Genomic DNA, 288358 nt, shown 5'->3' with positions numbered 1-288358 from the left:
CAAACCCAATACCACAATCCCAGACAGAGATAAGATCACTGGACAAAAAAAATCATTTGAATCTAGATTAGAGTGATGCTGGAAAAGCACAGCAGGTCAGGCAGCATCCGAGGAGCAGGAAAATTGACGTTTTGGCAAAAGCCCTTCATCAGGAAGGCCATTTCTGATGAAGGGCTTTTGCCCGAAAGGTCGATTTTCCTGCTCCTCGGATGCTGCCTGACCTGCTGTGCTTTTCCAGCATCACTCTAATCTAGACTATAATTTCCAGCATCTGCAGTCCTCACTTTTGCCTAAAAGATCATTTGAAACTGTCATGGAGTCATAATGTTATAGGAAAGGGCCATTCGATCCATAGGGCCCATATCTGGAGCCCTTTGAGTTTATTTCCCTCAACCGCCCACCTAATTTCCTTTGCAAGTCATTCCTCACTTCTAATTCTGGCAGTAAATTTGGGGTAGGCCAAACAGAAGTGGCTGGTAACTGAGGAGTGAGAAATGAGAATATAAGCAAAAGAGGGACATTCTGCTGCCCATTTGCTCCCAATAAAGCATAACCAAACTCTGATTGTAACTCTCATCATAACTTTCAACCTAATGCTATCCCTAATCCATTTAATTTAAAGATATGGTCTAAGCGATTAATTGCCTATTTGTGATGAGTTCACTGACAACTAGAATTTCCCATACAGTACTTTAACTGTCTCTTCTTTCTAGTCCAGTCCACTTTTTTGCAGGTATTATTTGAGTTTTTAAAATCCTTAAAAACTTTCGCATTTTTGTCATCTGTCTGAAAACCTCCTTATGTGAATTAGTATCAATACTGTTTGATGCTTATGTGAAGCATCATGAGATGTTTTGCCATGTTGTAGACACTATTTAAATTAGAATCCCTACAGTTTGGAAGCAGGCCATTCAGCACATCGATCCACACCAACCCTCTGAAGATCATCCCATCCAGACCCCTAATCTATCCATGTAACTTCACATCTAGCATGGTGAATTCACCTAACCGACACATCCCTGGACACTACGGGCAATTTAGCATGGCCAGTTCGCCTAACCTGCACATCTTTGGACGGTGGGACGAAACCAGAACATGTGGAGGAAATCCATGCAGACACGGAGAGAATTTGCAAACTCCACACAGGCAGTGACCCAAGGCTGGAATCAAACCTGACTCCCTGGAACTGTGAGGCAGCAGTGCTAACCACTGAACCACTCCGATAGGAAGGAGACCAGAACTGCATGCTTGTATTCCAACAGTGGCCTAACCAATGTCCTGTACAGCCGCAACATGACCTCCCAACTCCTGTACTCAATACTCTGACCAATAAAGGAAAGCATACCAAACGCCTTCTTCACTATCCTATCAACCTGTGACTCCACTTTCAGGTAAGGATGGTAGTTTCCTTCCCTAAAGGATATTCGCAAAACATATGGGTTTTTTTCTGACAATTGACAATGGATTCATAGTCATAATTAGATTCTGAACTCCAGATTTTTTTTTAATTTAGCTCAAATTCTACCATGTGCCTTGGCAGGATTCAAACCAGGGTCCCCAGAACATTACCTGGGTCTCTGGACTAATAGTCTAGTAATAATGCCACTAGGCCATTTCCCTCCCATTGCAGTTTAGATCATTGTGTAAACCCTCCAGCTATGTACCAGCAAATCTTGGAGTGAGACTTGAACCCAAAGCATGTGAAGCCAGAACATTACCTACTGAGCCACAAGGATTCCACTATAGCCTGAAACAAAAATAGAGGGCTGGAGAAACTCAACAATGCAGTAGCATCTGTAGAAGGACAACAAAGATTAACATTTGGCATTCAGAAGTCAGATGTTCTAATCGAGGATCATCTGACTCAAAATGTTAACTCTGATTTATGTCTACAGATGCTGTCAGATTTGCTGTGTTTCTCCAGCACTCCCTGTTTGTGCATCATATTTCTCGCTGCTACAGGTTTTTATATTAATTCCATCGAAGCATGTTATCAATCTGGCTCACAAAAAGAAAGATTGACACCTTGGATAAGGTTCCAATTAACATCAATGGATGTATACACAGCAAGGAGTCAGTGAAATAACTCCACGAAGGCCTGGTATCCCATCACCGAGTTACCCTTTAGTGCATACTACATGGCACTGATCCAGCTAGCTCAGAGCCGGCTGTCAGAGTGAACAGGACCCCTGACACTCCTGTTTATACTGTCAGCTAGGACTCCCTGACTGGACCAGGTTCACAGTCCCAGTCAGGGAACTCAAAATCTATAAGTTCTGAGGAAGGATCATTGGATCCGAAACATTAACTCTGATTTCTCTTCACAGATGCTGCCACACCTGCTGAGCTTTTCCAGCAATTTCTGTTTTTGGTTCTGTGAAATCCATTTGGCTGACCTCATTCCAATCACTACAGTCAGGTCCTGGAATGTGACAGAAAAACAACATGGGGCCGTGTTTGTACTTTGACCCACTTCTTGGATGGCTGATGATAATTTTGAATGAGCAACATGCAGCTTTAGAAGGCAGAGTTTTATGAACAAATTCTTTCCAGATTGCAAAAGCACTAACCCACCCCTTGTGAAATTGCTCACTTCGTTGATAAGACAATTTAAGTGAAAAACAAAATATTCTCCTGCCTTTGAAACAAACAAAATAAATTACTCTGCAAGATAACTTATCAAATGTGAAGAATACATCATCTGTTATCAAGATGAACAGGGTCACAATTTTGAGATTTTTAAGTGTTTTTATAATGCTGAAAATAGTTGGTTTGTTTCAATAACTACTCTATCAAATGAGTCCAAGACTAACCTCATTAATAATTAATAACATTTATTTTTTGATAATAATAAACACTTCTACCTTACTTCCCATTTTGGTTCTTACAATAACTTACATTTATATTGTACACCTCCCATTAGAATCTGTCTCTGAGCACCTTACAACAGTGGAGGGAACTGTCTTTGTACAGATAAGAAAGCAACGAGAGAGGGGAGACTGAACTCAGAGTTAGAGAGCAGAGGTTTTTTGAGGCAAAAGGAGATTTTAGAGACTGGATTAATGTCCATGCTTAATATATATAAAACAACTAGTGAATATTGTCAGGGTTTCAAATCATGAGGAGCATTAACTTTGATTTCACCCAATATCCATGAAAAACAGTCCTTGATTAGCAATTAAGAGTAAGGCCAAGAACTTACTTATTTCTTTTATATAGAACTTGCATTCATATAACATCTTTCATGATCTCAGGAAACCAAAAGTACATCAGGGTCAAATAATACTTCAGAAGCGTAGTAACACTGCAACGTAAGGAACACTGCAACAAGTGCCACTCCAATGATACTCAAGATGCTCAACATCATCCAGAAAAAAAGTAGCCTTGCTTGATCAGCTCCCCATTCATCACGTTCACTGCGACAGTAGATGTATCATCATAGATTCATTACAATGTGAAATCAGGCAATTAGGCTCAACAAGTGCACACCCACCCTCTGAAGAACATCTGGCCCAGACCTACCCTCTAACCTATCCCTGTAACCCTGCATTTCCTATGGCTAATCCACTTAGCCTGCACACCCCTAGACACTAAGGGCAATTTAGCACAGCCAATTCACCTAACCTGGTTATCTTTGAGCTGTGGGAAGAAAACAGAAGGATCCAGAGGAAACCCAGACAGACACAAGGGGAATGCACAAACTCCACACAGACAGTTGCCTGAGGGCAGAATTGAACACAGGTTCATAGCACTAGGAAGCAGCAGTACTAACCACAGAACCACCGTGTACTCTCATTTACAAAGTGCACTGTAGCGGCATGTAAGGTTCCTTCAACACACAGCACCTTCCAAACCCATGAAATCTACCAACTAAAAGACCCAGGGTAGCAGCTACGTGGGAACACCACCACTGCAAGTTACCATCTTGATTGGAAACATTTCACATTTCCTTCAACTCCTGCAACTGCCTCCCTAAGAGCACTGTGGGTCTACGTATACCACTCATGATTCACGTAGGTGGCTCCTCATTATCGTCATTTCAAACGCAATTGGGAATGGGCAATAAATTCTGGCATAGATCCCATGAACAAATTTATGTCATTGTAATAGTAACTTACACTATTTCTCCTGCTGAGTTAGTCATAAGGAAAGAATGTATCATCATTTATAAAAAAATAAAATAACATACAGCAATTGTAGGAAGTATGGAACAAGAACAAAGTCAGAAAAATGTTGCAAACAGGCAACTGTCCAGTCAGGATTTACTACAAAAAAATGGTGAAGTTTTAGAAATTGTCCAACATTAGAAGACATTCAATCCCTGGATTTTACCATCAAAAGAGATAAGAATAAATTACAATGGCAGCATTCTCCCTACACATATCCAAATAAAACACTATCAATGTTGATTGGAAAAAATTATGTTGTAATCAACTGATGCTTCTTTTAATGATGGGTACTTTGGTGTTTAACGTAACATGGTGATATTCTGTGGTTCACAGGTCTATCATCTCAAGAGCATTGCACAACCATTCCTTTTTATTTGTTACCCATTGTTAGATGTGAATATGACCAGGCCAAGCCAGCACTTGATGTCCACACTTAACTGGCCTCCTGAAGGTGGTGGCGAGTTGTTTTCCTGAACTATTGCAGTCCATGATGATCAGAGACACTCATAGTGCTGCTGGTGAGAGTGTTCTAGGATTTTGATCCAACAGTGGTGGCAGAACGGTAATGTAGTTCTGAGTCAAGATGTTGTGTGCTTCAGAAGGGAACGTGCATCCCTATATGTCCTTCTAGATGGTAGAGGTTGCAGATTTGAAAGGTGGTGTTGAAGGAGTCTTGCTATAGCTGCAGTTGCGGCAGTGCACCTTATACACACTGCACATCAATGGTGGAGTGGCTGAATGTTGAAGGTGGCAGATGGGCTACTGATCCAGTGCTTTGTCTGGATGGTCTTGAGCTTCTTGAATGTTGTCAAGCTGCACAAATTCAGGCAAATGAAGAATATTCCATCCCATTCCTGATCTGTACTATGTAGGTAGTGGACTAGCTTTGTGAAATCAGGAGCTATTCACTGCAGAATTCTTTATAGACACATGTTGTCACTAAGTAATTCTAGGCCATCTTGCTCCTGAACATCTGATGATTTCTAAAGTAAATCAAGTGCAGCAGCTCTAGCTCAACTGCACCACCTTGCCTGTTTCCTGAGGCCACTAGGTCTGTTCCTTTCATTGGTCAATAGCCAATGACAATAGACAGTAAGTGCAGGAGTAGGCCATTCTGCCCTTCGAGCTGCACCACCATTCATTATGATCGTGGATGATCATCCTTAATCAGTATCCTGTTCCTGCCTTATCTCCATAACCCTTGATTCCACTATCCTTGAGAGCTCTATCCAACTCTCCCTTAAATGAATCCAGAGACTGGGCCTCCACTACCCTCTGGGGCAGAGCATTCCACACAGCCACCACTCTCTGGGTGAAGAAGTTTCTCCTAATCTCTGTCCTAAATGGTCTACCCCGTATTTTTAAGCTGTGTCCTCTGGTTCGGCAATCACCCATCAGCGGAAACATGTTTCCTGCCTCCAGACTGTCCAAACCTTTAATAATCTCATATGTCTCAATCAGATCCCCTCTCAGTCTTCTAAACTCAAGGGTATACAAGCCCAGTCGTTCCAGTCTTTCAGTGTAAGGTAATCCTGCCATTCCAGGAATTGACCTTGTGAACCTACGCTGCACTCCCTCAATAGCCAGAATGTCTTTCCTCAAATTTGGAGACCAGAACTGCACACAGTACTCCAGGTGTGGTCTCACCAGGGCCCTGTACAGCTGCAGAAGCACCTCTTTGCTTCTATACTCAATCCCTCTTGTTATAAAGGCCAGCATGCTATTAGCCTTCTTCACTACCTGCTGTACCTGCAAGCTTACCTTCATTGACTGGTGTACAAGAACACCCAGATCTCTCTGTACTGCCCCTTTACCTAAATTGATTCCATTTAGGTAATAATCTGCCTTCCTGTTCTTGCCACCAAAGTGAATAACCATACATTTATCCACATTAAACTGCATCTGCCATGCATCTGACCACTCACCTAACTTGTCCAGGTCACCCTGTAATCTTCTAACATCCTCATCACATTTCACCCTGCCACCCACCTTAGTATCATCAGCAAATCTGCTAATGTTATTGCTAATACCATCTTCTATATCACTAACATATATTGTAAAAAGCTGCGGTCCCATTACTGATCTCTGTGGTACCCCACTGGTCACTGTCTGCCATTTCAAAATGGAGCCGTTTACCACTACTCTTTGTTTCCTATCAGCCAACCAACTTTCAATCCAAGTTATTACTTTGCCCCCAATACCATGCGCCCTAATTTTGCTCACTAACCTCCTATGTGGGACTTTATCAAAAGCTTTCCGAAAGTCCAGGTACACCACATCTACTGGATCTCCCTCGTCCATCTTCAGAGTTACATCCTCAAAAAATTCCAGAACAATTGTCAAGCATGATTTCCCCTTCATAAATCCATGCTGACTCTGACCTATCCTGTTACTACTTTCCAGATATGTCGTAATTTCATCCTTTATAACAGACTCCAGCATCTTTCCCACCACTGAGTTCAGACTAACTGATCTATAATTTCCTGCTTTCTCTCTCCCACCTTTCTTAAAAAGTGGTATAACACTAGTCACCCTCCAATCCACAGGAACTGATCCCGAATCTATCGAACTCTGGAAAATAATCACCAACGCATCCACGATTTCTCAAGCCACCTCCTTCAGTACCCTGGGATGTAGACCATCAGGCCCTGGGGACTTATCAACCTTCAGACCTAACAGTTTCTCCAACACCAATTCCTGGCAAATGTAAATTCCCTTAAGTTCAGGTCCTTCAGCCACTGTTACCTCAGGGAGATTACTTGTGTCTTCCCCAGTGAACACAGATCTGAAGTACCAATTCAATTCTTCTGCCATTTCTTTGTTCCCTGTAATATATTCCCCTGTTTCTGTCTTCAAGGGTCCAATTTTAGTCTTCACCATTTTTTGCTTTTCACATAGCTAAAAAAGCTTTTACTATCCTCCTTTATATTATTGGTCAGTCTGATTCAGCACAGCTTTGAGAGGAAACAGAGAAGTGTCCTAGTTTCAAATGTGTAGGATAGTGAAACAGTATCTGCCACTGGCTAACTTTCCACAGAACATAGTGAAATCTGGGTGTATATTTTGGCAATGAAGAAATTTGGGTCACATGGCCCTGCATAAAGGGCAGATCAGTGCCAAAAAGAATGGAGAGTAAAAGTGACATAAAAGTGATGAATTGGAGGATGACTATGGGGTGGGGTGTCATTGGATGGAAGGATTGGTGGTGGTGATGAGGCAGCATCCATGGTCATCTCCTCTGACCTCTAAAAGAACATAGGGAAGGTGTAGACCATTTGGCCCATCAAGCCTGTTCCACCGTTCAGCTGATCTCAGGCTTCAACTCCACTTTCCCATCTAATTCTTCAGTTCTGAGAGGCCGAATGTCTGTCTACATAGCTTTGGATTTATTCAAAAAATGGGTGATCACAACCTTTTGGGTAGATAATATTAGTATGAAATAATTAAAGTTAAAAGGGGGAAGAACAAATGGGTATGAGTTGATACATTCACTATCTGTGGATATAAAGAGGGGCCAGGTGGTTAATAGAACAAAAAAATACCATGCATGATTTGGTGGTGGAGAAAAGAGAAATATTCAGTTCTTTGTAAGAGCACTTCTGAATATTAAAAGAAAAGAGAAATAAAAAGGAAAAAACATATGAAGAGGTACCAAGACAGGGTCTTATGGCACAGTGGTAGTGTGCTAACCTCCAGACCAGGTCCAGGTCCAAGTTCCACCTACTCTGTATATGTGATGTAACATAACGGATCATCATGATTAAAATTGCTATGGGTAAAGGCATGGGAATGGTTCTGACAGAGAACTAGTGTAGACCTGATGGGCTGAATGGTCTTATATGTTGTAATCATTCTATGATTATACTTGCGGAGAAGGTTGCTTTGTTAGTCTAAACATTGCATATGAAGTTGACTGTTGCATTAGTCGCTCAGCAGTCACTGTCAATAACACAACTTGTATTTATATATTTTTAAAATTCATTTATGGGATATGGGCATTGTTGGCTAAGCCAGAATTGATTGCTATTCTTAATTGCCCAGAGGCTAAGAATCAGCCACATTGCTTTGGGTCTGGAGACACATGAAGGGCCAAACCAGGAAAGGACAGCAGTTTCCTTCCCAAAAGGACATTAGTGAACCAGATGGGTTTTTCCCCTAAGAATGGTTTCATGGTCATCATTAGATTCTTAATTCCAATTTTGTTTTAAATTCAAACTTCACCATTCCATGGTGGGATTCAGACCTGGATCCACCAGAACATTATTTGGGTCTCTGGATTAATAGTCTACCAATATTACCACTAGGCCAGCACCTCCCCATAAGGCAGCATCTTTATTTAAAATACCTTAAGACGTTTCACATGAGCATAACAAAATAAAAGTTATCCTGATCCATATGCAGAGATGTTAGGATAGGTTGTCAAAAGCCCAGTTAAATTTTAAGGAACACCTTAAATGAAGAAAGAAGCAATAATAGTTCCAACATTGAGGGATACGTGGACGAAGGGCAGTATTTGGCATAAATGGATTCAGGTAGACACAAAAGAAACAAACTGAAAATGTGTTGCTGGTTAAAGCACAGCAGGTCAGGCAGCATCCAAGGAACAGGAAATTCGACGTTTCGGGCTAGAGCCCTTCATCAGGAAGGGCTCTGGCCCGAAACGTCGAATTTCCTGTTCCTTGGATGCTGCCTGACCTGCTGTGCTTTAACCAGCAACATATTTTCAGCTGTGATCTCCAGCATCTGCAGACCTCACTTTTTACTACAAAAGAAACAAAGCCTAGCCAATTGTAAAATACATCTCATAAAGGTTCCATTGATACAAGTGATAACAGCTCACCGCCCACACATTTTTCCAAGAACATTGTGATATGTCGACACCACTGAGAGGTTAATAGTAAATGTTAACGCACTTCCCTCCCGTAGAATGAGATGAGTTGGGTATACAATGGATCCTGGGAGATGTCAGCAAGTGATTCATTTACTTATTGCTCAATGCCTTCAACTGCTATAGCGTCATAAATGAATGGCTAAATGCTAACATGAAATTTAAGTACAGGAAACAAGCTCAGTGAAGAAAGATAACTTAATTTCATTAAAACAGCCTGGGATGTATGTTAACTTAATTGGAATACTCAAAATAAATGCTAGGCAGCATCTGTGAGAGCAGACAACATGAGGCAATTCTGGAAACAACCTTAATATATAATTTTCTCTGCAAATTGTTGCAACAAAACAAATAACTTCCCATTGTGCAGAATGGCTGAGTAAAGGTTTAATTTTGTAAATATGTTGCCCAATATTCATTAGACAGTAATCTATCGCCTCAGGCACAGACATTGTGGGCTGATTCCAACTAGGACAGGCACTGTGCACCAGATACACAGCTTGGGATGCTGGTTCATATTTATTTTCAATCCATTCCTTCCTTTTTGAGGAAACCAGTGTTTGTGAAGGAAAAAGCAGCCAACAGTAACAACTATTATTTATAGACAGTACCTATAAAGTAGTAGAATATCTCAAGTTGTTTTGCAGGCATCTTATCAGACAATGTGTGACACTGGGTCACAGGAAAGCTTTATTGTGTAACAAATAACCTCAAACTTAGTTAAAGAGGCATGTTTTAAGGAATATCTTAAGGAAGGAGTGTGAAGTAGAGAGACAGAGAGTTATAAGGAAGGAACATAGAATCTTAGGACTTTAGCAACTCATGGCTCAACCAGCATTGGTGGAACAATTAAAGCCAGGGAATTTCCAGAGGCCAGAATTAGAGGAACCTAGATATCTCAGAGGGTTGTGGGGCAGGAAGAAATTACTGAGATAGGGAGAGGCAAAGGTATGAAGGTAGTCAAATATAGAAGGTTCCTTCAGAAACTTTGGCTTGTTACATGTACTTCTCATGTACTTCTCTGTTCTAGCATTTGATTTAAAAATTACCAAGTCATGTGAAGAAAATGATTTGTGTTCTTTTAGTGCCTTTGGCATTCTCAACATATTGCCAGGCATTTTCTGAAATATGATCAGAACTGCTTTGAGGCAATACAAACAGAAAGTGCTAGAAAAACTCAACAGGTTTTTCAGCATCTGTACAGAGAGAGAAAAACAGAGTTAATTTTTCAAGTCTACTATCGTTCTTCTTTGGTAATGAAGACAGGTGGAAATGCAATGGGTTTTATGATGCTGTAAAGGGAGGCAGGGCAAGTGCAATATACAGGAAGGTAGAGGATTTGTTAGATTCTGGTAAGATTAAATGAAAAAGATGTCACAGAACACAAAGCAGAGGCAGCAGTAATGACTGTAATAAAGAAGCAAAACTTTGATCCAGGGTAAGTGTTAACGGCAGAATGAAGAACTAAAGCTTCCGAATTAAACAAAAGCATGAAAGGAAAATATAGTTTGGCACTTCACAAATAAATAGAATCAAAATGAAGGACCAAGTCCAGAGTCTGAGGTTGCTGAAGTCAATGTTGAGTCCAGAAGCTGCAATGTGTCTAGTCAGAAAAGATGTTGTTTCTTGGATTGGGTTTCACTGAAGCATCACAACAGACTGAGATCAGAAATGTGAGTATGAGTGCAAGGTGGTGAATTAAAATGGCAAGCAACTGAAAGATCAGGATCATGCTTTCAGACTGAGTCACCTTGCTCTCTTAACTCTTTCAGAAATCAAATTGACAACAAGGGAGGGTCAACTGGTGAATCAAAACCATTCCAAAACACACAATGAAGATTTGTATACAGGCCTGATTTTAACTCAATGAAAGCCCACTTACAAACTTTGGCTATTAGCTGCCACTTTGGTTCAGTCAAATCACTTATAGTGTTTACTTAAATAATAATTGGTTCAAATCACATTCTTGAGCATGAGAATCCAGGCTGGCATTCAACTGTATACTGGAAGAGTGCTACACTGTTGGAGATGCTGTTTTTGGGTAACACTAAATTAAATACTATTTTAAATATCGCACTATTTACTCTCTTGGCGTGGATTTTAAAAAATCAATAACATTATTTAGAAAAAGAGCAAAGAAAGTTTCTTTTGCACTCCTCAAGCATCGTTGCTAAAACTGATTTTCTGATATTATCACATTGCTGTGCTTGGGATTTGGAATATAGTTTGGCTGTTGTGCTTCCTACATTACAACAGTGGCCGGGGTGCAGAAATTACTTCACTGAGTGTAAAGCTTTTCAGATCTTCTGAGTTTGAAAAAGGTGCTACATGAATTCAAGTGGTTATTTTCTACTTTGTCTCCCCTATTTAACTTCAGTGACAAAGTTCTGCAACAAATACTCCCTGATGCAGAGAGATTACAAAATGTGTTTTAACACAACTCCGCGTCAGTGTGTATGCCTACTGCTGATATAATTCACATTCTCTAAGACTTCATGAAAATATGATGAGACAAACAAAGATCTTTTTTGCTTTTTAGTTTCAATATTCCTTAAACATCTGTCCCCTTAGACTAATAGTAAGAAACCATCATTAAAAGACATGTCTGACAGTCAATTAACCAAGATAACTGACTTCGGTAATATTGATGCATCCTGTATAATAAATCATATACTGTAATTTAGGAACTTGGGTCAGTCGACAAATCAGAGGAAGCAAGGCAGGCAGGGATAAAATTTTGTAATCTTTGAGATCTTGGGAGAACTACCTTTTTTAGTGCTTTTATACAACAATTGGAATAGATTCAAGAGTTTAACAATGTTAAATAGAAACTTGCATTTAAATACTGCCTTTTATAACTTGGCATTTTACAGCCAAGTTACTGTTGTAAACAGGGCAGCCAATTAGTTCACAGTAAGGTTCCAGAGCAATGTGCTCATAATTAGATAATCTGTATCTGTGGAACTAAGTGAGGGATAATAGCTAGCTTTGGGATTCCTTTGGCATAATACCATGGAATCTTTTGCATCCACCTGAGACAGCAGAGTGTGCCTCAGTTTAAACTCACATCAGAAACATTGCACATCAACAGTTCAACACTCCCAGAGTTCTGCTCGAGTGTATCAGCGTGGATATTACACTCAAGCCTCTGAAATGAGTCTTCAGTCCACAACCGTCGAAAATAGAGATAACAGTCTTACCCACTGAATCTCAACCAATAAGACTCATCATCTTGATGTGAACTCTTGGTAAGAGCCATTCACAGTCTCAAACTCCAACCTTCAATCCTCTCACTTTTTTATTTCAAGTATTTATGCAATTTTCTTCAAAACGTTTTCCCAGAATGGGGGTCCACTCTTATGCATATGAGGGCATAACACATTCTTATAATGCAAAGCATAATAAAAAAAATCCTCCTGACCCTGGTTTTTTTTTGGAGATCTTAAAAATATATTCTCTTATTATTGACTAACTGATCAATGGCAATAACCTCCCCAGTTCCCATCCACATTTACCTTCATAATTTTGAAAACCTCTATCAGATTATGTATGGATAATACAGTAGGAGACATATTCTTAACACATTGATTAAAGGAAGAGTTTGAAGAATCAAATAAAAGCAAAATATTGTAGATGTTGGAAATCTGAAGCAAACATGAGAATGCTGGAGAAACTCAGGAAATCTGGCATATCTGTGGAGAGAAAAAGAGTTAACTTCTTGAGCCCAGTATGACTCTTCTTCAGAAAACACTGTTTCTTTTTCCACAGAAACTGCCAGACCTGCAGAGTTTCTCCAGTATTCTGAGTTTGTTTTCACTTTTATCATTTATATCATTGCTGTTTGTGGGAACTTGCTGTGTGCGGTTTACTTTCTGTAAGAAGTGACTGCCAAACTACACTTTTAAAAGTAATTCATTGGATGTAATGCACTTTGAAAATCTTATGACAAATCCTAAACCTTGAACTTTTGACCCAGCAGTGTCAGGCAATCAGCATGCCACTATTTTGATTCGAGAGAGTTTAAATTGTTTCATTGTTAACTTTTTGGGATGATGAAGCATTTTGCCTGTAAAAGTAATGAGGAGACAGTTTTATCAGTCGAAGGTTCAAGTTGTTGGTGCCTGACGCAGATGCTTGGACTGAAATATGGAATGATGTGAATAGCTGTTCATTCTCTGCACTTGCACATTCCAAGCTGCTGTGATCACATTGTCTTCCTGGGCTCATGCTGACTCCACATTTGTCAAGAGCCTTGCTTTACCTTCTTGCCCATCTATCTGACATGTATAATCAGTCAGAAATATAGGAAAAAATAATAATTTGACATTGTGCAACTCGTATTTCTTTTCTTCATGTTGTGGCACCATGAGTCACAGCATATAAGCTGTTTCAAGACATCACATGACCCCATTTGGTTAGTCACAGAAGAATCCATGTTTTTCTATTTACTCTGTGCTTCAGTTGATTCCCCTTTTTTGGCATAAGACGCGATACTCACTTCAATAGATTACTAGTCAGCTTCAGTTTTTCACTGCACAAATGGATGTTTTACTTACTGGTGCCTCATAATTGGATGCAAGGAATCAAGCAAGTTTAAGGCATACCCACAAGGTGCAGACTCACTTGGCAGATTACAAATAATGCAGTCACTCACACTTATACAGTGGTTAGCTTTTATAATCAGCGCAAATAAGGTAACCTCTGTATTTTATGAGATTTGTCAAAGTTTCAAATGGTGACTTATCCAGCGACCTCTCTGATATTTACTGTTCTGATACACCCACCATCAGCTCCTGCTATCCATCATTTACCTTTTCTAGTCAATTCATGTTGGCTCCTTATCCCAGTTGGGATACAGATTCACTAACAAAGGAAGGACCATCCATCCTTTGCCCCAGTTTGAGCTCTTCATGTTTGATCCCATATAAACATTTTATTAAAACAATGAAACATTCCTTCAGTGCTGTACTTGGAAGTTCTGTACTTAAAAAATAGAACATAGAACAATACAGCGCAGAACAGGCCCTTCGGCCCTCAATGTTGCGCCGACCTGTGAACTATTCTCAGCTCGTCCCCCTACACAATCCCATCATCATTCATGTGCTTATCCAAGTATTGTTTAAATCTCCCTAATGTGGCTGAGTTAACTACATTTGCAGGTAGGGCATTCCACACCCTTACCACTCTCTGAGTAAAGAACCTGCCTCTGACATCTGTCTTAATTCTATCTCCCCTCAATTTGTAGTTATGCCCCCTTTCCAATGAGAACAGACCCAAGTCTCTCAGCCATTCCTCATAAGACCTTCCCTCCAGACCAGGCAACATCCTGGTAAATCTCCTCTGCACTTTTTCTAATGCTTCCACATCATTCCCGAAATATGGCGACCAGAACTGTACACAATATTCCAAGTGTGGCCGCACAAGTGTTTTGTATAGTTGCTGCATGATATTGTGGCTCTGGAACTTAATCCCTCTACCAATGAAACCTAACACACCATATGCCTTCTTAACAGCATTATTAATCTGGGTGGCAACTTTCAGAGACCTATGTACATGGACTCCAAGATCCCTCTGCACATCCACCTTACCAAGAATCTTTCCATTGACCCAGTAGTCTGCCTTCCTGATATTCTTCCAAAGTGAATCACCTCACATTTAGCTGCATTGAACTCCACTTGCCACCTCTCAGCCCAATTCTGCAGATTATCCAAGTCCCCCTGCAACCTGTAACATTCTTCCAAACTGTCCACTATTCCACTGGCTTTAGTATCATCTGCAAATTTATTAATCTATCGACCTATGCCTGCGTCTAAGTCATTTATAAAAATGACAAACAGCAGTAGTCCCAAAACAGATCCTTGTTGCACACCACTAGTAACTGGACTCCAGGCGGAATATTTTCCATCAACCATCACTTGCTGCCTTCTTTCAGAAAGCCAGTTTCTAATCCAAACTGCTAAAACACCCTCAATCCTATGCCTCTGCATTTTCTCAATCAGCCTACCTTATCAAAGGCTTTACTGAAGTCTATATATATCATGTCAACTGCCCTACCGTTATCTACACGGTTGGTCACCTTCTCAAAAACTCAATGAGGTTTGTAAGACACGACTTGCCCTTGACAAACCATGTTGACTATCTGCAATCAAATTGTTGCTTTCAGAGATACTAACTTTCAGTTCAGACACTTAACTGAGGCTCTGTCTGCCTCTTGAGAATATGGACAAGGCCCATTATTTCTGTTTCAAAGAAAAGCAAAGCAATTATTCCTGCCGCCCCAGCCAATATTTATTCCTCAATCAATATTACAAAAATACAGATTATCTGGTTATTTTTCTGGGAGTTCACTGGGTGCAAATTAGCTCTTGTGTTTCCTGCATTTCAAGAGTGACTACTCATCAAAATTACCTCAAATCTATAAAGACCTTTGGGACATCATGAGTTTGTGAAATGCACTCTACAAAAGCAAATGTTTCTTTATTATAACTAAGCCCAGTGTTTTCCACATGTGAATACTTTTTTAATAGGGGTATCTGAATGGCATTCAGGAATGGGTGACACCGCTGATTTTTCTCATCTCTAACCTGTAGCCCTCTGTCTATTGTTCACTGGTCTGCTATCAGGTAACTGAGTAACAATTAGAGCTAAACCCTGGTCCTTGTTTAATTACACAGTTCAATAACAACACTGTGGTTTTCACAAGTGAGGCACATATTATTTTGATCAATCAACTGATAGGCGACCTGTACATAAGCCTATTTTTTCTCTTACACCCTGCTAGGTGAATAACACAGATAAACTTGCTGTCTAAGTTTTCCACTGGCCCAAGGCTCTGTGAGACTGAGAACTGAATGAATGGGAGATTATAGGGCATTGTCTGGCTATGTCAATATTTCCAGAAAGAGGCTGGGCAGAAGTGACCTGGCTCTCTGTTTCCATAACAGTGTCATGACTGTTGAATGACTTCAATTAGAACAGCAGACTGTGTAAAGGAAAAGTAACTATCACAAGGCAGGATGTATACACTGATATCAGTGTAGGATTGACACCATCGTGAATAGTCAGATTTCCAAGTTATTCTCATTCTGCATATCACATTGTTTCCAATCATCCATTGAGCTTCATTCTATCTGATGCACTGCTGTTATCAACATCGACAAGCAGATTATTCTGCACGTCGGTATATGGCTCAGAGGATTGATGATAACAACTAGGCTTTTATTAATAGTAACTGAGGAAGATTTGTATTTATTTTCACCTTTTGCAATCTAACAATCTCCCATTCCTATGAAGTCTTACGAAATGTAGTCATTGTTGTAGTATCGGAAATGTGAAATACATTCTGGCAGCTCCAGTGGAAACCATTGTGATAATGATCAGACTACCTATTGTTCCACCTGTTTTGGTTAAGGGTACTTTTTCTGGTTTTTACATATAAAATGGGCATCACTGACAAGGCCAGCAATTATTGCCCTTTAACTGATTGGCATATTGCCCATTTCTGGGTGCATTTAAAAGGGAACCACATTGCGATGGGTCTGGAGTCACGTACTAGAGGCAGCAGGTTTACTTCCCTGAACAAAATTAATAAACCATATGGGTTTTTAAAAACAATTGATAGTTACATGGCTGCTATCACTGCCTTTACAGTTCATTCATTGAATTTAAATTCCACCAGCTGCCAGGGTCAGTATGAATCCTGGACACCCCCAGGACAGTCAGCCAGGTCACTAAATTAGTATACTAATCACATGACCACTATATCACAATCTCCCCAAAATAGGGACAGGTACAAGTTCCCTATTCTTCTTCAAATAATGCCACAGGATCTTTCATGTCTGCCTGTGAGGAGGTTAATGTCTCAGGTGTAAGATGGCATCTTTGATCATGTCACTTTCCCTCAGTGCCACACTAGATTGTCAATGTTAATGATGAAAATGTAACAAAGTGTTAAATAATTATAAAAAATACTTTGCTTGCAGAAAGAGTTTGATATGTTTAAGATTTGCATGTACATTACTTTAGATTTGATCACAGAAATTCTGTAGAAAGCAAATTCACAGCAGTTTATGCATTGGTAATGCTGTAGACTGAGGGATGTGCATCTTTTGAAGCCTGATCCAGGGATAGGTGTGTGCAGCGACAAGTGTGCATGTGTTTCACTACACAGTGATACTTTAAGGTCTTGTGATGCAATGGGTAGTGCCTCAACCTCCAAGCCCAAAATCTCCAGGTTCAAGTCACAATCTAGCTACTTGTTGACCACACAAGCTATGCTCATAATGTGGTCACAGGTTGACTATCCACCTCAAAATTTTTCCAACACATCAATTTCAGGCAGTAAGGACTGGAAAAGTCTGCTTATTAGTCAGGACCTCACAGCTGCAGCACAACAGCCTCCCCATATTAAACAATCCAATTCATGTATTCTCATTAAGGCTACATGTCTAATACTTTTTGAGGATTTGTGGAAAGTGAATTTACTTCATGTTCTGTGGATACCTTATTTTTTGAAAGATTATTTTGGATATTGGAACTTTTATTCTAACAAGTCATTTCTTGGAAAACATGTGGATTCAGCTAATTGTTAGATTTGTTCACTAAAGATGGCCTGCCAGAGTTTTATGATCATCAAAGAACTATGTTCTATTTGAACAGTACTGTGCATTGAGTTGGAGACTGTTTGATGTTTGTTTGGGGAAAGTCTGCTGAGGAAAAGGCTATCCACTTCAGCTTTGCAGTTTTTCCAAAACAGCTTTGCTGCTACTGATGATGGAACCTTTTATTTTAACCTTAGCATACAATTGGTCATAGAATCCTTGTGGTGCAGTGTAGTGTCCCTATCACAGAGCCACAAGACCTGGTTCAAGGCTCATCTGCTCCAAATGTGTTGTAATATCTCTGAACAGGTTGGTTAGAAAATATCTCCAGTTGACTGTATCAGGAACTCAGTGAATAATTAAGTTTTGTTGTTGGACTGAGGAAAGTCATCCCATCCCAATCATTACAGCTTTGAATTTTGAGCTACTGCCAGAAAAGAAAGAATGGTGGCACCCTAACAAAAGGTTTGTCCTTATTTTTATAAGGGGAGATGGTGGCATAGAGATAATGTCATTGGACTAATAATCCAGAACTGCAGACTAACATACAGAGGACATGGGTTTGAATCTCACCATGGTGAAATTTGAATTCTATAAAACCTAATGGCAACCATTTTAAATTGTCACACAAACTCATTTGGTTCACTAGTGTCCTTTATGGAAGGAAATCTGACAACCTTACCTGGTCTGGCCTATATGTGACTCCAGACCCACAGCACTGTGATTGGCTCTCAACGGCCCTCTGGGCAATTCAGGGTGGGCAACAAATCCGGGCCCATCCAGCATGCTGACATCCTGTGAACAGATTTTTATAAAAATCATAATTTAAAGCTACACGGTAAAAAGGAGGTTGGGCCATATCTGCATAAACATTTGATTATTGCATACAAGAGATGTCTTTTCTTCCCTCCTTTACTTTCAACCTCTGACTCGGAAGATTGTTGCTTTTATTTGAAGAGATCTGAGGAAGGATTATCACAGAGATTTATAAACAGAGACCCATGGTCACTACAGTCAGCTCAGAGAGTTGCACCACTTTACTCTAGACAAATGCCAACTTCTGAAAGACTTGCTTGAAGTATTTAATATGATGAAGGATTACACAGAAAAAGTATGTGCGATTAAAAATAAGGGAGAATAAAGGGTATTCATAAATGTTACATAGGAAATGTTACATGACAAGAGGATTTTCTTACAAAAAAATTGCAATTTACTAGATTTTTAAAAATTGTTGAGTATTACTAACAAGTGAAAATGCGTTGCTGGTTAAAGCACAGCAGGTCAGGCAGCATCCAAGGAATAGGAAATTCAACGTTTCGGGCATAAGCCCTTCATCAGGAATGACTTAACAAGGCCAACATTTATGACTTATTCCTAATTGCCCTCAGGAATCTGGTGGTGAGCTGCTTTCTTAAATACATTCAGTAGTTTGCTCAGTCATTTCAAAGGTTAATTATAAAGGTCAATCACTTTGCTATGAGTCTGGTGTCATACATAAGCCAGACCAAGTAAGGTTGCTGAAATAACTGCACAGAGGCCAGTTTCCCATCACCAAGTCACCCTTTATTTACATGTGCATAGCACATGGACACCAACCAGCCAGCTCAGAGCCAGTCTCCAGAATGAGGAGACTCTCTGAATTCCCTGCTTATTTTTTTTCATTTTTTATGTATTTTCTTTTACCCCCCACACTACCGCCTAACTGCAGTAGTGTTTATTTTTTCCCCAGCACCCATGTTGTGTGTGTTCAGGTGTGAGACACAGTGAACGACACAAGGTGCACGATTCTTTATTCAGTTTCCTCCACCAGAAAGAAAAGAAACGCCCAGTGGCCTGTGACAAGCAGTGCCCTTCACATCGAAGGGCAATGCTGTGTGATCAAACAGTGAAGGGGAGGGCAGGGATTAAATCAAAATAGAATTGGAGGGGGAAATATTGCACGCCACTCCCTGCGGCATCCACTTCTCCCTGAACAACTCCAGGGTGCCCTAACGACCCCCTCCATGGCCCACTGCCTGGACCTGTTTATGGCCAGTTTGGCCAGGCCCAGGAGCAGACCCACGAGGAGGTCTCATTCCTTGCTTATATGTTTTTCTCCCCCACACTACCGCTTAACTAAGGTAGTGCTTATATTTTTTTGCCCCAGCGCCCATGTTGTGTGTGTGCAGGTGTGAGACACAGTGAAACACACAAGGTGCACGAATCTTTATTCAATTTCCACCACCAGGAAGAAAGGAAACACCCGACTGGCCAGTGACAAGCAGTGCCCTTTACATTAAAGGGCAATGCTGTGTGATCAAATAGTGAAAGGGAGGGCAGGGATTAAATCAAAATAAAGTTAGAGGGGGAAATAATACACTCCACTCCCTGCGGCGCCCACCTCTCCCTGAACAGCTCCAGGGTGTTGGTGGACACCGCATGCTCCTTTTCCAGAGACACCCAGGTTCAAACGTAACCGCAGAAGAGGGGCAGGCAGTCGGCCCTAAAGACCCCCTCCACAGCCCGCTGCCTGGACCTGTTTATGGCCAGTTTGGTCAGGCCCAGGAGGAGACCCATGAGGAGGTCTCATTCCCTGCTTCTTTTTTTTCTTCTTTTTTTTCCTTTCTCTTTTTTCCTTACCCCCACACTCCCGCCTAACTGCGGTAGTGCTTATTTTTTCCCCAGCACCCATGGTGTGTGTGCGCAGGTGTGAGACACAGAGAGAGACACAAGGTGTATGAATCTTTATTCAATTTCCACCACCAAGAAGATAGGAAAACACCCGAGTGGCCAGTACAAGCAGTGCCCTACACAAAAGGGCAAAGCTGTGTGATCAAACAGTGAAGGGGAGGGCAGGGACTAAATCAAAATCGAGTTGGAGGGGGAAATATTGCACACCACTCCCTGTGGTGCCCACCTCTCCCTGAACAACTCCAGGGTGTTGGTGGAGACCACGTGCTCCTTCTCCAAGGACACCCGGGCTCTAATGTAACCGCAGAAGAGGGGCAGGCAATTGGCCCTAACGATCCCGTCCACGGCCTGCTGCCTGGACCTGTTTATGGCCAGTTGGTCAGGCCCAGGAGCAGACCCATGAGGGTCTCATTCCCTGCTTACTTTTTCTTTTTCTTTTTTTCTTTATTCTAAAAATTAACCCCCACACTACCGCCTAACTGCGGTAGTGCTTATTTTTCCCCAGCACCCATGGTGTGTGTGTGCAGGTGTGAGACACAGTGAGAGACACAAAGTGTACAAATCTGTATTCAATGCCCACCACCAGGAAGATAGGAAAACACCCGGGTGGGCAGTGACAAGCAGTGCCCTTCACATCAAAGTGCAATGCTGTGTGATCAAACAGCGAAGGGGAGGGCAGGGACTAAATCAAAATAGAGTTGGAGGGGGAAAGAATGCGCTCCACTCCCTGCAGCGCCCACCTCTCCCTGAACAACTCCAGGGTGTTGGTGGACACCGTGTGTTCCTTCTTCAAGGACACCCGGGCTCAAACGTAACCGTGGAAGAGGGGCATTCCCTGCTTATATCTGTCAGCCAGGGCTCCCTGATTTGTCAGGTTAACATCCCCAATCAAGGATTCTTATAGTCAATGAGATCCACCTAGTCTTCATTCTAATCACTACAGATGCCAATTTCTTTCCCCAAATGAGATTAGTGAACCACATGGGTTTTACAGAAATCTGATCACTACATGGCCACTGTCACTAACCTTTTAGTTCCACTTATAAATATTTATTGAATTCCCCCATTCCATAGAGGGATTTAGGCATATCTACACAGTGGCTTAGTGGTTAGCATTACTGCCTCACAGCACCAGAGACATAGCTTCAATTCCACCTGTGGGTGATTGTGTGGAATTTGTACATTTTCCTTGTGTCTGTGTGGATTTCCTCTGACTGCTCCAGGTTCCTCCTACAGCCCAAAGATGTAGGTGGATTAGCCATATTAAGTTGTCCATAGTGTGCAGGGTTGTGCAGGCTAGGTGGATTAGCCATGAGAAATACAGGAGTTTGGGGATGAATCTTTGGAACATCAGTGTGGACCAAATGGGCCATATGGCCTGCTTCCACACTATAGAGATTCTATAATGCACATCAGTTGTTCGAAAGAAGTCATATTGAATGTAATGATTTAATTCTGTTTCTCTCTCCACAGTTACTGCTAGACATGCTGTGTTTTTCAGCAGTTTCTTTTATTATGCATCATTAGTTTGCCTCTTGTCTTCTAGTCCAGTAACAGGACTGCAATGTTATTGTCCCCCATTATCCCAAGGGACATTGCAGGAACATGATCAAACAAAAATGATGGAAATTTTCAGATAATCAAAAATTTCTGGATCACATGCATATGTATTATTCTGAAATATAAAAATTATTTCCTCCTCTAAACCTTCATTAATATTCACCTTTGTTGCTTATCTTTTGCCCTTAAGATAGTTTGCCTTAAGAAAGCCATATGCTGTGTGCAGACAATGTTGCAACTCTGCCTTGCTTTATATCTGCAAGCTGTATTTGGAGAAATAAGTTGGCTTACTGTAACATCTACTTCACAACTTCTAATGTCTTGTACTGTTTTAATAAGCTAACAAATAATGTTAAGCAATCACTGATGACTGATTTACCATGAGACAGCAATCATTAGCATGATAACCTCCATTTGTTAAAATGCCAAATTTGGTTAGTGATACAGATTTTTGTCCTTTCAGTGGGTGCAGATTCACTGTAAATGCTTAAAAGGGAGTTGGAAGAGTTTCTGTAGGAGGATTTACCTCATTGTCAAGGTTTTATGCTAAAAATTGTTTTGGAATTTAGACAGCTATTTTCCATAGCTCATTTTTCTCCATCCCTAAAATGAGCAAGATATCTATTCAATATGATATAAACTGATTTTATGCAATTTGACAATGATGTTGCAATCAAGCACACCCTTAGAATTCAATTTTATTGTAGACAAGTCACACATTCCTATTAACCAGTTATTCTATTGTTAACATTTCTCTGCAATAATCAAATTCTTTGGCTTTTCAAAAGTGTGTGAAAATTGCAAAAGCTATTTAGTATTTGATAAGTTAATGTGAAACTGGTCTTTATTTAATCAACAATAGATCTAGTTCATGCATAAATTGGTTAAAACCATGAACGGGGACTGCATATCTAGTTATATACAATAAAGAACGTTGTCACAATGACCAAGTAATGTATTCATCTCCACTGCTATTGACAACAACCTTGATGTCTGGAGAAAGTAATTTGTGCACATTACAGGTAAAGTCTGCCAGCCCATTTTCCATCATTCAATGAGAACATAACAGATCTGCATTTCATGCTATTCAATGACATTAATTTCACAAGCAGTATATCTTTCCTAATGAATATTGATTAATCTCAGTTGAATTTTTCAATTGACCCCCATCCTCGATGACAGGTTTTTTTTTTGGATGACTGACTTCCAGATTTCAACTGTCTTTTGTGTTTTGAAGTTTTTTTAAATTTCCATATTAGTATTTCTAACAGTAATTTGAAGGTTCTGCTTGATCCCTACCTCCCAGCTCTTCTTCTGGATTTCTAAGTCATCTGTCCCTCTACTGAACTCTTACATTCTGCCAACACCTCATTAAGATTAGAGAGATAGAATTGAAAAGTCAACAAATCACGCTAAACTTGTATTGAACCTTTTGTTGGAGCACACAATGAGTGCTACGTGGAGTGCTGGTCACTATATTATAATCACATTGGAGAGGATGCTGAGAAGATTTAAAACGATGATATGCGAAATACAATGGTATACGTACCAAGAAAGGATTGATAGACTCCCAGTTCTCTTGAAAAGCAAGGCAGAGAAATGGCCTAATAGAAGTATTTAAAGCAAAAGGCTTGATCAGAGTTGACACGGAGAGAATGTTCCCTCTTATGAGGAAGAACATAGTCCATAGAATCATCATAGGATCCCTACAGGGTGGAAGCAGGCCATTGGCCTATTGATCATCTGAAGAACATCCCATCCATACCCACCGCCACCCTTGTATTCATCATGGCTAATCCACCCAACCTGTACATCCCTGGACACTATGGGCAATTTGGCATGGCTAGTGTGGATGTGCAGAGGGATCTTGGAGTCCATGTACACAGATCTCTGAAAGTCGCCACCCAGGTTGATAGTGCTGTTAAGAACGCATACGGTTTGTTAGGTTTCATTGTTAGAGGGATTGAGTTCCGGAGCCGCAATATCATGCTGCAACTATACAAAACGCTAGTGCGGCCGCACTTGGAATATTGTGTACAGTTCTGGTCGCCATATTTCGGGAAGGATGTGGAATCATTGGAAAAGGTGCAGAGGAGATTTACCAGGGTGTTGTCTGGTCTGAAGGGAAGGCCTTATGAGGAAAGGCTGAGAGTCTTGAGTCTGTTCTCATTGGAAAGAAGAAGGCTAAGGGAGGATTTGATAGAGACATACCAGATGACCAGAGGGTTAGATAGAGTAGACAATGAAAGTCTTTTTCCTAAGATGATGGTGCCAGGGTGTACAAGGGGGCATAACTACAAACTGAGGGGTGACAGATTTAAGACAGATATCAGAGGCAGGTTCTTTACTCAGAGAGTGGTAAGGGCGTGGAATGCCCTACCTACTAATGTAGTCAACTCAGCCACATTAGGGAGATTAAAACAAAGCTTGGCTAGGCACATGGATGATATGGGATAGTGTAGGGGGAGAGAATAGTTCACAGGTCGGCGCAACATCGAGGGCTGAAGGGCCTGTTTTGCACTATACTGTTCTATATTCTAATCTACCTAAACAGCACATCTTTATGATTGTGGGAGGAAACCAGAATACCTGAAGGAAACCCATGCAAACACAGGGAGAACATGCAAACTCCACACAGACAGTCGCCTAAAGCTGGAATTGAACCCAAGTCCCTGGTGTTGTGAGGCAGCAGTGCTCGCCACTGAGCCATCATGCCACCTAGTTAGAAGCCAAGAAATAGTCACCAAGAAATCCCCTCAGGATTTCAGAAGCTACTTATTACTCAAAAAAATGACGAGGAGGTGGAACTCATCAGCCCATGGATTTAAAGTGAAGCTTTGATGGAGAAGAGAATAGAGGGTTAGAATGGTAAATTTAAATGGGGAAAGATGATAAGAGGTTTCAATAGAGTGTAAATTGTTGTGTGGGCTGACTGCATCAAATGGCCAGTTTCTCTGCTGTAAATCTTGTATAAAATAGGGAGATTGTGATATAGTGCCAAAGGATTTGTCGTCCAGAAGCCCAGGCGAATGCAGTTGGATGACGAATGCTGGCCAACACTGGTATGTATGAAAGAATAAAGAAATCCTATGTTAGCCAGTATGCACTAGAAATATTAATGAACCAAACTTTTATGATAGTTGTTCAGTTCTAATTAACTTACATAATTTGAAGCAATTTCAATACAATCAAGATTTCTTTCCTGTTTCTGTTTCTCTTGTGGTGTTAATTTCAGTTTTACAATCTTGCGTTGAAACTAGCAGCTGATGAGAAACCAACAGGTTGGAGGAAACCTTTTAAACTGTTAAGGGCTCACAAGGTTGACAAGTAAGTCTGCTAATTAAACTATTATGGCAATACAGATGCACGATCTCATGTGACAGCTGAAGGCTGGGGACAATATTTGAATGTCACAGTCTTTCATCTTTCTCCTAGTTTTTCCCTCCACTAGTTTCTGCCTCTATGTCACCCGAAGATACTGATTCCTTAATGGGTACAGCTTCATCTTTGATTGCCACTCTTTAACTCTTTGCATTTTTTGAGAATTCAGAGACAGCATTGCCAACTAGTGCATGGCTGAGGGACAGAAAGACAAGAAACAGTAAGTGTTCACTAGCCGATTGGCCAAGTTGAAAAGTATGTGTTGTAGGTGGAAACAGAACCAGGGACACGAGTATAATGTTTTTCACTAATTCTGCACACAAAACAAAACTTTTCACTCTACTAGGTACATGTGACAACAATAAATCAAATAATAATAATAAATCCAGTCGGGAATTCAGGAAGTGCTTCTTTGTGCAGAGAGTGGTAAGAATGTGGAACTCACTACAACATGAGAACAGTTGAAGTGAATAGCAGAGATGCATTCAAGGGGAAGCTAAGGGAGCAGTTAAGGAAGAAAGAAGTTAGATGGATGTGTAAATGGGTAAAGTTGAAATGAGTTGGTGGAGGCTGATAATGAAACACAAGCCCCACCAAGAACTGTAGGGCTGAATGGCCTGTCTCCTTGTTATAAATGAACACATGCAAATCAAAGCAGACACTCCACTGACAGAGTTGAGTGAGTGCTGTGCTGTTGGACGCGCTGTCTTTCAGAGGAAAATGTCACAGGTTCCCATGACCTCTGCAGGGGAGTCATCCTCAATGTCTCTGCCAATATTTACCACTCAATCAATGTTGCAATAACAAATTAACTGATCACTATCATTTTGCAGTCTGTAGGGAAGTTTTCTGAGTGCAGATTTGCTGTTGCATTTCTGAGATTTTAACAGTGACTACATTACAAAAGACATGATTTGGAGATGCCGGTGTTGGACTGGGGTGTACAAAGTTAAAAATCACACAACGCCAGGTTATAGTCCAACAGGTTTGATTGGAAGCACACTAGCTTTCGGAGCGACGCTCCTTCATCAGATGATAGTCACCATCACCTGATGAAGGAGCGTCGCTCCGAAAGCTAGTGTGCTTCCAATTAAACCTGTTGGACTATAACCTGGTGTGTGATTTTTAACTACATTACGAAATCTCTTCTTCAGTTGTAAAGTATTTTGGATGGCCAGAAATCATGAAAAGTGACACAAATTCAAGTCTTTCTTCCTTTAAATCATGTCACAAATAGTGTCTCATTCAGATATACCAGCTTCAAAGGCCAATCTTGGCTGACATTCTCCGAGGTTTCAGTCTTGACAAGCTCTGTTAAAGAGGTGGACAAAGATATCAGCAAGGACTCCATCTTGTGTCACACACCAGCATTGCCTGCTCATCAGCCACAGCCTGATGCCAGCAGGGAAAGTGCCCAAGGTTGCTCAACAGGCATATCAGCCAGCTCCTGATGTATTTAGTCTGCTGCCTGGAAGAAAATATATTAGATAAAAAAAAGGCAAAACATTTTCAAGGGCACATTCCCACACATTGCCTCAAATTTAACACAAAATATAACTTCTTTCTTAAGCCAGCTATTGTTGAACAACCTCGGGAATTGCTGCGAAAATTTCATGTGGATCTCTGACCAAAAGCTGCAGTGAGGAAACAGCAAAACATTTAAATCAACATTTACGTTGTACTTCCATTTAGTCCCTTCTGTATCACATTTGATAATCCGCAGATGACTTTTCCACTTGCAAGACAAGCCAAAATCAGGGACCATAAGTATAGGGTAGGTACTAATAGATCCAGTAGGACATTCACAAAAACTATCTCTACTCAGGGAGTGGCTAGAATGTCAACTTGCTCCCACAGAGAGTATTTGAGGCAGAAAATACAGGTATATTTACATCAGATGTGGGAGTTTAAAGAGAGTTTAAGGGTTATTGTGGATTATATCTGCCATAAATGCTGTTGGATGCGAATCTTATCAGATCGAGTGGATCGGTTGGAGAGACAGATAGAAGCAATGAGGAATTTGCAACAGCAACAGTATGTGATGGATGGCAGTTATAGGAAGGGGATACAGTCATATAGATAGGTTAACTCCAAGAAGGGTAAGAGACGTAGACAACTAGTGCAGGAGGCTTTTGTGGATATACCCATTTCAAACATGTATGCTGTTTTGGAAAATGTAGCACAAACAGTCAAGTTTCTGGTATTGAGAGTGGTTCTAATGCAACAAGGGATACATCGGCTTCTAAGAGATCAATTGTGTTAGGGGATTCTGTAGTCAGAGGTACTGATAGACATTTCTGTGGCCAGCAGAGAAAAAGCAGAATGGTGTGTTGTTTCCCTGTATGTACTTCTTGTCAGATGTGGGAGTTTAAAGAGAGTTTAAGGTTTACTGTACATTATATCTACCATAAATGCTGTTGAATGCGAATCTTATCAGATTGGGCGGATTGGTTGGAGAGATAGATAGAAGCGAGGAGGAATTTGCAACAGCAAAAATATATGAGGGATGGCAGTTATAGGAAGAGGGGAATGTCTCAGGTACAGTCACATAGATGGATTAACTCTAGGAAAGGTAAGAGAGGTAGGCACCTAGGGCAGGAGTCTTTTATGGATATACCCATTTCAAACAGGTAAGCTGTTTTGGAAAATGAGGGTGATGAATTCTAGGGGAACGTAGCATGAACAGCCAAGTTTCTGGTACTGAGACTGGTTCTAATGCAATGAGGGGTATGTTGGCTTCCAAGAGATTAATTGTGTTAGGGGATTCTATAGTCAGAGGTACAGACAGATGTTTCTGTGGCCAGCAGAGAAAAAGCAAAATGGTGTGTTGTTTCCCTGGTGCCAGGATCAAGGATGTCTCAGAGAGGGTGCAGAATGTTCTCACGGGGGAGGGGGGCCAGCAGGAAGTCATTGTCCACATTGGAACCAATGACATTGGAAGGGAAAAGGTTGAGACTCTAAAGGGACATTACAGAGAATTAGGCAGAAATTTAAAAAGGAGGTCCTTAAAGATAGTAATATCTGGATTACTCCCAGTACTGTGAGCTAGTGAGGGCAGAAATAGGAGGATAGAGAAATGAATGCATGGCTGAGGAATTGGTGTATGGGAGAAGGATTCACGTTTTTGGATCATTGGAATCTCTTTTGGGGTAGAAGTGACCTGTACAAGAAGGACGGATTGCACCTAAATTGGAAGGGGACTAATATACTGGCAGGGAGATTTGCTAGAACTGCTTGGGAGGATTTAAACTAGTAAGGTGGGGGGGGGTTGGGACCCAGGGAAGTAGTGAGAAAAGAAATCGATCTGAGACGGGTACAGCCGAGAACAGAAGTGAGTCAAACAGTCAGGGCAGGCAGGAACAAGGTAGGACTAATAAATTAAACTGCATTTATTTCAATGCAAGGGGCCTAACTGGGAAGGCAGATGAACTCAGGGCATGGTTAGGAACATGGGACTGGGATATCATAGCAATTACAGAAACACGGCTCAGGGATGGGCAGGACTGGCAACTTAATGTTCCAGGATACAAATGCTACAGGAAGGATAGAAAGGGAGGCAAGAGAGGAGGGCGAGTGGCATTTTTGGTAAGTGACAGCATTACAGCTGTGCTGAGGGAGGATATTCCCGGAAATACATCCAGGGACGTTATTTGGGTGGAACTGAGAAATAAGAAAGGGATGATCACCTTATTGGGATTGTATTAGAGACCCCCTAATATCAGAGGGAAATTGAGAAACAAACTTGTAAGGAGATTTCAGCTACCTGTAAGGACTATAGGGTGGTTATGGTCAGGGATTTTAACTTTCCAAACATCGACTGGGACTGCCATGGTGTTAAAGGTTTAGATGGAGAGGAATTTCTTAAATGCATACAAGACAATTTTCTGATTCAGTACATGGATGTACCTACTACAGAAGGTGCAAAACTTGCAGTAAAATCGATGTTTTGGGCAAAAGCCCTTCATCAGGGCTTTCCTGATGAAGGGCCTTTGCCCGAAACGTCGATTTTACTGCTCCTCGGATGCTGCCTGAACTGCTGTGCTCGTCCAGCACCACTGATCCAGAATCTGGTTTCCAGCATCTGCAGTCATTGTTTTAACCAAGGTGCAAAACTTGACCTACTCTTGGGAAATAAGGCAGGGCAGGTGACTGAGGTGTCAGTGGGGGAGCACTTTGGGGCCAGAGACCATAATTCTATTCGTTTTAAAATCATGATGGAAAAGGATAGACCAGATCTAAAAGTTGAAGTTCTAAACTGGAGAAAGGCCAATTTTGACGGTATTAGGCAAGAACTTTCGAAAGCTGATTGGAGGCAGATATTTGCAGGTAAAGGGACGGCTGGAAAATGGGAAGCCTTCAGAAATGAGATAACAAGAATCCAGAGAAAGTATATTCCTGTCAGGGTGAAAGGGAAGGCTAGTAGGTATAGGGAATGCTGGATGACTAAAGAAATTGAGGATTTGGTTAAGAAAAAGAAGGAAGCATATGTCAGGTATAGACAGGATAGATCAAGTGAATCCTTAGAAGAGTATAAAGAAAGTAGGTGTATACTTAAGAGGGAAATCAGGAGGGCAAAAAGGGGACTTGAGATAGCATTGGCAAATAGAATTAAGGAGAATCCAAAGGGTTTTTACAAATATAATAAGGACAAAAGGATAACTAGGGAGAGAATAGGGCCTCTCAAAGATCAGCAAGGCAGCCTTTGTGTGGAGCCACAGAAAATGAGGGAGATACTAAATGAATATTATGTATCAGTATTTACTGTGGAAAAGGATATGGAAGATATAGACTGTAGACTGGTGACATCTTGCAAAATGTCCATATTACAGAGGAGGAAGTGCTGGATGTCTTGAAACGGTTAAAGGTGGATAAATCCCCAGGACCTGATCATGTGTACCCGAGAACTCTGTGGGAAGCTAGAGAAGTGATTGCTGGGCCTCTTGCTGAGATATTTGTATCATCGATAGTCACAGGTGAGGTGCCGGAAGACTGGAGGTTGGCAAACATGGGTGCCACTGTTTAAGAAGGGCGGTAAAGACAAGCCAGGGAACTATAGACCAGTGAGCCTGACCTCGGTGGTGGGCAAGTTGTTGGAGGGAATCCTGAGTGACAGGATGCAGATGTACTTGGAAAGGAAACGACTGATTTGGGGTGATCAACATGGCCTTGTGCATGGGAAATCATGTCTCACAAACTTGATTGAGTTTTTTGAAGAAGTAACAAAGAAGATTGATGAGGGCAGAGCAGTAGGTGTGGTCTATATGGACTTCAGTAAGGTTCCCCATGGGAGACTGATTAGTAAGGTTAGGTCTCATGGAATACAGGGAGAACTAACCATTTGGATACAGAACTGGCTCAAAGGTAGAAGACAGAAGGTGGTAGTGGAGGTTTGTTTTTCAGACTGGAGGCCTGTGACCAGTTAAGTACCACAAGGTTCGGTGCTGGGCCCTCTACTTTTTGTCATTTACATAAATGATTTGGATGTGAGCGTAAGCGATACAGTTAGTAAGTTTGCAGATGACACCAAAATTGGAGGTGTAGTGGACAGCGAAGAGGGTTACCTCAGATTACAACAGGATCTGGACCAGATGGGCCAATGGGCTGAGAAGTGGCAGATGGAGTTTAATTCAGATAAATGCGAGGTGCTGCATTTTGGGAAAGCAAATCTTAGCAGGACTTATATACTTGATGGTAAGGTCCTAGGGAGTGTTGCTGAACAAAGAGACATTGGAGTGCAGGTTCATAGCTCCTTTAAAGTGGAGTCGCAGGTAGATAGGATAATGAAGAAGGCGTTTGGTATGCTTTTCTTTATTGGTCAGAGTATTGAGTACAGGAGTTGGGAGGTCATGTTGCGGCTGTACAGGACAGTAGTTAGGCCGCTGTTGGAATACTGCGTGCAATTCTGGTCTCCTTCCTATCGGAAAGATTTTGTGAAACTTGAAAGGGTTCAGAAAATATTTAATTGGATGTTGCCAGGGTTGGAGGATCTGAGCTACAGGGAGAGGCTGTATAGGCTGGGGCTGTTTTCCCTGGAGTGTTGAAGGCTGAGAGATGACCTTATCGAGGTTTACAAAATTATGAGGGGCATGGATAGGATAAATAGACAGTCATTTTCCCTGGGGTCGGGGAGTCCAGAACTAGAGGGCACAGGTTTATGGTGAGAGAGGAAAGATATAAAAGAGACCTAAGGGACAACTTTTTCATGCAGAGGGTGGTACATGTATGGAATGAGCTGCCAGAGAATGTGGTAGAGGCTGGTACAATTGCAACATTTAAGAGGCATTTGGATGGGTATATGAATAGGAAAAGTTTGGAGGAATATGGACCGGGTGCTGGCAGGTGGGACTAGATTGGGTTGGGATATCTGGTCGGCATTGATGTGTTGGACCGAAGGATCTGTTTCCATGCTGTACATCTCTATGACTCTAAGAGGCTAAATAAAAAGAAAATGAGAGTGAAAGGAATGGGAAATTATCCTGGTAAGGAAAGTACATATTGCTTATGAGGAGGCTCAAGTTGAACATAAACACCAGCATAAACCTGTTGGGCTAAATGGCCTATTTCTGTACTGTAATCTCTATAAAAGAAGATTTTGCATTTTGCATCAACCACAAAAGTCTCAAAATATTTTATAATCCACGAAGCTCTTTTCAAAGTGCAGTTACTGTTGTAATGAGGTAATACAGCAGGATCCCACCAACAGCGATGTGATAAGAAATCAATTAATCTATAGGAGAACACACCTGCTCTTCACTGAAATAGTGGAATGAGTCTGCTACATCCAACTGACAGAGCAACTCGGCCTTGGTTTAACAACTCATCCAAAAGACAGCACCTCTGAAAGTGCAGCCCTCCCTCCTTACTGCACCGGCGAGGCAGACAATGTTTAACCTTGGTATTCAAGATCTGGAACGGGCTTGAATCCAGAGGAGAAAGTAATGCTAATTGTGTCACAGCTGACACACGAGCTGGTGCATATAGAAGGTGAGTGAGATGACGATGTCAGCCCTCTGATAACAACCCTCCAAAAACCATGACATTGATAGCCAGGAATATTATTCAGATAAGGGTATCATTTTATGCACTGCAACATATGCTTGAATCCTAGCCTAGTAATTAATAGGGGCAAAAACTGGGAGAGTTCCATATCTAAACATTCCTTCCTGAAACGATTCTCTCTGACCAAAACATTAAGAACTTCATAACTGATTCTGGCATAAAAGATCTTTCATTAATAATGAGACTGGCTTTCTTATCTCAAGTACTCACGTCAGAATAAGATAACTGGGGCACACTGCAGCTTTAAAACCGTAATCACTTAGTCAGACATTCTTGTGTTAATGTAGGAAAATTATACTTTACACTTTAATATATGTACCACAAAAGACAGCAAACTGAAGCCAAGAAAAATTCTTATTGAAAGAGCAGTAAGAATACTTGTAAAGTTTCATTTTGAAGAATAAACAAGCTGGTGATAATAGAATTGCACATCAGTTACACCACAGAAATAGGCTGTTTGGCCCAACTGGTCTACCGTAGCATTTACACTCACACCAGCCTCCTCACATCCTGCTTTATTTCACTCTTTCTATAAATCCTTCTACTCTTGCCCCTTATCTAGCTTCCCCTAAAGGCATTTGTGGAGCTACATCAACAGGAGATTGGATTCATAAGGTCAGACAGGATGAGAAGGCCATATGACCTGATTAGTCATTTGCCAGCGATAATGGTTGCTTTGACCTAACGTCAGCAAACAGCCTGAAATGGTAAAGTCATGGATAGGCAGATCACATTCTATCTTTCTCACAGAACCATCTAGGATTATATACAAAATGCCCTCTTGGATGAAAAATAATGTTCACTTTTTTTTGGCGAAGTTGTTGACCCAGTCACCTGCTTTGACACAAGGTTATTGAAATGTTGCAGCAATTGATAGAAGAATTGTTGACAGCTGTTTGGAAAAATCCATCTACACATTAGCAAAAGGAACAAAAATTAATGACGGCAATACCAAGTAAATAATTCACAGCTTACAGCAGCAATCAAAGTGATCTGCATTTTTTGTTTATAGCAGACGAAGCATTTTTAACTCAGTCATGACATATTCATAATGGTAAGCGTACTGTTTTCTGGCTAGTGTGTTTAATATTCTTCTAAAAAAATTAAAGATTTGCATTTTTTTCTCATTCATTCACAGAATCACTTTCTTGAACCGCTGCAGTTACTGGGATGTATAATGACGTTCAGAAAGATTTTGATCCAGCAACAATGAAATAATGGCAATATATTTCCAAGTCGGGATAACATATGGCTTAGAAAGGAACTTGCAAATGGAAAGACTCCCATGTATCTACTGCCCTTGTCCTTATAAGTCATAGAGGTTGCAGGTTAGGGATTCACTGTTGAAAATGTATTGTCTAATACCTTATCATATTTGTGAAGATGTTACACTGTGTATTAGTTTTTGAATGTGGTGACTGTGGTTAAGTAAGAAAGTAACTAGATGTCAATGTTAATAAAACAAAGATGAATGTAAAACAAACTGTCAAGTTGCTAACTTGCATTATTCAGAGACAAAAAGACTGAAGATGCTGGAATCAATGTAGACAAGAAGGGGGCTGGAAGAACACAGCAAGCCAGGCAGCATCAGGACCCACTCCCAGTCCTGAAGAAGGGTTATACCCAAAACTTTCACTTTTCCACCTCTTGATGATGCTGGCTCTCTGTGTTCTTCCAGCCCAACTTGTATTATTTAGCCTTATCTAAAGTCAAGAACCAATAAAATTTCTTTGTAATCATCTTCACAAAATATAAGTCACCGGAAGTGCAGTATCCAGAATACTGCAGCCTATGTACCTTTAATATGGATCACTAGTGAGACCCAGCTTTGCCTATCCCTCAATGCCCTTTATAAGGTGGGAGTGAGTGGGACTGCAGTCCATGTGCTTTAGGTGCACCCACAATGCTGTTACGGAGGGTGTTCCAGGATCTTGACCAGGCGACATTAAAGGAACAGTACTATGGTTCAAAGACAAGACGGTGTGTGGTTTGGAAGATAACTTTCTGTGGGAAGAAATTCCTATGTAGCTGCTAAACATCTCCTTCCAGATAGTCATAGAGTCACACAGCATGGAAACGGTCCAACTCCAAGTTTCCCAAACTGAACCAATCCCATTTGCCAGCATTTGGCCCATCACATTCCAAAGTTTTTTTATTCATGTACCTATCCAAATGTCTTCCAAATGTTGTAACTGTACCTGTATCTACTATTTTCTCTGGTCATTTATTCCACATCTGAACCACCCTCTGTGTGAAAAAGTTGCCCCTCAGATCGCTTTTAAATCTTCCTCCTTTCATCATAAAAATATGCCCTCTAGTTTTGAACTCCCCTAGGCTAGGTAAAAGACCTTTGTTATTCACCTTATCTATACCCTTCATGACCTTATAAAGTTCTATAAGGTTACCCCTCCTATGCTCCAGAGAAACAATTCCCAGCTTACCCATGCTCTCCTTATAACCCAAACCCTCCAGTCCCAGCAACAAAAGTGTAAATGTTTTCTGAACCCTCTCCACTGTATTAATATCCTTCCTAGAGCAGGGCAACCAGAACTGTGGCATTACCAACGTCCCGTACAATCTCACCATGACATCCCAACTTCTTTACTCAATGGTCTGACCAATGAATGCAAGCCTGCTAAATGCCTTCTTTACCATCATGTCTACCTGTGACGTAATTTTCAAAGAAGCATGTACCTGAACCCCGAGGTCTCTGACAACACTACCCAGGACCCTAACAGTAACTGTATACTCCTGACCTTCCTCTCTTTGCCAAAATGCAATTTCTCGCATTTGTCCAAATTAAACTCCATCTGTCACTCCTCAGACCATTGGCCCAATTAATCAAGATCCATTTGCAATCTTAGATAACCTTCTTCACTCTCCACTATAACACCAATTTTGGTGTCATCTGCAAGTTTACTAACCATATCTCCTAAACGTTAATCCAAATCATTTATATAAATGACAAACAACAGTGGACCCAGTACCAATCCCAGCAGAACACTGCTGATCACAGGAGCCTCCAGTCTGACAAACACTCCATCAGTACCCTCTGTCTCCTACCCCCAAGCCAATTTTGTATCGAATTGGCAAGCTCTCCCTGAATCCCATGTGATCTAACTTTACTAACTAGTCCACCATGTGAAACCTTGTCAAAGGTTTCACTGAAGTTCATGTAGACAATGTCTACCACTCTGCCCCTATCTATCTTTTGGCCACATCCTCAAAAAACTCTATCAAGTTTGTGAGACACTATTTCCCACACACAAAGCCATGTTGACTACACCTAGTCAATCCTTGCATCTCCAAATGCATGTAAATCCTATTTCTCAAAATCCCTTCCAACAACTTCCATACCACTGATGTCAGACTCACTGACCTTCAGTTCCCAGGCTTCTACATCCAGCCTTTCTTAAATGAAGGCACAACATTAGCCAGCCCCCAGTCCTCTGGCACCTCACCTGTGGCTGTAGAAGAGACAAATATTTCTGCTAGGAGCCCACAATTTCTTCCCTGGCTTCCCACAGCGTCCTTGGCTATGCTTGATGAGGTCCCAGTGATTTATCCTCCTTTATGTTTTTAAGACCTCCAGCACTTCCTCATCTGTAATGTGGAGGTCAAGACATCAGTATGTATCTCCTTGAGTTCCCTAGCCTCCATGTCCTTCCACACAGTCTGAAATTGCTGCTTAAGGAGTCTTGGTGAGTTACTGCAGTACATCTTGTAGATGGTACACGTGCTGCCATTGTGCATTGGTGGTGGAGGGAGTGAAGGGTTAAGGCAGTGAACTGGGTATACTGATCAAGGAATCTGCTTTGTCCTGGACTACCTCAAGGTTATAGGAGTTGCATCCATACAGGCATGTGAAAAACATTACAATACACTTCTGACTAATGCATTATGGATTGTTTTGGGGAGTCAGGAGATAAATTACTCAGAGCAGAATTTCCAGTCTCTGACTTGCTCTTGTAGCTATATTTATTAATATAACACGTCCAGTTCAGCTTCTGATCAATTATATGTTAGGATGTTAACAGTGGCTAATTCCATGATGGCAATGCAACTGAATATCCAGGTTGGATGGTTAGATATTTTTCTTGTTGGAGATGGTCATTGCCTGGCACTGTGTGATAAGAATGTTACTTGCCAAAATATTATCAGTTCACACTTGTGCCAACTTTCCATGCAAAAAACTGTAAAAACAAACATGCAAAGACATGTCGAACTAACAGCACAAAACAAAATCGAGGCCAATGGATTTTTGTTAGTTAGGTTTCCAATTCCTTGATTTCTTTGTGCTGCATGTAGATTCAGTCAGAACATTTTTACTGTTATTACAATAGCAACGTAATACTGAATTTGACTTGGTTTCAGTGTTTCCTTAGTGTCAGATAGTTATTATAAGACAGCGCAGCAAATCCTTCTTGAATTGATACCCTAATTTCACTTCCTCCCACACCCTCCAAAAACAAGGCTTTCATTGTACTGCTTCCTGTAGAACAATGAAGGGCAACATAATCTAAATGGAATTTGGCCAAACCTCTACTGAAAGCCTCCCTGATGGCTTCGTGGTATTCTTTTGTGAGTATCTGAGCCCTGTAAATGTGGAAATTCACAGGTTCAGCACGCAACCTGAGCCTGCATGAGAATAACACCAACTTCAACGAGGAAAAAAAATTAAGAATTTGGCAACAAATGCATACTTTTGAGTTACAGTAAAATTGTAGGAGTAGCAGTATGGATAAAGATGGAAGGGGGAGGATGCAGGGGAACTGCATACAGAAGTTACATAACTATAGAATGAAACAGGCTATTCGGCCCCACAGATCCATGCCAGCATTTATGTTCGTCATGAATCTCCTCGTATGCATTTTCACAGAGTCCATCAACATATCCTTTCCCCCCCATGCAATTACTTATTTTTTCCTTAAATGCCTCAAGTATTCCATGTAACAGTGACTTTCACTTTTTAAGTATACGTTTGGTAGATATTCCTGTTATTCCCTATTGGATTTATTGGTGACTATCTTACACCTACAGATCTGAGTTCTGAAATTGTCTCTCAAATGGAAACATCTTCTCTGCCTGTACCGTATCAAAGTCTTTCATAGAGGTAAATATTTCTATCTAATCACCCCACAATCTTCCTTTTCCATATCAATTAATGACTAAATTAGTTTGTGTTCTGCACATGCACACTTTGTAAAACACTCTGCCAGGAAGAAAAACATGGTGATTCCCAAATAAGCAGAATACATATGAGCAAATGGGCCAGACTGATGTGATTGGAAGTATTGGCAGGGGCACTGCACATGTGAATCTTGCACCGGCACACTGACAGCATTTTCAGATGTATCATGACATTCTCATCACTAAATTGCACTCTAATGTTTAGCTAAGTGAATAACTGGGAATTGCATTTCTAGTTGAGAAGTCTGAATGCTGGAGAACTGATTTGATCATTTATTTGCTAAAGTTTAATTGGAAAATGAAACTACAGATACATGGCAATTCAATTTTCACCGAGAAGAAGGTGAGCTCTAAAATACAAAGACAGAAGTCTGGACCAGCTGAATGGCCTTCTGCTGTTGTTATGGACCAGGTCAGGCCCCCTCAAAACATTTCAAGAAAGCACCCTGGACCCTAATCTTGCTAGTTGTTTTAAGCAGGTGGAGAGTGGATATTCCAGGAGTGATGCAGCTGGCCCAACCACTTAGTTTTGGATTTTTTAGATTAGATAACTTACAGTGTGGAAACAGGCCATTTGGCCCAACAAGTCCACACCGACCCGCCGAAGCGTAACCCACCCAAACCCATTCTCCTACATTTACCCCTTCACCTAACACTACGGGCAATTTGGCATGGCCATTTCACCTAACTTGCACCTTTTTTGGACTGTGGGAGAAAAACGGAGCACCCGGAGGAAACCCACGCAGACACGGGGAGAATGTGCAAACTCCACACAGAGAGTCGCCTGAGGCGGGAAATGAACCCAGGTCTTTGGTGCTGTGAGGCAGCAATGCTAACCACTGTGCCACCGTGCCGTCCACAAACAGAACAGATTTTAACAGAACAGAATTTATTTGCAAGATCACCGAATGAAACACAAATCAAAGAGAATAGAATATAGAATACCTTAACATATCCACAAACCAGACTATCCCAACTTAATGATGATGTTCCAAATTCATGCAACAATCCCCATAAACACTCCTTGGCAAAAAAGGAAAGAAGTCTAACGCAGGGTCTTACAAGAGACATGGCTGAGAGCTTCAGCATGGAACACCTTCTTCCATATAACCAGCAACTTCAAAACTGACTGGCTGCTTTCTCTGAACAACCAGACCGCTAAAGGCCAAACCAAAGAAAAGCTGAGCTGGGAGAACTGGCCAATCTCCTTTGATTGTACAAAAGCTTCCTCAAGTAGATCAACCCAGACATTTCAGAGCCTGTGTTTTTATGACCTCCTGAGAAAAAAAGACAACTTAACCTTACTAAAGGAGCTGCATCATCACACTGTGCTTTCAGCTGTCTGATGAAGGCAGCTAGACAAAACATCTTTTCTCTTTACAGCTAAAGACTAATCTGTCATGTGTTTCCAATTTTATTCATTTACTTGCTTCAATCATCCACTGATGTGATAGACTAAGTGAACAAAGAAATCAGAGTGTGCACTCCAATCAAAGGTGTCCATGGATTTGAGGAGTTGCACTGCAAATAGATGAGAAATTTAATACACTTCCACCTTGTAGACTTCATAATGTATTGTCAAGTGGAAGGCAATCATAATTATTCTAATCAGTGTCTAAAAAGAAAAACTTGCAAGTATATGGAGCATCTTCTCTAATCTCGGAATGTCTAAATCACTTGAAAGTCTTTTAATTGGTTTTAAATTGTGGTCACTATGGAAGCAGTCAGACCATTCTTCTAGTCCAGATGAATTGTGAAACATAACTGATATGCTTGTTTACCAGGACAATATGTCCCAGAATCCCAAGTTATGACGAACCTTTATAAAATACTGGTTTGATATAAAGAATACTGTGTCCAATTCTGGCACCTTCATTCAGGAAGAATGTGAAGGCATTGGAAAGGATGCAGAACAGATTAAAGAGAATGGTTCCAATGGTGAAGAACTTCAGTCCTGAGAATAGATTGGAGGAAATGACGTTATTTTCCTTTCAGATAATTGATAGCAGATTTGCTAGAGGTGTTCAAAGTCATGACAGGCCTTAACAGAGTAGATAGAACAAAACTGTTCCCACTGGTGAAAGAAACAAGAAACAGAGGATATCAAATTGCAGGGCAATGACCAAATGACAGAACAGTGGGTCTAACTAAATGTTCCTTGCATAAAGCTAGCATCAATATGATAGGCTGAATGGCCTATTTCTGTGCTGTAACTGTTCTATGATTCTGTAATTCTGAGTTATTTCAGATTTCAGCTATTGACAGCCATAAGATGTGCTTTGATCTTGCAAAGCCTCAACTATCAACAGATTTACTACCTCAACCCAGTTATATGGAAATTGAAAATAGTGCAGCAAGTACTACTCTCATTAAATAAACATCTAGTGCAGAAGTCAAGAGTACGCAGTAGGCAAAGGACAGGGATGAACAAGATGGAAGGTGGACACTTTGAATAGAGGAAGGAGGGCTAGTAATTTGAGGAAAGTAGCACAGGGAACAGGGAAGTAGAGACTGAAGACCTAGGCATCAACAGAGGAGCAGAGGAAGTAGTGAATGGGCAGTAGATCAAAATCAGAGGAAAGCGTGCTGGAATATGGAGTGAAAAAGATTCAGTCAGATATGGTGGGTGAAGACCAAAGAAGGATTTGAAAATAAATGATAACAGAATATCTTAAAATACAGAGAGACAGAAGAATTTGGCAAGGACAGAAGTGATGATTTTGTTAAACTTTGCACAGAAGACTACTTAAGTTATAGAGTCCTACCTTTGCTGAAGAAGGGTTGTCTGAGCTAAGATGTTACCTTTTTTATAAAACCTTTAGTTACCTCAGGAAAGTGACTTGAAAGAAATTCTGGGATTTACATATTAATGAATTGAATCCTGCAACCCATTCTAAAAGATGAAAAACTTAACAGCAATCTAGGTTTGTTCAATATATCACGGCAGCTGTATGACACCATGATCTTTCGCAATAAATTCTGTGTCCTATGATCCTACTCCACTAGCTACCTAATGAAGGAACAGTGCCTCCAAAAGCTTGTATTTCCAAGTAAACCTGTTGGATTATAACCTGGTGCTGTGTGATTTTTAACTTTGTCCACCCCAATTCACCACATGCACCTCCATACCTTTGCTGAAGAACAATGAGAAAAAAAGTGACACTTCAAGGCTGAAAGTTGACATAAGTGAACTTCTTAAAATTATGGAAGGTTTTGATGAAAGGGTCAATACAGGGAGGACTTCTTCTTTAACATAGGTAGAGGCCATCAATATAAGATATTCATTAAGAAATCAAACGGGGAATTCAGAAGAAACTTCTTTCCCCAGAAATTGCCAAGAATGCAAACTCACTACCATAGGGAGACAATAGGATGGATATAATTAAGGCAGTGCGCATATGCATGGGAGAGGTCCCCAGCATTCCCAAATCACCTGGGAAAATCAGACAATCTATCAGGGAAAGGTTGCACTCTACAAATAAAATGGAAGAAAAGAGTAAGTAACAGTTACTCAAATCATGATCTGGTTCTCTCCTGTTCTCTCCTCTCCTGCTGATAGGCGTACATGAACTTTTAATAGGGAAATGTGGAGAGGGCCAACTGTAATTGGAGCAGTAAAGTGAGAGGCAGCAGTCAGCAAGGCTAGAGGAAGCAAGAATAGGAATGGGAAATGAGGTCTTCAGGGAATGGAGCGAGGCCAAAGCACAGGGAATGAGGCTGGGAGCGATGTGAAGCTATAAAGTGGGAAGAGAGGAGGGGAACCGAGGGGCTGCAAAGCGAGGAGAAAGACTACACATTGAGGAAGCGGGACAGGAAAGAAGAGGTGCTAGATAGGGGTTAGTAGAGCTGTAAAGGGAAGAGAGGAGCTGCAAAGTACAGTGTGTACTCCAAAGAAAAGTGAGGGTATGCAAATGAGGGATAAGGTCTGCAAAGGTTGGAAATGTTCTGCAACATATGAGAGGGGCTGCAAAGAGTAGAAAGTTGTCTAGATGTTTGCAACAAAGAAACATTCACCTAACTAGGAACAGGAACACTGAAGTAATCATTCTTTATGAATTAATTGGAATCTCTCAGTTAAAACTACAAGAGTTCAGTCACTAGTATGTGTGGGATATACAATGGATGTGATTGTAATAAAATTGCATCAATTGGATAATTTAATATTGAAACAGTTTTATTTTGTGAAATCTATTCACATCAAAATCTACTGTGCAGAGGCTCTGTTAGAGATAAACGTACAATGATTTAGCTATGACCTTGCAGTCTGCGGAAAGAACTTTTAGATTAATGGGGTTTTTTGTGTAAAGTGATGTGTCAGTTATTTTTTAAAAAATTTGTTGCGAACTTAAATTTTTGCCAATTTAAATTCAGTGATATCTAGGAAATTAATGCCTGCCTTGTATATTATGGATTTAAGTTAATGAAGTGGTGATGATTATTGGGAATACAGGGCAACCTCAATTATCCGAACAACATGGACGGGGAGTATTTTGTTCAGATAATCGAATGTTTGGATAATCGAGCCTTCGGATAACACAGTTTACCCAAGCACTGGAGCCTTGAGATCTTATTCAGATAATCCAAAAATCGGATAATTGATATTCAGATAACCAAAGTTGTTTTTACTGGTAAATTCTTCTAATTCTGCTTATGTGTGAGTACAAATCCCATATTTATTAACACATATACCAAAGGTATTGTTACTAGGTGCCTGCATCATCTACCAAAGGAATTACTGAGACTGAGAAAGAACCCACCGGAAACCAAAAACTAACCCCTGAAAATCAAAAAGTAGACCTTGAGAAATCTCAAGAGGAGCCCTTGAAAAAACAATAATCATATATATTCGTGTATAGGTCAAATTTTGAAGCTGAAATTAGGGGGTCAACGAATACACCAGGTATTGTTTTCGAAGGATGAAATTCATGCTTGGTAAGAGTCAAAAAATGAACAAAAAAGAGCCCAGATTTCTGCATAAAATAATAAACAACAAAAGGAAAAATACTAATGGCCATTATTGAATATTTATCTACAAAATAACTGTTTCCATTCTTAGTGCTACAGTAGAATGATCCTGCTGTACCATATTCCAGTTACCACTACTGTAAGGTGCATGTAGCTCTACACTAATGTACAAAAGTTAATAGGCATACCAGCATGGCTCATGAAGAAGGGCTCATGCCCCAAACATCGATTTTCCTGATCTTTGGATGCTGCCTGACCTGCTGCGCTTTTCCAGCAACACATTTTCAGCTCATACCAGCAGTGGTCAGACCAACTACTAGAGGTATTTGTACAACACACAATCCATGAAATAAAAACAGAGGAGCAGTAAAAACAAAAAAAAAGACTGATAATAATAATAATAATGATATACACTTCACATCAAAAAACTGATATTCACAGCAAAAAACCTCTCACTGTAGTTCTATGAGCTAGTGAGGGTATGAATAGGAGGATAGAGCAGATGAAGCATGGCTGAGGAGCTGGTGTATGGGAGAAGGATTTACATTTTTGGATCATTGGAATCTCTTTTGGGGTAGACGTCACCTGTACAAGAAGGACGGATTGCACCTGAATTGGAAGGGGAGTAAAATACTGGCAGGGAGATTTGCTAGAGCTGCTCGAAAGGATTTAAAATAGTAAGGTTGGGGATGGGGGTGGAGTTGGGACCCGGGGGATAGTAAGGAAAGAGATCAATCTGAGACTAGTACAGTTGAGAAAAGAAGCAAGTCAAACAGTCACGGCAGGCAGGGACAAAGCAGAGAACAAGGTAGGACTGATAAATCAAACTGCATTTATTTCAAAGGAAAAGGGGCCTAACAGGGAAAGCAGATGAACTCAGGGCATGGTTCGGAACATGGGACTGGGATATCATAGCAATTACAGAAACATGGTTCAGGGATGGGCAGGACTGGCAGCTTAATGTTCCAGGATACAAATGCTACAGGAAGGACAGAAAGGGAGGCAAGAGAGGAGGGGGAGTCGTGTTTTTGATAAGGGACAGCATTACAGCTGTGCTGAGGGAAATACATCCAGGGAAATTATTTGGGTGGAACCGAGAAATAAGAAAGGGATGATAACCTTATTGGGATTGTATTATAGATCCCCTAATAGTCAGAGGGAAATTGAGAAACAAATTTGTAAGGAGATCTCAGTTATCTGTAAGAATAATAGGGTGGTTATGGTAAGATATTTAACTTTCCAAACATAAACTGGGACTACCATAGTGTTAAGGGTTTAGACGAAGAGGAATTTGTCAAGTGTGTACAAGAAAGTTTTCTGATTCAGTATGTGGAGAAGGTGAAAAGCTTGACTTAAGCTTGGGAAATAAGGCAGGGTAGATGATTGAGGCGTTAGTGGGGGAGCACTTTAGGGTCAGCAACCATAATTTCTATTAGTTTTCAAATAGTGATGGAAAAAGAGAGACCATATCTAAAAGTTGAAGTTCTAAATTGGAGGAACGCATATTATGACGGTATTAGGCAAGAACTTTCAAAAGCTGATTGGGTGCAGATGTTCACAGGAGAAGGGACAGCTGGAAAATGGGAAGTTTTCAGAAATGAGATAACAAGAATCCAGAGAAAGCATATTCCTCTTAGGGTGAAAGGAAAGACTGGTAGGTATAGGGATTGCTGGATGACTAAAGGAATTGAGGGTTTGGTTAAGAAAAAGAAGGAGGGATATGTCACGTATAGACAAGATAGATCAAGGGAACCCTTAGAAGAGTGTAAAGGCAGTAGGAGTATTCTTAAGAAAGAAATCAGGAGGACAAAAAGGAGATATGAGATATCTTTGGCAAATAGAATTAAGCAGAATCCAAAGGGTTTTTACAAATACATTGAGGACAAAAGGGTAACTAGGGAGAGAACAGGGCCCCTCAAAGATCAGCAAGGCGGCCTTTGTGTGGAGCCACAGGAGATGGTGGAGATACTAAACAAGTATTTTGCATCAGGATTTACCGTTGAAAAGGGCAAGGCAGGTAAAGAATGTAGGGAAATATATGGTAACAGCTTGAAAAATGTCCAGGATTACAAAGGAGGAAGTGCTGGATGTCTTCAAATGCATTAAAGTGGATAAATCCCCAGGACCTCATCAGGAGTACCCCAGAACTCTGTGGGAAGCTATGGAAGTGATTGCTGGGCCTCTTGCTGAGATAGGAGAAAGTGAGGACTGCAGATGCTGGAGATTGGAGCTGAAAATGTGTTACTGGAAAAGTGCAGCAGGTCGGGCAGCATCCAAGGAGCAGGAGAATCGATGTTTCGGGCATGAGCCCTTCTTCATTCCTGAAGAAGGGCTCATGCCCGAAATGTCGATTCTCCTTCTGCTTGGATGCTGCCTGACCTGCTGCACTTTTCCAGCAACACATTTTCAGCTCTTGCTGAGATAGCTATATCATCAATAGTCACAGGTGAGGTGCCGAAAGACTGAAGGGTGGCTAACATGGTGCCACTGTTCAAGAAAGGTGGTAAGGACAAGCCAGGGAACTGTAGACCAGTGTGCCTGACATCAATGGTGGGCAGGTTGTTGGAGAGAATTCTGAGGGGCAGGATGTACATGTATTTGGAAAGGCAAGGACTAATTAGGGATAGTCAAGATGGCTTTGTGCGTGGGAAATCATGTCTCACAAACTTGATTGCATTTTTTGAAGAAATAACAAAGAGGATTGATGAGGGCAGAGTGGTTGGCGTGATCTATTTGGACTTCAGTAAGGTGTTCCACAAGGTTCCCCATAGGAGACTGGTTAGTAAAGTTAAGTCTGGTTTGTGAGGTTAGATCTCAGGGAATACAGGAAGAACTAGCCATTTGGATACAGAACTGGCTCAAAGGTAGAAGACAGAGGGTGGTGGAGGTGGTGAGTTGTTTTTCAGACTGGAGCTACGACCAGTGGAGTGCCATAAGGATCGGTGCTGGGGCCACTACTTTTCATCACTTATACCAATGATTTGGATGTGAGCATAAGAGGTATAGTTAGTAAGTTTGCAGATGACACCAAAATTGGAGATGTAGTGGAGAGTGAAGAAGGATACCTCAAATTACAACAGGATCTTGATCAGATGGGCCAATGGGCTAAGAAGTGGCAGATGCAGTTTAGTTTAGATAAATGTGAGATGCTGCATTTTGGGAAAGCAAACCTTAGCAGGACTTATTGACTTAATGGTAAGGTCCGAGGGAGTGTTGCTGAACAAAGATCTAGGAGTGCTCGCTCCTTGAAAGTGGAGTCGCAGGCAGATAGGATAGTGAAGAAGGCGTTTGGTATGCTTTCCTTTGTTGGTCAGAATATTGAGTACAGGAGTTGGGAGGTCATGTTGCGGCTATACAGGACATTGGTTAAGCCACTGCTGGAATATTGCGTGCAGTTCTGGTCTCCTTCCTATTGGAAGGATGTTGTGAAACTTGTAAGGGTTCAGAAAAGATTTACAAGGATATTGCTAGGGTTGGAGAATTTGAGCTATTGGGAAAGGTTGAATAGGCTGGGTCTGTTCTCCCTGGAGCATCAGAGGCTGAGGGGTGACCTTATAGAGGATTATAAAATCGTAAGGGGCATGGATAGGATAAATAGACAAAGTCTCTTCCCTGGAGTTGGGGAGTCCAGAACTAGAGGGCATAGGTTTAGGGTGAGAGGGGAAAGATATAAAAGAGACCCATGGGGCAACTTTTTCACAGAAAGGGTGGTACTTGTCTGGAATCAGCTGCCAGAGAAAATGGTGGACGCTAGTACAATTGCAACATTTAAAAGACATATGAATGTGTGTATGAATAGGAAGGGTTTGGAGGGATATGGACCAGCTGCTGGCAGATGGGACTAGATTGGGTTGGGATACCTGGTCAGCCTGGACAAGTTGGAGTGAAGGGTCTGTTTCAATGCTGTACACATCTGTGATCTATGTCATAAATATTATGGGATAGCCCTTAAAACAAAAGTTATATGCATTAGAATTCTTCAAATGTACTGTCCGCATCACTTGCACCACTGAATAATTCATTCCAGTCGTCTGGGTCAAGCATATCGTCGTATGGACCATCTTCATCTGCACTCTCAAAGGGATCATCAATTGATTTGTCATCACTTCCATGTGACCATAAATAGTCATCCTCCGTACCATCTAAAGCGTTAGAAATTCCACATGTTTTTAATGCTTTCAAAATAATTTCATTTTTCATCTCCTTCCATGACTCAACAATCCACTCATCTACCATTGCCAGTCATGGAACATGCATGTTGCCACTCTTTGTGAAGCGTTTTCCACTTCTTGCATCCAATTGTCCCATTTCTTCTGTACAATGTCCTTGAAAGGTTTATTGATGCGAACATCGAGTGGCTGCACCATGTCACAAGGCCTCCAGGAATCACTGTAATGTCAGTATGTCAGCTCAAAGTTCACTGATAACACTTCTCACTCTGTGTGATCTGGATGTATCCCAAAAAAATTAAGCTTTTTTTCCTTTCTTAAGTTCACCTAGTTGCATATTCCAGACCTTCCTAATCCAATTCTTGCAGCAACCTTCATCCCTTCACCCTTTTTCATGGATGAGGACAACAAAGCCTTTTGGAAATTTCTGTTTGGGCAGAGTTTTCTGCTTAAAAATCACCATTGGTTTTAACTTTGTTCTAACTGCCATAAAGTACTACAGTGAATTGACTCTCTTCATGGCCAATAGTCTTGGCCAAAATTGATTCGGCTCCAATCTTTTCCACAGTTCTGTTCCCTGGCATATTAATGTTCATTGGGGTTTTGTCCATATTGCCGCCACATGAGAGCCTGTACCCATTTTTGTTCCAACTTCTGATTACAAAGCGATGGAACTCAATTAACTTGACATTAAGTTCTGCTAGTAGATGTTGGGCAATCTTGGTTTCTCTAAGCGCTAAATCATACCTTTTCATAAACTTACTGCACCATCCAGCACTGGCTTTGTTGCTTCATTTTTGGCGCTATTCTTATACATTATTGAGTCACTCTGCTTCTGTTCTGATGGCACTGAATTACCCAGTCAGCGATCTTAATTTCTAGTTGTGGCCACTTGTTCAGCTTTCCTCAGTTGGCAAACTTCTGCTTTGACATAGCCTTTAACTGTGTGGCTTTTTTCCTCCAATCTTGAACAAGGTTTTCCGAAACATGGAACTCCCTTGCAGCTATGCTATTGTTGCTCTTCTCTGCACCTTCAACAACTTTTAGTTTAAACTGTGCTCTATACTTGTTTCTGCATGATGCCACTTTGTCAGAAAAATTTGGGGAGTTTTACAATATGTTCAGAGCACAACTGTACACAACACCTACTTCTAAGAAACTGAGATAACAGCAGGAAGACAAGGTCGAGGGCTGTCATAAGGTAGATATTTGCATGCACAGGTCAAATATACACACACATATATATACATATATTACATAAATAAATATACAGTGTATTTTATATATATATATTATCAACATTCAATTTAACCATTTGAAAATCGCATTGTGCAAATATGTACTGGTGCACGTCACATGTGATAACACAGGAACTGCATTTGAATCAAAAATGTGCAAATAATACCCTGTAAGGCTGCATATATGGTCAGGAAGAGTGACGGGAAAAACTAGAGTCGACTTTTCCACGAGGTATATGAAAAATACAAGACTTTTTTGGCCAAAAATAACAGGTCGACATATATAAGGTGGACCTATACACAAGTGTATATGGTATTTTGTGCCCTTGGTTTAAAGGGAGGCCAGACATTCATATGAGATGCAGGGGAATAAATTTACATGAGTAAAGGCCCGAGTGGAATGTAAACACCAACATGGACTGGCTGGGCTGAATAGCCTGTTTCTGTGGTTTTATATCCTTTTTAATCCTATGTATGTAATAACTGCAAGGAAAGCAACTGAAAATTCAGCTCAAGATTAAATATGAATTTCAAGCGCGTACAAGTTAATGGAACTAGAGCTGGAAACATATACTGAGTTTGGTTTGGCTAACACTGAACTGAAATAATTTTCAACATAGAGTCATTGTGATGTACAGCATGGAAACAGACCCTTCAGTCCAACTCGCCCATGCCTACCAGATATTCCTAATCTAATCTAGCTCCATTTGTCAGCACTTGGCCCCTCTAAACCCTTCCTATTCATATACCCATTCAGATGCCTTTTAAATGTTGTAATTGTACCAACCACCATCACTTCCTCTGGCAGCTCATTCTATACACACTCCACCCTCTGCATGAAAGCATTGCCTCTTAGTTCCCTTTTAAATCTTTCCCCTCTCACCCTAACCTATACCCTGTAATTCTGGACTACCCCACCTCAGGGAAAAGACCTTGTCTATTTACCCTATCTTTGCCCCTCATGATTTTATAAACCTCTATAAGGTCAACCCTCAGCCTCCAATGCTCCAGGGAAAACAGCCCCAGCCTATTCAACCTCTCTCTGTAGCTCAAATCCTCCAACATTGGCAACATCCTGGTAAATCTTTTCTGAACTCTTTCAAGTTTGACAACATCCTTCCGATAAGAGGGAGACCAGAATTGCACACAATAGTCCAAAAGTGGCCTTACTTGACTTCATGTCAAGTTGTATGTTAGATGATGCAGGAGTTATTCATTCATTTGTGGTATTAACTGAGACGCAAACGGTCAGTGTACATTTGCAGATGCTGTTAGCAAGGAATGCATACATATGATCTATAGATGTTGATCCACACTCCAAATACCTCTTGTTTTGGAAAGTTACCAAGACCACGGATTAATACCTGGACTCCATTCCAGTTTAATACAAACAAACATGTTCCTTTTCTTTAAAATGTTGTAAGGTTCTCAGAAAAACTAGGGTTTCACCTGCTTATTCATTACACAGTATAGGGTTTCAAAGATTTCAAAGAATATATCATAAGCATCTTTAAATGCAACCTGTTTGTCTTATCTTCTCTGAGCTTCTAGCGTTTCGTTCCTAAAGGAATCATTGTGGCTCTCCTTCAGCAGGGATACAGTTTCTTTTGAATAGAATTATACTGTTTTCTTCCAGTTTTTTGCATAGAGGAACAACAGGTGAGTAACATCCTGAGGGACTATTTGTTCAAAATTGTAGAAACCGTACCTTGAGAAAAACAATCTGGCAAAACAAGAAACATATTGATAGTTCCCGTGATGGGAAGGGAGAGCACTGGGAGGGCTGATTCCTCATCCAGACACGTCTGATGAGGAGATGCAGTCACTGAGTGCACAGGTTTGAATATCGGGAGAAAGTGAACATTGCAGATGCTGGAGAGCAGAGTCAAAGAGTGTGGTGCTGGAAAAGCACAGTTGGACAGGCAGCATCTGAGGAGCAGGAGAATCGATGTTTCAGGCAAAAGCCCTTCACCAGGAATCCTGAAGGGCTTTTGCCTGAAACATCGATTATCCTGCTCCTCAGATGCTGCCTGTCTAACTGTGCTTTTCCAGCACCACACTCTTCGATGACGTTTGAATATCAATCTGTTTCATTGGAAAGCAGCCCCAATGCAACACAGGGAGTATCCTGTCAACTAGAGGTAGGAATTTCACCATGGACTTTGGAATACTGGCATCATGATGAATTGGGGTCCTAAAATTGGACAGTGTAGCAAACATCATCTACCAGCTATTTTCCCTGAATTAGCCAATTCATACTTTATTCCTGATGAAGGGCTTTTCCCTGAAACATTGATTTCGCTGCTCCTTGGATGCTGCCTGAACTGCTGTGCTCTTCCAGCACCACTAATCCAGAATTCATACTCACTATCCAACTCCAGGTAAGACAGAAGCACTTTCTCTCCAACCTCATTAACTTTTAAAATGAAAAATATTCCCTGAGCAATTTGGCCATGAGCAGTATGAAGGCCTGAGATGCAGACAGTCAGTGTACATTTGCAGATGCAGTTCTGAGATGCTGCATCTCAGTTAATGCCCAGTATTCCAGGTGGGTTTATATAGAGACATTCCTGCCCACCTCACTTCTGTAACCAGGAGTCCACTTCTGGACAGTTATCCTCTTCCCCAATACCTCAGGGATCCGGAAGGCTTATTGAAAAATCTGACGATGGAAAAATGTTCAGGGAGATGGAGGGAGCTGGAAAACAGTCACATTGTCTAGAGATGCAAAATCTTGCACCTGCCAGTGCACATCACGGGGGCCTAACGTTTTGAGACTGTGTTTCAGGGCACTGGGAATTATTAATAAGGAGTACACAGGGGGAAATCAAACAAACTGTACTTGTTACTCATTCCCCCTTCCTTCTCTCTCTGAAAAGTTCACACTTGGCTCTGTTGATGCCTTGTGTCAAAGTCTCATTTCTCATAGATGGGGTTGGCCCTACTGTCGCAATCTTGTTGATTAATTATCAGATCTTGGAATTACACACAGGCTTCTAGGAACCTACTTCAAGACTGACTAGTGTAAATGACAGCAGGCAGGAAGGGCAGGAATTTGAACTGTAACACACAGGAAAGGTAGGGAGGATTACTGTATGAAAAGTTTGATGCATTTAAAGAAATGTTGTTCTGACCATTCATATGGATTTGCATTATCATATAGTTTACTTGAGTCTCAGTAACTTGTGTAGAATGGAAATGTTTAATGTGTGTTGTTTAATGTGTTGAAAAGTGAGATGCTGGAAAAGCACAGCAGGTCAGGCAGCATTCAAGGAGCAGAAGTGACATTTGAGACTTAAGCCCTTCATCAGGAATGTGCCTGAAACGTCGATTCTCCTGCTCCTCAGCTGCTGCCTAACCTGTTATGCTTTTCTATGCCACGCTTTTTGACCTGATCCAGCACCTGCAGTCCTCACTTTATCCTTGTTTAATGTGTGTTGTGTACTGCACAGAGAATTGATTCACATGTGGATTCTCTCTACACAAACATAATGAAGATTTTATGTGCAGTTCCCCCACAGTGGAAGCAGCAGAGAGGGCAGTATAATAAAATATGCAAATTCACGCACACTGCTGAGATCAGCAATCATGGCACCGTTGATTTTCTGCAATGCAATATTTTCCTTTGGTTAATGGTCAGGGTTTTGTGTTTTAGCCAGCAATCTCACCACATAATGGAACAGGATTGAATAACCAGGGCCCGGCGCTCTTGAGTGGGTCAGGGGCTCAGATTAGAAAAGATTTGAGGTCTGCAATTTCTGTTCCTGGAGCTTCAATGGAATATGTACTCAAAGAAATCTTATTTCCAGTTCACTGCCCATAGTTTTTCCACTGTTCCTGTGTATTTCTTTCAGATTATTGCAGCGACCACAGGAAGTCAGTGATAGTGTGACAGGAAATCCATGTTGCTCATTACGCATAAGTCTAGAGCTATTGGATTGTGATGCTCGAGCATCTTTCTTTTCAACACATGTTGACCCGGGAATCTCTTCCTATTCTTGCTGCGTATCATCATTGTGTTGTGAAAGGATGGTGTTCAACCTGTTTGGCTGGGTCATGAAAGTATTTTCCTTGGCCATTGGATCCCTGGGTGGGAGTTTTTGACTCAGAGGCAGGGATGCTATCCAATGTGACACAAGACCTAAACAACAATGTTATAATGATATGATGATGGATCAGAACCTTTAAGTACAATAGATATTTTACTTTTAATTTCAAAACATGCTTTTTTCAGAAGACGACCTCTAGAGACAAAGAAAGGACTACAAATGTAATTTCAGTGTTTTCTGCCAATTTCCTGTGTGGGACCCATGGAATGCTGCAGTAATAACATATTGTACTTCAAACAGAGAAAAAGAGATGTCATAGAAGGAGATTATGAGGCAGATGACGATCTCTCCCTCTCAGTAAAAAGCTATATCTTCCAGACATTTTTTGTGTTTTGTTCTTCAAAGAATATACAACAGAGTCAGAAACTAATTGCAACTCTGATCCACGTGTACTAGTGATAGAATAAGTACTATGGACCCAAGGCACCCACGTGTACTTGCCTGCTTTCAACTATTAACATGCTGTGAAATTCACAGTCAAAGAACCATCCACTAATCACCCTTGCACTGCAGGTAAAAGGACTCTTGACACCGATTGCTAAATCCAACTAGCCAGCAAGATAGTCAGAAGGAAACAGGACAAAAGGAGGATTCTCTTGTTTTAAATGCTGCCAGCTAACCATTGTCAAAAGAAACAAAGCAGAAGAACTTCAACTAACTACAGTGCCAGGAATCCTGTAATCGGCTCATCAACGATCAGTGTTCCACTATATACACTTCACATACCACCTCAAGAGACTGACCCGTGTATAGTTTCTTGACTTTTATATTTTTTTGGATACTCTACTAATTCCTAACCTTTGCGTATACATTGCGCTATTCTTTTTATGTTAAATGACTAATGAGCTCACTCTTTTGTTAAATCAAGAAAACCTGGTTACATTAGCTCCTTTTGAAACAGAAATTAATTTGGCCTAGGAAAAAGGTATTTATAAGGTGTGCTTTGTAAATGAACCTCAGTTGTGAGCCAACCGAAGGAATGGGAGAATAAAGAAGGTGAGCTAGTTCATTATGCTTTAGCCAGGAGCTTAACAATTTGGGCATCCATCTGGAACTGTAATAATGTAGGAAACTTTGCCCATCACAGGTCATGGCCAAGTAATCTGTGATGTTGATCATGAGTTCAATATTGGCCAGGTCACCAGAGATAACTGCCCTGCATCCCATTCAAGAGACAGCTCCTCCAATGGTGCATCACTCCTGCAGTAGTGCATTAGTGTTAGTTACTCAAGTCTTAGAGCACCCAGAGGAATACTGACCCCAAACCTTCCCTTAACAGTCAACACACAGAACAAAAGACTCAGCAGTTAAGAGGGACAACAGATCCATTTTCTTCTTGGCAATTTTCTGGCATCTTGCAGTTACAATTTTACCATTTTAGAAGTGCCAAAACCTTTGGAAAACTAAATATTTCTCACGACTCTGGTGACTTCAGATACTTCAATTGAAGACATAAGTTGCTATTAAATATTGATTTTTCCATCATCTTCTTTTGATTTCTCAATTGATGTAGTAAATAGGCTGCAATGTCTGTTGCCACAGACTAAGTCTCACTGAAAAGACAGCTCCAGAAAACATCGGTCCTTTTATGAAGCATACAGCTTCACTATAGAATTAGGTGCCAAATCGGAGTTGCCAGTATAACAGACTGCTTTTGAAATCCTTCTGATGCGATTATTTCTGTCGTACAATCAACCTATTTTTAGACAGTGCCTGGACCAATATTTAACTCTCAAGCAACACAATTAAGACATGATATCTGGCCATTATCACATTTGCTGTTGTTGGGAGCTTAATATATGAACAGTGGCTGCTGAGGAGCAGTGACAATATTTCAAAATCAGTTCAGTGTCTGGACAGCATTTGGGAAACGCTGTATCTTGCAACATAAAATACATTTCAAATGAATGCAGCAAAAGAAATTTAATGGTTTTGAGAAAATAAGGTTTGTGCTTAAGTAGTGCTTCTCAGGAAGTCACAAATTACATTGCAATGAATTGCTTCAAAATTCTGTAAATGTCAGGCACACAGAACATGCACTTTGCACTCAGAACGCTTTACAAACTGTGATGTGGAGATGGAATTAATAAAAAGATATCATCTTAGATTTATAGGCCATTCAGAAACAAAACCAGGAAGCACTTCTTCACACAGAAAGCAATATAAATCTGGAATTCTCTCCCCAAAAATGATGAGGGGAGAGGGGCAGTCATTGAAGTTTTCAACACTGAGAGCTTCATCAGTTAAGAGTATCAAAGGCTATGGAGTAATGATGGGCAAAAGGAGTTGAGCTATAGAACTTATGAAAACTGACTACCAGAGCAAGTGTAAAGGACTGAATGACCTCTTTCTAATGTTCCTACAGTAGCCATTTCATTTTATTGTCTCTGTTCCTTAAATTTATGTTAGGACTGACTTGTGGAAAACATAGCCGAAGGTTGTATTTCCCAAAGCAAAGAAAAACTCTTCAGTAAATAAAATATAGCTTTTTAAGTATATTTACTGTCAGCTGTGGGCTTTGCTGAGAAGAACAGCATTTGTTGCCCATCCTAATTATCCTCGGTGAGGAAACGTTTTGGACTTCCATCTGGTGTACTTATACTCGAAATGCTGTTAGAGTAAAAATTCCAATATTCTGACCCAGTGACAGTAAGGAACAGCAATATAGTTCCAATTTAAGAGTAGCTTGAAGGAGAAAGAATTTCTTGTATTAACTCTATTGAATGTTTTAAGCATTTTACACATCTCGATCAGTTTACTTCTCAAAAGTCATGTTTATGCAAGATGTCCTCAGAATTTAATGAGCTAAGCCATCGTATGTTTCGATCTTATTATACTTCACTGGCAAGGGTAAGTGCAGCTTTGGCCTATTTCTGTCAGGTTCCCTTTCTGATGTTACCCATTCTAGTGACAGAGCCTGGGAAAGCTACTGCGCCCATAAAAGAATCTCCTCTAAACGGGAAAGGTTGTCATTTCACACGTATTCACAAACCTATCTTACAGAAATGCTACAGAGGTCTGTTAACAGTCTCCTTTGTGTTTACATAATAGGAAAGATTTACCTTATCTAAAGAAGAACAAAGAATCATCCTGGTTCTCATTATTGTAAGGTAAAACATTGGCACATTAAATATGAGAAAGTGAAAATGTTTTTTTGTTGGTGAATGTTTTTTTTAATTCAATGACAATGGTGAAGCAGTGTCTCATAACACAATTCTAGCCAAAGCCTAATCTTTTGTGTTTGGTAATGTAATTGGCAACCGCACAGACCAGTAGTTTTGTAGCGTACTGTTACTTTTGTTTCTGCTTGGTTTATTGTTTACTACCACTGTGTAGAAGAAAAGACTCAAAAGAATCAGATCACAATCCTCCAAGTCTAAAAGAATACTGCAGTCACATTGTGAAAGTGACCACAGATCACCCACCACCAGTGCTCACTGAGCAATGTTGACTGGTCTCATCTTGATTTTAAAATTTTAATTCCTTTTTCCAAATCCTTTTTTTTCTGGTTCCATCCCTCGCTAACCTTCTCCAGCCCCACGATCCTCACAAACATCTGCAGTCATCCAATTCCAGCCTGTGTGTAATTTCTCTGCTAACGGTCCGTCTTTCAGCTATTTAGCCTTTAAGAGCTGGAATTCCCTCACTGAATCTCTCCATCTCAGTACCTTTCTCTTTTCCCATAAAATACTCCATAAAACCTATATCTTTGACCAAGTATTATGATTACTCGCTCTACTATCTCCTCATGTAAATTTAATCTGATAATACTCCTCCAAAATACTTTGGGACATTTTATTGCATTAAGGGCGCAATAGATCTGATGACAGAAATACGGCACCCTCCGGCCTAAGAACATAGTGGGTTTCAGACTTTCCCGAATTTTGGATTACTTGTCAGCCAACAGAGTGAGGCATTATGTGAACCCACAATAGATTCTGGTCTGAGTTTAAATCCCACAGTTTCAAAGAAAGGAAAAGTACACTCCAAGGTAGTTACTGAATACCTACACTTGAGGTGCATGTTATATTATGAACAGGGTAAATTATATAAAGGTTGAAAATATAAAGCAGCTTCCAAAGTAAAAAAATGTCCAGTCTTTGGTCAATCCTGGTTTTCAGACAACTGTATTTTTTTATTCAGTCATGGGACCTGAGTGTCGCTGATTTATTGCCCATCCCTAATTGCCCTTGAGAAGGTGGTGGTGAAGGTGCCTTCTTGAAACACTGCAGTCCACATGCTATCCTTAAGAATTGGATTCCAGGGTTTTGAACCAGTGGCAGTGAAAAATGGTGATATATTTCTAAGGATGGTGAGTGGTTTGGAGGGGAACTTGCAGAAGGTGGTGTTCCCATGTGTCTGCTGCACTTCTCCTTCTAGATGGAAATCATCCTGGGTTTGGAAGGTGCTGTCTGAGGATCTTTGGCAAATTTCTGAAGTGCTGCTACTGAATGTTGGTAGTGGAGAGAGTGGATGTTTATGGATGTGGTGTCAAGCAAATGGGCTGTTTTATTCTGGATGGTGTCAAGCTTCTTGATTGTCACTGGAGCTGTATCTGTCCAGGCAAATAGGGAGTATTCCATCACACTCCTGACTCGGGCCTTGTAGATGGTGGACAGACTTTAGGGAGGCAGGAGGTGAGTTACTTGCTGCAACATTCCTAGCCTCTGATCTGCTGTTGTAGCCATTGTGTTTATGTGTTAAGTCCAATTGAGTTTCTGGTCAATGTTAACCCCAAAGATGCTGACAATGGGGTATTCAGAGATGGTATGACATGCTCCCACCTCTCTGAATGTCAAATGGCAGTGGTTAGATTGTCTCTTATTGAAGACGATCATTGCCTGACATTTATGTGGCATGAATGTTATTTGCCACTTGTCAGCAGAAGCCTGGATACTGTCCAGCTTGTTGTATTTTCATATCTAAGGGATCGTTAATGGTCATGAACATTGTGTGATCATTGAATAACATTCCCACTTCTGACTTTATGATACAGGGAAGATCACTGATGAAGCAGCTGAAGATGAAGGGTCTAGGAGATGACCCTTGGGTACTCTCGCAGAGCTGTCCTGAAGCTGAGCTAGCTGAACTCCAACAACCATTACCATATTCCTACATGCAAGGTATGACTCCAAACAGCAGAGAGTTTGCCCTCTAATCCCCACTGATTTCAGCTTTGCTAGGGCTACTAGGTGCCACACTCAGTCAAATCAAGGGTTGTTACTCTTGCCTCACCTCTGGAATTTAGCTTTTTTGTCCATGCTTGATCTAAGCTGTAATACATTCAGGAGCAGGATGGCCCTGGAGGAACACAAACTGGGTGTCAGTGAGCAATTTATTGCTGAGACGGTGCTGCTTGATAGCACTGTTGATAACACCTCCATCACTTCACTGATGATTGAGAGTAGACTGATAAGGTACTGTACTGATATTTAAATACAAGTTGTGTTGAGGTAGTTTATCAATGATTAAATATTTAAACCTGGAAAATTAATGAGAATATTATGCACGTGTGAGGACTTAATGCATATTTTACTGGATGTATTAACCCACTATGCTATTTAGTCAATCCTATTGACATTGCAAACAGAACGTCAAAATCAAGTACTGCCTTCAGCTGTAGTAGGTTCAAGGGAAGATATAATAATTGAATCATTTGCAAATGTAATTAGTTCCCATCTTAAGGTCACAAAGAAGGAGTAGATGATAGTCTCATGTTATTAGAAACCCAGGTAATGTTCTCAGGATCAAGTTTTAAATTCCACCTAGATAGACAATGGAATTTAAATGCAATAAGAGTCAGGAATTAAAAGTCTAATGATGACCACAAAATTATTGTTGAAATGTTGTAAAAACTCATCTGAGACACAAAAGGAGTTGCAAATAATGTTCCAAATGTTGAGGAACATGGGGTCTAGTAACAACAAGGAACTGAAAATAATCAGTGGTAGGGAAATGGTGTTGGGGAAATTAGTAGAATTAAATGCTGATAAATTCCCAGAACATTTAAGCAATTGGCCCGAGAAAAAGGAGATGCTTTCTGGTTTGTCTTTCAAGGTTCAAAAGAATCTGGAATAATTACTATAGATTAAAGGGTAGCTAATGTAAATCCTCTATTTAAAAAAGGAGGTAAAAAGAAAACAGGGAACTATAGACCATTAGCTTGATATTGATAGTAGGGAAAATGCTAGAGTCCATTATAAAAGATTTAATAGTGGCACACAAAACAATAACAGGATCAGACAGAGTAAGCTTGGTTTTACAAAAGGAAATCATGCTGGACAAAACTACTGGAATTTTGAGGATGTAACTAAAAGGTTGATATGGGGGACTCAGTGGTTGTGGTTTACTTGAACTTTCAGAAGTTCCACATAAGAAACTGGCATGTAAATTATAGTGCTTGGGATTAGGGTTAGCGTGGACTGACATGGATCAAGAACTGATTGACAGTCAGGATTCAAAGAAGCAAAAGGTAAGTTGGTCTTTGCCATAAGAAGATTAAAATCCAGGAGCAGGGATGTCATGCTGCAACTATACAAGGCCTTGGTGAGGCCATAGCTGGAGTACTGTGTGCAGTTTTGGTCTCCTTATCTGAGGAAGAATGTTCTGGCTATAGACAGAGTGCAACAAAAATTCACCAGACCAATTCGTAAGATGGCAGGACTCATGTATGAAGAGAAACTGGATCAGTTAGGACTATCTTTATAAGAGTTTAGAAGAATGAGGGTGAATCTAATAGAAACCAATAAAATTCTAGCAGGACTAGACAGAATGAGTGCAGGAATGATATTCCCGAGGACTAGGGAATCTAGAACAAGGGGTCACAATATAAGGATATGTGAATAAGCCATTTAGGATTGAGATGAGAAAGAGGTGAACCTGTACAATTCTTCGTCACAGAAAGCAGTTGAGGCCAAAATATTGAAATCTTTCAAGAAGGAGTTAGATATAGTTCTTAGGGCAAAAGAGTACAGGGCAGGGCAAAAGCAGGAACAGGGTACTGAGTTGGATGATCAGCTATGACCATATTGAATAGCAGACTTGCAGGGCTGAATGGCCTACTCCTGCTCCTATTTTCTAATTCTCACAATTTAGTCTGAAATGATCTAGATATTCTTCAGCATAATTTACTCTTTAATGCTGATTTCATTCAGATGTTGTAAATTAGGGGCATACACTGAAACAGCATTAGCCTGGCTCAGTTATGCATCAAGTTTGTTGTCAAGATGCTGTTCTGTCTGATTAATAATGCAGTGGTGCCTAGTTCAACTTTCAGTTTACAAATTATCAGAGAAGAACCTTTATCAGAGAAGATCTTTAAATACATTAGAAATGCAATAGACAATGTCCTGTGGGGTATGGCATTTGCAAGCACATAATTTTATCAGCACAATTTCAGAATTAATGCAATTTTCTACACTGGGTTGTGTTGTCATGCTGAGTAATTTTCCAGGGTGGTTGAATGGTTTATCGTGAATCATCTGCAGAGATAGCCACTATGGCTAATCTGCACTGAGGCAGACAGTTCACAGGCAATACAGGGTGGAGCTGCAGGACATGGATAGGCAGGTTGTAGATAAAGTAATTTCCTAAACTGCGCTACTGCCAAATGAAGCTGCTATGTTACTTCTGGTGCTCAACAGTCTAGATAATTTTTTTCTAGTTTTAACATGAATGAAAATTAAAAATGCAACAATAGATACAAAAGATGGTAATTACATCATTGGTATGTTACAATTTCAATTTACTGAATTTTATTTTGTGTTAAAATTAACCCACAAGCAATCTCACCCCAACATAAGGAATTTGGATGCCAATTGGTTCGTAATGGAATGCAACTCACTGGAAGCTATTCAGTCCATTGTACCTATGCTGACTCTTTGAAAGAATTATCCAATTAAATTTCATTCTACTCCTCTCTTCCCATAGCCCAGCAATTTTCTCCCTTCAAATACATGTCCAATCTCCTATTGAAAGTTACTGTTGAACTGTATCCACCATTCTTTCAGATTACAATAAAAATTGGCATTTTCCTCTGGCTGTTTGCTCATTTTCATTGATTTATGTCCTACTGGTTTGCACTGAAAGCAGTTTTCTTTTTTTTAAATGGCACAACCATTCATAGTTTTGAAAACCCCAATTAAATCTACCTTTGACCTTTTCTGCTGCAGGGAGAATTATCTCAGCTTGTCTATCTCGTCCACATAATACAAGTCCCTCATTATTAGTACTAATCTAGTAAATCTCCAAAGCCTTCACAACTTTCCAAAAGCATTATGAACAGTGCTTTTGGAAGTGTTTGCCAGTAAACTCTTCACCTGTCCTCATAAAGAGGGCCTAAGATTCTTTCCTGAACCATCGAAACGCAGTGTAGCAACTTGAGCTATCTACAAGATGGACTGTAGCAAATTAAACAAGACTCCTTCAAGAGTACTTTCCAGATCTGTGACCTCAACCACCTAGTACAGCAACAACAGCAGATGTATGGGAACACTACCATCACCTGCAAATTCCTCTCAGATCATACAGCATCCTAACATGGAACTATATCACTGTTCCTTCAGTGTTGCTGGTCCAAATTCTGGTTTCATTTCCCACATCCCACATAAAGCTGCAGTTTAAGAATAGTTTCTAAAAAGTTATGGTCAAGAGTTTTAAAACAAAAGATCAAAACTGTATGAAACTCAAATTTCTGGTAAATTTGAGATCTTTTGCCAGCAGAACTTGTGGAGTAACATAGCAGTAAATGGGAAAACTGTGAAGCAAAATAGAAAACCTAATGAAAATGTGCATTATCCTTTTTCTAGGCCCGATAGTTTGTTGTAAATTAACATTTTGTAGTGTGTTTTGAAATGGGTTGCCATACGATTATTTTGCAAAATCTTACAGCAAAGAAACAGGCCATTCAGCTGAATTCAGATCTATGCTGGTTCTACATTCCATATTAGCCTCCATCCATTTTATGTCAGCCCATCTTATCACCATAACCATCTAATCCTTTCTTCTTTATCTCCATATCTGGCTTCCCATTAAGTGCATCTGTGCTATCCGACTCAACTATCTTCTCACAAGATTAATAAAGAACTTTCTCCTGCACTGCCTATTGGATTTAGAAGTCATGATAGGATCATGACACGGTTGAAGTTTTATTTCACTTGTTTGGGCGGCACAGTGGTTAGCACTGCTGCCTCACAGCGCCAGAGACCTGGGTTCAATTCCTGCCTCAGGCCACTGACTGTGTGGAGTTTGCACGTTCTCCCTGTGTCTGCGTAGGTTTCCTCCAGGTGCTCTGGTTTCCTCCCACAGTCCAAAGATGTGCGGGTCAGGTGAATTGGCCATGCTAAATTGCCCGTAGTGTTAGGTAAGGGGCTAATGTGGGGGTTTGGGTGGGTTTCGCTTCAGTGGGTCGGTGTGGACTTGTTGGGCCAAAGGGCCTGTCTCCACACTGTAAGTAATCTAATCTGTCTCTTTTAAGACACTGGTTTTGAGAGAATTTGCTCCCAAACAGAAGCCAGCTGCTAGATTCTGAAAAGTGTTGGAAAAATTGAATTAATTTCAATGTAATTCACTTGTAACCAAGAGTTTTATTTGTCGTTAAAACTGCTGTACATGTTGAATCAAATATTATGGACACACTTATGAAATAATTCATTCTGCAAAGAGGTCTTTCTTCTTTTATATCTTTTCCAGCTGTGGTGGTCTCTGGCTGTAAAACATTGGTCTGCAAGATATTGGGCAGTTCTCTTCTTGAGTGACATGTATCTGTGAAATAGGTACACTTGCAGTGTTGCTAGCAAGCAAATTGCAGAATTTTGATGAGGAACAATATAGTCACATGTCAGGATACTATGTGACTTTAAAGGATGTTCCCCTGTATCTAGATAGTAGAGGTCACAGATTTTTAAAAATGCTGTTGAAGGATCCTTATCATTTGCTGCAGGGCATCTTATAGATGGTAACCACTATCACCATGATGGAGGCCGTGAATGTTGAAGATGGTGAATGTGGAGCAAACCAAGCGTGCTGCTTCGCCCTGGTTGATATGAAGCTTCTTGAATGTTGTTAGACCTCCATTCATTCAGGCATGTGGGGAGTATTCCATCACTAAGGAGTCAGGAAGTGAGTTACTTGCTGCTGAATTCTTAACCTCTGCATTTTTATGGCTGCGCTAGTTAAGTTTCTTTGAATTGAAATCCCCAAGATTGTGGGGTATTCAATGAATACAAAGGGAATGTGTTTATGTTCAGTCTTGTTGGAGATGGCTATTGTCTACCACCTGTGTGGTGCAAATATAACTTGGTATTGACTAGCTGAGGCCTCAAATGTTGCAAGGTCTTCCTGATTACAGATATACACTGCTTCAGTATCTGAGGAGTCATGAATGGTAGTGAACATTGTGCAATTACTAAACATCCCACTTCTGACTATGTGTTAGACAAAAAGTCATTGTGGAAGGATTTGAAGTGGGACCTAGGACATTACCTTGAAGAGTTCCTGAAGTGATATTGATGGCTGAGATGACTGGCTTCAAACAATCTCTAATTCATGAATTCACTGTACATCAACTCAGAACGTCAGAATAGTTATTGTACAGGAGATTACTCAACCTCTCAAGTTCATTACTAAACTTGAAACTATATATTTCGTCAGTCAGAATTATTTTCACTTCCTTTTTATAGTGGAAAATGTACACAGTATCACATTTAGCTGTGCTAAATAGATTGTGTTAAATATTTTAGACTAATTTTAGCGTACACACAATTTGTCAGGAGCTAGTAAGGAATAAAAGGCTTACGTTGGTTTTGAGCAAACACGGATACAATTACTTTGCAGTGTTAAGCCTGCATTGATCAGAAAGGTATTATGGCAGTCAAAGGAGAAGACAAGTTTAGCATGTATTTGAAGAGATTCTGAATTGTTCTAGCTCTTTAAATATTTATAGAACATAGAACATAGAACAATACAGCACAGAACAGGCCCTTTGGCCCACGATGTTGTGCTGAACATTTCTCCTAGCTTAAGCACCTATCCATGTACCTATCCAATTGCCTCTTAAAGGTCACCAATGATTCTGACTCTGCCACTCCCACAGGCAACGCATTCCATGCCCCCATCACTCTCTGGATAAAGAACCTACCCCTGACATTCCCCCTATATCTTCCACCCTTCACCTTAAATTTATGTCCCCTTGTAACACTCTGTTGTACCCGAAGAAAAAGTCTCTGACTGTCTACTCTATCTATTCCCCTGATCATCTTATAAACCTCTATCAAGTCACCCCTCATCCTTTGCCGTCCCAATGAGAAAAGGCCTAGCACTCTCAACCTATTCTCGTAAGACCTATTCTCCATTCCAGGCAACATCTTGGTAAATTTCCTCTGCACCCTCTCCAAAGCTTCCACATCTTTCCTAAAAAGAGGCGACCAGAACTGCACACAGTACTCCAAATGTGGCCTTACCAAGGTCCTATACAGCTGCAACATCACCTCACGACTCTTGAATTCAATCCCTCTGCTAATGAATGCTAATACACCATAGGCCTTCTTACAAGCTCTATCCACCTGAGTGGCAACTTTCAAAGATTTATGAACATAGACCCCAAGATCCCTCTGCTCCTCCACCTTATTAAGAACCCTATCGTTAACCCTGTATTCTGCATTCTTAGTTGTCCTTCCAAAATGGATAACCTCACACTCAACAGGGTTGAACTCCATCTGCCACTCCTCAGCCCATCTCTGCATCATATCCAAGTCCCTTTGCAGCCGACAACAGCCCTCGTCACTATCCACAACTCCACCAATCTTCATATCGTCTACAAATTTACTGACCCACCCTTTGACTCCCTCTTCCAAGTCGTTAATAAAAATTACAAATAGCAGAGGACCCAGAACTGAACCCTGCGGAACTCCACATGTAACTGGGCTCCAGGCTGAATATTTACCATCTACCACCACTCTCTGACTTCGACCGGTTAGCCAGTTCTCTATCCAACTGGCCAGACTTCCCACTATCCCATGCCTCCTGACTTTCCACATAAGCCTACCATGGGGAACTTATCAAAGGCCTTACTAAAATCCACGTACACTACATCCATTGCTCTACCCTCATCCACATGCTTGGTCACCTCCTCAAAGAATTCAATAAGACTTGTAAGGCAAGACCCACCCCTCACAAATCCGTGCTGGCTGTCCCTAATCAAGCAGTGTCTTTCCAGATACTGATAAATCCTATCCCTCAGTACCCTTTCCATTACTTTGCCTACCACCGAAGTAAGACAAACTGGCCTGTAATTCCCAGGGTTATCCCTATTCCCTTTTATGAACAGGGGCATAACATTCGCCACTGTCCAGTCCCCTGGCACCACCCTCATTGACAGTGAAGACGAAAAGACCATTGCCAAAGGTTCTGCAATTTCCTCTCTTGCTTCCCACATAATCCTAGGATATATCCCGTCAGGCCCAGGGGACTTGTCTATCCTCACGTTTTTCAAAATGCCCAACACATCTTCCTTCCTAACAAGTATCTCCTCTAGCTTACCAGTCTGTTTCATACTCTCCTCTTCAACAATACGGTCCCTCTCATTTGTAAATACTTAAGAAAAGTACTCATTCAAGACCTCTCCTATTTCTTCCGACTCAACACACAGTCTCCCACTATTGTCCTTGATCGCTCTCGTCATTCTCATGTTTCTCACATACGGATAAAAGGCCTTGGGGTTATCTTTGATCCTACCCGCCAAAGATTTTCCAGGCCCTCTCTTAGCTCTCCTAATCCCTTTCTTCAGCTCACTCCTAGCTATCCTGTATCCCTCCAATGCTCTGTCTGAACCTTGTTTCCTTAACCTTATGTAAGCCTCCTTCTTGCTCCTTACAAGACATTCAACCTCCCTCGTCAACCAAGGTTCCCTCACACGACCATCTCTTTCCTGCCTGACAGGTACACACATATCAAGGACACGTCGTATCTGTTCCTTGAAAAGTTCCACATTTCAATGACATCCTTCCCTGACAGCCTATGCTCCCAATTTATGCTCCTCAGATCCTGTCTTGCAGCATCGTATTTACCCTTCCCCCAATTGTAAAACCTGCCCTGTTGCACACATCTATCTCTCTCCATAACCAAGGTGAAAGTCACAGAATTGTGGTCACCATCACCAAAATGCTCACTCAACTAACAAATCCATCACTTATCCTGGTTCGTTATCAAGTACCAAATCCAATATGGCCTCCCCTTTGGTTGGACAATCTACATACTTAGTTAGAAAAGCTTCCTGGACACACTGCACAAACACCGCCCCGTCCAATTTATTTGATCTAAAGAGCTTCCAATCAATATTTGGGAAGTTGAAATCGCCCATGACTGCTACCCTGTGGCTTCCGCACCTTTCCAAAATCTGTTTCCCAATTGTTTCTCCACATCTCTGCTGCTATTGGGGGGCCTATAGTAAACACCCAACAAGGTGACTGCTCCTTTCCTATTTCTAACTTCAGCCCATACTACCTCCAAAGGCAGATCCCCCTCGAACTGCCTTTCTGCAGCCATTATACCATTTCTAATTAGCAACGCCACACCCTCTCCTTTTTTACCACACCCCCACTAATCTTACTGAAACATCTGTAACCAGGAACCTCCGACAACCATTCCTGTCCCTCTTCTATCCACGTTTCCGTGATGGCCACAACATTGCAATCCCAAGTACTGATCCACACCTTAAGTTCACCCACTGCCTGATACTCTGATACTCCCTGCGTTGAAGTATACACACTTGAGCCCGTCTCTGTGTCCGCAAGTATTCCCTGTCAGTGCTACCTTCTCCACAGCCTCCCTACATTCTTGGACATCCTGAAAAACAGCTAACCTATTTGCTGGACTACAAATCCGGATCCCATCCCCCTGCCAAATTAGTTTAAACCCCCCCAAAGAGTGCTAGCAAACCTATCTCCCAGGATATTGGTGCCTTTCTGGTTCGGGTGCAACTCGTCCTGCTTGTACAGGTCCCACCTTCCCCAGAATGCAGTTCAATTGTCCAAATACCTGAAGCCCTCCCTCCTACACCATCCTTGCAGCCACGTGTTCAACTGCACTCTCTCCCTGAGGCACTGAGGTCGAAACCTCGGAGGTACACGCTTTTAAATCAAACTTCTTACCTTCCCAGAAGCCTCTGTCGACGACTTCCGGGTTCCCGCCCGTTGAAAAAAAACCAGACTATGAAAAGAAAAAAACATTAATTTAAACTGGTCTCCGCTTACCTTCCGGCTCCCCTCTCTGTGCGCTCGCTGTGACAGCAGTGACACTTCAGATTGGAGATTTGTATTTCTTCCTCCCCCTTGTTTACACCACTTTAAATTTCCAACAAGCAGTCATAAGCAACCAAGAGGTTCTTTGCGTCTTAAGACCCATTTTAGGATTACAAAAATATTCCTCATGTTTTAGTTTCCATAAGCTAGCCACTGCCTCTTTTGAATTTGGAGCACTGAAAGGATCACTTTTATTACTAAGGCGAACAGCGAACACAAATCCAACTGCAGTACTTCTTGGTAACTCCTAATGTAAGGTCATCAGCTTGAAATATTAACTTTGTTCCTGTCAGCAGATGCTGCCAGACCAGCTGAGAACCTCCAGTATTTTATTTTAATTATTTGGTAGTTGTTGGATTGCTTTATCGAGAGTTAAAAATTATTTGTCTTTGGAAAATGGTGATGAAAAAAGTCGAAAAGTATTGTACTTTGATACAGTTCCATTAGCTGCAGGGCAAATCAAACTAGAATATATATCTAGCAGTAATGAATGATCTAGAATTTCAGCACAGAAACCAGCCCTGCTGCTTGATGCTGGTGTTTATACTCTAGCAGCAGGGCTGAAATTCCAGATAATTCATTACTGCCAGATTTATTTTCAAGTTTGTCATGTCCCTGCAGCTAATGGAACTCTATCGAAACACAACACTTTTATGTTCTACATGGATTTGGGTACTGGAGAATGAACCAGGCCAGGTGTTAGATTTGGAGGTAGGTGAGCACTTTAGTAACAGTGACCATAACTCGGTTATGTTTACATTAGCAATGGGGAGGGATAAGTATATACCGTACTGCAGAGAAAGAGGTCTAACTGGGGAAAGGCAGTTATGATACAATTAGCAAGATTTAGGATGCTTAGGATGGGGAAGGCAACTGCAGGGAATGGACACATTTGAAATGTGGAGCCTTTCAGGCAATCCCTGAAAGTTGCCACCCAGGTTGATAGGGTTGTTAAGAAGGCACGTGGTGCGTTGGTGTTTATTGGTAGGGGAACTGAGTTTCAGAGCCATGAGGTCATGCCTCAGGCTGTACAAGACACTGGTAATGCCACACCTGGAGTATTGCGTGCAGTTCTGGTCACTGCATTATAGGAAGGATTTGGAAACTTTGGAAATGGTTCAGAGTAGATTTACTAGGATGATGCCTGGTATGAAGGAAGGTCTTAAGAGGAAAGGCTGAGGGAACTGAGGATGTTTTCATTGGAGATAAGAAGGTTAAGAGGAGACTTAATTGAGACGTATAAGATAATCAGAGGGTAGATACAATGGAGAGTGAGAACCTTTTTCCTTAGATGGAGAAGGCTAACACGAGGGGACATTGCTTTAAATGGAGGGGTGATAGATTTAGGACAGATCTCGGGGTAGTTTCTTTACTCAGAGAGTAGGAGGGGTATGGAACGGCCTGACTGCAACAGTAGTAGACTCGCCAATATTAAGGGCACTTAAATGGGCATTGGACATACGTATGGATAATAATGGAATAATGTAGGTTAGATGGGCATCAGATTAATTTCACAGGTCAGCGCAACACTGGAGCCCCCCCAGGGGTGCATACGCAGCCCTCTATTGTACTCACTATATACCCATGACTGTGTCACCAAATACCAGACTAATGCCATTTACATGTTCGCTGATGATACCACCATAGTTGGTCGAAACAGATTTCAAACAAGAGATAGAAGACCTGGAAAAATGGTGCACTGAGAACAACCTAGCTCTCAATGCTGGCAGAACCAAGGAACTCATTATTGACTTTCGGCAGAATGTTACTCATGCCTCCGTACACGTCAACAGCACTGAGGTGGAACGAGTGGAGAGTGACAAGCTCCTGGGAGTGGTCATTCATAAGAAGCTTTCTTGGACTCTTCATGTGGATGCTCTGGTTACAAAGGCCCAACAACGTCTCTTCTTCCTCAGGCAACTAAGGAAATCTGGCATGATAGTGAATACTTTTATAGATGCGCCATTCTATTTGAATGTGTCACTACCTGGTATGGCAAATGCACCATTCAAGATCGGAGATGGTTACAGAGAGTGGTGAACTCAGCCCGGACAATCACAAAGGCCAACCTCCTATCTGTAGAATCCATCCACCAGGCCCCCTGTCAAGGAAAGGCTGCCAGCATTCCCAAAGATTGCCATCCCACCCTGGCAATGCTTTTTCTATAACCTCTACCATCGGGAGAAGGTACAGAAGCCTGAATGCACCCACCAGCTCGTTTTGAAACAGTTTCTACCCAACTGTTGTTAGAATACTGAATGGATTCACAAACTCCTGTGTTTTTGTTTTTGCTGCTGTTTACCTATTATTTACTTATCTAAGCTACTTAACTATGTGATCTGCCTGTATTGTTCGTAAGACACAGCTTTTTACTGCGCCTCTGTACACGTGACAGTAAATTTGGTTCAATACATTGCAACATCAAGGGCCAAAGGGCCTGTATTGCACTGTAATGTTCTACTTTCTATGGCCCTATTATTAGGCTACATCATCTAATCCTGTCAGCATATCTTTCTACTTGAACCTATATAGCTAGCCTATTCTTAAAAGGTATCACAGCATTTCTCACCTATTCAGTATGATAAAAACTCCACATTCCCACCACTCTTTGATTGAAGATATTTCTCCTCAACTGGATTTATTTATCCATTATTTATTCCTGTGGTATTTTAGGATTCCCTCAGAAATGAAAACATTTCCTCCACATAAACTCCATCAAACCTCGTCCTAGTTTCACACTACCCTTCAACCAACTCTTTTCTAAAGATCAGGAAAATAAAATATATTTGTTTTATTTAATCAAAATAAGATACCCATCATTATCAAGTCTTTATTCTGCATGGTTACTAGTGCAGAACATTGAAACAGAGTGCAACTAAACAATGAAATACCTGTAGAGTTGGCTGCCTGCCAGTAGACAGGTGCGTTTCCAAACTATAGGGATTCTATGATTGCACTTGCCTAACATTACAAGAGCATATTACAGTGGCATCTGTTTCCTTCAACGTCACAGTGGAACTTGGTCAACAATTACCCCTACAGCAATTAATTAGATCCATGGATCAAATCTAGTTATGGGAACCTATTCATGTACATGTACATCTAACCCATCATCAATTATAGTGTTCAATTAGTTATAATGAATAGTCTTTTCTGGGAAATGTCCTTTAGAAAGAACAGCTTTCAACATTTCTCAATATCTTCTTAAGCAGCTAAGTAGCATCAACAACAGTTGTGCTCAACCTTTAGACATTCATCCTTCTTCATTGACTTTCAGTAGCTTTTGATGAGTTTACTTTTGTTGCACAGTAAAGTTCTTGGGAGGAGGCATCATTAATTTGATCATGTAAGTGTTAACTCAGGATGCAGCAATGATTTGAATGCAGTGATCATTCAGCTGCATCTTCCCTTTACCCCAAAACCCTTCAGAAGCAGTTTCCAGTACAGTCTCTTGGCCAGCAAATCAGGAATGGGTGCCTTGGCTGGTTTTACCCGAGACAAGCTTGGGTCACAGGTCCTACTGCCTCTTTAATTGTTTGCAATGATGCTCACTCATTAGGGGGCACAGTAGAGTGCCAATCGGGCCATAGGTCCAATCAATTCTAATCCTTGTGGCTCAAAGTCCATTTCCCTCAGGTTTGTGTTAAATATCTTTATGAAATCATCCCCAATTTCTCCATCTTTGCAAGGTAGTAACTTTCATATCATAACCTCTCACAGTTTCTTCCTCACCTTTCTTTGATTTTTAGATTAGATTCCCTACAGAGTGGAAACAGGCCCTTTGGCCCAACAAGTCCACACTGACCCTCCGAAGAGCAACTCACCCCCCTCTGACTAATGCACCTAACATTACGGGCAATTTAGCATGGCCAATTCACCTGACCCGCACATCTTTGGACTGTGGGAGGAAACTGGAGCACCCAGAGGAAACCCATGCAGACACGGGGAGAACGTGCAAACTCCACACAGACAGTTGCCCAAGGATGGAATTGAACCTAGGACCCTGGTGCTGCGAGGCAGCAGTGCTAACCACTGAGCCACCGTGCTGCCCCATAGTGATTTTTTAATATTTTAGTACAATAACCACAAAGAGAGAAAGAAAATCTTATTCCAATGTATTATAGCTTTTAAATGGACACATCCTCAAAGGTTTCAGTCAAATGAGCACCTGCTTTCACCACTACAAACACCTTCTCTGACAACTCCCTCGCCCCCACACACACACACCACCTTATTCTGATATCTTTCTGCCAGATAAATTAGAGGTCTAAAGAAAACTATAACGTGCAATCTTTGTACATCTTAAAGGATAAAAAAAGCCACCTCTTATCCTCAGGCCCTGATTGCTCTGAAAACCACACAATGCCTTACAATTACAGGCTTCATTACACAAAAACACAATTCCAATCTCTCAGTTTTTTTTCAAAACGGAAAAGAGAACACAACTTAAATGAAACTAAGAACTCTGCAAGCTGGAAATTTGAAAGCAGAAATTGCTGGAGAAACTCAGCAGGTGAGGCAGCATCTGTGGAGAGAAAGTAGAGTTAATGTTTTGAGTCCAGTGACCCTTCTTCAGAACAGAACACAACTCATCAGGCTTGTGGCTAAAGTATGGAATCACACTGTAACTATATCTGGGAAACCTCTACAGTTCTGGAAGACTTTAAAACACTGACTTGAAGCGATCAAGAACACTAACTGGAACTCTAACACATGCAAGTTTAGTAACATTACAATTCTGTTGCTATTAATTTCATTGCAACAAATTGCAACTCAATGAAAACTATTTAAAAACATCTTCTGCCCTCAGTTGAGAATATTTCAACCCAGGAAGCCGTCATTTGGCCCCACTATGACTCTATGACACTCTTTCTCCATTATTCTACAAAACTTTTCCTTCAAGTATTTTTCCAATTGAAAGTGACTACTGAATCCTCATAATCTTCTCTGCAATGAGGAGGATAATTCCAGGGTTTTTTTTCCACACAACTGAAAATCTTTGTTTTCTTGCTAGGCATTTCAGGGAGGAATTAATAGTCAAACACATTGTGTCTGGAGTCACATGTAGGTCCGACCAGGCAAGGTTGGCAGATTTCCTTTCCTAAAGGACATGAGAATTGATGATAATTTCATGGACACCATTACGGAGAGTAACTTTATATTCAGATTTCTGAATTGGGATAGAAAGCCATGCCCTTGGCGTGTTACTCAGGGTTCTTGGATTACCAGATCTCCACCAAGTCACTGTCTTCTCCTCTTAAGTTTTTAAAAAATGTATATCATTTGAATTCAATGCAAAGGTTTTCAGGGTCATTTTTTTTTTGTGTGGCTAATAAGCAAATAATGGAAATTATGACATTTACTGGACTTTTCCTAAAATCCAAGGTTCAAATCCTGCTCAGTCACATTTGGCTATTTGATGTGAGCCAGGATCCATAAGACTCAGGAGCAGAAGTAGGCCATTCAGCCCGTTGAGACTGCTCCATGATTCAATAAGATTGTGGTTGATCTGGTAATTCTTAACTCCAATTTCCTGCATTTTCCTCATAACCCTCAATTCCCCTATTGATTAAAAATGTCTATTGCAGCCTTGAACATACTTAATAGCCCAGCCACAACAGCTCTCTGCAGTAAAGACTTCCAAAGAATTACTACTGTCAGAGAAGAAATTCCTCCTCATCTGTTTGAAAAGTGCAATCCTGTATTCTGAGATTATGCCCTCTTGTCCTAGACTTTCCACATTTAATTTGTCATGTTTCTTACGAATCCTGAATGTTTCAATAAGGTTGACTCTCATTCTTCTAAACTCCAATGAGCACAGACCCAACCTATTTAATATCTCCTCAGAAGACAGTCCCTTTATAGTTTTAACAAACCTTTTCTACTCCATTCTCTTTGGTCACCTCTTCTGGACAATACAGGAAATGACAAAGAGCCATTGGTCTTGATGAAGGAAGCATGCATGAGTGGCAGTTAAAGAGCATTTGGCTTTCTCTCAGGCACAACTACCTACTGTTGTCGACTGCACAGGCATGGAATATGAACAACCATTTGCAAAATTCCCAAGAGATGTTAACACGTTACTGAGAGAAACAGCAAGGGAACACGGATTCCAAAAAAAGCAAAAATTCTTCTTGCTGTCAGCAGAATAAAAGTTAAATTGTTCCAACATTGTTCAATTATTTGGAAACAGAAGCTGCAGAAACAAGCAAACTTTAATCTGTTTCAGTAAATTACTAAACCTGTTGGGTTCCTAAAAATCTCATTTTCCAAAACACAACTGCAAAAGAAAAAAAAATGACTTCAGTGCTAAATCTATCACTTTAAATAGAAGCATAAGAGGATTATGAATTAAAATACCTTTGATGACTTGTGCACATTTTTGTTTTATAAGGTTCCAAGAACAGCCAAGATTCCTTTAGGAGACTGGTGAACATTATTCAGTATAATCAGATGATCCTTCAGAGAACTTTTTTTTCCATCCTGTGATGTACTAAGCAGTTTATAAATAAACCATTTAGTCTCTACAATTCTTAAGAGAATATAGAGCACAGAAGCAGGTCACTGGACTCGAAAAATTAACTCTACTTTCGCCCCAATGATGCTGCCAGGTCTGCTGAGTTTCTCCAGCTTGTTATTGAAACAGGCCATTTGGCCCTTCTGCTGTTTGTTTCACATCAATCTCTTCCTCATCATATACTTTGATCCCTTGTTCTTTCATGCATTTCCGTACTTCTAGGACCTAACTTTAAAATACAGAATCTCTATGGTTGGGATTAAATAAAGGCAAGAAGTTATACAGTCATTCAGCATGGAAACAGACCCTTCGGTCCAACTAGTTCATACTGAACATAATCCTACACCAAACTAGCCCCATCTGCCTGCACTTGGCCCATAACTTTCCCAACATTTCTTAGTCATGTACTTATCCAAATGTCTTTTAATTGTTGTAACTGTACCGGCATCCACCACGTCCTCTGGATGTTCATTCCACATGCGAATCATTCTCCATGTAAAAAAGTTACCCCTCATGTCTTTTAATCTTTCTACTCTTACCTTAAAAATATGTCCGGTCTGGAAATCCCCCACCCTAGGGAAAAGAGGCTATTCACCTCATCTATTGGCCTCATGATTTTATAAACTGCCATAAGAACACCCCTCAACCAGCTATGTTCCAGTGGAAAAAGTCCCAGCCGATCCTTAAAACTTAAACCCTCCAGTCCTAACAACATACTGTGAAATCTTTTCCGAACCTTCTCCAGCTTAACAATATCCTTCCTATCACAGGAGAAAGTGAGGTCTGCAGATGCTGGAGATCAGAGCTGAAAATGTGTTGTTGGGAAAGCGCAGCAGGTCAGGCAGCATCCAAGGAACAGGAGATTCGACATTTTGGGCATAAGCCCTTCCTGAAGAAGGGCTTATGCCTGAAACGTTGAATCTCCTGTTCCTTGGATGCTGCCTGACCTGCTGCGCTTTCCCAGCAACACATTTTCAGCCCTTCCTATAACAGAGCAACCAGATAACTGCTCAAAGATTGTTGCGAGTGGAATAGGTTTCTGTTCATGGGATACATGCACCTGTACTTGGGTAGAAGGGAACTGATCTGATGGGGTAGGCTTCACTTGATCTATGTTAAGACCAGTGTTCTGGCCAATCGAATAACTAGTGCTGTAGAAAGGTTCTTAAACTAATTAGAGGGTGAATAGGGGATACATTGGCTTACAAAGCAAGAGCACATTGTTACAAAGAGACCAAATCTAGGAACTAAATATTATGCTAGTAGACATTTTGAAAGGACTGGCAGGATTGGAAGGGTAGTGGGATGACTTTGTTCCCATGAAATGAAATAAGTATGATTCCAAGAAATTCAGCAGAAAGTGAGTGGATGGAGGTCAGAATTCATAAGGGGGTTACAGGTTGGGACTCACTGTTTTTAGGAGATCAAGAGATGACCTCACTGAAACATTTAGGATTCTAAGGGGCTGAACAGGGTAAATGCTGAGAAAATGCTTCCCATTAAGGGAGGGTGTAGGATCAGAGGGCATAGCCCCAGGATGCAAAGAGCACCAATTTAAGACTGGGATTGAGGAGGAATTTCTTTTGTCAGAGGGTTGAGTGTCTTTAGAACTCCTTGCAGTAGACAGCAGTGAGGGCAGAGTCCTTGTGTTTAGTTAAGGCTGAAATAGATAGATTATTGGTTGACTGGGAGATCAAGGGTTCTGAGGAAAACACAAGTGTCAAATTAGCCATGTTCTTATTTCTCATGGTCCTATGGGAAGACGACACTGGTAAGAGACGTATTTCAGGAAGGTGACCTGTGACTAGGCAGTGTCATAGGGATCAGTGCTCGGAGCCATAATTACTCACAATACTACAGATATTAATAACTTGAATGAGTGAAGTGAATGGCCAAGTTTGCAAATGACAGAAAAAGTTCTGAAGGCAAATGGTTAGGTTTACCATTTAGAACAGAATGTAGACGGGTTAAGCGAGTGGGTCAGGGTGAGAACTTGGCAGGTGAAATATAATGTAAAAAATGTGAGGTTCTAAAGTTTGGCAAAAAGAATGTAAGTGCTGATTATTATTCAATTGAAGAGACCGTATCACAGAGGGTTTTGGGGAGCCTTGTGCATTAATCACAGAAAGCTAGTGTTTAAGTTCAGCAGGTAATAGGGAAGATAAATGACCTACTGTTCTTATTTCAAATGGGCTGGGGTATAAAAAGAGAAAATTTGCAAAAACTATACAAAGTATCAATCAGACCATAATTGGATTATTTTTGGACCCCTTATCTATGGAATGATGCTCTGGCTTTGAAGGCAGTCCAGTTCACGGGCTGATGCTGGGAATTAACAGATTAGTTTATAAGGAATGGTTCAGTAGGTTGGGCCTGTACTCATTGGAGTACAAGAAGAATGAGGTGACCTGATCTTGACAGGGTAGATGTGGAGAGGTCGTTTCCCTTTGTGGGAAAGCCTAAACCCAGATTATTTAAAATAAAGGGTCACCTATTTAAGATTGACAGGAGCAATTTCTCTTGGTGGGTAATAAATCTGTGGGATTCTCTACCACAGAGGGCTCTAAAGGCCAGGTCAAGTATAGTCGAGGCCGAGGCTGATTTTTAAATCAGTAAGGGAATCAAGGACAAATGGGGAAAAGGCAGGAAAATGGAGTTAAAAATATTTGATCAGCCATGATCTCACTGAATGGTAGTGCAGACTCGAGGGGTTGAATGGTCTACTTGTGCTCCTGCGTCATATGGTTGAATCACTGATACATGCTGAAGTCAACTACTCCAGTGGTCACAACATGCCCACATTACAGGAGGAGGAATACTGACAAGCGCCTGATCATCCTCCAGTAACCCATCGATGAAAGAGTTGGTGTGGACTAGTTCCCTCAGGACTTGCGAGCATAAACAGCTATCTAGATATATGCTATGTAAATGCAAACATTTCCTCACATCTTTCACAATCATCAGGAATCTCAAAATGTATTACAGGCAAAGACCTTTTTTGGAGTATACTATTAATAAAATAAGAAATGTGCTCAACCAACGCTCTCCCACAGACAGCAGCGTGATAATGAGCAGAAAATCAGCTTTTGTGATGATGATTAGGGATAAATACTGGCCAAGACACCTAGTACAGCTCCCCTCCTCTTTCTTGAAATAGTGCCATGGCATCTTCCATACATAACAACGTAAAACAAGTACCTGGAAGCGGTGTTTAACATCTCCTGAGAAGGCACTTCTAAAAGCGTCTATCAGTGCAATACAGGAATGTCAGCCTTTATTTTACTGGAACTTGATCTATTATTCCAATGTTTCTCTGTATATGTGGCAAAGTATTGTTTTGCATGTTACCCAGGAAAATCATATCTTTACATAAGCACATCAGGGCAATAGAATGAAATGTAGAATAGTGTTACAGCTATATAGCGAAAATGCAGAGAAAGACCAATAATAAAAGAGGCCCCTCATAAACCTGACAACAGATGGGAAAAAGCTGTTCTTGAAGCAGTATGTGTTTTCAAACTTTTGTATCTTCTGTCTGAAGGAAGAGAGTGGAAGAGAGTATAACTGGGGTAGGAAAGCTCTTTGATTATATCGGATGCTTTCCCCAAGGCAGGAGGCGGCGTTGGCTGGTTTTCATGATGAAATAGGCTACATTCAGAACTCTTTCTTACAGTCTTGGGCACAGCAGTTGCCATACCAAACTGTGATGTATCCAGATAGGATGCTTACTGTGGTACATCGATAAAAATTGGTAAGTGTCACTGTGGCCATACTGAATTTCCTGAAGAAAGCTTTCTGAAGAAATAGAGATGTTAGTGTGCTTTCTTGATTGTAGCAATGTGGATGGACCAGAACAGATTGTTGATAATATTTAGTCCTATGACCACAAAGTTCTTTTTACCACCTCCACCTCAGCACCAGATAGCGACAGGAACACTTACTCCTCTCTGCTTCCTAAAGTTGATAAGCAGCTCCTTCGTTTTGCTGATATTGAGGGAGAGTGTGTTGTGTTGACACCATACCACTGAGCTCTTTATGTTTTGCCTCTACTCTGTAAGGTTTCTTTTGAGAGCTGACCCACTATGGTAATACGATTAGCAAATTTGTAAACTGAGTTAGAGCTGAATTTACCCTCTCATGGATATATAAGTAGTAAGGAGCTGAGTATGCAGCCTTGCAGGGGACCACTGGTGTTGTCACCTTTCCTTACGGATTTTGGTTTGCAGGTCATGAAGTCGAGGATCCAGCTACAGAGGTGGGAAGCAGAGTCCTAGGTCTTGGACTTCGGAAAGGAGTTCAGTTGAAGGATGAGCTAATCTCAACAAATAGGAGTCTGGCATAGGTACTTGTTATGCAGATGTTCCAGGGATTAACATAGGGCCAGGGAGATGGCATCTACTGTGGACCTATTGCAGCAGTAAGGGAATTGTAGCAGATCATTTCAATCTTGGGAGGCTGGAGTTGATGTCTACCATTAGCAACCCCTCGAAGCACTTCATAATTGACATTAGAGCAGTAGGCAGTAGTCATCTCAGGCACAGTGAGGTACTGAAACTAACAAAAGAAGAAATTAACCCCAGGAGAGGGAACTTTTTCAGCTGAGGGGTCATTGAAATTATCAAACTAAAGATGTACAAGGACAGATTTCTTTCCAGGAATTTAAAACAATTTCAATGGACCGGCAGTGAAGGAAGAACTTTTTTTAAATGTTGCTTTAAATCAGGCTGCAAGAATGAGAGTCTGCCTTGATCAAACTACAGTGCCCTCAAATGGTACATATTAGTTATTGCAGCTGCAAGTTTAAAATCCTGTTCATGTTAACAGTGCCAATGCCTGATACTAGAAAACCGCTCGTTTCGATTGGTTTCTCCAATCCTAAGTTATTTACAATGGTTTTCAAATCAACATTCCGGAAAAATACATTTCCTACATTATTTGTAACCCAAAAGTAATTACAGGGACCCACAAAGCATTGAACCTTGTATCTTTATTGCATCATTGTTAAAATCCTTGATAGAAGAATGATTAATCAAAATTTCTCTTGAAAATCCTAAAATAGGTATTCATGAGTAAAACCAAGAGGGAACCTAAATGGTTGAAGCATTGCCTTGTGACTAATCCTAACTACTGCAGAACGCAAAAGTCTAACTGGAATTTGTTGAAACACTTGTTCAAATCTGATAAGTAACATCGAACCTGAGAAGTAAAAACCACTTCCTTCAAAGATCCCTGCATAAAAAAGACTTGACGCGTAAAAATAGAAGGAAAACAATGTTGGTATTGTCAAGAGTGTGGCCTTTCTGTCTACTAATCACCATGCACTCGCTCTCCCCTAACATCATCATGCTTCCACAAACCACTCAATATTCAGGAGAAGGCTGATCTTCCCAAAGCCATGCAGAATGCATACTAAAAAAAGGTTATTGACAGTGAAAATGTTCAAATTTTCATGTGCACAATCAACTCAATTTACAGCCAAATTAAAATTGAAAACAATTAGCACTTCCACATTAGATCTTTATCGGTGGAAAAAAACAGCAGCCAACCTTGTGCTGTGTAGAAAGTTGGCATCAACCCGCCAACTAAGCAGAAAAGTATACAAAATACTGACATTTTACTGCATTGGTTCACCAGTGTCCCTTGCTGTTTATTTCATACCTTAGTGCTACTGAAATAAATTCATTGGGTTTAAGAGTTTAAACCAGTTGTATTCCTATATTGTTTACTATGTTTTTGCATTCAATAGTGAGCAACAGGAATTTAGTTTACTAATAAAAAGTCTACAGTTCTGTCCTCTTGCCTCCAGTCATGGCCTGCAGGTGTAATATGGCTTACTAATGCTCAACTCTGAACCATGAAAGGTTTCCCAAACTGGTATTGTAGAGGTAACAACTGGTCTTTGAATAAAAGATTGTACACACAAAAACTGACAGCGCCCAAGGAAGAATTGGCAGCATTTTACTGCTGTTTTTAAAAACAGAATGATGCCACTTTGTGGACTGTGGCATTATGCAGTTCAGTAAAGTCCTCTTCCTCCACTAAAAAGAGCCAATTGGCTATTTATACCCCAAAGATAACCACTTCACAAGTGTGGAGCAAGGTGAGACCAGCATCCATGAACTCCTGCATCTGGCACAATGATTGAACCCATTCTCATAACTATATTCTGCAACACTTTAGGCACTTTGACAACTGAGTCTAAATCAAACTTCCACCCGAATACATAGTTAATCATCAAAAATTCAGCTTAAAAAAAGGGTAGGTTGAAACACCAAATATGGATTAGATTATAAAATGGAACTGAGATCTTTCATTAAAACAGGCATCTTTTGATTTACGTATGTATGCCATGACACACATCACAAAGCAGCTGGTCATTGGGTACAGTCCATGCCTGAGCCAGAGAAACTGCAGAACTTGACTGAGGAAGATGCATTCATAATAACCAAATAAGGTTGATAATTGTTCAAAACATGCCAATGGCAGTCCATAAAAGCAGGCAATATTCTGGTGATGTGATTGAAAGAATATTGGCACCTCTAGCATCAGCATGCCCAGCACCAGCCATTGACTTCAAGTGGTCACTGTAATAATTAGAAAAAGTCCCAAAGGAGCTGTGCAGAAATCCACAGGCAGTGGAAGCAGGATTGAGATTTTAAGTGTATATCCACATGAAAATGCCAAGATTGGCATTTCATTCCTGAAGGAATTATGCCCAAAATGTCAGATGCTGCCAGACCTGCTGTGCTTTTTCCAGCAGCACACTTTTCAACTCTTATCTCCAGCATCTGCAGTCCTCACTTTCTCTCTGCAAGCCAAGATTGTTACCAGACAACCTGGGAGGAGCTGGCAGCTGCTCATGTTCTCGAAGCAAAGGCCCTTCAGGCAACCTGTCTATAGAAACAATGTCAAACATCTGTGCACTGTGGAGATTGTTTTAAGAGGATGCTAGTTTGGATCACACGTGGGTTCTTACCACTTCATCCTTCCATGCAATATAATCAGGATTGTTGTTGATTTTTATTCTTAGTTATGAAAGGGAGCTACTTTTGGACTCATTAAGGAGGAGACTCGATAGGCAGAGATGGGAAAAGGAATGGAAGGATCTGCTGCTCAGGGAAAAACAGAAGCTTGCGTGGAGAGAAACATCAGCTCAGCTGGTCCGAGCCAAATTGCCTCTTTCTAGGCTATAATGCTGTACAATTGCAAGTGCCATTACCAACTGCAGCTCTACGTGATCATTTCAGCAGGACTCAGCTAACTCTGCTTCATGAAGTGTATAGTAAAAAATGAGGTCTGCAGATGCTGGAGATCACAGCTGCAAATGTGTTGCTGGTCAAAGCACATATTCCTGAGATGCTGCCTAACCTGCTGTGCTTTGACCAGCAACACATTTGCAGTTCATGAAGTGTATACACTGATTACTCATTTGATAATTGTGCTGAGTCACTTGGAGTGTGTATCACTCAACTATCACTCATCTTATCTCCTCTAGATAAAGAAGAAACCTTATTCACCTCAGACTGAAAGTCAGTGTCCTCAACCAGTTGCCTAAAGAATCTAAGATGGAATAAAAAAGACAAAGTTGCTAAATACTTAAATCTCAGTATTCAGAGTCTATGGAAGGCTCAATATTCTGTATATTTTATTGGTGTTGCCAGAATTCAGAAATGAACACAGGTTAAAACTTTAAAAAAAACTTTTCATATGCAAGTTGAAAACTTAATAGATCTTCCATCAATGTAATAAACAAACAATGAACAAATCATGCATGCACAAATCGGATAAGTTATTGCTTTAAGTTTTCATTTCACTGAATAATAAACTCCATGACAATGTTTGAAAACCTGCTTTTCTAAACAATCTCCCACTGATCATCCTTTTCAAAGGAAGACCTAAAGTATTGAAAACATGCAGATAGAAATGTTGGTGTAACCTCAAACCGATGTCACATGCCTGATGTACTCAGCCCCATAAAGGCTACTTACTCACTCTCAAAACAATATTTATTTTTCAAATTATAAATCAGAAGTATTTACTGTTTTGCAGATATTTTGGTCCTTGGTCAAAATGTGAATGCAAAAATAAGCTCCAAATTTTAAAATAAAAACAAAGTGCTGGTGAAATCCATCAAGTTTGACAGAAGCCATGGAACGAAAAAAAAAGTTATGTTTTGCATCCAATGTGGCCAATGCAGAACTCTTCCCACAAAGGTTATATTGGATTTGAGACATTAACATTGTTTCTCACTCCAGATATTGACAGACAGTTACGCTTCTGCTTTCATTTCAGATATAGTTTCTACAGTACTTTGATTTTGCAGAAATTTAGAATAATGTTCCTAACAATAAAATTATCCTTACAGTTTACACAGACTCGGATGGGAGGCTTTGTTTGGGTGGGAGGGAGTTCTAGTTTGTGCGCAATACCACCACCACGTTGATAAAAAAAACAGGATGACAAAATCCAGGGACCACCCATTGAGGTCTCAGAATTACAAGTTTCATTGATAGGGTTATGTTTAGATTTAAGTGCCAGGGAAATATAAATCTCAGAAGACAAATTATGTTGAAGACAGGTTTTTATGCTGCAAATTCCATCTAATGGTTAATTTTAAATATTACCAGAATAAAGCAAGTTATGTAATTTTATTTTTTCTTGCTCATGGAGGGTATCAATGGCAGTGCTGAAGGAACCTCTTTCCAACTTTTGTTTTTAAAGCAAGGATTATAAAAAAGTAATGCTGGAATACACCTCAAGGCTCATCCTGTTCCCAGTCGAGACCATCTTTTGCCAAATGATGCAAAAGTATTTTATGAAAATGTGTGCGATAGATTCAGTGGAGCTCATTTTGTATAGGACTTGGAGCCAGCAGAGAATCAGATCCTTCATTTATTGTATGAAGTCAGGTCTCAGAATTCAAAGAGGAAACATTGCAGCTGCCTGCAACTAGCATTGCACTGGATATCGGTTTGCTCATTGAGCTGGAAGGTTCATTTTCAGATGTTTCATCACCATACTAGGTAACGTCTTCAGTGAGCCTCTGGACGCAGCATTGCGGATGATTCCGGCTTTCTATTTATGTTTGGGTTTCTATGGGTCAGTGATGTCATTTCCTATGGTGATGCCTTTCCCATTCTTTTTCTCAGGGGGTGGTAAATCGGGCCCAAGTCAATGTGTTTGTTGATAAGCATTCCAGTTGGAAGCTAAACAGACACGCACAATAATTCCTCAAAGCGTGGCATTCCAGCTGGAAGTCTATCAACAAACACATCGACTTGGACCCAATTTACCATCCCCTGAGAAAAAGAACAGGAAAGACATCACTGATCCAAAGAAACCCAAACATAGAAAGCAGGAATCATCAGCAATGCTTCATCTGGAAACGTCTGAAAATGAATCTTCCAGCTCAGTGAGCAAACCTATATACAGCACCTTAATATGAGCTACAAACCTTCTCAAAACTCATTAACCAGCATCATAATTTCTATAGTTCATAGAATCCGTATAGTGTGGGAAAGGGCCCTTTGGCCAACAAGTCCACACCAATCCTCTGAAGAGTATCCCATCCAGACCAATTCCCCTACTCTATTACTCTCCATTGCCCCTCACTAATGCACCTAACCTGCACATCCCTGAACACTATAGGCAATTTAGCTTGGCCAATCCAACTAACTTGCACATCTTTGGATTGTGGGAGGAAACCGGAGCACTCTGAAGAAACCCAAGCAGACACAGGGAAAAAGTGTGCAAACTCCACACAGACAGTTGCCAGAGGCTGGAATCGAACCCGGGTACCTGGCGCTGTGAGGCAGCAGTGCTATCCACTGAGCCACCAAAGGCTCACTCCCATAAGTACTACAATGATGGATTTCAGAGTGCAAATATTTTCACTAATTGCAGACAAAAATCATCAAATCACCAGATGATGGAATATTTAGTTAAGAAAGCAGTTGAAAAGGAAACTCTTCAAAATAAAAAGGGAAAAGTTTTTGCATAATTGAAGTAAAGAAAGATACAAAGCAATGAATAAAATAAAGCAGAGTAGGAAGGTTAATTCTGGATTACCACAGACGGGCCAAGAAAGATCCTACTCTAAACATATACAGAGGAACCTCAATTATCCAAAATCACAGGCGGTGAGTATTTTGTTCAGAAAATCAAATGCCAGATAACAGTTTAGCCAAGCATCAGGAACCCTCAATCTTGTTCAGATAATCCAAAATTTGGATAATTGAATGCCAGATAATAGAGGTTCCTCTGTACATTCAAATTATGCAATAATGCAAAGAGACAATTTTAAGTGCTGATTTAATGTGTTCTTCTGGCCATGCCTGAGCAAGATTGGTCTCTGCCATTTACTTATTTGTGCTGTCAAGTGAGACACAATTGTCTCAAAGCAGATGACAGAAGGCCAGGCGGTGGCTGGAAGTTGTGACAGTTTAATCAGATGTTAGAAAGCTGCACTGTTGAACATTTCCATACAACAATCTGGAAAATAATATGACAATGTTAGTTAGCTTTCTTAAAAAAGTTGGCTCTGGGATTTCAAATCGGGACTTTGATTCTAATGACTCAGTAATATACTATTGGATCAGTTTCAAAGGAAATGCTAATACCTCAAATCCAAATGTGCGCACAGATGAAGTAAAAGATAATTAAATTATGATACGAACTCATTTAATAAGATTAATAGCTTATTTGGCTTTAGACTGCTGTAGGTCACAATCCAACAAAAGCACCCAGAATGAAAAGGCATGTGTGCCCAGTCTTTCATAACACTGCTTTTGATTTCTAATTCAAGAATAAATGCAGCCAATAAAATGATACTTTCCTGTAACAACCTTAAAATTTCAGCTTATGTAAATACAATATGTAATTACTGTTCAGGGTGTAGGTTTGCTCACTGAGCTGGTTTGATATCCAGACATTTCATTACCTGGCTAGGTAACATCAACAGTGGTGACCTCCAAGTGAAGCAAAGCTGTTGTCTCCTGCTTTCTATTTATATGTTTGTCCTGAATGGGGTTCCTGGGGTTTGTGGTGATGTCATTTCCTGTTCATTTTCTGAGGGTTTGATAGATGGTATCTAGATCTAATGCGTTTGTTTATGGCGTTGTGGATGGAGTGCCAGGCCTCTAGGAATTCTCTGGCATGTCTTTGCTTAGCCTGTCCCAGTCAAATGGTGGGTTTTTTTCATGCGTGTGTAGGGCTACGAGGGAGAGAGGCTCGTGTCTTTTTGTGGCTAGCTGGTGTTCGTGTATCCTGGTGGCTAACTTTCTTCCCGTTTGTCCTAGGTAGTGTTTGTGGCAGTTCTTGTGTGGAATTTTGTAGACTACATTGGTTTTGTCCATGGGTTGTACTGGGTCTTCTAAGTTTGTTAGTTTTTGTTTGTGTGTTGATGGGTTTGTACGTTACTAGGATTCTGAGGGGTCTTAGTAGTCTGGCTGTCATTTTTGAAACTTCTTTGATGTATGGTAAGATGGTTAGGATTTCTGGCTGTGTTTGGTCTGTTTGCCGTGGTTTATTCTGGAGGAATCTGCGCACTGTATTTTTTGAGTATCCGCTCTTAAATATGTATAGGTGGTTCTCCTTTGTTTTCTGAAGTTCGTCTGTGCTGCAGTGTGTGGTGGCTTGTTGGAATAGTGTTCTGATACAGCTTCGTTGTGTGTTCGACCATCATTTCGACAGGGACAACACATCTATCCTGGGACAGGCTAAGCAAAGACATGCCAGAGAGTTCTTAGAGGCGTGGCACTCCAACCACAATGCCATAAACACACAGATCTGGATACCATCTATCAACCCCTCAGAAAACAAACAGGAAATGACATCACCACAAACCCCAGGAACCCCATCCAGGACAAACAAATAGAAAGCAGGAGACAACAGCTTTGCTTCACTTGGAGGCCACCTCTGATGTTACCTAACCCGGTAATGAAACGTCTAGATATCAAACCAACAGCTCAGCGAGCAAACCTACGCCCTGTACCTCAACCTGAGCTACAAACTTTCACAAACCTTGCAAAAATGTAATTACTGTACTATGAGTGACCACCCAACCCTTTATTTCACCAAAGTATCAAGCAGCTAAGTGACAATGTAAAACACACGACCTTGCACAAGCTCAACTAAACTTTTAACTGCATTACCATTTGCATCTTTAGCTGTGTCTTCACTCTCATCCAGGCATCTATTTACAAATGAATATCACAAAAACTGGAAACATATGGAATAATGTTTCCAGGCCAGCTACAGCAGAAATATACTAGCAGCAACCAGCACTGGAATTTAGCAGGTCCATAAAATCTCTTTCAATAAAGATTAAAATTGGAATTGGCTCACAAAGCATGGGTAGCATGTGTCCCTCAGTAATTGAACTTCAGACTGCTGAGTGACTATTGTTTGTGTGACATATGTAAGCAATAATTAACATCTAGTTAAGGAACTTGTTAAAATTTCTGAACTAACTGTATCTGGATGCACCTTCTGTGAATATCATTAGGGAATGGGAAGGAGGGAACAACTAAAAGAAAACACAGCCAATTGATTAAAAAAAGGGGAACATACCAAAATGTTTCAGGCATTCAGCCCAAATCTGCACAGCCGCATTCCAATCACATGGATGCTAATATGCGACTGAGAAAACTTTATCAACTTTTTTTTAAAAAAGAGGATTAATTGCAGTTTGAGGAACAGACACAAAGAAGTGAAAAAAGGATCACAATCTGTTTTGCCCTTTTGAATGTAACACTTTAAAAAAAGTTACCATTGTTTCTAATTAAACTGGAACAACTGAACACTTCACTGAATGTGCAGCCTCTTTCAGGACATGCAAATGTCAATGGAGAAAATCCAAATAGAGACAAAAATTCAGCACGAAATTATTCAGTAAATCAAATATAAATCCCAATTCACTGGTTTAACACCAACCCATAAACTTATTCCTTCTAACAAAAGAAAAACAAATAGCAGAAATAAGGAAGGCTTTACTCCACAATAAATCTGTATACACAAGGCACAAATACAAGCTTGCCTCATTTAGGTTTGTATCCACAACCTGTAATTTTGAGTGCAAAAACTATGCGCTTTTCTGATCAACACATCATGCTTGCTCCAAGTAGCAGGATTCCATACAGAGTGTATGAACTGGCTGAGAGTAAAGCAGTCCATTTCAAGTGACTCAGTTTCCCATCCTGGTTTTAAATCTAGTGAAAAAGGCAAAATAAAGATTTTTTTTAATATATAAAAAAGTGAAAGTAGTATCAACTGATGTCAGCCTGTCAAACTTAAAATACCCAAAGGAAAATATTGAAGTCTCTACTCCCCACACACCCCACCCCCACCATTTTTCAAATTGAAATTAGTTGTCCTCATCAATTGCTGCCCATATGCCCATACTTAAGAGAAATTAAATCAAATTCATCCCCTTTATGCTAGTCTTACATATCTCTGCTCTAGGCTTGACAGCATGTGTTCAAGTTCCACTTGCTCCAGAGCGGTGTCCTAACATGTCTAAGAAGGTTAACTGAAAATCTTTACAGAGCACTAAAACAGCCTAAAATCTCAAGTACATGGTTTATAAGCAATAAAGACATACTTGTAGGGATTACTACTTGATGTTTGAAGATCTTATTTGATCAGTCTTCCTTCTTAAAAATAGAGCTGTCTTGAACTGTGAACTTGCGTTTCAACGCTTCCGATATAAGCACTGACGGGTCATTCTCTCTCAAAAGCTGAGAGCCTCTCCTGGACCTGCAGTGATAATGGTTTCAATAATTAAGTCTTGCCCTATATCAAATTTTAGCTTTCTTTTGTGAAGCTATAAATGGTCTAGTATACATTAAAGGCATCACCTGGAATATGCAACAAGGTTGGAATACAAATTACACAATTGTGACAAACTGCAAAAGACTAACTATTGTACCATTGGCTATGTCTCAGTCTCATTTTCTTAAATCAATTTGGATGCTTTCAGTATTAATATCACCACAATTGATGTCTAAGATGTTAGCAGCTGAGGTCTACTGGCAAGGTCTAAATTTAGATTAATCCATTGGAAACTCTGCTACAAAACTGAAGCAAGATTCACCATGTCCTAGAAGCATCAGTGGTGGAGAGGAAAATGTAAAGACAGTTTACACACCAATATAAATCTGGAACTGCAACATTTACCAAATATCATTCCAAATAGTGGAAGCATTCCATTCCAAAGAGAACATGCTGTGTGGGTCAAGTCAAGGAAAAAAAAAGCATAATTTAGACTCCAACCTTAAAATACCTTTCAGTGCAGCTGTACAGTCAGACTCAACTCATACAGTCTCAGTACTTACAATGTCACTGCTAGCAATGTCACATATATGCTTGCAAGAAAGATAAAAGGGTTTATTTCAAAATGTTTAAGTCAGCTTAATTCAAATCCCACAATCAGGAAATTCACATAGCACCACTCCTGACTCCTCACTGCCTCCCTCCCATTCGCTGCCTTGTTCCTTCAATGTTTATCACTCCCTGTAATCAAGAAATTAATTGGTGAGTGGGAGGGAATCAAGTAAGGTGTCACACGGAGGAACACTGACAATTGTGGTTTGAGTGCTTCATCAGATGTACAACTGTCAGTGGCATGGTACATTTGCTGATGGACTGGGTGGACAGTGAATTCTGATACCATGGCAGACTTCCTGTTCCAGTACAAAGCCAGGAGACACTGACTTAATACAGCTGCTTTGGCAACTCCTTCAGTTTTGTTTAGGGATTGATGCAGGACAGGCTATAGAAGCACAGAAACATGTTCTGTAGAAGTAATAGGATTGAAGGAGCAAATAATGTCCCCTGGAACCACAGGAGAAGATTTTTAATAAATGAGAGTTATGACAGTAACAGATTAAATAGCAATATAAACTTTGCTTTATCCAGCATACACCAAAGTGCAGTGCTGATAAAACAAAGGTCAGTTAATGGTATTCACATGGATGCGTTGCCTCTAACTCTGCCATCTCCTCTCATCAACTTCTCAGTCACACCATTATTTAAAAAAAAAAGTGATTCTACTGCTTAGTTGACAATCTCACTGAAGTTAATTTTTCAAAAATAAAAAGGTTTAACAATTCCAATGTGTCCCATCCTCAAGGGCTATGCTATGTTAGAGCATCCTTTAATGAATGGATTTATTTTTAAAAAAGAAGAAAAGGATGACACAGCAGAATCCAGAAAATGGAGCATTCAGGCTGGTAGTTTCAAAGCACAAAATGTAGCCATTTCAAAATAAAACAAAATAAACACTTGAAGAGGAAATAGCTGCAGGGCAAAGAGCCTAATGAACAGGGCTTTCAAAGTAGCAGCATTGGAAAAATGAGCTAAATGGAATTTCAATCTGATTTATATAGTTGTGCATGCCTGTAAATTCAGTTGTCATACATATCTTAAAAGGATATCAAAGCTTAAGCCTCTTAACCCAAGTTTAATCAAAAACACATACAAGAATGGCTGTGATGGAACTGTAAATTTCTCAACTGAGGCCTAGCATGCATTTATCAGAAGGTGTGTCTTTTTTGGATAAACGTCAACATACAACACTGAACTACATGCTTTTGCGACTGGGGAGAAATTTTTGTTCTGCAAACACTTTGGCACTATGGATTGTTATTATAAAAACACATTTGTATCAATGTTACTAGCTAGCATTCTGACATTTTCCAGGTTTAATTTTTGTGGGTATGGGAGAGTGGGGAGTGGCATGGGAAAATCCTTTGATTTCACAAAAGGAAACCTTATAGCATGTCACTTTCATGCTCATTTGAAATGTTTGACAATTGGAGATTATATGAGCCTCAGAAAAAATCAATCCAAAGTTGGAAAATATGGCCCTCACCTTCACTCCAGACCAAAAGGAAGTCATTGAATTCTAGCTCTTAGAACATTCACAGTACTAAGTGTAAGAATTTCAGCTTTGATTATAGCATTTGCAACTTAATTTGGCTGGCAAACAATATTCCTTTCAAAGTCATTTCAGATGAATTCCCCTCTTTAAACCCCCCTCTCACCCAATAATTTCTTCCTCCTAGGTCATGAGCATCAAGGACATACATCACTTATTGAGATCAATTAAGTCTACACAGAGCACAAATTCAACCAGATACTTCTGGTATGTAGAGCTTACACTGTCTTTCATTAAAAATTTCACAAATTTTTTGTTCACTTGTGCAAAAGAGAAATGTTTCCTCTATCAGCCTGCAACATTAATCTCCAAATAATCTGATATTCCAGCTTGTTGTCTCAGTTTAAGACTACTCAGCAGATTATATTAAAGTCACAGGCATTTCCAACTCACCCCTGCAGCGAATTTAATTTAACCCTATTCATATCTTTCAGAATATCCATCATGTCTGCAAAGCTGGTGGACTTTGAAAGGCAGGAGGTCTCATCGTCAGCATCGTCATTCATTGTTAAATCCTGCCCCTTATTTTCAAAGTCAAAGTCAAAGTTTGATGAAGCAGCAATGGAAAAGGATGCGAGACTCAAAGATTCTGGCTCGTCGGACTCCGGAATATCATCATTTATAGTAAATGATGCTAAAGGAGGGTATGCGGATTCAAAATCTGGTAAAGAGCAGGCAATACTCGATGTGTCAGGAGAACAAAGTTCTGGAGTAAGAGGGGCAGATGCTGAAAGACAAAATGAAATGAGATTCTCTTGTTATTCAATGCAAGTTTCTTATATGAAGAATGAATGCATTCAAGATATCCCCTTTTAAAATGGAAACGTAGAAGAAATATCTTCTAACTCAAAGCATGGTTAGTCTGCAGAATTCTCTTCTCAAAACGGTAGATTCCAGGTCATTGCATTTATTGAAGGTTGAAATAGGTAGATTTTTTTGATAGACCAAAGAATCAAGTGTGATTGGGGTAGGTGGAAGGCCACAAAATGATCGATGATAATCATACAGTACGGCAGGATTGGCTGCTCCCAAGACACTACTTACAACACCTTTAAGTGATGCTGTAAACATCTCAGTGGTCAAACAATTAAAATGAGATCACACTGATGCAGGCAACAAGCTTCAAGACATGTACGATTAACAGCATCTCTTAATGAGCGAGGCTTTTTTTGTCTTCAGCCCCCTCCCAGATGAAAATTTCAGCCTCACTGCCCACCTTTAATTAAGAAACGTTGTATCTAGTTAGAAATGCTCAGTTGCTACTTGATCCCTGTAAAGTGGTAGTCAATAACCCAAAAGTCTAACCAATTACAGTTGATTCTCAGCCATTTCTTACTCCAAATTAAGTTTACTTTTTAAACAATAAAATCTCCAACTGAATTCTGCATTATACTGCATCATCTCTACATTTCTTTTTATTTCCACAAATCCTTGATCCATCCTTAATCCTTCCAACTCTGCAATCCTTGGCAATTCATCCTTTTTGCATTCCAACAATGGTATCAGAACTTCCAGCTATCTCTAACTTCTGAACTCTCCCTAAACTTTACTTTGAGAACAGTAAGGTTTCAATATATACCTATGTGAACAATTAAGGTCGCCACACTGACTTAACTCTACATTTACTTGGATCTGTTCCTAAGCTTGATAAATGGTACAGTTCAAAAAAAGTTTTATTTCACTTTACAGTTGTAGGATCTAAAATCTGATTGAAGATTTGTAGCTCGGGTATCCGTTGTTGTGGTTCTGCTCGCCGAGCTGGAAGTTTTTGCTGCAAACGTTTCGTTCCCTGGCTAGGGAACATCATCAGTGCTGTTGGAGCCTCGTGTGAAGCGCTGCTTTGATGTTTCTTCCGGGAAACATCAAAGCAGCGCTTCACACGAGGCTCCAACAGCACTGATGATGTTCCCTAGCCAGGGAACGAAACGTTTGCAGCAAAAACTTCCAGCTCGGCGAGCAGAACCACAACAATTGTAGGATCAGCAGTTTAGCAACCTGATATTCCAGTCAGGTCATTGTTAAAATGGTGGGGAGTATGGGAAAAACCAAAGAAAACAAAAGCCAAGGTATGATGAGACACAGGTGTCACACTCCCTGTTACAAACTGAGTGGATAATCAATAGCACCCAAGGCATTCTTAAAAGATTTCATCTCCAATCAAGGTTAAACCCCTTTTCCAAAGCAAGGTACTAAGTGGAGTGGTAATGTTTTCAAAACTTACTAGTATCCATTTTTGTCTCTGGCGCAGCGACTATTTTTGCAATTTGTTCTCGCAAACGACTAAGCTCATCTTGAAGTGCAACTGTATGGTTCAGAGCAGCTAAACCCGGTTTCTTCAGACTTTCAAGTTTTCTCCCTTCCCTTCGAAAGTTGGGGACTGATGAATTTCTGTGCATTATGAGGAGTGGGGTAGGGTGCCACTCTTCCCTGTAAGGTCTGGCATCAGCTCTATGAAATAAAACAAACAAGATTGTATGGAAACGTATAGGCCTTAAAACTAGAGGCAAGTGGGCATTTGTTACTTTAACAAATGGTTTAAAAAATAACTGTCTGTTGATCTTTTAGAAACCATGACCCAATTGAGAATGGAACCCTTGGAATTAATAGAAGATGGTTTGTCTTGCAATGGATTTCCAATCTGACATGTAAACATCAAGACTATTATATCATTATCGGGTTAGGATAACCAAAGATTAGTTTTAGCTTCAGAAACCCCGAAATTGGAAGCTTTTAAACAGGTTGAGGAGATTCTAACTAGGGGTAAAAAATGAGGTCTGCAGATGCTGGAGATCACAGCTGCAAATGTGTTGCTGGTCAAAGCACAGCAGGTTAGGCAGCATCTCAGGAATAGAGAATTCGACGTTGAGCATAAGCCCTTCATCAGGAATGATTCCTGATGAAGGGCTTATGCTCGAAACGTCGAATTCTCTATTCCCGAGATGCTGCCTAACCTGCTGTGCTTTGACCAGCAACACATTTGCAGCCGAGATTCTAACTAGGGTCAATCCTAGTACAATCTCTGCCAGGAATAAAACACACAACAGTTCAGTCCAGAGAATAAGTTACTTTAGTAGAAAGTTAGAGTAAATTTCAGACCAAAGTATATTGGGTTAGAAATCAGCAGATTATGAAAAGGGCAAGAAATTCTAAACTTCCAGTTTAATGGGTATTCATATAAGACAGTTCACAGAAAAGAACAGTGTACAATCATTGGAGTTTAATTTAAAGATTTAAGAGAAAGAGGTCAGCACACTAGATTTGACAAATGTTTTTGAGAAACAGATGAAAACTATGCTGCGTATTTTAAGATGTCTCAAACCATGCTTCAAATCTAGATAGCCTGCCTTTTTTTTTAAAACATCATTTTTTTTTACATATTGAACTTCTCATAAAGTAGTCAGTTTTAGGGGGAAAAAATGCATCAGTGTGCACTTATATTTCAATGAATGACCATCATGTTGAAATAGCAAATCAGTTTTCATTCTGGGACCCGATTGTCAAGTAGTAACATTAGCTGGCTCCGTAATGACTGGAGGCTATTGCCAGAATTTGAATCCAAGAGGGATCAATGTCTCTCAAAGAAACATGTGCAGATGATGCGTTAAACGTAACAAACTTGTTGAGAGGTTGATTCACAGCTATTTTCTAAATACATGCAATATTGCAAACATTTTCTGAAATTAGAAGATAGACTAGGATTAAAATTGGAGTTAGCAGATAAAGTGAAAACAAAACTAAAAGCATCTCAATAGGGGATGCCAAATGTGATTATCCAACATTCAGGAGGAGGGAAATCTGAAATTGAGATGATAACTATAAATAGCTAAAGGTAGAGTTAGAAGTGAAAAAATATTTGAATTGGGGGTTAACAAATAAAGTATTTGAATTAAGAAAGCAAGAAATAGAGGAGGAGAAAAAAAACTAATGGAAAAGGTGATGGAATTAAAAGTGCTGATCTAAAAAGAAATAGGGTAATTAAACAACAAAGCTTTCTGGCCACAGAAAGCTTACAGTTAGTAAATAAAGAAGAGGTAATAGTTCAGAGGATAAGGGATTTGATTGAATTAAAAGTCTACACTTAGGCCTTAAACTTATTGAAAGGTGGAGTAAAAAGGTACTTGACTACTTTTGAAAAAGTTAGACAGATAGTGACCAAAGATGTTTGGATCTTAATGTTTTGACAAGTACAGCTAACTGTGCACATGTTATGCTCCTGTTCATCAAGAGGATATTCTTGAAAGTATGTCAACTTAAATTATTTTGGTGGAATGGAGAAATAAGAAAGGGACGACCATCTTACTGGGATTGGAATAGTCGGTGAGAAATTGAGAAGCAAATTTGTAAGGAGATTTTAATTATCTGTAAAAATAATAGGTGGCAGCAGTAGGGGATTTTAACTTTCCAAACATAAACTGAGACTGTCTTGGTATTAAGAGCTTGGATGGAGAGAAATTTGTTAAGCATGTACAAGAAACTTTTCTTATTCAATATGTTGACATACTTGCTAAAGCAGCAAAACTTGACCTTCTCTTAGGAAATATGACAGGGCAAGTGACTGAAGTGTCATTGGGGGAGTATTTTGGGGCCAGTGATCATAACTTTGTTACTTATGGAAAAGGACAGACCTCATCGAAATGAAAAGGCCGGCCAGTTTTGGTGGTATTAGGCAAGAATTTCAGAAGTTAGAGGTTATTCACAGGTAAAGGGGTGGTTGGAATGTGGAAGGCCTTCAAAGAAATGACAGAGTCCAGAGGCAGTATGTTTGTGTTACTGTCAAGGGCAAGGCTGGTAGGTGTAGGGAATGCTGATGCCTAGAGAAATGGAGGCTCTGATGAAGACAAAGGAGGTGGCAAATGACAGGTATAGATAGCAGGGATCAAGTAATTCCCTAGAGTAAGATTATAAAAGCAGCAAGAATATACTCAAGACTGAAATCAGAATGGCAAAAAAAAAAAAAAATGGGGAAATGATATAGCAATAGGACAGAGGAGAATGTTAAGAGATTCTGCAAATACAGTGAGGACAAAACACTAACCAGGGAGAGAATAGGACCCCTCAAAGATCAAAGCAGCCAACTATGTGGAACCACAGGAGATGGGGGGGGGGGGGGGGGGAAGATACTAAATGAATATTTCGCATCAGTAATTGCTATGCAGAAGGATGGAGAAGACAGAAAACGGAGAAATAAATAGTGATACCTTGAAAAGTGCCCATATTACAGAGATGGTGGCACTGAATATCTTAAAATACATAAGGTTGATAAATCCCTGGGACCGGATCAGGTGTGTCCCAGAATCTTGGGGAAGCTAGGGAATTGATTGATGGGCCCTTGGAGATATTTAATTCATCAAAAGCCATGGGTGAGGTGCCAGAAGACTGGAGTTTGGCTAACACGGTACCAATATTTAAAGAAACATGGCAAGGAAAAGGCAGGAACTATAAACCAATGAGCTTGAGGTCAATGGTGGGCAAGTTGTTAGAGGGGATTCTAAGGGTGGGGAATTATTTGTATTTGGAAAGGCAAAGACTGATTACGGATAGTTAACATGGCTTTGTGCTTGGGAATTCATGTCTCACTAACTTGATTTTTTTTAAAAATAAGAAGTGACAAAGATGATTGATGAAGGCAGAGCAGTGGACATCAGTCTACGTGGACTTCAGTAAGGCGTTTGACAAGGTTCTGCATGGCAGACTGGTTAGATCACATGGAATCCAGGGAAAACTAGCCATTTGGATAGTGGCACAGTGGCTCAGTGGTTAACATTGTTGCCTCTCAGCACCAGCGTCTCAGGTTCGATTCCAGCCTGAAGCAACTGTGTGTGGAGTTTGCACATTCTCCCTGTGCCTGCATGGGTTTCCTCCCGCAGTCCAAAAACGTGCAGGTCAGGTGAATTGACCATGCTAAATTGTCCAAATGTTGGGCGTATTAATCAGAGGGAAATGGGTCTGGGTGGATTACTCAGAGGGTTGGTGTGGACTGGTTGAGCCGAAGGGCCAGTTGTGAATTTAATCTAATCAAAATTGGCTTGAACGTAGGAGATAGTGTGTTAGTGGAAGGTTGTTTTTCAGACTGGAGGCATGACCAGCAATGTTTTGCAAGGATCGGTGCCGTGTCCACTGATTTGTCATTTATATAAATGATTGAATATGAGGTATGGTTAGTAAGTTTGCAGATAACCAAAATTGGTAGCATAGTAGTGAAGAAGGCTATCCCCGAGTACAACGGGATCTAGATAGATACATCAAGGAGTGGCAGTTGGAATTTAATTTAGGTGTGAGGTATTGCATTTTGTTAAAGCAAATCAGGCAGGACTTAAACATTGAAGGGTAAGGTCCTAGGGAGAGACCTTGGAGTGCAGGCTCATAATTCCTTGAAAGTGGAGTTGCAGATAGATGGGATAGTGAAGGAAAGTTTGGTATACTTTCCTTTCTAGGTCAGTGCAATGAGTATAGGAATTGGGAGATCATGCTGCGACTGTACAGGACATTGGTGAGGCCACTTTTGGAATACTGTGTTCAACTGGGGTTTTCCTGCTTTAAGGAGGATAGTTTGAAACTTGAAAGGTTTCAGAAAGGATTTAGAAAGATGTTGTCAGGGTTGGAGGGCTTGAGCTATGGGGAGAAGCTGCACAGCCTGGGGTTATTTTCCCTGGAGCAGATGCTGTGGGGTCACAGATTATAAAATCATGAGGGGCATGGAGAGGGTGAATAGCCAAGGTCTTTTCCCAGGGTGAGGGAGTCCAAAACTAGAAGGCATAAGTTTAAGGTGAGAGGGTTAAGATTTAAAAAAGGGACCCAAGGGGCAGCTTTTTCCACAGAGCAGTGCACGTAGGGAATGAGCTGCCACGGAGTGGTGGAAGCAGGTACAATTACAATATTTAAAACACATCTGGAAGGGTATATGAATAGGAAGAGTTTAGAGGGCTGAGTTAAAAGTTAATATGGGACTAGATCTATTTAGCATATCTGGTCAGCATGAACTGGTTGGACTGAAGGGTCTGCTTTTGTACTGTACAACTCCATGACTGCTTATGAAATGGTTAATAAAATATTCAGCCTTATGAGCATGCCCCTGTAGCTTACCTAATTAAAAAAGTTAAAATACAAGAAAACAAGCTAAATCAGTCATTTCTTTTTCTTTCACAAATTCTTCAATTGTTTTCACATTAGTAGTTTTGATCACTGAAGTTCAAGAAAAAAAAATGAGAAAACAAATGCAATGGAAATGATTACAGAAGAAGTCAGGAAAATATAAAGCACAAATGCAAACTTAAAAACATATCTGGACGAGTGTCATGTATCAAAGATCAGAAAAGCAGCAGTCTGTCCTATTATCACTGTAACAATATTCTTTCCACAAGCTAAGATGAGGCAGAAAAAAAAACACTTATTACCGAGAAGATATTAAGTGTACTAAGGAGTTATGAAAGCGTACCATTGTACAACTCTACCAAGAGGGACCACTACTTCAAGTCAACTGCACAATTTAGGGATTACCTCATCCTGGTGAAAGATTCCCCCTCATCTGCAGCTATCCACGCAATGTCTGCTAAGGTTGGCACAGCTGGTTTATCTTTCTGCATAGAATTTAGGGACTCAGCTGCAGTGAGTCCTGGAACAAGCTGCGGGGGGCACAAAATTACAGGATTGCATTAATGAATGATTGATTAATTTGTTCAGACCAACAGTAAATTGATTTATTTTCGTTGCTTTGTAAAAGACATTCCTGCATTAATAGGTAAAGTTTTGCATTACCTTATTACTTCACAAAATACATATTGCTCAAGTTTAAGCAGTTTAAAATATGATCTGGAAAACAGAGCTAAGTCACAAGGACTACCGCAATGTGATTCCTCAAAACTAGCTAAAAGTTATGAATTTCATTAGACCCATGGTATTTTCCATTTTCATTCAAAATTGCAGCCGCGCAAGAATTAGGTAGAAAGTAGGTGCTGGCATTCCATTGGGCACATTTACACATTCTGTAAATTTGTATTTATTTCACCCTAAACATGAAGATGCTAATGTACTTTCATAGATTGATAAGCCTCAAGTATGGCAATACAGCAAGGTCAACTTTTAGAATGCATCCATGAACACAGCATTTCCCCACCTTATTAGTTTCATATTCCTTCTTGAAAGTTACCGTTTAAGGCTGCCCCCTCCCACTCAATCACTCATACTTCAAATATCTAACACCAAATGCACTGTCTTTTTTTATTTATTCAATCAGAAGGGCAGGATGAGAAAAATTACTGATTTCTTGGATTTCAGAAAAGCCTTTGACATGGTCCCAGCTGGAAGACAAAAGACTGGAAAAGCACATGGGTCCTGGGGGGTAATTTGCAAAGCTGAATCTAAAATTGGCTAAGTGGTAGGAGTTAGAGGGTGGTGGGTAAAGGCAGTTTGTGTGACTGAAGGCTGGTGTCTCATGGCATATCACAGGGATCAATGTTGGCTTTCATTGCTCATGACAGACAAACTATAGAGAAGAAAACATGGGGGAAAGATTTGCAGATTTCACAATGAGTTGCCAGCTGATTTGCAGTCTGAAAGAAGGTCTTTGGTTACAGGAGGACCTAGATGGGTTGCTCAAATGGACAGACAAGTAACAGATGGAATTTATCCTAGATAAGTCTGAGGTAATGTACGTTTGATGTAACAACAAAACAATGGCATTCTCAATGAATGGCAGGACACTAGGGAGCTCAAAAGGAATGAAGGGATCTTGGACTGCTTGCTCACAGATCCTTGAATACCTCATAGATGGTGTAGCAAACAGGACATTTGCCTTTATCAGTCGTGGCACAGATAACAGCAGGGAGGTTGGAGATGTGTAGGACTTTGTTTAGTCATAACTGGAGGCCTGCACAGAGTTCAGGTCACAGCACTATTAGAAAGATGTGATTGCACTGGAGGGGATGCAGATAAGATTCATCAGGATGTTGCCTGTGCTAGAGTGGTTTAGCTATGAAAAGCTATTTGGTTAGGTTGGTTTGTCTTCTTCAGAGTATACAAGGCTGTGAGAGGACCACATTGAGCAGCATGGACAAGATGGATAGAACGCATCTGTTCCCTTAGTTGAAGGGTCAATAATGAGTGGCATAATTCTAAGAAGAAGGCAAAAGGTTTAGAGGGGATTTGAGGAAAACTTTTTTTTAAAACCAGAGGGGTGATGGAAATCTGGAATGCATTGACAGAGGTGGGAAACCTCAACCTTTAAAAGTACTTGGATGAGCACTTGAAGTGTCGTAATACTTCAGGCTATGAGCAAAGTGCTGGAAAGTAGGAATTTTGTAAATTTTGTGTAGTTTTGGTGGTACAGAGTCAGAGGGCCAAAGGGCCTTTTCCATACTGACTGATTCCTCCAATATTAAAACACTCCATTAACTGATTGGGAATTTTGAGGCACAGTTTCACATCAAGAGGAAATGGTAAGAAACATTAAACAATGTAAGAAGCCAGACAAATAACTTGGATCAAAAGTCACATGTATTTGTGGTCAGATCAACTTGATTTTGACAGTTACTGTATTGGTAATGCATTGATTTTATGTCAAATGCTCAAGTGTCTCCAAACCAAATTTCTATGAAACCCACAGTCACAAGTTTATTAGTCAAATGTGAAATATAGACTCTGCCTGTACAGGGATCATAGAACATTACAGCGCAGTACAGGCCCTTGAATTTGTGCCGACCTGTCATACCAATCTGACGCCCACTTAACCTACACTATTCGATGTACTTCCATATGCTTGTCCAATAAAGACTTAAATGTACATAAAGTTGGCGAATCTACTACTGTTGCAGGCAAAGCATTCCATACCCTTACTATGGAGTAAAGAAACTTCTGACGTCTGTCCTAAATCTATCATCCCTCAATTTAAAGCTATGCCTCCTCGTGCTCACCATCACCATACTTGGAAAAAAGGCTCTCCCTGTCCACCCTATCTAACCCTCTGATTATCTTATGTCTCTATTAAGTCACCTCAACCAGCTTCTCTCTAACGAAAACAGCCTCAAGTCCCTCAGCCTTTCCTCGTTAGACCTTCCCTCCATAACATAACATCCTAGTAAATCTCCTGCACCCTTTCCAAAGCTTCCACATCCTTCTTATAATGCAGTGACCAGAAATGTACACAATACTCCAAGTGCAGCCACACCAGAGCTTTGTACAGCTGCAGCATAACCTCATGGTTCCAGAACTCTATCAATAAAAGCTAAAACACTGTATGCCTTCTTAACAACCCTGTCAACCTGGGTGGCAATGTTCAAGGATCTGTGTACATGGACACCAAGATCTTTCTGCTCATCTACACTACCAAGAATCTTACCATTAGCCCAGTACTTTGCATTCCTGCTACTCCAACCAAAGTGAATCACCTCACACTTGTCCACATTAAACTCCATTTGCCACCCCTCAGCCCAGCTCTGCAGCTTATCCATGTCTCTCTGTAACCTACAAAATCCTTTGTCACTATCCACAACCCACCGACCTTAGTGTTGTCTGCAAAATTACTAACCCACCCTTCTACACCCTTATCCAGGTCGTTTATAAAAATGACGAACAGCAGTGGACCCAATACCAACCCTTGCGGTACACCACTAGTAGCTGGACTCCAAGATGAACATTTCCCATCAACCACCATCCTGTCTTCTTTCAGCAAGCCAATTACTGATCCAAACTGCTACATCTCCCACAATCCCAAATAATACCACTAGGCCATTACCTCCCCTTAACTCCACTTACTGAAAAGTTGAGAAATTAGGTATAGATTGGAAAGCAATGAGGCTTGGAGGTTATCTGCATTCTCCATTGTGAACTGCAATGCTGTTTCAGTTTTATTTGCTGAAGCCTTGTGAATTGCCAGATTAATTAGAGCCTTTTAACAAAACATAGTCATTGCAAGTCTGTTCTCACAATGTAGATACAAAGTGAGGATTATTTGTAGGAAAGTAATTAAACAGTGAGAAACTAACTCATGAACAAGTGAATCAGAGTAGCAGAATCCTTTTTTTAAAATTGCTTCTCCTTTGAAAATAAATACAATTAACTTCTAAGCAGCAACACAAAGTTAAGGAATTCACTTGATTCTATTTATTGAATCTATTCTACATCTCCCTCCCCTAACCACTTTTCGTAAAGATCATTCCCTCCACGACTCTGGTCAGATCCAACCCCCCACCCCCCACCAACCCACCCTCCCCTCCCAGAACATTCCCCTGCCAAGGCAGGAGTTGCAAAACCTGTGTTCACATGTCCCCCCTCACCTCCATCAAAGGCCCCAAAGGAGCCTTCCACAGCCATCAGAGTTTTACCATGCACTTCCACACAATTCACTGCATCTGTTGCTCCTGAGGCAGAGGCAGTCTCCTCTACATCGGGGAGACAGGATACCTAATTGCAGAGCGCATCACAGAACATCTTTTGCCCCTCCCCCACCTTATCCCAGTTCCAATCTTTCAAGTTGGCACCTCCTCATGGCCTACTCATCTTCCTTCCCACCTATCCGCTCCACCCTCCCCTCCAACTTATCACCATTATCCCCACCTCCATTACTCATTGCACTCTCAGCTATCTTCCCCACTCTTTTCCACCCCCACACCCACCCCCCTCATCTGACAAGCCTCATTTCTGATGAAGGGCTCTTGCCCAAAATGTCGATTCCCCTGCTCCTCAGGTGCTGCCTGACCTGCTGTGCTTTTCCAGCACCCCACTCAACTATATATTGAAAGTCTAAGGAATGTTTAAAATCAAGAAAACAAAGGCCCAAAAATTCACCCCAACATTGTTTTCTTCCCAAAATAAAGACATTCTCTGAAATACCAGTAACGTGGCAAAGAAACACCTAAATATCCTTGAAGGAGTGCACCAAAAGCAAATTAGCATGTCTTGCCCTGTCTATATTCAAGTCAGTCATCTCATGTTTCAGGTTCCCATTCACCTGAATGTGGAGGGAGGGGATTACTCCAAATCTAACATTAAAAAGCTTGCTGTATTTCACTAGTCACCACTCAACCAACTTCCAATTTTTTCCCAACAGACAAGACTGTAGGGGAAAAAGTAGGAAGACATCATGTAGGTGATTCCTGTTAATGTCAATATAATCACTAGCAGGTGCAGCTGCAACTGCAATCAATATCCCACTTCCAGAAGCTGTACATAGAAGGCAGTTGGGAAAAGAATAGGCAAGCGTCCCTTTCAGAGATAAATACATAATACTCTATTCATCTCCCTCTAATTTAAATCTTTCACCACTTAAATCTGCTTTTGTTTTAAAAGCAGCTTCAAAATTTACAAATTAGTTTAGGATAAAATACCAATTTAACAGAACGTCTCTTCACAACTTGTGGCACAAACCATAAACAAAACCTATTTTATGTTAACAAAATGTAGAGATTCAACAGATTGCAAAACTTCCAAAATCAAATTAGTTGACAAAGGAAGTATTGTTGACAAAGGTATGCATTTAGTGGGAAGTAATGCATTTCAGACTGGCAACCCCATTGCAAAAAGGAGTCACAGGAACACAATCTGAGCATCTTCATTCAAACTTCTAAAGACTGTTCAAACTACACAAATGGAAAGGCTTTTAAATAAATCCCCCTGAATTCTTCAATGGGATATGAGCATCGCAAGAAAAGTTAGCATTTGTTGTTTACCCTAGTTTCCCTTGAAAGGGATAGCATGCTAGGCCATTTCAGACATCATTTAAGAGTCAAAACCATTGCTATGGGTCTAGAGTCATAGAGAGCATACCAGATTAAAATGACAGATTTCATTCCTAAAGGGCATTAGTGAACCTCATGGGTTTTAACAATAATTGTGAAATCATCACCATTTGAGATTTGCTTTTTCCTCCAGATATAAATGAATTTAAATTCGAGAAGCTAATGTTGCAGGATTTGAATCAGTGTCCCAATTGAGAATTAGCTTGACCCTCTGGACAAGCAGCTAGTCTGGGAACATTACAAAATCACCATCCCCCCCATAACAAAATAGCATGCATAACAGACAACATACCCAGCTCTAGTCAGATAATATTGATGCCTTAGAAGTGGTACCATGAGGTCACCAAACTGACTTCTGGGAGCCAATGTGATAAGAAGCATTATTCGACCATGTCATATTGTTGAAATGGATTAAACAGGAAGCAAGATTTCAGTAATTTCAAGAAAAGTTTAAAAAGTGTCTTCCCAAACGAAGTCATAGTTGGTGTGCTAAGAATTTATGTATTTAAGCCCAATTAGTGAAATAGTTCAAAGTATATTCCAGTACTAATGTTTTTCAACATCACACAGCTAAACATTCACTATCAAAACATCACCCATTACCTGAAAACAAACTCGAGGACACGGTTTCAAAGGGAGGTTTGATCCGATCATTCGAACAACACTGCGAGAGGATCCATAAGGTTTGTTTTGCCATATTGGAATCATCTGCAAAGTTAAAAAAAAAATGCCACAAAAGCAGTGCAATATTCCATATATAAGGAAAATTTGCAGCCCAGCAACAGACCCTTTGGCCCTCCAAGCCTGAACCGATCCAAATCTTGACTAAACCTATTGCCCAGTTCCTAAGCATCTGCATCCCTCTGATCCCCACCTATTCATGCATCTTTCCAGACACATCATGCCTGCTTCCAAATGCTCTGCAGGCAACACATTCCAGGCACCTACCACCCTGTGTAAAATACTTTCCGCATGTATTCCCCTTTAAACTTTTCGTCTCACCTTGAACGAGTGACCTCTCATTACTGAATCCCTCACCCTTGGAAAAAGCTTCTCTATCCACCCTGCCTATACCCTTCATGATTTTGTAGACCTCAATCAGGTCCCTCCTCAATTTCCTTTTCTCTAATGAAAACAATCTCTCTTCATAGCTAGCACCTTCCATACCAGGCAACATCCTCGTAAACCTTCTCTGCACCCTCTCCAAATCGTCCACATCCTTTTGGTAATGGGGGCGACCAGAACTGTACACAGTATTCTAAATGCGGTCAAACTAAAAAAAGTCTTGTACAATTTTAACATGACCTGCCAGCTCTTATATTCAATACCCCATCCGATGAAGGCAAGCATACCATATGCCTTCTTGATCACTCTATTCACCTGTGCAGCCACCTTCAGGGTACAATGGACCCAAACTCTCAGATCTCTAGATATCTAGAAATATATAAATGTTCACTTTAGGGTAAAATTCATTCCAAATTAGTGACAGCCACACTTCAGAAAGAGGCAGTCAACACTTCAAACTGAATACAGAGTCATAAGTGAATTTGATGAGTCAAATGGCAAATAATATGGCTGATGTAGGTTAAATCAAGGAATTAAAGAGGATATTCAATGATTATTTGGGGCAGGGAGACAGTTAGCTGGGCAGCTAAGCTTGCAATGCAGGGTAATAGGGTAATGCCCTGCATGGGTTTAATTATATTATGAAGAAACAAACTCTGCTTTCTCTCCACAGATGCTGCCAGGCCTGTAAACCTTCCCAGCAGTTTTACTTTTGTTTGATTTCAAGCATCCACTTTTCTTTTGGTTCAACATTTTGAATAACCTACTATTTCCAATACCAAATGTCATTTAGGATGAAGTGGCACAAGCCCCTTATCAACAGAATGCCATCCTGTTTATATTATTTGTTGGCTTGACCCACTTGGAATGTTGTAGACCTGCAACAACGGAGAAGTCCAATCTGACACTAAACCCAACTGGAGCCAAAAAAAATCAGAGAAAAAAAAACAACCAAGGTCAATATGCAGCTCGAGTTATTTGGAGACCAGTGATAACAAAGGAGGCTAAACTTTCCGTGTGGCTCCAATATAAACATCTATGACAAAAAGACTTCACACACTGAGCCAGACCATCTAAATACTGCATATAGTAAACGATGATTATCCAAATTGGGCCTGTTGATTAACTTTTTAAAAGTTTCCATATTAACAATGAACTAGAAACAAAAACAAGTTAAGCTCATTTTAATACTTAACGTCGCACAAAGTAAAAGCTACGATGCTGTTTATGGTTCTTGGACAAACATTCTAGACCCGCTGCTCATTGCACGAAGAGGCTCCGCGTAAAGTTACGAACTTACCGTATAAATCAGAGGAAAGGAAGGGGCGGCTGGGCCTTTCAGCATTCAGTGCACTGACACATCGGGAATGATAAAAATCTACGCCGTCCCCCTTCGCAGCATCAAGACCCAAATGTCCCGGTGATGCGAGCCAAGAGCACGTTACCATGGCCCTTTTAATAAACCCGTCGCCTATTGGCTGCGAGGTCGGCCAGCAACCAATTGGCTTTGAGGAAAGGGGGTATGTGGCGCCGCGGCCTAGTTCTCTGTTCTTGAACCGACCACCAGCTCAGTGAGTGGGAGCACCGCCCTCTGCAGAGCCTGACCAATCTGCAGCAAAAGTATTGGCCCAGCGTTTATTATATGCAGTAAATGCTGATTAATGTTTTCAGCGCGTTATTATGTTTAATAGAGAATCTGAATTTAATCTTGGTGTTTACTTTCTCTCGGTCTAGTCAGATCTTTAATGTTAATGAATGTTGTGTCTGAGGTTTTTATTTGTCAATGGATGGAGATGGCTGAAATATCTACCGAAGATTTAGGGCGAAGAATTTGTTGTGGCAAGTGATTTGCTATTGCTCAGATTGGCTGCAAACATTACTTTCACGTCCGTCTTATTGCAAAACTGTACAGTTGAGAAAATAATGGGACATGTCATCAAATTCTCAGGATCTGCTGAGTGGCCAGCCGTACCAAATCATCTGATGAGCAATATTAGTTGAAAATCTTAATAATTGATATACGATAAAATGCAAGTAAGTGCCAAAAAAAAACTTGTTTTGGAAATCATCGGTTTTTGATATGCGATTTATACTTCGATGTTTTCGATATAGATTTTTTTTAAAGACTGTCGTTCAAAAACTGAAAAAGACGGGGATATAGGGTGAAAGAAGAACTCCGAATTAGAATAATGTCTAGCTGCAGTCCAATCTTTCATGTTTGAGTTACTGTCTAATTCTATGTGTCTAAACCCACAGCAGAGATTTGCCTGAAGGCGTGCAGTCATGCAAATGATATTTGGTTTGTCAGGTCTTATACGTTCAATCATCACAACTAGAATATGGAGTTTCAGAATCCGAAGCAGATACTTATGGTTTAGCCAACATCATGAAAACAGGTTATGTGGACCTCTACTTTAAAACAAGCAGTGACCACATTTTCTAAATTATAACAGAGTGACTACATTTCAAAATGTAGGAAGGAACAATTATGCTATTTAATAAGATAAGACTCCATGTTATTGGAAGTAATGTATTAGCATAGATAGGAAATTAGCGAAATGATAGAAGACTTTTCAAGGTGGTAGCTCATAACGAGTGATGAGTCATAGGGACCAATGCTGGTGCCACAATTATTTATAATGTATATTTTTGGTTTAGATTAGGAAAGTGAATGTACCATGACCAGGTTTATGGATGATACAAAAAGAATAGGAAGGCGAGTGGTGAGAATGACACAAAGAGTCTTCAAGTAGATGTAGAGAGCAATTTTGGAGAAGATTTGTAACTCAGGTTGTGGATCAGGTTGTAAGTTTGCTTGCTGAGCCGGAAGATTTGTTCTCAGATATTTCATCACCATGCTAGGTAACATCATCAGTGTTCTGTCCCACTTGCTATTTCTGTGTCTTGGTCTGTTGTGGTTGATATCACTTCCAGTTCTTTTTCTGAGAGATTGGTAAATGGATTCCAAGTCAATATGTTTGTTGATGTAGTTCCGATTTGAATGCCAGGCCTCTAGGAATTTGCGTGTCTTTGTTTAGCCTGTCCCAGGATAGATGTCCCAATCGAAGTAGTGTCCCTCTTCGTCTGTGTGTATGGATACTAGTGATAGTTGGTCATGTGTTTTAGTGACTAGTTGGTGCTCATGTATCCTAGTGGCTAGTTTCCTAACTGTTTGCCCAATGTAATGTTTGTTGCAGTCCTTGCAGGATATTTTATACATGACATTCATTCTACTGGTTGTTGGTACGGAGTCCTTTAAATTCATCCAGAGCTGTTTCAGTGTGGTGGTAAGTTTGTGGGCCCAGGTGCCCAGAGTAGTCTGGTCGTCATCTTTGAGATGTCTTTATTCGATGGCAGGGTGGCTAGAGTCTCTGTTCTACTGTGACGTCTAGGAATTTTTGTGATCACAAAACACAACAAATTAAAAGAAACCCACAAACACATAAACAACATCTTTTATGATATAAAGTTCACCAAGAGTACGTCACAGTAGAACAAAACACCAACAGAGAGCTGCAGACCAGCGTTTACAGGAAAGCCATACACACTGACCAGATACTCAGCTATAGGAGCAATCATCCCAACACCCACAATGGAGCTGCATCAAGACATTACTTAAATGAGCCACAACACACTGCAGTACACAGGAACTACAAGAAGCCGAGGAAAAACACCTCATTCAAGAACAATGAGTATCCGATAAATGCGGTCCGCCGATTCCTACACAGCAGACCTCAACAAGAAGACACAACATGCCCAGAGACTCGAGCCATCCCGTACCAACAACCAGCAGAATGAACATCATATACAAAATACTCTGCAAAGACTGCAACAAACATTACATTGGACAAACGGGCAGGAAACTAGCCACCAGGATGAACACCAACTGGCTACCAAAAGACATAACCAACTATCACTAGTATCTATACACACAGCCAAAGGGGACACCAGTTTGACTGGGACAATATATCCATCCTAGGACAGGTTTAACAATGACGTGCACAGGAATTCCTAGAGGCCTGGCATTCAAATCGGAATTCCATTAATAAACACATCGATTTGAACCCCATTTACCAAATTCTCGGAAAAAGAACTGGTAGTGATATCACCCGCCACAACAGACCAAGCGGGACAGAACGCCAGTGCTTCAGCAGAGGCTCAGTGATGTTACCTGGTATGGTGACGAAACGTCTGAGAACAAATCTACCAGCTCAATGAGCAAACTTATGACCAGATATAGAGGGGTTAAGCAAGTGGGCAGAAACTTGGCAGTTGGAATATAATGTGGGTTATGAACTCTGACAGGAAGAATAGAGGAGCTGTTATTTAAATGGAGAAAGACTGCAGGAAGCAAGGGAACAGGGAAATTTAGGAGTCCGACTGCATAAATCACAAAAAAAAATCCAAGTTCAGGCACTAGGGAAAGCAAATCGAATATTGGCCTTTATTTCAATGAGTACATACAAGCATTAGACAGACCACCGATGGAATTCTGTGAACAATTTTGGGTCCCTTATCTAAGGAGGATGTACTGGCATTGGAGACAGTCCAGAGAAGGCTCACTAGGCTGATACTATGTATGAGAGAAAGTGAGGACTGCAGATGTTGGAGAGTCAGAGCTGAAAAGTATGGGTCTGGAAAAGCACAGCAGGTCAGGCAGCATCTGCAGATCAGAAGAGTTGATGTTTCGGACATTTGCTCTTCATCAGGACTAATACCAGGTATGGACTGACTGTCTTATGAGTAGAGGTTGAGTAGGTTAGACCTTTACTTATTGGAAATATAAAAGAATGAGAAGCAACTTTATTGAAACATAGAAGATTCTTCGGGGGCTTGATAGGGCAGGTCAACTTTCTCATCCTACCTGTCCTTTAGAAAAGTTACATACCCCTAAATATTTAGTTCCTGGGTCTGATCTCTTGTAACCATGCCTCCGTAATGATAGGAAAGAAGAAATGAGAATAGAACAGACAATGAATATTAAATTCTCCATCATGATGATCTAGTAAGAGAATTGCTACATGACAATGTTCACCTGAAATTTAGAAACAATGCATACGTTAAATATTTGTCACATAACAACTAGCAGTATTGATTAAACAAAATGAAGGGAATCTGTGATAAATAACAAACAGAATTTGTAAAGCAAAAAGAAACAAGATCTTTCACAGCATAACACCAACAAGGAGATGTCTGACAAATAGTAATGGAAACAGAGTTAGGAATTAGCATTAAGAGAGTCAGGAATATGGATTTTTAAGGAGACTTAGGGATGGATGATGAGACCGATTGGATTGGAGAACATATCCAGAATTTGGAGTAAAAGGTGACATTTTTGCCTCCAGTAATTGTAGAAAGAGATTTGTAATGCACAGTCAACCAGAACTAAAGAGATAAGCATGTTATCAAGGACAAAAACCTAGCGAAAGTTCCACTAACTTGCCATTCCCTCAGTTATTTTGTCTAAACCACATATTCCTGCACAAAACTCACTGTTCCACTAACAATTTTATTTCAAATTTCTAGCTCCATCACTGCTCTCCACTCCATCAGCCACTATACAGTAAATTGCCTCAGTTGCTTTCAGGTATTCCAAGAACTTCATTCTCGTGACTCAACATAACAGCTGGTTGTTTCACTTTCCTCTGAAAGCTTATGTAGATAGCTTGGAATTTCTAGTAACTCTCTGATCATAAACATGGCATCCACTTTGCTTTGAATTACCTATTCTGGATGGAGCCATCTTCCAAATCAATAAGTATTTTAGCCTAAGACGAGTTGATTTGCACTCTTGTAATTCTTGGGAAAACATCTTATTCATCCAAGTATCACACTTCGATTTTGTAGATTGTATGTAAATTGCATAGAGGATTGATCTTTGAATATCTCTTGATCTCTTTCATTTGCCTAAGACCTCTGGATTTTCACAACTTCCTGGCATTTAGTCCAAGCCCCTATTTTTCTATCGAATCATCAGTACACCCCATTTAGAGGTCTACTCTCTCCCATCCCCAAATATTTCGGTGACTGCATATCTATCCAGCTGTTTGTGCTGTCTGTTGGACAGTATGTTAATACTGTTCTTTCCAATAAAATCAGTCAGAACACCACAATTTGGTATTTTGCTTCACTGTATTTTTCCGGAAAGCTAGATGCTGGAGAAGGTTTTTATTATTATTCATTCATGGGATATGTGCTTCATTGGCTGGGCCAGCATTTATTATCCATCTTTAGTTGTCCTTGAGAGGTTGGTGGTGAGCTGCCCTTTTGAATTGCTGCAGTCACTTTGATGTAGGTTTGCCCATGATGCTGTTAAGGAGTGAATTATTATAATTTATAAGCAATTATATATTATTGAAACTTCATTACCAACCAATAGAACCACAACAATCATGTGATGTGTTAAAAACCTTTGGCTTAAAAGTCATAATTTCTGTGGGGAAAGACTTGCATGAAATGAGAAGCCTTCTACAATAATTGCAGCAGCATTTGCAAGGGTATATAGAATCTTTTTAAGTTTGGTGCTTAGGCACAAAAAAATTATGCAAACATCCATCAATAATAAAAACAGAAACTAAAAGGTATGTAATATTGAATGAAATTGAGTTTGATGTTAAGGTACTTAAACATAAATTCAGAAAAGGACAATGGAGATGAACACCAGGTGATTTAGATATTAAATATCTGCAAGTTGAAGAAAAAACATAAACATGACCCAAATATGTGCTGAGTTTGACTTATTGTGCTTGCTAATGTAGACAAGTCATTAAAATATTTTAAGTTCTTTAATCTCACTTCAAATATTAAGGAGAAAAATCTTTACAAATATTTGCCCATTCTGGATGCAGGTTTGCTTGCTGAGCTGGAAGGTTTGTTTTCAGACATTTAGTCATCGTACTAGGTAACATCTTCAGTGAGCCTCCGAATGAAGCACTGGTGATGTGGCCTGCTTTCTATTTATATGTTGGAATTTCCTGGGTTTGGTGATGTCATTTCCTGTTGTGACATTATTTCCCATGGTGATGTCATTTCCTGTTCTTCTTCTCAGGGGATGGTAAATGGGATCCAAGTCAATGTGTTTGTTGATAGTGTTCCACTTCTAGGAATTCTCGTGCATGTCTCTGTTTGGCTTGTCCTAGGGTGGATGTGTTGTCCCAGTCAAAGTGGTGTCCTTCCTCATCCGTATGTAAGGATATTAGTGAGAGTGGGTCATATCGTTTTGTGGCTAGTTGATGTTCATGTATCCTGGTGGCTGGTTTTCTGACTGTTTGTCCAATGTAGTGTTTTTGTTTGTCCAATGTAGTGTTTGTTATAAACACTATATTGGACAAATAGGCAGAAAACCAGCCACCAGGATACATGAACATCAACTAGCCACAAAACAACATGAAGGAAGCTGAAAAATGTTTGCTGGAAAAGCACAGTAGGTCAGGCAACATTCAAGGAGCAGGAGAATCAACATTTCGGGCATGACCCACTCTCACTGGTATCCTTACATACGGATCAGGAAAGATACCACTTCGACTGGGACAACACATCCATCCTAGGACAAGCCAAACAAGACCTGCACGAGAATTCCTAGATACATGGCATTCCAACCTGAACACTATCTTCAAACACACATTAACTTGGATCCCATTTACCACCCCCTGAGAAAAAGAACAGGAAATGGCATCACCAACCCTAGGAAACTCCAACATATAAATAGAAAGTGAGCCATACCACCAGTGCTTCATTCGGAGGCTCACTGAAGATGTTACTTAGTATGGTGATGAAACATCTGAAAACAAACCTTCCAGTTCAGGGAGCATACCTACACTAGAGCCACAAATCTTCTCAAAAAAATCTCATCTCTGTGTGAAATAGAAGACCCCAAATTTTTAAACCATGTCCCCTAGATCTACACACCCCTTCAAAGGGGAACATCGACTGATCATCCAACTTGTTAAATATTAAATCCCTTCAGGAGTTTCTGTTTCAGTAAGACCACCTTTCTATTTTTTAATTTCCAGTGGAAATAAACTTCAATCTTAGATCTCTAAATAACATGTTCCTATAATACACATAGTTTCTTAAGTATCCTTCAAGAATAGTGCCCAGTAGTTCAGTCAGTAGGTGCAACTCTTGGTGTGTTACAGGATAGCAAGATACTAAATTCAATTAAAAGCAAAGAATTGGGGAAGCAAAAACCAAAATTGCTTGAAAAACTCAGCACATCTGGTAGCATCTGTAGAGAGAAAAATACAGTAAATGTTTCAAGTGCAATGACACTTTGTCAAAACTGAAAATAATTGGGAAAGGGTGGTTATTGTGCTGATGAGGTTATGGAGCTGGGAGAAGAGTGAATAGAATACATAAAGATGGTGCTAACAGAAGGGGAGAGAGAGAGAGAGAGAGCAAAAAGATAAACAATGAGATTGCTGATGATAAGCTGAGGGAATGATAAATGCTGAGTAGGGTGCAAAAGGGTTGAAAATTGGTGGCTATGGTGGGAGCAACCCATACAAAACAGGGCCTAGAGTGTGGGAGGAAGGTAATAAACATAGAGAAAATTGGTTCACATTCATGAATTGGAAAACTGAATATGGAAGATAAGATGTTGTTCCTTCAGCTGATCTTGAACATCGCTGGAGCTATACAGCAGGCCTGAAACAGACATGTTGGCTTTGGAACACGGTGGCATGTTGAAATGACAGGTAACTGGAAGATTGGAGTCACTTTTATGGAAAGGGCATTGATATTTGGCAAAGCAGTAATCCAATCTACATTTTGTCTTCCCACTATACAGGAGATCATATTGTGTGGCAAATACAGTAGACTAGATTGAATAAAGTGCAGGTAAGTTGCATTTTCACTGGAAGATGTGTCAAGTTCCTATGTTAGTGAGGAAAGAGGAAGTAAATTGAAAAGTATTGGACTTTCTAGGATTTCATGGGAAGGTGCTTAGGGTGTGCGGGGAGATGTTAGGAGTGTAGAAAGAGCCAGGTGTCCTGGAGGAAATAGTGCCTGCAGAATGCTGACAATGATGATGATGATGATGATGAAGGGCTTTTGCCCGAAACGTCGATTTTTCTGCTCCTTGGATGCTGCCTGACCTGCTGTGCTCTTCCAGCACAACACTCTTGACTCTAATCTCCAGCATCTGGAGTACTCACTTTTGCCCATGTGTCTACTGTGGCAACCCACCTGAGGTGATGGAAAAATGCAACTTATGATGCTTTGGATTTGGAGGCTGGTGAGGTGGAAAGTGAGAACAAGAGTCTCTATCATTGTTGTGGGAGTGAAGAGAGAGAGTGAAAGCCGAAGTACAGGATAGTGGTCATGTCTGACTGTGGGCCCTGTTGACCCTGGTGGTGGAGAATCTTCGGTTAAGGAAAAGAGTGAAAGTTTCTGGGGCCTCCTTGCACAGTGTTATCATCAGAACAGATGCAACGAAAAAGGGGAAACTAGGAGAAGGGGAAGGAATACGTAAGGAGGCAGGGTGGGTGGATGTGTAGTCAGGATAATGGTGGGAATTGGTGAGTTTGTAATGAATATCAGTAACCAGCTTATCCCAGAAATGGCACTGGAGATTTCGAAGAAGGGAAGATAGGAATCATAAATGGACCAGGTGAAGGTGAGAGCTGAGTGGAAATTGGAAATGAAATTGATAATTTTTTTCAATTCTGGGCAAGAGAGAGAAGCAACATTGATTGTCATTGATTGTGGCACTGGAGAGACATGGGGATGGACCCAAGTAGAACTGGAAAAGAAATATTCCATGTAACCTACACAAAGACAGGAAAACTGGGTACCCATGGCCACACCGTTGACTTGAAGAAAGTGAGAAAACAGTGCAGTGGTCCTCACTGATCAGGAAAGGAAAGTAACAGGCAGATTACCTTGGTAACAATGGTAAAGTTACCAAAACCAGGGAGTGAGGCTTCCAAAGTTGAGAGGTGGCAACTGAAAGTTTACCTCTGAGAATAACAGGAGCAGAGACAATTCTCCAGAGGACTGTGTAAGTGTTCCTGACAGAAATAAGTAAAATTGATGTGTGTTATAAGAAAATTCTTGACAAAAGTAAATCTGAGTGCATAACATGATGTTATAAACCATTTTGTTAAGTTAATAGTGTTTGTTTTATTTAAGTGTTACATACATTAAAGTTTTTTTGAAAAAGTGAAATATTGTGGTGTGGTTCTACTGGCTAATGCTTTTAGATTACTCTTTAATCATATTGTAACACTGGCTATTAGATTTTGGACTTAACAATACAATTTAAGAGGTCCTGTGAAATATCATCATTTGTTCTTCAACGATAGGGATCATTAGTTACCAATATTTCACAGATAATTAATTATTCTACTAAATAAAATGTTAGCAAAGATATTTAATTTATCCAGAAGTAATTAACTATACCATTAGTTAATGACACTCCTCATATTTAGAAATTCAGTTGTAATATATTCTCCAGTGTCAATAGTTAATTGGGGTAGCCCACTGGTAACCAAGCCCTATTATTCCCAAAGTCATTCCAAAATTTACAGATTTTAAAAGAATTACATAAACTTCCTTAATTTACCTGATTTGCAATCCCAGATTAATAGAAAGCGCAGATCAGGTTTCTGTATATAAAAGAATGACCAATTATTTAGTCCCTCCCAAGAGGACCCCACCTGGACCCACCCTATCCCTGCAGCCTCACATTTACAATGGCTAATCCAACTAGCCTGGGTACAATGAGGCAATTTATCATGGCCAATCCACCATGTTGTTGCACTGTGGGAGGAAACCAGAGCATCTGGCAGAAACCCACATTGACACAGGGAAGACATACAAACTCCACATCGATAGTCATCCAAGAGTGGAATTGAACTCAGATCTCTGGTGTTGTGAGGCAGCAGTGCTAAGCATTAAGCCACTGTGCTACCCATTGTAATTACACTATAGATACAGATAAACTGTTATAAACTGTCGCCACATAACATTTCAAATTAAAACTCTGGACTCCTTATAAAGTCCTGTTCACACACAAATGCACCTAAACAAATAAATGGACAGGGACAAATAAGTTATGAGCAAAAGAAAACTGGGCAGGCAGTTCAGTGATTCTGTTCATAGGTTAGTGAGATGATCCTTATGAATCTGATACTGGTCAGAACATTGCTTTTCAGTTGTCTTTCTTCAGATGCTTCTATTAGTTTAAGGATTCTGACATGTAAAGTCACATGCTGAAGGAAGGATTAACTGGATTAGTTAAGATTTAAAATGGGGTTTGATGTCAGGGAATAGAGAGACAGCTTCTGTGATGATGAAGATCAAAACACTTCTTATCTGTCTCAACCCCGCCCCAAGCTGTTCAGTTACCTGAGAACCAATCACTTAGTTGTTGGCAGGCAAAAGGCTTTTATCATTCGTAACTGATCACTAGTCCATAGACCAATCATCATCTTGTTTTCACCAAGCTATATCTGTACACTGCCCCTCGACTCAATTCGCCTGCAAGCATTTCAATTATTGCTTGTTTACACAATACTTGATATGAGTGTCAAATAAGTTGCTTTTTAAAACACTGGTTTTAAAACAGTTCTTTCACATTTCAGTCCACAATTTTAAAAAGCACAAAATACAGGGTCTTTACTTGAGCTTCATTATCAGGATAATAAAGCTGCATCTGATTTTAACTTATTTAAAACCCACTTACTTAAACAGTTTTAGAATGGGACCCTTTTTTTGTAATTCAATTACTTACTTTTTTGTTTTCCTCTGTTATAGTCTTACAATTATGTGCACCACGATTGAGTCAAATGGTTATCTGTGCAATTAATAAGGAAGAGTTCTACAGAAGCCAGGAGTGAAGCAGTGCAATGTCACTTTGTGACCCTGTAATGTCAGCATAAGCATGGATCTCAAGGAACAGAGGCAGGAGAAAAGGCAAGATTATTTTTCTGTTGTGAAAACAAGGTAGGATATCAAATTTAACAAAATAAAAGTTTAGAAATTGACAGAGGAATGACTTGTGGCAACATTGTGGGAATGCAATCTAACAATTTAAAACTACTTTTAGTATTAAATTTAGTTCACTGTATAGCTAAAATAGGAATTGATAAACCTGTTTTTTAGTGGACTTGAATATTTGAACAATCAAATTAGGAGCAGGAGTACTGTACAATTCTAGGGACTCATGGCCCCCCCAGAGAAAAAAAAATCTCATCTCTGCCTTAAATGTGGGACCCTTCTTTTTCAAATTTGTCCTCTAATTCTGCTTAATGAAGATTACCGGACTAAACATGTATCAGTTCCTTAACATAGAATTCTAAGTTGATCAAAATACATGTTGTTATGAAAATGAGAGTCTTGATTTATATGGTCCAGTTTCAATAACACCCAAACGTATTTAATATGAATTATTTTGAAAAGTAACTTGAGCAAATGTTGCAACTGTTTGACACACAACAATGTCTCAGAAAGCTTTGCTGTTGTTCAAATTTGTTAGCTTTTATTTGTGGCAGTGCTGGCAAAACAGTATTTATTGTCTGTCTCTAATAATGCTGTGAATCAACTATACATTGCGGTACTAAAGTCACATGTGGGCTAAACCAGACAGGGCTGCCAGCTTCCCCTGTCTGAATCATCAGTGAATCAGTTGCTTTTGTTGACTTTTTTTTGAGCTCCAGCAATTTTAATCATTCCTGATTTACACTCTCAAATTAACTGGATTTATTGAATTAATTTTCCTAACTCCTTGCAATAGTGAGATTTGCATGCTCAACTCTTTCTATCTCCAGCTCTATCTCTCTCACGCTCTCTCTGTCTCTGTCTCTCTCTCTCTCTCTCTCTCTCTCTCTCTCTCTCTCTCTGACTCCGAGTCTGATAACACAACTCTACCACAGCAGCTAAGCTTTCAGGCGGGGAGTCAGTACTTCAGTTTAATGCCTGTTCTGAAAGAAGGAACGTTTGGCAATACAAGGGAAAGAGGCAGGAAGCTACACCAAGTGAAAATGATTTGTGCAGAAACCAAGTTGTATTGAATAACATTTGAGTTTAAAACTCTGCAGTCTTTCTAGCTAGGTTGTGGAATTTTAAGCTCGAGCTGCATCATTTGCTGTAGATTTAAAAGTATGGCGTTATAAATAGGTTCTGTTCACAAAACGTACTGCACCATGAGGATAATTATCACCGTTCGGATTTTTGTGTTAATTGCCTTTGTTTAATTTTGGATTGCCAATTTGAAGGTCTGAAAACAGTATCTTTTAGATTGAAAAAGACAAATAGGTATTACACAATTAATAAAGGAACTCATGACTTTTTTAAAAATTCATTCATGGGATATGGATGTTTTTGGCTGGGCCAACATTTATAGCCCATCCCCAGTTGACCTTGAGAAAGTGATGCTGAGCTGCCTCCTTGAAATGCTGCAGTTCAATATAGAGGTTTACCCACAATACTGTTCGGATGGGAGTTCCAGGATTTTGTGCTCGTGATACTGAGAGAATGGCAATATTTTCTAACTCTGGTGATAAGTGGCTTGGAAGGGAACATGCAGGTTATGGTGTTTCCATATATTTGCTTTCATCCTTCCAGATGATTATGTTCACAGGTTTAAAAGGTGTTGTCTGAGAAAGCTAGTAAATTTCTACAGTGCAGGTTGTAGATAATAAATATTGATGCTACTGAACGTTGGTAGTGGAAGGAGGGAGTGTTTGTGGATATGGCAGCAATCAAGCTGGCTACTGAGCTCCAGTGGTGTCATATTTCTTGAGTGTTATTCAAGCTGTGTTCTTTGAAGCAAGTTGGGAGTATTCCAACACTCCTGATTTGTATCTTGTAGATAGTGGACAGGCTATGGGGAATGAAGAGGTGAGTTGTCAATGCAGGATTCCTAGCCTCTGACATGCTTTTGTAGCCACAGTATTTACATGGCTAATTTACTTGAGCTTTTGGTCAGTGATTACCGCCCTTCCCCCCTCATCCCCCTCTCCTCTGAAATGCTGATAGTGGGGGATTCTGTGAGATAATGCTATGGGGTGATGGTGAGATTCTCTCTTGTTGGTGATGGTCATTGCTTGGCACATTGTATGGCAGGAGTATCAGCCCAAACTTTATAGTATCCAGGTCCTCCTGCATTTAGACATGGACTGCTTCATGCACGTATGTATATTTTTCAACTTTATTTTCAACAGTCTTAAATCAAGTTACTCACATGGGGGATTGACATTGTGATTAATTTGTGAAGAACCAATTTTTTTGGTGCATTAAACAAATTGCACTGAGTTAGTGCTCTTTAGGAATATCAAGGCATATGCTTTAATACAAATTAGATTTTTAAAATGTAAGTTTCAAATACTAACCAGCCACATTGATTTCTGGCAGATTTTGGGATGAGCAATGCATAAAGAGGTTTGAGCAGAAATTCTGAGGAAAGACAAGAACTTTGCACGATGGTGTAATTTTGGGCGCAACTACACAGAATCATTGATAGCACCTAAAGCAGAAACCTTTTACCTCAACATCAGAAATATAAGCTGGAGCTCTGTTATTTCTTATCTCTACTTTAAGTTTATTTTGACATTGTCAAGAACAAGATATCACTATGATTGGACGGGTTGGGAGGTCATGTTGCGGTTGTACAGGACATTGGTTAGGCCACTGTTAGAATATTGCGTGCAATTCTGGTCTCTTTCCTATTGGAAAGATGTTGTGAAACTTTAAAGGGTTCAGAAAAGATTTACAAGGATGTTGCCAGGGTTGGAGGATCTGAGCGACAGGAAGAGGCTGAACAGGCTAGGACTGTTTTCCCTGGAGCATTGGAGGCTGAGGGGTGACCTTATAGAGGTTTGCAAAATTATGAGGGGCATGGATAGGATAAATAGGCAAAGTCTTTTCCCTGGGGTCGGGGAGTTCAGAACTAGAGGGCATAGGTTTAGGGTGAGAGGGGAAAGATATAAAAGAGACCTGAGGGTGGTACGTGTATGGAATGAGCTGCCAGAGGATGTAGTGGAGGCTGGTACAATTGCAACATTTAAGAGGCATTTGGATGGGTATATGAATAGGAAGGGTTTAGAGGGATATGGGCCGGGCGCTGGCAGGTGGAACTAGATTGGGTTGGGACATCTGGTCGGTATGGATGGGTTGGACTAAAGGTTTTGTTTCCATGCTGTACACCTCTATAAAATGGTGAGCATCCACATCAACAGTTCACACTGTGTACTTACCATACAAGTCAACACTATTTTTGGAGGCTTCAGAGGTTGGTTTATATGCATTGATATGTTGATGTCTATGGTGATTTTGATTCTGTTTGCTAAATACATTTCCCCTTGACTCCTGAACTCTGTAACCTCCACATAAAAACCTAAAAGTGAAGGGTAATTATTTTTATGACAACAAGGAATTAAAATAAAGCAGACATTCATTTAAAAATCAATTCAGAATATCTGAAATTGACAACATTATGAAGCAGCTGATCTCAGCTAGAGTGGGATTGGATTAATCAGGTAATAGGAGTCTCCATGTCGTGATTATTATCTATTAATCTCTGTTGTTTAATATTGGATAAGCAGAAGATTGGAATCCTTGTTGAAAATTCTGTTAACGCTTGTAAACAATGGCATCATTGCTGAGGATCCAAAAGACTTGTATCTCTGTCTGTGTCATTATAAAATTCATTATGCTCAGTATAAAGTGATAAACCTAATATATCTGAAACTACTGGAGAAACAGTCAATGCAATAAATTAATATCACAGTTCAACTGAAACTTATAAACCATTTATTTCATATTATTTGGAACTTCTTGATTAGATTAGTAACATATAATTATTTCCCACTATTTAACTTTTTATATTTACTGTTTGGTTTAATAGTGAAAAAGTAGATGTGATCATGAAGCAAGACCGCATTATACTTTATGGTTAGATTGAATTAATGCACGGCAGAATTTAAAGCACAAAGCAAATTAACCAAGTGGATTAAAGAGTGTATATAACAGGAACAGTGCTTGGAATTACCTTTACAAACAACAAATTACATTGGCTGGGCCAAATGAAGATAGTTGAAAGTGCATTTTCATTGATGTCTATCGAGTATTTCAACAAACAAATCTTAGCTAAGTGTCCGTGATGGCTAATATATGCAAATACAACAACACAGCATGAAGTTTGCTTGCTGTCTGCAGCAACATGGGGATTACAAAGGCATTTCACAGATTTTAAAGAAATGTTTGTGATGCCGTCTTTCCTAATCAAAATGCAAGATTACATTTAATGACTTTAACAAATCAGAGCAGGACTTATACACTGAATGGTAAGGTCCGAGGGAATGTTGCTGAACAAAGAGACTTTGGAGTGCAGGTTCATAGTTCCTTGAAAGTAGAGTCACAGATAGATAGGATAGTGAAGAAGGCATTTGGTATGCTTTCTTTTATTGGTCAGAGCATTGAGTTACAGGAGTTGGGAGGTCATGTTGCGGCTGTATTGGACATTGGTTAGGCCACTTTTGGCACATTGCATGCAATTCCGGTCTCCTTCCTATTGGAAGGAAACTTGAAAGGATTCAGAAAAGACTTACAAGGATATTGCCAAGGTTGGAGGATTTGAGCTACAGGGAGAGTCGGAATGGCTGGGGCTGTTTTCTTTGAAGTGTCGGAGGCTGAGGGGTGACCTTATAGAGGTTTATAAAATCATGAGGGACATGGATAGGATAAACAGACAAGTTCTTTTTCATGGGGTTGGGGAGCCCAGAACTAGAGGGCGAAGCCATAGGGTAAGAGGGTAAAGATTTAAAAGGGACTTAAGGGGCAACCTTTTCCTGCAGAGGGTGATGCTTGTGTGGAATTGGCTGCCAGAGAAGATGAAGGAGGCTGGTGCAATTACAATATTTAAGAGGCATCCGGATGGGTATGAGAACTTGCCTCCAGTACCTCATGGTTTACTGCATGGACTAGTGAACTTTTATCCACGTGGGGGGATCCTGCAGATTCTATTGACTGCATGGACTAATAACTTTTGTTGTTATAATCATTGTAAGTTGTGTGTCAATAACTTGCTTAAGTACTGACAGTAAGACTCTTATGAAGAAGGTGGTAGTGCCTCTAAGTGATTATCATGGAAAGATAAAAGGAGGGAATGAGAATGTGTATAAGGTATGTGCAGGTAGGGAAAGAGTTAAGTTTAGGGTTGCAGGACAAAGGTTCAGCTAGCATGACTTTGACCAGATAAGAACTTGCAGGAAACAATGAAGTTCTGGAGGCAAGGGTAATGGTTTAAAGAGGTGAAGAACACCCATGTGTAATGCCACTTAATGAGGTGAGGAACGTCTATCATGTAATTCCAGATGGTTTAAACTTGACTGTTGATGCTCACTGATTGTAACCCAATCAATATAGATATTGCCTTATTTGGATGTGCTCTCTGTAAGTGACTATATAATTCCTTAAGAATCTACTGTTCAAGAGAAGACTGAGAACTCATGACTTTGTTTACATGAGTGATCGCTGTCTTTCCAGAGCCCAGAATAAAGATGAAGAAGGTAGAACCATACTATGTCTCTGAGTGTTTGCTTCCACTCATACGGATATCTGAATAGGAAGGATTTAGAGGGATAAGTGCTGGCAAATGGGGCTCGATTAGGTTGGGATATTTGGTCAGCATGGACGAGTTGGAGCAAAGGGTCTGTTTCCGTGCTGTACATTTCTATGACTCTATGACTTAAATTAACTGGGTCTGAAGTTACACGACACCAGGCTTAGTCCAACCAATTTATTTGAAAACACAAGCTCTGCTCCTTCGTGAGATGAAGCCTTCTGCTGTGAAGACAATTTAGCAGAATAAAAGTTTAGAATGCTGAGCAACTGGCTTTTCTTTTCTTCAGACTTCACCTGACAAAGGAGGAGCATTGAAAAGCTTTGATTTCAAATAAACCTATTGGACTGTAACCTGGTGTTGTGTGCTTTCTGACCTTGTCCCCCCCAATCCAACACCAGCACCTTCTCATCTTAAATTAACTGAATACAGTTATGTATTATAAATGTGGCCGAACCAATGTCTTGTACAATTTTAACATGATCTGCCAGCTCTTATACTCAATACCCCGTCCGATGAAGGCAAACATACCATATACCTTCTTGACCACTCTATCCACTTGTGCAGCAACCTTCAGGGTACAATGGACCTGAACTCCCAGATCTCTCTGCTCTTCAACTTTTCCCAAGGCTCTTCTATTTATTGTATAATTTGCTCTTGAACTAGACTTGCCAAAATGTATCACTTCGCATTTACCTGGATTGAACTACATCTGCCACTTCTCTGACCAACTCTCCAGTCTATCTATATTCTCCTGTATTCTTTGACAGTCCCTATGCTTTCTGCTACTCTACCAATCTTCGTGTCATCTGTAAATTTGCTGATCAGACCAACAGTGTCTTCTTCCAGATATTTTATGTATATTACAAACAACTGTGGCTCCAGCACTGATCCCTGTGGAACACCACTGGTCACCTTTCTCCATTTCGAGAAACACCCATCAACTACCAATCTCTGTCTCCTGTTGCTTATCCACCTAGCTACAACACCCTGCACACCATGTAACTTCACTTTCTCTATTAGTTTACCATGGGGAAAACTGATCAAATACCTTACTAAAGTCCATGTATATGACATCTACAGCCCTCCTTTATCTATCAACTTGGTAACTTCCTCAAAGAACTCTATTAAGTTGGTAAGGCACAGTCTCCCCCTGCACAAAACTATGTTACCTATCACTGATAAGCCCATTCTTTTCTAAATATAAATAGATTTTATCCCTCAAGACCTTCTCCAGCAACTTTCCCACCACTGACGTCAGGCTCACTGTCTGTAGTTACCTGGACTATCCCTACTACCCTTCTTGAAGAGGGAGAACAACATAAGCAACTCTCCAATCCTCCGGCACCTCACCTGTGTTTAAGGATGCCACAAAGGTACATGTAAGGGCTCCAGTCATTTCCTCTTGGTCCTCCCTCAGCAACCTGGGAAATAGGAAGAGGACTGGTTAAAAACCAAGAATGGGTGAAGGATTGCTGCCATTTTTAAAGTAAGTTGAGATGAACTTCATGCTTTGGTTAGTACTTGGAACTATGACATTATTGTGATTACAGAGACCTGAAGAGGAACAGGACTGGCAGCTGGATGTCCAAGGATTTAGATGTTTCAAGTATGATAGAAAGGGAGGTAAAAAGGGTTGAGGAGTTGCATTACTGATAAAGGAGTACCTTACAGCTGTACTGAGGGAGGATACATCAGAGGACTCATGCAGCAAGGCAATTTGGTCAAATTCTGGAATAGGAAAGATGAAATCACAATGCTGGAGGTATACTACAGACCTCCCAACAACCAGCAGGAGATAGAGGAAAGAAAGTCGTACTTTGGAAAGATATAAAAACAGCAGGGTTGTTGTGGTGGGTGATTTTAATTTCTCAATATTGACTGGGACTCAGTACACTAAGGGCTTGCATGGGCAGAATTTGTAAGGACCACTCAGGAGGGATTCTTGACACAATATGTAAACAGGGAAGGGATTATACTGGACCTGATTTTGAGAAATGAGTCTGGCCAAGTGAGTGAAGTTTCAGTGGAGGAGTATTTCGGGAGTAATGACCATAATACTGCGAGTTTTAAGACACTCATGGATATGGATAACAGCAGTCCTCGGGTAAAGGTATTAACTTGGGGGAAGGTGAACGACAACAATATTAGGTAGGAACTGGAGAGCTTTGATTGGAGGCAGCTGTTCGAGGGCAAATCCACATTAGACATGTGGGAATATTTCAAACAGCAGTTGACAAGAGTTCAGGAGTGGCATGTTCCTATGAGAGTGAAGGATAGGGATGGCAAGTTATATGAACACTGGATGGCCAGGGATGTTATGACCTTGGTCAGAAAGAAAAAAAGAAGCATTCGTAAAGTCAAGGAGGATGGGAACTGATTAAGCCCTTGAAATATATAAGGAAAGTAGAAAATAACTTAAACAAGGAATCAGAAGGGCAAAAAGGGGTCATGAAATGTCATTAGCAAACAGGATTAAGGAGAATTTTAAACATATATAAAAAGCAAGAGGGTAGCCAGGGAAAGGGTTGGCCCACTCGAGGACCAAGGAAGGGATCTATGTGTAGAGCCAAAAGAGGTAGGTGAGGTCTGAAACAAGTACTCTGTGTCAGTTTTCACTGAAGAGAAGGAATTGGTGAAGGATGATCTCAGGTAAGGGAATGTCAAGCTTCTAAGTCAAGTTGCTATTAAAAAGGAAGAGGTTTTGTGCATCTTAAGGTAGGTAAGTCCCTGGGTCCTGATGCGATCAGTACCAGAATATTGAGGGAGGCAAGAAAACAAATTGCTGGTGCATTGACAGACATCTTTGTATCCTCTTTGGCCAAAGTGTGGTTTTAGAAGATTGAAGAATAGTGAATGTTGTCCCATTGTTTTAGGAGAGCAGGGATAATCCAGAAATTACAGGCCTGTGAGTCTCACATTGATGGGAGGGAAATTATTGGAAAAGATTCTCAAGGACAAGATCTATATGCATTTAGAAGCAAATGGACTTATGAGCTATAAACAGCATGGTCTTGTGCGGGAAGAGGTTATGCCTTATTAACTTGATCGAGTTTTTTGAGGAGGTGACAAAGACGATTGATGATGGAAAAGTGTTTGGTGTCTACGTGGACTTCTGTAAAGCCTTTAACAAGGTCCCTCATGGCAGACTGGTACAAAAGGTAAAGTCACATCGTATCAGGGGTGAGCTAGCAAGGTGGGTCCAGAACTGGCTTAGTCACGGGAGACAGTGGGTAGCTGTGGAAGGATGCTTTCCAGAATGGAGACCTGCGTCTCGTGATGTTCCATAGGGATCTATGCTGAGACCTCTGCTGTCATAATCTACATAGCTGATTTAATTAGTAAGTTTGCGGATGATACAAGGATTGGTGAAGTTCCGAAAAGTGAGAAAGATTGTCAGAGGATACAGCAGGATATAGATCAATTGGAAGCCTTGGCAGAAAAATGGCAGTTGGAGTTTAATCTGGACAAATGTGAGGTGATGCAGTTTGGAAGGCACAGCTGCAAATTAGACAGTATAGCAGAACCCTTAGGAGTATTGATATACAGAGGGATCTGTGTGTGCAGGTCCACAGATCACTGAAGATGGTAGCACAAGTAGATAAGGTAATAAAAAAGACTTATGGCATGTTTGCCTTCATTGGAAGGGGTATTGAGTATAAGGATAGGCAAAGAGGAAGTGGTGGAGGCTGGTACAATTGCAACATTTAAGAGGCATTTGGATGGGTATATGAATAGGAAGGGTTTGGAGGGGTATGGGCCGGGTGCTGGCAGGTGGGACTAGATTGGGTTGGGATATCTAGTTGGCATGGACGGGCTAGACTGAAGGGTCTGTTTCCATGCTATACATCTCTATGACTCTATAACTTTTGTTCAGCCACACTTGTATTATTGTATACAGTTCTGGGTCACCACACAGAAGGATGTGGATGCATTGGAGAGGGTACAGAAAAGGTTTTCAAAGTTTGTGAGAAGGTTTACCAGGATGTTGCCTGGTATGGCAGATTTTAGCTCTGAAGAAAGCTTGGATAGACTGGGTCTGTTTTCACTGGAGCGCAGAAGTTAATTGGTGACCTATTCGAAGTTTATAAGATTATGAATGGCATGGATAGAGTGGAAAGTATGAGTCTTTTTCCCAGGCTGGGGGGTTAATTACTAGGGGACACAGGTTCAAGTTTCAAGGGGAGAAATTTAAGACCGATATGCAAGGCACATTTTTCACACAAAGGGTAGTAAGTGCCTGAAACGTGCTGTCAGAGGAGGTGGTGGAAGCAGACGCAATAGCAGTATTAAGAATCACCTGGACAAATACATGAATAAGAAGGAATTAGAGGAATACAGATCCTGTTAGTGAAGACAGTTTTAATATGGAAGGGAAAAATGTGTCACCACAGGCTTGGTGGGCTGAAGGATCTGTATTGTTCCTTGTTCCTTGTTCTTTGTTCAGCACAGAATTCCTAGCCTCTGACTGGTCCTTGCAGTCTGAGTATTTATATGACTGGTTCAGTTTCTGGTCAATGGTAACCCCCAGGAGAGCTGAAGGACCTGTTCATGTGCTGTGTTGTTCTTTGTTCTTTGTTGTTCGCTCATTGTAAGTGCTTTTTACAAAACTGTTTGACCAAACAGTGGACGAAGTCCAGTTACAGATGAGCTGGAGCAAAGGATCCTAATGAATGGAGTTTTGGCCAGCAACAGTAGCTGATTTTTTGTGGTATGGTGGCCAGTTGTAGAATGGCAAAGTTGTTTGGCAGGCAGAAGGTCTATGTGATCGGCCCCTCAATAGTTGAACAGCTCGTGGGTGTGAATATTTGGGGAGAAGTCATAAAATCCTCAAAAAGGAAAGAGCTGAGCCTTTTTTCTGCAATAAAAACCACCTCAAACCTGAAGAAGTATTTTATTTCCCTTTAGTAGTTGCAGTGAATTGATTAAAAAATACAATCAGAAAAGCTGTTAAGTGTGAACTAGCCACCCTATGCCTCCTGCAAGAAAGTGAAAATACTTGGAGAAGGAAGATCAAGGAGCTGCAATGCGACAAGCAAAAAGAATCATGTTGAACCCCGGGGACAGCAAGCATTGAACCCTGGGGACAGGACAAAACATGAAGAGCCTTTCCAGTTGTTCCCTCCAACTTTTTCACATCTTTTTCCCCAGTCTGTGTCTGTATGTATGTGTAGGGGGAGTAGTTGGACAAAGATTACATTGGTGCTGGAAAAGCACAGCAGTTCAGGCAGCATCCGAGGAGCAGTAGAATCGACGTTTCAGGCCAAAGCCCTTCATCAGGAATACAGTATTCCTGATGAAGGGCTTTTGCCCGAAACGTCGATTTTACTGCTTCTTGGATACTGCTTGACCTGCTGTGCTTTTCCAGCACCACTCTAATCTAGACTCTGGTTTCCAGCATCTGCAGTCATTGATTTTACCTATATTTGGACAAAGTGAGGACTGCAGATGCTGGAGATCAGAGTCGAGAGTGTGGTGCTGGAAAAGCACAGCAGGTCAGGCAGCATCTGAGGAGCAGGTCAATTGACGTTTCAGGCAAAAGCCCTTCATCAGGAATGAGGCTTGTGAGTCGAGGGGGTGGTGAGATAAATAGAAGGGGGTGGGGCTGGTGGGAAGGTAGCTGAGAGTGCAATATGGAGGTGAGGGTGGAGCAGATAGGTGGGAAGCAAGATGGACAGGTCAAGAGGACGATGCCAAGTTCGGAGATTGGATCTGGGGATAAGGTGGGGGAGGGGAAATGAGAAAATCCACATTGATGCCATATGGTTAGAGATCCGAAGGTGGGAGATGAGGCGTTCTTCCTCCAGGCATCAGGTGGTAAGGTTGTGACGATGGAGGAGGCCCAAGACCTGCAAGTCATTGGTGGAGTGGGAGGGGGACATTGAAGTGTTCGACCACAGGGTGGTAGGATTGGTTGGTGCGGAAGTGTATTTATTTGTAATATAATTCTTGTTAAGTATAGAAACTTGATCCATGCTTTCTGTCAACCTGGGAATTCTACATATGTTTATAAAATCATTAACTTTTGAGATGATTCTGGAAAGAGTGGGTCCTGATTTCAAGTGTGTTGCCTCAGTGAGGTGTACACAATCTTTGAGCTAGATGTTTGTTAACATGCTTCAGTATATTGCATTTTAAGGTCCCACCTTTATGTTACAGAAGCTTGTTTGTTTTAAAACTGAATATAAATTTCATAGATATACAAAAGGGAGTTACAAAAATGGACTAGAATCCATCATTCTCTTTGTTTAACAATGATTCTAGAACTTTGTAACTGCATTTTGAACTATTTTCTGATTAGTTTGTACATGAGAGGCAGCTTTTCTTGCAGAGGGTAGTATGTGTATGGAATGAACTGCCAGAGGAAGTAGTAGTGGTGGATGCATTTATGATACTTAAAAGACATTTGGACAGGAACATGAAGAGGAAAGCTTTAGGGGGATATGGACCAAACCCAGGCAAATGGGACTAGTTCAGTTTGGGATGCCTGATCGGCGTGAATGAGTTGGACTGAAAAACCTGTTTGCATGCTGTAAGATTCTATGATTATCATCTTCACTGAGACCATTTACTTAACTACTTCCTTTCTGGGGAGGCAAAATAGTGCATGACTAAAATGCAACAAAATCTCTACTATTTCTAGACTTGGGCTGACAATTAATAAATGACGTTCACACCACAAAAATGCCAGGTGATGATATTACTATCACGAAAACCTCCTACACCTTGGGGATTACCTTTGATCAAGACTAGCCACATAAAAACTGGCTGCAGGAACATGTCAGAAGCTAGTATCCTGCAGCAAATAAATCATTTCCTCACTCCCCGCAATCTACCTGTGGGATGGAATACGCCCCACTTGCCCGGATGAGTGCAGTTCCAACAACACTCAAGAAGTTTGACACCATCGAGGACAAAATATCCTGCTTGCTTGGCTCCACATTCAAAAACATTCATTCCCTCCAACACTGATACAGAGTTGTAACAGTGTGCACCATCCATCCGATGCACTGCAAGAATTCACCGATGCTCTTTAGGCAGCACCTTCCAAAACCCATAACCAATACCACCTCAAAGGACAAAGGCAGAAGATAAATGGGAACACTACCATGCTCAAGTTCCCTTCCAAGCCACACACTATCCTGACCTGAAAATGTAGCACCATTTTCGAATTGTCACTGGACCAAATTCCTGGAACTCTCTCCCTAACAGCATTTGGCAATACCTATAGCAAATGAAGTAACGCGGTTCAAGAAGTCTGCTCATCACCACCTTCTTCAAGGCAAATGGGGATGGGCAAGAAATTCTGGCTCAGTCAGCAATACCCACATCTTATGAATGGATTTTTAAAAATTCTCGAGTTGCTCAAGACACTAAATATATCGTGGTTTAAAGCATATGATATTATTCTCTTAGTATGTAATATGTTGTTCATGGATGCATCACAAAATTATTTTCATTTTTAAAATGATTACGGAAGATTTTCTTTCTGCATTTGGGACTGATTCTGTGCACTCAGAGGGGAATACATTTTGGGATATTGTGTTTAATTTTCCAAACAATTTCCCATTGTAATCACAGAATTATCGGCTTTGTATAATGAAACCCCAAAGTCTTTATTAAAGAATAAATTTGCAATTGTGATATCAGTTTTGCCTTGTGAAAGCTTGTTGGTGTACAGAAATAGGAGAAAGTGAGGTCTGCAGATGCTGGAGATCAGAGCTGAAAATGTGTTGCTGGAAAAGCGCAGCAGGTCAGGCAGTATCCAAGGAACAGGAAACTCGACGTTTCGGCCATTCCTGATGAAGGGCTTATGCCCGAAACGTCGAGTTTCCTGTTCCTTGGATGCTGCATGACCTGCTGTGCTTTTCCAGCAACACATTTTCAGCGGTGTACAGAAATAGTTGTCCTTGAAGCAGAATGACCTTGAGCTGACATCTTTCATTCAATTATTTTCAACCTGAAACACGTGTTCAAATCAAGTGTTTAAGTTTCCAATAATAAGAAAGACAGTTCTTTAATGTCCATCTGCGACTCATTTAAACTCTTGAGCTGCAAGAATACTGTGTCACCACATGGTGTCCTTACTGTTCAAAACTACAAAGCCAACACAACAGCTTCTAGAATGACAATGGATGAATTTTTAAAGTTTTCTTCATGAAATCAGAACTTCTAAAATACCTTCATGGCATATGTTTATCTCATAAACAAGCTAGGATTGGAGAGATGAGTAGTTGAATTGCATGGGAAATGATAACATAGGTGTTTAATAGCATATTTTGTTTCTGTAAGGTTAAAGAAGAAATTCAAACAGACTAGAGCCATCTCTATGAAGTCTCCAGGGAATGAATATGAAAACAACAAGATGGCCTCTACCACAAAGGATGCAGCTGAGTTAAATTCTGCACCTTTTCTTTCTGTAATGAATCCATCAGGAAGAACACGAAATACTGATTTTCAGCAATATTATTCAATGGGTAAATATTACTATGTCATTATTTTTACATGTGTGGCACGTTCTACAGTATATATATATATTTTTAATGAGGACATTGTTCTTCTCAGTTGAGTGTGCTTCGGATCTTTTTTAAAGATGTTCTAGCTCCCCCTGGTCCGTATTCGTTTGAACTTGCCTTTTACTGTGTCTGCCTGGCCATGGCTTCTGTTTACAATTGGTTTGTCCGGGCAGTAAAACCACCAGTGCTCCGCCATTCGGGCCTCAGATTAAATGAGGAGCCTGGACCCCAATGATGTCATTGGCAGACAGCCTGCAATTTAAAGAAGACTTTCCTGATTTAGGGTAGGTAATAGTGAGTTTTGAGAAGATTTGTAGCTTAGGTTAGGGTAGGTTTTCTTGTAACCAGCAGTTAGATTGGGAAGGGAAAAAAATGGGCTAAGTTCCTCACTATGTTTTAACTGTATTCATGCCCACTCCTTCTGCTGATTTGGAGAAATGCAATTTTACTTTGTGTATTGGCTGGCTTGTTGTAGTAATGTGACTCCCTTCTTTGTTGTAAGTGTCTTGTGTGTAGTCAGTGGCAGCCATTAAATACACAACACTTGAAACATGATGTCAGGAAAAATGCATTTAAAAATATGTAGATTTTCAGAGCTGCATAAAGAAAGAAACATAAGAATATAACAATGAAGAAACAAAAATGCAGCAGTCTAAAAATTAAAATGACTGGATAAGGCAAAATGCCAAGGTGTTTTGTACTCCCTGCTGGTATGGAAATGAAGAAGGTATGAGAAAGAATTGGAATTTCTTCCACTCCCAATGACAAAACATTGAAATAGCGATAGAATTAAGTTTTAAAAACCTAAACAAATAATTGTAGCAACCAAAGATATCACAAGATGTATTGTGGCTTAGATTTCACTACGAGGCAGAAAAGCCAGATGTCAGAGATTTTGAATGCTTTGAAAATATACTCTGAACCACATATTAATGCTCAGAGAGACGATTGATCAGCACGTGATGATTGATACATCTACCTGCATTCTGAGTGTTTGAACAACTGAAAAATGATCTCAAAGATATAATGGCCTTGGGTATGAGATCATGCCATAGGAGCATGTCTGCTGAGAGAGGAGAAACCTAGTCTAAAATATGCTAACAACATGTGTAGAAATACTGAGATTATGAACCATTATCTAGAGCATATCAATTGGAGATCATACAAGCTTTGTATTATGCTGTGATGTAGAGGTGGTGTTGGACTAGGGTGGACAATGTCAGAAGTCACATGACACCAGGTTATAGTCCAACAGATTTTATTTGAAATCACAGACTTTTGTAGCGCTGATTCTTCATCAAGTGAAGTGTATTACGCTGAGAGCCAACCGAAGATGAATGACAGCAATGGTTTGGAAAAAGGAAGAAATATTTTCAGAAGAGCCAGCCAGGAGACAGATCCGTACTAGAGGACAGGATGTAAATATTAAGGAGGACTTCTTACAAAAGAAAGTAAAACACATCCAGCATCGGGAAAGCAGTATTCTAACTGCAAAAGTCTAAATTATTTTCATGCAAGTGCCTGACTAGAAAGAACCAATGCCAGCATGTAAAGTTGGAGACATGTTAGCTAATGATTGCTATTAATCACTCTATACCATAATCAGATCTTAATCTGATAAAATGTTTGTGACTATTGGAACGTTGACTGCAGAAGGAGAGTGTCAAGCAAATGTGAAGTATCAGAAAGACACTGATGCTTCATGCAACATCATGAGTTTCACAGACCTGTGCAAAGTGGCAGAAGATTGTAACCCATGAGGAGAAATTAAGCTGAGAGCCCAATACAATGAAAGGAATTAAGTTTTGGAGCTCCAGCCTGTAAACACAATCCACTCATCTCAACTAAAGCAAATCTAAAGCTTAGACTAGTAATCTTAAAAATGTCAGAAGACATTTTCAATATTTTGCAGGGCACTAAGCTATTGTCTGTTGAACAGTTCCTAAACCAGATATGGGGAACCTTTTCATGTTGGAAGGCCGCGTTATGTTAGTTGTAATATAATAAGGCCGCATCCAAGAAACTTCAATTATATAAATGTTGATACGGTTAGACTGTGTAACTATTCTCAAATTTCACTTCAAATGGAAAGCCACGTGCACTGTTGTCATAAGTTGATAAACACTGGCATACTGGATACCCACAGGCTCTCGCCAACCAGCCTCGGACAATAGTAGTACCAGTCAGACGGGGAAGATGACGTACATTCTAGAGTCGCATTGTAACTAAATCATGAACATAGCAGGTGTCAAAATAGCCCTTATGACTTACACATTTTTTAATTGTGGCAGTCAGTTTGTGAGGATTATTTCGTTGAATTTTCTTTTACTCTCTGGCATTTTAAATACACTCATTTTAAGATTAAAATAAAAATAATTAAGGATGAAAAAACATATTAGTAAAAAATAAAAGATTTGTTCTGCAAAATTTGGATTCATTCAAAAGGCCACACACAATGGCCTAGAAGGCTGCATGCGCCCTTAAGGCCACAAGTTCCCCACCCCTGTCCTAAACACTTACAAAGATGGCTTACAAGTCTTGTGAAATCTCCAGGTGAATATCATTCCCAAGTAAATGAAAGTCTAAGACCAACTCAGAATCGGTTGTGGAGAGTCCCAGTTGCCAGTCTAAAAGACAAAGTAGAAAAGCTAGAGAATAAGGAAATATTAAAGGAAGAGAGAACCCTTATGAACTAAATTAGCAGCATGTTAGCAGAGAAAAAAAGTGCAATACTGAAGTATGCATAGAGTGAAAGGATTTCAATGAGGCTTTAAAGAGATCTCACTACTCCATGCCAACCATGAAGACACTTTGTCACAGATCTCCAGGTCAAATGTCCTTATGTTATGAAGGTGTAGAGGTGCACTGTACCTTTAAGAGAGTTGAAAAGCTAGCAAGGATCAACAAAGCGCAGAGTCCTGAACGAGGTAACAATGTAACACTTGGTCTAAACAAATTGCAGCAGGTGGGTTGCCATGAAACAAAAACAAATTCAAATTCAGCCAATCAGTTTAAATTATGCCCCACAATACCAAAATCTGATCAAATTTGAATGTTAGTATTTTGATAATATTAAAACCAATTATATGATCCAATGTTTTGGAGTATAAAACCAGACATTTTGAACAGTTGGGGGAGAACTGCCAAAGGCCAACAAATGTAGACTGCTTGCTGAAGATCTCTCTGAAAGGTGCTTGTCTTTGGAGAGTTTGTACAGCAACACATCGAGGATGATCTGGAGAGAATCTACAGAGGAAAATCTACAAAGGAGAATTGGCAAACCTGTTTGGTTTTGAAACGTGATTTTTTTTCTGTAACTGTTAATTGGGATTTTTTATTGGACTCGTGTTGTAGAGTGGGAGGTAAAAAAATAGTTTTAAGAGAAAGGAGTTGGAAGTAGTTTTTGGTTTTAATATTCCCTGTTGGACATTTGACATTTCCACTATGCCAGAAAAGTATCAGGACACATAGCACAAAGTGGTTAGCGTCTACTCCAGGAAGATCACTATCATGAATTAACTCCTAGTCTATGGGATGCAGAGACATAATGGAAGACGCCATTGCAGATCACAATAGAATCTGGTACAACTGTTACAGAGAACTCACTAGATGAACCTGAAACTGAACAAGATAAAAATACAATTGAGGATACATGAAGTCTAGTACCGAGGTCACACATGACAGCGAAAGGATGTTGTCCAGATCCTGGCAAGGTGAGAACTATAACAGAGATGCAACAACCAACAAACGGGAAAGCAGTGCAACGATTTGTTGGATTCATACCTATTTAACAAAGTTCCTGTCTAATTTTTCATCAGAATGTGACTGACCCCTACTCAAGATTGCTACTACTATTAAGATATTAGGACACACAAGAAGCATCTTTCAGTAGAATCAACTGGTGAGCAGAGGTATTATGATGTTAATGATAAAGTATGATGAGGGTGAGGCAGGACTTGGAGTAGCCCTTATACAGCAAGGACAACCATTGTGTTTGGTCCTAGGGTGTTCAAGCAAACTGAATTATGCTACACTCAAGTTGAGGTAGTGTGTCTGGCTATTGTCTTTGCTTGTTTTAATCAACACTTGTTTGGGAGAGACACAGTGGCAGTGGAGTCTGACTGCAAACAACTTCAAAGCATCTTCATCAAACTACCTCTACCAACTTTCTAAAACATCTGCAAACAATGTTACTTTGTTTGCAGAGATCTCAGCTTGATGTGAAAATACAAGCATAGGAAATAGATGTACATTTGAAGAAATACGATCAAGAGCAGTACTCCTTACAAAGAAGATTGAGAATGCTCTGACAGAGTGTGAAATTGTCTGGATTCAACAAGATACAACAACTCAACATGCTCTGGAAGTCATTAATCCAGCAGAGACATTGAATCTGAAAGACCAGCATCTTGCACAAATTAAGTACAACAGGCAACAAGATGCAACTCTTTAAGAATTGCAAGAAGTAATGATGAAAGGTGTGCTTAAAAACAATAAGGACAGATTGGTTGCTATAACTGTGAATATCCAGGACATGGAGGAATGAATTGACAGCCCAAGATAGAATGAAGTGACTTCTGGAAGGAAATAGACTAATTAACCTAAAGAGATGAGAAAAAAGATGCTGAAGTATAGGCAATCAAGCCAAGAAGAAATTGAGTCTAATCCAAGGAAGGCAAGAGAAGTGTTCTGATAATCAAATATGAACAGTGAGATTAAAGACCACATCATCTCATGCTATGATTGTAAAAATGCCAAAGTAAGCAAGTTATAAAGCTATTTTATGATATCTGAAATCCCATATAAAAAATGGATATAGCTTTGATTAGACCAATTCACCCTCACAGGAACCAATATTCTTATCACCATCAATCACCACACTGACTACTGGGAGTTTGTTCAGTTGCCATCAGTGATGACAAGTAAGATTGTAAAATGGCTGAAAACAGACCAGTCATTAAGGTATTCCAGACATTATGATGAGCAACACAGTGGCCCACAATTTGTGTGAAAAATTCTAGTGATTCATATGTGGTTAGGAAATTCACCGTAATAAATCATCTCCACTCTATCCCACCCAATGGACAGGCTTGAAGCAGCAGTGACAATTGACAAAGTGATTACAAATAAATGGAGCAAATTCAGCACAGATTTACACCAAGGTAGTCTAAGAATGGAGAAATACTGAAGGCGTGGAAAGTAATGCAACCAAAGACGCATCCAAACTAATTTTCCAATAGCAAAAACTACTGAAGCCAGAGATAGTGACACATGAATGACAAAATCAAGGTGAAACTGCAGAAAGACAAATTTCACTTTAATAAAACTGTCAAGACATTGCCAGAGCTGAATATTGGAGATTCAGCCAGAGCGAAAGTATTCAACTTGCTCAATAAAAGTCCACTTACGTGGCAACTTGAAATGTATTTAAAGCTATTGTTACTGTGAGTATATACAGTGAATGTGGATAGCCAAAAAAGAGAAAATGCTGGAAAATCTCAGCAAGTCTGGCAGCATCGTAAGGAGAGAAAAGAGCTGACATTTTGAGTCTAACTGACCCTTTGTCAAAGCCAGATATGTTGTCATAACCATAGACATATAGATGCAAGAAGCTATTCTTTCATGCAGGAAGCAGATCAGGAAGAAGTAATCTCACCATTTGCACACAGTATGAGAATGACCATCAGTCTCAGAGGTTCACTATTCCCCAGGAACAGAAATTGATCTGCAACAACGTTACCATGGCAATAGCACTCACAATAGGATCAACACTCCCTTGAGTAGGAACATCATCCAAGGCATAAGCAAATTCCAGAAAAACAACCAATGGCAACTTATATGTATACCATGAGGACAGCTGCATAATTTAAAGATGTTAACCATGCATACGCAGAGAGTGATGAATATAGAATCGATGAGAATTAACCATTATTTGTTAATGAATATTAATTTTCTTTGTATCCATGAATACAGTTACTTACATAACTTATAACTGTAAATGCAAATTATAGTAGTCATGTGACCTCTACTTTCTGCAAATACCTTTTGTGTGCTGTCTTTGGCAGCCATTAAACACATCTAAGTTCAAACACACCTCACCTTGACCTCAACCAAGCTGAAGATTTTCAATTAACCATATATATCACTTAGACCTTTCCAGTGGATCAGCAATTTTATCTAATCGTTGGCTGAGTTGTACACATCAGGAAAATTCCAAGTTCACTCACTAATCTGTGTCAGGAAGCATACCGTACTCCTGCCCTAGCTGTTACTGTTGCTTTCCGTACCCTCTGGAAATAATGGTGGGTGTGGTGGCAGGAAATCTCTCCTACACCTGATCACGATTTACTAAGGGGGAGAAAGTGAGGTCTGCAGATGCTGGAGATCAGAGCTGAAAATGTGTTGCTGGAAAAGCGCAGCAGGTCAGGCAGCATCCAAGGAACAGGAAATTCGACGTTTCGGGCATAAGCCCTTCTTCAGGAATCACCTTCTTCACGGTTTACTAAGTCTTTCTATATATCGGCATTGGATGAGGATAGGATCAGGCTTGGATGCCCTACACATTTGAATAGCTACTTGATGCTCATTGTTAAGCTTCCTGCATGATGGGTGCCTACTTGAATAAGGGAACAGTGAGTAATTAGTGCTGATGAAACCATAATTTACTAATGGAGTCACTTCCTTTATAAGTAAAGAAAATAGATGAATTACTTCCTAAAATTGAGAGCTGGAAATGTTTGGGGATGGTGTTTCTGGATGTTGTTTCTCAGGTGGCAGGAGGGCTTTGTTTTCTCCATTGTGTGCCAGAACCAGCTTCAAGGTTCCTTCTGAAAATTCTATTTGCAACTTGCAAGAATCAACCATTCTACAACTCCGAGACAAGCTCATCATTAGCTTCAGTCAGCACAGTAATAAAGTGGAGAACCAGCTTGCACTGGAACTAAAGCTACTTTGAAATTATATGAACCATTTGCTTGTGTCACTAATTTCCAATGCACAGTGAAGTATCAAACCCAAAGTATTGCAGAGATGAACTGTGGTCAAGTACCAGAAAGATCCAGTAGATAAAAATAAATGTTCTTGTCTTTGGTTTTTGCAAAGCCCATGGTTTATTTGGAGTTGCTGCTGGCTGTACAAGGTAGTGCATGAGGAATCACTGGAACTAGAATAACATTTAATCAAATAAAAAACTGCTTTGAGGACTTTTTTTATGTATTTATTTACCAGCTAGTGTACAGTTAAGATATTTACTGCAGCTGTCTGTGCTGTTTCTGATATCCATCCCTAAATCTTGAATTGTTTCTCTATTGCCTGGTTTTAAACCTGGCATCAGGTTTGCGTTGTATTACTAGAAGTTACAAAAAGCATATTACATAAAGAATTGTATGCAAAACCGATACGCACCAGGTTAAGTGTGGTCCAAATAAACTCCAGCAAACTCAGTTTTACATTTCTTTAAAGAGCACATGGGCTACAAAATTGGAAATGGCCTATTTGTCTGAGCAGAGATCAGGGTGTGCTATTATTTATGCCCAATAAAGTGATGTGATCAGCACACATTCTGCCAGCCCAGTTCCATGATTGTGGCATGGAATCCAACATAAACCATACTGCATGCTGAGCAAGAGGCACAGGATTATGTGAGTTGAGCATAAGCCAAAATTAGCCTGCATTTCTTAAAGTTGGCATGCACCTTTTTAAGCGGATGTGGATTCTAACTATAACAGGTATGGAACTCTTTCTGAAAGCTGTTCGAGCTCCTCTAGACACACAATACTGTATCTGCATCCAACAGATCAAAATCCAAACCACCTCACCAGAAAGTTCCATGCTGATGCATTTAAACAGTGCTAGTGGGTGTCACTTCTGCAGGTGAACGCTTGACCTGCTATGTGTATTTAAGAGAGAGCTTAACAGGATGTGATCGGTCTACAACCAAATCAGCATTTGATGCTGACTGTCTTGATGATTGCTATAACGTTCTGGAGCATGTATGAAATGCCTGCACAACTCCATTCCAAAAATTGTGATCAGGACAGACCACAAGCTGTGCTCCCCCACTATTTTTATCTTCTTCAGGCTTCTATGCAGATCCAAATTTTGCAAACAATTTTATTAAAAGTTTTCTTTCCAAGGTCATTATATTGATTGCAAGACAGGCTTATGTTTTACTCTTCATATTTTAAGTTTTCATACTGTGTAGGTAACAGGTTAGAGAAGTTGCTTCCCTGATGGCTGATTAAATAATCAAGCAAGGTGATTAAATAATCAAGAAGGAGCAATATTAAGATGTGATTTTAGGATTTCTTAATCATAAAGCTTCCTCAGCCTTAAGCTCTGTGATGTAAAAAATGAGGTCTGCAGATGCTGGAGATCACAGCTGAAAATGTGTTGCTGGTTAAAGCACAGCAGGTTAGGCAGCATCCAAGGAATAGGAAATTCTGTTAAAGCACAGCAGGTTAACAGAATTTCCTATTCCTTGGATGCTGCCTAACCTGCTGTGCTTTAACTGAATTTCCTATTCCTTGGATGCTGCCTAACCTGCTGTGCTTTAACAGAATTTCCTATTCCTTGGATGCTGCCTAACCTGCTGTGCTTTAACCAGCAACACATTTTCAGCTGTTAAGCTCTGTGATGCTTCAAACTCAGCTGGAAAATCTACATTCTGGTTTTTAAGAATCTGGAAACAGAACAAATGCAGGGAATGGGAATCTTTGGAGTCACAAATTTGATATTGATGTATCAGCAAAAGGTTATTTATGATTATTAAATTTTCACTTGTAAGTGATTATCTTATTTTGAGAGATAAAATACTGTTGAACTTCCATTGAGTACTTTTCAAATGGCCTTGCCTCAAACAGGTTAGTCCCGACAGGATCCAGCTACAGACTGCGCCATCTTAGTCTAAATGGTAGGAAGTCTGGTCCAGCTGGTTGAGTGACATTAGCAAGTGCACTGGCAGGGGAGCAGACATTCAGTCATCCAAACATAGGCCAACAGGTTTCTCTCTTATGAGGCCAAGGCTAAAGCTGTCAGAATTGCTACGGAGAATTTCACGATGGGCTGAGTGCTGACCACTTGGATCTTATTGGGCTGAAAAGTCTTCATTTTCTGTCTTGAAGTAACATGATTTCTCTTTGCATTGTATGCAGGCTTTCTGTTGGGCTGACCCAAGTATTTCCATATGAGCCACCTTCTTGGGTATTTCAGACTAAAGTTCTCTATGTGGCCTTGTGCTCTGCTGAATCTGTGGCATCTTATCCTCCTGTTATAGCTCCTCTGCACTTGTCCTTTACTCTAGCCTCAAAATCTGGAGTCTAATGATGACCGTGAACCCATCTGGTTCATTAATGGCCTTTAGCGGAGAAAACTAAATCCTTCTTTGGTCTGGACTACCTGTGAGTCCAGATCCAAAGCAGTGCGGTTGACTCTAAACTGGCTTCTGGGATGAGCAATGAATGCGGACCCAGCCAGTGACGCCCTCATCTTGAGAAAGAATTGAAAAAGAGTCTACATGGTATCATTATCTGGGCTGCTATTTGCAAGAATATGTCAAGTTATAGTGCTTCTCTCTAGCACTGTGCTCTACCTTCTCCTCTGGTTGTAGGGTATTGACATTCTAAGTAGCTGAAATAAAAGACAAAAGATTAGCCATGGTGTGAATGAGAACAAAGAGAAGGAACTGGGTGTCTGAAATTTCTCATGCAAAGTATATACTGTAGCGTGAAGGAGAGATCGAAAGAGACTGATATAAAGAAAATGTACCCAGTGTCTCCATCACCTTCACCTTACCCTTCCAGGATGCTTTAAACAAGAAATAGAGGATGTGTAGACTTTTTTTCCTTCCCATGGCAGCCTCTTGTTTGCTGTTGAGCTAATTCTACTGTGGGAAAGAGTCAACTATGTTAGTTAAGGGTTTAGAGAATGTGGCTAATCCAGTTGAGCAGCTGAGCATGTACATGTGAAATGGAAGTTGTGGGTAAGTGAAGTTTATGGTGGTTGTAAGTTTGTAAGTATGTCATAATGATGGTTAATGAAGAATGATACAGTGATTACAGAACTGTGCAGAGATCTTGTTGAGCAGGAGTGTTATAAGTGCTTTATTTAATAAGACTGTTGGTGGCACGGCTCAGATGGTTAGCAGATTACTTGCTTTGACAACTTTTATTAGTTCATTGATTTTTTTTCCCCCCTCTGGAGCCATGTTGTTGTGGCAATTGTTTTAATATTGGCTTCCTCATTTATCCTCCTGCTCCTCTCTCCAGTGAACAACAAGAGGGGTGAGGAGATGTGAATATGGCAAAGTGATGGTCCCATTTCACTTCTCTGTTGACAGTAAATCTCCAATACAACATGAGAGTGTCATTGTGTCTCCTTTCTCCCTCCTTCAGCCATTTCCTCTGGCTCTTGGACGTCAAATTTTACATCAGCAATCATGTGCCTTTTAAGAAATGTTGGTTGCCCTTAAGTACCATTCTGGTGCTCTTTCCTTCCCGTGCCCCCATCATCAGCAAAGGAATAGAACAGGCTGAACTGGCTGCAGGCGCAGATCGGTATGATTGACTTGCAGCATGGACTTTTCCTGCATTGATACTATTTGATTCAGGTAGTCTGCCCTTTCCCATCCATGTTCCACTTTGACATAATTCAATTCCTAATCCAGTGACTTCAGGAATGAAAGGGTAAAGCTTTGCTAAAAAATAACTTTTGGGTAAATCGACTAACCTTTTTTTTGATCTGACCATGTTGAGTGTATAATTTGCGATGGCCTGCACAAGTATGAGTGCACTCATTCAATACAGGGAGTTGATGTTGATTGCTGACTGTTCAGGTGAAAACATTGAGTTGACAGTAGCAACATACTGAGCCAAGGTTATTGCATGCTTTCCACATCAATTAGGCAGCTGTTGCTATAGAAAGGATTTGGTAGTCTCAGAAGAATGAGCAAGTAGGATAGCCACTGTAAAATAATATTTAATAGGATCTGAGAACACAATGTGTTTTTAAACTATGCAGTCAATATAAATGTGCTTAAATTTAATCTGAGAATTATTGTGATACAATTGCCTTGATATTTCTTTTGTTTTTGTAGATGTTTGGATGGCAGTGCCAATGAGACTTAGTTCCATTCAGCGTACCTGTTCTCATTGTTATGTTTTTAATATATAAATATTGGATAGCTCAATTGAATGAAGTATTGGACTGCAGGCAACTGGATCCTGAATTCGGTTGCCTGCAGGACTCACTCAGCCATTTATTCTTTCAAAGATGATAAAATAATCTGTGTTAGAAATGGGTGATGAGATGGATGGGGATGGGTGCATACTTGATCAAAACAGTTTGCTTCACAGACTGTGCATGGTTTCATAAGTATTGTCTTCAAGTATTTCTTGGGAGTTGGCAATAGAAACTAAACCCAGCACAGCCTAATACTACTAAATAGCTAGATAATATACTACTAAATACCAAGATAAAATACAAGTTAAATCTATTATCTCTTCAATAGATAAGTCTGTTAGACAATAACAGAAGTCACACAATTGTTTTCTTAATGAGAACATCGCATGCATGCAAATATCTGTTAGATTGGTCTGATCACATTGCTCCTACGACTACACAGCTGTTTGGCACCTGAATTTACCCAACTCAAGCAACACTACAGTTTGTACAAAAACAAATTATATTGAACAGTAAACAACTCAAAGCTAAAGTGGCTGGCAACAGTTAAACATGTGAAGTCCTTCATATGGAGGGAAGTAAAAATCAAAAGCCAGTCTTGGCATAAGCAATTTAGAAGGGGAGCATATCTTCCTCAGAGCAGGTTTTATTTTTCCTGTCATTGCTGCTCACTGACAGTAGTATCTTAATTTGAAGTACACATACATAGGTAGTGTCATTGGCAGGCTATTGTGGAAGTACCAGAGCCATATCAAGTCTTGCTCTCACACAGATGCACAGTTCACTAGTTAGCAGCCTAAGTGAGTAACATGGCTGATTTTTTTGTCTTCATAACACAGCCATGAATTGAACTGAACCTTTGTACCGGCATTGCCATGCTTGTGGGTGAAGTGCCAATCAAGTGGGCTGCTTTGTTCTGGATGGTGTCAAGTTTTTTGAGTGTTGTTGGGGCTGTGCTCATCCAGGGAAGTGTGGAGTTTTCCATCACATTCCTGACTTGTGCCTTGTAGATGATGGGTAGGCTTTAGGGAGTCAGGAGGTGAGTTCCTGGCCGCAGTATTCCAAGCCTCTGACCTGCTGTTGTAGTCACAGTGTTTATCTGATGAACTTGGGACATTTCATTATGTTAAAGGTATTATATAAATATAACTTGTTCTTGTTTTTATTGTAGGTAACCCTGATTTTAGATTTTAAAAACCTAAAGATTTCAAGAAGAGGAGAAAGCCAATGAGGAGTTTCACAGATCTTGAAAACAATGGGTTAATGCTAGGAATTAATTCAGTGAGGTTGATTTCATCAAAATGAGATGCACTGAAGAGAAAGAGCATGTAGACTGACTGCAGCTGAGCAAGAAAATCGCTTCTATATTTATAATATATTACGAGGTCCATTTCTGACCAACACGAGAGGATAGTGAGATTATATTTGAAGTTATTTCGGTACATTTACTGATCTTTATTTACCAATGTGAAATATTTTCCTATAAATCAAGCCAAAGTAGTCTCACTGGGGAAGATTTTGCTGCAATATATGGAGCAAAATTCCAAATCCATTTTTAAAACATGTTACATTGAAGAAATGGGGTATAACAGATTGTGAAGTTGGATCCATGCCAGTTTTACATGGTGTTGTGGTATGATCCCACAACCACATGATGAAGGAGCAGTGCTCTGAAGCTAGTGCTTCCAATTAAACCTGTTGGACTATAACCTGGTGTTGTGTGATTTTTAACTTTGTACACCTCAGCCCAACACCGGCATCTCCAAATCATGGTATGAACCTGATGGTGATGGATTGTGTTCAGAATAACTGAAAGCTTTCATAAAAGTGGAAAGAAGGGCAGTGGCAGTTAAACGTGCAGGATGTCCTCTGTAAGCACCATTCAGGTAACTGGTATTAATGCCCATAGAAACTTTTAATAATCCAAAAGTTAATTGTGTTTAAACAGAACTCAAGTCCCCACATTTCTATCTGAGAACTTTATTAGATTAGATTACTTACAATGTGGAAACAGGCCCTTCGGCCCAACAAGTCCACACCGACCCGCCGAAGCGCAACCCACCCAGACCCCCTATATTTACCACTTACCTAACACTACGGGCAATTTAGCATGGCCAATTCACCTGACCAGCACATCTTTGGACTGTGGGAGGAAACCGGAGCACCCGGAGGAAACCCACGCAGACACAGGGAGAACGTGCAAACTCCACACAGTCAGTCGCCTGAGTCAGGAATTGAACCCAGGTCCCTGGCGCTGTGAGGCAGCAGTGCTAACCACTGTGCCACCATGATAAAAAGTAGAGAACCCAACACCAATCCTTGTGGCACTCCACTGGTCACAGGCCTCCACTCTGAAAAACAACCCACCACCACCACCCTCTATCTTCTACCTTTGAGCCAGTTCTGTATCCAAATGGCTAGTTCTCCCTGTATTCTGTGAGATCTAACCTTGCTAATCAATCTCCCATGGGGAACCTTGTCGAATGTCTTACTAAAGTCCATATAGATCACATCTACTGCTCTGTCCTCATCAATCCTCTTTGTTACTTCCTCAAAAAACTCAATCAAGTTTGTGAGACATAATTTCTCATGCACAAAGCCATGCTGACTATCCCTAATCAGTCCCTGCCTTTCTAAATACATGTACATTCTGTCCCTCAGGATTCCCTCCAACAACTTGGCCACCACTGTTCTATAGTTTCTTGGCTTGTCCTTACACCCTTCTTAAACAGTGGCACCACGTTTGCCAACCTCCAGTCTTCCTGCACCTCACCTGTAATTATCAATGATACAAATAGCTCAGCAAGAGGCCCAGCAATCACTTCTCTAGCTTCCCACAGAGTTCTCGGGTACACCTGATCAGGTCCTGGGGATTTATCCACATTTGCCTATTTCAAGACATCCAGCACTTCCTCCTCTGTAATATAGACATTTTGCAAGATGTCACCATCCATTTCCCTACAGTCTATATCTTCCATAACCTTTTCCACGGTAAATACTAATGCAAAATACTTATTTAGTATCTCCTCCATTTTCTGCGGCTCTACACAAATGCCGTCTTCTTGATCTTTGAGGGGCCCTATTCTCTCCCTCATTACCCTTTTGTCCTTAACGTATTTGTACAGTCTCTTTGGATTCTCCTTAATTCTACTTGCCAAAACTATCTCATGTCCCCTTTTTGCCCTCCTGATTTCCCTCTTAAGTATACTCCTAGTTCTTTTCGACTCTTCTAAGGATTCACTCGATCTATCCTGTCTACAGCTGACATATGCTTCCTTCTTTATCTTAACCAAACCCTTAATTTCTTTAGTCATCCAGCATTCCCTATACCTATCAGCCTTCCCTTTCACCCTAACAGGAATATACTTTCTCTGGATTCTCGTTATCTCATTTCTGAAGGCTTCCCACTTTCCAGCACAAATTATTTATGATCTAATTGAATGGCAGGCCAGAACAATAAGGCCTGCCATTCAATTAGATCATAACTAATTTGTGCATCAGCCCTAATTGACTGGCTCTATATCCTTTACAAGACAAAAAAAGAATCCCTGAATATCAGTTTTGAGATATTGTCCTGCCATCTATAGCTTTGTTGAGGAGATAATTCTAGATTTCTGCTTGACCTTGTGTGGTAAAGGGACGGCTGGAAAGTGGTTGGTTCAAGTTACACCAGTTCCATGAGATGTACCATTATGTGTCTGAAGGGAATGATTGAATTGAATTGAATTTATTGTCACATGTACTGAGGCACAGTGAAAAGCTTCGTCTTGCGAGCAACACAGGCAGATCACATAATTAAGTAGCTTAGATAAGTAAATAATAGGTAAACAGCAGCAAAAACAAAAACACAGGTAGAGGCAAGTGTTTAGAGTTTGTGAGTCTATTCAATATTCTAACAACAGTAGGGTAGAAACTGTTTCGAAACCGACTGGTGTGTGTGCTCAGGCTTCTGTACCTTCTCCCCGATGGTAGAGTTTGTAGAAAAACATTGCCAAGGTGCCAAGAAAAACATTGCCAAGAAAAACATTCCCTACATCTGAGCAACTGATGATTTCCTTTAATTATTTTATCAGGTCAGAGATGTTGTTACACAACTCTTGAGCTGGTGGGACTTAAACATGAGTCTCCTGGCTCAGATGTAGGGACATCATCATAGAGCAACAAAAACCATTACCCCACAAATTACTAACTCCCCATATTTATACCACTAATTCAAACTTAATGAAGTCTAATTACTATACTTATCACCTGTTCCGTCAATCCATTTAGTATCAGACATTCCTTCAGAACATATTAGTTACTTTTAATTAAAGATCCATCCCACCCTGGCAATGTTTTTCTACAAACTCTACCATCGGGGAGAAGGTACAGAAGCCTGAGCACACACACCAGTCGGTTTCGAAACAGTTTCTACCCTACTGTTGTTAGAATATTGAATAGACTCACAAACTCTAAACACTTGCCTCTACCTGTGTTTTTGTTTTTGCTGCTGTTTACCTATTATTTACTTATCTAAGCTACTTAATTATGTGATCTGTCTGTGTTGCTCGCAAGACAAAGCTTTTCACTGTGCCTCAGTACATGTGACAATAAATTCAATTCAATTCAATCATTCCCTTCAGACACATAATGGTACATCTCATGGAACTGGTGTAACTTGAACCAACCACTTTCCAGCCGTCCCTTTACCACACAAGGTCAAGCAGAAATCTAGAATTATCTCCTCAACAAAGCTATAGATGGCAGGACAATATCTCAAAACTGATATTCAGGGATTCTTTTTTTGTCTTGTAAAGGATATAGAGCCAGTCAATTAGGGCTGATGCACAAATTAGTTATGATCTAATTGAATGGCAGGCCTTATTGTTCTGGCCTGCCATTCAATTAGATCATAAATAATTTGTGCTGGAAAGTGGGAAGCCTTCAGAAATGAGATAACGAGAATCCAGAGAAAGTATATTCCTGTTAGGGTGAAAGGGAAGGCTGATAGGTATAGGGAATGCTGGATGACTAAAGAAATTAAGGGTTTGGTTAAGATAAAGAAGGAAGCATATGTCAGCTGTAGACAGGATAGATCGAGTGAATCCTTAGAAGAGTCGAAAAGAACTAGGAGTATACTTAAGAGGGAAATCAGGAGGGCAAAAAGGGGACATGAGATAGTTTTGGCAAGTAGAATTAAGGAGAATCCAAAGAGACTGTACAAATACGTTAAGGACAAAAGGGTAATGAGGGAGAGAATAGGGCCCCTCAAAGATCAAGAAGACGGCATTTGTGTAGAGCCGCAGAAAATGGAGGAGATACTAAATAAGTATTTTGCATTAGTATTTACCGTGGAAAAGGTTATGGAAGATATAGACTGTAGGGAAATGGATGGTGACATCTTGCAAAATGTCTATATTACAGAGGAGGAAGTGCTGGATGTCTTGAAATAGGTAAATGTGGATAAATCCCCAGGACCTGATCAGGTGTACCCGAGAACTCTGTGGGAAGCTAGAGAAGTGATTGCTGGGCCTCTTGCTGAGCTATTTGTATCATTGATAATTACAGGCGAGGTGCAGGAAGACTGGAGGTTGGCAAACGTGGTGCCACTGTTTAAGAAGGGTGTAAGGACAAGCCAAGAAACTATAGAACAGTGGTGGCCAAGTTGTTGGAGGGAATCCTGAGGGACAGAATGTACATGTATTTAGAAAGGCAGGGACTGATTAGGGATAGTCAGCATGGCTTTGTGCATGAGAAATTATGTCTCACAAACTTGATTGAGTTTTTTGAGGAAGTAACAAAGAGGATTGATGAGGACAGAGCAGTAGATGTGATCTATATGGACTTTAGTAAGACATTCGACAAGGTTCCCCATGGGAGATTGATTAGCAAGGTTAGATCTCACAGAATACAGGGAGAACTAGCCTTTTGGATACAGAACTGGCTCAAAGGTAGAAGATAGAGGGTGGTGGTGGTGGGTTGTTTTTCAGAGTGGAGGCCTGTGACCAGTGGAGTGCCACAAGGATTGGTGTTGGGTTCTCTACTTTTTATCATTTACATAAATGATTTAATGTGAGCATAAGAGGTACAGTTAGTAAGTTTGCAGATGACACCAAAATTGAAGGTGTAGTGGACAGCGAAGAAGGTTACCTCAGCTTACAACAGGATCTGGACCAGATGGGCCAATAGACCGAGAAGTGGCAGATGGAATTTAATTCAGTTAAATGCGAGGTGCTGCATTTTGGGAAAGCAAATCTTAGCAGGAGTTATACACTTAATGGTAAGGTCCTAAAGAGTGTTGTTGAACAAAGAGACCTTGGAGTGCAGGTTCATAGCTCCTTGAAAATGGAGTCGCAGGTAGATAGGATAGTGAAGAAAGCATTTGATATGCTTTCCTTTATTGGTCAGAGTATTGAGGACGATCGTTGGGAGGTCATGTTGCGGCTGTACAGGACATTGGTTAGGCCATTGTTGGAATATTGTGTGCAATTCTGGTCTCCTTCCTATTGGAAAGACGTTGTGAAACTTGAAAGGGTTCAGAAAAGATTTACAAGGATGTTGCCAGGGTTGGAGGATTTGAGCTATAGGCAGAGACTGAACAGGCTGGGGCTGTTTTCCCTGGAGCATCGGAGGCTGAGGGGTGACCTTATAGAGGTTTACAAAATTATGAGGGGCATGGATGGGATAAATAGGCAAAATCTTTTCCCTGGGGTCGGGGAGTCCAGAACTAGAGGGCATAGATTTAGGGTGAGAGAGGAAAGATATAAAAGAGACCTCCGGAGCAACGTTTTCATACAGAGGGTGGTACAGGTATGGAATGAGCTGCCAGAGGAGGTGGTGGAGGCTGGTACAATTACAACATTTCAGAGGCAGTTGGATGGGTATATGAATAAGAAGGGTTTGGAGGGAAATGGGCCGGGTGCTGGCAGGTGGGACTAGATTGGGTTGGAATATCTAGTTGGCATGATGAGTTGGACCGAAGGATCTGTTTCCATGCTGTACATCTCTATGACTCTAAATGGTCTAACTTAAACAAATGGAGAATTTTGGTCAGGAAAAAATAGTTTCCCTATGTTTACCCTTCTAAATCCTTTTTAACAATTTGAACACCTTGCAGAGTCATCCCTCAAATATCTGTAGTCAGAGCTATGTTTGGACAGAAGATCACATGAGTTGGCCTTTTTGCCCAAAGTGACAAACCTCGTCTGATTATTTATTTGTAACTGTATTTTCTTTCAAAATCCTTCAGAACATAAAAGTGAAGAGAAAAATGGTCGAACATTAGTCCAAGAGAAACCAGTGGGCACTATGGAATACAGAGTAGGTATTTTCCAATTCCAACTCTTCCTTTGCCTATTTTTATTGTGAGCATTACAGATGGAGATACTGTGTGTGGTTCTTTTTACAGGCAGCGGTGGAGGACACACTGTGTAGCATAGCCCTGAAGTTCAACAGTACACCAACGCAACTGGTTAAATTAAACAAGTTGTACTCACAAAGTATTGTTCCCGGGCAGGTATGTGAATGGTTACTGACAAGAAGAACTACACATCTAGGAAATCCCAATGAAGAGCGGGAACTTTTCAGCATATAGTAGTTTAGTGTGATGTCATCTTTTTCTTGAATTCTCTGACTGAAGGCAGGTCAGATTCTCAATGCTATGACCTTAATCATGGGTAGGAACAAAAGGCAGATACCACATCTGCCTCAGCCAGGATCGGGTAATTGAACCTCATGCTATTGACGTTAATCTGATCCAGACCAGCCATACTACCAACTGAATAAACTGGCTCCCCTAAGGGGTCTGAGTTGCTGGCAATATATACTTTTATGTGCATGTTGGAGCTTGCATCTGTGGATAATGAAAATAGAGTTTCCAATTTCTTTCCATTGTATGGCTGACCAAGTGTCTTTCTTGCTCTTACTGCCTCCTGTGGCATGTTGGAAGGATTCATAATCTGATATTTCTTTGCCACATTGCAAACAAATCTTTCCATTACCCTCAATCCTGGAGTAGATCCTAAACACAGAGCTTCGGTTTCAGAGGCAGGGAGCTACCAATGGTGCCACAAGACTATCTAAACAATGTCTTAACAAAAAAAAAGTTTGTTTCCTGTTGGATTAACGCATCTGATTACAGTATTCTAATGTGAGTGCATAACAGGGGAGAAACCATTTCTCTGATGTATTTACTATGTTTTTAACCGTTTATTATTAAGGCACATTTTTCCAATCCTAACCCCCCAAAATATGTAGCTTCTTTCTTCAAATGTGATGAGCAAACTGTGTTGAATTAAAGTTTGAATTTTAACAGTTTAACATCCAAATTCTGATGCATTATGGTGCATACAATCACACCTATACACTCCCACAGTTGTTAATTGTAGCCATGGTTACCTACAGAGGTCATGGAATACAGTAGCGGAATTAACAATTGAAACAGCGCTCAGGGGCTAAATTTTCAAAGGGGATGGGTCCTGTAAACTACAAGACAGTCCAGTTTCTCCATCCATTCCAAATGTCACCTGGGTTTGAGGCTGGCCAGGTCAACTGCTCTCACAAAGTGGGCAAGCGATTAGGCTGATTAAGAACCTTGTTAACCAGGGATAAAGGATGTGGGATTTTCCAAAAACCTCAATTTTCCCAACCCCAGCAGCAAACTAGGGTACCACTGCTCCAGGTATGCTGACAGCGTTTCCTGACTTACTTGGAGGAGACACAGCTAAAAGACTGGCCAATTTTTTGTACATTTTTAATTAAAGTTTTAAAAAGGGACTGAAAAGACACTTCCTTGTTGAATCAACCTCTCAGCTATTTCCTTTTTATTACATCAAGTGCGCTGAAGAAAGTCTTTCAATGGTCTTCTAGCTGTGAGCCTACTTGAGCTGTTCCCATTTAGGGCTATGACACTGATCCCTGCCTAAAATATAAAGAAGAATGCTCAGAAGTAAAATTTAACCTGGTCAATCTTCCCAATCAGCTGGGATGTTGGGAAGAGTGATGTATGAGAACCATTCACTAAAAAGGTTTTTACTAGAACTCAGTTCATGTTCCACCAGAATCATTTGGCTCCTCCCCACAACCTTGATTCAGTCTTGAGATCCAGAGCTGAGAGCCAAAGAAGTGTCAAGAGATACTGCCTTCAACAGTTTCTTGATGCAGTCAGAGAGATCACGAGGTCACACATTTGGCAGTTGCTTTACCCAAAACACTACTCGGGTAGTGTCTCCCATCCATCCTCCTCCTCTAACCAAAAAAAAGTTTTGTGCGTCGGTTGGTAAGGTGACAAGTGTTTTCTTCCGTGTTTCATTTGTTTGTTTTTCCAGCACTCTATTTGGAAATTTAGAATAGCGGGAATAGAAGTTAGGGCAGTTGAATGTCCTCCTTCAGTATGTGGGAGGTAAGGGTCACCTCTCGTGTCCCCGCTGACTTGATTTGTGAGAAGTGTACCCAACTCCAGCTCCTCAAGAACTGTGTTAGGAAACTGGAGCTGGAACTGGATGAACTTCGGCGGAGGGGTTTATTGAGAGGAATTACAAGGAGGTAGTTACTCCATAGCCACATGAAGAAGGTAAATGGGTTATTGTCAGGGATAGGAAAGGGAACAGGCAGGCAGTGCAGGGATCTCCTGTGGTGGTTCCCCTCAACAACAAGTATACCGTTTTGGATACTGTTGCAGGGGACGACTTACCAGGGGTAAGCAATGGGGCACAGGTCTCTGGCACAGAATCTATCTCTGTTGCTCAGAGGGGAAGGGGGAAGAGCTTTAGTCACTGGGGACTCCATAGTTTGGGGGATAGATAGGAGGTTTTGTGGGAACGAGAAAGACTCATGATTAGTGTGTTGCCTCCCAGATGCCAGGGTTCATGATGTCTCTGATCATATCTTCAGGATGCTTGAGGGGGAGGTGGAGGGAGAGCAGCCCCAAGTCGTGGTCCACATAGGCACCAACAACATACATAGGAAGAAAGGTGGAGATCTAAAGCAGAAATTCAGGAAGCTAAAGTGGAAGCTTAGAGCTAGAACAAACAGAGTTGTTATCTCTGGTTTGTTGCCCGTGCCACATGCTAGTGAAGCGAGGAACAGGGAGAGAGTGGAGCTGAACACATGGCTGCAGGAATGATGGATGAGGCAGGGATTTGGATTCTTGGATAATTAGAGCTCTTTCTGGGGAGAGTGGGACCTCTACAAACAGGATGGTCTTCACCTGAACCAGAGGGGTACCAATATCCTGCAGGAGACTTTTGCTAATGCTGTTTGCGGGGAGGGTTAAACTAATGCAGCAGGGGATGGAAACCTAAATTGTAGTTCCAGTGTACAGGAGGTTGAGGGTAGTGAGTTCATGGATAGATTTACAAAGTTGTGAGAGGGCAATCAGGATGTTGGTTTGAAATGTGTGTACTTCAATGCCAGGAGCATCCAGAATAAGGTGGGTGAACTTGTAGCATTGGTTGGTACCTGGGACTTCGATCTTGTGGCCATTTCAGAGACATGGCTAGAGGACGGACAGGAATGGTTGTTGCAGATTCCAGGATTTAGATGTTTCAGCAAGAACAGCAAGATGGTAAAAGAGGTGTGGCATTGTTAATCAAGGGTCTTATTACAGCAGCTGAGATAACGATTGAGGACTCATCCACTGAGGTAGTTTGGGCTGAGGTTAGAAACAGGAAAGGAAAGATCACCCTGTTGGGAGTTTTCTGAAGGCCTCCGAATTGTTCCAGAGATGTAGAGGAAAGGATAGCAAAGATGATTCTCGATGGGAGCAAGAGTAACAGGGTAGTTGTTATGGGGGACTTTAACTTCCCAATATTGACTGGGAATATTATAGTTCAAGTACTTTAGATGGGTCAGTTTTTGTTCAATGTGTGCAGGAGGGTTTTCTGACACAGTATGTAAACAGACCAACAAGGGGCAATGCCATATTGGATTTGGTATTGGGAAATGAACCCAGCCAGGTGTCAGATTTGGAATTAGATGAGCACTTTGGTGATAGTGACCATAATTCGGTATGTTTGCAATAACAATGGACAAGGATAGGTATATACTGCAGGAAAAGAGGTATAACTGGGACAAAGGCAATTATGATGCGATTGGGCAAGATTTAGGATGTGTAGGATGGGGAAGGAAACTGCAGGGGTTGGACACTCTTGAAAGGTGAGTTTATTCAAGGAACAGCTACTGGGGGTCCTTGATAAGTATATACCTATCAGGCAGGGAGGTAGTTGTCGAGAGAAGGAGGCATGGTTTACTAAAAAAGTTGAAGCTCTTGTCAAGAGGAAGAGGAAGGCTTATGTGAGGATAAGTCAAGATTAGAGTGGTGCTGGAAAAGCACAGCAGATCAGGCAGCATCCGAGGAGCTGCTGGGCTTTTCCAGCACCCCTCTAATCTTGACTCTGATCTCCAGCATCTGCAGTCTTCACTTTCGCCTTATGTGAGGATGAGGCATGAAAGCTCAGTTAGGAGGCTTGAGGGTTATACGTTAATCAGAAAATATCTAAAGACAGGGCAAAGAAGAGCCAGAAGGGGACATGAGAAGTTATTGGTGGATAAGATCAAGGAAAACCCTAAGGCCTTCTATAGGTATATCAGGAATAAAAGAATGACTAGACTAAGATTAGGACCAATCAAAGATAGCAGTGGGAAGTTATGTATGGAATCTGAGGACATAGGGGAAGTGCTTAATGAATACTTTTCATCAGTATTCACATTGGAAGAGGGCGATGTTAGTGAGAATACGGAGATACAGGCTACAAGATTAGATGGGATTGCGGTTGACAAATAGGAGGTTTTTGCAATTTTGGAAGATCTGAAAATAAATAAGACCCCTAGGCTGGATGGGATTTATCCTCAGATTCTCTGGGAAGCCAGGGAGGAGATTGCAGAGCCTTTGGCTTGAATCTTTATGTCATCATTGTCGACTGAAGTAGTGGCAGAAGACTGGAGGACAGCGAATATTGTTCCCTTGTTCAAGAAGGGGAGTCAGGACAAGCCTGGTAATTATAGACCAGTGAGCCTTACTTCAGTTGTGGATAAGGTGTTGGAAACGGTTATAAGAGATAGGATTCACAACCATCTGGAAAGGAATAATTTGATTCGGAATAGTCAACATGGTTTTGTGAAGGGTAGATTGTATCTCACTAACCTTATTGAGTTCTTTGAGAGAATGACAAAACAGGTGGATGAAAGTTAAGTGGTTGATGTGGTGTATACGGATTTCAGAAAGGCGTTTGGTACGTTCCAAATGATAGGCTATTGCACAAAATACAGAGTTTCGGGATTGAAGGTGATTTAGCGGTTTAGATCAGAAATTGGCCAGCTGAAAGAAGACAGAGGGTGGTGATTGATGGAAAATGTTCATCCTGGAGTTACCAGTGGTGTGCCGCAAGGATCTATTTTGGGGCCACTGCTGTTTGTCATTTTTATAAATGATCTGGAGGTGGGCGGAGAAGGATGGGTTAATAAATTTGCAAATGACACTCAGGTAGGCAGAGTTGTGGATAGTGCTGAAGGATGAAGTGGGACATAGATAAGATGCAGAGCTGGGCTGAGAAGTGGCAAATGGAGTTTAATGCGGAAACTAGGAGATAGTTCATTTTGGAAGAAGTAACAGGAATGCAGAGTACTGGGCTAATGGTAGAATTCTTGGCAGTGTAGATGAACACAGAGATCTCGGTGTCCAGGTGGATAAATCCCTGAAAGTTGCCACCCAGGTTGATTTGGAGATGCCGGTGTTGGACTGGGGTGTACAAAGTTAAAAATCACACAACACCAGGTTATAGTCCAACAGGTTTAATTGGAAGCACACTAGCTTTCGGAGCGTCGCTCATTCATCAGGTGGTAGTGGGAGGCTCAATCCTAACACACAGAATTTATAGCAAACATTTACAGTGTGATGTAACTGAAATTATACAAAGCCTGTTAAGAAGTGAAACCATCACGGTATTCTAACAGATGAAAGGCTTAACAGACAATCAGTTTTTCAATGTATAATTTCAGTTACATCACACTGTAAATGTTTGCTATAAATTCTGTGTGTTAGGATTGAGCCTTCCACTACCACCTGATGAAGGAGCTACGCTCCGAAAGCTAGTGTGCTTCCAATTAAACCTGTTGGACTATAACCTGGTGTTGTGTGATTTTTAACCTTGGCCACCCAGATTGATAGGGTTGTTAAAAAGGCATATGGTGTGTGGTGTTTATTGGTAGGGGGAATTGAGTTTCGGAGTCATGCTCCAGCTGTACAAGGTACTGGTAAGGCCACACCTGGAGTAGTGCATGCAGTTCTGGTCACTGCATTATAGGAAGGATGTGGAAGCTTTGGAAAGGATTCAGAGGAAATTTACAAGGATGTTGCCTTTATTGGAAGGAAGGTCTTAGGAGGGAATGTTGAGGGAACTGAGGCTGTTTTCATTGCAGAGAAGAAAGTTGAGAGGTGACTTAATCGAGACATATAAGATCATCAGAGGGTTAGATAGAATGGACAGGGAGCCTTTTTTCTCGAATGGTGAAGGCTAACATGAGGGGACATAGCTTTAAATTGAGGGGTGATAGATTTAGGACAGATATCAGGGATAGTTTCTATACTCATAGGGTAGAAGGGCCGTGGAACGACCTGCTTGCAACCCCAGTAGTAGACTCACCAACAATAAGGGCATTTAAATGGCCATTGGACATACGTGTGGATAGTAATGGAACAGTATAGGTTAGATGAGCATCAGATTGATTTTGCAGGTCGGCGCAACATAGGGAGTTGAAGGGCCTGTACTGTGTTGTAACATTTTATGTTCTAACATCAAAGCAGCATCCAACTGGGTAAAGGAACAGGAGAGGACTATCACTGTTGTGGAGGATAAATGCCAATCCATTCTGCTAGGATGAGTGATTTTCTTACACAGAATTACATTGGAATTATAATGTTAGAAGTAGAAAATTCATACCAAAACAGAACAGCTTCCTCACTATTTTACTTGAGGTAGTATTAGTCAATTAATTAAAGGAGTACTTAAGCAAATGTAACCATAGTAGCTAAACGTACTTCCCAACACCATGAAGTGGTGACTGTTAAACAGGGTAGAGCGTCCACCTGCATGAGTTTCACCTCACTCGGAAAATAATTTTATGCACAAACTCTAATAATTAATGAAATCTGAAACAAGACTTTTTCCTGCAGCAACTATATGTTCCTGATCCAGGACTGAGTGAAGACAGCTCCATATCCTCAAGTCCCAGGCAGTCACAGACTCTTTCTTCATCAGATATAGAATATGTCAAACTTTCGGTAAGTATTACCCAGCAAATAGAAAAGTACATAACTGCAATGTCTAGTTATATTTGTCTCACGGTTAGGCTTTATGCTTCTGTAGGATATGTTTGTCACGTTTGAAAAGCAGCTCGTAAAATCTCAAAAAGGATGGAGAAAAAGCAGTATAACTTGAACAATCTTTGCGGGGAAGAGATGGAATGGTGAAAACATAAACCTGGTAGCTGTTTAGAAAGGACTGGATAAATTATTATCTGTAAAGTGTACATACAAAGCTATTAGTTGGAGAATAATGATAAGGAAATTGTTGGGAGGTTTGAAAGGAACTAATAATTTCTTTTCCAAAGTATTACTATATTAGCTTAAAAAAAAGCCAGTTAAAATATTGTGATAAGTGAATGAATACAGTGATGCGACATCAGAGATGCTTCTAAATTTGGATTCTGATATCCTGAGATTTCTGAGAAGCAATAGCTAAATGACGACTACTTCATATTAATCTGGATAAGATTTTATCCTTAATGAAGTAGGTTATTCCACTCTTGAGAGAGAGTCTTGGCAGAATTCCATCCACCCAACAGAAATTAGGAATTAAGCTAAATTATTTAGCTTAAATCTTTCACTCCAAGTTGGAGAAGCAATTTTTGGAAAATACATGAATAGAGAAAGGAAACAGCAAACAAAATGCGAGAAATATAAAGGATGGCCTAGCAGTTTATACACCTGTGCACAATGTGCTATTTATCACCTTGGTTGTGATATGACCTTAGCCCTTCCAATAATTCTTTCAATAAAACATAATGTTTTAGCTAACCAGTCTATAAATACGATGAAAGCAAGACCTATACAGCCATCTGCCATTATAGTGGCTGTTTTGCATCGTATCAAGGAGAATAAAGATTTGCGTTTTTTACAGCCTTTTTAAACTTATCATATCCAAAAATGCTTTACAACCAATGAAGGAAACACGACAAGCAAGCTCCTATAAACAGCAACATGAGAATGACTAGATCATCTTTTTGGAGGTTGTTGTGTGTAAGATAAATATTGGTCAATAAACCAGGGAGGACTCTTCTGCCTTTTTAAACATAGTTGCCATGAGATCTTTCATTTTCATCAACAGGACATTTGAGGTCATGGTTAATATCTAATCTGAAAGAAGGATGAATAGATAGAAGGAGTAGTTCTCGGATTTTTGCTGTTTAGTCTTAAATTCACAGGTGCGATAATTTGCCTTCAAATTATTTATGTAAAGGCATAAAGAAGAAATATGATGATGTGAGGCTTAAGACCTTGGTGAACTTTCTGAGAATGTGATAGAGGCAGATTGAGACTTTCAGAAGGGAGCTGTGATAAGTACCTGAGGAGAGATAATTGCATAGTTGAGAGGAAAGGGCAGAGGAGGGATACTAACTGAGATCCTTTTACAGTGATCTGAAATGGACACAAGAGACTAAGCGGCCTTCTTCTGTGAAGTAGCTATTCCATGGCTGCTATCCTTTTAAATGTAGATAATCATAGCCTAACATGGTTGTCACCTATGACTCAAACGTGATTTTAATTGAAACCAGACAATGTGTGTTTCGAAACTATAACCAAGGAATAATCGTAACAACAAATTAGGTTTGCTCCACTTTGGCTCAGAATTTCACTCCAAATTGTGACCCAAAAACAAATAGAGGGTAGACCATATGCATTTTGTTTCCTTCACAACAATAGCTTTACGTAAGTATTTTAAACCATCATGTGTCAAATAATAAGAAAATAAATTATTGATAGAAAAAAATTAATTAATTAGTATACTGTGTTTCTAACAATCATTCTATAATTTCCAGGATGCTGATTCAGCAGAAATGTCCAGTCTACAGTGGTATAGTTCACAACACTCGATACACAGCTCCTTGTCTCCCATGTGGGATGAAGTACCCTTTTCTGAAAGATTCCTGAAAATTTGTTGCAGATATTTTACAAATGGAAAGGTAAAATATGTTATTTGTAACAGCAGGTTTCAAGTTAAGTGCTTCAAACCCTGTAATTTTTTCAAAGCTACTTGTACTACTTCTTACTAACTAAGAGCCAGAATTCTTGTGTTCCTCATACAGATTGAACCTTGTGTGGCTAAATATCCAGGCAATTGCCTTGAGCAGATGAGCTCCTCTTAATGCAATGTTTTTTGTCAACTGTTTTATTTACACTATGTGTGTACCTGCATAACTGTGACTTTGACCATATTGAGATCACGTGTGACTACAGCAGAGTAGAAGGACTTTACTCTGCCACTGCTCATACTTCATTGTTGGAAGTCCTTGATACTGAAAGTGGGCTCAAAAAAATGGGAATGATGGTCATTCCACGGAGTCGAGATCCCTGAGATGAATGGGCACAAATGACATGCAAACATTGTTCATTATGAAATTCAACATTTTGAGCAGCAATATTAAATAATGTGAGAGTCTGACTTAAACGAAGTATATGTTTATACATAAATGGTTTTCCTCTAAGTTAATTATAGATTCTTTGTTTGTTAAATAGAACCAAATAATATTAGTCATAAAATAAATTGATAAATTGCACAGAGATTTCGCAGCATTTTTACTGTTCAGCTATCAAAAATAGATGATTGTGTCAGATCTTATTGGTTGATTTTAATCAAATAAACAGTTGCTTTGTCGTCGTCACATCTTACTATTTACAGTTTCTGATCTCATTGTAGGGTGTTATAATGGGAATCCTGCTCCTCACTCCTGAAAAGATCTTTTTTGACCCATATAAATCCCATCCTCTTGTCATTGAAAATGGCTGTGAAGACTATTTATTTTCTTGCAACATGGAGTCACTCATTTCAGCTGTGTCTCACAAGGATGTTTCTCAAATGGAACTTTGCACTTCTTCTCCCTTGTAAGTGACTTAAAATCAGATCATAACATTCAAATCAGAAGGTTTATTACAGATTCTCTTGAATTCAGTTCATTTCAAAATATAAATCACAATCCGGGTTTGTTCAGCTGGTGATTTCTTCATGGATGTTAAACACAAGATTACTTTTGTAACTGTTTAGGGATCTATACCACTTTGATATTGTCCTGGTCATTGTAGATCCATATATTAGATAACTTAAAATTGAATATAAAAATACACAAGTTACACAGCAATGGTTTATGTTCTTGAAATGGACCAAATGCTTTCCCACAATTATTGTAGAAATTGTACAAAATGTCTGAGGGAGGAAGAGAATCCAAGGCATGACTTTGCTGTTGAATGCGTGTGATCTCCTTTTCAAACTTTATTGATACTAACAAGAATTTCATGGCAGTTGATGCGCACTAAATAAGCTTTGTCAGGCGTGTCTGTGTGCACCAGCATAAATCAGGGAATGAGGGTCAGAATCAACTGTCATACCTTCTGCTGTCATGACTCCCTGAGTTCTTATGAGAAGGGAGGGGACGGAAGGTATACTTTTATAGCAGTCACCAAATTAACATCTAACTAGTTCATTATTCCTTTCTCTGTAGTTAAAACATGGTATTGTCTCATTGAGGATTTTGCATCACTTTCAAGGGGACTCATAGCTATTGTGTCAAAGCCACCCATATCCAAACTAATTAGTTAACCTGAGATTTCAGAATCATGGTTGGGTTGTTGTGGCATTGTGGTAATGACTGCTAATAGGTTCAAGCTCCATCTACATCAGAAGTGTGTCATAAAATGTCTGATCGAGCTTTTAAAAAGTATCTCAAAATAATTTTTGATAAATTTATTCATAACAGTTTTAATTTGTTGAATCCTGGGAGTGTTACAGTAAATATTCATATTTACTGGGGGGGTTAGTTAGTTCAGTTCGCTGGTCAGCTGGTTTGAAATGCGAATACAACCACCAGCTTGGATTCAACTCCTGTACTGACTGAAGTTACCATGAAAGTCTCACCTTCTCAACTTCACCCTTGCCTGAGATTGGTGACCCTTAGGTTAAACCACTGTCAATTGTCTCTGTCTGTAATGAGAGTATGGCGACTTTACCTTAATGGAATATTATAAGCATATAAATTAAGTCAACCATCAGAATGTTCTCTTGGCCACTTAAACCCTCTTTCATTAAAATCAACTATTCTGTGTTTTACTAACTTTGTAGAGCAACTACAGATCAGAACTAAAAGAATGGATTAAGTTAATGGGGATGAAATTGAGAGAAGACCTCTAGATTTTAGGCCAAATGAACACTGGAATGAGAAGAAGCATAATACTTGGGACATGGTCAGAGAACCGGGAGGAGAAACACTGAAACCAGTGGAAACATGACAGTATTGGAAACAAAATCGCAAGTTTGAGGCATAGTCAAAGGGGGTCTAGAAGGAAATTAATCACCTTCGGATAGAGTCAAAAAGTAGACACAGGTGAAGTTCCCAGCTAAGAATGGAAAAGCAAATATAAGTCAAAGAAGAGTTGGGGGATAAATAGAGAAAACAGAACAATTTACAAAGGCACTCAGGACTATTTTGTCTCACCTACATGACTGAAATTTGGAGTGATTTTGTAATATTGCTTCTAATTATGGAATTATTGAATGAACATTAAAAGCTGATGAAGATAAAAAGCTATGAGAAGAGAAAAGGGTCACGTGATAGGTTTTGGATTGCACCAGTGAAGAGCCTCACAGACTCAAAGTCCCTGATATTGTTGTGGAGAAAATATAGAAAATCACCAGGTGACGCAGAGAGTTCTTCAAGTAGTACATCTTTTATTTGCAAACAAAAAACCGTGACACTGAGAAAGCAGATTCTCGAATGCCCACGAACCTCAGCGTCCGTAGATTTTTTTTTATCATGTTTCTGTTAGCTTATCAGCATATCCAACTTCACTCTAGCTAAACAATAAACCAGGGATGTTAGTTCCCGTTATCTCTTCAGTTGTACATCCTACTTAATGTTATTCTAATGACACAGTTAGACATTTATTGCTAACTCTGCTACAATGATCTTCTATTCCAGACTAACCTATCATTATAGATATTTAGCTGTTCCATCTATTACAATAGTCTCCTGTCTCAAGCTGACTCAACTAACTATTAATTAGATATTTTAATGTCACTTCCCAAATGTTTATGGTCCTAATCCTGTCATAATAACACTTAACAGAGAAACTTGCTTTATTACTTGTGTTGTCTCATCTCAGCTTTAACCTTACTCTGCTAATTGGTGTAAGAGCATTCCACTATTCTTATCCCATCCTGCCTTCCACAGACCACAGATTGCCAGTGATCTTCATGCTTTAACCCTTCCGATGCTTTCATGTTCTTTATCTATGAAGAGAGAACAGAGTAAGCTGAGAGTGATCAGGTAACCTTAAACCATGTGAAACTGCCTGACAGTTGAGCAGACTGAAGGCTGACTGGCAAATAGGAGGGAACATTTCCGTAGCAATACAACAACAAGACAGTTGAAAAAATTAGGTGCCAGTGCAGGCCAGGTCCATATCTACTGCTGTTCCTGACTGGTACACAGTGCAGGAGAAATATGTAGTGTACAAGTTCCTGCTTTCTTTTCACTGCAACATCTCTTAAACTCTGGGAAAGCTGGTCTGCAGCCACTAAAGCCAAATTGAATGTAAAATCTGAGGCATGCAACCTCAAAAGTGGTGTGAATACCAACTCCTTTTGTAGAAGAAATTATTTGTTACATCCTAAAAGGCCCCTGTAAAATCAGATGTCAGCAGCTTGCAGTGAGTTGGGACTCCCAAGGTTAAGAATTTAACAACCCACACCCCCACTCATTCTGGGGAGGCATGAGTATAAGTTCCACACAGTGGCACCAAATGGTCTTGCCTGTGCTGGAAAATTTCTATGGTTCACTGCTAAATCATGCAACTTTACTTTGTCTCAACGAAGTAAGCACTCTCTTTTTCTTCTTCAGAAAGAAGACTTCTGTTCAACCTCAAACGGGAAGGAATACTGCTAACATTAACCGTAGGAAATCCCATCCAGTTAGTTTAGTAGCTCCAACCAAAGACAATACCCAATGTACAAAGGTCAAAAGAAAAGATTCAGTTCCTGTTGATCAAGGAGCTGAAGCTTCAACAAAATTTAGCAGCATATCCCACTCATGTCCAGATTCTCTCTGCCATGTGGATGAGAAATTATCCGATGAAATTACAGAATTGCAGGACAGTGTACCTGAAGAAGATGGTGAAACTGACCAGAAAGAAACATTTACCATTCCAAGCAGAACAAAATACGGAGGAGATAATTTAATATCAGAGAATAGGCATTGTTATTGTGATGAACAAAGTATAAGCGAAGAAAAATTTGGACCAAATGTAAATTATTATGGCAATCAACATTTGACCCATGCACTGACAGAGGAAATGTTACATAAGGGAAACAAACGAGAGAAACTCTGTGATTCCAGCTATGATCCAGATGATAAAACTGCAGCCTTTTGTGAAATAAACTTGTTAGATCATGGATGTCCTGAATATCAGTGGTGTCAAAGGAGAGAAAACACAGAAGAGAAACTACTTTGCAGTGAACTGTCTAGAATGAAGGAAGAAGAGGTTTGTTGTGCAATGAACAAAGCCAAAGGTGATCTGTTTAGTGAATATGATAAACAGAAGATCCAGAGAAAGGACAGATTACCCACATTGGCACCGAAGCATGAATTGAAACAAGGTAAGGGACTTCTGAAGTTGATTTTGCTTTTTACCTTAGCCTGTTGGAACAGCATATTTATGTGATTAAAAATATTCCAGCCTTCCCTTTGTTTCTTTTCTCTTTCCACTTTTTTAGATTACTTACAGTGTGGAAACAGGCCCTTTGGCCCAACAAGTCCACACCGACCCAGCGAAGCACACCCACCCAGACCCATTCTCCTACATTTACCCCTTCACCTAACACTACGGGCAATTTAGTGTGGCCAATTCACCTAACCTGCACATTTTTGGACTGTGGGAGGAAACCGGAGCACCCGGAGGAAACCTCGGCAGACACAGGGAGAATGTGCACACTCCACACAGTCAGTCGCCTGAGGTGGGAATTGAACCCGGGTCTTTAGCGCTGTGAGGCAGCAGTGCTAACCACTATGCCACTGTGCTGCCCAATATTCTGCCATATACTATCTCACCAGACATCTTTCCCAGTTGAAAGAATAACCTGGAGTCCAGTTCCCAGGGCTCCTCTCACTGTTGCTCACTAATCAGACTGTTGGCACCAACATGACAGTTGTCTACAGTGGCTGGACTTATGAATTCCCTTCCTGGAAGAAAGCACCTGACCTTTCAGCTTTGTATTTCCCTGTCAACTTGTTAACTCAAATTGTTAACTTAAATCATGAACTATTCAAATTCTTTCACATATAACATGTAAAATGATTTGAAGGGATTTATGGCAACTCCTGGTTTGAATTTTTTATGAAACTGATAATTCCTAATTGCTTTGAGAAGATGGTTGTTGCAGCCGTTTGGTGTAGGTGCCATGAGGGAGGGAGTTCCTGGATTTTGACCGAGCAACAGTGTAGGAATGATGGTATAGTTTCTAGTCAGGACGGTGTGTATCTTGCAGGTTAACTTGAAGTTGGTGGTGCCCCATGTATGTGCTGCCTTTGTCATTCAAGGTGATAAAGGTCACAGATTTGGAACATGCTGTAAAAGGAGGCAAGGTGCATGCATCTTGTAGTGAGTGCAAATTGCTGCCCATCTGTATTGGTGACAGAGGGAGTAATATTTGAGATGTTGGATATGGTACTGATTTAGTAGGCTGCTTTGTCATGTATAATGCCGGGCTTCTTTAGTATTGTTGGAGTTCCAGCAAACCAGGAAATTGGAATGTATTCCATCACATTACTTATTTTTGTCATGCAGAGAGTGGAGAGGCTTTGAGGAGTCAAGATGTAAGCTACTTGTCGCAGAATCCCAGCAGCCTGGATCTGCTGTTGCTGCCACAGCAGTTATCATTTGTCTCACACATACAAGCTTGGATTCATAGAAATCCAGTCCTTATCCAGTACCTAATTGGGTCCCTTCATATTCTCCCTGTACTGACTGAGAATGGTCTGTATTGTATCAAGCTTTGCTAGACAATCAGCAGTAAGAACTATACAGATTGTTGGAAACATTCTACACTTTACCCGTGTATGTTGTGAAAGAGATTTTTCATGTTGCAGCCAAAGTACAGGGCAGGCATGTTCAGTTCACTCTCTACCCCGACCAATAAGAAAACACATTGAATCAAACTCCAGTCAGGTTGTTAAGATCAATGCTAGAGGCCCAGTCTTCAAGGGATCCAACAATGAGAAAGTAAACCTTTTTCTTTCAGTTCTTCTCTCCAATGGTCAAAGGGGAGAGGGATGACAGGGCTCAGAAGCAAGGGAAACTATGTGGCTTTCAGTAGCCACCCTCTTTCTTCCCATCCTTGCTTCTAGTTGGCCTCCAATTGAGGCATATGGAGGCCTCAACTCCCCTAGATTGAGGGACAGACATCTCTAGTATATCAGTCAGGAAATTAGCCAGTTTTTTTTTAGTCTTTCTCACCCAGCACAACAGCGAGAAAGAAGGCCAGTATCTCTCCAAATTGCCACATTCTCACCACTTTCATCATCACTGTCGGGGCAGGGAAAATTGCACCCAAAAAGTGCTCAATGAGCAGGAATCTCCCCAGACTTTGGTGACTCACCATGATTAAGGCCCTTAAGTAGTCAATTAACAACCACTTAAGTGTCTCAATTCACCACCACCCTAATTATCTTCCTTCCTGGTGAGCAGGAAAAATGACTGATTTCCCTGCTAGGAAACCAGGGAAACGTGCCTGCCAAGTTTGACGGTAGGGTTTCCATTTGCCTTAGTCTGGGCAATGGGGGTCACAAATGTAGGCAAGAGGATGACTTCTAAAAACCACCCAGCCCACACCTTCAACATTTCTGACCACCCTCCAACTTCTTCCAACCCCCAGCCAACGAGAAGCAAAGAAAAACTACTTACCTTCTTGCCATTGATTCCATGAAGACTTAAGCATTGACCAGTGGCCTCTGATTGGCTGCTACCATCTACTGAGGGAGGACTCCACTGTCAAGGCTTGCCACAGGCTGAGAAATTCATTGGTCAGTTTATAAGCTGATTGGTTTGTGATCCAGTGAACATTGTAGGTAATGGGCATCAAGTTGGAACGACCCGACATGCTTGCCCTAGATTTATCTTGCAAAATGGAGAATCATTGCCAAGAAGTGAGAATTATATGCCAATAAAGGGACACTACCAAAGGAAAAAATGAAGATATTATCATTCACACAATTATTTACATAAGCATTCCAACGTTGATTAACAGACTCCCATCAATATAGAAATTCAAAATGATCAAAGTGGCACCTGTTTTACTTCAACAAGTGCTTAAAAATATTTTTAAAAATTGTCATCTCTTCTATTTGTTATTTGTTCTTAAAAAATGGTCGATTTTAGCTCAGTTGTGGTAACTGACCATCCTTACATGTGTTGAAAATGTACAGATGGTGATGCTGAGCCTTATTTTGAACTATTGTTTATATATTTAGATTTACAAACTTACCTACATTTATAGCACACAGTGAGACAAATCAGCCAATCATGAATATTTTGCATCAGTATTTACTGTGGAAAAGGATATGGAAGATATAGACTCTTGGGAAATAGATGGTGACATCTTGCAAAATATCCAAATTACAGAGGAGGAAGTGCTGGATGTCTTGAAACGCTTAAAGGTGGATAAATGCCCAGGACCTGATCAGGTGTACCCGAGAACTCTGTGGGAAGCTAGAGAAGTGATTGCTGGGCCCCTTGCTGAGATATTTGTATCATCGATAGTCACAGGTGAGGTGCCGGAAGACTGGAGGTTGGCAAACGTGGTGCCACTGTTTAAGAAGGGCGGTAAAGACAAGCCAGGGAACTATAGGCCGGTGAGCCTGACCTCGGTGGTGGGCAAATTGTTGGAGGGAATCCTGAGGGACAGGATGCACATGTATTTGGAAAGGCAAGGACAGATTTGGGATAGTCAACATGGCTTTGTGCATGGGAAATCTCATCTCATAAACTTGATTGAGTTTTTTGAAGAAGTAACAAAGAAGATTGATGAGGGCAGCGTGGTAGATATGATCTATATGGACTTCAGTAAGGCGTTCGACAAGGTTCCCCATGAGCAAAGTTAGATCTCATGGAATACAGGGAGAACTAGCCATTTGGATACAGAACTGGCCCAAAGGTGGTGGAGGAGGTTGGTGGTGGAGGGTTGTTTTTCAGACTGGAGGCCTGTGACCAGTGGAGTGCCACAAGGATCGGTGCTGGGCCCTCTACTTCTTGTCATTTACATAAATGATTTGGATGCGAGGTACAGTTAGTAAGTTTGCAGATGACACCAAAATTGGAGGTGTAGTGGACAGCGAAGAGGATTACCTCAGATTACAACAGGATCTTGACCAGATGGGCCAATGGGCTGAGGAGTGGCAGATGGAGTTTAATTCAGATAAATGCGAGGTGCTGCATTTTGGGAAAGCAAATCTTAGCAGGACTTATACATTTAATGGTAAGGTCCTGGGGAGTGTTGCTGAACAAAGAGACCTTGGAGTGCAGGTTCATAGCTCCTTGAAAGTGGAGTTGCAGGTAGATAGGATAGTGAAGAAGGTGTTTGGTATGCTTTCCTTTATTGGTCAGAGTATTGAGTACAGGAGTTGGGAGGTCATGTTGCAGCTGTACAGGACATTGGTTAGGCCACTCAATCGAATATTGCATGCAATTCTGGTCTCCTTCCTATCGGAAAGATGTTGTGAAACTTGAAAGGGTTCAGAAAAGATTTACAAGGATGTTGCCAGGGTTGGAGGATTTGAGCTATTGGGAGAGGCTGAACTGGCTGGGGCTGTTTTCCCTGGAGCGCGGAGGCTGAGGGGTGACCTTATAGTGGTTTACAAAATTATGAGGGTCATGGATAGGGTAAATAGGCAAAGTCTTTTCCTGAGGTCGGGGAGACCAGAACTGGAGGGCATAGGTTTAGGATGAGAGGGGAAAGATATAAAAAAGACCTAAGGGGCAACCTTTTCACATAGAGGGTGGTACGTGCATGGAATGAGCTGCCTGAGGAAGTGGTGGAGGCTGATACAATTGCAACATTTAAGGGGCATATGGATGGGTATATGAATAGGAAGGGTTTGGAGGGATATGGGTTGTGTGCTGGCAGGTGGGACTAGATTGGGTTGGGATATCTCGTTGGCATGGACTGGTTGGACCAAAGGGTCAGTTTTTATGCTGTACATCTCGATGACTCTATGAGTCTTCACTATTTACCACCCTGAAAAATGTGTTGCTGGAAAAGCACAGCAGGTCAAAGAGCAGGAGAATTGACGTTTCGGACATGAGCTCTTCTTCAGGAATCATCTGCAGTCCTCACTTTCTCCTATTTACCACCCTTCCAGTTTTCATAAGGTCAGTACAGTTGTGAATAGTGCCAAAGAATGTTGTAGGATACAGAGGGACATAGATAAGCTGCAGAATTGGGCTGAGAGGTGACAAATGGAGTTTAATGCGGAAAAGTGTCAGTTGATTCACTTTAGAAGGAGAAACAGGAATGCAGAGTCCTGGGCAAACGGTAAGATTCTTGGTTGTGTAGATGAGCAGAGAGATCTCGGTGTCCATTACATAGATCCCTGAAAGTTGCCAACCAAGTTGTTAGAGCTGTTAAGAAGGCATACGGAGTGTTAGCTTTTATTGGTAGAGGGATTGAGTTTCAGAACCATGAGGTCATGCTGCAGCTGTACAAAACTCTGGTGCAGCCGCACATGGAGTATTGCGTGCAGTTCTGGTCATCACATTATAGGAAGGATGTGGAAGCTTTGGAAAGGGTTCAGAGGAGATTTACTAGGATATCACCTGGTATAGAGGGAAAGCCTTACGAGGAAAGGTTAAGGGACTTGAGACTGTTTTCGTTAGAGAGGAGGTTGAGAGTTGACTTAATTGAGACATATAAGATGATCAGCGAGTTAGATCAGGTGGACAGTGGGAGCCATGGTGGGGCATAGCTTCAAATTGAGGGGTGATAGATATAGGACAGATGTCAGAGGTAGTTTCTTTACTCCGAGTAATAGGGGCGTGGAATGCACTGCCCGCAACAATTGTAGACCAGCCAACATTATGGTCTTTTAAATGGTCATTGGATAGGCATATGGATGAGAATGACATAGTTTAGGTTAGATGGACTTCAGATTGGTTTCACAGGGCATCGCAACATCAAGGGCAAAAGGGGCTGTACTGCACTGTAATGTTGTATGTTCTATCCATGAACTCTTTGATCATACTCATTATGTTGAAGTCCAAATTAGTAATGTGAGGCAGCAGTGCTAACCACTGAGCCACTGTGCTGCCCAACAGTCTCCTGTCGTTTCTCTTTTCAGTTTTTAAAACTTGAGATGAAATACACTAGAGAAGGTGAGAAGGCTCCATGTCCTACTCACAACCATTTACATTTCTACCTCTTTTCATTTGTATCAGCTATTAGCAAAGTGAAATAGTTGTAGCTGTAGGAGTGATGAGAAGTAGTGTCATTTGAACAAGATTAACTGCAGCTAAACTATCCTCTGATTTGTACCTTCATTAATACCAAAAAGAAAAAAATGCTGCTTTCTGCTGTAACATATGAGATGTTATTACAACATATTGGTGGATCTTTGGTGCAGTGACGGTGTCCCTACCTGTGTCTAATAGGTCAGGGTTCAATCTGTTTTGCATTAAAGGTGTGTTATGACATATCCAGACTGATGGATTTAAAAATTATTTATAAGAAAACAAGATAATCATGAATTTGCTGTGAGCTACAGTTCCTTAACATTAAAAAGAACTTAAATTACCAAACATGTCATCAAACTGTAATCCCAAAAGATATGATCTCCCTTCTCTTCCCATTACTGTACTGATTGAGATTTTAGAAGTTCATGAGAACAACACTATTATTAAAGGAATTAGATTGAAAATTACAGAACAGAATTCATGAAAAGAGACTTCCCATTTTGAAGGCAATACTAAGATCAACCAACTTTTAAAAAAGACCCATTTGCTTTAAATGGGAAAATCAAATACTTGAAAATTATAATTAACCTTGAACTATTAAAGCATAAAACTTGGCATCTTAAGCTCACACACCATGACATTGATAGACTCATGAATGAACCAGCATTAAAGCTGTTGAAATATCATATTAACTACATTAATGAAACATTCTTCTAATGTGTTTTCATCAGTTCTTAATTATTTCATTGTTGCAGTGGAAACTATCCTTCAATGTGAATACTTCTCACTCACTGCAACAAACTGCCTAAGAACTTGAAAAAATGTGTTTCAAATGTAACATTGTATTGGTGAAAAAAGACACGTTTTGTTGAAGTGTTTTGTCGAAGTGTTTCACTTGCACTCATCAAGGTGAAAATAAAAGACGGATAATGTGTGTCAACAAAAATCAAGTTCCGTACTAACAAACGACAGGGAAATGACCTCTGGAGAACATGTTTACATTGATTTTCTAGATCATATATGGTATTTAGGAAGAGATGAACTTGGATCATTATTTGAAAAGAAACATTTAATAAAACTCGATTATGGGTAGCACCATGTCTCAGTGATTAGTACTGCCACCTCACAGTGCCAGGGACCCAGGTTCAATTCCAACCTTGGCAACTGTCGATGTGGAGTTTGCATGTTCTCTCTATATCTACATGGATTTCCTCCAGGTGCTGTGGTTTCCTTCCATACACCAAAGATGTACCAATTAGGTGGATTTGCCATGCTAAATTGTCCATAGTGTTCAGGGATGTGTAGAGCAGTTGGATATGGTAAATGTGAGGTTATGGGATATGGTAGGTGACTGAATGTCTGTGGCGTGCTCTTCAGAGGGTCAGTGTAGACTCCATGGGCTGAATGGCCTTGTTCACCACTGTAGGGATTTGATGAGTCTCTCAAAAAAAGTACGTCAATTGAAAAGTTGCAATTAGTTTTGTAGTCACTTTGCTAAAGTAAAGAATATTTGTTTCTTCCAATTTTGGCCTTCCTTTTTCCTTTCTCTCCCAAACCTGACAACTGTTATAGAGTCATAGAGATGTACAGCATGGAAACAGATCCTTCGGTCCAACGCGTCCATGCCAACTAAATATCCCAACCCAATCTAGTCCCACCTGCCAGCACACGGCCCATATCCCTCCAAACCCTTCCTATTCACATACCCATCCAAATGCCTCTAAATGTTGCAATTGTACCAGCCTCCACCATTTCCTCTGGCAGCTCATAAGGAACTGGAGTAGTCTGTTTGGTGCCTTGAGTCTATTCAGTAGGATCATGGCTGATCCAATATTCCTCACATCCACTTTCATGTCCTTTCTTGTAACCCTTGATTCCCTTGATGATCAAGAATCTATTTCAGTCATAAATATATACAAGGACTTTGCCCCTATTGCTCTATGGCGAGCATTTATTCTGATCAGCACTCTCAGACTCATATACATTTCAACTGTTCTAAACTCCAGTGAGTAGAGTCCCAACCTGTTTAGCTTTTGCTCATAAAACAATCCCTTCATACCAGGAATCATCTTTGTGAACTTTTTCTGAACTGTGTCCAATGAAATGTTAGCTTTTTTAAAATAAGAGAACATACGTTCTCACAGTACTCCAGATATGGTCTAACCAGCTCCTTGTACAGTTGCAGTAAGACTTCTCTGCTCTTATATCCCAACCCTCTTAAAATAAGGGCCAACATTCCATTTGCCTTCCTGATTACCCGCTGCACCTGTGTGCTAGCTTTCTGTGTATGGGGCAAAAGTATCCACAAATCCCTTTGTGTTGCAGCTATCCACAGTTTTTTTTCTCTGAGAGAAGAAATTCCTCCTCATATCTTAAATGTGTGACCCTCTTATTCTGAGATTATGCCCTCTGGTCGTGGACTGTTCTATGAGGGGAAACAACCTTTGTGCATCTGCCTGTCAGGCCTCCTTAAAATCTGTATGTTTCAATAAGATTGGCTCTCATTCTTCTAAATTCCAATGAGTACATACCCAGTCTACTCAATCTCTCTCCATAAGGCAGTCCCTCCATACCTGTATGAGCCTAGTGAACCTTCTCTGGTCTGCCTCCAATTCCAGTACATCTTTCCTTAGCTAAGGGGCCCAAAACTGCTCACAGTGGTCTAGCTGTGGTCTGATTGATGCAAAATCATTTAGTCTTTTCTCCTCTGAAATTGTTTGTCCCACACCAGACCAATTCATGCAATAGAAATTAAATGTCATTTGATAACCCTGTAACAGTGTTCTTCTCAATAGATTTCAATATTCTCTGTCTTGCTCAACCTGTTGGGGCAACTAGAGATAAGGTATTAATGCTAAACCTGAACCTGTCCCTCACTCAACATCTACACACGTTTACTTCAGCAGTTATTACTAAATGCCAAGCTGATGCAAAAATCTGAGAAAAATGTTGTTGCTATCTGTAACTCAGAAACGCTAAACCAGTTGTAATACCTTTACAGCAAGCTCTCTGCTTAAAATTGTTTACCCAACATCAAATTAGATGCTTCCTATATGGTGTGACTTAGTTGTACACTACTTTTAACAACAAAACCAACTTTATCTAACATTGGAAAGTATAGCCACTCTAGGTGTTGGAGAACCATCATAAACATTATTTGTTATTAATTGATCTCATAATATTTCGGTACATTTGATAATACATTTCTGTGGGATTTTACAGCAATACTGATGGCAAACTACGCAAATTTTACTTAATGACCATGAAGATAATTTATTCTGTCAAAGTATGTGAGAATTGCTGGCAGGCCAGCATTTATTGCCTATTCTTTATTGTTCTTATGAAGGTTATGGTGAGCTGTCTTCTCCAACTATTGCAGTCCATGTGATGTAAGTACTGTTGGGAGTGGAGTTCCAGGATTTTTACCCATTGGCAGTAAAAGAACAAGTATGTAGTTTCAAATCAGGATGTTGTTTGGCTTAGAGGGAAAATTGCTGAGGGTATTCCCATATATCTACTGACTGTCCTTGTCCTTCCAGATAATAGAGGTCAGAGAATTTGAAGGTTCTTTTGAAGGAGTCCTAATGAGTTCCTGCAGTGCATCATAAGACTATAAGACATAGGCATGGAAGTAAGGCCATTCGGCCCATCGAGTCCACTCCACCATTTAATCATGGCTGATAGGCATTTCAACTCCACTACCCACGCTCTCCTTGTAGCCCTTAATTCCTTGCGAGATCAAGAATTTATCAATCTCTAAGTTTCTATTAGATCTCCCCTCAACCTTCTAAACTCTAATTAATACAATCCCATCATCCTCAGCCGTTCATCGTACGTTAGGCCAACCATTCCAGGGATCATCCGTGTGAATCTCCGCTGGACATGTTGTAGTGCCAGTATGTCCTTCCTGAGGTGTGGGACCCAGAATTAGACACAGTATTCTAAATGGGGCCTAACTAAAGCTTTATAAAGTCTCAGAAGGACATCGCTGCTTTTATATTCCAACCCTCTTGAGATAAATGACAACATTACATTCACTTTCTTAGTCACAGACTCAACCTGCAAGTTAACCTTTAGAGGATCTTGGATTAGCACTCCCAGATTCCTTTGTGCTTTGGCTTTATGAATTTTCTCACTGTTTAGAAAATAGTCCATGCCTGTATTTTTTTTCCCAAAGAACAAGACCTCACATTTGAATTTCATCAGCCATTTACTGGACCACTCTCCTAAACTGTCTAAATCTTAGGACTACCTGCCTGTCCACCTAACTTCATATCATTGGCAAACTTCGCCAGTATGCTCCCAATCCCTTCATCCAGATCATTAATATATAAAGTGAACAGCTACGGCCCCAACTCTGAACCCTGCGGGACACCACTTGTCACCGGCTGCCAACTGTCTGCCTTCTGTCAGACAGCCAATTCTCAATCCATGCCAGTAGCTCACCTCGAACACCATGTGCCCTCACCTTGCTCAGCAGCCTCCTGTGAGGCACATTATCAAAGGCCTTTTGGAAGTCTAGATAAATAACATCCACCAGGTTTCCATGGTCTAACCTACTTGTTATGTCTTCAAATAATTCTAACAGGCTTGCCAGGCATAACCTCTCCTTATTAAATCCATGTTGACTTGTTCTAATCCAACCTTGCACTTCCAAGAATTTAGAAATCTCATCCTTAATGATGCATTCTAGAATTTTCCCAACAACCGAGGTTAGGCTGATCGACCTATAATTTTCCATCTTTTGTCTTGATCCTTTCTTGAACAAGGGGGTTACAACAGCAATTTTCCATCATTTGGGACTTTCCCCAACTCCAAGGAGTTTTGAAAGATCAAAACCGGCGCCTCCGCTATTTCCTCAGCCACCTCCCTCAGAACTCTAGGATGTAGCTCATTGGGGCCAGGAGATTTATCAATTTTTAGACCTTTAGCTTTTCTAGCACTTTCTCTTTTGTAATGGCTACCATACTCAACTCTGCTTCCTGACTCTTCTTAAATGTTGGGATATTACTCATGTCTTCCATTATGAAGACTGACACAAAGTACTTATTAAGTTCTTCAGCTATTTCCTTGTCTCCCCGGACTAGCCTTGCTGCATCAATTTGGAGCAGCCCAATGCCTACTTTTGCCTTTCATTTGTTTCTTATGTATTGAAAGATACTTTTACTATCATTTCTAATATTACTGGCTAGCCTACCTTCATATTTGATCCTCTCCTTCCTTATTTCTCTCTTTGTTATCCCCTGTTTGTTTTTGTAGTCTTCCCAATCTTCTGATTTCCCAGTGCTCTTGGCCACTTTATAGGCTGTCCCTTTCTCTTTGATACATTTCCTGACTTCCTTTGTCAGCCATGGCTGTCTAATTCCACGCCCCCCCCCCACCAATAATCTTTCTTTCTTTTCTTTTGGATGAACCTCTACACTGTATCCTCAATTACACCCAGAAACTTCTGCCATTGTTGCTCTCCTGTCTTCCTTGCTAGGCTCTACTTCCAGTCGTTGCAGCCCATTGTGCATCGGTGGTGGAGAGAACAAATGTTTGGTTTGTTGAATGGGGGGGGTGGGTGCCTGCCAAGTGCACTACTTTGTTCTGGATGGTGTTGAGCTTCTTGAATGTTGTTAAAGCTGCATCCATCCAGGCGAAAAAATGATGAAGAGGCGTCTATAGACCTGAAACATTAGTTTGCTTTCTTTCCATGGATGCTGCCTGATCTGCTGTGAACTCCAGCATTTTCTGTTTTCAGTACAGATTCCATCATCTGCAGTAATTTGCTCTTTCTAATATTCCATCACATTCCTGACTTCTTCCTTGTACATAGTAGATTGGCTTCAGAGAGCCAGGAGGTGAGTAACTATTGCATATTTGCCAGCCTCTGCAATGCTCAACCACAGTGTTTGTATGACTGGTCCAGTTCAGTTTCTGGTCAATAGTCACAACACCACACTCCCCAAACCCAATGCATATATGTCAAGATAAGGGATTCAGCCAATATAAAGGTGAGTTGAGTGTTATGGGATGATGACTAAATTTTCTCTTGTTGAAGGTATCATTGTCTGAAATTTGTGTGGCATGAATATTACTTGTCACTTATCAGCCGTAGCCTGATTGTTGTCCAAAGAAAGTAGCGTGCAAATATTTTCTTCTTGGTTTTATGTTTCTCTAAATAATACATTTTTATCATCAATATAAATGATTATGAGATATTCATTATTAGCAGACAGCTCTTTGAACTGAAGATCTGAGCAGAGGTTGAACACACGAGAGAAATTACATTTTAATCAACCAAGTTGGAGAGGCTGTGTATGAGAGCTCAAGTTTCTTTTAAGTGACCGGTGCTACTGCAGAGGCTATTTAACAGTAGTAGCTGCTTTTTTTTTAGAACATGGGGAGTGAACAGAATGTATTACATTCGCCAGACACAGGAAATGGAAGTTCTTTGCAAATTGTCTGGCATTCAAGATAAAAGTGAGGGGAATAATTAACTCTGACATAACTTGCGAATTGAATTGATAGCTCCATGTATACTATTTGTATAGTTTAGCAATTGACTGTTGATAGTTCAGGTAGGTAAAAACAATGACTGCAGATGCTGGAAACCAGATTCTGGATCAGTGGTGCTGGAAGAGCACAGCAGTTCAGGCAGCATCCAACGAGCAGCGAAATCGACGTTTCAGGCAAAAGCCCTTCATCAGGAATAAAGGCAGTGAGCTGGAAGCATGGAGAGATAAGCTAGAGGAGGGTGGGGAGAGAGTAGCATAGAGTTCATCAGGAATAAAGGCAATCTAGCAGATTTTGGGAAAAAAAACTTCACAGCAATTTCAGCAGACTTATGCTAACAATGAGGGGATCCAACTTGATATAAGAGCACCACTCATGCAGTCAGCACTTTAGTGTTGAAGTCCTATCTCTGCCCAAGGTTCTTCCAACTGAAATTATCTGTGGAATTCAGAAATTTATCATAATGTGTTTTTGAAAACCAAAAATCAACATTATAGTCTTATTTATTTCCACATCGATTGCTAATTTGGTTGAAGAGTTGTTAATTATCAGCAAGATCAGCACATTGAAGTACAATTTTGACCTCTCTTTTTCTGCATTTCTAGTTGTTTAAGTACAGGGCAACCCCTGTATCTGCGGGTCCGGTTACCGTGATTTCAGTTACCAGCGGTTCACTGCAGCTCGAACAAATAAAAGGGAACATTCCAGAACCAGGGACTAGGAATCTGCTGGGAAGGTACATTTCCCATTTAAATGAATGGGTTCGCACCTATCCACAGTCTTGGAACGTATCCCCTGCGGGTACGGGGGACTACTGTACTGCTGCATGAAATCAGAAAAGGGTGGCTTCATAGAGCTAATGATGCAAATCCAGACAAGCAAAGCCATCTGCACCAATCATTTCTGCATAATACAACGGAAATAGGAAAGCCACAATCATCAGTGCCAATCAAACAGTGACCAAAGTTGCACATGCATTAATCCAAAGACGGTTAAAAGGCATTTAAATTGATGAGGCTGGTGGTTATCATCCTTGACTAGTTTTGTCTCTGCATCAGGTTCCAGCCAACCCTCCAGTTATAAATTGTTTTTATATTAGTGTTGTTCTAATTCTGATTCCGGTAAACTGCAGTTTGTGAGCAGCTCTCACTTTTAATAAATTCAACTCCCTTAAACTGAATATGAATCCGTGAGAAACTTACAACTACATGTGTGATACAATGATAAAGATATTGAATTTGATTGAATAACACTCAGGTTTACATGATGGATACCAGTCCTTGCGAATCAGAGCTAAAATACTTACAAGATAAAGAATAGTTAAATGCTGCCAGGTTGTAATTGATTAAAGTTAAAAAAAATTATCGAGTGCCGTCACTGTCTCAGGACACCTCAAATGGCTTTCAACCAATGAATTGCTTTTGAAGTCCAGTTAGTGTTGTAGTGTTGGAGATTTAGCAGAGTTGTGACTCTCTGAATTTTGACACATCCATGACAAAGCTCAGTCCTAAACCCAGAAGGTCAACAGGAAGGCTTTTTGGAAGGGGTGGAGCTGAAACATTCACCCATAATCGCAGAAGTGTTACGGTGCAGAAGGAAGCTTTCAGCCCATCGTTTCTGCACTGGCACTTGGAGCACTAGTTGACCAATGGCTGAACTGTAGGTATCTGTGAGTTACTTTGCATACCAAAAAGAGCCTAGCTTATGAATCAGTGGGCTGGATTCAGCGAGGTGCCACAGTCCCTGCCGTAGGGGTGATCTTTGCCCCTGCAGATTTTCGAGCCAATTGGCTTTTATATGGCAGACATAAGTTGACCTTTCCATTGACTAGGGTTCTACGCTTATTGTCATTGCATTACAGCAATTTCCAAAGTGTCACAAGTACCATATTGATTGTAAAAATATTATTGAAAAGTCCTTTGCTGTCACGTATTGTGAATTAAATAACTAGCAAACTAGCTGTTACAAAAAATACACTCTTTTTGTGAAGTAGGAAAAGAAAGATCAGTGCCTGTTCCCTGTTTGTTGACTGATATGCATTCTGCTTTGAAATGGAATTAGTCACCTGTTCTGTTACTTTCAGACAATGTAGCTGGAAGCTTTTACTATGAGTTAATTTGCAATTGTGACCATACAATTCAAAACAAATTACTACTTCCATTTAGCTTCCCATGGCTTCTTCACCAAGATCAGACTGCAATTAAATTATAATTTTCCTTGGGGAACTGCCTGTATTTTGTACAAATTATATATACAAGATTACAGCAGGGACTATGCTTTTAAAAGTTTCCTATTGGCCAAATACGCTTTTGAATCCTGTAAAATCATGAAAGATGTTGTATAAATGTTATATCTTTACTTATGCAAAAGAGCACAATTAGTCATGAATAACAAAGTCCATTCAGCTTATCACCTCTATGTCAGTTGCAGTATCTAATTGTCTCATAAATGCTTTAAGACTTGTTGCCTCCACAACCTTCCTTGGCGAACCCTGTCGCACACATTGATCACAAAGTGGGGAATAATGCCTGATACATTATTTTTGATTGTTGAATCTTTGTTCTTGCATTCTACTGTTTCAAATTAGTTTTAAGCTCACTCTAGTTTTTTTTTATTAGCAGTCAGTGTGTTTTTACATCCTCTTCTATCTGGACCAGATAAAAGATCAATCGTTGCAGTGTTGTCATAATTTAAATCTGATTTATATTTATCCTGTGGACCTTTTGCTAATACCAAGTATTTCTTGTCAGCATTCTGGTTTCCTTCACTGAAGGCAGTCACATTGTTGTTGGGACGTTTCTGTAGGTGTTGGCTATCCATCAGTGCTTTCCCTAACAACCATTCTTCCTATGCAACCCCAGGCAGTGATAAACTCTCTCCACTCACAAACATGTTCAAGTGATACTGAATAGCAAGTAGGAACTCTTTTACAATTGTATCCTTTAATCTTTCAGATATTTGTTGTAAATTCTGGGTGAACACTGACAGCCGTTTAAAATACTCACTCTGCCTTTAGTCTTATAGGGATGATGCACAGTATTTCAAATAAGCAACTTTTTCAAGAACTTAAAAACAGAAGTTGCTGGAAAAGCTTAGCAAGTCTAGCAGTATCTGTGAAGAGAAATCAGAGTTAATGCTTTGGGTCCAGTGACCCTTTCTCAAAACAGATACCTCTGATTTTGAAACGTTAACTCTGATTCTTCACAGATGCTGCGAGACCTGCTGAGCTTTTCCAGCAACTTGTTTTCGTTTCTGATTGACAGCATCCGAAGTTCTTTCGGTTCTTCGAGAATTTCTTCTTACGTTCAGCAATCAGGAGATGCCACTGATATCTTTCACAAGGACTCATGTAACCTCACATGATGAAGTGACCCCAGCACAAGATGTTTGAATCTCTCCTGAAATCAGCTTCAGTCCGAGCAGAGCTGATTCTGATTTCTAGGTACTGAGCACTGACACCAGAAACACCTCTATCGATTACAATGTCCACTTACTGGAAGAAGAGGAGAGTGAAATATTCTCCTACCTCTATGCTGTGCAGACATCATCCTATATTGCAACTGCTGTAACTAGTACAGGCTAAACTACTCTCATTCTTAGAAATTGCTGCTCGTTGGATGCTGCCTGAACTGCTGTGCTCTTCCAGCACCACTGATCCAGAATCTGGTTTCCAGCAGCTGCAGTCATTGTTTTTACCTAGTATTTCAGCCTGCCCAATTCCACACATAACCCTACAGCATGAGTCTGGTTTGGCCAGTGCTTCTTTCTGCCTTCAGAACCTGATTAAGTTGTAGAAATTACATCTGAGTTTCCATATCCCAGTTACTGCAATTGTTATTTGTGGTTTGTATTGAAGGAGAAAGGCAGAAGGCAAAAAACACTGAAGACATCAAGAGTAGATGCTCTCTGCAAAAATGATTGTTTGACTATTAAGTGAAAAGCCCAACTTATAATTGATGATTATTTTGATTGTGTGAATATGTTGTGGTCGGTGTTAAAGCTGTTCCTGTAATTAGCCCTTCTGCTTTCCCTATGAGCTGTTGTGCTTTCAATGTCATTGATAAGTAATGTAATTAGAATTGCAGGTTTATGTTCGTGTTCAAAATATGTTTGCAAAAGCGTTGTGCATCCATGGTCTACTCATTAAAATACAATTGTGTGTTTATATCCTTTCATCCTAAAATGTATAATTTAATGAATAGTTATTGTCAATCATCTTTTATTGCAGATCTACATCACTCAGACGATGAGGAAGACAAATTTCGATTGATGTTTTTGTGTCTGAAAGTCAGACTTCCCAAGAAAGGGAGAAATCTATTTCAGTTTGGATCAACCATATCTGAGGATATGAGCCAGAATGAATCCAAGGAATACTGGCTTGCAATGACTCAGGAAAAGTGAGTTTATCGCTGGGAATGCAATTCCTCAACAAAACTAACAAAATCTATTATTTATGCTCTTCCACACATAACTATCATATGTTAAGTATTAGCCAGTTGCATTCTCTTACATATAATATAGATTATTATAGGAAATCCTAACCAGCAGTTAGACACGATTTAGAACATAGAATGGTGCAGCACAGTACAGGCCCTTTGTCCAACGGTGTTGTGCCAAGTATTTATCGTAATCTAAGATCAACCTAACCCACACACCCCTCAATTTACTGCCATCCATGTGCTTGTCCAGCAGTCGCTTAAATGTCCCTAATGTCTCTGATGCTACTACCACTATTGGCAGTGCATTCCACACACCCACCACTCTCTGCGTAAAGAACTTACCTCTGACATCTCCCTTTACCTTCCTCCAATCACCTTAAAATTATGATCTCGCGTGACAGCCATTTCTGCCCTGGGGAAAAGTTTCTGGCTATCTACTCCATCTAGGCCTCTCATTACCTTGTACACCTCTATCGTCACTTCTTTCTTCTCTCCAGCATGAAAAGCCTTAGCACCCTCAACCTTTCTTCAAAAGGTAAGCCCTCCAATCCAGGCAGCATCCTGGTAAATCTCCACTGCACCATACGCCTTTTTAACAACCCTATCAACTTGGGTAGCAACTTTGAGGGATCTATGTACATGGTTCCCAAGATCTCACAGTTCCTTCACTCAGCCAAGAATCCTGTTTTTAACCCTGTATTCAGCATTCAAATTTGACCTCCCAGAATGAATCACTTAGCATTTATACAGGTTGAACTCGTTTTGTCACTTCTCAGCCCAGCTCTGCAGAAATGGTGGAGGCTGGTATAATTGCAACATTTAAGAGGCATTTGGATGGGTATATGAATAGGAAGGGTTTGGAGGGATATGGGCCAGGTGCTGGCAGGTGGGACTAGATTGGGTTGGGACATCTGGTCGGCATGGACAGGTTGGACCGAAGGGTCTGTTTCCATGCTGTACATCTCTGACTCTATGCTCCTATGTTGGAGCCTGCAACAACCCGCGACACGATCTACAACACCACCGACCTTTGTGTCATCAGCAAATTTACTAACCCACCCTTCCACTTCTTCATCCAAATCATTTATAAAAACTACAAAGAGCAGAGGCCCGAGACCAGATCCCTGTGGGGCACCAGTGGTCACTGACCTCCAGGCAGAATACTACCACTCACTGTCTTCTTTTGGCCAGCCAATTCTGTATCCAGACGGCAGAACCTCCCTGTATCCCATACCTCCTAACTTTCTGAATGAACCTACCTTGGGAAACATTATCAAATGCCTTACTGAAATCCACATACACCACATCCACTTCATCAACTTGTCTCATCTCATCCTCAAAGAACTCTGTAAGACTTGTGAGGCATGACCTGTCCCTCACAAAGTCATACCTTTAATCAAACTGTGTTTTTCCAAATAGTCATATATCCTATCTGTCAGAATCCTTTCCAATATTTATGCAAATCTTTTTAATAAAATGTCTGAAGCAGCTTTCAGTTGCAGAAGGCAAAATAAGAACTAACTGATCTTTCAAGGCAAATTATTTGTGTTGAAGTCATGAGGCATATCCAACAGAACAACAGAGTGGGAAATGGAGTTGAGTCCATAGTCAGATCAGCCAGGATCTTATCGAATTGCAGAGCAAGCTTAATGGGCCAAATGGCCTACGTTTGAACCTGCTTTAGCTGCTGTTTGACTCCAGATTTGTAATCAGTTGGTTGTGTTTCTTTAAAGTGATATTTGTTCTCATGCCAATATTTTCTTCTCCTCTGAAAGTATCGATGGACATTGATACATACAGGGGCTACAAGCATTTCACTATCTCAATGTGTAAGAATTTTGCATCTGTGACTCTTAGTTTTGGCAGCTGTTTAACAACATGCAAGTCATCACAGGAGAGCCCAATCCTCTCGTCATCTGCCATCCTTGCATGTTTACTAGCAACAAAGAATCTTCAACTGCAGAGCTTTTCATTTCTTTCTATTCTGCCACAACATTAGACCAGGAATCATCCTTGTGCTGTTCCTAGGCTTTGTGGCTCTCTTACTCACTGTTTAATATGTTGAGCCAGTGGGGAAGCTGGCACATGTGTGAAATGTGCAGTAGTTGCTATATGTTCTTTAGTGCTGAGTACATCTGTCACTTCTGTTTTTGTGACTAAAAATAGAGTAGGTACTTCGGGTGAAAGCACTGATATCTTCCTTCGGGCCTGGATTCAGGTTCAGCCTAGAATGATTGGATGGATGTCTGCTGCCTCCTAGATAATACAGTTCCTAATAAGTATGAGTCCATTGTACCAAAACACAATGATGACCAACTAGAAGTCTCACTCAGATCCCAGCCCTCCCCAGTTTACACTGCAATCATTTCAATGGAATCCACTCATCTGGATTATCAACTTTCCAGGGAATGAAGATTAAACAATAAGCATTTGTCATTTTTATAAAACAACCTCTTTGATTGGCACCCCATCCACCTCTTTCTCTTGCTTCACCATCTTCAATCAGTGGCAATAGTGTGTACCATCTGCAAGACTTACTGCAGTAATGCATCAAGATTCCTTGGACAGCATTTTGCAAATGCCCCAACTGCAGCACATAATACTATCACCTGTAAGTTTCCCCCAAAAGACACATCATTCTTGCACTCACCCTGGGCGAACTCCCTTCCCAAAGGCACTGCAGTTGGTTTTAAATCCAAAGACCACAGCTGTCCAAGGAGGAGGTTGATCACCACCTTCTCAAGTGGAGTTATGGATCTGCAATAAATGATAGCCTGGCCAGCGATACACATAATTCATGATCAAATAAACAAGAGCTTATGTGGCAGAATACTGCTTCAGCTTGATATAGTCAGTTTGATATCATAAAACAAATATTAATTATTATAAAAATCTAAACTCACAATGAACCTTTATCTCTGTTCAGTGATGACCAAGGACATGTGTATCAGAAAAACTCAGTGGATAAGTTTCTTATCTGACTTTCCTCCACTTTGTTACTCTGTAGATCAAAGTTTACCTTTGTTACCTTGCTGGAGACCTTTTTTTTCTGAGCAGTAAATATGGACAGTTGCACAATGAAAAGATAAACCTTAAAAAGACAATTTTCTCCCCTCACGAAGACACTAAAGTCATCCTTTATCCACGACCTTGCTTCATGTCTGAGCCCCTTTGGGTGAAAAAGAATTTCCTCAAAATCCTTCTACCTATCATTTTAAGTCAAAGTCCCTTTGTCACTGACCTGTCTGTTAAGATAAGTAGACCCTCCCCATCCACTTTATCCAGGTCCCTCACAATTTTCTATCTTTGAATCAAACCTCTCCTCAGCCTGTTCCAAGCAGCTCAATAACAGTGTATCCAATCTTGCCTCAAAGCTTTATTTTTCGAGAAATAAAAAACCAAAAACTAAGCATCCACATTTCTTGGGTTTTTCAGTATTTTCCCAGTCCTGGCAATATTCATGCCATACCATATGTTAAAATAATTTTGGCAGGTTTATCACACAGAATCTAGCAACTATGTACAATTATGCAGAGCTGCAAAAATGCAAGTTTGTGCTTTTCTAGTTAAAGAGCTTCTCAGTTGAGAATACATAAGCATCCTACAAAAAAGACTACAATGGCCAAAAATAAATTCCTTTGCATCCTATTGGCTCCACATACGCTACAGGAACTCACCAAGGTTCTTTCAACAGTACGTTTGATCTCTAACAGCTAGAAGGGCAGTAGCTGCAGGGAACAGCATCACCAGCAACTTTTTCTCGAAATCACAGACCACAGTTCCTTAACTGTTGCTGGGCCAAAATCCTGGAACTGCAACCCTAACAAGACTGTGCATGCATCTTCAAGAAGGCAGCTCACCACTACTTTCTCAAGAGTCAAAAAGTGTGGCACTGGAAATGCATAGCAGGTCAGGCAGCATCTGAGGAGCAGGAGAATTGGTGTTTCGGACATGAGCCCTTCATCAGGAAGGTGATCTGCTGTGCTTTTCCAGCGCCGTACTTTTAGAATCTGACTCTCCAGCATTTGCAGTCCTCACTTTCTCCTACTACGTTTTCAAGGTCAATAAATGTTGACCTTTCCAGCAATACTCCTAATCCATTAACACATTTTTTAAAAATATTGTACTGTGGGGTATTTCTGTTTGTTCTGTATATTATCATGTTAAAATTCCGATTCTGGACAAGGTTTTTCATCATTTCACACCATGGTGTGCTGTATGGCTCTATGGTGATCCCTGAACTTCACTGATACGGTAACTAAGTGGTTAGATGAATACAATCCAATTAATGCATCTTTCTTGCAGTTTCAGAACATCTTGGATGAAGTTCTTAATTTGTGTTCATGTGGAACACAAATGCATGTGGAATTCTTGATAATGCTAACAGTTGGGATTATGCAATGCATTTATGAAATTTTGAGAAGGTTTGTAGCTCTGGTTGAGGTTCTGGATGTAAGTTTGCTCGCTGAGCTGAAAGGTTCGTTTTCAAACATTTCATCACCATACTAGGTAACATCATGAGTGAGCCTCCGGTGAAGCACTGGTGTTAGTGATAGGCTTTCTATTTATGTGTTTAGGTTTCCTTGGGTTGGTGATGTCATTTGCTGTGGTGATGTCATGTCCTGTTCTTTTTCTCAGTGGGTTGTAAATGAGGTGCAATTCGATGTGTTTGTTAATAGAATTCCAGTTGGAATGCCATGCTTCTAGGAATTCTCGTGTGTGTCACTGTTTGGCTTCTGTTGTCCCAGTCAAAGTGGTGTCCTTCCTCATCAGTATATAAAGGATACTAGTGAGCGGCGTCTTGTCGTTTTGTGGCTAGTTGACGTTCATGTATCCCGGTAGCTAGTTTTCTTCCTGTTGTCCAATGTAGTGTTTGTTACAGTTCTTGCAAGGTATTATGTAAATGACATTAGTTTTGCTTGTTGTCAGTATAGGGTTTTTCAGTTTCATTAGCTGCTGTTTTAGTGTGTTGGTGGGTTTGTGGGCTAAAATGATGCCAAGAGGTCTGAGTAGTCTGGCAGTTATTTCCAACATGTCTTTGATGTAGGGGAGAGTGGTTAGGGCTTCTGGACATGTTTTGTCTGCTTGTTTGGGTTTGTTGCTGAGAAATCGGCGGATTGGGTTCATTGGGTACCCAATCTTTTTTAATACACTGTATAGGTAATGTTTCTCTATTCTTTGTAATTCCTGTCTGCTGCAGTGTGTGGGAGCTTGTTGAAATAATGTTCTCATGCAGCTTCGTTTGTGGTTGTTGGGCTGATTGCTTCTGTAGTTCAGTATTTGGTCCGTACGTGTTGTTTTCCATAGACGCTGGTTTGAAGTTCCCCATTGGCTGTTCACTCTACTGTGACATCTAGGAATGGCAGTTTGTTGTTGCTTTCCTCCTCTTATGTGAATTTTATAAGGATATTATTGATGGTCTTAAAGGTTTCCTCTAATTTGTTTAATTTAATGTTGACAAAGGTGTCATCCACGTAGCAGACCCAAAGTTTGGGTTGGATGGTTGGCAGAGCTGTTTGTTCAAGTCTCTGCATTACTGCCTCTGCTTAAAACCCTGATATCTGAGATCCCATGGGTGTTCCATTGGTTTGTCTGTAGGTTTTGTTATTGAAAGTGAAGTGGGTGATAAGACATAGGTCCACTAACTTGACGATGTTGTCCTTGCTGGTGAAGTTGGTGGTGTTTGGTGTATGTTGGTGTATGGGTTCTTAGAAGCAGTAATGCAGAGACTTGAACAAACAGCTCTGCCAACCATCCAACCCAAACTTTGGGTCTGCTACGTGGGTGACACCTTTGTCATCACTAAATAAAACAAACTGGCATAGAATTCACTAAAGAGGAGGAAAACAACAACAAACTGCCATTCCTAGATGTTATAGTAGAGCGAACAGCCAATGGAAACTTCAAACCAACATCTACAGAAAACAACAAATACTGACCAAATACTGAACTACAGAAGCAATCATCCCAACACCCACAAACAAACTGTATTAGAATATTATTTCAACGAGCCAATACATAATGCAGCACACAGGAACTATGAAGAGCAGAGGAAAATCACCTATACAGCATATTCAAAGAAAACGGTACCCAATGAACACAGTCTGCCGATTTTTCAGCAACAAACCCAAACAAGCAGTCAAAACGCATCCAGAAACCCTAGCCACTCTGCCCAACATCAAAGACATCTAGGAAATGACTGCCAAAACACTCAGACCTCTTGGCATCATGATAGCCCACAAACCGATCAACACTAAAACAGCAGCTAATGAACTTGAAAGACCCTATACAGACAACAAGCAAAACTAATGTCATTTACAAAATACCTTGCAAGAACTGTAACAAGCACTACATTGGACAAACAGGCAGAAAACTAGCCAACAGGATACATGAACATCAACTCGCCACAAAAAGACATGACCTTCTCTCACTAGTATTCTTACATATAGATGAGGAAGGACACCACTTCGACTGGGACAATACATCCATTCTAGGATAAGCCCAAAAGAGACATACACGAGAATTCCTAGAAGCATGGCATTCCTAGAACTCTATCAACAAACACATTGAGTTAGACCCCATCTACCACCCTCTGAGAAAAAGAACAGGAAATGATGTCCCCATACGAAAGTACATCACCAACCCAAGGAAAACTAAACACATAATTAGAAAGCGGGTCACAAACACCAGTGCTTCACTGGTGGCTCACTGATGTTGTTACCCAGTGTGGTGACAAAATGTCTGAAAACGAACCTTCCAGCTCAGCGAGAAACATACATCTATAAATGTTTATTGTATTGGCATGATATTAAATATATAACTGCCCTTAAAAGATTGGGCATTTACATCCGAATGCTCCCTATTCAAAACAATCCTCTATTCGATACAACTACAATGTATACCTCTAGACAAAATGTTCAAAAACTGAAAATTCTGTGAATAGAGTGAGCCAGAATTCACATCTGGCTTGGGCACATCTCCTGTCAACTCAGGAAGCACTTTTTCCACAGACAGCGTAGTAAGAATCTGGAACTCTCCAGGAAAATTGGAGAGTTCAAGATTAAAACTGTTAGATTTTTGTTGTTTAAAGACAACTGCAGATATAGAGCAAAAGTGGTTAAATGGAATAGAGGCACAAATCCACTATGATCTAATTAAGTAACAAGGAGCTGACATGCACACTCCTGTTCCTTATATTCTGGGGACTCCTCTGGCACATTTCTAGTGTAATTACTAATAGTAAACCAGTAAATGGAACTGAACCCAGTTTCACCAGGATTTCACCTCATGGAAGAGAAGCCTGAAAATTCTAGTGAGACAGATGGATCTTTCCCCCACACTCAGTGTGTCAAGGAACAGTTTCTGCAAGAGTTCTCTGACTTCCCTGAGAAATTTCACTCAGTACACCACTTCATAGATCAAGGGAACCCATTTCTGCTTGGAACTGCTGTGGATTCAATGAAGGTCCAGTCAATGCCTCATGCAAATGGTATTAATTATTATCCGAAGACGTACAGTCAGCCAGCAATGCCTATTTCCCACAAATGAATAAAAAAACTAAATTAACATTTGAGACCTCAGTGATGATTGTCTGTGCCCTTTTGCAAGCTACTCTAGGCTCAGCTACATATGACATACTTGGGGTTATAAGCCACGGTCAATGTAAAATCCACCACATTTTCAATGGCAATGATGGAACAGCCATAACTTTGAGGAACTACAGTTATTTACAAGTGGAGGATCCTTCAGGAAGAGGACTTGTGTTTCCTTTAATCACAATGAGAAAGATGATGAGAAACCACCTCATATTGTTTTCCCTAGTTGCATGGTTCATTGAAGTTGAACAAAGTAGGCTCTACTGAGCAACTAAAGAGGAAATCGTAGGCCCACCAGGTATGAAGAAATGAGCAGTGAACCTGCCCTTGGGCAGATGACAGATGCTACTATTAAAGGTCCACTTGGATCCAAAAAGGAAAATTTTCCCAACGTAACATATTCCATTTCATAAGTACCTACATCATTAACAATAGAATGACAGGACAGCAACCTGATATTTAAAGTGTGCAGCAAAGGCAGATGTTGCTGATGGACTCTTCCATATGCAGGCTGACTGGCTGCCTGAAGGATGATGATGACCCTGACCCGGGCATTTGGAGCAGCTTTGTGTTTTTCTATGTAGCTGCAACTCAGGCTCATTAAACCACAATTCATCAGCAGAAAAATACATATGTGCCTTTAATAGGCCAGAACAAAATGAAAAGGGAAGAGGAAAAACTGTACGTAAAAGCCTGAGAAATTTAACTGATGTTCTTTGTAGAGAAGACAAAATCATGGGGCCCAAAATGTAAGATGGTCTCTAAGTCCTGGAGTGGCTTGATTAGAAAGTTCTTTATCCAGGCAATTAACTCACCATCAGAGTATTTGAGGCAACTAACATAGATGCATTTTGGGAAAGCTGGATAAAAAAATGAGAGATAAAGGATAGTTCTTGTTTGGATGAAGTTTGAAACTAATGGATCACAATTATAAAAACTTCCAATTTGTTTGATAAGTATTGCAGCCTATGATAAAGTTAAAAAAAATCACCCAACACCAGGTTATAGTCCAACAGGTTTAATTGGAAGCACTAGCTTTCGGAGCATTGCTCCATCATCAGGTTCAACCACCTGATGAAGGAGCGTCGATCCAAAAGCTAGTGCTTCCAATTAAACTTGTTGGCCTATAACCTGGTGTTGGGTGATTTTTAATTTTGGACACCCCAGTCCAACACCGCATCTCCAAATCAAGCGTATGATAATGCTTCCATTTACTCCATACCTACAAATATTTATCTCAAAATTGTCTCTACTTCAGTTTCTATGCGTTTAGCAATAGAATAGGAACCCACTCCCCCCGCGCCCCCCCAACCCCAAAAGAGGGGTTTTGTGCCTTCAGAAACACCGTTGCAGTTTGTTCACTTGTTGACTCCAACACCATCTGTGTACTTCAGACTAACCCTGTGAAATAAATAATGCAAAATAAGTTCACAGAATGGAGTCCTTACTCATTCACAAATGCAATATATCATTACCAGTTGATAGCATTTGCCAATGTCACTGTTCAACAAAAGTCAATATTTAAAGAAAATAAGAGGCAGAATGAAACAAAAGAAATCATGATAATAAAAATGGTAATCCAGTTTAACTAATACTTTGAAAAGTAAGGGCAGACAATTATGTTAGCTGTTTAAACAGATGTGGTAATTTGACATTGTGATGAGCAATTCTGGGTGAGGATAGCCTTTTTGTTTGTACTTTACCCTGTTGGTGCAAACTGCACTAAGTTTGCACAAAATAATTAACAGCATCACATTTCAATTGCCTGAACCATTTCCTTTTGAAAATGCTTTAGGGTTATGATGTAAAGACAACAATCTCTCTCTATGTCAACAAAACGAAAGAGCTGGTCCCTTAACTTCAGGAAGTGGAGTGGAGGACCCGCGCCTGTCTGTATAAATGGTGCTGAGGCAGATGGTTGAGAGCTTCAGGTTCCTCAGAGTAAATATTACCAACAAACTGTTCTAGTCCATCCATGTCAACACTATAGTGAAGAATGCACACCAACACCTCTACCTTCCCAGAAAACTGCTGTGTGTCTTAGAGGAAACCAGCGGGTAATGGTGGTGCCTGTTCGCCCACGTCATGGTAGAGGACACAGATTTGGAAAGTGTTTTTCAAGGATGAGAAGCTGCAGTATACACAATGCTGCCATTGTGCATTGATGATGAAATGAGTGAATGTTGAATGTGATGGATGGAGTGCTGTTCAAGCAGACTGTTTTTCCTGGTTCAACTTCTTGCATGTTGTTGAAGCTATATGCATCCAGGCAAGTGGAACATATTCCACATTCCATCAGACCCCTGACCTATATTCCTTCTCATTTTTTCTGACCACTGTGCAGACCTCTGAGATCCATGAATGGCAGTTTCCAAAACTAGAAATCATTGCACTAGGGTTAGGGCTAGTATGCTGATACATGGAATCTCTGAGCATCTATACAACTACGTAGTTTAGAGGGAATATTGCTCCTAATTGGTGCCTTATTGATGGTGGACCAGCTTTGAGGGCTTACATGTCTTGACAGGGTAGATGCTAGATGAATGTTGTCTATGGTTATGAGTTAGAACAAGGCAGGGTCACAGTCTCAGAATAATAGGTTGGTCGTTTAGGACAGAGGTGGGGAACGTTCTTTTTTTCATCAAAGGATTGTGAAGTTTTGGAATTCTTTGTCCAGAAAACTGTGGAGACTCAGCCATTGAGCATGCCCATTACAGAAGTTGATAGAATTTTGACAAAGAAAGTCGAGAGAAATGGAAATAGTCTGGGTTGATGGCCTCATGACAGAAATCCACTCCTGATCTTATTGATACCTGAAGCAGAGTCACAAGACTGAGTAGCCTATTCCTGCTCCTATTTCTTATGCTCCTATATTCACAAGCCGAATCATTATCAATGACCCTCTGCTGGAAAAGCATATATTCACTGATCAGATGAACCCAGTATTGGACCTGAAGGTGATGTAGCAAAGATTGAATAGCCTTGAGAGTTTTGACTGACTTAGCTTATGGGTGAAGAATGGTCAATTCAGTGAGGTATACAGTGGGATCATCAGTCCCATGGATTATTGTCTCAGCAGGACTGCAAGAGTGAACACAAGAAAACAGGGGAAATAAATGTGGAGTAAACTTTCAGTCTCTACCAGACAACAAAATCAGGAAAACTTATTTTGTAGGTGATGTGCACTAGTAATGGGTGGGAGGCAACCTCAGAATGGTAATCAGCAAATACCTGTACCAGAAATGATATATATCTCTATTGTAATTCAGATTTTTGAGAATGAAGATTAACATCACTTTATCTTTTTCATTTCAAATGATTGCAGGTGACCTCATGAGAACTGCTTTGGAAGAGTAACTGAGATAAATCAAGTGTAAATTCTGTGACTTAACATCAATAAAGGCTGAATCATTAACTCAGGTTATATCAATGATACACTGAGATTTAAATGTGTACTTTAACTCCCTCACAGTGACCAACCCAAACTTTTCAATCTAAGATTTTAAGCTGCATCATGTGAAGCCAGTTCACACAGTGCAGGATTTGGATATCCCAGGGAAACAGCAACTTGTAATTAGACTGTACCTTTTAATAGTAAAAAAAAATTCACTTTGTAGATATGAATGCGCAAAACATGTACCTAACGAGGAATGAAAAGTTCAAGCAGGATAACAAAAAAAAGTATTTTGAGTTTTTTTTCTAAGAAACAGAGGGACAAAAAGACTGAGGTAGGCCTCATTTACACTACACGTCTAAGTTCTATTCCTTCTTGCAAACTATGCCATTCTGATTTTCCCCTGTCTTCTCCACAAGAATGTACCTATGTAAAAACAAATGTTATAACACTTACATATTTTCATGTGAGACGACTTCCATATTTCAGCAGAAAGATTCACCTGTACTGTAAAGTCACCACAGTCCCAGAGGACCACAGGGCTGCTATCTCATCTGAGAGAGAGAAAGAGAGGGAGAGAGAGAGACGACTGACTCTGAGTTCGACCTGAGGGTCACCATGCCTCTGACGAGGGGCATGGTTGAGAAGTTGGGTCCTTCATGGCAACCTCAGCTGAAGAGGGAACCAAACCTGTGCTGTTGGCATCACTCTGCATCGCAAACCAGTCATCCAGCCACTGAACTAACCAATCCCTAACGAGCCAATTGACCTTAGCTCAATTGGCTGGATGAGTGGTTTACAATGCAGAGTGACACCAACAGTGTGGGTTCAATTGCCACACCAGCTGAGTTTGCCACAAAGGTCATACCTTCTCGACTTTTCCCCTTGCCTGAGGTATGGCAAGCCTCAGGTTAAATCACTACTAGTCACCTCTCTGTAATGAAAGAGCAGTTCTCTGGGACTAGGGCAACTTTTACCTCACCTGTAGAAAAGAAAAAAAAATTAGAGGGAGGGATTTGAAACAAAAGTATTTAATATTTATAAATTACAAATTTCAGCCAACTTATAGATTGGGAGCCAGCAATGTTCCTGCTGAATTTTGTTTAGAGTATAAGGTTTTTGAATATTTAAAACAAAGCATCTCCCTTAACTTTGTTTTTTTTCCCAGAACAAGAATTAAGCTTCAAAGGTTGGCCAGTTAGACTACACCTAGCATGAAACAAATGAGGATATAGAGGAGCCTCACACATGTTAGTGCTCGGTCCCTTCATGGTAGCTACTGCAGACTCAGAGCTCGCAACCCCAAGATTCGGGCTTATGATTCCACTAGTACCCGGTCATTAATGTACATTTGTCTTGTCAATTTGAACATTATTTATGGAAATTTAACAGAGGGATACATGTCATTTCATTTTTCACACCAAATGTTTGTGTTTTTTGATTACAGTCAAGGTCAAAGTTTCCTGTGCTTAAACAAGAGAGACAACAGTAGGATGAGGGAGGAGTTGGCTAAAGTAGACTGGAAGCAAAGACTTTATGGTGTGACAGTTGACGAGCAGTGAGAATCTTCAAAGCAATTTTTCAACATGCTCAGCAAAAGTATACCAGGAAGGACTATAAGAAAAGAGGTAATCTGCCGTGGGAGGCTATCAAATTGAAAGCGAAGGCATACAAAGTGGACAAGATCAGCAGGAAACTAGAAGATTGGGAAAGCTTTAAAGGTCAACAGAAAGCCACAGAAAATAGCAATAAAGAAAAGTCAAAAGAGAACATGAGAAAAAATCTAAAATAGACTTTAAAGACAGATAGAGTCATAGCGATGTACAGCATGGAAACAGACCCTTCGGTCCAACCCATCCATGCCGACCAGATATCTTAACCCCATCTTGTCCCACCTGCCAGAACCCGGCCCATATCTCTCCAAACCCTTCCTATTCATATACCCATCCAAATGCCTCTTAAATATTGCAATTGTACCAGCCTCCACCACTTCCTCTGGCAGCTCATTCTATACACATACCACTCTCTGTGTGAAAAAGTTACCCCGTAGGTCTCTTTTATATCTTTCCCTCTCACCCGAAATCTACGCCTTCTAGTTCTGGACTCCCCAACCCAATGGAAAAGACTTTGCATATTTACCCTATCCATGCCCTCATAATTTTGTAAATTTCTATAAGGTCACCCCTCAGCCTCCGCGCTCCAGGGAAAACAGCCCCAGCCAGTTCAGCCTCTCCCAGTAGCTCAAATCCTCCAACCCTGGCAACATCCTTGTAAATCTTTTCTGAACCCTTTTAAGTTTCACAACATCTTTCCAATAGGAAGGAGACCAGAATTGCACGCAATATTCCAGCAGTGGCCTAACGAATGTCTTGTCCATCTGCAACATAGCAGAAGTTTCTATAATATATAAAACTAAAGAATGATTAAAATAAACATTGGTCCTTTAGAGGATGAGAGGGGCATTTAGTCGTGGGACATGAGGAAATGGCTGAGGCACTGAATAGGTATTTGGTGTCGGTCTTCACAGTGGAGAACACAAATAACGCGCCAGTAATTGTCAAAGAGACAAAGGTAGTTGAAAACCTGGAAACAGTCATGATCATGGAAGAGGTAGTGTTGGGCAAGTTAATGAAGCCAAGGATAGACAAATCTCCTGGCCCTGATGGAATACATCCCAGGGTACTAAAAGAGATGGCAGGAGAAATAGCAAATGCACTTGAAGTAATTTTCTAAAATTCGCTGGATTCTGGGGCAGTTCCAGCAGATTGGAAAACAGCAAATGTGACACCACTGTTTAAAAAGGGCAGTAGACAAAAGATGGGGAATTATAGAAAATGTTAAGTTAACTTTGGTAGTGGGGAAGTTGCTTGAGTCTTTTATCAAGGAAGAAATAGTAAGGCATCCAGACAGAAATTATCCCATTGACTAGATGCAGCATGGGTTCATGAAGGGCAAGTCATGTTTAACAAATCTTTTGGAATTCTATGAAGACATTACCAGCACGTTGGATAATGGGGACCCAGTAGATGTGGTGTACCTACAGTTCCAAAAGTCTTCAACAAGGTGCCACACAAGATGCCTCTGTATATGATAAAAATGCATGGCGTTATGGGTAAAGTATTAGCATGGGTAGAGGATTGGTTAACTAACAGGAAGCAAAAAGTGAAGATAAATGAGTCTTATTCTGGTTAGCAATCAGAGACTAGTGGTGTGCCTTTGGGATCAGTGTTGGGATTGCAATTATTCACAATTTACATAGATGATTTGGGATTAGGGACACATGTAGTGTGTCAAAATTTGCAGATGACATTAAGATGAGTGGCGCAGCAAAGTGTGTGGAGCACTGAAACTTTGCAGAGGAACATAGATATTTTAAGTGAGTGAGCAAAGGTCTGATAGATGGAATACAATGTTACTAAATGTGATGTCATCCATTTTGTTAGGAGTAACAGTAAAAAGGCCTGTTACTTGAATGGTAAAAAGTTGCAGCATGCTACTGTGCAGGGGGACCTTGTGCATGAGTCGCAGAAGGTTGGTCTGCAGGTACAGCAGGTAATTAGGAAGGGAAATGGAATTTTGTCCTTCATTGCTAAAGGGATTGAGTTTAAAAGCAGGGAGGTTATGTTGCAGCTATAAAGGGTGCTGGTGAGGCCACACCTGTAGTACTGCATGCAGTTTTGGTCTCCCTACTTGAGGAAGGATATACTGACACTGGAGGGTGTGCAGAGGAGGTTTACTAGTTTGATTCCAGAGTTGAGGGAGTTGGCTTATGAGGAGAGACAGAGTAGACTGGGATTATATTCAGTGGAGTTTAGAAAAATGAGAAGGGATCTTATAGAAATGTATAAAATTGTGAAGCAAATAGATGAGATAGAAATAGAGAGGATGTTTCCACTGGTGGGTGAAACTAGGACACAAGGACATAGCCCTCAGAATTAAGGAGCAGAAGATTTAGGACCGAATTGAGAAGGAACTTCTTCACCCAGAGGGTTGTGAATCTATGGAATTCCCTGCCCAGTGAAGTAGTTGACAATACTTAAGTATAAATGTTTTTAAAGCTAAAATAGATCATTTTTTTGAACAATGAAGGAATCAATGGTTATTGTGAGAGGGTGTGTAAGTGGAGCCGAGGCCACGAAAATGATCTTATTGAATGGCAGAGCAGGCTCAAAGGGCCAGACGGCCAACTCCTGCTCCTCGTTCTTATGTTCCTCACTACCCTGATGATGTGCAGTGTCATCAACACCCTGTATCCCAAATACTTGATGTCCCGTATTATACAAGAATCACTGATAAACTGGAATTATTTTGAAATATGTGATGTGAACAAACTCAAGATCCTGTTTAGTTGCAAACAGGATAACTCAGCAATGTTAGTCATGTTAAGTTCCTGCTTGGACTAATTTGTTTTTAAGAGAACTGACTGCATAGATAGTAATGTTATCGTGGCCTCCACACAGGGGTGTGTGTGTGTGTGTGTGTGTGTGTGTGTGTGTGTGTGTGTGTGTGTGTGTGTGTGTTGCTTATCCTGAATGGAATCTGCTGGCCTATTCAGTTGAAAACACTGCTCCTTGAGCTGTAGATGATATTGAGCCTGTTTCTCATTTCAGATCGTAATCATCATTGTCTAGGTGTTGTAATATTACCTTGTTTGCGGTGAATGAAAGCTGGGCATTTGAACCAGAACAGGGGGTTTATTCAAGTTTATAGAAATATTTGAAACCACTGTTCATTTTGATTACTTTGTGCTGGCAGAAAGAGTATGTCGAAACATTAAGGTCTCCTCGAGAGCTTGTGTTGAAAGTGATCCCATTTAGAAAGGTGTCTTGCTTTTTCTGCCAGATAAATTCACTGCAGTGCCTGCTTTAAGCCATGTGCTGACCTGATTAAACCTAAGTTGTCACTGATATTGAGAGGGAAAGGGAAGGGAAGTGGGTGGTGAACTGGGTAGAGCAGAAACAATTGATTTAGTTTGGAAAAAGAACCTTATAAACTTGAAAAGATCAGTAACATCATTTCTACAATCCATGCAACTCAGCAGCATACAAGGATCCACCTCATATATAACCATGCATGCAAATTCTTGTGGCCTAGTGGTGATGTCCTTACCTCTGGGAAAGGAGGCCCAGGTCAAAGTCCCACCAGTTTGATAAGTGTGTCATAACATCAGTGAACAGGTTGATGAGAAAATATCTGAAACCACCCTCATGAATGGATAATCACTGGATTGTCCTCTAGAGTTTTGACTGCCCTTTGAAGTTTGTCATCATTCATACACTCCTGCTGTATTTGGGTAGGGCAAATCTGGACAGGATTTATACTATTCATGGTAAGGTGCTGGGGAATGTTGCGAAACAAAGAAGCCTTGGGATGCAAGTTCATAGTTCCTTGAAAGCAGAGTCGCAGTTAGACAGGATAGTGAAGAAGGTGTTTGGTACACTTGCCTTTATTGGTCAGCCCGCATTGAGTCTAGAAGTTAGGAGGTTATGTTGCAGCTGTATAGGACACTAGTTAGGCCACTTATGGAATGCTGCATTCAGTTCTGGTCTCCCTGCTACATGAAAGGTTTTGTGAAACCTGAGAGTTTTCAGAAAAGATTTACAAGGATGTTGCAAGGGTTGGAAGGTTTGAGCTATAGGGAGGGGATGAATAAGCTGGGGCTGTTTTCCCTGAAGTGTCGGAGGCTGAGGGGTGACCTTAAAGAAGTTTATAAAATCATGAGGGGCATGGATAGGGTGAATAGATAAGGTCTTTTCCTCAGTGTAGGGGAGATCCAAAACTAGAAGGCATAGGCTTAAGGTGAGAGGGGAATGATTTAAAAGGTGCATAAGGGGCAACATTTTCACGCAGATGGTGATGCGTGTATGGAACGAGCTGCCAGAGGACGTGGTGAAGGTTGGTATAATTACGATTACAAGGCATCTGGATGGGTATATGAATGGAAAGGGTTTAGAGGGATATGGGCCAAATGCTGGCAAATGGGACTAAAGTAATTTAGGATATCTGGTCACAATGGACGAGTTGGACCGAATGGTCTGTTTCCATGCTGTATATCTTTATGACTACAGTTGAAAACAAAGGCAAGTCAAACAGTCAGGGCAGACAGGGTCAAAGCAGAGAACAAGGTCGGACTAATAAATTAACCTGCATTTCTTTCAATGCAAGAGGCCTAAAAGGGAAGGCAGAAGAACTCAGAGCATGGTTAGGAACATGGGACTGGCATATCATAGCAATTACAGAAACATGGCTCAGGGATGGACAGGACTAGCAACTTAATGTTCCAGGATACAAATGCTACAGGAAAGACAGAAAGGGAGGCAAGAGAGGAGGGGGAGTGGCGTTTTTGATAAGGGATAGCATTACAGCTGTGCTGAGGGAGGATATTCCCAGAAATACATCAAGGGATGTTATTTGGTTGGAACTGAGAAATAAGAAAGGGATGATCACCTTATTGGGATTGTATTATAGATCCCCTAATAGTCAGAGGGAAATTGATAAACAAATTTGTAAGGAGATTTCAATTATCTGTATGAATAATAGGGTGGTTATGGTAGGAGATTTTAACTTTCCAAACATGGGCTGGGACTGCCATAGTGTTAAGGGTTTATATGGAGAGGAATTTGTTAAATGTGTACAAGAAAATTTTCTGATTCAGTATGTGGATGTACCTACTAGAGAAGGTGCAAAACTTGACCTACTCTTGGGAAATAAGGCAAGCAGGTGACTGAGGTGTCAGTGGGGGAACACTTTGGGGCCAGCAACCATACTTCTATTAGTTTTAAAATAGTGATGGAAAAGGATAGACCAGATCTAACAGTTGAAGTTCTAAATTGGAGAAAGGCCAATTATAATGGTATTAGGCAAGAACTTTCAAAAGCTGATTGGGGGCAGATGTTTGCAGGATGGCTGGAAAATGGGAAGTCTTCAGAAAAGAGATAATGAGAGTCCAGAGACAGTATATTCCTGTCAGGGTGAAAGGAAATAGGTATCGGGAATGCTGGATAACTAAAGAAATTGAGGGTTTGGTTAAAAAAAGAAGGAAGCATATGTCAGGTACAGACAATATAGATCAAGTGCATCCTTAGAAGAGCATAAAGGCAGTAGGTGTACACTTGAGAGAAATCAGGAGGGCAAAAAAGGGACATGAGATAGCCTTGGCAAATAGAGTTAAGGAGAATCCAAAGAGTTTTTACAAATACCTTAAGGACAAAAGGGTAACTAGGGAGAGGTCAGCAAGATGACCTTTGTGTGGAACGCAAGAGATGGGGAGAAGTAAATGAGTATTTTGCATCAGTATTTACTGTGCAAAAGGACATGGGAGATATCGAATGTAGGGAAATAGATGGTGACATCTTGAAAAATGTCCATATTACTGAGGAGGAAGTGCTGAATGTCTTGAAACGCATATAAGTGGATAAATCCCCAGGACCTGATCAGGTGTACCCTAGAACTCTGTGGGAAGCTAGGGGAGTGATTGCTGGGCCTCTTACTGAGATATTTGTATCATCGATAGTCACAGGTGAGGTGCCGGAAGACTGGAGGTTGACTAACGTGGTGCCACTGTTTAAGAAAGGAGGTAAGGACAAGCCAGGGAACCATAGACCGGTTAGCCTGACCTCAGTGGTGGGCAAGTTGTTGGAGGGAATCCTGAGGGACAGGATGTACATGTATTTGGAAAGGCAAGGACTGATTAAGGATAGTCAGCATGGCTTTGTGCTTGAGAAATCATGTCTCACAAACTTGATCAAATTTTTTGAAGAAGTAACAAAGAGGATTGATGAGGGCAGAGAGGTAGATGTGATCTATATGGAGTTCAATAAGGCATTTGACAAGGTTCCCCATGGGAGACTGATTAGCAAGGTTAAATCTCATGGAATACAGGGACAACTAGCCATTTGGATACAGAACTGGCTCAAAGGGAGAAGACAGAGGGTGGTGGTGGAGGTTTGTTTTTCAGACTGGAGGCCTGTGACCAGTGGAGTGCCACAAGGATCAGTGCTGGGTCCACTACGTTTCGTCATTTATATCAATGATTTGGATGTGAGCATAAGAGGTATAGTTAGTAAATTTGCAGATGACACCAAAATTGGAGGTGTAGTGTACAGCAAAGAAGATTACCTCAGATTACAACGGGATCATGATCAGATGGGCCAATGGGCTGAGAAGTGGGAGTTTAATTTAGATAAATGTGAGGCGCTGCACTTTGGGAAAGCAAATCTTAACAGGACCTCTACACTTAATGGTAAGGTCCTAGGGAGTGTTAGTGAACAAAGAGACCTTGGAGTGCAGGTTCATAGCTCCTTGAAAGTGGAGTCTCAGGTAGATAGGATAGTGAAGGCACCATTTGATATGCTTTCCTTTATTGGTCAGAGTTTTGAGTACAGGAGTTGGGATGTCATGTTGCAGCTGTACAGGACATTGGTTAGGCCACTATTGGAATATTGCGAGCAATTCTGGTCTCCTCCCTATCGGAAAGATGTTGTGAAACTTGAAAGGGTTCAGAAAAGATTTACAAGGATGTTGCTAGGGTTGGAGGATTTGAGTTATAGGGAGAGGCTGAACAGGCTGGGGCTGCTTTCCCTGGAGCGCTGAAGGCTGAGGGGCGACCTTATAGAGATTTATAAAATCATGAGGGGTATGGACAGGATAAATAAACAAAGTCTTTTTCCCTGAGCTCGGGGAGTCCAGAACTCGAGAGCATAGGTTTTGGGTGAGAGGGTAAAGATATAAAAGAGACCTAAGGGGCAATGTTTTCCACACAGAGGCTGGTTTGTGTATGGAATAAGCTACCAGAGGAGGTGGTGGAGGCTGGTACAATTGCAACATTTAAAAGGCATCTGGATGGGTATATGAATAGGAAAGATTTGGAGGGATATGGGCTGGGTGCTGGCAGGTGGGACATCTGGTAGGCAGGGACGAGTTGGACCAAAGAGTCTGTTTCCATGTTGTACATCTCTGACTCTATGGCTGCTGCAATCCTGAGGCGAATCTGAAACTGACAGCTTTTACATCCAGGAGAAAGTGAGGTCTGCAGATGCTAGAGATCAGAGCTGAAAATGTGTTGCTGGAAAGGCGCAGCAGGTCAGGCAGCATCCAAGGAACAGGAAATTCGATGTTTCGGGCATAAGCCCTTCTTCAGGAATCCATTCCTGAAGAAGGGCTTATGCCCAAAACGTCAAATTTCCTGTTCCTTGGATGCTGCCTGACCTGCTGCGCTTTTCCAGCAACACATTTTCAGCTTTTACATCCATACCAGGGTCAAACAAGGTTGTGTTATGGCTCCTCTTTTTTTCATCTATCCAAGGGTCATCATTCACCAAATAAAAGATGATCTACCACCTGGTGTCAGCATCCAATATCACCTGGACAGGAGGCTGTTCAAAACTGCTTGTTTCTGAGCAAGAAAAAAACTCACCATCATGGACATCCACGATCTTCAGTTTGCAGATAACTCTTGCAAGATAGATTCTGCGCAGGACGTACAAAAGACATTCAACTTCTTCAATACCTCATGTATAATACTTGGCCAGTCCTTAAAAGTCACCAAAATGAAGGTCCTGCACCAAACCCCCCTGACCCATTTGGAAATCCCCTGTGCTAAGTAGAAGGGATGGCTCTGATATATGCGCATAGAATCATAGAGATGTACACCACGGAAACAGACCCTTTTGTCCAACTCATCTATGACGACCAGATATCCAAACCTCATCGTACTTCCCAGATCTTGGCAGCCACTTCTCCCAAGGGACTATCATCTATGAAGAAACCCAGGTCAAATCAACGGTGCCAGTGCTGCCTTCCTCAAGGTGTGACAAAGTGTCTTTGACAACAGGGATTCTATGGAAGTCAATAATTGGCCTTGTTAATTGGCTGTTGTGTTGACCATTTCCCTCTAATGCAATAAAACCTGGAGCGTCTACCAATGTCATATTAATATGCTTGAGAGCTTCTGCCAGCATTGCCTACGTAGAATCTTGGGGATCGAATGGATGAACCACCGCACCAATATGGACATCCTCCACGAGGCTGTGTCTGCCATAATGGAAGGCCTACTCCTGAAGAACCAACTCCAGTCGATATGTCATTGCATTTGGATGCATTAAAACTGCTTCCCTCAAATTGTTCTCTCTCCAGTTCTGGTTTGGTCAACATTCAAGGGGCGGCCAAAGGAAAAGTTTTAAAGATATGCTCAAGGTCAACTTGAAGCACAAGAGGTATTGACACCACTGACTGGGAGGAGAAAGCTGCTGACCACTCAGCATGGCACCTCCTGATCTGTCAAAATGCAAGCAACCATGAGGTGTAGTAACAGTGGCAGAGAAAGAAGGGAACCAACCCAGGGCCACAGATTCCACTTCTTTATGCAATAATTGCTCCCATTGCAAGGAAACCTAAATTAGGTTTCAAAGCCTAGTCCAACATTAGGCTCCTCAGTCAGCTAGCCTGAGAAACATACTCAATTTTGAAGAACCATCAATCATGCTCAATTCAACGACACACTTAATCAAGTAAAATCAACAAAAGCACAGCGAGAGATACCTATTATATTAGTTACTCAATCAGAAAATTAAATCACCCTGGGACGTAATGAGTTTTTAAAGTCAGTTTTAAGGAGTTGAATTAGCTGTGTGTGAAGGATGAGGTTGCTGCTGGTTTATTTGGGTGGGTATTTCCTACTCACCATAATCTCAGTAATCATGTCGAGGAGAAAGTGAGGTCCGCAGATGCTGCAGATCAGAGCTGAAAACGTGTCGCTGGAAAAGTGCAGCAGGTCAGGCAGCATCTAAGGAACAGGAGATTTGATGTTTCAGGCATAAGCCCTGAAGAATCTCCTGTTCCTTGGATGCTGCCTGACCTCCTGCGCTTTTCCAGCAACACATTTTCAGCTCTAATCATGTCAAGGGACTAACACATGAGGTCGGTCTGATTTATCTTCTTTTGGCAGTTTCTAGTAGCAGAAACAGAATAGGTATTCACAGTTCTTTTGGCAAATGAAAAATAAATTACTCTTTTAAGCATATCCCATGGCATTTGTTCTAAGCATCGTTTCAAGCTACACAAACCTAAATGTACATACTTTTTTTGCTGGCTGAGGTTCTAGTACTTCATTGTTGACAGAGTCAGTGAAGCTGTTTACTATGCTGGAAGAGAGCCAAGAGATTACACCATTGTCATAGAGGGATGACATATAGTTATAAACATAAAACATTCAAAAGTTGCTTAAAATATAAGTTGTAACTTTTTTGCAATTAACATGAGGCTTCCGACCACTCCTTTTGTTGAACACTGTTATGTGATACTGGGGACCTGTGAATGTAGATTGCAAGTAATTATCTACATCATCACAATGTTAACTAAGGCAAGCTCCTAATTAGTCAAGACAAGCTGTTTACAGCCCACTTTAAAAGCCCTATCTGTTGTGTAGATTGGTTCAGTCTTCTGACTGGAAAGACTAGCACATGAAGAATCCAATCAGTGAGTATGGATCTTTCTACTGTGGATAAGCTAGCCTTTTGTTAATGCTGTTTTAGGTTTTAAGGGTGTATTGAATTGAGGGTGATTACATATAGTGGGTTATTAAAAACAGCTGAATTGTAATGGTTGTGGAACTGGTGTTACTGACTTTTTTGTTTGTTTGTAGAATTATGGTCTTCTCCAAATTAATCTTTGAAATTTGATTAAATAATCAGTCTTTCTCATAATAACATTTGTTTAAGTAGCTCAGCGGTCTGAATTATCAGTTGTATTAATTGTTTACAATTACCTAACTTGTAGTACAACAATGGCGGTATGTTGGCTTTATATTGGTAACTTTTAAAAATTTAGTTGATGCTAATTTGAATCAAACCTTTCTTTTGTATCGGCAGTGGCAGAAATGTTTTCTATTCTAATGAACTGGAACCCAGCACACTAATGACTTGTTATTTGGTAGTATTTCTGATTTTAATATGGGAGATAAGAATCTTGCATGAAGTAATTTACATCATTCAGAATAGTGTAGATGAATAGCTTCTGTCTAACACTCATTCTGTAAGACCTGGTATTACACACCGATGCAGAATAGAAAGGACCATCTATTTAGCTTTCCTTTTCACTATCCTCCTGTTGAGTACACATTCAATTGCTTTTTTTTCTAAAATAACAAGTGAATACCACTTAGTTGCTTTTGATCATGTTTTTGAAAAATAAGTCCTTTTTTTTAAATTTATAAACAAATGACTGATATTGCCTATTTTTATAATGTAGGTAGAATGGCCTTGCCAGCATTTTGAAATTGTTCCTTTCTAAACAGTTAAGGAGCACATTAAAAGATTAAGTCTTTGACTTTTTAAAAAATTTTTGAATATGTCAAATTCCTTGCCAGATGACAGATTTTTATTCTTTTTTGTTAAAAAATCAGGATGATGTAGTAAGTTCTCAACAATTCTTTGCATTGCATGTGCATTTTAATTCTTTTAAGTAATGCCAAAGTCTATTAGTGCCTAACTTTGTGCAGATAAAGCTGTTATTAGGCTGTATTTGTGCAAACAATGAGAATCCTCACCATTTTAATTTACGATTGTCAGGGCTTTTAGATCTAAGCTAAATTATCCTGGCAAAATCAGGAGAGATGGTTTCTGATTGTGATGGGCACTCACTTTTTAAAGTGATCTGATTTGTTGAATTCTTAACCCTTTGCTGGGTTCTAGTTTTGCTTTGGAGACCTTAGCACTTCAGCATGAGATTGGATGAGTTTTTTTATAATGAGATCTTGACAGTATTTTCCCTTCCTCATGGACATAAACAAACAATCCCATGTTACTCTTTTTAAGTCTCCCAGTGCTTTGGCTAACATTTTTATATCTTACCCAACACTTAGATTCCCGTAAATCGGTTTTTATCTCGCTATCTACCAAATTTCCCTACTTTGCAAGAGTACTCTTCAAAATGTATTACTTTGGCTGTGAAACATTTTTGGGCTATGAAAAGTACTATATAAATGTGGACGTGTACTTTCATTTACTGTTTTGTCATGTAGAGTGGCTGAACTACATACATACCTGAAACATTGGCGACCTGATATTTATTTGCCTGAATCAATGGGTGACACGCAATTCCGTGACTTTGTTTTCCTCGATGGGAAGTGTGCGTTTCCCTTGAATGAGAAGCTTTTTGGTGGACCTTTTGATGAATGGGAGGTGAGTTAATCTTTTAACTTGAGAATGTGTGCACAAATGAGGGTTGTGTGGAAGCTGTTCTTTGACTATTCTGGTTTGCAATTCATATGCTCAATAGTGCATTGCCAGAAACAAGTCCAGTGTAAATGGTCAACGTTTTCTCTTTGCCAGTGACCACCATCTCCTATAAAGACCAGTTTTGTTGCTTATCCCTAATTACTGTTTTGAGGCTTGTGAATCATATTGAGCTGGTTCAGGAGTCTTGTAGGCCAGACCAAGTAAGGATGTCTGATTTCCTACTCCAAGGACGTTGTAAGTTAGATCGGTTTTTGACTCATTGTGATAGTAATGGCAACAATTGAATCTAGTTTTCAATTCCAGCTTTCATTTGCTCTAATTCTATTTCAATGCGGTCAGTAAATTTTGTCAACTTTTGCATTTTGCTTATATTCCATCCTGATTGCTGGCATCTATTGTCAACTTAATGTCTTCCTTCCCTCTACCCAGCCTGACTTCCAAAGGATAATGAGTGCTTAAGGTGCAGGTTATTTAAACTTCCTCTATTGGAGGAGTGAAACCATTTGTTTCACTTTTTTGTTTTTGAGACGCTGCTTTGAAAAAAGGAAACAGAGAAAATTGACACTCATCTCACTTTTATCCCCCACCTAGAGGTACAAATTTTTAACCTTGAGCAGACTCAATTTTTTCTTATTTGTAAAGCAGAAGCCTCCCAGCTGAAATAGACTAATATAAAGCTGCTGCAACTTGCAGGTCAGGTCAAGATAGGTTTTGAGTCCTGGAAGCTTTTCGGTCATATGACTGAGACTTACACTTGGGAACTGATACCAAAAGCAGGTGTCTTGCACACTTGGGAACCAGATTTTAATTCTGCTGATATGTCGGATGGCTTATCTATTTTTGTTTGAAGAAGAATTTGCACTACGTTGTATGACTCTAGTCAAGCCTTTTTCTTGGTCTGGGTTCTGGGCAGGCAATTGTTCTTTATTATACCTGACTCAAACTTCAGTTAGCTTTACAAGCATGAGCAGAGTACATGCTTATCTGAATAGAAAACTGAATGTTTGTTTGCCTAAACTACCTGAGGTGATTAATGGAGATCAGATAGCAAGACAAAACCCTGGACGCTGACGTCCTTAAAGGAGCTGATATGCTAAGTATGCAGGAGAGATGGTGGCATAGTAGACTAGTAATCCAGAGGCTCGGGCGAAAGCTTTGGGGGAGCATGGGTTTAAACCCTTCAATGGTATTGATTTAAATTTTAGATTCAGTTAATAAATCCTGGAAGATTATAGTCTTCAGTGGTGACCATGAAACTACAGAATTTTTGTTTTAACCTAACTTTTTTTTGTTCCTGATATGAGCAGGAAACTTTCTTCCTTTTTTATTCTGTCTGAGTAGAGGATAAGCAACATGGATTTGTGCTAAAATATCCTCCTGAAATGGTCAAGCAAGATGTTCAGTTCAAAGACGATTTGGGCATGTCCTATGAAAGAATAAAGCAAAGAAATTATGCTGTCATGTGAAGAGTACTAATGATTAAGTGATGAAAATGTAACCTACATTCCTAGGAAACGCATTTTATTAGGTTGCAGCAAAACAGGTATTTGCCCCATTTATACCATTCTTGTCACCCACCAGCTTTCACTCTCTCTCTCTCTCTCTCTCTCTCTCTCTCTCTCTCTCTCTCTCTCTCTCTCTCTCTCTCTCTCTCTCTCTCTCTCTCTCTCTCTCTCTCTCTCATCCTGCCCCAATGGGTGGAACTGATTACACTCATGGAGGCCAGTCATTATGTAAACTATGGAAGTTGAGCAGGATTCCTGTTGCTTTTCATTACTAGGTTAGAGACAAAACTGCAGAGGCTGGAATCAAACACAGACAGGCAGGAGGCTTGAAGGACAGAGCAGAGCCTGGCAGCGTCAGGAGATGGAGAAGTCCGTGTTTCGACTGAAGCCCTGAAGAAGGGTTACACCTGGAACGTTGATTTCTGCAACTCCTGATATGTTCTTCCAGCCACCTGCCTGTCTCCTCTTCACTAAACGCGATTTCCTTGGAAACATTTGAGTGACTACAAGTGTAAAGATGGATCTAAACAATGTTTGAGGATGAATAGCTGACATTTTGTGTATGAGTACGTAATTAATAGGTAGTTTGAAGTGTAGAGAACTGATGACCTGCTTATTTTCCACTCCTATCCCAATCTAGCACCTCTGGTCTACTAGGGAAAGAGAAAGAAACCGAGACACACATTTGTTACTGATTTTTAAAACTAGATTTGCAGCTTCTGGATTAGAGTGGTGCTGGAAAAGCACAGCAAATCAGGCAGCATCCGAGAAGCAGGAAAATCGACAGTTTGGGCAAAAGCCTTTCATCAGGAATAGAGGCAGGGTGCCTGCAGAGTGGAGAGAGAAATGAGAGGGGGTGGGGAGAAAGTAGCATAGAGTACTCTGTCTCATTTCTCTCTCCACTCTGCAGGCACCCTGCCTCTATTCCTGATGAAAGGCTTTTGCCCAAAACGTTGATTTTTTTTTTCCCCTGCTTCTTGGATGCTGCCTGACCTGTGCTTTTCCAGCACCACTCTAATCTAGACTCTGGTTTCCAGCATCTGCAGTCCTTGTTTTTACCTAGATTTGTAGCTTGCCTCCTTGACATACAAATGGTGGCTAGAATTTTTTATGAAGGTAAAGAAATGCTGATTGCTTTGCATTTAAAACAGAACTACATAGGTAACTAGTTAAATTTTATTCCTTATTTCTAGAACACTATGTACAGCTGGTTTCCTTTTCAATCTCATTGTTTAATGATTTGAATTCTGTTGCCTAGAGAAATGCAGCATTAAATTGGATGAAAAATCACAGCTACATTGTTCTGTTTCTCTTCAAATGGTGGTTCTGAGAATAAATATAAACCAGCAATTTAAATGTTTGTACTGGATTGTTTATGCAGTTTTTGTGGCAGTAAGATTTTTTTTTCCCCTAAAGATAAAGCAAACTAATTGTCAATAAGCCTAACCTTTGTTGAACTCCATAGTTTAGTTGTACAGACTTGGTTCTTTCAAGGTAAGTAGATAGTAAGTAAACATTTAAAAGCAGGTTGGTTAATGTTTTGGGCGTATCATTCACCAATTCTCTTTTGAGATCTACATCTGGAATATTCCATCATGGGATGTGGGCAACACTGTCAAGTCAAGCATTTGTTGCCTAGCCTTAATAGCTCTTGAAGCAGATGATTACTGTACAATTTTAGGGGCCAATTAAGAGTTAATCACATGGCTGAGAGTCTGGAGTAACATACAGGTCAAACATGGTAGATCTGGTATATTTTGAGGGGACCAGATGACTCTTTGCTACAATGAGTTTTGTGATCACCATTAGTGAGTTTTGAGTTGTAGCACTTTTAAATTTTGGTTCAAATTCTCAGTGGTTGTGGTAGGATTTGAACCCATGCCCCCAGTGTTAGGCTTCTGGATTAATAGTCCAGTGGCTTTACCACCACACCACTGTGACTCTTCCTTCTGTCTGTCCATCTTTTTGTTTTTTCTCCCTGCATCACTTCCTCCCAAAAAAAGTTGAGATAAGCCTTGGTCCAAAACCAGATGTACACCCTAGCCTGACAGGTTCACAAGTGAGTCATTTAATTCAATGATTTACAGTAGAAGCATTCCCTACAATGCTATGGAAAGGTAATTCCAGAAAGTCCTTGTTGTGATACAAGTAGTGATGCCCTTGCTGGTTGATGTCTCAGGACAAATCTTTGCCTACTCTAGTTTTAAATGGGTGGCCAGCAGTTGTCTGGGAATCTGCTGTTGGGATTTAATGTTTTTTTTATTTTAAAACAAAGTTATCAAATATGGATTCATCAGCAAAGAAGTAAAAGTTCAATTGTGATCTAGAACTGACTTTCTTCACCTGGTAATATAACTTCCAGATCATATCAGTGGAGGATGACCCAGTGAAACACTGCAAAGACATCTTTGATTCAGAATTTGGGAATATGGCACCTATTCTTCAGGGGAAGAGCAACTTACTGGAACCTTTTCATATTGAGATGGTGAGACTATTCCTTTAAAATCATTTTTATGCAAGTCTTTTCTGATCTCTTCTGGACTTCAATGTTCATGCTCTTCTTTCTCCTGTATATTGGTTCTTGCTACAATTTTTCTGAAACCGAACTGGCAACAATTTATCAGCAATATCTCTTGAACCACATTCCTTCCAGCCAATTGCTATCATCAACATGATATAGTAAAAGGATGCATGCTGGTCCTCACTTTGCTTGTCCCACATCCTTGAAAGGTATCAGAGTGGAGGTCCCCGGCTGATTTCGTATCCTGATGCTACTTGTTTTTGTTACTTGGATCCTGCATAACTTGAGACCAAACTAAAAATTAAATTTCTCAGATTCTATCTAGATTATCGAGCTAAACCTACATTTTTTTTTTTGCTTGGTTCCGAGAATGTGTAATAAGGAGGTTGTTGGACACAATTGATAACTCTCTTCCCCAGTAGAAAAATCTACAAACCACACTTGATCCAGCTGAGTATTATAGTTGGCTAATTCTAAAAAAATTAAGAATTAATTACTATACAAATGACAGCTAACTTTTCTGATTGGATTTACTATGTATTTATCTGAATTGTTCTACTGTATTAACTCTTTAGATTTCAAAATATTTGCCACTTAGAACAGTGGGGCATCCATGGCGACTAGCATACAGTACATATCTGCATGGCTTTAGTCTGAAAACCCTGTACCGCAAAGTGGCCAATGCTGATTCACCAGTGTTACTGGTTTTAAAGGATACGTGTGGTCAGGTATGGAGGAGTCATTCATATTGAATTATCTTATGTAAAACTTCTCAAAGGTTTAGCAAAAACTCCTTATTCACTGGGTGTCAATTACAGGTATTTGGTGCTTTAACTTCTCACCCACCAAGGCCATGTGACCATTTCAACGGGACAGGAGAAACCTTTCTATACACCTTTAATCCTGATTTTAAGGTATGTTTCAAGCAACATAGTAACCAAAGTTTTATGAACTAATTGTGTACCACAATGGAATCACAAAATCAAAAACCTTTGTTTTTGAAGATTTTTCACTCTTTGTTGATTGTGGTCCAAAGGCCAGTGATAGTCATCTAACACTAATGGCAATTATGTCAATGTTTAGTTAATGGGCTGTTTTGTTGTAGAACATAGTCATAAAGATGTACAGCACAGAAACAGACCCTTCAGTTCAACCTGTCCATGCCAACCAGATATATCAGGAGGTTTGCTAGTGCTCTTTGGGAGGGTTTAAACTAACTCCGCGGGGGCATGGGAACCAGGACTGTAGCTTTAGGGTACAGGACCTTGAGTGTAGGGAGGTTAGGAATAATGCAGCGATCTCTAAGGAGGGTGCCTGTAACCAGAAAGGTGGATTGAAGTGTGTATACTTCAATGCCAGAAGTATAAGGAATAAGGTAGGTGAACTTGCAGCGTGGGTTGGTACCTGGGACTTCGATGTTGTGGCCATTACAGAGACGTGGGTAGAACAGGGACAAGAATGGCTGTTGCACGTTCCAGGGTTCAAATGTTTTAGTAGGATCAGACATGGGGGTAAAAAAGGGGGAGGCGTGGCATTACTTGTCAAAGACAGTATCACAGCAGTGGAATGGACGATGGAAGAGGACTTGCCATCTGAGGTAGTTTGGGCTGAGGTTAGAAATAGGAAAGGTGAGGTCACCCTGTTAGGTGTTTTCTACAGGCCTCCTAATAGTCCTAGAGAAGTAGAGGATAATATTGCGAGGATGATTCAGGAAAAGAGTGAAGGTAGCAGGGTGGTTGTTATGGGGGACTTTAACTTCCCAGATATTGACTAGGAGAGCTATAGCTCGAGTTCATTAGATGGGTCGGTGTTTGTACAATGTGTGCAGGAGGGTTTCCTGACACAATATGTCGACAGGCCAACAAGAGGGGAGGCTATATTGGATTTGGTTCTAGGTAATGAACCAGGCCAGGTGTTGGACTTGGAGGTAGGTGAGCACTTCGGGGACAGTGACCACAACTCGGTGACTTTTACTTTAGTGATGGAGAGGGATAATCGTGTGCCGCAGGGCAAGAGCTATAGCTGGGGGCAGGGAAATTATGATGCAGTGAGGCATGACTTAGGATGTGTGGATTGGAAAAACAGGCTTCAAGAGAAGAACACTAATGAGATGTGGGGAGTGTTCAAGGAGCAGCTACTGCGTGTCCTCGATAGGTATGTACCAGTCAGGCATGGTGTAAAGGGCCTTGTGAGGCAGCCGTGGTTTAGTAAGGAATTGGAGTCCCTTGTGAAAGGGAAGAAGGCGGCATATGTAAAGATGAGGCGTGAAGGTTCAGTAGGGGCGATTGAGAGTTATAAGGTAGCCAGGAAGGAGCTAAAGAGGGAGCTAAGAAAAGCGAGAAGGGGACATGAAAAGTCTTTAGCTGGTAGGATTAGGGAAAACCCAAAGGCTTTCTATAGGTATGTCAAGAATAAAAGGATGACTAGGGTAGGTATCGGTCCAGTCAAGGATAGTAGTGGGAAGTTGTGTGTGGAGGCGGAGGAGATTGGAGAGACATTAAATCAGTACTTTTCATCAGTATTCACTCAGGAACAGGACACTGTTGCTGATGTGAATATGGAATCACAAGTGATTAGAATGGATGCCCTGGAAATATGCAGGGAAGAGGTTTTGGGAATATTGGAAAGGATGAATATAGATAAGTCTCCTGGGCCTGATGGCATTTACCCCAGGATCCTATGGGAAGCTAGGGAGGAGATAGCAGAGCCATTGGCCTGGATTTTTATGTCGTCGTTGTCAACGGGAATAGTACCAGAGGACTGGAGGATGTAGCTAAGTGCCAGCATGGTTTTGTGAAGGGCAGGTCGTGCCTCACAAACCTTATTGAGTTATTTGAGAAGGTGACCAAGGAAGTGGACGAGGGTAAAGCAGTAGATGTTGTGTATATGGATTTTAGTAAGGCGTTCGATAAGGTTCCCCATGGTAGGCTAATGCTAAAACTTCGGAGGTATGGCATTGAGGATACATTAGAGGTTTGGATTAGGAATTGGCTGGCTGGAAGGAGACAGAGGGTAGTAGTTGATGGATTATGTTCATCTTGGAGCGCAGTTACTAGCGGTGTACCACAAGGATCTGTTTTGGGACCATTGCTTTTTGTTATCTTTATAAATGATCTAGAGGAAGGACTTGAAAGCTGGGTAAGCAAGTTTGCGGATGACACAAAAGTCGGTGGAGTTGTGGATAGTGAGGAAGGAAGTGGTAGGTTACAGCGGGATATAGATAAGTTGCAGAGCTGGGCGGAAATGTGGCAAATGGAATTCAATGTAGCTAAGTGCGAAGTCGTTCACTTTGGTAGGAATAACAAGATGATGGATTACTGGGCTAATGGTAGGCTACTTGGTAGTGTGGATGAGCAGAGGGATCTTGGTGTCCATGTACACAGATCTCTGAAAGTTGCCACCCAGGTAAATAGTGCTGTGAGGAAGGCATATGGTGTACTGGGCTTTATTGGCAGAGGAATTGAGTTCCGGAGTCCTGAGGTCATGTTGCAGTTGTATAAGACTCTGGTGCGGCCTCATCTGGAGTATTGTGTGCAGTTTTGGTCGCCATACTATAGGAAGGATGTGGAAGCTTTAGAACGAGTGCAGAGGAGGTTTACCAGGATGTTGCCTGGAATGGTAGGAAGATCGTATGAGGAAAGGCTGAGGCACTTGGGGCTGTTCTCATTGGAGAAGAGAAGGTTTAGGGGAGATCTGATAGAAGTGTATAAGATGATTAGGGGTTTAGATAGGGTAGATACTAAGAACCTTTTACCGCTAATGGAGTCAGGTGTTACTAGGGGACATAGCTTTAAATTAAGGGGTGGTAGGTATAGGACAGATGTTAGGGGTAGATTCTTCACACAGTGGGTTGTGAGTTCATGGAATGCCCTGCCCGTATCAATGGTGAACTCTCCTTCTTTATGGTCATTTAAGCGGGCATTGGATAGGCATTTGGAAGTTATTGGGCTAGTATAGGTTAGGTAGGATTCGGTCGGCGCAACATCGAGGGCCAAAGGGCCTGTACTGCGCTGTATCCTTCTATGTTCTATGTTCTATATCCCAATCTAGTCCCACTTGTCAGCACCTGGCCCATATCCCTCCAAACCCTTTCTATTCATATACCCAACCAGATGCCTTTTAAATGTTGCAATTGTACCAGCCTCCACCACTTCCTCTGGCAGCTCATTCCATACACGTACTACCCTCTGCGTGAAAAAGTTGCTCTTTGGGTCTCTTTTTATATCTTTCCCCTCACCCTAAACCTATGTCCTCTAGTTCTGCACTCCCCACCCTAGGGAAAAGACTTTTTTCTATTTATACTATCCATGCTAATGTGATTTTATAAACCTCTAAGGTCACCCCTCAGCCTCTGATGGTCCAGGGAAAGTAGCCCCACCCTGTTCAGCCTCTTCCCTATAGATCAAATCCTCCAATCCTGGCAAAATTCTTGTGAATCTTTTCGGAACCCTTTCAAGTTTCAGAACACCTTTCCGATAAGGAGACAAGAATTGCACGCAATATTCCAACAGTGGCCTAACCAATGTCCTGTACAGCCGCAACATGACCTCCCAACTCCTGTACTCCATACTCTGACCAATAAAAGAAAGCATACCAAACGTCGTCTTCACTATCCTATCTACCTGTGATGCCACTTTCAAGGAGCTATGAACCTGCACTCCAAGGTCCCTTTGTTCAGCAACACTTCCTAGGACCTTACCATTAAGTGTATAAATCCTGCTAAGATTTGCTTGCCCAAAATGCAGCACCTCGCATTTATCTGAATTAAACTCCATCTGCCACTCCTCAGCCCATTGGCCCATCTGATCAAGATCCTGTTGTAATCTGAGGTAACCTTCTTCACTCTCCACTACACTTTCAATTTCGGTGTCATTTGGTCATATCCAAATCATTTATATACCCACAGAGATCAGTGCTGGGGCCACTGACTGTGTGTAATATACATAAGTGATCTAGAAGACGTCATTGTTGGTCTGATTAGTAAGTTTGCAGATGATCCAAGGATTGGAGTAGCAGAAAGCATAGGGGTCTGTCAAAGAATACAGGAGTTGGCTGGACAAGTGGAAGATGGAGTTCATTCCAGGCAAATGTGCGGTAATGCATGTTGGGAAGTCTAATTCTAGTGAACTATACTGTAAACAGAAAAGCCTTGGGAAAAGTTGATGAGCACAGATTGGGAGTTTAGGTCCATTTGCCCTGAAGGTGGTTGTACAGGTTCAGATTAGATTCCTGACAGTGTGGAAACGGACCTTCCAGTCCATACCTGACCTTCTGCAGAGTAACCCACCCAAACCTATTTCCCTCTGACTAATGCATCTAACACTATGGCAGTTTAGCCTGGCCAATTCACTTCACCTGCACATCTTTGGACTGCGGTAGGAAACCCACGCAGACACGGAGAAAGTACAAACTCCACACAGTCACGCAAGACTAGAATCAATCTGGGATCCTGGTGCTGTGAGGCACCAGTAGTAACCACTGAGCCACCATGTCACCCCAGCACAGTGGTTAGAGTGGTCAAGAAGACATATGGTATGCTTGCCTTCATTGGACAGGGTACTGAGTATAAGAGCTGGCAGGTCATGTTAAAATTGTACAAGACATGGCTGCATTTGAATACTGTGTACAGTTCTGGTTGCCACATTAAAAGCTTCCACATCTTTTTGTTAGAGGGGGTGCAGAGAAGGTTTGAGGATGTTGTCTGGTATGGAAGGTGCAAGCTATGAAGAGAGGTTGAGCAGGCATGTATTCTTTTCATTAAGGAAAAGGAGATTGCGGGGGGAACCTGATTGAGGTCTACAAAATCATCTATGGTATACATGATTTGGAGATGCCGGTGTTGGACTGGGGTGTACAAAGTTAAAAATCACACATCAGGTTATAGTCCAACAGGTTTAATTGGAAGCACACTAGCTTTCGGAGCAACGCTCCTTCACAATCTCTTGATGAAGGAGCGTTGCTCCGAAAGCTAGTGTGCTTCCAATTAAACCTGTTGGACTATAACCTGATATTGTGTGATTTTTATCTATGATTATAGACAGGGTAGATAGAGGTAAGCTTTTCCCCCAAGGTGAGTCAATAACAAGAAGTCACACATTCAAGGTGAAAGGAAAAGTTTTTTTTTTAAAGGGGGAATACACGTGGAAAACACTTTAGGTAGGTGTCTGGAATGTGTTGCCAGCAGAGATGGCAGAGGCAGGCAAGGTAGATTCACTTAATGTTCATCTGGAGAGATGCATGAGTAGGTGGGGAGCAGAGGGATATAGATGCTTAGGAGTTGGGCGACAGATTGGCTCAGGCTTGGAGGGCTGAAGGGCCTGTTCCTGGGCTGTAAATTTTCTTTGTTCTTTGCATCTAAATGATGAAAAGTAGTGGACCCAGCACCAATCCTTGTGGCACTCCACTGGTCACAAGCCTCCAGTCTGAGAAACTATGCTCCACCCTCTTCCTTCTACCTTTTTTTTTGAGCCAGTTCTGTATCCAAATGGCTAGTTCTCCCTGTATTCCATGAGATCTAACCTTGCTCATCAGTCTCCCATGGAGAACCTTGTCAAACGCCTTGCTGAAGTCTATATAGATCATGTCTACCACTCTGCCCTCATTAATCCTCTTTGTTACTTCTTCAAAAAACTCAATCAAGTTTGTGAGACTTGATTTCCTACACACAAAGCCATGTTGACTATCCCAAATCAGTCCTTGCCTTTACAAATATATGTACATCCTGTCCCTCGGGATTCCCTCCAACAACTTGCACATCACCAATGTCAGGCTCACTGGTCTATAGTTCCCTGGCTAGTCCTTACCAACTTTCTTAAACAGTGGCACCATGTTCGCCAACCTCCAGTCTTCCAGCACCTCACCTGTGACTATGGATGAAACAAATTTTTCCGCAAGAGACCCAGCAATCACTCCCTTGCTTCCCAGTGTTCTCGGGTACACCAGATCAGGTTCTAGGGATTTATCCACTTTTATGCATTTCAAGATGTCCAGCTGTTCCTCCTCTGTAATATGGGCATTTTTTCTCCCAAGATGTCACCATGTATTTCCCTACATTCTATATCTTCCTTGTCACTTGCCACAGTAAATAATATTGATGCAAAATACTCATTTAGTATCTCTCCCATGTCTTGTGGCTCCACACAAAGGCTGCCTTGCTGACCTATTCCATTCTTACCTAGCCTTTTTTGTCCTTAAAGTATTTGTAAAAACCCTCTGGATTCTCCTTAACTCTATTTGCCAAAACTCTTTCATGTCCCCTTTTTGCCCTCCTGATTTCTCTTAAGGATGATACTCCTGCTTTTAGACACTAACGATTTACTCTATCCTGTCTATACCTGACATATCCATCCTTTTTTAACCAAACACTCTTCTTTAGTCATCCAGCATTTCCTATACCCACTAGCCTTCCTTTCTTTCCCCCCCGAATGGGAATATACTGTCTCTGCGCACTCGTTTTCATTTCTGAAGGCTTCCCATTTTCCAGCCATCCTTTTATCTGCAAACAACTATCTCCAATCAGCTTTTGAAAGTTTTTGCCTCATACTGTCAAAATTGACCTTCAATTTAGAACTTCACCTCTTAGATCTGGCCAATCCTTTTTTCCATCACTATTTTAAATCTAATAGAATTATGGTCGCTGACCTCAAACTGCTCCCCCACTGACCCCTCAGTCACCTGCCCTGCTTTATTTCCCAAGATTAGGTCAAGATTTGCACTTTCTGTAGAAGGTACATCCACATACTGAATCAGAATTGTTTTGCACACACTCGACAAATTCCTCTCCATCTAAACCCTTGACGCTATGGCAGTCCCTGTCCGATGTTTGGAAAGTTAAAATCCCCTACCATAACCATCCTATTATTCTTACGGGTAACAGAGCTCATTACAAATTTGTTTCTCAATTTCCCTCTGACTATTAGGGGGTCATCTGTTTCTTATTTCTCAGTTCTACCCAAATAGCTTCTCTGGATGTGTTTCTGGAATATCCTCCCTCAGTACAGCTGTAATGCTATCCCTTATCAAAAACGCCACTCCCCCTCCTCTCTTGCCTCCCTTTCTATCCTTCATATAGTATTCGTACCCTGGAACATGAAGCTGCCAGTCCTGTCCATCCCTGAGCCATGTTTCTGTAACTGCTATAATATGCCAGTCCCATGTTCCTAAACAATACCATGAGTTCATCTGCCTTCCCTGTTTGGCCTCTTGCATTGAAATAAATGCAGTTTAATTTATCAGTCCTACCTGTGTTATCCCTGACTGTTTGACTCGCTTCTATTCTCAACTGTACCAGTCTCCGATTTGATCTTTCTTCACTAACCCCCTGGGTCCCACCCATATTACAACTGAGCCCACTGTTTTCAGCTCCAGCTATTAGGTGAGAACTGAGCCAGCACACTGGTCTTGGTTACCACTGCATGGGTGTAAATGGAGACGGAGTACTTAAAAAGCTTGGAGGTTGTCAATGTACCCTGGCCTGAGCATAAACATTTCATGAAAAATCACAATGAATATATAATGTTTTCTGACAGTGTTACAAATAACTCCTGATGAAATGGTGTATGTCCTCAAATTGGGTTTGGAATCTGAAGCTTTCCTTAATGCAAAGTCTTTTTTTAAATTTTATCTTCCAAGTGTTATTTGAAGTGGCATTTCAATCCAAATGTAATGTGGTGTTATATAGAGGAATTGCTTTTAATAGCAGCAAACGATTGGTGGTAGTAGAAACAGCCTTGCTGCAATTTTTCCTTATGTTGCACCTGATGCACTTTTATGAAGAAAAATTCCCATTTAGAAATGAAATGACAAACTTGCTACCAATCTAAAGAAGCAGATGTTAAGACCGGTAACCAAAAGTTTGGTTGGAAAGGTTTTGGAAGGGAATTCCAGAACTTAGAATCTTGGTAGCTGAAATAATCACTACAGTTGGTGAGATGCATGAGGCCTAGATGGGAGGAACATGGGGCTCAGAGCTGACTATTGGTGGACAGTTACCAAAGTACTTGTTGAGCATGAATGATAAGTGAATAGGACATGGTGTGAGTAGGAAGCAGAATTTGGCATGAGCTCATTTGAGCACCATCAAAGTAATTTAGGCGGACATACTTTGTGATCTCTGCACATCACTCAGCTTATTTTTTAAACTTCATGTTGTTGTACTGTTTTGCTCCATGTGGAGAGTAAGGAAATTTGAATCCATGTTATTTTCTCAAATAAGGTGGAGATTGGGATGAGAGCAGGACAAAGGAGGAGAAACCATATTTGTTACTGTAGCAGGGAAAGTACAGTTGCTTAATATTTGTAAGTTATTGATTAGATGGCAGCTTAATCTTCTACAGTAAGACTGTCTTCAGTGAGATGATATTTTTGTTCTCTTTACAAGACAGAACATTGACCTAAGTGTACATGATTTTTTTTTGTAGTGAGCAACCTGCGTATTTCCTGTCATATCCTGTTACTTTCCCTTAAGACTAGTCATTTCCAATGAGTTAGTACTTAATTACTTTGTCGAAATGCTTTGTCATAATTAAAGTATCTCCTCCATTAGCATTTCCTGTTCTTCTACTCAGGCCTCACCTATTAAAGCTTCTTCTCTGAAGTATTTCTCTTGTTCAACTTGTCCATGAATTTGATAGCCAACCTAAAGTGAGGTACCAAAGTTACTTCAGTTCGTTTGAACAATGATCGATGTTTAGCATTAGCTTTTTTGCATTCTGTGTATCCTAATATGAACCTGGAATTCAGCAGGTATTTAAGACAGAATGACTGACTCTGACTTCTTTCCAAATAAGTTTCTGATTCATCTTTTTCCAAACTCAGATCTTCCAATGGACTGGAAATAATTCTTTCTTCACAAAAGGAAGTTCAGACTCACTTGCAATAGGAGGAGGAAGGTATTTTTTTTGACTTTCAAGAAACATCAGGATCTCTTCCAATTTTTGCTAGTACATAATTTTCAGTTATAATGAATGCATACAGGGGGAGGAGGCAGAATATATTAACATTTTGTAATCAAACTAAGTCCATAAATCTTACAACTTATTCATTCTGGAATTAGCTTTATTTCATGTGATCCTCTGCACATCTTATTTCCTCTACTTTAAATATTTATACGAGTTGTTTTTTTGCTTTGTATATAATTCTTGCATTAGTCTTTTGTTTCAAGATTTATATAAATTTCAGGAACATTTTAACACCAATCATGAGATTTTTTTTGGATGGTAAATTGCTATAAATAGCACAATACAGAGTACTCTATTCCTGCATTCTTCTATTACCCTGATGCATTTGTATAGTACGACCTGCCTGTAAAGCACATAAGATAACACTTTTTTTTTTAACTGTGCCTTGGTACACATGACAATAATAAATAAAATCCCGCTGATACAATTATCTTGTCACTTGCAAGGAGTCACTGTCCAAAATCAGCAAGGCTTCTATACAGCCAGATAACTTGGTTGCCTGAGTAACTTTATTGTTTTAAAGAATGGTGGATGCCTGTGAATTTTTTTTTCCTCTTTTTAAAACTTAGTTGTTTTTTTCTGTCAAAGTGGACACTTTGGTTTATGGTTGGATGAAGATCTCAATCATGGAAGAAGCCATCCTTGTGAAACATTCAACAACATTGTTCTATCCAAAAATGAAGATTTCAAGGTGCAGGATCTTGAAGTGTGGACATTCTGAAAACTGTATAGTCATGATCACGAAACAACAGTCTTGAAAATATCACTGATTTAATGCATGTGTACTGAGCCAGTTCAGACTTGAACAAGAGATGTTTTGCTACCACTTTACAAACTAAGTGCAGCATCAAGTCAGTTGGTAGTATAAAAGCAGCAAAGCTTTATAGCCCAGGGCTCCCTTAAATTGTATTTTTTTTCAGAGCTACTTTGGACACTCGTGCATTGCCAATGTGAGTATAGTCAGAATGGTATTAAATATTACTATATTGCTGCTAAACTAATCCAACATAGACTTAAATAGATATTTGTGCAATTCTGACATTCAAGGGAAGTATGGGGGCAAATAAATTTACCCACACTCGATACAAGCAATCCAGGTCAATCTAGCACCAAGTGCTTTTGGTCTATCAATCTGTGCATATATTGGTATGAATGCATGTTTATTTTATAGCCTTAATGTATGCTGCTAACTCAGAACTGGAATGTATGCTTTTGAAGATTAAGTGTTTATTGTTCATGTTTGTGTGTCTGTATATATCTAAACAGGTGAAGCTATTAACTTTAGCATGAACATAAGATTCATTAAAAACCTTGCTGTAATTGTTCTTCATGTTGCTTTTAGTGACATCTCAAACATGTCACTGCTTTTAATTTTATGAATCATGATGCTCCTGAAATAAAAACAAAACTTCTGGCATTCTTAAACATACTGGAGCAAATGGATTTTGATTACTGTTCGAATCTCAGCTGGTTGGGAGAGAGGAAAAGTGTTGGAATACTTATTTACCTTTTGAGTGCTGATACTTGAACTCTGTCAACATGCTGTAGTAAACTTTCTTTGGCTGAATGTTAGGATTCTAACCAATCTACAAAAACTACAATTCTTAAACCATTTTTATTTTTAAAAATAATTACTAATACTAAATAACAAGCATGAGAAGTGAGATTGTTTTAAATGGGTCAAAACTGTGTTTGAAAAGAACAAAAAATCTTGGGTTGTAGAAATGAGTTGCATAACGCTAGCAGCTACCTACTGAAAAGGCAAGAATCATATATTACTGCTAATGACACTTCACAGCTTAAAACTAATTAAGCTGTCAATTGGTAGAAAGGTGTGAGATGCTTTTACGCTTCAATATAAATTTACAATTCATTGATTATCAAGATCCTGATCACCACTCACCTACAAAACACCACCAGTGTCTCATTGAACAGACAGTGGAGATATTTTGCACAGCAAAATAAAGCATTTTTAGTACTTCAAGATCTTCAGGTCTTTAAGCATGAAGACAAAAAAATTACACAGATCCATAAGATACAGCTGGATGGCTAGTTAAGTACTTTTCTAACATGTTGAATACACTAAATTTGGTATCAGACTGCTGAGATAGGACTAGGCCACTACATGAATTGCAAAGATACAAGTCTTAAATTACCAAGCCTTATATGTTTTTAATACAATAATTGACCTCTAGTGACCACAGTTGCCTGTTTTACCCAATGTATGCAAACCAGTAAGATTTAAAGACTAAGAAGCAACAGTGTTTCAGTGAGGGTAAGATAAGGCAATGGTTTCTTTTTCAAAAAAAACTAACATAACATCAGGTAGAACCCAGTCCTTTTGCAGGCTTTCAGATTCAGCCTTCATAAAATGTAGTTCTTCAGAAAACAAAAACCATTCTTGCCCCCTCCACTATTCTTCATTTGTTACAAATTGACCTAGATCTTTTCTCCAGCATAAGTTTTAACACCATGTTTATAAAAAATAATGCTGATTGGAAATCCAGGATAAGTATATAAAAATGAGTATAAAAAAAGTCAGTGACATACTACAGTACATTGATCTGTTTCCTTGCTACTCCTTTTGTAGTGTTGATAAAGTAGAATTCTAAGTACAAAAACAAACAACACCACTTTGCATAGGTCCAGCAAATAGACAGTCAGTTTTCAGCTATGACTTAAGTTATTTGGAGCACGTGTCATACAGAGCATCACCAATTACTTGATGCACTGATATTTAAGAAAATAGCTCTTAAAAATTATCAAGATCTACAGCATTTTATCTGTACACTTATCCATTCCCATAAGAGTGATGTCTACCTCTTGCTCTCCACATTATCAGCTGATGGGCTGGTCCTGGGACTTGGCTTGTCAAAGGAAAATAAACCACATACCTATACTACAACCCTTTCACCCTTGTGCAGAACACATGCCGGTGTTTTACGATGTATTCAGATACAATAGCTGACCATCATTTACATACAGGTGTAAAGAAATCAACAGAGCAAGCAGCCATTCAAATGTTATTTCATCATGCTTGACATTTTCATGTTTTGACAATGATAGGGAGCTGATGGAAATAATTAATTATGAAAATACAGCATGGTGGGCTACTCTATACAATAATGAAACAACTTAGAGATGCAGCAGATTTGGGAGGAATGTCAATCTTGGACTTGGGTTTTCTCACTTCAAGTCTGAGGCTGTAGTTAACTAATCGATTCAGACTGATTGATTGTTATAAGAACAATAGACCATTTGGCCAATCTTACATTTCTCATGTCCACTTCTTGGCCTTTACCCATAATCCTTCATTTCCTTTCTGATCAAGAATCTCTCTGATCATCCACTACTTCTTTATCATTATCTTATGAAACTATTGGGAAAGTAGGAGATGAACTCAAAGAACTATGATCATTTTCCATCTAACAATTCAAAAGTTTTTAAGCAAAGGTAACAAATTCTTACTATTTGAGGCAATGCAAATCAATAATGGTAACAGCCTTTCAGTTCATCATGCTTTAGCCAGCAGTGTGAAAACAGCTTTAAAAACCTGAAAGAACTGCAGATGCTATAAATCAAACATGTCGCTGGAAAAGTTGAGCAGGTCTGGCAGCATCTTTGCAGAGAAATCAGAGTTAACATTTCAGGTCCGGTGACCCTTCCTCAGAACTGATTGATTGTAGCTAGGAAAATATCGGTTTACATGCAGAAGATAGGGTGGAAAGAGGGAGGAAGGACTAAACAATAGGTGGGGATAGAACCAATGAGAGAAAAACAATTAGGTAGTGTGTAATGGCAGACTATGTGATAACAAGGCCTAGTGTGTGTGAAAATAGCTGATCAGTTAGCCTCATTCCCAATAACCTTTATGTCTATATCCTATCATTAACTCTGTTTCCACCTCACCAAGCACTGCATGTTTTTTAAAAATCCCTATATTAAAACAATCTGATTTTCCTACTGGTTCCTTGGCCAGTTATTTCAAATGTGTCCTCTGGTTGCAGACATTGTAACTCCTGGGGAATACAGCTTTTCTTCATATAATTTATCTTTCAATACTTAAAGCTTTTACATGGTTTATAAATGAACACTAGAGTTTTGAAAGTCAGAAGTGGCAATTTTTACACAGGAAGTTAACATCCTGAAGGACAAAGGCCCTATCACGTGCACACAGTTAGTTGAAGCAGGCTTCTGAAACTTTGCACCTCTGCAGGTTTTAAAGCAGGTGTGCAGAATTCTAAATACACAAGAACTGCCTCCTAACAGTGAAGTCATGTTCACAGTTTAAGGTTAACACAGGAAATGGGAGATTGCTGTGAAATGTTGTTTCTGGCCTTGGGTTGGGAGATGGGGGATGGGTAACCTGATCCTTAAAAGGGGCAGACCCTCCTCAGAAAGTCAGCTTCCCTCCAGCAGAAAATGTGAAACATTCAGTCACTTTCCAATTTAAAAATTCATAAACATTTATTATGAAATAGTTCCAGGGATGAGGAAAACCCATTTTGAAGTAGATTTGAGGAGTCAGGCCTGTGTTCCTGAGAATAAAAAAGGCTGAGAGCAGATTTAATCCTGTTATTCAAAATCATAAGGGGTATGGACATAGTAAACAGGAAGAAACTGTTCCCATCCTTGAAAGCTTCAAGAATGACAGGAAACATATTTTTCACGCAGTGGGTGTTTAAAATCTGGAATGCACTAAGACCGTGGTAATGTGGAGGCAGGTTCCGTTAAATGTTTAAAAGAGAATCAGTCTGTAAGGAGGATCGTGCAGTGTTATGGGGAGAAGGTAGAATATGGACGTTGTATGGCACATTTGGAGAGCCAGTACAGACAAGGTGGGCTGAAGATTTCTTAGCTGTGATTCCATGGAGATTTATGGTACTTTCTTATGAGGAGAGAAACTTGGAGAAGTGTGAATAAAGATTTTCAGAATTGTCATAGTGAAGAGATAATTCAATATAATAGGAAGCAACATATTCCCTATTTTTACTTTAGGGCACAAATTTAAGATCATTTTCAAAAGAATGAAGGGAGAGATGAAGAAAAATATTTTTAATGGTGACATCTTATCAGAGATTCTGAAACCAGAAACAAAATCAGTAATATCTTTTTTTTAAAAACTGCACAATTGTAAAAGGTGAATGGGGCTAAGTGATGCTTTTTTCAGAGAACCACGAGTTTTTCATCTGAACAGCAATTTGTCACATATCTGTGGCAGATTTCCACATGTGACAGTGGCCAGCATATTGAATTATACTTTTAAAAAAATCCTCGCTAATCGTGACATGTTCTCAAATCAGACCCTAATAAAGCTCAAGAAATAACCAGCAACAGTTCAGAACTGTTCACTTCCTTCAACCTTGGGATGTAGTCAGGTGTTACTAGGGGACATAGCTTTAAATTAAGGGGTGGTAGGTATAGGACAGATGTTAGGGGTAGATTCTTCACACAGCGGGTTGTGAGTTCATGGAATGCCCTGCCCGTATCAGTGGTGAACTCTCCTTCTTTATGTTCATTTAAGCGGGCATTGGATAGGCATTTGGAAGTTATTGGGCTAGTATAGGTTAGGTAGGACTCGGTCGGCGCAACATCGAGGGCCGAAGGGCCTGTACTGCGCTGTATCCTTCTATGTTCTATGTTCTATGTAGAACAGTAGAGGAACATTTCAACGTACACACGTACACACACACACTTCCCCTACATCATAGATGCTTTTTCAATGGAAGCTGTTCCTTGAGGAACTAACAAGTAGATACTCTCCTCAATGAGGCTTTGGGAATGGAGGCAGTTGTGTTCTCTGTGCAAAGTGAAAAACTCAAATAACAAAATGGCTGAAACTGACAATGGAGGGAGGACCCATTTCATTCAGCTGGATTTCCACTAATTAAGACAGTGCAAAACGTTTGGCAATTTCCAGCCCTTCCTTCAAAAATGTGACATAAGCTGTAGTTGAGAGATCTTCAAAATGAGATGAACTAGTGAATAGACTCTTGTCCACCTCTTCGGGCTTCATTGAAGTGATATCCAGGAAGTAGTTTGCATTGATGTGGTGAATCTGTCAAGAATAATCACAAACCACAGCCAAATTCAGTTGGACACAATATTAACATAGAAAGTGCAATCAAATCAGGGAACCATTTAAGAGATGAACACCGTGGGCGGCACGGTGGCACAGTGGTTAGCACTGCTGCCTCACAGCGCTTGAGACCCGGGGTCAATTCCCGACTCAGGCGACAGACTGTGTGGAGTTTGCACGTTCTCCCCGTGTGTGCGTGGGTTTCCTCCGGGTGCTCCGGTTTCCTCCCACAGTCCAAAGATGTGCGGGTCAGGTGAATTGGCCATGCTAAATCGCACGTAGTGTTAGGTAAGGGGTAAATGTAGGGGTACGGGTGGGTTGCGCTTCGGTGGGTCGGTGTGGACTTGTTGGGCCGAAGGGCCTGTTTCCACACTGTAAATAATCTAATCAAATTATTGGAAAATACCTCTGAAACTTTGCAGGTTTGGACAGAATCAGAACTGTTATTGCGCAGGGTGAGGCCATTTCACCAACTGTGCCTGCACCAACTCTTCAAACCTTTAAACATTACTTCTATCAAAATAATCATTCGATTCCCTCCTTAATGTCTCAATTAAACTTGTCTCCACCACTTCCAGGGAGTGTATTCCACCCCACAATTACTTGTTGATTGAAAAAGTTTTATTCTCACATCACCCTTGATCCTTTTGTACATCACTTTTAAAGAAAAATTGCAGCTACATAAAATGTCTGCTTATTAAAAAGGGAGGAATGTTAGTACAGGTAAAATATACATTGCAGAGAATTTTACAGTGCAGAAGCAGGACATTCAGCCCAACAGTCTATGCTAGTGTTTATTCTCCCCACCAAGCTTGTACTACCCGAACTTGCATCATTTTCTCAACCTATGCAGCTATTTTTTAAGCCTCATGTACTTGAGTAAATTTCCCATCAAACACATCTATACTATTAATCTCAGTTCTTTCATGTGGTGGCTGGATCCATGTTCCTACAATCTCTGGGTAAAGAATTATTTCCTGACTTTTAATCTTGAACTTCCCAAAAAAAGGGAAGTATCTTCTCTACATTTACCCAATTTCATAATTGTAAAAGATCTGTCTCAGGTTACTTCTCAGCTTTCAACTTGTTTGGTTTCCTGATTCTTGAAAGAATGCTTATCTGATTAAGACTGGGCACAGATGTCCCATGGTCAAAGATATGCTTCCAGGAACTGATGTCAATCTATGCGTGAGATGGGATGATGGTATCACTGGCTGGGCCAGAATTTATTGTCCATCCCTAATTGCTCAAAAGGCAACTACATTGCTACAAAGTCACATGTAAGCTAGACATGGTAAGGATGGCAGTTTCTTTTCCAAAGGGACATTTGTGAATCAGATGGATTTTCTGAGAATCGACAATGGATTCCGAATCCTAGGTTTTTATTGAATATCAAAATTTCACCACCTGTCATGGCAGGATTCAAATCCAGGTCCCCAAACCATTACCCGGGTCTCTGGATTAACAGTTCAGCAATAATACCACTTGCTTGTTGGGCTATTTGAGCTCAGTAACAGTACAGCCAAATGCAGAGTGAAATTCCTTCTATTCTGATTCATGCTGGTTCCAATGGAAGAAGCACAGCTCCTATTGTCTAGGCTTCTAATATGATAAAAAAACATCATTGCAAGAGACTACAGGACAAGAGCGTGCAATGTTTCAAATCAACTCCTTCAGGACAGGTAAAGAACATTTAGGGGAGGAGAATTTCATAAAAACATGGTCAACTCTATACTTTCACATCCGGTGGTTTCTGAAAATTGAGTAAGTTGTCACTGTCAAGAGTCAGAAACGTAGTCCCTTTAAGATTCAAATAGAAGGTACTTTTAAACAACCTGTCCAGGGACGTTATGACTTACCTCTGGAGCTGGTGGGACTCAAACAGAGGCTCCTAGCTCAGGTGCAGGGAACTGCATCAAGGCTCAAACAGAATTTTTAAAAATTTAACCTAATTATCTAATCAACCTGTTTAGAGAAATTACTACACATCGCTGGTGCAGGTGGGACTTGAACCCTGACCTCCTGATCCAGGAATAGGGACACTACCGCCAGAAGAGCCTCCCCAAGGCTCAACATAACAGCTCCAGAGTTGATTGGATGCACGTGATGCTCATTGGACTAGCTATTTAAATAGATTCTATTTGTTAATTTAGTGACAGATTTTATGGTGGTGGTTTATCTAAAGAAACTAAGTTCACGTTTTAGTGTTCCTACCTCTGAACCAGAAGGTTCAGTTCGAGTCCCACCTACTGTAGAAGTGTATCGTAACATTTGCGAACAGGCTGACTAAAAGTTTCTAAGCAGTTTCAAGTTAGTGCTTTTTAATTGTCTAAATTGTTAAATGGGTGATTTGGTAGTGGGTATTTAAACAAATAGGTTCAGGTTTGCTAATTGTTTAGTATTTTGGGGGTGGTTTGGTGGTAAGCTTTGTGAAAAAAAGTAGGTTCAAAGCCCTCTTGCCCTGGAGGAATGTCGTAATATGTCTGAATAGGTTGCTGAAAAGAGGCAATTTCTTCCCCATTGTACTGTTGGCTTCTGAACAGAGAAAGGGTCACGAATGCAGTTGAAAACTGAAATACACACTAGAAATTTATAATAAAACCCTTCTAAATCTCACAGTGTCTTTTGCTGTCTAATTCAACATAGGTAGACACCAGCGTATGAAACAGTCATGAGGAACTCCAAAAAGCTGTTCAAACCATAATGACTGAATATCACAACACTAACAGATTTGACTTTATTTTTACCCTGGTTGATATGGCCGTCAGACCAAGTAGAAACTGAACATTTAAAGGTTATTTTTTGTTTCAAAATTGCAATGCAACGAAGAAAATTCTGGATTTTCTTTCCCTCAGACAGAGATAATTGGATTCAAATAGCCCTCAGATCTAAATACTCAGGTACCACCTCAGCTTTTAAGCAGACTTACCACTGTGCCATTTGGTAAAGCAATCATCATTTCTACAGGAAAGTTGTAGTGTTCTAAATGCAGGCTGGCCAACACAGCGTAACCTTCATTATCTTGGTTTCTCTGTCAAGAATAAAAATGTCAGGTCACCAAAGAGTAACACATTTACTTATATTTTAGAAAGATCCATCACAATTCATAGCACGCTAAACAATTCAAATGCTACCAACAGAACTGATCGCTCAGTCAAACATTAAGGGTACAAACAGCAGAACTTTCCACTCATAGCACTCAGTTGAGATCACAGCTTGTGTGTTAACACATATGTAAAAACTCCTTTGCTATTGTAACTGGCACCTTCACTCAAATTGTGAAGACTGGAATTTCATTCAAAAATGAGCAACTAATGTTCAACAGCATAATTGAGAGCAGACCTTGAGTGTCCTATGACAAAATGTAGAAATGTGCAATAACGTGATCTTGTGTCTTCTGTCAAATCCCAAATGAGTTTGCAGCTTAATTTAGATGATGTGGACGGCTGGGGGTGGGGGGAAGAAAGAGGTGACATTAAGCTGAGAAAACTGTTATCTCAATACCAGGGAAGAGATGGAGATGACGGGGGGAGTGTCAAATGGATCATATGATTGAGCCCCCATGTTAAGGGGCAACACTTTTGAACAATCAGGTGAAAGTGAGGACTGCAGATGCTGGAGATTAGAGTCCAGAGTGTGGTGCTGGAAAAGCACAGCAGATCAGGCAACGTCCGAGGAGCAGGAGACTTGACGTTTCAGGCATAAGCCCTTCATCAGGAATGAGGCTGGGTGTGGAAAGATAAATGGGAGGAGGATGGGGCTAGCGGGGAAGGTAGCTGAGAGTGTGATAGGTGATGGAGGTGGGGGTAATGGTGATAGGTCAGGGGGAGGGTGAAGTGGATAGGTGGGAAGGAAAATGGACAGGTCACAAAGGCAGTGCCAAGTTGGAAGGTTGGATCACCCAAATCACTGAAATGGTGTGTGATAGGAACAGAATTTAGTGGAAAGGGAAAAAAAGTGTAAAGTAAATTGTGATAACGATACTAACTAGTTAGTTTTCTAAAATTTAGGATGCTATTCCTTCAGAAATGTTGAGCCTTGAACAAAGGATCTGAATAATACACTTGATCAACTTAAACTCAAGCAAGTATGAGTTGTGTAACATTAAAAAACATTCAAACATTTAACCAGGATGAAAATGTTATAAGTGTGAAATGCAGAAAGGATATAAAGTAAAATTCACAATAATTTAAATTCAGATTTCATCATAACAGGCTTTAAACTTTTTGATTTGAACCTTTTAAAAAGTACACCATTCATGCATTCTTGACAGCAGCAACGTCACTAAGTGAAAAATAACAACACCCACATTTATTGCTCTTGAGTACATCCCTCCTGAAGCATTCCAGTCTCCTTATTTAATTTTACACAGGGCACAGGCATACAGTGCTGACAAACAAATTCAATTGTGGACACTTTCAATATATTGAAGAAAACTCAAAATCAATGGGATATGGAATTTCAGTTTATCTCTCAGAAATGAAAATGTCCCACAAACTGTTTGGGGCTCTGGTATCAAAATGATCCTAATTGGTTTCTGGATTGAAGTTAGATCATATAGTGAAAAAACACCAAGGAAAATGGCACAACAATTTAATATTTATATGAATTTATGAATCATGATAAACTGCAGATGCTGTAAATCAGTGACAAAAATAAAAATTGCTGGAAAAGCTCAGCAGGTCAGGCAGCATCTGTGGAGAGAAATCAGAGTGAATATTTCAGGTCAAGTATCTTTCCTCAGAGCTTGAGTTAACTCTGATTTCTCTCCACAGATGCTGCCAGACCTGTTGAGCTTTTCCAGCAATTTCTATTTTTGTTATAAATCATGTGTTGTTTCAGAAGGAGACCACTTAGCCTATTGCATCTAATCTGCTCTTTACTAGCTCCACCAGAGTAATCGACTGAAAACAAGTGTCCATGCTCTTCCTTCATGGCCTCTATATTTTTTAATTCTGAGCAACAGTTTTTCAGATGTTTTCCCTACTCACTCTTAACCTTACCAGCATCTATAAACTGGTGTTCATTCATTCCTGATCTACAAGTCTAACTTGAAACCAGGTTGAATGCTGCTTGCTGCTAATTTACCAACTAACCATTAGCATTTTCTCTCCTCAAGCCTTTTGATGATTTACCTTCAGATCCTCCAGTTCTTTGACTAGGGACCAGCTGCTGACAAAACTCTCATTCAGTAGTGAGAGGACAGGCAAACTCTCGAGAACAGTCTCCCGCAGAGTCCGCCCAGATCCTGTGTAAACAGAAGACATAAAGGGAGACTCAATTTGTTAATACAATGATAGGCAGCTGACAGTGCACAAAACAAGATAAATTCACTTTGTACAAAATTAAAACATTAAAATCTGATCCCACAAAACACCAGAGCTAGGAAGTAAACTATTCTGTACTGCTGTGGGAAAAGTCTGCCCATTCCAAGCAGACACTGGAGTGGTACAAATAGGAGGTACAAAGGTGACACCAAAACCGCAAGAGTGTATGTGACAGAAAGTGATCTACAGGCTGGATCTCTTTTTCTCTCCTTCAAAAACGAAGGCCAAGGTGGTGACCAAATAGAGGTCTTTTAAAAAAGGTCAGGATAAAGCAGATATAGAAAGAATATTTCCTCTTGTGGAAGAGAAGCAAAGCCATCATTATAGGATAGGCAACAAGAAAATTGATAGGGAGTTCAGAAGAAAAGTCTTTATCCAGAGAAAAATAAGTGTGTGTGGATGGAGTGGTTGTGGTAAATAGGAATGATATTTTTAAGGAGAAACTTGATAAATATTTGCAGGAAAAGGCATGTGCAGGGTTGAGTGGGGACACAGATTATGTTGTTAGATACAGATGAGAAAGGATGGGAGGAGTCTCAATTGGAGTTTAAACAGCAACAAACAGCCTGGCTGGGCCAAACAGCTCATTACTATCCTGTAAATACCGGGTATTTAACAATAATGCATGTATCTTATAAAAACTTTACAAACACAAGTACATTTCTTCTTTAGAGAGGCAAGGTTTGATCAGAGATAGTCAACGTGGTTTTGTCAAACAGAGGTCATGCCTAACAAATCTGGCTGAATTTGGAAGGTGTTGAGCGAGTGTGTAATGAGACCAGTGCAGTTGATGTAGTTTATAAGGAGTTCTGCAAGACCTTTGACAAGGCCCCATTGTAGGAGACTGATAAAGAAAGGAAAAGCACTTGGAATCCAGGGTAACCTGGATCCTAAATTGGCTTAGAGGTAGGAGACAGAGTATAATGGTAGCAGAGCTGAAAATGTGTTGCTGGAAAAGCGCAGCAGGTCAGGCAGCATCCAAGGAACAAGCGATTCGAAGTTTCGGGCATAAGCCCTTCTTCAGGAATCCTGAAGAAGGGCTTATGCCCGAAACGTCGAATCTCTTGTTCCTTGGATGCTGCCTGACCTGTTGCTCTTTTCCAGCAACACATTTTCAGCTCTGATCTCCAGCATCTGCAGACCTCACTTTCTCCTATAATGGTAGTAGGCTATTTGTGCAACTGGACACCAATGTCCAGTGGTATACCATAAGGCTCAGTGCTAGGTCTTTTATTGTTTATTATATATAATATGCATACAAGTTTTCTCTGGGGGCAGGGGAGTGAGAGATGACAAGTAAATTTGCGAACAACACAAAAGGTTGGCCAAGTGGTGCTTGAGAGTGAGGAAGAAGTTCCGAGGTTACAGGAAGATATAAACAGATTGGTCAGATGGACAGATCAATGCCAGATGCAGTCTAATTCTGGTGTGTGAGATAAAGCACAATGGAAGTAGTAATAAGACAAGAGAGTGCTCAATGAATAGTCAGACACTTGGAAACTCAGAGGAACAGAGGATTAGATTACCTACAGTATGGAAACAGGCCCTTCAGCCCAACAAATCCACACCAACCCTCAAAGAGTAACCCACCCAGACCCATTCCCAACAGTTACCCTGAACCTTATGGACAATTTAGCATGGCCAATTCACCTGACCTGCACATCTTTGGATTGTGGGAGGAAACTGGAGCACCCGGAGGAAACCCATGCAGACACAGGGAGAATGTGAAAACTCCACACAGCCGCCTGAGGTGGGAATCGAACTCGGGACCTGGCGTTGTGAGGCAGCAGTGCTAAGCACTGAGCCCCCGTGCTGCCCCAATCTTGGGGGTGCTTGTCCACAGATCCTTTATAGCAGCAGGACAGTTAATAGGATGTTAAGGCAGCATATGGTACACCTCATTCAGAGCACAGATTATAAGAGCGGGGAGGTTATGTTGGATCTGTGCAGGACTATGGTTAGGCTACAACTAGAGGTCTGTGCACAATTCTGATCACCACACTATACAAAGTATCTGATTACATCGGAGGGAGTACAAAAGAGAGTGGTACAGAGGCACATTGGTTAGTACTGCTGCCTCATAGCACGAGGGACCCAGGTTTGATTCCAGCCTCGGAAACTGCAGTATGCACGTTCTCCTCGTGTCTATGTGGTTTCCGCCTGGTGCTCCGGTTTCCTCCCACAGTCCAAAGAGGTGCAGGTTAGGTGGATTAGCCATGATAAATGCAGGGTTACAGGGCATTAGATGGGGATCAGGTCTGGGCAGGAGGATCTCTTTGGAGGGTCAGTGCAGACTCAGTGGGCTAATGTGCCTCTTCTGCATTGAAGTGTTTCTGTGGTTGAAAGCTTCAGAATCATAGAGTTATACAGCACAGAAACAGATCCTTTGGTCCAACACATCCACATCAACCAGACATCCCAATCTGATCTAGTTCCATTTACCAGCATTTCGCCCATATCCCTCTAAGCCCTTCCTAGTCAAATACCCATCCAGATACCTTTAAATACTGTAATTGTATCAGCCTCCACCACTTCCTCTGGCAGCTCATTCCATACACACACCACCCTCTTGGTGAACAAGTTACTCCTCAGCTCTCTTTTAAATCTTTCACCTCTCACCTTAAACCTATTGCCCAATAATTTAGACCCTGGTCACCCTCACCATCTGTGCCCCTCACTCTCACTTCCCCTCTGTCCACAACATAAAAACCAGCATTTTTCAGCCCCTTTCAGTTCTGAACAAGTGTTAGATCAGACTTCAATAAAGAGGTTCACCTTTATGTTGCCTGGATGGAGTGCTTTCACTCTGAAGAGAGGCTGGATAAGCTCAGGTTATTTTCTTTGGAACAGAGAAGATTGCAGAGGGACCTAATGGAAGTCTATAAGATTGAGGAGCATGGACAAGATGGATAGAAAGCAGCTCTTCCTCTGGGCTGAAAGGTCAGTAACAAGGGAGCAGACCTTTAAGCTGGAAAGCAGAAGGTTTAAAAGGGATTTGAGGAAAAGGTTTTACATCCAGAAGGTGATGAAGGTTGGGAAATTGCAACCTGGAAGGATAGTTGAGGCAGGTAACCTCACAACCGGTTTAAAAGTACTTGGATGAGCACTTAAAATGTCACAACACTGGAAGCTACGGTCTGGTGCTGGAAAATCGGACTAGGGTAGGTTTAGCGTAGTTTTGGCAGTACTGTCTTGATGGGCCAAAGGGCCTCTTCTGTGCTGTATGATTCTATGATTCACATCCTCATGAGCATGGAAACATCTGAGAAATAAGAACAAGGAGCAGAAAATCTGTTCTTTTCATGACTGGGAAATGTGCAAACTTGATCCAAAGTCATTGCCATGACTCTCTCACTCTTTCCCAAAACATTTCTGGAATCTCTAACAGCACTGCAGGAGTACAGTCTGTGGTTCAATGTTTAAGAAGGCAGTATGATTTTTTTTTTGTAGTACAGATTCTTAACAATCTTTTGCTCAGCTGGTATGGGGTAACTTAAAGGCACTGACTTGCATGTGGCCTGCATGGAAATGTCTGGGTTCCTACCCAGCTTAGAAGGAACACTGTTTACCACTGTCTTCCCAAGTGCAACCAAGGACAGGCAATAAATGTCAAAGTACCCACATGCCAAGAATATATTATTTCTTAAAACATTCACATTGAAAGGAAGGACTGACCTCAACAAGACTGATCATCAAGCGCACCCCACAGTAATATGGAATGCACAAGTTTATTTTCCATCTTCGCACGGTCAAACACTTCAGTAAAAGGAAGATATGAAATCTGGAAAAAAAAAGTCTGTTCAGGCTTACTGTCTCCAGCCTGGCAGCTGGGTCATTAATACAGGAAAGAAAGACTATCCCCATGCCCTGCATTTTATTCACCAGTTACCTTCTTAAATGGATACATGGTGGTCTCCAACTTGTTGGTAGCTTCTTCAAAGCTGATTTCTGATTGCCAGACAATCTCTTCAAAAATAAATTGAATGGGTTCCCCTGAAGCATCTGCAGTGTCGATCACATTACCATTTTCATCAAGGATAATGTTCGGAGTAGATGGACCCACAGCCTTGAGCTCCATCTGCATCACAAACAGATGGACAAGCACTTAGGAAATGAAGCATATCCCACTGCAGGGCAAAAGTAACCATCTGAGGCATACAAAATTTTCTTCACTGCTACAAAGCTGTCTGTTTCCCTTCCAGCTCGATGCCCTCCTGCTGCTACACTGACATTCAATTTACAAATAAATTCTTACTTTTATCCAGAATTCTGAATTTACTCCCAACCCATAGTCTCTGAACTGGATTAAATTACATTAGACTCCAATCCACTAAATTGTATTACTATTAAGCCAAATGAAATAATATTAATCAAGTTATTGCTGATACAGACAACCATGGCTCTCAGCAGCTGCCTAAGAGGCACTTAAGATTGAAGAGAGACCTCCATTACCATTCCATTCCCCTCCAAAAGAGAAATGGATGATCAGCCCAACTCAGATACTCTTTCACAGAAAAGGATTTCTCGCTGAGTTCTCTGATGAAACAATTAAGCTATTTAGCATTTGTAAAAAAGCTTAACATTTCCTTGCAGTTACATAAGCATACACTACAGCCATATTTAGTCACATTGCCACGTAATGAGGACATGAGAGTAAAGGTAAATCCTGATTTTCCTGGTATAAGCATAAATGAGATTCATGTCTCCAGAAGTCTCAACCTGAAATCGTAAGTTTTTCCAGTGAATACCACACAAACTGAAATTATAAACTGAAAAGCAAATCTTAAAAGAAACAGCAATTTACACCCCCCAACTCTTTGAAATAATACTAACTTCATGCAATCAAACAGCATAAGAGGCCATGCTGCTCATCCTGCCATGCTGGCTCTTTCAGATCATATCCAAATATTCACACCATTCTTTTTCCATATATCGCACAAAGTGTTTTTTTCTCTTTCAAGTGCATATTCATGTCCCATTTGAAAGTTTCTACTGAATCGGTTTCCATCACTCTTAAAAAGTGGCATAACTCGCTGTGTAAAATTAGGAATCTTATCTCCCTTAGGTTTTTTTCTCAATTATCTTAAATTGTTGTCCTCTGGTTATTGATCACTCGCCAGCATAAATAGTTTCTCTAAATAAAAACTGAAAGAACTACGGATGCTGTGAATCAGAGACAAAAATAGGAATTGCTGTAAAAGCTCAGCAGGTCTGACAGCATCTGGGGAGATATCAGAGTTAATGTTTCAGGTCGACCCAAAATGTTCATTCTGATTTCTCTCCACAGATACTGCCAGACCTGCTGAGTTTTTCCAGCAATTTCTATTTTTGTCTATAAATAGCTTTTCCTCATTTACCTATTCAAAATCTATAGAATTTAGAATCTCTGTATTAAATCTTTTGTGGATGTCCTGGAAAGCTACAAAGTAAAGAGCACAACAAACCTGAGGTAAGTAACCTATGTCGACTTCCATGTTGCCATTTTCACCTGCCCCATACAGCCACTCCATGTCCACATTCAGAGACCTGGTCCAGACCAAACATACTAGTCAGTAGTGGTTCACCAGACTTTTTAGAGATGCTCAAAGCTAGATAGTCATCAAATGATGGAATGCCAACATCTAAAGCTTAGAGAGAGCTATCTGGCAGTCAAGCGCACATTAGGTACAGCTAGATAGACATTGGCACCACCCTGCTGTAAAGTTCAACTACAGTAAGTATAATGCTGAAATAACAAGTTAAATTAATTATTTAAGTTTCTGCAACATCAGTAAGTACAGCCTGCTGGAACATTGGAAGACAATATATATGTTATGTTACATTCTGTGAATAAACCCATTACCAATAAAAGAAATGGCATCTAGTTTCAATTTATCATCTGACTAGAAATCTATTTCACAGAAACTTTGTCACATTTTATTCTCAAAAGTCAGAGAATTCAACCGGGCGTCAAGTTATTAATAAGAAGCCCAATGGAAACCCACAGAAACTTGACCAACTCTACTGCTCTGCAGCAGTTCACATTTCTATGTGCGCTACTCACTGGTCAAAGTCCCAGTGTTTTGCAGTTAGCTTCCTCATTTATTGCTTATTTGTTCTTAAACTCCTATTGAGCTGTGCAATGCAATAGTAATGAGCTTTGGATATCATAGTCCAGTCTGTTTCTGCAAATATCTCAGCCTTGATTATACTTAACAACCCAGCCTCTACAATTGTTGACAGCAAAATATTCCACCAACTGACTTCCTCAGAGAGAAGAACTTCCTCTTCTCTATCCTAACTGTGATGTAGAGGTGCTGGTGTTGGATGAAGTTAAAAATCAAACACCAGATTATAGTCCAACAGGTTTACTTGGAAGTACAAGCTTTCACAGTGCTGCTCCTTTGTCAGGTAGCTAGTGGAGCAGGATCATAGCTCACAGAATTTATAGCAAAAGATCATGGTGTCATACAGCTGATGCGATATATTGAACAAACCTAGATTGCTGTTATGTCTTTCATCTTTAAGAATGGGTTGCAGGTTTTGATTCGTTAATATGTAAATCCCAGAACTTTTTTCACAACATCGACCACAATACCATTCAACCCTGTCATAGCAACCAATGCGAGATGTGTCAGTGTCAACATGGACACTACCATTACAAGTGGGGACACCACCCACCACGTATGCAGCAAATACTCATGACTCAGCTAACATTGTGTATCTCTGATATGCTGCAGACAAGAATGTCCCGAGGCATGGTACATTGGTGAGACCAAGCAAATGCTACAACAACAGATAAATGGACACCGCGCAACAATCGCCAGACAGTTCCCTCTCAGTTGGGGAACACTTCAGCGGTCAGGGACATTCAGCCTCAGATATTCGGGTGACTGTCCTAGAAGGTGGACTTCGGGATATGGAACAACACCGAGTGGCTAAGCGGAGGCTGATAGCCAAGTTCAGTACGCATGAGGATGACCTCGATTGGGACCTTAAGTTCATGTACACACACACACACACACACACACACACACACACACACACACACACACACACACACACACACAATTTTATTTGGATAATTGATTATTTGGTTAATTTATTTCCCCTGGGGCTCGGAGTTTTCTGTGAAGTCTGCTCCCATTCAGGAGACTAGGCAAAAGCACACTGCGTACAAGATCCTGCCCCACTCGACCCCACCCCCCAACCCCGTCCACTCCAACCCCACCTCCCCGTCCACCCCAAACCCGCCTGCCCCCAACCCTGTCTGCTCCCAGCCCACCCCACCGCCCATCCCTAACCCCATCCAACACTGCCCTCCCACCCGCCCCCAACCCCACTCCCCCCTCCCCGCACCCCTGTCCATCCACACCCACCATCCGAGTCCCCGTCCGCCCCACCCTCCAGGGCAGCCAGATTGGGACACTGACTGTAAGACTGCTGCTGCCTTTGTGGGGTAAGTCTCCAAATAGTGCACGCACACACACAACTTTTTGACAGGTTCCACCTTTGCCCTGTACAGGACAATCTTAGAGTGATTATCTGGGGAAAGGGGGTTGAGGGTACACCCCTCTGTAGAACTCCAGGGAAAGTGTGGGTGGAGAGAGGGAGAGAGAAAGAGAGAGAGAGAGAGAGAGAGAAAGAAAGAAAGGGAGAGAGAGAGAGAGGGGGCAGGAGGTCAGTCACTTAGAGATGGTGCCTCGACTGTCCAGGACTGTTCTCGGCAGCATTTCAGTGAGCAGAGTTTGTTTTTAATTATACTACCTGTCTACAAAAGACACAATCAGGGTTGAAACAGCTCTTTGACGTTTCTATCGGGACTTTGAGATCCTCTTCGGGTAATCCGATATTCGGATAATCGAGATTCCGCTGTACTCCATCACACTTATGCACACACTCTCACACACACACACACTCTCACCCACTCACATGCACACACACAGATAGATTTGTGCATTTGCAGAATTGTATTTGTAGATACATTCTATTTTGTTCAAAAAAACACAATCTGTAGGCAGTCAAATTTTTTTATAATCAATGAGACATTTTATAAATTTCTACATTGGAAATAGAACCAGTCTGACTTGAGATTGGAATACATACATTCTCTAACCTCACACCTTTAATTTCTCTGAGCTGAGATGTCACCTTTTTTTATAAAACCTTAAGTTATCTCAGGAATGTCACTTGAAAAATGTTCTGGTATTTATTTATTAATGAACTGAAACGTACAATCCATTCTAAAAGATGAAAGAGTTAACAGCAATCTAGATTTGTTCAATATATCACAACAGTTGTATGACATTATGATCTTTTGCTGTCAATTCTGTGTCTTATGATCCTGCTCCACTAGCTACCTGATGAAGGAGCAGCGCTCCGAAAGCTTGTGCTTCCAACTAAACCTTTTGGACTATAACCTGGTGTTGTTTAACTCTGTCCCAACTGGGTGACCCCTTTCTCTGACTTTATGCCCTGGGATCCTAGACTCTCCGATAGTGAAAATGAGAAAAAGCAAAAGAGTAATTTCTGCAATAAAAGTTACTCCTTGCAAATATTCGGTGTTTATCATCTGGGAACATAGATAAGACAGAGATTTTTTAAAAATCCTACTAACCTGTCATTAGGAACGTACATCTGGAAATCCCGAACATGGGATGCATCTTTAGAAAGAATGATGTGTCCAGTAAACTGTCCTGGAGTGAACCAAAAGGGATAGTCAGGTGGCTCATTCAGCTGAAATTCTCCATGGATCCTGAGATGGAAACATAAGTCATTCTCACGGACACGGTACTGAGAAGGTAAAATGAATGTCTACCAAATTAGCTATCTGATAGAGTTAGATACACTCCCCCATGCTTCATCGCAACATCTCCAGCTTCTAACTACCCAACTCCAATTAGCATTTTTACCAGCTCATAAGAACAAAAGAAATAAGAGTAGGAAAAGGCTATCCGGTCCCTCTAGCCTGCTCCATCATTTAATAAGGTTGGCTGATCTGATGCTGCCAGTTCTCCACATAACTCTCGGCTTACTTGTCAATTAAAAACTGACCCATATTTCATCGCTCCTTGTCACAGAAACTTTCCTACAATCATCTGAAAAAATGCCTCATCACCTTGTCTTAACCGGGAGAGCACTTGTTTACCCCTAAGTGCCCCTAGTTCTAGATTCTGGTCATGAGAGGTATCACCCTTTCAGCATCTACCCTGTCAAATCTCATCAGAATTTGATTTGCTTCAATAAGATCACCCTTCATTCAAGAAATCACCCTAGTGAATCTTCTCTGAATTGCCTCTAATGCAACCATTTTGCTCCTTAAATAAGGCAACCAAAACTGCACACAGTATTCTCCAATATGTTTCTTACTCGTAAACAAAAGTATTCAAACAAATTTTTAAAAAGATGCAACATGCTTTCCAATGTGATCCAATATATCTCCAAGTATTGAGTGGCAATGTTCAGGACATTCCTGAAGAGATACCAACCCTAGTCCATAACACCAGATGTGGGGATTCTTTAACCATATTATAATAATAAATAGGGAGTACAAAGTAAATCAACAATAAAGTGGAGATACTAGAAATAAACAAGGGGATCAGTCACTCTGGACCGTATATAAGACTCAGGTCTACTGGAAGATTAGATTAAAAATTGCCACATTATTAGGTATTTGTCATCATATGAAGTGATTGAATTTTTGGTGAATGTTTATTTAGGCGAAGGCAAAGGGATAGGACTGTATTTCAAAGTAGGACAAGGGTTCATAGGGAGTAACCGCAAAAGGTGAAGTCTACCACGGTTAGCTTTCTTTCACTTCTTAAACACAGAACGATGCTGTCAGGTCTACAAATGGACTCATCCAGGGACCCCTGAAACCATTACAACAGCTGCACCAAGACAGAATGGAAAAAGTAGCAGGAAGCATACACATTGATAATGCATTTAATTCAAACCTCAAGCATCAATGAACAAGAAACTGCCCAATATCAATTATATCAGTGATAGGTAATTCCCACAGTTCCATTACTTGCTAAAGCTGCATGTATGTGTTAATACCCAAAGAATTATTCCTGATTATATAACAAAAGGAAGACAACCTTAAAGCAGATACTCAGGGAGAAAGGTAAGAAATAATTTGTGGAGTTAACACAGGAAATGTACCCACCTGAAGACAATGTCATAATAGAAGTCACTGACTGCACGAATGCAGGCTACTGCACCCTGGGGTGCAAACCTTGTCTTCACAAATGGCCGTGGATGAAACATACTTAGAAGTTTATGGATGAGGACCTGTTTAAAATGGAAAAAAATTAAAAATGAGAGACACTATAACACTGTCACAGAAATGTATCTTTTTCATCATAACATTAAGAATTAACATATTTAACTTAGGTGCTGGTGGACAACTAAAAGTTCTTTCCTGGTGCTGTCAGCAAGTTCCTAAACTGTTATCATTGGCTCAACTAATAATTACAGGCAAGATCTGTGCAGAAATCCCAGATGCTGACGCTCATACTCCTTGACTTTAAGCACTGGATGTACAAATAAAACAATTTCTTTAAAAAAAGGATATTCTCTCACTTTTAACACTGATTAATATTTGTTTAGTTTATCATTTTTGTTTTGGGGAAATCAGAGGGCTTTGCTACTGTATAAATGGTTATCCACACAGCAAAGCATTGCCGAATTCACTCTATTTTCTTTCCTAATACTCAGCAACTCTTTGCAATGCAGTTAACAAAAAGCATGGCCACAAACTAAGACTAGACAAAATATACCCAAGAACACAGCAAGATTTTGCCCTCTATTATGGAGCTGAACATTAGGATTAAACAGGGTGACAACCCCACACCGTGTGAGGAATAGTCTCCCATCTGCAACTTTCCACAGATTACCCCACTAAGGACTAAGGACTACAGGCCAGGCTCTCAAAGTTGAATACCACTTGGAGAAAGCACTAAAGGTGATAAGGGTACAGAAGTATCCATCACCAAGAGGGTCTCATCAGCACCACTACTGACCAAGGACTTAACTGCTAAACTGAGTCGATGCAAGTTGTGAAAAAACCAACAAGAGGAAAAACCATTTCACCTCAACCTCACCAACTTGCTTGCTGCAGATATATCTGTCTATGACAATATTAGTTAGTGTGACCACTGCACAGTCCTTATGGAGATAAATCCTGTCTCAACATCTGTGAGGCACTGTCAGCCATCAGCAGCAGAATTGTACTCTGACTCAATCTGCAAATTCATGGCCTGGTATATTTCCAGTCCACCATTACCAATAAGGCAGGGGATCAACCCTGATTCAATGAAGAGTGCAGACAGGCATGCCATAACCAGCATCAGCAGACCTAAAAATATAATGTCAACCTGATGAAATCTACAAAACAGGCCGATTTGCATGCCAAACAGGATAAGCAGAAAATGATGAACAGTGCTAAGCGATCCCACAACAGACAGTAATGTTCATAACTGAGCTGATTCCATTCTGGATTCGATATTAAATGTGTGCAAAGGAATTATCAAATGTTACAGTGTTTGTAAAAATTGGTGCATCATAAATAAATAACTTTGTCAGTGTGTGTTAACTTCACAAGCTCAGTGATATGCAATATGCAATATTTTACCTCTCTTCCTTGTGGCCTAGGAGGGTAAAATCTGTTATTGGAGAGGTACCCTGTAAAGATAGTCAGTTCACTAGGAATCATCCACCATGTTTCACCCAGCTCTACTTTATTCTTATGAGGGAGGAAGGCTTTAAATTGACTGCTACTAAAGATACTAGAAAGTATTTCTGCAGACTTCCAGTTTCTCAGTCCTGACAGGGAGCCATGGGAGACCTGAAACACAAAATAAATATACAGAACTTTCTTACTTTGGTCTTAAATGCATAACGCACTGCTAACATATTGTATGATAGCTGTACAAATATTTAATTACAGAACAATAAGTATTATTCAACGGCATTGTTTCCAAGATTTTTGTACCAAAACAAAATCCTTCTTTACTGGCACACTATAGGGTGACATGATGGCTCAGTGGTTAGCACCGCTGCCTCACTGTGCCAGGGACCAGGGTTTTATTCTGGGCAACTGTTTGTGTGGAGTTTGCACATTCTCCTCATGTTTCCTCCCACAATCCAAAGATGTGCCACTTAGGTGAATTGGCTATGCTCATTGGCCATTGTGTCCAGGAATGTGTAGGTTAGGTGCATTAGTCAGGGGTAATAGGGTAGGGGAATGGGTCTGGGGTGGGTCATTCTTTGGATGGTCGGTGTGGACTTGTTGGGCCAAATGGCCTGTTTCCACATTGTAGGACTTCTATGATCTATATCCTAAAGCTATCTGAGAGTCAGTTAACTTGTTCTGTGCTTATAGTATATGGTCATGGAATTAAAAAAATGTATTAATACCATCTTAAAGTATAATTATGGTAAGACCTCTTCAATCATTCCTTGAATCTATCTTAACTAAACTATTGTGCTGTTTGAAGTTTTTATACATAGTTAACGAATTGATATCTGATATCAATGTCTTTTTTTGTTGTTTTAACAAAGACTGATCATTATGTAAATTCCAAATCAGTCCACTTTAACTACAGATAAACAAGAACAAAAACAGCAGATTCCACATAAAATATTAATCTTCTCATTCACACTTCAGTATGTCATGTTGAAGTATTGTTAATTAAATATTACACAAACCTGTCTATTACTTCTTTGATCATGTTTTTTCAACAGTTCTATCTTCTAAGGAATTAAAAAGTATGAAATACAAGAATCTTTCAATGTTTAGCAGTTTTGTTTGGAGATTTAGAGACTTGCATAGAACTCAGGAATTCATTAGTATTTGGTTCGTATAGTATAAACTTTATGTGATGAGCACGGCAACAAATTGTAGAAATACATTATGAAGAAAGCCTTTAAAGTCAATTGAAGAATGTGTTGGCTGGACTAAGCTACAATTCAAAGAATGAACATCTGTTTTTACAGCATCTTTTGTCTTCAGGTTGCTCAAAAACACGTCATGGCCAATAAGGAATGTGAATCTAACCAGTAAAAATGCATTTTGCTGTAGTCACTAAATATCACCACCTGCAAGTTTCAGTCAAAATCATTTATCATCTAACTTGGAAAAATATTGCCGTTCTTTCACTGTCACTAGACCAAAATTCTGGAATTCCCTCCCCAAGGGCCTTGTGGATCTACCTACAGCACATGGACTGCAGTGGTTCAAGAAGACAGCTCACAACCTTCTCAAGAACTGGGGACAGGCAAATAAATGCTGGCCAGCTAGCAAAGCCCATGTCCCATGAGTGAATGAGGAAAAACCTTTGTAAATCATTGGGATTTGTTGTTATAGTTTGTACGAAGTTGATATGGTCCGAGATTTTCCCTCTACAGAGAGCTGTTGCAGTGTGAATGCTATTTAAGCTCAGGTAATTAAATTATGGATTTATTAGCTGGAACCGCGAAGTGAAAGATGCATATTTCAAAAGCCTTGTGTGGTTATTTGTGGAAGACAACAGCATTAGAAAAGACTAAACTGAGAGTTACTGATATAAAAAAAGAGCTGTGGATGATGGAAATCTGAAACTAAAACAGAAATTGCTGGAAAACCTCAGTAAGTCTGTCAGTATCTGTGAAGAGAAAGCAGAGTTAATGTTTTGTTCCAGTGACCATTCTTCAGAACTCATCAGATCTATTCCCTGACCATCAAGCAACTCCATAACTAAGTATACAACACATGTGGGATTCCATCAATCGGAAATGGTATGAGGCAGGAAAAAAGGATTCTACCTCTTCAAACTCAAAATATGGGAGGAAGGGGGATACTGACAAATAACAGTTTTGTTTTGTCCTTACTGATTTTTCTTCCCTTTCTTTGTTTGCTTCCACCCACACAGTGAGCTCTCAAATGCTTCATTCAAATAGCCATTAGTTACATATCCAATTAGATGCATGCCAGCCTACTACTCAACAGCCAGGCCATCATAATTCAGTCACTGTGTAATATCTTAATGTGCACTATTTGTCAAATTCAATGAAAAGTAGCAAAAATCTGCCCTATCCCTATTCTCCGCTCATTCTCACCTTCCTAAATGTAACTTAACACTCAGTACAGATCAAACCTGGTTTTGCCAGTGTGTGCATCTCTGCTAATCACTAAACTTCTAAACTATCACTCAATATTCTAAAGCTTTTTGTACCTCAATGGATAAACTGCACCACGTGTTGTTAAACTTATAAAGAATGACATTCCCAGCTTCAAAACCTGGTTTCAGCTGTTTTAGATTGGATGGATACAGCATCATGCCACAAAAGTAGCAAAATATGAATAATCAATTTTCAACTTTCCTCCTCTGATATTAATACCTGAGACTTTCAAGAACTAAAACAGTTTTAAAACTGAAACATGGACCTAAAATAGCTGCAGTGATCACCTGACCAAAAATCTATGTGGAATAAAAAGAACTGTCTGAACTAAAATTATTATTTTATTAAAGAACATTGAATCAGTCGACCCAGAAATCTGCATCCACCAATTTAATTTTCATTTAAATAAGTCGAGAATACTGAATACAAAAGATTGCCTGCAACTATCCAGTTTAACAAGACAATAAAGTGAGACTCAGGAATACATAAATGAAGCATATTTTAGCTGTTGGTCAGAGCATCAGATCAAAGGAAAGAAAAATGTACTGGTAACAGTCAATACTGAAAGACTTTCTCCTTTTCTTCCTAACCTCTTGGAAACATCGGTCAAAAAACAAAGTCACAGAAACATCGATTCATTGAGAACCCAAGGATTCTACAAATGTTGCTACTGCTGAGGATACAAGACATCAATTTCCACTCCATAATTCAAAGACTCTACAAACTTCTAAATTACATTTTCTTTATTCTTCCTTTCTGCACTAATCAACATACATGCTTTTAACAAAAATACCTGTGTTTAATGTCACATTTTGTTATTTTTGCCAAGATTAGTAGGTAATAAAATTCTTCCTTTTTTCACTTAAATACATTAAGAACAAACGGGTAACTAGGGAGAGAATGGGGCCCCTCAAAGATCAGCAAGGCAGCCTTTGTGTGGAGCCGCAGAAAATGGGGAAGATACTAAATGAGTATTTTGCACCAGTATGTACTGTGGAAAAAGATATGGAAGATATAAAATGTAGGGGAATAGATAGTGATATCTCCATATTACAGAGGAGGAAGTGCTGGATGCCTTGAAACACATAAAAGTGGATAAATGCCCAGGACCTGATCAGGTGTACCCTAGAAATCTGTGGGAAGCTAGAAAAGTCATTGCTGGGTCTCTTGCTGAGATATTTATATCATCGATAATCACAGGTGAGGTGCCAGAAGACTGGAGTTTGGCTAACGTGGTTCCACTGTTTAAGAGGGGTGGTAAGGACAAGCCAGGTCACTATAGACCAGTGAGCCTGACCTCGGTGGTGGGCAAGTTGTTGGAGGGAGTCCTGAGGGATAGGATGTACATGTATTTGGAAAGGCAAGGATTGATTAGGGATAGTCAACATGACCTTATGCGTGGGAAATCATGTCTCACAAACTTGATTGAGTTTTTTGAGGAAGTAACAAAAAGGATTGATGAGGGTAGAGTGGTAGATGTCATCTATATGGACTTCAGTAAGGCATTCGACAAGGTTCCTCATGAGCAATTGATTAGCAAGGTTAGATCTCACGGAATACTGGGAGAACTAGCCATTTGGATACAGAACTGGCTCAAAGGTAGAAGACAGAGGGTGGTGGTGGAGGGTTGTTTTTCAGTTTGGAGGCCTGTGACCAGTGCAGTGTCACAAGGATCGGTGCTGGGTCCTCTACTTTTTGTCATTTACATAAATGATTTGGATGCGAGCATAAGAGGTACAGTTACAAGTTTGCAGATGGCACCAAAATTGGAGGTGTAGCGGACAGCAAAGAGGGTTACCTCAGATTAGAACAGGATCTTGACCAGATGGGCCAATGTGCTGAGAAGTGGCAGATGGAGTTTAATTCAGATAAATGCGAGGTGCTGCATTTTGGGAAAGCAAATCTCAGCAGGACATATACACTTATTGGTAAGTTCCAAGGGAGTGTTGCTGAACAAAGAGACCTAGGAGTGCAGGTTCATAGCTCCTTGAAAGTGGAGTCGCAGGTAAATAGGATAGTGAAGAAGGCGTTTGGTATGCTTTCCTTTATTGGTCAGAGTATTGATTGCAGGAGTTGGGACGTCATGTTGTGGCTGTACAGGACATTGGTTAGGCCACTATTGGAATATTGCATGCAATTCTGGTCTCCTTCCTATCGGAAAGAGATTGTGAAACTTGAAAGGGTTCAGAAAAGATTTACAAGGATGTTGTCAGGGTTGGAGGATTTGAGCTATAGGGAGAGGCTGAATAGGCTGGGGCTGTTTTCCCTAGAGCATCGGAGGCTGAGGGCTGACCTTATAGAGGTTTACAAAATTATGACGGGCATGGATGGGTTAAATAGGCAAAATCTTTTCCCTGGGGTCGGGGAGTTCAGAACTAGAGGACATAGGTTTAGGGTGAGAGGGGAAAGATATAAAAGAAACCTACGGGGCAACTTTTTCACACAAAGGGTGGTACGTGTATGGAATGAGCTGCCAGAGGGAGTGGTGGAGGCTGGTACAATTGCAACATTTAAAAGGCATTTGGATGGGTATATGAATAGGAAGGGTTTGGAGGGATATGGGCTGGGTGCTGGCAAGTGGGACTAGATTGGGTTGGGATAACTGATCGGCATTGACGGGTTGGACCGAAGGGTCTGTTTCCATCGTGTACATCTCTATGACTCTAAAACATTGTAAATTGGCTCCTTCACTTTAACCTACTAAGCTGCATTTTTATTGAAGTGTGACATTGCTGAGAGATGAAAGAAACACTTGTTATAACTGACTGATAACAGTAAAAAGAGAACCATTTCACCCCACCTCCCCCGTCAAAACAATCATCAAGACCTGGAGCACTGATCTAGAAAGAATGAGTCAAAATTTAAACTTCAAATTTCCAAACAGAGAGAGGAGAAAAATGCAATCAGTTGAAGATGGGATTGAGTTTAGTTATGACATCCTCAACAACGTAGACGTCCAAGAGTCAACATCATCACTCACGTGAAGAATACATGGGTGTTAAAAGACTGCTCGTGTATACACATTGACAGGTAACCCCCTCACAGAAAGGGGGAAACACCTAAATTTCCACTCATTATGGCATTGAAATTTCTTATTAAGACAAGTGCTTGTGCTATCTGTAAACTGGAATATTATCTTTTCTCTGCTAGAAGTCAGGTCTGAACCGAACACCATGACCTCCATCACAGGGAAGGCAGATCCTGAATCCACCCAGCTAGAATAGGGATTGAATCAGTGTTGGCACTGATCTGTTCCACTCAGCCTCCAGCCAACTGAGCAAACCAGCCTCAAAGACGTTTGCATTGCTGTCTTCGTTTTTACATGCATATTATAGCTTAAAGTCATGGATAATAAAGGTAAAGGTTCCCTCTTTTTTCTATCACATGACTGACCACATATCTCTCCCTGCCATAGGCCATTGGAAGGATTTACAAATTGATAATTAACATATTTGGCCATGTTTTGAATGCAACTTCCTTTGCCATCAAGTCCAGAAGTGAGACCTGAATCTGGTGCTTCTGGCTCAGAGGTAGGGAAGTTAAACACTCCACCATAAAATCTCTACATAAAAATTATGAGGTTACAAATGGGTCATCATGACTTGAAGTTGATGACTGTAACATATAAAGTAAACAAAAACTTCTATACACTCATGCCTGTAATGAAAATAATTTCTCGAAAAGACCCTTGCTTAATTCAGTTTCACATTCATAGCCAAGATCCAAACAACTGACGAATAACCAACAGTCATGATAAGAGCAGTAGAAAGCGGATTCACTCACTCCAAGAAACCCATCCTTGCTCTTGGTCATGGTTTCCATCAGTAGAGGCTGGAATTTTGCTTCGATTGTCAGTGTCTCAGAATTCGGATCGGGCCCCTCACTGCTTTCAAAGTCTGGGGCTGTGGCAATACCTGCCCACACAAAAAGAAACACACGATATAATTCAAACAAACTCTAAATCAGCCACTACTTTCATTGGGACTCAAGGCAGATTTTCTTCTTTGCATTCAAGAATAATTAAATTAAAGATTGTTTAATAAGAAGTTTTTTTACCTTGTCCCAAAATACCACTTAATTAAACTACTGAAATATCCACATTGGACAACAGTCTCCACATAAGACTGTACAAAATAGAAAGAAGAGCAGATCATCAGCCCCTCAAGCCATTCAACAGGATCTAGGTTAATCTGACATTCCTCACACTCACTTTTCCTGCATAACGCTGGATTCCCCAACTGATCAAGAGTCTATGGCTCCACCTATCTCAACCTTAAATATACACAATGGCTCTGAAGTCACAGCTCTCTGTATTAAGGAATTCAAAAGACTTACAACCCTCAGAGAAGAAATTCTTCCTATCTCAGTTTTAATTTGCCACCCCTTAATTGTGAGACTATGCCCTCTGATCATAGACCCTCTCATGACAGAAAATATCCTCTCAGCATTTACCCTGTCAAGGTCCTCAGAAATCCAATGTTTCAATGAGATCAAATCACATTTTTCTAAATTCCAATGAGAACAGTCTCAACCCCCCCGTTTAACCTTTACTCACAAGATCCGGTTAACCTAAAATTTGGTCACAAAGTACCTGTTAGTTTTTCAGCTAGAGGCTTGAACTCTTCTGGACTGAGGTACAGGTCACTGTTGGTGTCAAATGACGAAAATAAGAAAAGTCCTTCACTGCCAAGAGATTTCAGAGCATCTTTCTAGAAGATAAGTATCATATTTTAAAAATGTAAATAAGATTGAATTGTAACCACTCAACATATTTGAATAAATACGAACATTTTGCAACAAAATTCCATATAAAACCAAGGTGCTCTTCCTTCCAAATCTTATACCAACTATATGGTGATTCTTTGAGATTGTAACAATTGAGGAGTTTTCAGCCATGCATGTGACCAGTCCCAGTTACGCTTCCATAAACATACCGACCAACACAAACCAGTTGACAACAACCTTGAAAATTTTTCATATTCATAGGAACATAGAGCTTAGGAGCCACGTTCGATCTTACTTTTTCTGTTGTGTGGAGGTGAAAGGCAGTAACTTCCTAAACTGCAAGTTAATTTAGATTAGATTAGATTACTTACAGTGTGGAAACAGGCCTTTCAGGCCAACCAGTCCACATCGACCCTCCGAAGAATAACCCACTCAGATCCTTTACCCTCTGACTAATTGACTACGGGCAATTTAGCATGACCAATTCACCTGCACATCTTTGGACTGTGGATGGAAACTGGAGTACCCAGAGGAAACCCACACAGACATGGGGAGAATGTACAAACTCACACAGACAATCGCCTGAGGCTGGAATCGAACCTGGGACCCTGGTGCTGTGAGGCAGTAGTGCTAACCACTGAGCCACCGTGCCAGCCGTAATGCTAGGAACAGCATAGTCACACCAAATGGCAAGCGCAGACCCTTGGGGCAGCTATATAGCCACGCAAATGAGAAAGAATGTTGCTTAGGAGCAGGATTTGGTCATCCAGTCCTTCAGTGTGATAAAGGCTGATTCGACTGTGGTTTCAAACTTCAATTTCCTGTCTAACTTCCAACTCCTTTATTTATGAAAACTTGATATGATTCAAAGCTGAGTTAAGTCAATGATCCAGCCTCAAATGATTTCTGGTGAAGAGAATTTGTCTCTCCAAAGGCCCTCCCAGAGAAAAAAAAACTTCACCTCCATTTGAAAAAGAAATCCTTGCACTTAAACTCTTTTATTGATTCTTATTTTCCACAGAAGAGGTATTATTCTCCTAGCCAAAGAGTGTGATGCTGGAAAAGCACAGTCAGTTAGGCAGCATCCAAGGAGCAGGAGAATCGACATTTTGAGCATAAGTATAAACGTTGATTCTCCTGCTCCTCAGATGCTGCCTGACCAGCTGTGTTAGATTAGATTAGATTAGATTACTTACAGTGGGGAAACAGGCCCTTCGGCCCAACAAGTCCACACCGACCCGCCGAAGCGCAACCCATCCATACCCCTGCATATACCCCTTACCTAACACTACGGGCAATTTAGCATGGCCAATTCACCTGACCCGCACATCTTTGGACTGTGGGAGGAAACCAGAGCACCCAGAAGAAACCCACGCAGACACGGGGAGAACGTGCAAACTCCACACAGTCAGTCACCTGAGGTGGGAATTGAACCTGGGTCCCTGGCGCTGTGAGGCAGCAGTGCTAACCACTGTGCCGCCGTGCCGCTCCACTCTTCAACTGATCGCAAGCATCAGCAGTGCTCACTTTCTCCCTGTATTATTATTCTTGCATCCACTTATGATCTAATAAGTTTCAAGAAGATAACCTCTCATTTTTCTCAAGTCAACTGCCATCTCTCCTCCCCAACTCGGGACCAACAAATAAACTAAATAAAGAACATATTAGGCCAACAGAAAGGCAATGACCAAAGAGAATTCAAGAGCAGAGATGCAGTGCTGGACCTCTACAAAAAACTGGTTAGGTGACTGTTGGAGTTTTGTGTTCTACTCTGATCACCACAATACAGGAAAGATAGAACTGCTCTAAATAGGATACAGAAGAGATTTACAAGGTGTTGCCATGACTTGAAAACTGCAGCTATGAGAAAAGATCGAATAGGCTGCTGTTGCTTTTCTTAGAGCAGAGGATACTGAGGAATGTCAAAATAATGAGAGGCCGAGGTAGAACAAGTAAAAAAGACTAATTTCCCCTTCAGGACAGGTCAATACCCAGGGGACGCAGATTTAAGGTGATCAGTAGAAGGATTAGAGAAAATATTAGGAAAAGCTTTTTTTACACAAAGGGTGATAGATGCCTGGAATTTGCTCTTCACCTTAGTGGTTAAGGTAGAATCCTTCGAGTCATTTAAAAAGAAACCTGTATCTGCACCTGAAGCACTGTAAACTGTAAACCCAGGACAAAGTGAGGAAGCTGGAGATCAGAGTCGACAAATGAGGCACTGGAAAAGCACAGCAGGTCAGGCAGCATCCACGGAGCAGGAAAGTTGATATTTTGGGCATAAGCCTTTCAATCAGGAATGGTGTGGGAGGGGATAGACAAATAGGATGGGGGCGGGGGGGAAGGGAGCTGGGAAGACAATAGGTGGATGCAGGTGGGGGATCATGGTAATAGGTTGGAGCAGAGGGTGGAGCAGAAAGTGGGAAGGAATATGGACCAGTAAGACAGTTCAAGACGGCAGTGTCATGTTGGAGGGTTGGATCTGGGAAAAGGTGGGGGGGAGGGGAGATGAGAAAACTGGTGAAATTGATGATGCCATGTGGTTGGAGGGTCCCAAAGTGGAAGATGAGGTGTTCTTCCTCCGGGCGTTGGATGGCTAGGAATTGGCAGTGGAGGAGACCCTGGACTCGCATGTCTTTGGCACAGTGGGAGGGGATGTTGAAGTGGTTGGCCACAGAGTGATGGGGTTGTTTGGTGCGTGCCCCAGATATGTTCTCTGAAACGCTCCTGAAACATCCTATCACCCCAGTGTAAAGGAGACACATCGGGGTAACAAACACAGTAGATGAGGATTTTGAATGTACAGGAACCCATAGGCCAGGTACTGGTAATTGGAATTAAAGTGAACGGTGGCGACATTGGTAGGCTGAATAGCCTCTTTCAGAGCTGTACCATTCCTATGGCTCTGGCTGCTAAGTGAATGGGATTTGAAATGAGTCAAGACAGACACCAAAGCCCTCCTTGTCTTCCAGCTAGGCCAGCCTGGGGATCTTTCTCAACTCACATGTTTGTCCTGAGATAACAAAGTACTATGGTAGATTTTAGTGGCATGTGGATCATGTCAGAAGCAGCACCATGTCCTATTACAGAAGTGAAAATAGGCAGCGTTGGTGCGGGATTGTGGGGCTGCCAGTTCAGCTCTGGATCGAACAGGAGATCAAACAGTTGAAGGGAACCTCGAAATGGCCAGAGGAGAGAGCTAGGGCTGAGGGAAAAGACCAAAACAATAGCTTTCAGATTTTTCTATAAACACAATCCATATTTTGAGAAAGTTCCAATGTGACAAAACATAAAAAGATAGATCAAGTGAATCCTTAGAAGAATATAAAGGCAGTAGGAGTATACTTAAGAGGGAAATCAGGAGGGCAAAAAAGGGACATGAGATAGTTTTGGCAAATAGAGTTATGGAGAATCCAAAGAGTTTTTACAAATACATTGAGGACAAAACGGTAACTAGGTGAGAATAGGGCCCCTCAAAGATCAGCAAGGCAGCCTTTGTGTGGAGCAGCAGGAGATGGGGAAGATACTAAACAAGTATTTTGCATCAGTGTTTACTGTGGAAAAGGACATGGAAGATATATTTTGAAAAATGAGGAAGTGCTGGATGTCTTGAAACACATAAAAGTGGCTAAATTCCTAGGCCCTGATCAGATGTACCCTATAACTCTGTGGGAAGCTAGGAAAGTGATTGCTGGGCCTCTTGTTGAGGTATTTCTATCATCTATAGTCATAGGGGAGGTACCGGAAGACTGGAGGTTGGCTAACTTAGTGCCACTATTTAAGAAAGCTGATATGGACAAGCCAGGGAATTACAGACCGGTGAGCAAGTGGTTGGAGGGAATCATGAGGGACAGGATGCACATGTATTTGGAAAGACAAGGACTGATTAGGGATAGTCAACCTGGCTTTGCCCATGGGAAATCATGTTACAAAAAAGATTGATGAGGGCAGAGTGGTAGACATGATCTATATGGACTTCAGTAAGACATCCGAAAAGATTACCCATGGGAGACTGGTTTGCGAGGTTGTTGGAGGGAATCCTGAGGGACAGGATGTACATGTATTTGGAAAGGCAAGGACTGATTCGGGATAGTCAACATGGCTTTGTGCGTGGGAAATTATGTCTCACAAATTTGATTGAGGTTTTTGAAGAAGTAACAAAGAAGATTGCTGAGGGCAAAGCAGTAGATGTGATCTATATGGACTTCAGTAAGGCATTCGACAAGGTTCCCCATGGGAGACTGATTAGCAAGGTTAGATCTCATGGAATACAGGGAGAACTAGCCATTTGGATACAGAACTGGCTCAAAGGTAGAAGACAGAGGGTGGTGCTGGAAGGTTGTTTTTAAGACTGGAGGCCTGTGACCAGTGGAGTGCCACAAGGATCGGTGCTGGGTCCTCTACTTTTTGTCATTTACATAAATGATTTGGATGCGAGCATAAGAGTTACAGTTAATAAGTTTGCATATGACACTGAAATTGGAGGTATAGTGGACAGAGAAGAGGGTTACCTCAGATTACAACAGGATCTTGACCAGATGGGCCAATGTGCTGAGAAGTGGCAGATGGAGTTTAATTCAGATAAATGCGAGATGCTACATTTTGGGAAAGCAAATCTTAGCAGGACTTATACAATTAATGGTAAGGTCCTAGGGAGTTTGCTGAACAAAACGACCTTGGAGTGCAGGCTCATAGCTCATTGAAAGTGGAGTCGCAGGTAGATAGGATAGTGAAGAAGGCGTTTGGAATGCTTTCCTTTATTGGTCAGAGTATTGAGTACAGGAGTTGGGAGGTCATGTTGCGGTTGTACAGGACATTGGTTAGGCCACTGTTGGAATATTGCATGCAATTCTGGTCTCCTTCCTATCGGAAAGATGTTGTGAAATTTGAAAGTGTTCAGAAAAGATTTACAAGGATGTTGCTCGGGTTGAAGAATCTGAGCTACAGGGAGAGGCTGGGGCTTTTTTCCCTGGAGCGTCGGAGGGGTGACCTTATAGAGGTTTACAAAATTATGAGGGACATGGATAAGATAAATAGACAAAGAATTTTCCCTGAGGTCGGGGAGTCCAGAACTAGAGGGCATAGGTTTAGGGTGAGTGGGGAAAGATATAAAAGAGACCTAAGGGGCAACTGTTTCATGCACAGGGTGGTAAGTGTATAGAATGAGCTGCCAGAGGATGTGGTGGAGGCTGGTACAATTGCAACATTTAAGAGGCATTGGATGTGTATATGAATAGGAAGGGTTTGGAGGGATATGGGCCGGGTGCTGGCAGATGGGACTAGATTGGGTTGGGATATCTGGTCACCATGGACGAGTTGGACCGAAGGGTCTGTTTCCATGCTGAACATCTCTAAGACTCTATGACCCTATGTTAGATCTCATGGAATACAGGGGGAAACTATCCATTTGGATATAGAACTGGCTCCAAGGTAGAAGACAGAGGGTGTTGGTGGAAGGGTTGTTTTTCATATTGGAGGCCTCTGACCAGTGAAGTGCCATAAAGATCGGAGCTGGGTCCACTACTTGATCAGATGAGCCAATGGACTGAGGAATGGCAGATGGAGTTTAATTTAGGTAAATGTGAGGTGCTGTACTTTGGAAAAGCAAATCTTAGCCAGACTTATACACTTAATGATCAGGTCCTCGAGAGTGTTGCTGAACAAAGAGACCTTGGAGGGCAGGTTCATAGCTCCTTGAAAGTAGAGTCACAGGTAGATAGGATAGTGAAGGCGGTGTTTAGCATGCTTTCTTTTATTGTTCAGAATACGGAGTACAGGAATTGGGAGGTCATGTTGTGGCTGTTCAGGACATTGGTTAGGCTACTTTTGGAATTTCACGTGCAATTCTGGTCTCCTTCTGATCGAAAGGATGTTGTGAAACCTGAAAGGGTTCAGAAAAGATTTACAAGGATATTGCCAGGGTTGGAGGATTTGAGTTATAGGGAGAGGCTGAACACGCTGGGGCTGTTTTCCCTGGAGCGTCAGAGGTTGAGGGGTTTAAGGTTTATAAAACCATGAGCGGCATGAACAGGATAAATAGAGACAAAGTCTTTTCCCTGGGGTCGGGGATTCCAGAACTAGAGGGCATAGCTTTAGGATGAGAGGGGAAAGATACAAAAAAGATCTAAAGGACAACTTTTTCACACAGAGGCTGGTGTGTATGTGTGGAATACGCTGCCAGAAGATGTGGTGGAGGCTGGTATAATTGCAACATTTAAGAGGCATTTGGATGGGTATATGAATAGGAAGGGTTGGGAGGGATATCCGCTAGTACTGGTAGGTGGGACTAGATTGGGTTGGGATATCTGGTCGGCATGGAGGAGTTGGACTGAAGGGTCTGTTTCTGTGCTATACATCTCTATGACTCTATAGCACATGATCTAATGTGGACAGAAATATTCTCAGAATCACAAAATTATTACAGCGCGGGGCGGGTCCATTCGGCCCATCATGTCTGTACTTCGCATTTTGATACCAAACTACTGCCTTTCCCATAAACTCTGCGCATTGTTGCTGGGGCTTTCGTTTTGAGTTGGAGGGAAGCTGCCGAATCTCCGATGAAATAGGCTTGTCGTGATGGGTACGTGAACCTTGCACGAACATTAAAGCCGGTTGTACACGAGCTTCCCTCCCAGCTCCACAGACATTTTCTTTCTCCCATCGAACCTGTTTGCCCAAATGAGGGCGAAGTGAACTCCTTGTTTTAAAGAAAAACTGTTTTCGCTCCATCAATAATAAACACTCCCCCTTTCCTTTGGCTTTCCTTTTCGGGGTCGATCCCCCCCCCTCCCCCAGCCCCGGTCTGACAATCGGCGCCGCCATGATGTGACCGTTATGGCGGTTGGTCTCTTACTTGGTGTAGCGCGAGCTGGCAGTCCAGGTGATACCTCCACAGCGCCGAGCCGACGATCAGGCCCAAACCCAGGAGCAGCCCGACCCCCAGCAACACTGGCCAGCGCCTCTCCGTGCCCTCTCCTCTGGCTTTCGCAGCCATGCTCCTCCTTCGCTCGGGTGAGGCTTCCCCCGGCTCCCCGTCCCCTTTCCGATGCCTCACCTCAGGCGCCATCGGACAGTCTCCACCGTGGCGGCGGCTTACTCCGAACCGTAATGGCCGCCAGCCCAGAGAAAGCTCTCTCCCTTTCTCCCTGGCTGAGGAAAACACTCCTCCTTTTTCCCAGCTGGGGGTCTCTTCTCCTTCACCGAATCAAATTCTTTACTCTTCGATCCGCCCGGCCGGGGCATGTAGAAAACCCTGGAAGTATGTGAGCCAACGCTTTTCCGTTAACAAACCGCAGGCCCTGCTATTTCCCAGCCGCCTGAATGAATAGCCATTTTCCTCAGAAAAGTCGCCGCTTTTGATGCACCTCCGTCAAAAGCACAATTCCACTCCCTTCAGTACTTTCTGATCTCCGCTAAAGATTACACCAGGTCTTACTGCATGTGAAAGCCAACAAGAAACCTTTATAATGATGATTATGGAATATAAGTGCAAATTACTGCAGACGCTGGGATCTGTATTGAAAACAACAAATGCTGGACATCACAGCGAGTCAAACAGTATTCATAGATGGAGAGCAAGCTAAAGTTTCGGTCGAGATGACTCTTCATGATGAAGAGGGGGGATGAAATTAGCACAAGGTTAATGACGATCGTTTGAAGACCGAGTGCATACACAACGGGTGAATGGTCTCCTGCACCACAACATTTTCTCAGACGAGTGGTTATAATTTATCAGAAACCACTGCAGAGGCTCAAAACGCTTTTCTCTGTTAAACAGAAAGTTGACCTCTTTAGGCCTGTGAGGACATTGGTTAAGCCTCTTATGGAATGTTGCGTGAAATCTGGTTTCCCTACTATAGGAAAGATACTTTGAAACTTGAACTGGTTCAGAAAAGATTTATAAGGATGTTGAAGGGTTTGAGCCATAGGAGAGGTTATTTTCCCTAGATTGTTGGAGATTGGGAGGTGACTTTATGGAGGTTTATAAAATCATGAGGATAGGGTGAACATCAAGGCCTTTTCCCCAGGATAGTCCAAAACTAGAAGGCATAGGTTCAAGGAGAGAGGGGAAAAGTTTAAAAAGGATTCAAGGGACAACTTTTTCATGCAAAGGGGGATGTATGGAATGAGCTGCCAGAGGAAGTGGTGGAGGCTGGTAAAATTACAACATTTAAAAGACATCTGGATCTGTACATGAAAAGGAAGTGTGTTAGAGGGATATGGGTCAAATGCTAGCAAATGGCACTCAATTAATTAAGGATATAGATCATTCTTTTATAACACATTTCGACAATACAAGTTTGCTATAACACGATTGATGAATCAAGGATGCTGTTTCTAAAGTGTGAACTTTTTAAATGTGTGTTGGCTGTAATGCGATTATAGCGTCAATACTTTAAGCGTTGTTTCTAAAGTGGGATTTTTCTGTTACATGGGGTTGCTCAAGAACACAACTGTCATGTTATAGAAGAATTGACTATATCTAGTCTGCAAGACAAGTTGGACGGAAGGGTCAGTTACACTTGCTGTACATCTCTGTGACTATAAAGTTGTTAAGGGGTTTGTTAGGTAGCTGCAGGAGTAAAAAATGAGGTCTGCAGATGCTGGAGATCACAGCTGCAAATGTGTTGCTGGTCAAAGCACAGCAGGTTAGGCAGCATCTCAGGAATAGAGAATTCGACGTTTCGAGCATAAGCCCTTCATCAGGAGTGTAAAGATTTCCACTTGTGCAGAAAGATCAAAACTGCAAGAGATTAACATAACTAATAAATCAAGAATTCAGGATAAACTTCTTTATCCAGAATGCTTTAGAAAGCGAAACTTCGTAATACCTTGAACAAATAATATGCTTTAAGTCTGGAAAGGAGAAAGGAATATAAGGACGAGTCAATAAATTATGAATTTGAATGGAGGAACATAAATGCAGGCAAAACTGAATTGAGCAGAAAGTGGCCTCTACCTCGGCAGTGAATTCAATATATTTTCCCAGTGTACTGCTGACTCAGTGTAAGGGATCACTTTTTTGGGACTATGGACAGGAAATTAGAAAAATCAACAGTTTTAAAAAGGAGAGAAATACACGGTTTTTTTGAAGATTTACATTGACACAAATTGAGACTCCATAATCACAATCATGAGTTCTTGAAAGACTGTACTAGTTACCACCTATTTTGATTGACAAAACTTTACCAGGACAGACTTGAACACGTGATTAAAGGAGGGGTGGATGGTATCAGCTGATTGTTAACATTTAAGAGAATTTTCAGTGGAAACGAACATTCAGTAAGTGGGAACGACACAAAAAATGGGTTTCAAGTATATGTAAATTGCAGTATTTACAGAATCACAACAAAGGAAATGCTGAATGAAGAAAAAGGCCAAAGTAGTGTGTTGCAACATCCTGACAGAATCACGATGTAATAATATTAGAATTATTAATGAATCGTAGTCATTAGTTCACCTAAAACAACTCCAGACATGAAGTGAGAAAAACACCAGCAGTTCAGAGCTTTTAGAACACAGATAAGAAGTCACTTGTGTCTGCTAAGTCTGTCATATATGTCATAAGGACAAGTTAGAGTCAGAGTCAGATGTATGCATGGAAACAGACCCTTCGGTCCAACCCGTCCATGACGACCAGATATCCCAACCCAATCTAGTCTCACCTGCCAGCACTTGCCCCATATCCCTCCAAACCCTTCCTATTCATATACCCATCCAAATGCCTTTTCAATGTTGCAATTGTACAAGCCTCCACCACTTCCTCTGGCAGCTCATTCCATACACTCACCGCCCACTGTGTGAAAAAGTTGCCCCTTAGGTCACTTTTATATCTTTCCCCTCTCTCCCTAAACCTATGCCCTCTAGTTCTGGGTTCTCCGACCCCAGGGAAAAGACTTTGTCTCTATTTATCCTATCCATCCCTCTCATGGTTTTTATAAACCTCTGAGGTCACACCTCAACCTCCGACGCTCCAGGGAAAACAGCCCCAGCCTGTTCAGCCTCTCACTATAGCTTAAATCTTCCAACCCTGGCAACATCCTTGTAAATCTTTTCTGAACCCTTTCAAGTTTCACAGCATCTTTCCAATAGGATGGAGACCAGAATTGCACGCAATATTCCAACAGTGGCCTAACCAATGACCTGTACGGCCACAACATGACCTCCCAACTTCTGTACTCGATACTCTGACCAATAAAGGAAAGCATTCCAAACGCCTCCTTCACTATCCTATCTACCTGTGACTCCACTTTCAAGGAGCTATGAACCTGCACTCCAAGGTCTTCCTGATATAATGTACACAACAAGGAAAACTTCAGTCAGGAAAGTAAGCTTTTTGCTTGCAGAGAGGCATTTAAAGCACATTGTAATACAGGGACAGCAGATGTTCCTAACTGTTGTAACTGTACAGGCAAAGTACTAGAAAATAGAGCTCCATTTTGCTGTGGATCAGGTAGGTCAGATCAAGTAAAGAGTGCAAATTTGGTAACAATTGCCAATGGCTTTGTTGTCACCACTATCAAAACTAGCTTTCAGTTCCACAATCATCTATTGAGTTCAAAATCTGCCAACTGTCAAGACAAAATTTGGGCCTCTCTCCAGACTATTAGCCTATAACTCAATGGTTAGTCCATTCACATTACCACTGTCTCCTTTATTGTTACTTCTCCTTTACTGTTTCGCTTTCTCATCCTTGTAGCACATATGTCACCTTGCATCTGCAATATCTGCACTGCTCAGTAAATGGAGTCATGAGAGCAGTATGTTGAAACAAAGATTTACATACTTTTAATTTCAGTGAATGTGGCACCATATGAAGTTGATGGATCTGGGAGAGCCCTGCCCCACTCTGTTCAAATCCCCACATCTGAGTTTACTCAATAAATTACAGTATACTGTATATTACAAAGAAAACTCTGTAGGTGTCGATCAGAGAGTGTTCCTCACCATCTCTTTCATGTTAGGTTCAACAATCTGATTCAATGCAGCACTTAAAAATCACAACCATTTAGCATGATTAACAGATTATGAATATTCCGTATGTGGCACTCCATAGATATCTTTAAAAAGAGACAAGGTTTCAAAGCCTTTCCCCAAATTAAGAAATTGCATCGTTACACTCCTGCATACTTATGCTGACATTCACATTTGGACAGCTCGTCTTGAAGGCTTGTGTTGTCAATTCACTCGGGGAGGAACAGGGACACATTACCAACCAATGTAGCTTGAGAGGCTTGGATTGTACCCAGATGATCCCATGTTCAAATTAGCTAGTGTGAAAACTATTTTAGCTTTCAAGAGTTTTTATAAAATCGTCAACATTTTATAGCAGAAAATAGGACAGAGCTTCCCATATTTATTGTTTTTATTTAATTCTTCCACCTTAACTGATCTTTTTTGTTTAATTTTTAAATATTTAACCTTACTTTTTTGATGAATGCTGGTGTATTTAAATTAATGGTTTGAAAAGTTCACGTTGATTTTCTGCCAGATTAACTTGAGGCTTCAAGGCTAATTTTAACTCTTACAAGACAATCAGTAATTTTTAAAATGCCTTGCTCATAGTTTAAAATAAAGATTCTGGTGAATTCAGTTTTAACATCTGAACTGATGGAACCATCAATTTCATCCTATTTCCTACAGGAATGTACATATGCAGAGATAGGACCTGCAACAAATCAGCACTTTAATCACAAGTCAGATAACACAGGGGAATGATATTGAGTTTGACAAAGTAGAGCATAAGCATATACAGATTTGGATAGACATTTTCTAAGCAAAATCTGTGTTCCCTCTAAATTTATATACTTCCTCATGTCTCTACCTGATCAGTGGTGGCTGAGTTTGAATCAGGCTCAGTGTACTAGTGGGTGAATCGGAGATGATCAGGCCATTGAATGAGAAAGAAGATGGTAGCATTGTCTGTTATTGCAGAAAGTGATCAGTTGACAATTCTGTGTTATGAGCATTACTTCCCACTTGTCAACCCAATCTAGGCTGTCATCCAGGACTTGCTGCACATAGTTGAGAAGAATTGGTCCCAGGACACAATGCTAAGAAACTGTTATGTTGAAGGCCTGGAACTGAAATAATTGTCCTAAGTAACGATCCGTGTGCCTTTGCACAAGGCATGAGGCCAACAAGTGAAATGTTTTCTCGAAAAAAGATTATTGACCTGAGCCATAATTTTAAATGTTGAACAGATTAGGCTCAATGAGCTGAATATCCCACTTTTGTTCTTCATTGTTTCATTCCTGATCAGAATGGATCAGTAACTGGCCTAGCAACTGCTTGCTGTCCTGAAAGTAATTCTGAGATAACGTTGATGGATAGATCATGCTCGAGGGCAAAATGGCCTAATTCAGATCCCATCTTTCCAGAAGACATTTATAGTATACTCACTCATATTCACCATGGATCAGAATATGGTACAGAGACTACTTTCCCGGCTCAATATAACTGGAGAATCCTATGTCTGAGGAGATCCTTTCCTTCTCATTCACAATGTCTATCTTGCAAGCCGCAATACAATCTGTTACTGATTATTCTTTGCAGGAAACCACTGAGTTTGTAGAGAAGGAAAACTGGGCGGACTGTTCCAAACTTCTCCTAAACCTGGTAATGGACAAAGGCTGTCATGCCCAAAGGGTGATGTGGGACTCCTCTGTATAAACATGCCATATGTTACCAAAGTTGGATAAAATAATGAAAGCAATACAAATACATGGTACGGAAAAGTCTCACAATTTTTAATTTCAGATTGAAGCATTTCATATTTTGCTGTAATATTACACAGATCTGACTTGATAAAATTAAATATTCTGAACAGGTTCTGATCCAATTCATTATATGGATATTGTCTAAAGTTTATCCAAAAATGCCCAGTCACCTGAAAGGAAATTAACAATATGAGAATCTTAAACCATTTTATTTCAATTCTGTGAAATATAACATTTGATTTTAGCCATTTATGTGGAGGTTTATTATCTGATAATCTAAAATTCTGAAGCTGGAAAACACAATTCTAATTTATTGATCATCTGTCAAACTTCAACTATTTTACATAGATTCAACTGAGGATTCGTACAGTTTCTCCCATAGACTGTAAATGTGTGGGAGTTGAATTATTTCATCCAATGAACTAGCTGATCATGGTTTTATTTTTGTGAATTGCAGATGGGATTCCAATACCATGTGAAACCCTGTCCACATCTGGCAGAATCCTGATACACTTGTGAAACACTATGCACCTGTCATTGAAAATAACAACACTCTGAGTCAGATATATTTCATTATGCCCTTTTGATAGAGAACACTTATTGATAAATGAATTGAAACACTTGTTTTAATTCACTTACGAGATATGGGCTTTTCTAGCCGGGCCAGCATTTGTTGCCCATCTCTACTTGCCCAGGGAGTAGTTAAGAAGCAACCACATTGCTGTGTTTCTGCAGTCACAGGCTGGACGAGGTAAGGATGACAAATTTCCTTCCCTATTCCATGTGATCTAACCTTATTAGATGAGTGTATGAATAGGGAGAGTTTAAAGGGATATGGACCAAATGCTGGCAAATGGGGCTGGATTAATTTAGGATATCTGGTTGGGATGGACGAGTTGGACTGACGGGTCTGTTTCCATGCTGTATATCTCTATGATTCTAAGTGAAACTAGCATTCATGTTAAACAGTGTTATCAGGTACTACCTTGGTATATCCAGGGCAGTTCTGTCCATACAGTCTTTCAATTGGCATCATTGGGTTCAGAAGAGCTCAGCGTGGATACAAACCTCAGATAGGTCAGGCTGTAGTTTTAATACAGTCTGTGAAAGGAGTGAATCAGACAGAGAAAAGCAAGAGACATCATGAACTAGTTGCATCAACCTTTCTCATTCTCATTTCTTTGTAAAGTTATTCTACAATTTTCAATCAAAAGAGCAGGAAAAAACATTCAAAGATACTGAAAGGTATCATTTTAAAGCCCAAAGATAGAAACAAAGATTCCAAGTCCATCCATGCAACCAGTGAACCACAACTGATCATCACTGTAGGTAACATCAAGGCACCATTGAAGAATTAAGGATCACAGGGCCAACCCACCCAGTTGTGTGATTTTGGGCTGATGATGTAGAAGTGTGTTCCTCTATTTCTCACCACACATACTCATAATGTGTTATTTTCTTTGTGTGTCTGTGTGTGAATGGTTAACAAGGGGTAAAGTTTCAGATACATAAATTAGAATTGTATTCCTTTACTGTTCTTGCTAAAGTTTACTATTATGATTTTTAAAATCCTGTTGGAGGAACCTGGTGTGGTTTGCTTTTCACCTGGGAAGCAGACAGTCTGAGGCAAACTGGGATTTTGTATAATTTCATTAAATCTTTACATTTTTCATGACTTCAGGAATATTGAGGCCTGATTTCCAACACACTACAACAGTGAGTCATGACAATAGCCTACCCACATTTTAAATCACTAAAAACACACCCCAATTATGCTAATGTCTTATTCTTACCATAATTGTTTTTGTTATAAATTCTTATATTTACATTGGTAATCAAGGTACTTTCTTAGAATTATGTTAGGTATGCATTTTGGCAGTGTGCACTTTTGCCACTGGACGGCACAGTGGCTCAGTGGCTAACACTGCTGCCTCATGGCTCCATGGACCCAGGTTCGAGTCCAGCCTTGGGCGACTGTCTATGTGGAGTTTGCACATTCTCCCTGTGTCTGTATAGGTTTTGGCTGCGTGCTCTGGTCTCTCCCCATAAACCAAAGATGTGCAGGTTAGGTGGATTGGCCATGCTAAAGTGTACCGGTTAGGTGGGTTAGTCACGGGAATTACAGGCAAAAGTGAGGACTGCAGATGCTGGAAACCAGAGTCTAGATTAGAGTGGTGCTGGAAAAGCACAGCAGGTCAGGCCGCATCCGAGGAGCAGGAAAATTGATGTTTCGGGGTAAAGCCCTTCAGGAAATTACAAGGGTAGGGGTGGGTCTGGGTGAGATGCTCTTTGGAGGGTCAGTGAAGACTCAGTGGGCCAAATGAACTGCTTCCACATTGTAGGGATTCTATGAAGAACAGATTAGCTGAATATTATTTAAAGGGAATGACTGCAGAAAGCTGCAATACAGTGGGATTTGGGGGTCCTTGTGCATGAATCATATAAAGTTTGAAGTTTAGCAAGTAACAGGAAAGGAAAATGGACTGTTATGAAATTATGTTTCACATTTCAGTTACATTTTTTTTAAAAATGGAGAATAAAAATAGGGATATGTTGCTAAAACTATACAAGGTATTAGTCAAGCCACACCTGGAATCGTGAGAAAGAAGTGAGGAGAAAGAAAAATCCACTAGAGAAGAAACCAAGCATGCAATTATTATGTTATTTTAATTGATTTATTTTTGCAAAATAATATTGATACTTCAGACAGTAAACAATGTTTCCCTTAGAGATACAGAAAAAGCTAAAAGAAAATTCTACATTTATATACTATCCATGACCTCAGTCCCAACTTATCTGGATGAGTGCAGTGTCAAGATTAGAGTGGTGCTGGAAAAGCAAAACAGGTCAGGCAGCATCCAAGGAGCAGGGAAATTGCCGTTTCAGGCAAAAGCCCTGCATCAGGAATCGAATGCTGCTTGCCCTCCTGTGCTTTTCCAGCACTACTCTACTCTTGATTCTAATTTCCAGCATCTGCAGTACCCACTTTCGCCTGGATGAGTGCAGCTCCAACAACAATAAAGGGAGCTTGACACCATTCAGTACAAAGCATCCCCCAATTGGCACCACATCTGCAAACATTCACAATCTCAACCACCAACGTTCAGTAGCCGTAGTGTGTACCATCTACAAGATGCACTGGAGAAATTCATTGTAGATCCTTAGACAGTACCTTCCAAACTCATGACCTCTTCTTCTAGAAGAATAAGAGCAGCAGATGCATGGAAATACCACCACCTGCAAGTTCTCTGAGCCACTCATTATCTTGACTTGGAAATAGATCACCATTCCTTCATTGTCACTAGGTCAAAATCCTGGAATTCCCTCACAAATAGCATTGTGGGTCTTCCTACAGCACATTGATTGCAGTAATTCAACAAAGCAACTCACTATCATCTTCTTAAGGGCAACTAGGGACAGGCAATAAATGCTGGCTTGCCAGCAATGCCCAAGCCCTACAAGAGAATTTTATCAAGGATGCCTAAAGTGCATTTTAGCCAAGAAAGAACATCGAAAAATGTAGTAATTGTAATACTGAGAAACATGACAGTGACTTTGCTCACAGACTAAGTTGTTTTAATTGCATAAGTTGAGGGATAAGTATTGCAAACAATAAGCAGCACTTAAAAGGACATTTAGGAAGATGACCGAAGATTTAAAGAGTAAAATGTCATTTTTTCTGTCATTTATTCACAAATAAATCTAAATTAAAAGGTTGTACCCCTGAACCCTATTAAACAGATATTCTAAATTTGACTACAGCTGGCATTTCCTTTAATTTACTAGTAATTTTCTGACATAAATGTAATGATAATCACAGCACTACTGAACCAAGGTTTTGATGAGTTACAAACAAATTCTGAAACTAAACATAGATAATTATTTTGAATTTATAATATCATGCCTGGCATGTACAATATTGAAATTTTGTGGCACTATGGGTAGTGTCTCTATCTCTGAGCCAAGAGCTCACGTTCAAGGCTAATCACATGACCTGATGACCATAGAACAAGGTCATATGCAGCCAAATAGACTGATTGTCAATCTGCAAAGTCATCCATCACATCAATGGTGGACATAACAGGCTGATCACACTCCTAGTCAGCCATATTGAATGTGGAGTAGCACCCCTCAAGATATAGCTTCTGGCTTCAAGTAGCAACTTGTTCCAGGAAAATCTAGCTATAGAAAACAGATGTTAACATGTTTTGTCTGCCCAATGTGCCCCTAAATGTAAGAAATCTTTTAAGTCCATGTGCAATAATATAGATTTATGAGTTAATCTCTACAATGCAATTGAAGATGCAACAATGCTTGCAAGTCATTGTGTTTCACTCTTCTGATTTCCTATATCAAGAAGCATGCAATAATCTCTTCCTCTCTCCAAGTTATTTGATATTCTGAGCAGTAAGGATGTTCCAATTGAGCTCAGTAGAAGAGAATTAATCTGTGCTCTTATTTTGCTAAAGGCAGCAGAAATGAAGCCAATTATATCCAAGATAATTTCAGGAAAGAATTGAGTTTCGGGGAAAAAAATCATTTCCTATAAACTGCTTGTGATATTTGTAACCAGCCAACGATCATTGCATAGTTTGCATCTGAAGAATGTCCAGCTGGGTGACTATTGATAAAATCACACCCCCACAGGAACTTCATGAGGAAAGGAGTAGTGAACATTGGTGACAAAGAGTCTGCTGATTAATGATTTATAATAAATTATCGCAAACTTTTCTATTTGTCAATTAGTGAGATTACCTTCAGCAGTAATTATGACAAAGTACTATTTTTGTATTTCTATTCTATTATTCAGATAATAGAGAACCAAAGGATGCAATGCCCTTGAGTGTTCAAAAGGTGTGACACAAGAAGTTATAAATAATTTTAAAATTCCTGCATTTATGGGACTGGCTTTCCCTTGGAAAGGTGGTGGTGAGCTGTCTCCTTGAACTGCTACCTGTGGTGTAGGTACATTCACAGTACTATTAGGGAGCAAGTTTCCAGATATGTGGCATAACAGTGATATAGTTCCAAGTCAAGATGGTGTGTGGAGGGGAACTTACAGGTGGCAGTTTCTTCACATATCGGCTGCCTTTGTCCTTCATTGTGATAGATGTCGCAGGTTTGAAAGGTGCTGTTGCAGGAGGCTTGGTGAATTACTGCAGCACATCTTGAATATAAAACCCACTTCTGCCACTGTGGTCGTAAAGGATATGAATGTTTGGATTGGTGGATAGGATGCAAGCTAAGTAAACGTCTTTGTCCTGGATGGTATTGAGCTCCTTGAGTGTTACTGGAGCTGCATTCATTCAGACAAGTGGGGAATATTCAACCACACCGGGCCTGTGCCTTATAAATAGTGTACCAGCTTTGGGGAGTCAGAAACTGAGTTGCAGAATGTTTAGCCTTTGGCTTGCATTAATAGCCACAGTACTCATGTCTAGTCCAGTTCAGTTTCTGGTCAATGATAATTCTCAGGAGGTTGATAGTGGGGGATTCAGCAGTAGTATTGCAATTAAATGACAAGATGAGATACATTATCTCTTGTTACAGAGTTATTGAGACTCTGGGTGATATATTACAATTGAATTAAGAATTGATTAACAGTCAGAAAACAGATTTTGAAAAAATTGATAATTTTCAGATGAATAGATTGTAAATTATGAGGTATTGCAAAGATCAGTTCTTGTACTCCAACTGTTTAGAAGCAGTATGAATGACTTAAATGATGGGATCCTGTGATGTTTCCAACTTTGTTGGTGATACTGAGTAAGATGAGAAAAAAGATTGTGTGGAGGACATGAGATGCTGCAGAGATAAAGGCTATAGGTTATAGGCACAAATATGATACAAAGCATTGAAGGAATATGAGGTTTTTCACTTCGGTCAAAAATAGCAGAATTCTTTGAAAGATGACAGTCTGAGAAACACTGATAATTGTAAGGATTTGGGTACTGTTCTAAGCGAATCATAAACTTAACATACAGGTATGTCTAGCACTTTGAAAGGTACTTTTGTATCAGCATTCATTACAAAAGGGTTGAAGAATAACAGTAAAGCAAGGGTTGTTTCATTTCTTTACTTGAAAATGACCCCTGTTGGAAAATCTGTTTTGTATTAACATTGGTGACAGTTGGATGAGTTCTGAGGCCAGGTACACCCAATCAGTTTTAAAGTGAGGTTACTAAAGCAAGATGTCAGACAATTCATGATTGATTATGGCACTGCCTCCCAGCAAAATATGTTAACAATATCTTTGTAACAATACTCTTTCTAGCTCAGTTTGACATTTCAATAACGACTCCAGGTTCTAATGTTATGTTGTAACAGATATGATTTCAATATAAATTAGCTTCAATGTACATCCAAACAATGGTGTAGATTTAAGAACTGTAGGAAACCACTTCAGGAAAATAAAGCCATTGTATGTAAACTATATAATCTAAATACATTGCATCAAAATGTTCTGCAATTCCTACGTCAGACATTACAACCCTGTAAATTTTTCCCAGGCAGTCCCTTGAATCTGAGGATGATTTTCTTTCACTGTAGAGCTATGCATCCTGAGGTGACTAACATTGCAATGCTATATTTGCATGCCTGACCACAGGAGGGGCAGGAGGAATTTAAAGGAATACATGGATGAGATGTTTGAGTTTAAACATGTTCTTTTCGCTATTGTGCTTGACCTCTACTTGGACCTGTCAGAAACACTCCAAGTGTTAGGCACCTTCATGGATGAATCTTCTGCAAAATCCCCACCGGTCGGCATCATCTGCTTTACTGGTAATTGCATGGTGCAATGGAGATCAGACAACAGGGGTTACCTTTGGAGTTAACATAAATTGACTTGAAGGTGGTCACAATTGTAGCATCTGAGAGATCGTCAAGCATCCACTCCTCCTCCTTCCAGATGAGGAAGATGAAGTCATATATATGTAAATGCCAAGAGTGGTCCTTTGTTGTGTTTTAATATTGGCTGCAATTGGCCACCACCAGGAGGAGTATTACAGTCTATAAGTGAGAAAGATGAGAGAGCTGCACTTGATTGAATGTGACAAAAGCAAACACATCTTCCAAGCAGGAACAAAGTAAATAGACCACAACAATTTCTCGCACTAAGTTATAAGAGAACACAGCAGCAATTAACAATAATAATCCATCCATAAATTTCTTTGCAAATTGATGCTTCTGATGACTGTTGAATAGCCTGTTTGTTATACTGATATAATGTGGCATTCTTTTTTATTTGCTGGTGTGACTGGTTACAGGCCGATGGATGTTGGCAACCATCACTGCAGTGGAAAACATTGAAAATAAGAGCAGGAGTAGGCAACTCAGCCCTTTAAAGCCATTCTTCAATTCAATATGATAATGCTTGATCATCCCTCTCAGTACCCTGTTCCCACTTTCACTCCATCCCCTTTGATCTTTTCTTCCTAAGGACTATATCTATCGCCTTAAAATTGATCATAGACTCAACTGCTTTTTGTAGCAGAGAATTTCACACCTCACCAGTCTCTGGGTGAAGAAATTTCTCCATATCTCAATCCGACGTGACCTGCCCTGTATTCTTAGACTGTAACTCCTGGTTCTGGATTCCCTAGTCTTCTGAACACCCTTTCTGTGTTTATTCTGTGTAGTCACTTTAGAATTTCATTGGTTTCTTTGAGGTTCCTCTTCATTCTTCCGAACTCCAGTGGCTATAGTCCTATGTCTGTTCAAATGTCAGTCCTGCCATCCCAGGAATCAGTCGAATAAACCTTTGTTGCACTCCCTCCACAGCTAAGACATCCTTCCCCAGACAAAGAGGCCAAAACTGCACGCAATACTCCAGATGTGGTCTCACTAAGGCCCTGTACAATTTCAGCAAAACATCTCTGCTTCTGCATCAAATCCTCTTGCTATGAAGGCCAACATACCTTTTGCCATCCAGGGGCTGCTGTGGGACAGTGATAGTGGGCCTGCCTATGAGACAGAAGGTCTGTGTTCAAGTCCCATTGGCTTTAGAGTTGTGAAATAACATACCTGAACAGGTTGATTAGGAAATTATCTACGCATGGATCTACGGTTGGTGTACAGGAGCTGGAATCTTGGCTCGAGCCCTTCTTCAGGCAAGAAGGGCTCATGCCCGAAACGTCGGTTCTCCTGCTCCTTGGATGCTGCCTGACCTGCTGCGCTTTTCCAGCAACACATTTTCAGCTCTGATCTCCAGCATCTACAGTCCTCACTTTCTCCTGGAATCGTGGCTCACTCAGTTTAGTATTTCAGCCAGCATTGTGTTTGCACCATCAGCCTTGTTGATTGTTAGCTGTCAGATTCCTTTACAACCTTATAATATGATAGAGTTGTGCTAAGAATGTGGCAGGTGGCATGCGTTAGAATTAGTTGGAGGCCATTCAGCTTGAGGACTGAGTCTCAAATGAGAAGAATCCTCAAAGGGCTCCTTCCAGTGCATCTTAGCTCTCAGTGCCTGGGCTTCAGATGGTCTTGACTGTGCTAAAAAATAATCCACGAATGTCATAACTGTCGAGAATGGAGGGAGATGTTGCTGTTGCTGTTTTTCTGCCTAACTCTAATGGTGAAAAGCATTGGCTATATTAGAAAAAAAAACATATAATAGCAGTAAATCTACAGAATGGAAACAGGCATTCTCATTGAAACAGCTGGCCAAATAGTTAATAATGATAAATAACCAAACCATTTCCCTACTTTTTCTACATAATCCTGACTAATATTCCTTTTTAAATGTAGTATTTATGCAATTATGTTTGAAGAGTACATTTGAATCTCCTTCCACCTATCTTTCAAACAGTACATTGTTGTTACTTAATTTTTCATGTTTGATTGCATTTTGCCATTATGATCAGGCAGAAGGATTGCAGCCAAGTACCATCCTAAACATCAAATTTGCATCTTCTGTATTGATTGATCCAGATGCTCATGAATGAAAAGCTGAACATCAAAGCTCATGAAGTGAAGGTGAGAATATGGGTGTCGTTAACATCATTGTGTAAACATAATAGCATTGTCTTTTAATACATGCCTATCATTTCCAGTTCCCATATGTCAACCAAACAATTTTATAAACATAGTAAAAAAAGGAAGAGTTACCTTCTGTGGGTTTTTCTGATGTTGATGATCTGATTTCTGCCCAAAAGCTTGGAACCAAGTTGTCAATTGTAGAAACTTCCCTTAACAAATGCTCTCATATTGGCATCTGAGATACCTATTTAAATGGTTGTCTATACCAAGTACTGGAACAGATATATTAAAGGTATATGCTGGGTGAAACATAGCTCCATCCTTCAGTTAATCAATCCACCTTCCTTTTGGACTGTACCTTAACATGGTGCAAAGTCTCTTGTGTTCTGCTGACCATGTGGACTGTATTATTTTGCTGTCCTTCGTTCTGATGGTCAATAATTTTCTTACATAAACTGCCTTAATGTGATTATCAGAGCAATAACCAAAGATATTATGGTGGTCTACTGTGTTGAGAAAGACTGAATCAACCTAAGAGTCTTCCCTGACTCTTCTTGTTACCTCCAAAGACTTGTGTGTACACCCATTGGAGTTTGGTTCCTGCAGTTTCTTTAAATTGTAGCATTTATATCATCACTCCTCATTGTTCTTACCAAAATGAATCACTTCGTTCTTCCCAGGAATGAATTTCTTTTTCATGCGTGTGCCCATTTTATTCATGATTGATGTACCCAAAACACCAATACTTTCCTTCACGATGTTTCACATTCTTTTTCTGCATATCCAAATCCAAGTCATTAAAATATAAAGAACACTGCTCCTAATCCACACATAAATGAAAGATACTACTGTATACTTCCATCCAGTCTAATAAACAACCGTTCACCATTACCACCTGCTTCATCTGTTAGTCAACAAAATATTCAGTCACTCCCCCCTTTATGACACAAATTTGTTGACAAAGTCAAAGCTCATTCTGACATCTTATCAAATGCATTTTCAACATCCAAATGCACATCAACTTTACAACTTTTACAAGCCTTCATTACACCATTGAAGAAGTTCAAATTATTAAAAATGATTTGCTTATAAAAAATCCATGTTGGCTATAAATCATGGTCTTTCAAGTGGCGGTTAATGAATATAGACTCTGCGAGTTTCCTCAACACTGAGGCTGGTTTATTTCACTTCTTAACAGAGTTTTGTTCTGAAATCCTTTGGGATCAACATTACTTCCATATCCACAGATGATTGAAAGATTGTAGGTAGACCCTCCACTGTCTTCACCCTATCACCCTCAACAACCTTGTACATGTTCTTCCAAAATCAGGTGACATTTCTAAAGAGTATCCTCTGTCTTTTGAGTATCTCCACTTTTTGTTATCTTATCCAATATCTCTCTATTTTTTTCTTTGACATTAACAGGACTTTTCCCATGTAAAGACAGAACAAAGTACTAATTTAGTATCCAACCATATATCATACTGAAGATCATCATCAATACCTCCACCAGATTTCCTTTTTAATCCTATTCAGGACCACGTTTCATTTGACTATCCTTTATTTTTTGTTTATAAAATACATAGAGTTTTTCTCTAATCTTTTTTGCTTCACTTTCTCGATTACAATAATCGAAAGCTTTTTTGTTCTATTTCAATTACAATTTTTTACATGACCAGCAAGTTCTAGTTTTGGGTGTAATTTTAAAATTCAATTAATCTGTGCCTGAATTACCTCCTTGCTTGAAGACTTTCAGTTTCACATTTACTGATTTGCCACTTAATCTTTGTTTCCAACCCATCTGGGCCAAATTCCTATTCACACAGTTTCTTCCACATTTATATGTAAGCTTTTGATTGTTCTCTTTTCCATAATTACTCCAAACTCAATATATTCAGATCTATGTTGCCCAATTGCTCCCCGATAGAAATAAGATCCTTTGCAGTCTCATGAAGAAAGTTCTCCTTTACATATTTGAAGCATTTATCTCACTCCTTTCACCAATTTCCCAAGTCTTTATAGCACTATTCCTTGTTTCTACATCATAAGTCAGAGTCATGGAGCATGGAAATAGGTCCTTTGGCCAATTCGTCCATGCTGACCAGGTTTTATAACCTGAACTTATCCCATTTGCCTGTGTTTGGCTCATGTCCTTCTAAACGTTTTCTATCCATGTACCTGTCCAGATGTCTTTTAAATGTTGTAATTGTACCCACCTCAACCACTTCCTCTGGCAGCTCGTTCACATGCACTACCTTCTGTGTGAAAATATGGCCCATCAGTTCTCTTTTAAATATTTCTCCTCTCACCTTAAAGCAATTCCTCTGGATTTGGACTCCCCTACCATCTGGAAAAGACCTTGGCTATTCACCTTATCTATGCCCCTCATGATTTTATACATCTCCATAAGATCTACTGTCAGCTTCCTACATTTCAGGAAGAGAAGTTCCAGCCTATCCAGCCTCTCCTTATAATTCAAACTTCCAGTCTTGGTAACATTCTTGTAAACTTTTTTGTTTCCTTTCCAGTGCAATAACACCCTTTCCATAGCAGAGCAACTGAATTATATGCAGTTCTCCAAATGTGGCCTTACCAATGTCTTGTACAGCCGTAACATAACAATCTAACTCCAGTACTCAGTGCTCTGACTGATAAAGGCAAAGGTACCAAAGGCCTTTTCCACCACCCTATCTACCTGTTACATCACTTTTAAGGAGCTATGTATGAACACCCCTAGGTCTCTTTTTTCAACAAAACTCCTCAAAGACCTACATGAACTGTATAAGTCCTGCCCTGGTTTGTCTTAGCAAAGTGCAACACCTCACATTTTTCTGAAATAAATTCCATCTGCCATTCCTCAGAACACCAGCCCAGTTCATCAAGATTCATTGTACTCTGAGATAACCTTCTTCACTGTCCACTATAACATCAATTGTGGTGAGTGCACTAACCATACTTCCTAGAATAGAATAGCCTTTATTGTCATGCGCACTTGAATGAGTGCAGTGAAAAGTTTGTAATGTCGCCTCTCCATGCCAACTTAGATACAGGGTACCTAGGTACAGATACTTTAAGTATTGTTACAGAATTGAAATATTAGAAAGAAAAATAGACAAGCATGGGAGTATGGAGTTTAAACATCCAGAATGAGAATAAAGTGTCTTTAAACTGCTCAAGTTATAGTCCTTTTCCACTGAGTTCAAGGTCTTCAGGCTTCAGAAAACAAGGCATCCCCTCTGTCTTGGAGTTGCCTCCAGGACTAGGTCCCCTCCCCCCCACTGGCCAGCCTATACTCGCTCTGCTCACGCTCCATTTCCATCTGCGACTCCACTACCAGCTTGGCCCACACTGACTCTGTTCCCCACCCACCTCACAACTCATCTCCCTTTGTCTCACCTCCATTTGTTTCAGATGTTTCAGTTGTGGGGGTGGGGAGGAGCTGCTGCAAGGAGGAAAAAAGAGAAAGAAAAAGGAAAAGGAACTGGCAAGAGGAGCTCTGCCTGGAGCATGTTACTCTGTCACCATCTTCTTGGAATCCTATATTCTCAACCAAATTATTTATATAAATGACAAACAACAATGGACCCAGACCAATCCTTGCGGCATACCACTGCTCAGGCCTCCAGTCTGAAAAACAACTTTCCAGGACCACCCTCTGTCTCCTATTTTTGAGCCAATTTGGTATCCAATTGTCTAGCTCTCCGTGGATCCTATATAATCTAACCTTACTCAGCAGTCTAACATGTAGAACTTTGTCAAAGGCTTTGCTGAAGTTCATGTAGACAATGTCTACTGCTCTGCTTTCATCTATCTTCCTGGTCACCTCTTCAAAAAGCTCATGCAGAAAACCATGCTGATTATCCTTTCCTTTCCAAATGCACCTAGATCCTGTCTCTCAGAATCCCCTCCCAACAACTTACCCACCACTGACATTAGTTTCACCAGACTGTAGTTCCCTGACTCTTCCTTGCAGCATTTCTTATGTAATGACACAGCATTAGTCAACCTCCAGTCTTCCAGCACCTTACCCATGACTACGATGATACAAATATCTCTACTAAGGGCCCTTCAATTTCTTCCCTAGCTTCCCACAATGTCTTGGGATATACTTGATATACTTAGGTCATTCTTACTGAAGCTTGTGTGCAGGATTCCTCCACCAACTCTTTTCATTAATGGGTAGATGCTGTCAAATTGCAATGGGCATCCACAAATTAGTGTTAAACACAACTTCAGAATAGCATGTTAAAAAGAGATGATGTGGAGGTGGCAGGTGTTGGATTGGGGTGGACAAAGTTAAAAATCACACAAAACCAGGTTGTAGTCCAGCAGGTTTATTTGGGATTACTAGTTTTTGGAGCACTGTTCCTTCAATAGCTAGCTGTGGAGCAGAATCATAAGACACAGAATTTATAACAGAAGATCACAGTGTCATGAGTATAACTGATTTATTGAACAAACCTAGATTGCTGTTAAGTCTTTCATCTTTTAGAATGGGATGCAGGTTTTGGTTCATCAGTATGTAAATCCCAGAACTTCTTTCAAATCACATTCTCGAGATAACTGAAGGCTTTATGAAAAAATAGTAACATCTCAGCTCAGACAATGCATTAAAAGTGTGAGGTTAGAGTCTGTCTGTATCCGAATCTTGAGTCAGACTGGTTCTCTTTCCACAATAGAAAATTATAAAATGTTACATGGATTAACTGCCTGCAGATTGTGTCATTTTTGAACAAAATAGAATGTATCTGCAATTACAATTCTGCAAATGCAAATTCACCCCACAGACTTATATACGTATGCATGTGCATGTGAGGGAGAGAGTATGCGCGTGTGTCGGGGGGGGGGAAAGAGTGTGTGTGCAAGTAAGTGTTAGAGTGAGAGTAAATGAGAAAATGAGATTGTGTGTTTGCATGTGTGCACCTCTCAGAGGGTGTATGTGTGTGTCTGAGAGAGGTTCTGTGTGAGTGTGTATGTAAGAATGTGCATGTATTTGTACGTGTGTGAGTGTGAATGTGGATGAGAGAGTGCATAGTGTATTGGGGTCACCTGTAATGTGACATGAACCCAAGGTCCCAGTTGAGGCCATCCTCTTGGGTACTGAAATTGGCTCTCAGTCTCTGCACAGTCACTCTGTTGTTTCATATCCTGAAGTCTGCCTTGGAGGATAGTCACCTGAAGATCTGAGGCCGAATGTCCCTGACTACTAAAGTGCTCCCCCACTGAGAGGGAACATTTCCATCTGGCGATTGTTGTGTGGTGTCTGTTCATCCATTGTTGTAATGTCTGCTTGGTCTCACCAATGTACTATGCCTCGGGGTATGCTTGCCTACAGTGTATGAGATAGATTACATTGGCCGAGCCACATGTATACCTGCCATATAAACCACTTGTAATGGTAGTATCCATGTCAACACTCTGACACATCTTGTGGTGGTTGCCCTGACAGGGTTGTGTGGTGTTGTGGTCAACGTTGTCTTGAAGGCTGGACAGTTTCCTGTGAACAATGCGCTGTTTAAGGTTTAGTGGGTTTTTTAATGGTGAGAAGTGGAGGCATAGGAAAGATCTTGGAGGTGTTCATCCTCATTGATAACGTGTTGCAGGCTGCCAAGATCATGGCGTAGTTTCTCCACTCCTGAGAAGTACTGGACAACAAAGGGTACCCTATCGGTTGCATTCCATGTTTGTCTCCTGAGGAGGTCATTACAGTTTCTCGCTGTGGCATGTTACAAGTGGTGATCAATATATTAAAAATTGTACCCTGTTCTTACGAAGGTGTCCTTCAGCACCTTCAGGTGTCCATCACGTTCCTCCTCATCTGAACAAATCCTGTGTATGCGTAGGGTTTGTTTGTAGGAGATGGCTGCTTTAATGTTTAGGGTGGAAGGATGGAGGTTTTCCGTGGGCTTGCAGTAGAGTGAGGTACTGAGGTATCCATCCTTGATGGAGATACCTATGTCCAAGAATGAGACTGATCCTAAAGAGTAATCTATTGTAAGATGCAGTAAATTTGTGAATAATGTCTTTATTTTCCAATTTGTTTACACTCTAATGGCCTTGTACAATAAAAGGCATTGCTCAATGTTAGGAGTTAGTTTTGGAAAAACGTAGTAATTTTGGGAGACAAGAATTTTAGCTTGATGCCCTTGAGGCTAGCGACATTAAATGCATGGCTCAGTTGTCTATATTAATGATAATCTTCCTTTACTTCTGTTGCATTTTGTCCACTTTACTGATGTTTCAAAAATACTGAAGGCTGTTTTGTAAGTCACCTGCCACAGAATAGTGATGTGCAAGAAAACATTGCTTTTAGGCTCAGTAACAGAAACAAAAGTTGCTGGAAAAGCTCAGCAGGTCTGGCAGCATCTGTGAAGAGAAATCAAAGTTAATGTTTCTGGTCCGGTGACCCTTCCTCAGAACATAGCTTTTGGCCTTTCAGCTAAAAAAAAAAGCAGCGGCTTTTCAGCACCACTCATTTGTGCAGACCACAGCAGTTACAAATTCTTTGCTTCACTTTCCACAATTACATGTTTCACCTTTAAATAGTGGAGACCGAATAGGTGAAAGATAGTAAAGCCATCCATCACTGCAGGTGAGTTCTTTATGGCTTAGCCTCTTTGTAAGGGCCATTCCCCCTTCCTGTAGGATTGGGCTAATGATGGCAATGTTCTCTGCTCAAGCTGCCTTGAGCCATGTTCGCAAAGCTTCTTCAAGATCTGGATGAGAAACTGTTTTCCATCCTCTTCCTTGCTGAAATTGTTCCAGGATTTTCTCCTTGTGCTTCAGAATGGCTGACAAACATGACAGTGGAATCTCCCATTGGTTAGTGATATGAATTTTTCACTTTGTACAATGTTTTTCCACTTGTTGTAACGAGTTTGACTGGTCTTTTTTTTCCTCACACTTAGCCATACTTACAGGCTTTCACAGGAAGATCTTGATGTCAAATGATGGATTACCCATGATTTCATGTGTGGCCCAACCCTGCTCCAATTGGTTGCTATGATCATGGGTAAACTGGTGCGAACTTGGCTATTTGGAGTTACCAGTCTGGAACTCTGATTTATTACAGGCATCATTTTAAATGGATTTCCTAATTTACTGGCAGAAATGGCTGATAATTTCAACACAAGTGGAATTTCATGTTATCACAATTTTACTAAGTATTTACCCAGCACTGTAATTTCAAAAAACAACAAAGTTCTGTTTCTATTGTTAGTAGCCATTTGTTTAGTCTAAATTGTAAATTACAAATGAGCAGTACATTTACTGGACTTCTGGCAATTCAAAGAACGATCAAAGTACTCCATTTAGTTTCTCTTTGGAATGTCTTTATTTCTGAAGATGGCCTATTTGAAGGTTACAACACACCCTATCAAAAGGATAAAGTTACCAATTTAGATGTATTTTTAGGAACATGATGCTGGCATTCAGGAGCATCAGCTGAAGCAATAAGATCCAAGCCAACAAATCTTTGAGATTAAATAATTATATAAAGCTCTGAACAATATTAAAAGAGCTTTGTGTTTTTTTGAAGAGGAATTCAATTTTTACAAAAATCAAATTATGATATTTTCATTTCTTCTTCTATTGCCTGAGTCTCAACTTTGACTTTCTTTGCTGGTATATAGGATCCCATTCCTGCTGCTCGCTCTGCTTCTTCCTGAGTGTAGGGCTCTTCGCTTAACTGTTTTAGTCTAGGAAATACAGAAGTCCACAAAATTAGTACGAGAATTCAACAAATGACCTGGTAAGTGAACATATACAATTGATTTATTTTGTTTATAGGCCTTGTGTTCCAATTAAGATATTATGAATTGTGAAAGTTATGCAGGCTAGCACAATTGTTGAACAGGTGTTTTCCTGTGATTAGCAGTGATAGACTTGGCTAGATCTTTGCTCAGGCACTATAACAGGCCTCAGCAAAACCTAACTTTGGAAAAAGAGAACACTGGTGCAACTTTCCCAGAACTAGAGTAGACTAATTAGAAAAGTTAGATCACATGGAATTCAGGGTGAGCTTGCCAACTTGATACAAAATTGGCTTATGGCCAGGACAGAGAGAGTGATGATGGAGGGTTGTTTCTCAGAAGCAAGGCCTGTGACCAGCCCTGTTCCACAGCAATCAGTGCCAGGCCCACTTTTTTTCTCATTTTAAATTTTTTAGTTGAGAATATAGAAAGTTGATAATTTTGCAGATGACGCCAAGATTGGTGGTAAAATGGACAGTGAAAAAGGTTATCTAAGATTACAAAAAGATATTGATCAATATGGTGGGCTGAAGAGTGACAAAACGTGTTTAATTTGGCTAAGTGTAAGGTATTGCATTTTGGAAAAAAAAGACAAGATCTATACTATTAAAAGTAGTCCCTTGGGCAGTGCTGTAGGACAGACAGATCTGGAGGTTCTGGTACATAATTCTTTGAAGTTTGCATCACATATAGATCGGGTGGTTAAGAAGGCATTTAGCACGCTTGCCTTCATTCCTCAGACCTTTGAGTACAGGAGTTGGGATGTTATGTGAAGGTACAGGATGTTGGTAAGGCCTCTGATCTCCCTGTCATAGGAAGGTTATTATTAAGCTGCAGAGGGTTCAGAAGAGATTTGCAGGAATGTTGCTTGGGATGGAGAGTTTGAGTTATAAGGAAGGGCTGGATAGGCTAGGATCTTTCATGCTGGGAAGTAGGAGGTTGATAGGTGACCTTATAGAGGCTTATAAAATAATGAGGGGGTACAGGTAAAGTGAATAGCAGGTGCCTTTTCCTCAGGGTAGGGGATTTCAAGACTGGGGGCATATTTTTAAGGTGAGGGGAGAAAGATTTTAAAAAGACAAGGACAATTTTTTTTCCATGCAGCGGTTGGTGTTTGGAATGAATCTCCACAGGAAGTGCTAGATGCAGGTGCAGTTACGACATTTAAAATACATTTAGATAAGTACATGAATAAGAAATATTTGGAGGGATATGGGTCAAGCACATCAAGCAAGTAGTGGGACTGCTTTAGTTTGGGTTTATGGTTGGTGTGAACTGATTGGACCAAAGTGTCTGTTTCTGTGCTATATGACTCTATAACTGACAACTAATTGATACATCTAAGGACAAAATCAGACTGGGAATTAAAGCCCCCTTTTGTTTTTGATTTAATCCCTGCCTTCCTCTTCACTGTTTGATCACACAGCATTGCCCTTTGATGTGAAGGGCACTGCGTGTCACTGGCCACTTGGGTGTTTCTTTGCTTCCTAGTGATGGAAATTGAATAAAGATTTGTGCATCTTGTGTCTTTCACTGTCTCACACACCTACACACACACAACATGGATGCTGGGGAAAAAAATAAGCACTACTGCAATTAGGTGGTAGTGTGGGGGGTAAAAAAAATTTACAAAATTTTTAAAAATAAAAGGAAAAGAAAGAGAAAACAAAAGCCCCCTATAGTTCAATAACATGTCAGTACTCATGAATGAAGCTTCTACAAATTAGTGTTGTGAGGTTTGTAAAGTATAATCGAAAGTCCCTGCCAAACAAAAGACATGAAATGTAACATATAGGTTTGGGGTGGGGTACAAATTAAGCAGAGTACTTATTCCTAATAACTTTCCAATGCCTCCTGTTGAGAAGTGCATATATATAGTGAATAGGAACAGAGTTATTTAGCCAGTTTGTGATAATCCTATTATGCATAACCTGCCAAGGTTTATAATCTAGCGTTGAGCATCAAGATGTTGATAATACATTGTCTATCAGTGATAGTCACTGACTATAATCAAAACTAAATGGAATAACCGTACAGTATCCCTGTCCTACTGTTTGAAGATAGCTTACAGCTTTATCTCAATAATGAAGCAGTCTTCTCTCTGGCACATCACTAAATATTTTGTAAAAATTGCCAAAAATGTCTACCATTCACTGTTACCTTTCATAATAATAAAGCATTACTTAGTCCTGGATTGAACTTTATAACAATTGACATTACCTTCGTTTGTGAACTTTTGTTTTAAAATGCTCTTTGAGACTTCTTTGATCAATGAAGTACCGCCTATAAATGAAGCAAAAGGAAGGAGGTCACTAAAAATAAAAGGACTGAAAATTTTGTTCAGCTACTCACCAAAACATATTAATAGCTTGCTCGGGCAGCATTTATTGCCAAAAGCCTAATTGCCCTTGAGATGGCGATGGCAAGCCATCTTCTTGAATGCAGCAGAGTCACTGCTAGACCTTTTCAGAGGGTAGTTAAAAGTCACCTATATTGTTGACACTCTGGAGTCACATGTCATACAACGGTTCAAAGTTGGCTCACCGGCACCTTCAACAATAACTTGAAATTAAAGAGAAATGGTGGCCTAATCAGCAACATGCAAATACCATGAAATAAAAAATTCTTAAAACATTTGAAAATGACTCTTTATAACTCTTGGTCTATAACAATTGCAAAATTATCAGCAGCACATCCTCAACTGATTAATATCCCTGCTCCCAGTGTCTTTTTGGTCTCAAACATTGCAACTTTTTTGGTCAACTCAACCCAATTGTGTTCCCAGAATTCCAAGCTGCGAGCTATGGAGAAAAGGCTACTGAAGCTCCAGAGTACAAAACATCTGTAATGGCAAAGGGCTACAATACTCAATCAAATGCCAACAGTCAATAAATTGGATGGTCCTCCGCAGGGATATTAATTTATTCAAAAGATATCACATTTGTTCACTTACGCGCAGTGTAAGCAGTAGAATTGTGCATTTCCTATGGCATCATAATCTATTTCCTGGTGCAATAATTTGTCTGCATTTTCAGGTTTCATATCTTCATGAATTTGATCTAAATCTTTTGTTCGCCTTTTTGTTTTCCATTGCTTTGATATACTTTTCTTTTTGTCACTGTTGTGATTGCGTATCCTCTTGGACCGAGTCATTTCCGCCGATGATCTTGAAACAAAAACCAACAGAAATACCTGTTTAAATTTAAAATAATTCCCAACTTTAAAATTTTTAAACGCAAGCACTAACTACGGAGTTTGGAATCTCTTCTATAGCAAATGCAAGCTGCATTAACGTATCATGTATTTCACCTCACCACAGATCGGGGGAAGGAGAGAGAATGGAGAGGTATGGAGGAAAATGTGTGTGTATGGAATGAGCTGCCAGAGGAAGTGGTGGAGGCTGGTACAATTGCAATATTTAAAAGACATCAGGGTGGGTATATGAATAGGAAGGGTTTAGAGGGATATGGCCCAAGTGCTGGAAAATGGGACTAAATTAATTTAGGATGTCTGGTCGGCATGGACGAGGAAAATGGGGATGGAGGAAAATTCATAACTGTTTCATCTCTTTCTCTAACTAGAACATGATTTGCTGGACATGTTTCAAGATTTTGGATGTGAGCAATTTTTGCTTCCTTATGGCAGAACAACATTCAAAATATAAATACATAACAATAGTGATTACAACATTGCAAAATATTACCCCAAGAAAAGTTATATATTACTTACACCACTGAGCTAAAGCAGAACTATCACAGAAACTTGGTTAAGAAACAGACAGGATTGGCAGCTCATCTTTCCAGGGTTTGGATGTTTCAGGCGTGAGAGGGATGTAAAGTGAAGGAAGACGGTTCAAGCAACCCAAGTTTAGGCATGTAGTACTTCATTAGATGAAGTCTGGATTGTTCGGTCCAGCTGCCAAGGACCTAAGGTTTTGCCTGGAGCCTTTTGATTAAATATAAGTTTGTAATTCAAGTGTTTTCACAGCTGCCTAAGCCATCAGCAATATTTCTTTCCTTTTTCTCTCCTGGCTCCTATTTATATAGCCAAGGATCCCATTTACTCAACCTACCCTTCCACCTTAAAGAGTTGCATCTCAGAATTTCAGTTCTTATGTTCCATATAAAATGTGCATCCTCTCTAAATTCTTCTTCTCAAGATTTCTTAGTCATAGAGATGTACAGCACGGAAACAGACCCTTCAGTCCAACTCATCCATGCCAACCAGATATCCTAAATTAATTTAGTCCCATTTTCCAGCACTTGGGCCAAATCCCTCTAAACCCTTCCTTTTAAAAGACATCTGGGTAGGTATATGAAATGTTGTTATGTACAGCCTCCACCACTTCCTCTGTCAGCTCATTCCATACATGCACCACCCTATCCATTTAATCTGCTCATGTTCTCAGTTCCACACATAATTATGCCCCCTATTCATGTAGGGTCTGCAAACTTTGCTATTTGCGCTTATACGAAGTAATCTGGAAAACTTCCAACAACAATTAGTCACTATTTGTTATCTATTTACATAACCATATATTATTTTAAGAAAATAACTATAAGATAGATGCACCATCTGTGATCAACTCAGGAATTTTATCTAATTGAAAGAAAAGGCATATAATGTGATGACGATGAGTGGCAGGCCAGACATTGGATTTTGAAATCCAGTGAAGTATGATTGAAAAAAAAGGATAAGTGAGCATATGATAGAAAGCCTGCTACAAATATTAAGACATATAGAAAGAATGAATGAAAGTATTTAAGAAGAGTAACTAAAGTGAGCATTGCTTCCTTACTGGGGAATAAATAATGGGAAACAAGAAAATCATGAAAGTATTAAATAAGTATTTTGCATCCGTCATAATTGGGCAAGACAAAAGAAATCTCAAGGAAACTTTAAAATCAAGGTAAAAGAAAGGAGAAACTTACAGAGTTTAGGACAAGGCAACAGGAAAACGCTACTAAAAGTTGACAAGTCCCCTGTGCCCGATGGCTTACATCACAGAGACATAAAAGAAGTGACTGTAGACACAAGAGATGCAAAAATTGTGAACTTATAAAAAATTCTCTAGATTAACCAAAAACTGCAGCAGTAAATTGCAAATGTAACATCAGTATTCAAGAAGAATGGATGACAGAAAGCATGAAATTATAAATTAATTTGCCTACATCAGTAAGAGAGAAAATATTAAAATCCATTAATAAGATAATCACATTATGATTTTAACAATGTTCTGTTATCAGGCAGAGTCAACATGGTTTTGAGAAATGGAAAGCATGTTTGACCAATTTATTATCGTTCAGTGACATCAACAAAGTAGAATCTGTAGATGCAGCATACTTGGATTTCCAAAAGGCATTCAATAAGATGCTGCATCAAAGGTTAGGACTCTAGGCAACTTGTGGTATGGGGGTAATACTAGTAACATGGATAATTTAACTAACGGGAAGTAGGGACTAGGAAACATGGGTCATCTTCAGGTTGGCAAACTGAAACCAGCAGAATGCCACAGAGATCAGCATCGAGATCTCAACCATTTACAATCTATATCTATGACTTGGATAAAGGGACCAAATGTAGTTATGACATTTGTGGTCAAAGGATAAAAGGCCTATAAATACATTTAGATAGGTTAAATGAGCAACATAGGCAGGCAGCAGCTTGCCAAGTTAGTTCCCAGTGCTGGCTTCTGAAGCCACCGTCATGCAGGGATCACAGAGCTACATACAGCTGAATGAATACTTAGAGGGAACACAAATTTGGCAATGGAAAATATGAACTTGTCCACTTTGGCTGGAGTAGAATTCATAGATTTCATTTATATTAACTTGAGAGAACCTGTATAGCTCTACTGTATAAAGTATCATAAAATACTATCATACAGACAAAAGAACTGATTAAGGCAGCAAATAAAATGTTGCCATTTATTGCAAGGGAAGTGAAATATAAGAGCAGGGACCATTGCTAGAATTGTATAGATAAAATCATCATAGTCCTAGCAGACAACTGGGGTGCTGTCTCACTGGAGACAGATGACTGGTGATGGTGTAACCTGAGAGTCCACTTCTATCTTCTATTCTTCAATGCCTTTTAGCCACATTAGACATGGAACAGTACAGCACAGGAACAGGCCCCTCTGCCCACCTCAGGGGAGAGAAGGTGAGTCCTTTATAGTGACTTCAGCTATAACATAAATTAAACTCATGCTGTTGGTGCTATTCTGCATTGCAAACCAGCTGCCCAGCCAACTGAGCTAACCAAACCCTTCAAATGGTTATATCGGTCATTGTCAAGACTACATCTGAAGTCAATTATACAGTTTTGGTCTCCATACCGCAAGTAAATAATTGCATTAGAAGTAAATCAGAGAACATTCACAACTTATTACCAGAACAGAGGGGTTAGCTTATAAAACAAAAGTTGAAAAGGTTGGACATATATCCTTTGGAATGTAAAAGAATGAGGTAACCTTATTGAAAAATAAAAGATCCTGAGATGATTTGATGGCAGGGGAGACTAGAACTAAGATGCGTCGTTTAAAAATTAGTAATACCTAATTTAAGTCTGGGTAAGGAAGTTTTTTTTCAGATGGTTGTTCATCTCTGGAATTCGCTTCCTAAGAGAGGAGTATTGGCTGGGTGACTGAATATACTCAAGGCTGAGTGAAGGGTCGAGTAGGGGCTCAGAGTTGTGGGCAGACGGGTAAATGGAATGGAGACAGTAACCTGACCACCCACGGTTTAATTAATCACAGAGCAGACTGAAATGGCCTACTGCTGCTCCTCGTTCTTGTGTTCTTGGCTGATGTCAGAAATTAAACGGCGACTTTAAAAAAATAAAAGGACTGCTGGTTAAATCTGATAATCACGGTCCGGGGTCCCTAAGCAAAGATGGGGGAGAGGGAGAGGGAGAGGGGAGGGGGGAGAGGGAGAGGGAGAGGGGAGGGGGGAGAGGGAGAGGGAGAGGGAGAGGGAGGGAGAGGAGAGGGAGAGAGAGGGAGAGGGGAGGGGAGGGGGGAGAGGGGAGGGGGGAGAGGGAGAGGGAGAGGGGGGGGGAGAGGGAGAGGGAGAGGGGAGGGGGGAGAGGGGAGGGGGGAGAGGGAGAGGGGGGGAGGGGGAGAGGGAGAGGGGAGGGGGGAGAGGGGAGGGGGGGAGAGGGAGAGGGGAGGGGGGGAGGGGGAGAGGGGAGGGGGGAGAGGGAGAGGGGAGGGGGGGGAGAGGGGAGGGGGGGGAGGGAGAGGGGAGGGGGGAGAGGGAGAGGGAGAGGGAGAGGGGAGGGGGGAGAGGGAGAGGGAGAGGGGGGGGAGAGGGAGAGGGGAGGGGGGGGAGAGGGGAGAGGGAGAGGGAGAGGGGAGGGGGGAGAGGGGAGAGGGAGAGGGAGAGGGGAGGGGGAGAGGGAGAGGGGAGGGGGGAGAGGGGAGAGGGGAGAGGGAGAGGGAGAGGGGAGGGGGGGAGAGGGGAGGGGGGAGAGGGAGAGAGGGAGAGGGGAGAGGGAGAGGGGGGGGAGAGGGAGAGGGGAGGGGGGGGGAGAGGGAGGGGGGGGGGAGGGGGAGGGGGAGAGGGGGAGTCAACAATGTGCCGCTTCCCACGGTGGAAGTACCCTGCAGGAGGCGGGAATCCCATGCCCCGTTCCCCGTTCCCCGTTCCCCGTTCCCCGTTCCCCGTTCCCGCCGTCCACACCCTCACACACATTCTCCCCCTCCGGCTCCTCACCCTGAGCTTCGCCACCTCTCGGCCCGGAAACAGAGGAATTGGTTCCGGGGTCACCTGCTCACGTCGCCGAGAGGTTGAAAAGGTCACTGTGTGGTCACGTGACCCTCATGTTGCAATTCCCTTCCCTCTGGGGTTGCAGTTTACAGGCAGCTCCTTTACACAAGGAGGGGAATTAATCCTATCGATCGCTCTTTTGCAAATATTTTAATTCTTTTGCTTCATGGAGCTGTTTCCTCTTGCAAAGCTAAGACTTGCATTTATATATGTTTCTAGTGCTCAGAGATGTTATTATACACCTCTGGAGCAGGTGGGACTTCAGTGCAGGTCTGCAGAACCAGAGTTAGGAACACCAGCGCTGCGTTACAGGAGCCCTTAAGGGTTATCTTCATCAAGTGCCTCAAACATCACTGGACTTCGCAATTCACTTTATAGTGATTTGGTGCACAAATGCTTTTACATATTTGGCAGTAAAATGTCAAAATGTGCTGAATAATGAAAGTGTATTGTGTCATACTTATTTTTATTCTTTCACGGAATATGCATGTCTCAGGCTAGGCCAGCATTTATTGCGTATCCCCAGAGGATGGTTAAGATTCAACCACATTTCTGTTGATCTGAAGTAATATGTAGGCCAGACCAGGTGAGTTTACAGTCTCCCTAAACCAGATGGGTTTTTCTTGGCATTCTGCAGTGATTTTATAGTCATTGTTAGATTCAATTCCAGACTTTTTTTCAGGTATTGAATTCCAATTCCATCATTTGCCATGGTAGGATTAAAACCTGAGGCCCCAGATTAATCCTGTGGATTAATGTAGCACATTGCCCCCTTTGGCCAGCCATAATGCTTTGGTTTAGCCATTTACTGTGCAGTTTTGGAAAAGAGCATTACACTCCCAACAGTCAAGCCCAAGGTATTTTTTTATGGTGTGCTTCCTTGAATTCTTTGCAAAATATCCAAATATAAAATAGCAAAGTGGTACATGATGTCAAGCTCAGTGATAAGACTTTGTGGATTTTGTAAAGAAAATAATATAAATGTATTTATTAATGTCAAATTGATATATTTGCATAAGGGTTTATATTCAATGTGATCAATTATAGTAGCAATTCTATAGTGGCATGTTTTGAAAGCCTCAGGGGAAAAGAGAATTCTCCAATGACTAAATTAGGTCCGGAAGCATTTACCATTGCTAATCATCCACCAGTTATTTATGCCAGAGGGCTTAAAAGTATTCCTTCTTCAATTCAAAACACAAATTAGGATGTGTACTGAAGGTGAAAGAGCGACCCTTATTATACAACAAATACGATCTGAAACATATACTCATGGGGAAATTTAGCCATTACGGAAATTCCCTGAGTTCAGGCGAAGGCTATAAAGATTCAGTGAAAAATTCTGAATAAGGGAAGTATCAGAGATCAGAATAAAATAATTCAGCCATGTGTCTAATGGGCAAATCATCATGAAATCCTCTGATGTTTTCATTTGTAACATATGGCTGAGTGCTTCTCAGTGATTTAGTTAAACAATGATTTCAAGAATCAATGCCTGGTCTGCACTAAAATGGTTGATTTATGATGTGGAGGTGTCAGTGTTGAACTGAGGTGGACAAAGCTAAAAATCACCAAGATAGAGTGGAGATGGATTGGGCAGAATGTTCTTGTTCTTTTAGCTGTCTAACTTAGAGATGGGAATGTCATTTAATTTGGCAAGGCAGTGGTGTACACAATCCCCACTACCTTCTTGCATTCACTGAAATAAAGTCTAGGGCAGGAGGGCGCTCATTGTTGATCTATCCCCCGATATCAATTAAGACCAATAGATGGCCACCCTAATCATAGCACTGCTGAGCACAAGTCCCATCAGCTTCTGACTGGCCAACAGCTCTTGCTCTGCATTGCTTGGTTCTCCAGGGTTTTGATTCCAGGTGGAGGCCTATCCATAGACTCCTCAATGCTTGATTGTCATGAGATTTGGTGAGCCTTCCCTGGAAGAAGCAGTGCAGGTCTCTTACTGGCTTTCCAGACTGCTACCTCAGCAAGATTCTGCCCATTGCATCTGACAGCTGACCACATTCTTGATGCACTAGGAATTACTGATTATCTAATGACTGCTATATTTGGAACATGTATGCTAGGTGTGCCAAGAATTGAATAATCCTAACTGTATGCTCAAGTGTCAACAATGACTATACATTCAGGAAAAGAGTGGCAAAAAAAAAGGAAGACTGTACAGAATGCCAAGTTGCTGATGACAGTGGGTTAACTCACAACATTGTGAGGCTGTTTTATCTTTCAATAATGCCTCAATGTAAAAGAGTATTTGAAACTATTTGTCAGATAACCTGAAGTCAATGAAAATGATTTTGGATATTTTTATCTTTTTGAATTTTGTTAGTTTGCAGTTTGTTTTTGCAGCTGTGTTTTTCAATTCTTTTATGTCTGTTATCATTATTCTTTAACCACCTTATGCATTAATTTTATCCCAAATTCTATAGAAGTCATAAAGGTTAAATTGGACAAGGTCAGTGTAACGTGTGCTAACAGAAGCTGGATTCAATAACAAACTGTACAAAAAAAAATTAAGACAGAATGTCACAAACTCTGGTTCCAAGATAGCAACGTTTTAGTAAATGTACTTAAATATTTTAGACATCGGGCAGAGTATTCCCTTTCCTGGAAATGACAAGAAGGGGAGAAAAACTAGAGAAAAACTCACTCTCTTCTCACCACCTATGCAAGTAAATGCTGAACAAGAAAGTCCTTTGGCAACTTCCTTGACTTGCCAGCAATTAAAGCCCTTAAGTAGTCAACGATTGGCTGCGTAAGGGCCTCAACGCACGAACTTCTGCCTCTTCAGAGACAAAGATGAAGGATAAAGTGGATGCCTGTGATTGCCATATCATTGCTTTCAACCCCTGGACACCATCTCTCCCTAAGAACCTCACTACACAGCACAAAGGAAAAAAAAGAGTTTCATGTTTGCCATTGATCTTCTTTCAAGTTGGCCTCAACAGGTGGCCTTTAGGAACCAAACGATGCCTGTCTTGAATTTACCAACAGCTTCTGGTGACTCGAATTACTTTTGTGAAGGCACCTGATAGGAAAAGAAACGCGACCAGCTGCCTATCAGCTTAGCGAGTTCTGAGATTTGTAGCTCAGGTTGAGGTTCTGGATGTAGGTTCGCTTGCTGAGCTGGAAGGTTCATTTCCAGATGTTTCGTCACCCTACCAGGTAACATCTTCAGTGAGCCTCCAGGCAAAGTACTGCTGCCGATTCCTGCTTTCTATTTATATGTTTGGGTTTCTTTGGGTTGGTGATGTCATATCCTGTTATTTTCAAGGTGTTTGTTGATAGAGTTCCGGTTGGAATGCCATACGTCTAGGAATTCTCGTGCATGTCTCTGTTTGGCTTGGCCAAAGATGGATGTGTTGTCCCAGTTGAAGTGGTGTCCTTTCTTATCTGTATGTAAGGATACTAGTCAGAGAGGGTCTTGTCATTTTGTGGCAAGTGGCCTGAGAAAAATAACCAGAAATGACATCACCACCGGAAATGACATCGCCACAGGAAATGACAGCATCAACCCAAAGAAACCCAAACATATAAATAGAAAGCAGGAATCGGCAGCAGTACTTTGCCTGGAGGCCCACTGAAGATGTTATCGGTAGGGTGACGAAACGGCTGGAAGTGAACCTTCCAGCTCAGTGAGCAAACCTACATCCAGTGTCTATCAGCTTTTATGAGCAGATAGGCAGCCAGTAGTCTGAAGTATCTCAGCGGTTGGAGGTGCCCAACATGCTCTCCTCTTCCCGCGGACAAAACTATAGATAAATTCTGCCACAGTTAAGATGTCCTGATGCAAGGAAATCACATTTAGAAGACACAACATGTCTTCTAAAGATACAGTATTAAAGACTGTCTGCGTGGAGTTTGCAAATTCTCCCAATGTCAGCGTGGATTTCCACCAGGTGCTCTGGTTTCGTCCCACAGTTGAAAGATGTGCAGGTCTAATTGATTGACCATGTAAAATTGTCTCTAGTGTCCAGAGATGTGTAGACTAGGTGAATCAACCATATTAAATGTGGGGTTACAGGGATAGGGTGGGTCTGGGTGAAATGCTCTTTTGATGGTTGGTTCTAGACTCGATGGCCAAATGGCCTCTATCTACACCATTAGAACTCTATGCTTCTATGAAAGTTCCTCCACAGCTTTTGCCTCTTCTTGCATAGATCAATGTGTGCAGCAAATGCATCATCCTCATGATGCCTGATAATCCTACCGCTTGTGAGGTACTTTGTGTCAGTCTCATGAGCACTGTAAGTGATAGATTATTTCAATAATTTGATGAGGGACTAATCACAAGAAGTTGGAGCGGGAAAAGACCAGTCTGCCCATTGAACTTGCACCATCATTTGGTGTAATCATGGCTGATCTTTGACTCAATTCCACTTTCGTGTCCTTATCCATATCTACTAGTTTCATGAGGGACCAAACATCTATGTATCCCAGTTTTAAATTTATTGAAGCCCTCTGGGGTAGAATTCAATTGATTCATAATTCTTCGAGTGAAATAATTTCTCCTGTCCCAGTCCAAAATGATTGGCCCCTTATCATGAGTCTGTAGCCCCATGTTTTAGCTTCTCTGACCAACAGAAACATGCCTACCCTTTCAAGCCTCTTCAGAGTCTTGTATTTCACAACAAAATTGCCAGACAATATGAACTCAATTTACTCACCTCATTATTGGTCACCCTTTCATTCCAGTAATTCTTTCCTATACCACCATCAAATACAAGTACATTTCTTAAAAATAGAGATCACATTTGCATACAGTATTCCAGACATGTACAATCTTGCCAATACTTCTTTATTCCTGATGTTGAAGCCATTTCCAATAAAGACCAACATTATAATTGTCTTTCCAATTGCTTGCTGCACACGCGTGCTGACTTTCTGCATTCCTTAAATGAATGAGTGCTCACAAATCTCTGAGTATTAACAGGTTTTTCACCTTATTAAATATATTCTTCCTTTTTATTGTTACAATCAAAATGTAGAACTTACAAGCTTCACTGCATTATAGTTCAACTGCCATGTGGTTGCGCACTCACTTTACTCTTTGCACCCTCTCTGTGTCCTCACCACAACTTAATTTTCCACCGAGCTTTGTACAATAAGCAGATAAAAGAAGATTTAGTGTCGCCTGGTATACAAAATTGTGCTAGGA

At 40.5% G+C, this 288358-nt stretch overlaps 4 protein-coding genes across 10 annotated transcripts; 1 reads left to right on the top strand and 3 right to left on the bottom strand.

Moving 5' to 3' along the window:
• Positions 1-83911: 83911 nt before the first annotated feature.
• On the bottom strand, positions 83912-104005 carry mtfr1l (mitochondrial fission regulator 1-like). The gene is made up of 7 exons (XM_060847332.1): positions 103846-104005; positions 102084-102188; positions 96247-96371; positions 90971-91197; positions 89143-89476; positions 86413-86567; positions 83912-86020 (listed from the first exon to the last, which is right to left on the bottom strand). Exons 1-6 carry the CDS (start codon positions 103888-103890, stop codon positions 86453-86455), a joined length of 951 nt encoding a protein of 316 aa, XP_060703315.1. The 5' UTR covers positions 103891-104005; the 3' UTR covers positions 83912-86020; positions 86413-86452.
• A 338-nt stretch (positions 104006-104343) lies between these two features.
• Positions 104344-217101, top strand: si:ch211-15d5.11 (nuclear receptor coactivator 7). Of its 5 annotated transcripts, none has more exons than XM_060847573.1 (17): positions 104344-104579; positions 111334-111383; positions 114303-114461; positions 128401-128585; positions 147031-147101; positions 147190-147297; positions 153952-154059; positions 155877-156020; positions 156755-156939; positions 159948-160702; positions 177272-177440; positions 201490-201649; positions 205574-205696; positions 206308-206460; positions 206551-206646; positions 215549-215622; positions 216280-217101. In XM_060847573.1, the coding sequence occupies exons 3-17, from the start codon at positions 114430-114432 to the stop codon at positions 216410-216412; spliced, it is 2496 nt and encodes an 831-aa protein (XP_060703556.1). In that variant the 5' UTR covers positions 104344-104579; positions 111334-111383; positions 114303-114429; the 3' UTR covers positions 216413-217101. The 5 variants fall into 5 exon arrangements, with proteins under 5 accessions (XP_060703556.1, XP_060703554.1, XP_060703555.1 ...); XM_060847571.1 differs by having other exon boundaries at positions 114303-114491; XM_060847572.1 differs by lacking the exon at positions 111334-111383 and having other exon boundaries at positions 114303-114491.
• selenon (selenoprotein N) lies at positions 216446-253528 on the bottom strand. The gene is made up of 12 exons (XM_060847576.1): positions 252818-253528; positions 245831-245948; positions 245023-245153; positions 238712-238924; positions 237245-237369; positions 235694-235831; positions 232542-232623; positions 230987-231175; positions 230773-230878; positions 226906-227018; positions 224700-224801; positions 216446-221749 (listed from the first exon to the last, which is right to left on the bottom strand). Exons 1-12 carry the CDS (start codon positions 253028-253030, stop codon positions 221579-221581), a joined length of 1701 nt encoding a protein of 566 aa, XP_060703559.1. The 5' UTR covers positions 253031-253528; the 3' UTR covers positions 216446-221578.
• Positions 253529-274974: 21446 nt separating this feature from the next.
• On the bottom strand, positions 274975-283206 carry znf593 (zinc finger protein 593). 3 transcript variants are annotated; one of them, XM_060847321.1, is made up of 5 exons: positions 283132-283167; positions 280348-280440; positions 278370-278582; positions 277637-277699; positions 274975-275362 (listed from the first exon to the last, which is right to left on the bottom strand). In XM_060847321.1, the coding sequence occupies exons 3-5, from the start codon at positions 278567-278569 to the stop codon at positions 275230-275232; spliced, it is 396 nt and encodes a 131-aa protein (XP_060703304.1). In that variant the 5' UTR covers positions 278570-278582; positions 280348-280440; positions 283132-283167; the 3' UTR covers positions 274975-275229. The 3 variants fall into 3 exon arrangements, with proteins under 3 accessions (XP_060703304.1, XP_060703306.1, XP_060703307.1); XM_060847323.1 differs by lacking the exon at positions 280348-280440 and having other exon boundaries at positions 283132-283206; XM_060847324.1 differs by lacking the exons at positions 280348-280440; positions 283132-283167 and adding an exon at positions 281973-282233.
• Positions 283207-288358: the final 5152 nt, after the last annotated feature.

This window comes from Hemiscyllium ocellatum, chromosome 30 (assembly GCF_020745735.1).
Source record: "Hemiscyllium ocellatum isolate sHemOce1 chromosome 30, sHemOce1.pat.X.cur, whole genome shotgun sequence".
In the NCBI taxonomy this organism is placed as follows: domain Eukaryota; kingdom Metazoa; phylum Chordata; class Chondrichthyes; order Orectolobiformes; family Hemiscylliidae; genus Hemiscyllium; species Hemiscyllium ocellatum.
The sequence above is the reverse complement of the archived record's forward strand: the minus strand, read 5'-3'. Positions and strand labels throughout refer to the sequence as shown.

What these genes read in the sequence shown, in the direction of transcription:
- znf593 (XM_060847323.1), bottom strand. Translation starts at nt 278,569, where the DNA reads ATGACTCGGTCCAAGAGGATACGCAATCACAACAGTGACAAAAAGAAA. An exon ending in TTCTACTGCTTACACTGCGC is followed by an intron (nt 277,700 to 278,369) that starts GTAAGTGAACAA and finishes CTTCATTTATAG; the next exon opens with GCGGTACTTCATTGATCAAA. An exon ending in ACAAAAGTTCACAAACGAAG is followed by an intron (nt 275,363 to 277,636) that starts GTAATGTCAATT and finishes TGTATTTCCTAG; the next exon opens with ACTAAAACAGTTAAGCGAAG.
- si:ch211-15d5.11 (XM_060847572.1), top strand. Translation starts at nt 114,430, where the DNA reads ATGGATCTCAAGGAACAGAGGCAGGAGAAAAGGCAAGATTATTTTTCT. An exon ending in TCAGCAATATTATTCAATGG is followed by an intron (nt 128,586 to 147,030) that starts GTAAATATTACT and finishes AAAATCCTTCAG; the next exon opens with AACATAAAAGTGAAGAGAAA. An exon ending in TGGGCACTATGGAATACAGA is followed by an intron (nt 147,102 to 147,189) that starts GTAGGTATTTTC and finishes TTCTTTTTACAG; the next exon opens with GCAGCGGTGGAGGACACACT.
- mtfr1l (XM_060847332.1), bottom strand. Translation starts at nt 103,890, where the DNA reads ATGCTGAAAGGCCCAGCCGCCCCTTCCTTTCCTCTGATTTATACG. An exon ending in GTCCTCGAGTTTGTTTTCAG is followed by an intron (nt 96,372 to 102,083) that starts GTAATGGGTGAT and finishes TGCCCCCCGCAG; the next exon opens with CTTGTTCCAGGACTCACTGC. An exon ending in AAATTAAATTCGCTGCAGGG is followed by an intron (nt 86,568 to 89,142) that starts GTGAGTTGGAAA and finishes TTATCACTGCAG; the next exon opens with GTCCAGGAGAGGCTCTCAGC.